The 249,027-nt window shown below is 39.1% G+C and overlaps 12 protein-coding genes and 1 long non-coding RNA gene across 21 annotated transcripts; 3 read left to right on the top strand and 10 right to left on the bottom strand.

The window, feature by feature from the left end:
• Window positions 1-69,014: 69,014 nt before the first annotated feature.
• On the bottom strand, window positions 69,015-76,401 carry LOC110066052 (acid phosphatase type 7-like). 2 transcript variants are annotated; one of them, XM_020773252.2, is made up of 12 exons: window positions 76,056-76,401; window positions 75,454-75,564; window positions 74,532-74,628; window positions 73,453-73,498; window positions 72,944-73,010; window positions 72,756-72,844; window positions 72,262-72,334; window positions 71,895-71,942; window positions 71,629-71,679; window positions 70,853-70,964; window positions 69,652-69,808; window positions 69,015-69,353 (listed from the first exon to the last, which is right to left on the bottom strand). In XM_020773252.2, exons 1-12 carry the CDS (start codon window positions 76,326-76,328, stop codon window positions 69,176-69,178), a joined length of 1,302 nt encoding a protein of 433 aa, XP_020628911.2. In that variant the 5' UTR covers window positions 76,329-76,401; the 3' UTR covers window positions 69,015-69,175. The 2 variants fall into 2 exon arrangements, with proteins under 2 accessions (XP_020628911.2, XP_020628910.2); XM_020773251.2 differs by lacking the exon at window positions 69,652-69,808 and adding an exon at window positions 70,141-70,300 and having other exon boundaries at window positions 76,056-76,400.
• A 2,100-nt stretch (window positions 76,402-78,501) lies between these two features.
• Window positions 78,502-85,224, bottom strand: LOC110066024 (adenosine receptor A2b-like). The gene has a single exon (XM_020773227.2). The coding sequence runs from the start codon at window positions 81,211-81,213 to the stop codon at window positions 80,281-80,283; it is 933 nt and encodes a 310-aa protein (XP_020628886.2). The 5' UTR covers window positions 81,214-85,224; the 3' UTR covers window positions 78,502-80,280.
• Window positions 85,225-85,361: 137 nt separating this feature from the next.
• Window positions 85,362-130,060, bottom strand: LOC110066022 (alpha-1-macroglobulin-like). Of its 3 annotated transcripts, none has more exons than XM_020773222.2 (37): window positions 129,788-130,060; window positions 127,179-127,365; window positions 126,359-126,536; window positions 125,723-125,775; window positions 125,524-125,544; window positions 124,347-124,398; window positions 122,179-122,252; window positions 121,260-121,299; window positions 120,695-120,779; window positions 120,048-120,153; window positions 119,388-119,609; window positions 118,559-118,765; window positions 117,566-117,667; window positions 116,883-116,957; window positions 116,212-116,457; window positions 115,404-115,553; window positions 114,341-114,502; window positions 113,738-113,816; window positions 107,949-108,114; window positions 98,768-98,999; window positions 97,919-98,155; window positions 97,016-97,067; window positions 96,341-96,430; window positions 95,792-95,965; window positions 95,605-95,686; window positions 93,883-94,039; window positions 93,552-93,626; window positions 92,907-93,066; window positions 91,284-91,516; window positions 90,644-90,799; window positions 90,454-90,525; window positions 89,337-89,491; window positions 88,527-88,614; window positions 87,691-87,765; window positions 86,915-87,011; window positions 86,777-86,836; window positions 85,362-85,705 (listed from the first exon to the last, which is right to left on the bottom strand). In XM_020773222.2, the coding sequence occupies exons 1-37, from the start codon at window positions 129,847-129,849 to the stop codon at window positions 85,692-85,694; spliced, it is 4,476 nt and encodes a 1,491-aa protein (XP_020628881.2). In that variant the 5' UTR covers window positions 129,850-130,060; the 3' UTR covers window positions 85,362-85,691. The 3 variants fall into 3 exon arrangements, with proteins under 3 accessions (XP_020628881.2, XP_020628880.2, XP_020628879.2); XM_020773221.2 differs by lacking the exon at window positions 107,949-108,114 and adding an exon at window positions 111,449-111,623 and having other exon boundaries at window positions 129,788-130,059; XM_020773220.2 differs by lacking the exon at window positions 107,949-108,114 and adding an exon at window positions 104,097-104,289 and having other exon boundaries at window positions 129,788-130,059.
• Window positions 101,850-102,979, bottom strand: LOC149108522 (uncharacterized; the record flags this gene model as incomplete). The annotated part of the gene is made up of 1 exon (XM_089295805.1): window positions 101,850-102,979. A coding segment is annotated over one exon (693 nt), but the record flags the coding sequence as incomplete, so codon positions are not given.
• Window positions 130,061-132,871: 2,811 nt separating the features above from the next.
• LOC110066030 (band 4.1-like protein 4) lies at window positions 132,872-157,378 on the bottom strand. The gene is made up of 27 exons (XM_020773233.2): window positions 157,034-157,378; window positions 154,908-155,012; window positions 154,556-154,598; window positions 152,551-152,629; window positions 151,940-151,984; window positions 151,691-151,743; window positions 150,777-150,850; window positions 149,722-149,768; window positions 149,498-149,585; window positions 147,881-147,969; window positions 146,838-146,901; window positions 146,331-146,422; window positions 145,951-146,022; window positions 145,292-145,360; window positions 145,157-145,206; window positions 144,589-144,712; window positions 143,750-143,854; window positions 143,530-143,616; window positions 143,175-143,234; window positions 142,349-142,402; window positions 141,964-142,056; window positions 141,035-141,133; window positions 140,095-140,205; window positions 137,669-137,898; window positions 136,964-137,177; window positions 136,446-136,542; window positions 132,872-135,321 (listed from the first exon to the last, which is right to left on the bottom strand). The coding sequence occupies exons 1-27, from the start codon at window positions 157,112-157,114 to the stop codon at window positions 135,232-135,234; spliced, it is 2,415 nt and encodes an 804-aa protein (XP_020628892.1). The 5' UTR covers window positions 157,115-157,378; the 3' UTR covers window positions 132,872-135,231.
• LOC110066031 (uncharacterized) lies at window positions 138,804-139,643 on the top strand. Its single transcript, XM_020773234.2, has one exon. It carries the CDS (start codon window positions 138,804-138,806, stop codon window positions 139,641-139,643), a length of 840 nt encoding a protein of 279 aa, XP_020628893.1.
• A 3,416-nt stretch (window positions 157,379-160,794) lies between the features above and the next one.
• Window positions 160,795-175,009, bottom strand: LOC110066047 (mucosa-associated lymphoid tissue lymphoma translocation protein 1-like). 2 transcript variants are annotated; one of them, XM_089296085.1, is made up of 13 exons: window positions 174,717-175,009; window positions 173,515-173,849; window positions 171,618-171,911; window positions 170,518-170,793; window positions 169,817-169,879; window positions 169,295-169,419; window positions 168,226-168,488; window positions 167,109-167,195; window positions 166,350-166,480; window positions 165,825-165,986; window positions 164,190-164,341; window positions 162,940-163,038; window positions 160,795-162,101 (listed from the first exon to the last, which is right to left on the bottom strand). In XM_089296085.1, exons 2-13 carry the CDS (start codon window positions 173,831-173,833, stop codon window positions 161,982-161,984), a joined length of 2,091 nt encoding a protein of 696 aa, XP_089152211.1. In that variant the 5' UTR covers window positions 173,834-173,849; window positions 174,717-175,009; the 3' UTR covers window positions 160,795-161,981. The 2 variants fall into 2 exon arrangements, with proteins under 2 accessions (XP_089152211.1, XP_089152212.1); XM_089296086.1 differs by having other exon boundaries at window positions 171,618-171,908.
• Window positions 175,010-175,183: 174 nt separating this feature from the next.
• LOC110066046 (mucosa-associated lymphoid tissue lymphoma translocation protein 1 homolog) lies at window positions 175,184-187,573 on the top strand. Its single transcript, XM_020773246.2, has 16 exons — window positions 175,184-175,566; window positions 176,924-177,083; window positions 177,387-177,543; window positions 178,253-178,516; window positions 179,105-179,140; window positions 179,259-179,513; window positions 179,986-180,027; window positions 180,197-180,229; window positions 180,876-181,275; window positions 181,775-181,852; window positions 182,372-182,493; window positions 183,015-183,164; window positions 183,704-183,870; window positions 184,250-184,309; window positions 184,832-184,933; window positions 185,177-187,573. Exons 2-16 carry the CDS (start codon window positions 176,943-176,945, stop codon window positions 185,309-185,311), a joined length of 2,142 nt encoding a protein of 713 aa, XP_020628905.2. The 5' UTR covers window positions 175,184-175,566; window positions 176,924-176,942; the 3' UTR covers window positions 185,312-187,573.
• Window positions 187,574-188,487: 914 nt separating this feature from the next.
• On the bottom strand, window positions 188,488-200,512 carry LOC110066045 (gluconokinase-like). 4 transcript variants are annotated; one of them, XM_089296089.1, is made up of 8 exons: window positions 200,437-200,512; window positions 200,135-200,207; window positions 195,562-195,605; window positions 194,732-194,822; window positions 193,928-193,958; window positions 192,403-192,489; window positions 192,145-192,188; window positions 188,488-191,388 (listed from the first exon to the last, which is right to left on the bottom strand). In XM_089296089.1, exons 4-8 carry the CDS (start codon window positions 194,770-194,772, stop codon window positions 190,977-190,979), a joined length of 615 nt encoding a protein of 204 aa, XP_089152215.1. In that variant the 5' UTR covers window positions 194,773-194,822; window positions 195,562-195,605; window positions 200,135-200,207; window positions 200,437-200,512; the 3' UTR covers window positions 188,488-190,976. The 4 variants fall into 4 exon arrangements, with proteins under 4 accessions (XP_089152215.1, XP_089152213.1, XP_089152216.1 ...); XM_089296087.1 differs by lacking the exon at window positions 195,562-195,605; XM_089296090.1 differs by lacking the exons at window positions 195,562-195,605; window positions 200,135-200,207 and having other exon boundaries at window positions 200,437-200,486.
• LOC149108521 (uncharacterized) lies at window positions 192,485-199,638 on the top strand. Its single transcript, XR_016209190.1, has 2 exons — window positions 192,485-192,780; window positions 199,190-199,638. It is a non-coding gene; the product is annotated as an uncharacterized LOC149108521 (long non-coding RNA).
• A 1,275-nt stretch (window positions 200,513-201,787) lies between the features above and the next one.
• On the bottom strand, window positions 201,788-217,776 carry LOC110066019 (FERM domain-containing protein 3-like). The gene is made up of 15 exons (XM_020773217.2): window positions 217,588-217,776; window positions 216,026-216,130; window positions 215,284-215,326; window positions 213,489-213,570; window positions 212,941-212,985; window positions 212,414-212,466; window positions 211,484-211,604; window positions 210,950-211,037; window positions 210,097-210,185; window positions 209,656-209,719; window positions 209,226-209,314; window positions 207,650-207,733; window positions 206,463-206,531; window positions 204,672-204,945; window positions 201,788-203,581 (listed from the first exon to the last, which is right to left on the bottom strand). Exons 1-15 carry the CDS (start codon window positions 217,678-217,680, stop codon window positions 203,378-203,380), a joined length of 1,503 nt encoding a protein of 500 aa, XP_020628876.1. The 5' UTR covers window positions 217,681-217,776; the 3' UTR covers window positions 201,788-203,377.
• Window positions 217,777-219,611: 1,835 nt separating this feature from the next.
• On the bottom strand, window positions 219,612-226,217 carry LOC110066061 (uncharacterized). 2 transcript variants are annotated; one of them, XM_020773259.2, is made up of 6 exons: window positions 226,116-226,217; window positions 223,840-224,460; window positions 222,920-223,351; window positions 222,344-222,504; window positions 221,632-221,716; window positions 219,612-221,197 (listed from the first exon to the last, which is right to left on the bottom strand). In XM_020773259.2, exons 2-6 carry the CDS (start codon window positions 224,417-224,419, stop codon window positions 220,992-220,994), a joined length of 1,464 nt encoding a protein of 487 aa, XP_020628918.2. In that variant the 5' UTR covers window positions 224,420-224,460; window positions 226,116-226,217; the 3' UTR covers window positions 219,612-220,991. The 2 variants fall into 2 exon arrangements, with proteins under 2 accessions (XP_020628918.2, XP_020628920.2); XM_020773261.2 differs by having other exon boundaries at window positions 223,840-224,430.
• Window positions 226,218-230,553: 4,336 nt separating this feature from the next.
• LOC110066054 (translation elongation factor 2-like) lies at window positions 230,554-246,552 on the bottom strand. Its single transcript, XM_020773254.2, has 13 exons — window positions 246,428-246,552; window positions 246,160-246,180; window positions 244,791-244,984; window positions 244,494-244,675; window positions 242,515-242,723; window positions 241,773-242,006; window positions 239,451-239,726; window positions 237,967-238,139; window positions 235,687-235,825; window positions 234,985-235,212; window positions 233,306-233,842; window positions 232,046-232,178; window positions 230,554-230,983 (listed from the first exon to the last, which is right to left on the bottom strand). Exons 1-13 carry the CDS (start codon window positions 246,428-246,430, stop codon window positions 230,790-230,792), a joined length of 2,523 nt encoding a protein of 840 aa, XP_020628913.1. The 5' UTR covers window positions 246,431-246,552; the 3' UTR covers window positions 230,554-230,789.
• Between the last annotated feature and the right edge of the window lie 2,475 nt (window positions 246,553-249,027).

Genomic DNA, 249,027 nt, shown 5'->3' with positions numbered 1-249,027 from the left:
AAATGACAGAGCTTTGCTCAGTTATACAGTTCTTTTAAGGCCATTATTTAAGGTTTTCAAAACAAAACAAACTGATAACGTTTAAGAAAAAAAAAAAGTGGACAAAAAAAAAAATTTGGAGTCCCTCTGCGGCTGAACGCCATGCCCTTCCGAACCGAAGCGCGGAAATGTAACCACTGGGCTACAGGGGGACTCCTTGAGTTGGGTAGCAAATTTGACGCTACCTATATGCACATGAAATGCAGTTTTTATTGACAGGCTAACCTTCCATTGGCAAATGTGCCATGAAAAAATGACAGAGCTTTGCTCAGTTATACAGTTCTTTTAAGGCCATTATTTAAGGTTTTCAAAACAAAACAAACTGATAACGTTTAAGAAAAAAAAAAAGTGGACAAAAAAAAAAATTTGGAGTCCCTCTGCGGCTGAACGCCATGCCCTTCCGAACCGAAGCGCGGAAATGTAACCACTGGGCTACAGGGGGACTCCTTGAGTTGGGTAGCAAATTTGACGCTACCTATATGCACATGAAATGCAGTTTTTATTGACAGGCTAACCTTCCATTGGCAAATGTGCCATGAAAAAATGACAGAGCTTTGCTCAGTTATACAGTTCTTTTAAGGCCATTATTTAAGGTTTTCAAAACAAAACAAACTGATAACGTTTAAGAAAAAAAAAAAGTGGACAAAAAAAAAAATTTGGAGTCCCTCTGCGGCTGAACGCCATGCCCTTCCGAACCGAAGCGCGGAAATGTAACCACTGGGCTACAGGGGGACTCCTTGAGTTGGGTAGCAAATTTGACGCTACCTATATGCACATGAAATGCAGTTTTTATTGACAGGCTAACCTTCCATTGGCAAATGTGCCATGAAAAAATGACAGAGCTTTGCTCAGTTATACAGTTCTTTTAAGGCCATTATTTAAGGTTTTCAAAACAAAACAAACTGATAACGTTTAAGAAAAAAAAAAAGTGGACAAAAAAAAAAATTTGGAGTCCCTCTGCGGCTGAACGCCATGCCCTTCCGAACCGAAGCGCGGAAATGTAACCACTGGGCTACAGGGGGACTCCTTGAGTTGGGTAGCAAATTTGACGCTACCTATATGCACATGAAATGCAGTTTTTATTGACAGGCTAACCTTCCATTGGCAAATGTGCCATGAAAAAATGACAGAGCTTTGCTCAGTTATACAGTTCTTTTAAGGCCATTATTTAAGGTTTTCAAAACAAAACAAACTGATAACGTTTAAGAAAAAAAAAAAGTGGACAAAAAAAAAAATTTGGAGTCCCTCTGCGGCTGAACGCCATGCCCTTCCGAACCGAAGCGCGGAAATGTAACCACTGGGCTACAGGGGGACTCCTTGAGTTGGGTAGCAAATTTGACGCTACCTATATGCACATGAAATGCAGTTTTTATTGACAGGCTAACCTTCCATTGGCAAATGTGCCATGAAAAAATGACAGAGCTTTGCTCAGTTATACAGTTCTTTTAAGGCCATTATTTAAGGTTTTCAAAACAAAACAAACTGATAACGTTTAAGAAAAAAAAAAAGTGGACAAAAAAAAAAATTTGGAGTCCCTCTGCGGCTGAACGCCATGCCCTTCCGAACCGAAGCGCGGAAATGTAACCACTGGGCTACAGGGGGACTCCTTGAGTTGGGTAGCAAATTTGACGCTACCTATATGCACATGAAATGCAGTTTTTATTGACAGGCTAACCTTCCATTGGCAAATGTGCCATGAAAAAATGACAGAGCTTTGCTCAGTTATACAGTTCTTTTAAGGCCATTATTTAAGGTTTTCAAAACAAAACAAACTGATAACGTTTAAGAAAAAAAAAAAGTGGACAAAAAAAAAAATTTGGAGTCCCTCTGCGGCTGAACGCCATGCCCTTCCGAACCGAAGCGCGGAAATGTAACCACTGGGCTACAGGGGGACTCCTTGAGTTGGGTAGCAAATTTGACGCTACCTATATGCACATGAAATGCAGTTTTTATTGACAGGCTAACCTTCCATTGGCAAATGTGCCATGAAAAAATGACAGAGCTTTGCTCAGTTATACAGTTCTTTTAAGGCCATTATTTAAGGTTTTCAAAACAAAACAAACTGATAACGTTTAAGAAAAAAAAAAAGTGGACAAAAAAAAAAATTTGGAGTCCCTCTGCGGCTGAACGCCATGCCCTTCCGAACCGAAGCGCGGAAATGTAACCACTGGGCTACAGGGGGACTCCTTGAGTTGGGTAGCAAATTTGACGCTACCTATATGCACATGAAATGCAGTTTTTATTGACAGGCTAACCTTCCATTGGCAAATGTGCCATGAAAAAATGACAGAGCTTTGCTCAGTTATACAGTTCTTTTAAGGCCATTATTTAAGGTTTTCAAAACAAAACAAACTGATAACGTTTAAGAAAAAAAAAAAGTGGACAAAAAAAAAAATTTGGAGTCCCTCTGCGGCTGAACGCCATGCCCTTCCGAACCGAAGCGCGGAAATGTAACCACTGGGCTACAGGGGGACTCCTTGAGTTGGGTAGCAAATTTGACGCTACCTATATGCACATGAAATGCAGTTTTTATTGACAGGCTAACCTTCCATTGGCAAATGTGCCATGAAAAAATGACAGAGCTTTGCTCAGTTATACAGTTCTTTTAAGGCCATTATTTAAGGTTTTCAAAACAAAACAAACTGATAACGTTTAAGAAAAAAAAAAAGTGGACAAAAAAAAAAATTTGGAGTCCCTCTGCGGCTGAACGCCATGCCCTTCCGAACCGAAGCGCGGAAATGTAACCACTGGGCTACAGGGGGACTCCTTGAGTTGGGTAGCAAATTTGACGCTACCTATATGCACATGAAATGCAGTTTTTATTGACAGGCTAACCTTCCATTGGCAAATGTGCCATGAAAAAATGACAGAGCTTTGCTCAGTTATACAGTTCTTTTAAGGCCATTATTTAAGGTTTTCAAAACAAAACAAACTGATAACGTTTAAGAAAAAAAAAAAGTGGACAAAAAAAAAAATTTGGAGTCCCTCTGCGGCTGAACGCCATGCCCTTCCGAACCGAAGCGCGGAAATGTAACCACTGGGCTACAGGGGGACTCCTTGAGTTGGGTAGCAAATTTGACGCTACCTATATGCACATGAAATGCAGTTTTTATTGACAGGCTAACCTTCCATTGGCAAATGTGCCATGAAAAAATGACAGAGCTTTGCTCAGTTATACAGTTCTTTTAAGGCCATTATTTAAGGTTTTCAAAACAAAACAAACTGATAACGTTTAAGAAAAAAAAAAAGTGGACAAAAAAAAAAATTTGGAGTCCCTCTGCGGCTGAACGCCATGCCCTTCCGAACCGAAGCGCGGAAATGTAACCACTGGGCTACAGGGGGACTCCTTGAGTTGGGTAGCAAATTTGACGCTACCTATATGCACATGAAATGCAGTTTTTATTGACAGGCTAACCTTCCATTGGCAAATGTGCCATGAAAAAATGACAGAGCTTTGCTCAGTTATACAGTTCTTTTAAGGCCATTATTTAAGGTTTTCAAAACAAAACAAACTGATAACGTTTAAGAAAAAAAAAAAGTGGACAAAAAAAAAAATTTGGAGTCCCTCTGCGGCTGAACGCCATGCCCTTCCGAACCGAAGCGCGGAAATGTAACCACTGGGCTACAGGGGGACTCCTTGAGTTGGGTAGCAAATTTGACGCTACCTATATGCACATGAAATGCAGTTTTTATTGACAGGCTAACCTTCCATTGGCAAATGTGCCATGAAAAAATGACAGAGCTTTGCTCAGTTATACAGTTCTTTTAAGGCCATTATTTAAGGTTTTCAAAACAAAACAAACTGATAACGTTTAAGAAAAAAAAAAAGTGGACAAAAAAAAAAATTTGGAGTCCCTCTGCGGCTGAACGCCATGCCCTTCCGAACCGAAGCGCGGAAATGTAACCACTGGGCTACAGGGGGACTCCTTGAGTTGGGTAGCAAATTTGACGCTACCTATATGCACATGAAATGCAGTTTTTATTGACAGGCTAACCTTCCATTGGCAAATGTGCCATGAAAAAATGACAGAGCTTTGCTCAGTTATACAGTTCTTTTAAGGCCATTATTTAAGGTTTTCAAAACAAAACAAACTGATAACGTTTAAGAAAAAAAAAAAGTGGACAAAAAAAAAAATTTGGAGTCCCTCTGCGGCTGAACGCCATGCCCTTCCGAACCGAAGCGCGGAAATGTAACCACTGGGCTACAGGGGGACTCCTTGAGTTGGGTAGCAAATTTGACGCTACCTATATGCACATGAAATGCAGTTTTTATTGACAGGCTAACCTTCCATTGGCAAATGTGCCATGAAAAAATGACAGAGCTTTGCTCAGTTATACAGTTCTTTTAAGGCCATTATTTAAGGTTTTCAAAACAAAACAAACTGATAACGTTTAAGAAAAAAAAAAAGTGGACAAAAAAAAAAATTTGGAGTCCCTCTGCGGCTGAACGCCATGCCCTTCCGAACCGAAGCGCGGAAATGTAACCACTGGGCTACAGGGGGACTCCTTGAGTTGGGTAGCAAATTTGACGCTACCTATATGCACATGAAATGCAGTTTTTATTGACAGGCTAACCTTCCATTGGCAAATGTGCCATGAAAAAATGACAGAGCTTTGCTCAGTTATACAGTTCTTTTAAGGCCATTATTTAAGGTTTTCAAAACAAAACAAACTGATAACGTTTAAGAAAAAAAAAAAGTGGACAAAAAAAAAAATTTGGAGTCCCTCTGCGGCTGAACGCCATGCCCTTCCGAACCGAAGCGCGGAAATGTAACCACTGGGCTACAGGGGGACTCCTTGAGTTGGGTAGCAAATTTGACGCTACCTATATGCACATGAAATGCAGTTTTTATTGACAGGCTAACCTTCCATTGGCAAATGTGCCATGAAAAAATGACAGAGCTTTGCTCAGTTATACAGTTCTTTTAAGGCCATTATTTAAGGTTTTCAAAACAAAACAAACTGATAACGTTTAAGAAAAAAAAAAAGTGGACAAAAAAAAAACTTTGGAGTCCCTCTGCGGCTGAACGCCATGCCCTTCCGAACCGAAGCGCGGAAATGTAACCACTGGGCTACAGGGGGACTCCTTGAGTTGGGTAGCAAATTTGACGCTACCTATATGCACATGAAATGCAGTTTTTATTGACAGGCTAACCTTCCATTGGCAAATGTGCCATGAAAAAATGACAGAGCTTTGCTCAGTTATACAGTTCTTTTAAGGCCATTATTTAAGGTTTTCAAAACAAAACAAACTGATAACGTTTAAGAAAAAAAAAAAGTGGACAAAAAAAAAAATTTGGAGTCCCTCTGCGGCTGAACGCCATGCCCTTCCGAACCGAAGCGCGGAAATGTAACCACTGGGCTACAGGGGGACTCCTTGAGTTGGGTAGCAAATTTGACGCTACCTATATGCACATGAAATGCAGTTTTTATTGACAGGCTAACCTTCCATTGGCAAATGTGCCATGAAAAAATGACAGAGCTTTGCTCAGTTATACAGTTCTTTTAAGGCCATTATTTAAGGTTTTCAAAACAAAACAAACTGATAACGTTTAAGAAAAAAAAAAAGTGGACAAAAAAAAAAATTTGGAGTCCCTCTGCGGCTGAACGCCATGCCCTTCCGAACCGAAGCGCGGAAATGTAACCACTGGGCTACAGGGGGACTCCTTGAGTTGGGTAGCAAATTTGACGCTACCTATATGCACATGAAATGCAGTTTTTATTGACAGGCTAACCTTCCATTGGCAAATGTGCCATGAAAAAATGACAGAGCTTTGCTCAGTTATACAGTTCTTTTAAGGCCATTATTTAAGGTTTTCAAAACAAAACAAACTGATAACGTTTAAGAAAAAAAAAAAGTGGACAAAAAAAAAAATTTGGAGTCCCTCTGCGGCTGAACGCCATGCCCTTCCGAACCGAAGCGCGGAAATGTAACCACTGGGCTACAGGGGGACTCCTTGAGTTGGGTAGCAAATTTGACGCTACCTATATGCACATGAAATGCAGTTTTTATTGACAGGCTAACCTTCCATTGGCAAATGTGCCATGAAAAAATGACAGAGCTTTGCTCAGTTATACAGTTCTTTTAAGGCCATTATTTAAGGTTTTCAAAACAAAACAAACTGATAACGTTTAAGAAAAAAAAAAAGTGGACAAAAAAAAAAATTTGGAGTCCCTCTGCGGCTGAACGCCATGCCCTTCCGAACCGAAGCGCGGAAATGTAACCACTGGGCTACAGGGGGACTCCTTGAGTTGGGTAGCAAATTTGACGCTACCTATATGCACATGAAATGCAGTTTTTATTGACAGGCTAACCTTCCATTGGCAAATGTGCCATGAAAAAATGACAGAGCTTTGCTCAGTTATACAGTTCTTTTAAGGCCATTATTTAAGGTTTTCAAAACAAAACAAACTGATAACGTTTAAGAAAAAAAAAAAGTGGACAAAAAAAAAAATTTGGAGTCCCTCTGCGGCTGAACGCCATGCCCTTCCGAACCGAAGCGCGGAAATGTAACCACTGGGCTACAGGGGGACTCCTTGAGTTGGGTAGCAAATTTGACGCTACCTATATGCACATGAAATGCAGTTTTTATTGACAGGCTAACCTTCCATTGGCAAATGTGCCATGAAAAAATGACAGAGCTTTGCTCAGTTATACAGTTCTTTTAAGGCCATTATTTAAGGTTTTCAAAACAAAACAAACTGATAACGTTTAAGAAAAAAAAAAAGTGGACAAAAAAAAAAATTTGGAGTCCCTCTGCGGCTGAACGCCATGCCCTTCCGAACCGAAGCGCGGAAATGTAACCACTGGGCTACAGGGGGACTCCTTGAGTTGGGTAGCAAATTTGACGCTACCTATATGCACATGAAATGCAGTTTTTATTGACAGGCTAACCTTCCATTGGCAAATGTGCCATGAAAAAATGACAGAGCTTTGCTCAGTTATACAGTTCTTTTAAGGCCATTATTTAAGGTTTTCAAAACAAAACAAACTGATAACGTTTAAGAAAAAAAAAAAGTGGACAAAAAAAAAAATTTGGAGTCCCTCTGCGGCTGAACGCCATGCCCTTCCGAACCGAAGCGCGGAAATGTAACCACTGGGCTACAGGGGGACTCCTTGAGTTGGGTAGCAAATTTGACGCTACCTATATGCACATGAAATGCAGTTTTTATTGACAGGCTAACCTTCCATTGGCAAATGTGCCATGAAAAAATGACAGAGCTTTGCTCAGTTATACAGTTCTTTTAAGGCCATTATTTAAGGTTTTCAAAACAAAACAAACTGATAACGTTTAAGAAAAAAAAAAAGTGGACAAAAAAAAAAATTTGGAGTCCCTCTGCGGCTGAACGCCATGCCCTTCCGAACCGAAGCGCGGAAATGTAACCACTGGGCTACAGGGGGACTCCTTGAGTTGGGTAGCAAATTTGACGCTACCTATATGCACATGAAATGCAGTTTTTATTGACAGGCTAACCTTCCATTGGCAAATGTGCCATGAAAAAATGACAGAGCTTTGCTCAGTTATACAGTTCTTTTAAGGCCATTATTTAAGGTTTTCAAAACAAAACAAACTGATAACGTTTAAGAAAAAAAAAAAGTGGACAAAAAAAAAAATTTGGAGTCCCTCTGCGGCTGAACGCCATGCCCTTCCGAACCGAAGCGCGGAAATGTAACCACTGGGCTACAGGGGGACTCCTTGAGTTGGGTAGCAAATTTGACGCTACCTATATGCACATGAAATGCAGTTTTTATTGACAGGCTAACCTTCCATTGGCAAATGTGCCATGAAAAAATGACAGAGCTTTGCTCAGTTATACAGTTCTTTTAAGGCCATTATTTAAGGTTTTCAAAACAAAACAAACTGATAACGTTTAAGAAAAAAAAAAAGTGGACAAAAAAAAAAATTTGGAGTCCCTCTGCGGCTGAACGCCATGCCCTTCCGAACCGAAGCGCGGAAATGTAACCACTGGGCTACAGGGGGACTCCTTGAGTTGGGTAGCAAATTTGACGCTACCTATATGCACATGAAATGCAGTTTTTATTGACAGGCTAACCTTCCATTGGCAAATGTGCCATGAAAAAATGACAGAGCTTTGCTCAGTTATACAGTTCTTTTAAGGCCATTATTTAAGGTTTTCAAAACAAAACAAACTGATAACGTTTAAGAAAAAAAAAAAGTGGACAAAAAAAAAAATTTGGAGTCCCTCTGCGGCTGAACGCCATGCCCTTCCGAACCGAAGCGCGGAAATGTAACCACTGGGCTACAGGGGGACTCCTTGAGTTGGGTAGCAAATTTGACGCTACCTATATGCACATGAAATGCAGTTTTTATTGACAGGCTAACCTTCCATTGGCAAATGTGCCATGAAAAAATGACAGAGCTTTGCTCAGTTATACAGTTCTTTTAAGGCCATTATTTAAGGTTTTCAAAACAAAACAAACTGATAACGTTTAAGAAAAAAAAAAAGTGGACAAAAAAAAAAATTTGGAGTCCCTCTGCGGCTGAACGCCATGCCCTTCCGAACCGAAGCGCGGAAATGTAACCACTGGGCTACAGGGGGACTCCTTGAGTTGGGTAGCAAATTTGACGCTACCTATATGCACATGAAATGCAGTTTTTATTGACAGGCTAACCTTCCATTGGCAAATGTGCCATGAAAAAATGACAGAGCTTTGCTCAGTTATACAGTTCTTTTAAGGCCATTATTTAAGGTTTTCAAAACAAAACAAACTGATAACGTTTAAGAAAAAAAAAAAGTGGACAAAAAAAAAACTTTGGAGTCCCTCTGCGGCTGAACGCCATGCCCTTCCGAACCGAAGCGCGGAAATGTAACCACTGGGCTACAGGGGGACTCCTTGAGTTGGGTAGCAAATTTGACGCTACCTATATGCACATGAAATGCAGTTTTTATTGACAGGCTAACCTTCCATTGGCAAATGTGCCATGAAAAAATGACAGAGCTTTGCTCAGTTATACAGTTCTTTTAAGGCCATTATTTAAGGTTTTCAAAACAAAACAAACTGATAACGTTTAAGAAAAAAAAAAAGTGGACAAAAAAAAAAATTTGGAGTCCCTCTGCGGCTGAACGCCATGCCCTTCCGAACCGAAGCGCGGAAATGTAACCACTGGGCTACAGGGGGACTCCTTGAGTTGGGTAGCAAATTTGACGCTACCTATATGCACATGAAATGCAGTTTTTATTGACAGGCTAACCTTCCATTGGCAAATGTGCCATGAAAAAATGACAGAGCTTTGCTCAGTTATACAGTTCTTTTAAGGCCATTATTTAAGGTTTTCAAAACAAAACAAACTGATAACGTTTAAGAAAAAAAAAAAGTGGACAAAAAAAAAAATTTGGAGTCCCTCTGCGGCTGAACGCCATGCCCTTCCGAACCGAAGCGCGGAAATGTAACCACTGGGCTACAGGGGGACTCCTTGAGTTGGGTAGCAAATTTGACGCTACCTATATGCACATGAAATGCAGTTTTTATTGACAGGCTAACCTTCCATTGGCAAATGTGCCATGAAAAAATGACAGAGCTTTGCTCAGTTATACAGTTCTTTTAAGGCCATTATTTAAGGTTTTCAAAACAAAACAAACTGATAACGTTTAAGAAAAAAAAAAAGTGGACAAAAAAAAAAATTTGGAGTCCCTCTGCGGCTGAACGCCATGCCCTTCCGAACCGAAGCGCGGAAATGTAACCACTGGGCTACAGGGGGACTCCTTGAGTTGGGTAGCAAATTTGACGCTACCTATATGCACATGAAATGCAGTTTTTATTGACAGGCTAACCTTCCATTGGCAAATGTGCCATGAAAAAATGACAGAGCTTTGCTCAGTTATACAGTTCTTTTAAGGCCATTATTTAAGGTTTTCAAAACAAAACAAACTGATAACGTTTAAGAAAAAAAAAAAGTGGACAAAAAAAAAAATTTGGAGTCCCTCTGCGGCTGAACGCCATGCCCTTCCGAACCGAAGCGCGGAAATGTAACCACTGGGCTACAGGGGGACTCCTTGAGTTGGGTAGCAAATTTGACGCTACCTATATGCACATGAAATGCAGTTTTTATTGACAGGCTAACCTTCCATTGGCAAATGTGCCATGAAAAAATGACAGAGCTTTGCTCAGTTATACAGTTCTTTTAAGGCCATTATTTAAGGTTTTCAAAACAAAACAAACTGATAACGTTTAAGAAAAAAAAAAAGTGGACAAAAAAAAAAATTTGGAGTCCCTCTGCGGCTGAACGCCATGCCCTTCCGAACCGAAGCGCGGAAATGTAACCACTGGGCTACAGGGGGACTCCTTGAGTTGGGTAGCAAATTTGACGCTACCTATATGCACATGAAATGCAGTTTTTATTGACAGGCTAACCTTCCATTGGCAAATGTGCCATGAAAAAATGACAGAGCTTTGCTCAGTTATACAGTTCTTTTAAGGCCATTATTTAAGGTTTTCAAAACAAAACAAACTGATAACGTTTAAGAAAAAAAAAAAGTGGACAAAAAAAAAAATTTGGAGTCCCTCTGCGGCTGAACGCCATGCCCTTCCGAACCGAAGCGCGGAAATGTAACCACTGGGCTACAGGGGGACTCCTTGAGTTGGGTAGCAAATTTGACGCTACCTATATGCACATGAAATGCAGTTTTTATTGACAGGCTAACCTTCCATTGGCAAATGTGCCATGAAAAAATGACAGAGCTTTGCTCAGTTATACAGTTCTTTTAAGGCCATTATTTAAGGTTTTCAAAACAAAACAAACTGATAACGTTTAAGAAAAAAAAAAAGTGGACAAAAAAAAAAATTTGGAGTCCCTCTGCGGCTGAACGCCATGCCCTTCCGAACCGAAGCGCGGAAATGTAACCACTGGGCTACAGGGGGACTCCTTGAGTTGGGTAGCAAATTTGACGCTACCTATATGCACATGAAATGCAGTTTTTATTGACAGGCTAACCTTCCATTGGCAAATGTGCCATGAAAAAATGACAGAGCTTTGCTCAGTTATACAGTTCTTTTAAGGCCATTATTTAAGGTTTTCAAAACAAAACAAACTGATAACGTTTAAGAAAAAAAAAAAGTGGACAAAAAAAAAAATTTGGAGTCCCTCTGCGGCTGAACGCCATGCCCTTCCGAACCGAAGCGCGGAAATGTAACCACTGGGCTACAGGGGGACTCCTTGAGTTGGGTAGCAAATTTGACGCTACCTATATGCACATGAAATGCAGTTTTTATTGACAGGCTAACCTTCCATTGGCAAATGTGCCATGAAAAAATGACAGAGCTTTGCTCAGTTATACAGTTCTTTTAAGGCCATTATTTAAGGTTTTCAAAACAAAACAAACTGATAACGTTTAAGAAAAAAAAAAAGTGGACAAAAAAAAAAATTTGGAGTCCCTCTGCGGCTGAACGCCATGCCCTTCCGAACCGAAGCGCGGAAATGTAACCACTGGGCTACAGGGGGACTCCTTGAGTTGGGTAGCAAATTTGACGCTACCTATATGCACATGAAATGCAGTTTTTATTGACAGGCTAACCTTCCATTGGCAAATGTGCCATGAAAAAATGACAGAGCTTTGCTCAGTTATACAGTTCTTTTAAGGCCATTATTTAAGGTTTTCAAAACAAAACAAACTGATAACGTTTAAGAAAAAAAAAAAGTGGACAAAAAAAAAACTTTGGAGTCCCTCTGCGGCTGAACGCCATGCCCTTCCGAACCGAAGCGCGGAAATGTAACCACTGGGCTACAGGGGGACTCCTTGAGTTGGGTAGCAAATTTGACGCTACCTATATGCACATGAAATGCAGTTTTTATTGACAGGCTAACCTTCCATTGGCAAATGTGCCATGAAAAAATGACAGAGCTTTGCTCAGTTATACAGTTCTTTTAAGGCCATTATTTAAGGTTTTCAAAACAAAACAAACTGATAACGTTTAAGAAAAAAAAAAAGTGGACAAAAAAAAAACTTTGGAGTCCCTCTGCGGCTGAACGCCATGCCCTTCCGAACCGAAGCGCGGAAATGTAACCACTGGGCTACAGGGGGACTCCTTGAGTTGGGTAGCAAATTTGACGCTACCTATATGCACATGAAATGCAGTTTTTATTGACAGGCTAACCTTCCATTGGCAAATGTGCCATGAAAAAATGACAGAGCTTTGCTCAGTTATACAGTTCTTTTAAGGCCATTATTTAAGGTTTTCAAAACAAAACAAACTGATAACGTTTAAGAAAAAAAAAAAGTGGACAAAAAAAAAAATTTGGAGTCCCTCTGCGGCTGAACGCCATGCCCTTCCGAACCGAAGCGCGGAAATGTAACCACTGGGCTACAGGGGGACTCCTTGAGTTGGGTAGCAAATTTGACGCTACCTATATGCACATGAAATGCAGTTTTTATTGACAGGCTAACCTTCCATTGGCAAATGTGCCATGAAAAAATGACAGAGCTTTGCTCAGTTATACAGTTCTTTTAAGGCCATTATTTAAGGTTTTCAAAACAAAACAAACTGATAACGTTTAAGAAAAAAAAAAAGTGGACAAAAAAAAAAATTTGGAGTCCCTCTGCGGCTGAACGCCATGCCCTTCCGAACCGAAGCGCGGAAATGTAACCACTGGGCTACAGGGGGACTCCTTGAGTTGGGTAGCAAATTTGACGCTACCTATATGCACATGAAATGCAGTTTTTATTGACAGGCTAACCTTCCATTGGCAAATGTGCCATGAAAAAATGACAGAGCTTTGCTCAGTTATACAGTTCTTTTAAGGCCATTATTTAAGGTTTTCAAAACAAAACAAACTGATAACGTTTAAGAAAAAAAAAAAGTGGACAAAAAAAAAAATTTGGAGTCCCTCTGCGGCTGAACGCCATGCCCTTCCGAACCGAAGCGCGGAAATGTAACCACTGGGCTACAGGGGGACTCCTTGAGTTGGGTAGCAAATTTGACGCTACCTATATGCACATGAAATGCAGTTTTTATTGACAGGCTAACCTTCCATTGGCAAATGTGCCATGAAAAAATGACAGAGCTTTGCTCAGTTATACAGTTCTTTTAAGGCCATTATTTAAGGTTTTCAAAACAAAACAAACTGATAACGTTTAAGAAAAAAAAAAAGTGGACAAAAAAAAAAATTTGGAGTCCCTCTGCGGCTGAACGCCATGCCCTTCCGAACCGAAGCGCGGAAATGTAACCACTGGGCTACAGGGGGACTCCTTGAGTTGGGTAGCAAATTTGACGCTACCTATATGCACATGAAATGCAGTTTTTATTGACAGGCTAACCTTCCATTGGCAAATGTGCCATGAAAAAATGACAGAGCTTTGCTCAGTTATACAGTTCTTTTAAGGCCATTATTTAAGGTTTTCAAAACAAAACAAACTGATAACGTTTAAGAAAAAAAAAAAGTGGACAAAAAAAAAAATTTGGAGTCCCTCTGCGGCTGAACGCCATGCCCTTCCGAACCGAAGCGCGGAAATGTAACCACTGGGCTACAGGGGGACTCCTTGAGTTGGGTAGCAAATTTGACGCTACCTATATGCACATGAAATGCAGTTTTTATTGACAGGCTAACCTTCCATTGGCAAATGTGCCATGAAAAAATGACAGAGCTTTGCTCAGTTATACAGTTCTTTTAAGGCCATTATTTAAGGTTTTCAAAACAAAACAAACTGATAACGTTTAAGAAAAAAAAAAAGTGGACAAAAAAAAAAATTTGGAGTCCCTCTGCGGCTGAACGCCATGCCCTTCCGAACCGAAGCGCGGAAATGTAACCACTGGGCTACAGGGGGACTCCTTGAGTTGGGTAGCAAATTTGACGCTACCTATATGCACATGAAATGCAGTTTTTATTGACAGGCTAACCTTCCATTGGCAAATGTGCCATGAAAAAATGACAGAGCTTTGCTCAGTTATACAGTTCTTTTAAGGCCATTATTTAAGGTTTTCAAAACAAAACAAACTGATAACGTTTAAGAAAAAAAAAAAGTGGACAAAAAAAAAAATTTGGAGTCCCTCTGCGGCTGAACGCCATGCCCTTCCGAACCGAAGCGCGGAAATGTAACCACTGGGCTACAGGGGAGACTCCTTGAGTTGGGTAGCAAATTTGACGCTACCTATATGCACATGAAATGCAGTTTTTATTGACAGGCTAACCTTCCATTGGCAAATGTGCCATGAAAAAATGACAGAGCTTTGCTCAGTTATACAGTTCTTTTAAGGCCATTATTTAAGGTTTTCAAAACAAAACAAACTGATAACGTTTAAGAAAAAAAAAAAGTGGACAAAAAAAAAAATTTGGAGTCCCTCTGCGGCTGAACGCCATGCCCTTCCGAACCGAAGCGCGGAAATGTAACCACTGGGCTACAGGGGGACTCCTTGAGTTGGGTAGCAAATTTGACGCTACCTATATGCACATGAAATGCAGTTTTTATTGACAGGCTAACCTTCCATTGGCAAATGTGCCATGAAAAAATGACAGAGCTTTGCTCAGTTATACAGTTCTTTTAAGGCCATTATTTAAGGTTTTCAAAACAAAACAAACTGATAACGTTTAAGAAAAAAAAAAAGTGGACAAAAAAAAAAATTTGGAGTCCCTCTGCGGCTGAACGCCATGCCCTTCCGAACCGAAGCGCGGAAATGTAACCACTGGGCTACAGGGGGACTCCTTGAGTTGGGTAGCAAATTTGACGCTACCTATATGCACATGAAATGCAGTTTTTATTGACAGGCTAACCTTCCATTGGCAAATGTGCCATGAAAAAATGACAGAGCTTTGCTCAGTTATACAGTTCTTTTAAGGCCATTATTTAAGGTTTTCAAAACAAAACAAACTGATAACGTTTAAGAAAAAAAAAAAGTGGACAAAAAAAAAAATTTGGAGTCCCTCTGCGGCTGAACGCCATGCCCTTCCGAACCGAAGCGCGGAAATGTAACCACTGGGCTACAGGGGGACTCCTTGAGTTGGGTAGCAAATTTGACGCTACCTATATGCACATGAAATGCAGTTTTTATTGACAGGCTAACCTTCCATTGGCAAATGTGCCATGAAAAAATGACAGAGCTTTGCTCAGTTATACAGTTCTTTTAAGGCCATTATTTAAGGTTTTCAAAACAAAACAAACTGATAACGTTTAAGAAAAAAAAAAAGTGGACAAAAAAAAAAATTTGGAGTCCCTCTGCGGCTGAACGCCATGCCCTTCCGAACCGAAGCGCGGAAATGTAACCACTGGGCTACAGGGGGACTCCTTGAGTTGGGTAGCAAATTTGACGCTACCTATATGCACATGAAATGCAGTTTTTATTGACAGGCTAACCTTCCATTGGCAAATGTGCCATGAAAAAATGACAGAGCTTTGCTCAGTTATACAGTTCTTTTAAGGCCATTATTTAAGGTTTTCAAAACAAAACAAACTGATAACGTTTAAGAAAAAAAAAAAGTGGACAAAAAAAAAAATTTGGAGTCCCTCTGCGGCTGAACGCCATGCCCTTCCGAACCGAAGCGCGGAAATGTAACCACTGGGCTACAGGGGGACTCCTTGAGTTGGGTAGCAAATTTGACGCTACCTATATGCACATGAAATGCAGTTTTTATTGACAGGCTAACCTTCCATTGGCAAATGTGCCATGAAAAAATGACAGAGCTTTGCTCAGTTATACAGTTCTTTTAAGGCCATTATTTAAGGTTTTCAAAACAAAACAAACTGATAACGTTTAAGAAAAAAAAAAAGTGGACAAAAAAAAAAATTTGGAGTCCCTCTGCGGCTGAACGCCATGCCCTTCCGAACCGAAGCGCGGAAATGTAACCACTGGGCTACAGGGGGACTCCTTGAGTTGGGTAGCAAATTTGACGCTACCTATATGCACATGAAATGCAGTTTTTATTGACAGGCTAACCTTCCATTGGCAAATGTGCCATGAAAAAATGACAGAGCTTTGCTCAGTTATACAGTTCTTTTAAGGCCATTATTTAAGGTTTTCAAAACAAAACAAACTGATAACGTTTAAGAAAAAAAAAAAGTGGACAAAAAAAAAAATTTGGAGTCCCTCTGCGGCTGAACGCCATGCCCTTCCGAACCGAAGCGCGGAAATGTAACCACTGGGCTACAGGGGGACTCCTTGAGTTGGGTAGCAAATTTGACGCTACCTATATGCACATGAAATGCAGTTTTTATTGACAGGCTAACCTTCCATTGGCAAATGTGCCATGAAAAAATGACAGAGCTTTGCTCAGTTATACAGTTCTTTTAAGGCCATTATTTAAGGTTTTCAAAACAAAACAAACTGATAACGTTTAAGAAAAAAAAAAAGTGGACAAAAAAAAAAATTTGGAGTCCCTCTGCGGCTGAACGCCATGCCCTTCCGAACCGAAGCGCGGAAATGTAACCACTGGGCTACAGGGGGACTCCTTGAGTTGGGTAGCAAATTTGACGCTACCTATATGCACATGAAATGCAGTTTTTATTGACAGGCTAACCTTCCATTGGCAAATGTGCCATGAAAAAATGACAGAGCTTTGCTCAGTTATACAGTTCTTTTAAGGCCATTATTTAAGGTTTTCAAAACAAAACAAACTGATAACGTTTAAGAAAAAAAAAAAGTGGACAAAAAAAAAAATTTGGAGTCCCTCTGCGGCTGAACGCCATGCCCTTCCGAACCGAAGCGCGGAAATGTAACCACTGGGCTACAGGGGGACTCCTTGAGTTGGGTAGCAAATTTGACGCTACCTATATGCACATGAAATGCAGTTTTTATTGACAGGCTAACCTTCCATTGGCAAATGTGCCATGAAAAAATGACAGAGCTTTGCTCAGTTATACAGTTCTTTTAAGGCCATTATTTAAGGTTTTCAAAACAAAACAAACTGATAACGTTTAAGAAAAAAAAAAAGTGGACAAAAAAAAAAATTTGGAGTCCCTCTGCGGCTGAACGCCATGCCCTTCCGAACCGAAGCGCGGAAATGTAACCACTGGGCTACAGGGGGACTCCTTGAGTTGGGTAGCAAATTTGACGCTACCTATATGCACATGAAATGCAGTTTTTATTGACAGGCTAACCTTCCATTGGCAAATGTGCCATGAAAAAATGACAGAGCTTTGCTCAGTTATACAGTTCTTTTAAGGCCATTATTTAAGGTTTTCAAAACAAAACAAACTGATAACGTTTAAGAAAAAAAAAAAGTGGACAAAAAAAAAAATTTGGAGTCCCTCTGCGGCTGAACGCCATGCCCTTCCGAACCGAAGCGCGGAAATGTAACCACTGGGCTACAGGGGGACTCCTTGAGTTGGGTAGCAAATTTGACGCTACCTATATGCACATGAAATGCAGTTTTTATTGACAGGCTAACCTTCCATTGGCAAATGTGCCATGAAAAAATGACAGAGCTTTGCTCAGTTATACAGTTCTTTTAAGGCCATTATTTAAGGTTTTCAAAACAAAACAAACTGATAACGTTTAAGAAAAAAAAAAAGTGGACAAAAAAAAAAATTTGGAGTCCCTCTGCGGCTGAACGCCATGCCCTTCCGAACCGAAGCGCGGAAATGTAACCACTGGGCTACAGGGGGACTCCTTGAGTTGGGTAGCAAATTTGACGCTACCTATATGCACATGAAATGCAGTTTTTATTGACAGGCTAACCTTCCATTGGCAAATGTGCCATGAAAAAATGACAGAGCTTTGCTCAGTTATACAGTTCTTTTAAGGCCATTATTTAAGGTTTTCAAAACAAAACAAACTGATAACGTTTAAGAAAAAAAAAAAGTGGACAAAAAAAAAAATTTGGAGTCCCTCTGCGGCTGAACGCCATGCCCTTCCGAACCGAAGCGCGGAAATGTAACCACTGGGCTACAGGGGGACTCCTTGAGTTGGGTAGCAAATTTGACGCTACCTATATGCACATGAAATGCAGTTTTTATTGACAGGCTAACCTTCCATTGGCAAATGTGCCATGAAAAAATGACAGAGCTTTGCTCAGTTATACAGTTCTTTTAAGGCCATTATTTAAGGTTTTCAAAACAAAACAAACTGATAACGTTTAAGAAAAAAAAAAAGTGGACAAAAAAAAAAATTTGGAGTCCCTCTGCGGCTGAACGCCATGCCCTTCCGAACCGAAGCGCGGAAATGTAACCACTGGGCTACAGGGGGACTCCTTGAGTTGGGTAGCAAATTTGACGCTACCTATATGCACATGAAATGCAGTTTTTATTGACAGGCTAACCTTCCATTGGCAAATGTGCCATGAAAAAATGACAGAGCTTTGCTCAGTTATACAGTTCTTTTAAGGCCATTATTTAAGGTTTTCAAAACAAAACAAACTGATAACGTTTAAGAAAAAAAAAAAGTGGACAAAAAAAAAAATTTGGAGTCCCTCTGCGGCTGAACGCCATGCCCTTCCGAACCGAAGCGCGGAAATGTAACCACTGGGCTACAGGGGGACTCCTTGAGTTGGGTAGCAAATTTGACGCTACCTATATGCACATGAAATGCAGTTTTTATTGACAGGCTAACCTTCCATTGGCAAATGTGCCATGAAAAAATGACAGAGCTTTGCTCAGTTATACAGTTCTTTTAAGGCCATTATTTAAGGTTTTCAAAACAAAACAAACTGATAACGTTTAAGAAAAAAAAAAAGTGGACAAAAAAAAAAATTTGGAGTCCCTCTGCGGCTGAACGCCATGCCCTTCCGAACCGAAGCGCGGAAATGTAACCACTGGGCTACAGGGGGACTCCTTGAGTTGGGTAGCAAATTTGACGCTACCTATATGCACATGAAATGCAGTTTTTATTGACAGGCTAACCTTCCATTGGCAAATGTGCCATGAAAAAATGACAGAGCTTTGCTCAGTTATACAGTTCTTTTAAGGCCATTATTTAAGGTTTTCAAAACAAAACAAACTGATAACGTTTAAGAAAAAAAAAAAGTGGACAAAAAAAAAAATTTGGAGTCCCTCTGCGGCTGAACGCCATGCCCTTCCGAACCGAAGCGCGGAAATGTAACCACTGGGCTACAGGGGGACTCCTTGAGTTGGGTAGCAAATTTGACGCTACCTATATGCACATGAAATGCAGTTTTTATTGACAGGCTAACCTTCCATTGGCAAATGTGCCATGAAAAAATGACAGAGCTTTGCTCAGTTATACAGTTCTTTTAAGGCCATTATTTAAGGTTTTCAAAACAAAACAAACTGATAACGTTTAAGAAAAAAAAAAAGTGGACAAAAAAAAAAATTTGGAGTCCCTCTGCGGCTGAACGCCATGCCCTTCCGAACCGAAGCGCGGAAATGTAACCACTGGGCTACAGGGGGACTCCTTGAGTTGGGTAGCAAATTTGACGCTACCTATATGCACATGAAATGCAGTTTTTATTGACAGGCTAACCTTCCATTGGCAAATGTGCCATGAAAAAATGACAGAGCTTTGCTCAGTTATACAGTTCTTTTAAGGCCATTATTTAAGGTTTTCAAAACAAAACAAACTGATAACGTTTAAGAAAAAAAAAAAGTGGACAAAAAAAAAAATTTGGAGTCCCTCTGCGGCTGAACGCCATGCCCTTCCGAACCGAAGCGCGGAAATGTAACCACTGGGCTACAGGGGGACTCCTTGAGTTGGGTAGCAAATTTGACGCTACCTATATGCACATGAAATGCAGTTTTTATTGACAGGCTAACCTTCCATTGGCAAATGTGCCATGAAAAAATGACAGAGCTTTGCTCAGTTATACAGTTCTTTTAAGGCCATTATTTAAGGTTTTCAAAACAAAACAAACTGATAACGTTTAAGAAAAAAAAAAAGTGGACAAAAAAAAAAATTTGGAGTCCCTCTGCGGCTGAACGCCATGCCCTTCCGAACCGAAGCGCGGAAATGTAACCACTGGGCTACAGGGGGACTCCTTGAGTTGGGTAGCAAATTTGACGCTACCTATATGCACATGAAATGCAGTTTTTATTGACAGGCTAACCTTCCATTGGCAAATGTGCCATGAAAAAATGACAGAGCTTTGCTCAGTTATACAGTTCTTTTAAGGCCATTATTTAAGGTTTTCAAAACATAACAAACTGATAAAAGGTTTAAGAAAAAAAAAAAAGTGGACATATTAAAAAAAAAATTTGGAGTCCCTCTGCGGCTGAACGCGCATGCCTTCCGAACCGAGCAGCGGAAATGTGACCACATGGGCTACATGGGGGACTCCTTGAGTTGGGTTAGCTAATTTGCCGCTACCTATAGGCACATGAAATTGCAGTTTTTATTTGACAGGCTAACTTGCCATTGGCAAATGTGCGCATGATAAATGACAGAGCTTTGCTCAGTTTATATCTAGGTTCTTTTAAGGCCATTATTTAAGGTTTTCAAAACAAAACAAACTGATAACGTTTAAGAAAAAAAAAAAGTGGACAAAAAAAAAATTTGGAGTCCCTCTGCGCTGAACGCCATGCCCTTCCGAACCGAAGCGCGGAAATGTACCACTGGGCTACAGGGGGACTCCTTGAGTTGGGTAGCAATTTGACGCTACCTATATGCACATGAAATGCAGTTTTTATTGACAGGCTAACCTTCCATTGGCAATGTGCCATGAAAAAATGACAGAGCTTTGCTCAGTTATACAGTTCTTTTTAAGGCCATTATTAAGGTTTTCAAACAAAACAAACTGATAACGTTTAAGAAAAAAAAAAAGTGGACAAAAAAAAAAATTTGGAGTCCCTCTGCGGCTGAACGCCATGCCCTTCCGAACCGAAGCGCGGAAATGTAACCACTTGGCTACAGGGGGACTCCTTGAGTTGGGTAGCAAATTTGACGCTACCTATATTCACATGAAATGCAGTTTTTATTGACAGGCTAACCTTCATTGGCAAATGTGCCATGAAAAAATGACAGAGCTTTGCTCAGTTATACAGTTCTTTTAAGGCCATTATTTAAGGTTTTCAAAACAAAACAAACTGATAACGTTTAAGAAAAAAAAAAAGTGACAAAAAAAAAATTTGGAGTCCCTCTGCGGCTGAACGCCATGCCCTTCCGAACCGAAGCGCGGAAATGTAACCACTGGGCTACAGGGGGACTCCTTGAGTTGGGTAGCAAATTTGACGCTACCTATATGCACATGAAATGCAGTTTTTATTGACAGCTAACCTTCCATGGACAAATGTGCCATGAAAAAATGACAGAGCTTTGCTCAGTTATACAGTTCTTTAAGGCCATTATTTAAGGTTTTCAAAAACAAAACAAACTGATAACGTTTAAGAAAAAAAAAAAGTGGACAAAAAAAAAAAATTTGGAGTCCCTCTGCGGCTGAACGCCATGCCCTTCCGAACCGAAGCGCGGAAATGTAACCACTGGGCTACAGGGGGACTCCTTGAGTTGGGTAGCAATTTGGACGCTACCTATATGCACATGAAATGCAGTTTTATTGACAGGCTAACCTTCCATTGGCAAATGTGCCATGAAAAAATGACAGAGCTTTGCTCAGTTATACAGTTCTTTTAAGGCCATTATTTAAGGTTTTCAAAACAAAACAAACTGATAACGTTTAAGAAAAAAAAAAAGTGGACAAAAAAAAAAAATTTGGAGTCCTCTGCGGCTGAACGCCATGCCCTTCCGAACCGAAGCGCGGAAATGTAACCACTGGGCTACAGGGGGACTCCTTGAGTTGGGTAGCAAATTTGACGCTACCTATATGCACATGAAATGCAGTTTTTATTGACAGGCTAACCTTCCATTGGCAAATGTGCCATGAAAAAATGACAGAGCTTTGCTCAGTTTATACAGTTCTTTTAAGGCCATTATTTAAGGTTTTCAAACAAAACAAACTGATAACGTTTAAGAAAAAAAAAAAGTGGACAAAAAAAAAAATTTGGAGTCCCTCTGCGGCTGAACGCCATGCCCTTCCGAACCGAAGCGCGGAAATGTAACCACTGGGCTACAGGGGGACTCCTTGAGTTGGGTAGCAAATTTGACGCTACCTATATGCACATGAAATGCAGTTTTATTGACAGGCTAACCTTCCATTGGCAAATGTGCCATGAAAAAATGACAGAGCTTTGCTCAGTTATACAGTTCTTTAAGGCCATTATTTAAGGTTTTCAAAACAAACAAACTGATAACGTTTAAGAAAAAAAAAAAGTGGACAAAAAAAAAAATTTGGAGTCCCTCTGCGGCTGAACGCCATGCCCTTCCGAACCGAAGCGCGGAAATGTAACCACTGGGCTACAGGGGTCCTTGAGTTGGGTAGCAAATTTGACGCTACCTATATGCACATGAAATGCAGTTTTTATTGACAGGCTAACCTTCCATTGGCAAATGTGCCATGAAAAAATGACAGAGCTTTGCTCAGTTATACAGTTCTTTTAAGGCCATTATTTAAGGTTTTCAAAACAAAACAAACTGATAACGTTTAAGAAAAAAAAAAAGTGGACAAAAAAAAAAATTTGGAGTCCCTCTGCGGCTGAACGCCATGCCCTTCCGAACCGAAGCGCGGAAATGTAACCACTGGGCTACAGGGGGACTCCTTGAGTTGGGTAGCAAATTTGACGCTACCTATATGCACATGAAATGCAGTTTTTATTGACAGGCTAACCTTCCATTGGCAAATGTGCCATGAAAAAATGACAGAGCTTTGCTCAGTTATACAGTTCTTTTAAGGCCATTATTTAAGGTTTTCAAAACAAAACAAACTGATAACGTTTAAGAAAAAAAAAAAGTGGACAAAAAAAAAAATTTGGAGTCCCTCTGCGGCTGAACGCCATGCCCTTCCGAACCGAAGCGCGGAAATGTAACCACTGGGCTACAGGGGGACTCCTTGAGTTGGGTAGCAAATTTGACGCTACCTATATGCACATGAAATGCAGTTTTTATTGACAGGCTAACCTTCCATTGGCAAATGTGCCATGAAAAAATGACAGAGCTTTGCTCAGTTATACAGTTCTTTTAAGGCCATTATTTAAGGTTTTCAAAACAAAACAAACTGATAACGTTTAAGAAAAAAAAAAAGTGGACAAAAAAAAAAATTTGGAGTCCCTCTGCGGCTGAACGCCATGCCCTTCCGAACCGAAGCGCGGAAATGTAACCACTGGGCTACAGGGGGACTCCTTGAGTTGGGTAGCAAATTTGACGCTACCTATATGCACATGAAATGCAGTTTTTATTGACAGGCTAACCTTCCATTGGCAAATGTGCCATGAAAAAATGACAGAGCTTTGCTCAGTTATACAGTTCTTTTAAGGCCATTATTTAAGGTTTTCAAAACAAAACAAACTGATAACGTTTAAGAAAAAAAAAAAGTGGACAAAAAAAAAAATTTGGAGTCCCTCTGCGGCTGAACGCCATGCCCTTCCGAACCGAAGCGCGGAAATGTAACCACTGGGCTACAGGGGGACTCCTTGAGTTGGGTAGCAAATTTGACGCTACCTATATGCACATGAAATGCAGTTTTTATTGACAGGCTAACCTTCCATTGGCAAATGTGCCATGAAAAAATGACAGAGCTTTGCTCAGTTATACAGTTCTTTTAAGGCCATTATTTAAGGTTTTCAAAACAAAACAAACTGATAACGTTTAAGAAAAAAAAAAAGTGGACAAAAAAAAAAATTTGGAGTCCCTCTGCGGCTGAACGCCATGCCCTTCCGAACCGAAGCGCGGAAATGTAACCACTGGGCTACAGGGGGACTCCTTGAGTTGGGTAGCAAATTTGACGCTACCTATATGCACATGAAATGCAGTTTTTATTGACAGGCTAACCTTCCATTGGCAAATGTGCCATGAAAAAATGACAGAGCTTTGCTCAGTTATACAGTTCTTTTAAGGCCATTATTTAAGGTTTTCAAAACAAAACAAACTGATAACGTTTAAGAAAAAAAAAAAGTGGACAAAAAAAAAAATTTGGAGTCCCTCTGCGGCTGAACGCCATGCCCTTCCGAACCGAAGCGCGGAAATGTAACCACTGGGCTACAGGGGGACTCCTTGAGTTGGGTAGCAAATTTGACGCTACCTATATGCACATGAAATGCAGTTTTTATTGACAGGCTAACCTTCCATTGGCAAATGTGCCATGAAAAAATGACAGAGCTTTGCTCAGTTATACAGTTCTTTTAAGGCCATTATTTAAGGTTTTCAAAACAAAACAAACTGATAACGTTTAAGAAAAAAAAAAAGTGGACAAAAAAAAAAATTTGGAGTCCCTCTGCGGCTGAACGCCATGCCCTTCCGAACCGAAGCGCGGAAATGTAACCACTGGGCTACAGGGGGACTCCTTGAGTTGGGTAGCAAATTTGACGCTACCTATATGCACATGAAATGCAGTTTTTATTGACAGGCTAACCTTCCATTGGCAAATGTGCCATGAAAAAATGACAGAGCTTTGCTCAGTTATACAGTTCTTTTAAGGCCATTATTTAAGGTTTTCAAAACAAAACAAACTGATAACGTTTAAGAAAAAAAAAAAGTGGACAAAAAAAAAAATTTGGAGTCCCTCTGCGGCTGAACGCCATGCCCTTCCGAACCGAAGCGCGGAAATGTAACCACTGGGCTACAGGGGGACTCCTTGAGTTGGGTAGCAAATTTGACGCTACCTATATGCACATGAAATGCAGTTTTTATTGACAGGCTAACCTTCCATTGGCAAATGTGCCATGAAAAAATGACAGAGCTTTGCTCAGTTATACAGTTCTTTTAAGGCCATTATTTAAGGTTTTCAAAACAAAACAAACTGATAACGTTTAAGAAAAAAAAAAAGTGGACAAAAAAAAAAATTTGGAGTCCCTCTGCGGCTGAACGCCATGCCCTTCCGAACCGAAGCGCGGAAATGTAACCACTGGGCTACAGGGGGACTCCTTGAGTTGGGTAGCAAATTTGACGCTACCTATATGCACATGAAATGCAGTTTTTATTGACAGGCTAACCTTCCATTGGCAAATGTGCCATGAAAAAATGACAGAGCTTTGCTCAGTTATACAGTTCTTTTAAGGCCATTATTTAAGGTTTTCAAAACAAAACAAACTGATAACGTTTAAGAAAAAAAAAAAGTGGACAAAAAAAAAAATTTGGAGTCCCTCTGCGGCTGAACGCCATGCCCTTCCGAACCGAAGCGCGGAAATGTAACCACTGGGCTACAGGGGGACTCCTTGAGTTGGGTAGCAAATTTGACGCTACCTATATGCACATGAAATGCAGTTTTTATTGACAGGCTAACCTTCCATTGGCAAATGTGCCATGAAAAAATGACAGAGCTTTGCTCAGTTATACAGTTCTTTTAAGGCCATTATTTAAGGTTTTCAAAACAAAACAAACTGATAACGTTTAAGAAAAAAAAAAAGTGGACAAAAAAAAAAATTTGGAGTCCCTCTGCGGCTGAACGCCATGCCCTTCCGAACCGAAGCGCGGAAATGTAACCACTGGGCTACAGGGGGACTCCTTGAGTTGGGTAGCAAATTTGACGCTACCTATATGCACATGAAATGCAGTTTTTATTGACAGGCTAACCTTCCATTGGCAAATGTGCCATGAAAAAATGACAGAGCTTTGCTCAGTTATACAGTTCTTTTAAGGCCATTATTTAAGGTTTTCAAAACAAAACAAACTGATAACGTTTAAGAAAAAAAAAAAGTGGACAAAAAAAAAAATTTGGAGTCCCTCTGCGGCTGAACGCCATGCCCTTCCGAACCGAAGCGCGGAAATGTAACCACTGGGCTACAGGGGGACTCCTTGAGTTGGGTAGCAAATTTGACGCTACCTATATGCACATGAAATGCAGTTTTTATTGACAGGCTAACCTTCCATTGGCAAATGTGCCATGAAAAAATGACAGAGCTTTGCTCAGTTATACAGTTCTTTTAAGGCCATTATTTAAGGTTTTCAAAACAAAACAAACTGATAACGTTTAAGAAAAAAAAAAAGTGGACAAAAAAAAAAATTTGGAGTCCCTCTGCGGCTGAACGCCATGCCCTTCCGAACCGAAGCGCGGAAATGTAACCACTGGGCTACAGGGGGACTCCTTGAGTTGGGTAGCAAATTTGACGCTACCTATATGCACATGAAATGCAGTTTTTATTGACAGGCTAACCTTCCATTGGCAAATGTGCCATGAAAAAATGACAGAGCTTTGCTCAGTTATACAGTTCTTTTAAGGCCATTATTTAAGGTTTTCAAAACAAAACAAACTGATAACGTTTAAGAAAAAAAAAAAGTGGACAAAAAAAAAAATTTGGAGTCCCTCTGCGGCTGAACGCCATGCCCTTCCGAACCGAAGCGCGGAAATGTAACCACTGGGCTACAGGGGGACTCCTTGAGTTGGGTAGCAAATTTGACGCTACCTATATGCACATGAAATGCAGTTTTTATTGACAGGCTAACCTTCCATTGGCAAATGTGCCATGAAAAAATGACAGAGCTTTGCTCAGTTATACAGTTCTTTTAAGGCCATTATTTAAGGTTTTCAAAACAAAACAAACTGATAACGTTTAAGAAAAAAAAAAAGTGGACAAAAAAAAAAATTTGGAGTCCCTCTGCGGCTGAACGCCATGCCCTTCCGAACCGAAGCGCGGAAATGTAACCACTGGGCTACAGGGGGACTCCTTGAGTTGGGTAGCAAATTTGACGCTACCTATATGCACATGAAATGCAGTTTTTATTGACAGGCTAACCTTCCATTGGCAAATGTGCCATGAAAAAATGACAGAGCTTTGCTCAGTTATACAGTTCTTTTAAGGCCATTATTTAAGGTTTTCAAAACAAAACAAACTGATAACGTTTAAGAAAAAAAAAAAGTGGACAAAAAAAAAAATTTGGAGTCCCTCTGCGGCTGAACGCCATGCCCTTCCGAACCGAAGCGCGGAAATGTAACCACTGGGCTACAGGGGGACTCCTTGAGTTGGGTAGCAAATTTGACGCTACCTATATGCACATGAAATGCAGTTTTTATTGACAGGCTAACCTTCCATTGGCAAATGTGCCATGAAAAAATGACAGAGCTTTGCTCAGTTATACAGTTCTTTTAAGGCCATTATTTAAGGTTTTCAAAACAAAACAAACTGATAACGTTTAAGAAAAAAAAAAAGTGGACAAAAAAAAAAATTTGGAGTCCCTCTGCGGCTGAACGCCATGCCCTTCCGAACCGAAGCGCGGAAATGTAACCACTGGGCTACAGGGGGACTCCTTGAGTTGGGTAGCAAATTTGACGCTACCTATATGCACATGAAATGCAGTTTTTATTGACAGGCTAACCTTCCATTGGCAAATGTGCCATGAAAAAATGACAGAGCTTTGCTCAGTTATACAGTTCTTTTAAGGCCATTATTTAAGGTTTTCAAAACAAAACAAACTGATAACGTTTAAGAAAAAAAAAAAGTGGACAAAAAAAAAAATTTGGAGTCCCTCTGCGGCTGAACGCCATGCCCTTCCGAACCGAAGCGCGGAAATGTAACCACTGGGCTACAGGGGGACTCCTTGAGTTGGGTAGCAAATTTGACGCTACCTATATGCACATGAAATGCAGTTTTTATTGACAGGCTAACCTTCCATTGGCAAATGTGCCATGAAAAAATGACAGAGCTTTGCTCAGTTATACAGTTCTTTTAAGGCCATTATTTAAGGTTTTCAAAACAAAACAAACTGATAACGTTTAAGAAAAAAAAAAAGTGGACAAAAAAAAAAATTTGGAGTCCCTCTGCGGCTGAACGCCATGCCCTTCCGAACCGAAGCGCGGAAATGTAACCACTGGGCTACAGGGGGACTCCTTGAGTTGGGTAGCAAATTTGACGCTACCTATATGCACATGAAATGCAGTTTTTATTGACAGGCTAACCTTCCATTGGCAAATGTGCCATGAAAAAATGACAGAGCTTTGCTCAGTTATACAGTTCTTTTAAGGCCATTATTTAAGGTTTTCAAAACAAAACAAACTGATAACGTTTAAGAAAAAAAAAAAGTGGACAAAAAAAAAAATTTGGAGTCCCTCTGCGGCTGAACGCCATGCCCTTCCGAACCGAAGCGCGGAAATGTAACCACTGGGCTACAGGGGGACTCCTTGAGTTGGGTAGCAAATTTGACGCTACCTATATGCACATGAAATGCAGTTTTTATTGACAGGCTAACCTTCCATTGGCAAATGTGCCATGAAAAAATGACAGAGCTTTGCTCAGTTATACAGTTCTTTTAAGGCCATTATTTAAGGTTTTCAAAACAAAACAAACTGATAACGTTTAAGAAAAAAAAAAAGTGGACAAAAAAAAAAATTTGGAGTCCCTCTGCGGCTGAACGCCATGCCCTTCCGAACCGAAGCGCGGAAATGTAACCACTGGGCTACAGGGGGACTCCTTGAGTTGGGTAGCAAATTTGACGCTACCTATATGCACATGAAATGCAGTTTTTATTGACAGGCTAACCTTCCATTGGCAAATGTGCCATGAAAAAATGACAGAGCTTTGCTCAGTTATACAGTTCTTTTAAGGCCATTATTTAAGGTTTTCAAAACAAAACAAACTGATAACGTTTAAGAAAAAAAAAAAGTGGACAAAAAAAAAAATTTGGAGTCCCTCTGCGGCTGAACGCCATGCCCTTCCGAACCGAAGCGCGGAAATGTAACCACTGGGCTACAGGGGGACTCCTTGAGTTGGGTAGCAAATTTGACGCTACCTATATGCACATGAAATGCAGTTTTTATTGACAGGCTAACCTTCCATTGGCAAATGTGCCATGAAAAAATGACAGAGCTTTGCTCAGTTATACAGTTCTTTTAAGGCCATTATTTAAGGTTTTCAAAACAAAACAAACTGATAACGTTTAAGAAAAAAAAAAAGTGGACAAAAAAAAAAATTTGGAGTCCCTCTGCGGCTGAACGCCATGCCCTTCCGAACCGAAGCGCGGAAATGTAACCACTGGGCTACAGGGGGACTCCTTGAGTTGGGTAGCAAATTTGACGCTACCTATATGCACATGAAATGCAGTTTTTATTGACAGGCTAACCTTCCATTGGCAAATGTGCCATGAAAAAATGACAGAGCTTTGCTCAGTTATACAGTTCTTTTAAGGCCATTATTTAAGGTTTTCAAAACAAAACAAACTGATAACGTTTAAGAAAAAAAAAAAGTGGACAAAAAAAAAAATTTGGAGTCCCTCTGCGGCTGAACGCCATGCCCTTCCGAACCGAAGCGCGGAAATGTAACCACTGGGCTACAGGGGGACTCCTTGAGTTGGGTAGCAAATTTGACGCTACCTATATGCACATGAAATGCAGTTTTTATTGACAGGCTAACCTTCCATTGGCAAATGTGCCATGAAAAAATGACAGAGCTTTGCTCAGTTATACAGTTCTTTTAAGGCCATTATTTAAGGTTTTCAAAACAAAACAAACTGATAACGTTTAAGAAAAAAAAAAAGTGGACAAAAAAAAAAATTTGGAGTCCCTCTGCGGCTGAACGCCATGCCCTTCCGAACCGAAGCGCGGAAATGTAACCACTGGGCTACAGGGGGACTCCTTGAGTTGGGTAGCAAATTTGACGCTACCTATATGCACATGAAATGCAGTTTTTATTGACAGGCTAACCTTCCATTGGCAAATGTGCCATGAAAAAATGACAGAGCTTTGCTCAGTTATACAGTTCTTTTAAGGCCATTATTTAAGGTTTTCAAAACAAAACAAACTGATAACGTTTAAGAAAAAAAAAAAGTGGACAAAAAAAAAAATTTGGAGTCCCTCTGCGGCTGAACGCCATGCCCTTCCGAACCGAAGCGCGGAAATGTAACCACTGGGCTACAGGGGGACTCCTTGAGTTGGGTAGCAAATTTGACGCTACCTATATGCACATGAAATGCAGTTTTTATTGACAGGCTAACCTTCCATTGGCAAATGTGCCATGAAAAAATGACAGAGCTTTGCTCAGTTATACAGTTCTTTTAAGGCCATTATTTAAGGTTTTCAAAACAAAACAAACTGATAACGTTTAAGAAAAAAAAAAAGTGGACAAAAAAAAAAATTTGGAGTCCCTCTGCGGCTGAACGCCATGCCCTTCCGAACCGAAGCGCGGAAATGTAACCACTGGGCTACAGGGGGACTCCTTGAGTTGGGTAGCAAATTTGACGCTACCTATATGCACATGAAATGCAGTTTTTATTGACAGGCTAACCTTCCATTGGCAAATGTGCCATGAAAAAATGACAGAGCTTTGCTCAGTTATACAGTTCTTTTAAGGCCATTATTTAAGGTTTTCAAAACAAAACAAACTGATAACGTTTAAGAAAAAAAAAAAGTGGACAAAAAAAAAAATTTGGAGTCCCTCTGCGGCTGAACGCCATGCCCTTCCGAACCGAAGCGCGGAAATGTAACCACTGGGCTACAGGGGGACTCCTTGAGTTGGGTAGCAAATTTGACGCTACCTATATGCACATGAAATGCAGTTTTTATTGACAGGCTAACCTTCCATTGGCAAATGTGCCATGAAAAAATGACAGAGCTTTGCTCAGTTATACAGTTCTTTTAAGGCCATTATTTAAGGTTTTCAAAACAAAACAAACTGATAACGTTTAAGAAAAAAAAAAAGTGGACAAAAAAAAAAATTTGGAGTCCCTCTGCGGCTGAACGCCATGCCCTTCCGAACCGAAGCGCGGAAATGTAACCACTGGGCTACAGGGGGACTCCTTGAGTTGGGTAGCAAATTTGACGCTACCTATATGCACATGAAATGCAGTTTTTATTGACAGGCTAACCTTCCATTGGCAAATGTGCCATGAAAAAATGACAGAGCTTTGCTCAGTTATACAGTTCTTTTAAGGCCATTATTTAAGGTTTTCAAAACAAAACAAACTGATAACGTTTAAGAAAAAAAAAAAGTGGACAAAAAAAAAAATTTGGAGTCCCTCTGCGGCTGAACGCCATGCCCTTCCGAACCGAAGCGCGGAAATGTAACCACTGGGCTACAGGGGGACTCCTTGAGTTGGGTAGCAAATTTGACGCTACCTATATGCACATGAAATGCAGTTTTTATTGACAGGCTAACCTTCCATTGGCAAATGTGCCATGAAAAAATGACAGAGCTTTGCTCAGTTATACAGTTCTTTTAAGGCCATTATTTAAGGTTTTCAAAACAAAACAAACTGATAACGTTTAAGAAAAAAAAAAAGTGGACAAAAAAAAAAATTTGGAGTCCCTCTGCGGCTGAACGCCATGCCCTTCCGAACCGAAGCGCGGAAATGTAACCACTGGGCTACAGGGGGACTCCTTGAGTTGGGTAGCAAATTTGACGCTACCTATATGCACATGAAATGCAGTTTTTATTGACAGGCTAACCTTCCATTGGCAAATGTGCCATGAAAAAATGACAGAGCTTTGCTCAGTTATACAGTTCTTTTAAGGCCATTATTTAAGGTTTTCAAAACAAAACAAACTGATAACGTTTAAGAAAAAAAAAAAGTGGACAAAAAAAAAAATTTGGAGTCCCTCTGCGGCTGAACGCCATGCCCTTCCGAACCGAAGCGCGGAAATGTAACCACTGGGCTACAGGGGGACTCCTTGAGTTGGGTAGCAAATTTGACGCTACCTATATGCACATGAAATGCAGTTTTTATTGACAGGCTAACCTTCCATTGGCAAATGTGCCATGAAAAAATGACAGAGCTTTGCTCAGTTATACAGTTCTTTTAAGGCCATTATTTAAGGTTTTCAAAACAAAACAAACTGATAACGTTTAAGAAAAAAAAAAAGTGGACAAAAAAAAAAATTTGGAGTCCCTCTGCGGCTGAACGCCATGCCCTTCCGAACCGAAGCGCGGAAATGTAACCACTGGGCTACAGGGGGACTCCTTGAGTTGGGTAGCAAATTTGACGCTACCTATATGCACATGAAATGCAGTTTTTATTGACAGGCTAACCTTCCATTGGCAAATGTGCCATGAAAAAATGACAGAGCTTTGCTCAGTTATACAGTTCTTTTAAGGCCATTATTTAAGGTTTTCAAAACAAAACAAACTGATAACGTTTAAGAAAAAAAAAAAGTGGACAAAAAAAAAAATTTGGAGTCCCTCTGCGGCTGAACGCCATGCCCTTCCGAACCGAAGCGCGGAAATGTAACCACTGGGCTACAGGGGGACTCCTTGAGTTGGGTAGCAAATTTGACGCTACCTATATGCACATGAAATGCAGTTTTTATTGACAGGCTAACCTTCCATTGGCAAATGTGCCATGAAAAAATGACAGAGCTTTGCTCAGTTATACAGTTCTTTTAAGGCCATTATTTAAGGTTTTCAAAACAAAACAAACTGATAACGTTTAAGAAAAAAAAAAAGTGGACAAAAAAAAAAATTTGGAGTCCCTCTGCGGCTGAACGCCATGCCCTTCCGAACCGAAGCGCGGAAATGTAACCACTGGGCTACAGGGGGACTCCTTGAGTTGGGTAGCAAATTTGACGCTACCTATATGCACATGAAATGCAGTTTTTATTGACAGGCTAACCTTCCATTGGCAAATGTGCCATGAAAAAATGACAGAGCTTTGCTCAGTTATACAGTTCTTTTAAGGCCATTATTTAAGGTTTTCAAAACAAAACAAACTGATAACGTTTAAGAAAAAAAAAAAGTGGACAAAAAAAAAAATTTGGAGTCCCTCTGCGGCTGAACGCCATGCCCTTCCGAACCGAAGCGCGGAAATGTAACCACTGGGCTACAGGGGGACTCCTTGAGTTGGGTAGCAAATTTGACGCTACCTATATGCACATGAAATGCAGTTTTTATTGACAGGCTAACCTTCCATTGGCAAATGTGCCATGAAAAAATGACAGAGCTTTGCTCAGTTATACAGTTCTTTTAAGGCCATTATTTAAGGTTTTCAAAACAAAACAAACTGATAACGTTTAAGAAAAAAAAAAAGTGGACAAAAAAAAAAATTTGGAGTCCCTCTGCGGCTGAACGCCATGCCCTTCCGAACCGAAGCGCGGAAATGTAACCACTGGGCTACAGGGGGACTCCTTGAGTTGGGTAGCAAATTTGACGCTACCTATATGCACATGAAATGCAGTTTTTATTGACAGGCTAACCTTCCATTGGCAAATGTGCCATGAAAAAATGACAGAGCTTTGCTCAGTTATACAGTTCTTTTAAGGCCATTATTTAAGGTTTTCAAAACAAAACAAACTGATAACGTTTAAGAAAAAAAAAAAGTGGACAAAAAAAAAAATTTGGAGTCCCTCTGCGGCTGAACGCCATGCCCTTCCGAACCGAAGCGCGGAAATGTAACCACTGGGCTACAGGGGGACTCCTTGAGTTGGGTAGCAAATTTGACGCTACCTATATGCACATGAAATGCAGTTTTTATTGACAGGCTAACCTTCCATTGGCAAATGTGCCATGAAAAAATGACAGAGCTTTGCTCAGTTATACAGTTCTTTTAAGGCCATTATTTAAGGTTTTCAAAACAAAACAAACTGATAACGTTTAAGAAAAAAAAAAAGTGGACAAAAAAAAAACTTTGGAGTCCCTCTGCGGCTGAACGCCATGCCCTTCCGAACCGAAGCGCGGAAATGTAACCACTGGGCTACAGGGGGACTCCTTGAGTTGGGTAGCAAATTTGACGCTACCTATATGCACATGAAATGCAGTTTTTATTGACAGGCTAACCTTCCATTGGCAAATGTGCCATGAAAAAATGACAGAGCTTTGCTCAGTTATACAGTTCTTTTAAGGCCATTATTTAAGGTTTTCAAAACAAAACAAACTGATAACGTTTAAGAAAAAAAAAAAGTGGACAAAAAAAAAAATTTGGAGTCCCTCTGCGGCTGAACGCCATGCCCTTCCGAACCGAAGCGCGGAAATGTAACCACTGGGCTACAGGGGGACTCCTTGAGTTGGGTAGCAAATTTGACGCTACCTATATGCACATGAAATGCAGTTTTTATTGACAGGCTAACCTTCCATTGGCAAATGTGCCATGAAAAAATGACAGAGCTTTGCTCAGTTATACAGTTCTTTTAAGGCCATTATTTAAGGTTTTCAAAACAAAACAAACTGATAACGTTTAAGAAAAAAAAAAAGTGGACAAAAAAAAAAATTTGGAGTCCCTCTGCGGCTGAACGCCATGCCCTTCCGAACCGAAGCGCGGAAATGTAACCACTGGGCTACAGGGGGACTCCTTGAGTTGGGTAGCAAATTTGACGCTACCTATATGCACATGAAATGCAGTTTTTATTGACAGGCTAACCTTCCATTGGCAAATGTGCCATGAAAAAATGACAGAGCTTTGCTCAGTTATACAGTTCTTTTAAGGCCATTATTTAAGGTTTTCAAAACAAAACAAACTGATAACGTTTAAGAAAAAAAAAAAGTGGACAAAAAAAAAAATTTGGAGTCCCTCTGCGGCTGAACGCCATGCCCTTCCGAACCGAAGCGCGGAAATGTAACCACTGGGCTACAGGGGGACTCCTTGAGTTGGGTAGCAAATTTGACGCTACCTATATGCACATGAAATGCAGTTTTTATTGACAGGCTAACCTTCCATTGGCAAATGTGCCATGAAAAAATGACAGAGCTTTGCTCAGTTATACAGTTCTTTTAAGGCCATTATTTAAGGTTTTCAAAACAAAACAAACTGATAACGTTTAAGAAAAAAAAAAAGTGGACAAAAAAAAAAATTTGGAGTCCCTCTGCGGCTGAACGCCATGCCCTTCCGAACCGAAGCGCGGAAATGTAACCACTGGGCTACAGGGGGACTCCTTGAGTTGGGTAGCAAATTTGACGCTACCTATATGCACATGAAATGCAGTTTTTATTGACAGGCTAACCTTCCATTGGCAAATGTGCCATGAAAAAATGACAGAGCTTTGCTCAGTTATACAGTTCTTTTAAGGCCATTATTTAAGGTTTTCAAAACAAAACAAACTGATAACGTTTAAGAAAAAAAAAAAGTGGACAAAAAAAAAAATTTGGAGTCCCTCTGCGGCTGAACGCCATGCCCTTCCGAACCGAAGCGCGGAAATGTAACCACTGGGCTACAGGGGGACTCCTTGAGTTGGGTAGCAAATTTGACGCTACCTATATGCACATGAAATGCAGTTTTTATTGACAGGCTAACCTTCCATTGGCAAATGTGCCATGAAAAAATGACAGAGCTTTGCTCAGTTATACAGTTCTTTTAAGGCCATTATTTAAGGTTTTCAAAACAAAACAAACTGATAACGTTTAAGAAAAAAAAAAAGTGGACAAAAAAAAAAATTTGGAGTCCCTCTGCGGCTGAACGCCATGCCCTTCCGAACCGAAGCGCGGAAATGTAACCACTGGGCTACAGGGGGACTCCTTGAGTTGGGTAGCAAATTTGACGCTACCTATATGCACATGAAATGCAGTTTTTATTGACAGGCTAACCTTCCATTGGCAAATGTGCCATGAAAAAATGACAGAGCTTTGCTCAGTTATACAGTTCTTTTAAGGCCATTATTTAAGGTTTTCAAAACAAAACAAACTGATAACGTTTAAGAAAAAAAAAAAGTGGACAAAAAAAAAAATTTGGAGTCCCTCTGCGGCTGAACGCCATGCCCTTCCGAACCGAAGCGCGGAAATGTAACCACTGGGCTACAGGGGGACTCCTTGAGTTGGGTAGCAAATTTGACGCTACCTATATGCACATGAAATGCAGTTTTTATTGACAGGCTAACCTTCCATTGGCAAATGTGCCATGAAAAAATGACAGAGCTTTGCTCAGTTATACAGTTCTTTTAAGGCCATTATTTAAGGTTTTCAAAACAAAACAAACTGATAACGTTTAAGAAAAAAAAAAAGTGGACAAAAAAAAAAATTTGGAGTCCCTCTGCGGCTGAACGCCATGCCCTTCCGAACCGAAGCGCGGAAATGTAACCACTGGGCTACAGGGGGACTCCTTGAGTTGGGTAGCAAATTTGACGCTACCTATATGCACATGAAATGCAGTTTTTATTGACAGGCTAACCTTCCATTGGCAAATGTGCCATGAAAAAATGACAGAGCTTTGCTCAGTTATACAGTTCTTTTAAGGCCATTATTTAAGGTTTTCAAAACAAAACAAACTGATAACGTTTAAGAAAAAAAAAAAGTGGACAAAAAAAAAAATTTGGAGTCCCTCTGCGGCTGAACGCCATGCCCTTCCGAACCGAAGCGCGGAAATGTAACCACTGGGCTACAGGGGGACTCCTTGAGTTGGGTAGCAAATTTGACGCTACCTATATGCACATGAAATGCAGTTTTTATTGACAGGCTAACCTTCCATTGGCAAATGTGCCATGAAAAAATGACAGAGCTTTGCTCAGTTATACAGTTCTTTTAAGGCCATTATTTAAGGTTTTCAAAACAAAACAAACTGATAACGTTTAAGAAAAAAAAAAAGTGGACAAAAAAAAAAATTTGGAGTCCCTCTGCGGCTGAACGCCATGCCCTTCCGAACCGAAGCGCGGAAATGTAACCACTGGGCTACAGGGGGACTCCTTGAGTTGGGTAGCAAATTTGACGCTACCTATATGCACATGAAATGCAGTTTTTATTGACAGGCTAACCTTCCATTGGCAAATGTGCCATGAAAAAATGACAGAGCTTTGCTCAGTTATACAGTTCTTTTAAGGCCATTATTTAAGGTTTTCAAAACAAAACAAACTGATAACGTTTAAGAAAAAAAAAAAGTGGACAAAAAAAAAAATTTGGAGTCCCTCTGCGGCTGAACGCCATGCCCTTCCGAACCGAAGCGCGGAAATGTAACCACTGGGCTACAGGGGGACTCCTTGAGTTGGGTAGCAAATTTGACGCTACCTATATGCACATGAAATGCAGTTTTTATTGACAGGCTAACCTTCCATTGGCAAATGTGCCATGAAAAAATGACAGAGCTTTGCTCAGTTATACAGTTCTTTTAAGGCCATTATTTAAGGTTTTCAAAACAAAACAAACTGATAACGTTTAAGAAAAAAAAAAAGTGGACAAAAAAAAAAATTTGGAGTCCCTCTGCGGCTGAACGCCATGCCCTTCCGAACCGAAGCGCGGAAATGTAACCACTGGGCTACAGGGGGACTCCTTGAGTTGGGTAGCAAATTTGACGCTACCTATATGCACATGAAATGCAGTTTTTATTGACAGGCTAACCTTCCATTGGCAAATGTGCCATGAAAAAATGACAGAGCTTTGCTCAGTTATACAGTTCTTTTAAGGCCATTATTTAAGGTTTTCAAAACAAAACAAACTGATAACGTTTAAGAAAAAAAAAAAGTGGACAAAAAAAAAAATTTGGAGTCCCTCTGCGGCTGAACGCCATGCCCTTCCGAACCGAAGCGCGGAAATGTAACCACTGGGCTACAGGGGGACTCCTTGAGTTGGGTAGCAAATTTGACGCTACCTATATGCACATGAAATGCAGTTTTTATTGACAGGCTAACCTTCCATTGGCAAATGTGCCATGAAAAAATGACAGAGCTTTGCTCAGTTATACAGTTCTTTTAAGGCCATTATTTAAGGTTTTCAAAACAAAACAAACTGATAACGTTTAAGAAAAAAAAAAAGTGGACAAAAAAAAAAATTTGGAGTCCCTCTGCGGCTGAACGCCATGCCCTTCCGAACCGAAGCGCGGAAATGTAACCACTGGGCTACAGGGGGACTCCTTGAGTTGGGTAGCAAATTTGACGCTACCTATATGCACATGAAATGCAGTTTTTATTGACAGGCTAACCTTCCATTGGCAAATGTGCCATGAAAAAATGACAGAGCTTTGCTCAGTTATACAGTTCTTTTAAGGCCATTATTTAAGGTTTTCAAAACAAAACAAACTGATAACGTTTAAGAAAAAAAAAAAGTGGACAAAAAAAAAAATTTGGAGTCCCTCTGCGGCTGAACGCCATGCCCTTCCGAACCGAAGCGCGGAAATGTAACCACTGGGCTACAGGGGGACTCCTTGAGTTGGGTAGCAAATTTGACGCTACCTATATGCACATGAAATGCAGTTTTTATTGACAGGCTAACCTTCCATTGGCAAATGTGCCATGAAAAAATGACAGAGCTTTGCTCAGTTATACAGTTCTTTTAAGGCCATTATTTAAGGTTTTCAAAACAAAACAAACTGATAACGTTTAAGAAAAAAAAAAAGTGGACAAAAAAAAAAATTTGGAGTCCCTCTGCGGCTGAACGCCATGCCCTTCCGAACCGAAGCGCGGAAATGTAACCACTGGGCTACAGGGGGACTCCTTGAGTTGGGTAGCAAATTTGACGCTACCTATATGCACATGAAATGCAGTTTTTATTGACAGGCTAACCTTCCATTGGCAAATGTGCCATGAAAAAATGACAGAGCTTTGCTCAGTTATACAGTTCTTTTAAGGCCATTATTTAAGGTTTTCAAAACAAAACAAACTGATAACGTTTAAGAAAAAAAAAAAGTGGACAAAAAAAAAAATTTGGAGTCCCTCTGCGGCTGAACGCCATGCCCTTCCGAACCGAAGCGCGGAAATGTAACCACTGGGCTACAGGGGGACTCCTTGAGTTGGGTAGCAAATTTGACGCTACCTATATGCACATGAAATGCAGTTTTTATTGACAGGCTAACCTTCCATTGGCAAATGTGCCATGAAAAAATGACAGAGCTTTGCTCAGTTATACAGTTCTTTTAAGGCCATTATTTAAGGTTTTCAAAACAAAACAAACTGATAACGTTTAAGAAAAAAAAAAAGTGGACAAAAAAAAAAATTTGGAGTCCCTCTGCGGCTGAACGCCATGCCCTTCCGAACCGAAGCGCGGAAATGTAACCACTGGGCTACAGGGGGACTCCTTGAGTTGGGTAGCAAATTTGACGCTACCTATATGCACATGAAATGCAGTTTTTATTGACAGGCTAACCTTCCATTGGCAAATGTGCCATGAAAAAATGACAGAGCTTTGCTCAGTTATACAGTTCTTTTAAGGCCATTATTTAAGGTTTTCAAAACAAAACAAACTGATAACGTTTAAGAAAAAAAAAAAGTGGACAAAAAAAAAAATTTGGAGTCCCTCTGCGGCTGAACGCCATGCCCTTCCGAACCGAAGCGCGGAAATGTAACCACTGGGCTACAGGGGGACTCCTTGAGTTGGGTAGCAAATTTGACGCTACCTATATGCACATGAAATGCAGTTTTTATTGACAGGCTAACCTTCCATTGGCAAATGTGCCATGAAAAAATGACAGAGCTTTGCTCAGTTATACAGTTCTTTTAAGGCCATTATTTAAGGTTTTCAAAACAAAACAAACTGATAACGTTTAAGAAAAAAAAAAAGTGGACAAAAAAAAAAATTTGGAGTCCCTCTGCGGCTGAACGCCATGCCCTTCCGAACCGAAGCGCGGAAATGTAACCACTGGGCTACAGGGGGACTCCTTGAGTTGGGTAGCAAATTTGACGCTACCTATATGCACATGAAATGCAGTTTTTATTGACAGGCTAACCTTCCATTGGCAAATGTGCCATGAAAAAATGACAGAGCTTTGCTCAGTTATACAGTTCTTTTAAGGCCATTATTTAAGGTTTTCAAAACAAAACAAACTGATAACGTTTAAGAAAAAAAAAAAGTGGACAAAAAAAAAAATTTGGAGTCCCTCTGCGGCTGAACGCCATGCCCTTCCGAACCGAAGCGCGGAAATGTAACCACTGGGCTACAGGGGGACTCCTTGAGTTGGGTAGCAAATTTGACGCTACCTATATGCACATGAAATGCAGTTTTTATTGACAGGCTAACCTTCCATTGGCAAATGTGCCATGAAAAAATGACAGAGCTTTGCTCAGTTATACAGTTCTTTTAAGGCCATTATTTAAGGTTTTCAAAACAAAACAAACTGATAACGTTTAAGAAAAAAAAAAAGTGGACAAAAAAAAAAATTTGGAGTCCCTCTGCGGCTGAACGCCATGCCCTTCCGAACCGAAGCGCGGAAATGTAACCACTGGGCTACAGGGGGACTCCTTGAGTTGGGTAGCAAATTTGACGCTACCTATATGCACATGAAATGCAGTTTTTATTGACAGGCTAACCTTCCATTGGCAAATGTGCCATGAAAAAATGACAGAGCTTTGCTCAGTTATACAGTTCTTTTAAGGCCATTATTTAAGGTTTTCAAAACAAAACAAACTGATAACGTTTAAGAAAAAAAAAAAGTGGACAAAAAAAAAAATTTGGAGTCCCTCTGCGGCTGAACGCCATGCCCTTCCGAACCGAAGCGCGGAAATGTAACCACTGGGCTACAGGGGGACTCCTTGAGTTGGGTAGCAAATTTGACGCTACCTATATGCACATGAAATGCAGTTTTTATTGACAGGCTAACCTTCCATTGGCAAATGTGCCATGAAAAAATGACAGAGCTTTGCTCAGTTATACAGTTCTTTTAAGGCCATTATTTAAGGTTTTCAAAACAAAACAAACTGATAACGTTTAAGAAAAAAAAAAAGTGGACAAAAAAAAAAATTTGGAGTCCCTCTGCGGCTGAACGCCATGCCCTTCCGAACCGAAGCGCGGAAATGTAACCACTGGGCTACAGGGGGACTCCTTGAGTTGGGTAGCAAATTTGACGCTACCTATATGCACATGAAATGCAGTTTTTATTGACAGGCTAACCTTCCATTGGCAAATGTGCCATGAAAAAATGACAGAGCTTTGCTCAGTTATACAGTTCTTTTAAGGCCATTATTTAAGGTTTTCAAAACAAAACAAACTGATAACGTTTAAGAAAAAAAAAAAGTGGACAAAAAAAAAAATTTGGAGTCCCTCTGCGGCTGAACGCCATGCCCTTCCGAACCGAAGCGCGGAAATGTAACCACTGGGCTACAGGGGGACTCCTTGAGTTGGGTAGCAAATTTGACGCTACCTATATGCACATGAAATGCAGTTTTTATTGACAGGCTAACCTTCCATTGGCAAATGTGCCATGAAAAAATGACAGAGCTTTGCTCAGTTATACAGTTCTTTTAAGGCCATTATTTAAGGTTTTCAAAACAAAACAAACTGATAACGTTTAAGAAAAAAAAAAAGTGGACAAAAAAAAAAATTTGGAGTCCCTCTGCGGCTGAACGCCATGCCCTTCCGAACCGAAGCGCGGAAATGTAACCACTGGGCTACAGGGGGACTCCTTGAGTTGGGTAGCAAATTTGACGCTACCTATATGCACATGAAATGCAGTTTTTATTGACAGGCTAACCTTCCATTGGCAAATGTGCCATGAAAAAATGACAGAGCTTTGCTCAGTTATACAGTTCTTTTAAGGCCATTATTTAAGGTTTTCAAAACAAAACAAACTGATAACGTTTAAGAAAAAAAAAAAGTGGACAAAAAAAAAAATTTGGAGTCCCTCTGCGGCTGAACGCCATGCCCTTCCGAACCGAAGCGCGGAAATGTAACCACTGGGCTACAGGGGGACTCCTTGAGTTGGGTAGCAAATTTGACGCTACCTATATGCACATGAAATGCAGTTTTTATTGACAGGCTAACCTTCCATTGGCAAATGTGCCATGAAAAAATGACAGAGCTTTGCTCAGTTATACAGTTCTTTTAAGGCCATTATTTAAGGTTTTCAAAACAAAACAAACTGATAACGTTTAAGAAAAAAAAAAAGTGGACAAAAAAAAAAATTTGGAGTCCCTCTGCGGCTGAACGCCATGCCCTTCCGAACCGAAGCGCGGAAATGTAACCACTGGGCTACAGGGGGACTCCTTGAGTTGGGTAGCAAATTTGACGCTACCTATATGCACATGAAATGCAGTTTTTATTGACAGGCTAACCTTCCATTGGCAAATGTGCCATGAAAAAATGACAGAGCTTTGCTCAGTTATACAGTTCTTTTAAGGCCATTATTTAAGGTTTTCAAAACAAAACAAACTGATAACGTTTAAGAAAAAAAAAAAGTGGACAAAAAAAAAAATTTGGAGTCCCTCTGCGGCTGAACGCCATGCCCTTCCGAACCGAAGCGCGGAAATGTAACCACTGGGCTACAGGGGGACTCCTTGAGTTGGGTAGCAAATTTGACGCTACCTATATGCACATGAAATGCAGTTTTTATTGACAGGCTAACCTTCCATTGGCAAATGTGCCATGAAAAAATGACAGAGCTTTGCTCAGTTATACAGTTCTTTTAAGGCCATTATTTAAGGTTTTCAAAACAAAACAAACTGATAACGTTTAAGAAAAAAAAAAAGTGGACAAAAAAAAAAATTTGGAGTCCCTCTGCGGCTGAACGCCATGCCCTTCCGAACCGAAGCGCGGAAATGTAACCACTGGGCTACAGGGGGACTCCTTGAGTTGGGTAGCAAATTTGACGCTACCTATATGCACATGAAATGCAGTTTTTATTGACAGGCTAACCTTCCATTGGCAAATGTGCCATGAAAAAATGACAGAGCTTTGCTCAGTTATACAGTTCTTTTAAGGCCATTATTTAAGGTTTTCAAAACAAAACAAACTGATAACGTTTAAGAAAAAAAAAAAGTGGACAAAAAAAAAAATTTGGAGTCCCTCTGCGGCTGAACGCCATGCCCTTCCGAACCGAAGCGCGGAAATGTAACCACTGGGCTACAGGGGGACTCCTTGAGTTGGGTAGCAAATTTGACGCTACCTATATGCACATGAAATGCAGTTTTTATTGACAGGCTAACCTTCCATTGGCAAATGTGCCATGAAAAAATGACAGAGCTTTGCTCAGTTATACAGTTCTTTTAAGGCCATTATTTAAGGTTTTCAAAACAAAACAAACTGATAACGTTTAAGAAAAAAAAAAAGTGGACAAAAAAAAAAATTTGGAGTCCCTCTGCGGCTGAACGCCATGCCCTTCCGAACCGAAGCGCGGAAATGTAACCACTGGGCTACAGGGGGACTCCTTGAGTTGGGTAGCAAATTTGACGCTACCTATATGCACATGAAATGCAGTTTTTATTGACAGGCTAACCTTCCATTGGCAAATGTGCCATGAAAAAATGACAGAGCTTTGCTCAGTTATACAGTTCTTTTAAGGCCATTATTTAAGGTTTTCAAAACAAAACAAACTGATAACGTTTAAGAAAAAAAAAAAGTGGACAAAAAAAAAAATTTGGAGTCCCTCTGCGGCTGAACGCCATGCCCTTCCGAACCGAAGCGCGGAAATGTAACCACTGGGCTACAGGGGGACTCCTTGAGTTGGGTAGCAAATTTGACGCTACCTATATGCACATGAAATGCAGTTTTTATTGACAGGCTAACCTTCCATTGGCAAATGTGCCATGAAAAAATGACAGAGCTTTGCTCAGTTATACAGTTCTTTTAAGGCCATTATTTAAGGTTTTCAAAACAAAACAAACTGATAACGTTTAAGAAAAAAAAAAAGTGGACAAAAAAAAAAATTTGGAGTCCCTCTGCGGCTGAACGCCATGCCCTTCCGAACCGAAGCGCGGAAATGTAACCACTGGGCTACAGGGGGACTCCTTGAGTTGGGTAGCAAATTTGACGCTACCTATATGCACATGAAATGCAGTTTTTATTGACAGGCTAACCTTCCATTGGCAAATGTGCCATGAAAAAATGACAGAGCTTTGCTCAGTTATACAGTTCTTTTAAGGCCATTATTTAAGGTTTTCAAAACAAAACAAACTGATAACGTTTAAGAAAAAAAAAAAGTGGACAAAAAAAAAAATTTGGAGTCCCTCTGCGGCTGAACGCCATGCCCTTCCGAACCGAAGCGCGGAAATGTAACCACTGGGCTACAGGGGGACTCCTTGAGTTGGGTAGCAAATTTGACGCTACCTATATGCACATGAAATGCAGTTTTTATTGACAGGCTAACCTTCCATTGGCAAATGTGCCATGAAAAAATGACAGAGCTTTGCTCAGTTATACAGTTCTTTTAAGGCCATTATTTAAGGTTTTCAAAACAAAACAAACTGATAACGTTTAAGAAAAAAAAAAAGTGGACAAAAAAAAAAATTTGGAGTCCCTCTGCGGCTGAACGCCATGCCCTTCCGAACCGAAGCGCGGAAATGTAACCACTGGGCTACAGGGGGACTCCTTGAGTTGGGTAGCAAATTTGACGCTACCTATATGCACATGAAATGCAGTTTTTATTGACAGGCTAACCTTCCATTGGCAAATGTGCCATGAAAAAATGACAGAGCTTTGCTCAGTTATACAGTTCTTTTAAGGCCATTATTTAAGGTTTTCAAAACAAAACAAACTGATAACGTTTAAGAAAAAAAAAAAGTGGACAAAAAAAAAAATTTGGAGTCCCTCTGCGGCTGAACGCCATGCCCTTCCGAACCGAAGCGCGGAAATGTAACCACTGGGCTACAGGGGGACTCCTTGAGTTGGGTAGCAAATTTGACGCTACCTATATGCACATGAAATGCAGTTTTTATTGACAGGCTAACCTTCCATTGGCAAATGTGCCATGAAAAAATGACAGAGCTTTGCTCAGTTATACAGTTCTTTTAAGGCCATTATTTAAGGTTTTCAAAACAAAACAAACTGATAACGTTTAAGAAAAAAAAAAAGTGGACAAAAAAAAAAATTTGGAGTCCCTCTGCGGCTGAACGCCATGCCCTTCCGAACCGAAGCGCGGAAATGTAACCACTGGGCTACAGGGGGACTCCTTGAGTTGGGTAGCAAATTTGACGCTACCTATATGCACATGAAATGCAGTTTTTATTGACAGGCTAACCTTCCATTGGCAAATGTGCCATGAAAAAATGACAGAGCTTTGCTCAGTTATACAGTTCTTTTAAGGCCATTATTTAAGGTTTTCAAAACAAAACAAACTGATAACGTTTAAGAAAAAAAAAAAGTGGACAAAAAAAAAAATTTGGAGTCCCTCTGCGGCTGAACGCCATGCCCTTCCGAACCGAAGCGCGGAAATGTAACCACTGGGCTACAGGGGGACTCCTTGAGTTGGGTAGCAAATTTGACGCTACCTATATGCACATGAAATGCAGTTTTTATTGACAGGCTAACCTTCCATTGGCAAATGTGCCATGAAAAAATGACAGAGCTTTGCTCAGTTATACAGTTCTTTTAAGGCCATTATTTAAGGTTTTCAAAACAAAACAAACTGATAACGTTTAAGAAAAAAAAAAAGTGGACAAAAAAAAAAATTTGGAGTCCCTCTGCGGCTGAACGCCATGCCCTTCCGAACCGAAGCGCGGAAATGTAACCACTGGGCTACAGGGGGACTCCTTGAGTTGGGTAGCAAATTTGACGCTACCTATATGCACATGAAATGCAGTTTTTATTGACAGGCTAACCTTCCATTGGCAAATGTGCCATGAAAAAATGACAGAGCTTTGCTCAGTTATACAGTTCTTTTAAGGCCATTATTTAAGGTTTTCAAAACAAAACAAACTGATAACGTTTAAGAAAAAAAAAAAGTGGACAAAAAAAAAAATTTGGAGTCCCTCTGCGGCTGAACGCCATGCCCTTCCGAACCGAAGCGCGGAAATGTAACCACTGGGCTACAGGGGGACTCCTTGAGTTGGGTAGCAAATTTGACGCTACCTATATGCACATGAAATGCAGTTTTTATTGACAGGCTAACCTTCCATTGGCAAATGTGCCATGAAAAAATGACAGAGCTTTGCTCAGTTATACAGTTCTTTTAAGGCCATTATTTAAGGTTTTCAAAACAAAACAAACTGATAACGTTTAAGAAAAAAAAAAAGTGGACAAAAAAAAAAATTTGGAGTCCCTCTGCGGCTGAACGCCATGCCCTTCCGAACCGAAGCGCGGAAATGTAACCACTGGGCTACAGGGGGACTCCTTGAGTTGGGTAGCAAATTTGACGCTACCTATATGCACATGAAATGCAGTTTTTATTGACAGGCTAACCTTCCATTGGCAAATGTGCCATGAAAAAATGACAGAGCTTTGCTCAGTTATACAGTTCTTTTAAGGCCATTATTTAAGGTTTTCAAAACAAAACAAACTGATAACGTTTAAGAAAAAAAAAAAGTGGACAAAAAAAAAAATTTGGAGTCCCTCTGCGGCTGAACGCCATGCCCTTCCGAACCGAAGCGCGGAAATGTAACCACTGGGCTACAGGGGGACTCCTTGAGTTGGGTAGCAAATTTGACGCTACCTATATGCACATGAAATGCAGTTTTTATTGACAGGCTAACCTTCCATTGGCAAATGTGCCATGAAAAAATGACAGAGCTTTGCTCAGTTATACAGTTCTTTTAAGGCCATTATTTAAGGTTTTCAAAACAAAACAAACTGATAACGTTTAAGAAAAAAAAAAAGTGGACAAAAAAAAAAATTTGGAGTCCCTCTGCGGCTGAACGCCATGCCCTTCCGAACCGAAGCGCGGAAATGTAACCACTGGGCTACAGGGGGACTCCTTGAGTTGGGTAGCAAATTTGACGCTACCTATATGCACATGAAATGCAGTTTTTATTGACAGGCTAACCTTCCATTGGCAAATGTGCCATGAAAAAATGACAGAGCTTTGCTCAGTTATACAGTTCTTTTAAGGCCATTATTTAAGGTTTTCAAAACAAAACAAACTGATAACGTTTAAGAAAAAAAAAAAGTGGACAAAAAAAAAAATTTGGAGTCCCTCTGCGGCTGAACGCCATGCCCTTCCGAACCGAAGCGCGGAAATGTAACCACTGGGCTACAGGGGGACTCCTTGAGTTGGGTAGCAAATTTGACGCTACCTATATGCACATGAAATGCAGTTTTTATTGACAGGCTAACCTTCCATTGGCAAATGTGCCATGAAAAAATGACAGAGCTTTGCTCAGTTATACAGTTCTTTTAAGGCCATTATTTAAGGTTTTCAAAACAAAACAAACTGATAACGTTTAAGAAAAAAAAAAAGTGGACAAAAAAAAAAATTTGGAGTCCCTCTGCGGCTGAACGCCATGCCCTTCCGAACCGAAGCGCGGAAATGTAACCACTGGGCTACAGGGGGACTCCTTGAGTTGGGTAGCAAATTTGACGCTACCTATATGCACATGAAATGCAGTTTTTATTGACAGGCTAACCTTCCATTGGCAAATGTGCCATGAAAAAATGACAGAGCTTTGCTCAGTTATACAGTTCTTTTAAGGCCATTATTTAAGGTTTTCAAAACAAAACAAACTGATAACGTTTAAGAAAAAAAAAAAGTGGACAAAAAAAAAAATTTGGAGTCCCTCTGCGGCTGAACGCCATGCCCTTCCGAACCGAAGCGCGGAAATGTAACCACTGGGCTACAGGGGGACTCCTTGAGTTGGGTAGCAAATTTGACGCTACCTATATGCACATGAAATGCAGTTTTTATTGACAGGCTAACCTTCCATTGGCAAATGTGCCATGAAAAAATGACAGAGCTTTGCTCAGTTATACAGTTCTTTTAAGGCCATTATTTAAGGTTTTCAAAACAAAACAAACTGATAACGTTTAAGAAAAAAAAAAAGTGGACAAAAAAAAAAATTTGGAGTCCCTCTGCGGCTGAACGCCATGCCCTTCCGAACCGAAGCGCGGAAATGTAACCACTGGGCTACAGGGGGACTCCTTGAGTTGGGTAGCAAATTTGACGCTACCTATATGCACATGAAATGCAGTTTTTATTGACAGGCTAACCTTCCATTGGCAAATGTGCCATGAAAAAATGACAGAGCTTTGCTCAGTTATACAGTTCTTTTAAGGCCATTATTTAAGGTTTTCAAAACAAAACAAACTGATAACGTTTAAGAAAAAAAAAAAGTGGACAAAAAAAAAAATTTGGAGTCCCTCTGCGGCTGAACGCCATGCCCTTCCGAACCGAAGCGCGGAAATGTAACCACTGGGCTACAGGGGGACTCCTTGAGTTGGGTAGCAAATTTGACGCTACCTATATGCACATGAAATGCAGTTTTTATTGACAGGCTAACCTTCCATTGGCAAATGTGCCATGAAAAAATGACAGAGCTTTGCTCAGTTATACAGTTCTTTTAAGGCCATTATTTAAGGTTTTCAAAACAAAACAAACTGATAACGTTTAAGAAAAAAAAAAAGTGGACAAAAAAAAAAATTTGGAGTCCCTCTGCGGCTGAACGCCATGCCCTTCCGAACCGAAGCGCGGAAATGTAACCACTGGGCTACAGGGGGACTCCTTGAGTTGGGTAGCAAATTTGACGCTACCTATATGCACATGAAATGCAGTTTTTATTGACAGGCTAACCTTCCATTGGCAAATGTGCCATGAAAAAATGACAGAGCTTTGCTCAGTTATACAGTTCTTTTAAGGCCATTATTTAAGGTTTTCAAAACAAAACAAACTGATAACGTTTAAGAAAAAAAAAAAGTGGACAAAAAAAAAAATTTGGAGTCCCTCTGCGGCTGAACGCCATGCCCTTCCGAACCGAAGCGCGGAAATGTAACCACTGGGCTACAGGGGGACTCCTTGAGTTGGGTAGCAAATTTGACGCTACCTATATGCACATGAAATGCAGTTTTTATTGACAGGCTAACCTTCCATTGGCAAATGTGCCATGAAAAAATGACAGAGCTTTGCTCAGTTATACAGTTCTTTTAAGGCCATTATTTAAGGTTTTCAAAACAAAACAAACTGATAACGTTTAAGAAAAAAAAAAAGTGGACAAAAAAAAAAATTTGGAGTCCCTCTGCGGCTGAACGCCATGCCCTTCCGAACCGAAGCGCGGAAATGTAACCACTGGGCTACAGGGGGACTCCTTGAGTTGGGTAGCAAATTTGACGCTACCTATATGCACATGAAATGCAGTTTTTATTGACAGGCTAACCTTCCATTGGCAAATGTGCCATGAAAAAATGACAGAGCTTTGCTCAGTTATACAGTTCTTTTAAGGCCATTATTTAAGGTTTTCAAAACAAAACAAACTGATAACGTTTAAGAAAAAAAAAAAGTGGACAAAAAAAAAAATTTGGAGTCCCTCTGCGGCTGAACGCCATGCCCTTCCGAACCGAAGCGCGGAAATGTAACCACTGGGCTACAGGGGGACTCCTTGAGTTGGGTAGCAAATTTGACGCTACCTATATGCACATGAAATGCAGTTTTTATTGACAGGCTAACCTTCCATTGGCAAATGTGCCATGAAAAAATGACAGAGCTTTGCTCAGTTATACAGTTCTTTTAAGGCCATTATTTAAGGTTTTCAAAACAAAACAAACTGATAACGTTTAAGAAAAAAAAAAAGTGGACAAAAAAAAAAATTTGGAGTCCCTCTGCGGCTGAACGCCATGCCCATCCGAACCGAAGCGCGGAAATGTAACCACTGGGCTACAGGGGGACTCCTTGAGTTGGGTAGCAAATTTGACGCTACCTATATGCACATGAAATGCAGTTTTTATTGACAGGCTAACCTTCCATTGGCAAATGTGCCATGAAAAAATGACAGAGCTTTGCTCAGTTATACAGTTCTTTTAAGGCCATTATTTAAGGTTTTCAAAACAAAACAAACTGATAACGTTTAAGAAAAAAAAAAAGTGGACAAAAAAAAAATTTGGAGTCCCTCTGCGCTGAACGCCATGCCCTTCCGAACCGAAGCGCGGAAATGTAACCACTGGCTACAGGGGGACTCCTTGAGTTGGGTAGCAAATTTGACGCTACCTATATGCACATGAAATGCAGTTTTTATTGACAGGCTAACCTTCCATTGGCAAATGTGCCATGAAAAAATGACAGAGCTTTGCTCAGTTATACAGTTCTTTTAAGGCCATTATTTAAGGTTTTCAAAACAAAACAAACTGATAACGTTTAAGAAAAAAAAAAGTGGACAAAAAAAAAAATTTGGAGTCCCTCTGCGGCTGAACGCCATGCCCTTCCGAACCGAAGCGCGGAAATGTAACCACTGGGCTACAGGGGGACTCCTTGAGTTGGGTAGCAAATTTGACGCTACCTATATGCACATGAAATGCAGTTTTTATTGACAGGCTAACCTTCCATTGGCAAATGTGCCATGAAAAAATGACAGAGCTTTGCTCAGTTATACAGTTCTTTTAAGGCCATTATTTAAGGTTTTCAAAACAAAACAAACTGATAACGTTTAAGAAAAAAAAAAGTGGACAAAAAAAAAAATTTGGAGTCCCTCTGCGGCTGAACGCCATGCCCTTCCGAACCGAAGCGCGGAAATGTAACCACTGGGCTACAGGGGGACTCCTTGAGTTGGGTAGCAAATTTGACGCTACCTATATGCACATGAAATGCAGTTTTTATTGACAGGCTAACCTTCCATTGGCAAATGTGCCATGAAAAAATGACAGAGCTTTGCTCAGTTATACAGTTCTTTTAAGGCCATTATTTAAGGTTTTCAAAACAAAACAAACTGATAACGTTTAAGAAAAAAAAAAGTGGACAAAAAAAAAAATTTGGAGTCCCTCTGCGGCTGAACGCCATGCCCTTCCGAACCGAAGCGCGGAAATGTAACCACTGGGCTACAGGGGGACTCCTTGAGTTGGGTAGCAAATTTGACGCTACCTATATGCACATGAAATGCAGTTTTTATTGACAGGCTAACCTTCCATTGGCAAATGTGCCATGAAAAAATGACAGAGCTTTGCTCAGTTATACAGTTCTTTTAAGGCCATTATTTAAGGTTTTCAAACAAAACAAACTGATAACGTTTAAGAAAAAAAAAAAGTGGACAAAAAAAAAATTTGGAGTCCCCTCTGCGGCTGAACGCCATGCCTTCCGAACCGAAGCGCGGAAATGTAACCACTGGCTACAGGGGACTCCTTGAGTTGGGTAGCAAATTTGACGCTACCTATATGCACATGAAATGCAGTTTTTATTGACAGGCTAACCTTCCATTGGCAAATGTGCCATGAAAAAATGACAGAGCTTTGCTCAGTTATACAGTTCCTTTTAAGGCCATTATTTAAGGTTTTCAAACAAAACAAACTGATAACGTTTAAGAAAAAAAAAAAGTGGACAAAAAAAAAATTTGGAGTCCCTCTGCGGCTGAACGCCATGCCCTTCCGAACCGAAGCGCGGAAATGTAACCACTGGGCTACAGGGGGACTCCTTGAGTTGGGTAGCAAATTTGACGCTACCTATATGCACATGAAATGCAGTTTTTATTGACAGGCTAACCTTCCATTGGCAAATGTGCCATGAAAAAATGACAGAGCTTTGCTCAGTTATACAGTTCTTTTAAGGCCATTATTTAAGGTTTTCAAAACAAAACAAACTGATAACGTTTAAGAAAAAAAAAAAGTGGACAAAAAAAAAAATTTGGAGTCCCTCTGCGGCTGAACGCCATGCCCTTCCGAACCGAAGCGCGGAAATGTAACCACTGGGCTACAGGGGGACTCCTTGAGTTGGGTAGCAAATTTGACGCTACCTATATGCACATGAAATGCAGTTTTTATTGACAGGCTAACCTTCCATTGGCAAATGTGCCATGAAAAAATGACAGAGCTTTGCTCAGTTATACAGTTCTTTTAAGGCCATTATTTAAGGTTTTCAAAACAAAACAAACTGATAACGTTTAAGAAAAAAAAAAAGTGGACAAAAAAAAAATTTGGAGTCCCTCTGCGGCTGAACGCCATGCCCTTCCGAACCGAAGCGCGGAATGTAACCACTGGCTACAGGGGGACTCCTTGAGTTGGGTAGCAAATTTGACGCTACCTATATGCGACATGAAATGCAGTTTTTATTGACAGGCTAACCTTCCATTGGCAAATGTGCCATGAAAAAATGACAGAGCTTTGCTCAGTTATACAGTTTCTTTTAAGGCCATTATTTAAGGTTTTCAAACAAAACAAACTGATAACGTTTAAGAAAAAAAAAAAAGTGGACAAAAAAAAAATTTGGAGTCCCTCTGCGGCTGAACGCCATGCCCTTCCGAACCGAAGCGCGGAAATGTAACCACTGGGCTACAGGGGGACTCCTTGAGTTGGGTAGCAAATTTGACGCTACCTATATGCACATGAAATGCAGTTTTTATTGACAGGCTAACCTTCCATTGGCAAATGTGCCATGAAAAAATGACAGAGCTTTGCTCAGTTCTACAGTTCTTTTAAGGCCATTATTTAAGGTTTTCAAAACAAAACAAACTGATAACGTTTAAGAAAAAAAAAAAGTGGACAAAAAAAAAAATTTGGAGTCCCTCTGCGGCTGAACGCCATGCCCTTCCGAACCGAAGCGCGGAAATGTAACCACTGGGCTACAGGGGGACTCCTTGAGTTGGGTAGCAAATTTGACGCTACCTATATGCACATGAAATGCAGTTTTTATTGACAGGCTAACCTTCCATTGGCAAATGTGCCATGAAAAAATGACAGAGCTTTGCTCAGTTCTACAGTTCTTTTAAGGCCATTATTTAGGTTTTCAAAACAAAACAAACTGATAACGTTTAAGAAAAAAAAAAGTGGACAAAAAAAAAAATTTGGAGTCCCTCTGCGGCTGAACGCCATGCCCTTCCGAACCGAAGCGCGGAAATGTAACCACTGGGCTACAGGGGGACTCCTTGAGTTGGGTAGCAAATTTGACGCTACCTATATGCACATGAAATGCAGTTTTTATTGACAGGCTAACCTTCCATTGGCAAATGTGCCATGAAAAAATGACAGAGCTTTGCTCAGTTCTACAGTTCTTTTAAGGCCATTATTTAAGGTTTTCAAAACAAAACAAACTGATAACGTTTAAGAAAAAAAAAAAGTGGACAAAAAAAAAAATTTGGAGTCCCTCTGCGGCTGAACGCCATGCCCTTCCGAACCGAAGCGCGGAAATGTAACCACTGGGCTACAGGGGGACTCCTTGAGTTGGGTAGCAAATTTGACGCTACCTATATGCACATGAAATGCAGTTTTTATTGACAGGCTAACCTTCCATTGGCAAATGTGCCATGAAAAAATGACAGAGCTTTGCTCAGTTCTACAGTTCTTTTAAGGCCATTATTTAAGGTTTTCAAAACAAAACAAACTGATAACGTTTAAGAAAAAAAAAAAGTGGACAAAAAAAAAAATTTGGAGTCCCTCTGCGGCTGAACGCCATGCCCTTCCGAACCGAAGCGCGGAAATGTAACCACTGGGCTACAGGGGGACTCCTTGAGTTGGGTAGCAAATTTGACGCTACCTATATGCACATGAAATGCAGTTTTTATTGACAGGCTAACCTTCCATTGGCAAATGTGCCATGAAAAATGACAGAGCTTTGCTCAGTTCTACAGTTCTTTTAAGGCCATTATTTAAGGTTTTCAAAACAAAACAAACTGATAACGTTTAAGAAAAAAAAAAGTGGACAAAAAAAAAAATTTGGAGTCCCTCTGCGGCTGAACGCCATGCCCTTCCGAACCGAAGCGCGGAAATGTAACCACTGGGCTACAGGGGGACTCCTTGAGTTGGGTAGCAAATTTGACGCTACCTATATGCACATGAAATGCAGTTTTTATTGACAGGCTAACCTTCCATTGGCAAATGTGCCATGAAAAAATGACAGAGCTTTGCTCAGTTCTACAGTTCTTTTAAGGCCATTATTTAAGGTTTTCAAAACAAAACAAACTGATAACGTTTAAGAAAAAAAAAAAGTGGACAAAAAAAAAAATTTGGAGTCCCTCTGCGGCTGAACGCCATGCCCTTCCGAACCGAAGCGCGGAAATGTAACCACTGGGCTACAGGGGGACTCCTTGAGTTGGGTAGCAAATTTGACGCTACCTATATGCACATGAAATGCAGTTTTTATTGACAGGCTAACCTTCCATTGGCAATGTGCCATGAAAAAATGACAGAGCTTTGCTCAGTTCTACAGTTCTTTTAAGGCCATTATTTAAGGTTTTCAAAACAAAACAAACTGATAACGTTTAAGAAAAAAAAAAAGTGGACAAAAAAAAAAATTTGGAGTCCCTCTGCGGCTGAACGCCATGCCCTTCCGAACCGAAGCGCGGAAATGTAACCACTGGGCTACAGGGGGACTCCTTGAGTTGGGTAGCAAATTTGACGCTACCTATATGCACATGAAATGCAGTTTTTATTGACAGGCTAACCTTCCATTGGCAAATGTGCCATGAAAAAATGACAGAGCTTTGCTCAGTTCTACAGTTCTTTTAAGGCCATTATTTAAGGTTTTCAAAACAAAACAAACTGATAACGTTTAAGAAAAAAAAAAAGTGGACAAAAAAAAAAATTTGGAGTCCCTCTGCGGCTGAACGCCATGCCCTTCCGAACCGAAGCGCGGAAATGTAACCACTGGGCTACAGGGGGACTCCTTGAGTTGGGTAGCAAATTTGACGCTACCTATATGCACATGAAATGCAGTTTTTATTGACAGGCTAACCTTCCATTGGCAAATGTGCCATGAAAAAATGACAGAGCTTTGCTCAGTTCTACAGTTCTTTTAAGGCCATTATTTAAGGTTTTCAAAACAAAACAAACTGATAACGTTTAAGAAAAAAAAAAAGTGGACAAAAAAAAAAATTTGGAGTCCCTCTGCGGCTGAACGCCATGCCCTTCCGAACCGAAGCGCGGAAATGTAACCACTGGGCTACAGGGGGACTCCTTGAGTTGGGTAGCAAATTTGACGCTACCTATATGCACATGAAATGCAGTTTTTATTGACAGGCTAACCTTCCATTGGCAAATGTGCCATGAAAAAATGACAGAGCTTTGCTCAGTTCTACAGTTCTTTTAAGGCCATTATTTAAGGTTTTCAAAACAAAACAAACTGATAACGTTTAAGAAAAAAAAAAAGTGGACAAAAAAAAAATTTGGAGTCCCTCTGCGGCTGAACGCCATGCCCTTCCGAACCGAAGCGCGGAAATGTAACCACTGGGCTACAGGGGGACTCCTTGAGTTGGGTAGCAAATTTGACGCTACCTATATGCACATGAAATGCAGTTTTTATTGACAGGCTAACCTTCCATTGGCAAATGTGCCATGAAAAAATGACAGAGCTTTGCTCAGTTCTACAGTTCTTTTAAGGCCATTATTTAAGGTTTTCAAAACAAAACAAACTGATAACGTTTAAGAAAAAAAAAAAGTGGACAAAAAAAAAAATTTGGAGTCCCTCTGCGGCTGAACGCCATGCCCTTCCGAACCGAAGCGCGGAAATGTAACCACTGGGCTACAGGGGGACTCCTTGAGTTGGGTAGCAAATTTGACGCTACCTATATGCACATGAAATGCAGTTTTTATTGACAGGCTAACCTTCCATTGGCAAATGTGCCATGAAAAAATGACAGAGCTTTGCTCAGTTCTACAGTTCTTTTAAGGCCATTATTTAAGGTTTTCAAAACAAAACAAACTGATAACGTTTAAGAAAAAAAAAAAGTGGACAAAAAAAAAAATTTGGAGTCCCTCTGCGGCTGAACGCCATGCCCTTCCGAACCGAAGCGCGGAAATGTAACCACTGGGCTACAGGGGGACTCCTTGAGTTGGGTAGCAAATTTGACGCTACCTATATGCACATGAAATGCAGTTTTTATTGACAGGCTAACCTTCCATTGGCAAATGTGCCATGAAAAAATGACAGAGCTTTGCTCAGTTCTACAGTTCTTTTAAGGCCATTATTTAAGGTTTTCAAAACAAAACAAACTGATAACGTTTAAGAAAAAAAAAAAGTGGACAAAAAAAAAAATTTGGAGTCCCTCTGCGGCTGAACGCCATGCCCTTCCGAACCGAAGCGCGGAAATGTAACCACTGGGCTACAGGGGGACTCCTTGAGTTGGGTAGCAAATTTGACGCTACCTATATGCACATGAAATGCAGTTTTTATTGACAGGCTAACCTTCCATTGGCAAATGTGCCATGAAAAAATGACAGAGCTTTGCTCAGTTCTACAGTTCTTTTAAGGCCATTATTTAAGGTTTTCAAAACAAAACAAACTGATAACGTTTAAGAAAAAAAAAAAGTGGACAAAAAAAAAAATTTGGAGTCCCTCTGCGGCTGAACGCCATGCCCTTCCGAACCGAAGCGCGGAAATGTAACCACTGGGCTACAGGGGGACTCCTTGAGTTGGGTAGCAAATTTGACGCTACCTATATGCACATGAAATGCAGTTTTTATTGACAGGCTAACCTTCCATTGGCAAATGTGCCATGAAAAAATGACAGAGCTTTGCTCAGTTCTACAGTTCTTTTAAGGCCATTATTTAAGGTTTTCAAAACAAAACAAACTGATAACGTTTAAGAAAAAAAAAAAGTGGACAAAAAAAAAAATTTGGAGTCCCTCTGCGGCTGAACGCCATGCCCTTCCGAACCGAAGCGCGGAAATGTAACCACTGGGCTACAGGGGGACTCCTTGAGTTGGGTAGCAAATTTGACGCTACCTATATGCACATGAAATGCAGTTTTTATTGACAGGCTAACCTTCCATTGGCAAATGTGCCATGAAAAAATGACAGAGCTTTGCTCAGTTCTACAGTTCTTTTAAGGCCATTATTTAAGGTTTTCAAAACAAAACAAACTGATAACGTTTAAGAAAAAAAAAAAGTGGACAAAAAAAAAAATTTGGAGTCCCTCTGCGGCTGAACGCCATGCCCTTCCGAACCGAAGCGCGGAAATGTAACCACTGGGCTACAGGGGGACTCCTTGAGTTGGGTAGCAAATTTGACGCTACCTATATGCACATGAAATGCAGTTTTTATTGACAGGCTAACCTTCCATTGGCAAATGTGCCATGAAAAAATGACAGAGCTTTGCTCAGTTCTACAGTTCTTTTAAGGCCATTATTTAAGGTTTTCAAAACAAAACAAACTGATAACGTTTAAGAAAAAAAAAAAGTGGACAAAAAAAAAAATTTGGAGTCCCTCTGCGGCTGAACGCCATGCCCTTCCGAACCGAAGCGCGGAAATGTAACCACTGGGCTACAGGGGGACTCCTTGAGTTGGGTAGCAAATTTGACGCTACCTATATGCACATGAAATGCAGTTTTTATTGACAGGCTAACCTTCCATTGGCAAATGTGCCATGAAAAAATGACAGAGCTTTGCTCAGTTCTACAGTTCTTTTAAGGCCATTATTTAAGGTTTTCAAAACAAAACAAACTGATAACGTTTAAGAAAAAAAAAAAGTGGACAAAAAAAAAAATTTGGAGTCCCTCTGCGGCTGAACGCCATGCCCTTCCGAACCGAAGCGCGGAAATGTAACCACTGGGCTACAGGGGGACTCCTTGAGTTGGGTAGCAAATTTGACGCTACCTATATGCACATGAAATGCAGTTTTTATTGACAGGCTAACCTTCCATTGGCAAATGTGCCATGAAAAAATGACAGAGCTTTGCTCAGTTCTACAGTTCTTTTAAGGCCATTATTTAAGGTTTTCAAAACAAAACAAACTGATAACGTTTAAGAAAAAAAAAAAGTGGACAAAAAAAAAAATTTGGAGTCCCTCTGCGGCTGAACGCCATGCCCTTCCGAACCGAAGCGCGGAAATGTAACCACTGGGCTACAGGGGGACTCCTTGAGTTGGGTAGCAAATTTGACGCTACCTATATGCACATGAAATGCAGTTTTTATTGACAGGCTAACCTTCCATTGGCAAATGTGCCATGAAAAAATGACAGAGCTTTGCTCAGTTCTACAGTTCTTTTAAGGCCATTATTTAAGGTTTTCAAAACAAAACAAACTGATAACGTTTAAGAAAAAAAAAAAGTGGACAAAAAAAAAAATTTGGAGTCCCTCTGCGGCTGAACGCCATGCCCTTCCGAACCGAAGCGCGGAAATGTAACCACTGGGCTACAGGGGGACTCCTTGAGTTGGGTAGCAAATTTGACGCTACCTATATGCACATGAAATGCAGTTTTTATTGACAGGCTAACCTTCCATTGGCAAATGTGCCATGAAAAAATGACAGAGCTTTGCTCAGTTCTACAGTTCTTTTAAGGCCATTATTTAAGGTTTTCAAAACAAAACAAACTGATAACGTTTAAGAAAAAAAAAAAGTGGACAAAAAAAAAAATTTGGAGTCCCTCTGCGGCTGAACGCCATGCCCTTCCGAACCGAAGCGCGGAAATGTAACCACTGGGCTACAGGGGGACTCCTTGAGTTGGGTAGCAAATTTGACGCTACCTATATGCACATGAAATGCAGTTTTTATTGACAGGCTAACCTTCCATTGGCAAATGTGCCATGAAAAAATGACAGAGCTTTGCTCAGTTCTACAGTTCTTTTAAGGCCATTATTTAAGGTTTTCAAAACAAAACAAACTGATAACGTTTAAGAAAAAAAAAAAGTGGACAAAAAAAAAAATTTGGAGTCCCTCTGCGGCTGAACGCCATGCCCTTCCGAACCGAAGCGCGGAAATGTAACCACTGGGCTACAGGGGGACTCCTTGAGTTGGGTAGCAAATTTGACGCTACCTATATGCACATGAAATGCAGTTTTTATTGACAGGCTAACCTTCCATTGGCAAATGTGCCATGAAAAAATGACAGAGCTTTGCTCAGTTCTACAGTTCTTTTAAGGCCATTATTTAAGGTTTTCAAAACAAAACAAACTGATAACGTTTAAGAAAAAAAAAAAGTGGACAAAAAAAAAAATTTGGAGTCCCTCTGCGGCTGAACGCCATGCCCTTCCGAACCGAAGCGCGGAAATGTAACCACTGGGCTACAGGGGGACTCCTTGAGTTGGGTAGCAAATTTGACGCTACCTATATGCACATGAAATGCAGTTTTTATTGACAGGCTAACCTTCCATTGGCAAATGTGCCATGAAAAAATGACAGAGCTTTGCTCAGTTCTACAGTTCTTTTAAGGCCATTATTTAAGGTTTTCAAAACAAAACAAACTGATAACGTTTAAGAAAAAAAAAAAGTGGACAAAAAAAAAAATTTGGAGTCCCTCTGCGGCTGAACGCCATGCCCTTCCGAACCGAAGCGCGGAAATGTAACCACTGGGCTACAGGGGGACTCCTTGAGTTGGGTAGCAAATTTGACGCTACCTATATGCACATGAAATGCAGTTTTTATTGACAGGCTAACCTTCCATTGGCAAATGTGCCATGAAAAAATGACAGAGCTTTGCTCAGTTCTACAGTTCTTTTAAGGCCATTATTTAAGGTTTTCAAAACAAAACAAACTGATAACGTTTAAGAAAAAAAAAAAGTGGACAAAAAAAAAAATTTGGAGTCCCTCTGCGGCTGAACGCCATGCCCTTCCGAACCGAAGCGCGGAAATGTAACCACTGGGCTACAGGGGGACTCCTTGAGTTGGGTAGCAAATTTGACGCTACCTATATGCACATGAAATGCAGTTTTTATTGACAGGCTAACCTTCCATTGGCAAATGTGCCATGAAAAAATGACAGAGCTTTGCTCAGTTCTACAGTTCTTTTAAGGCCATTATTTAAGGTTTTCAAAACAAAACAAACTGATAACGTTTAAGAAAAAAAAAAAGTGGACAAAAAAAAAAATTTGGAGTCCCTCTGCGGCTGAACGCCATGCCCTTCCGAACCGAAGCGCGGAAATGTAACCACTGGGCTACAGGGGGACTCCTTGAGTTGGGTAGCAAATTTGACGCTACCTATATGCACATGAAATGCAGTTTTTATTGACAGGCTAACCTTCCATTGGCAAATGTGCCATGAAAAAATGACAGAGCTTTGCTCAGTTCTACAGTTCTTTTAAGGCCATTATTTAAGGTTTTCAAAACAAAACAAACTGATAACGTTTAAGAAAAAAAAAAAGTGGACAAAAAAAAAAATTTGGAGTCCCTCTGCGGCTGAACGCCATGCCCTTCCGAACCGAAGCGCGGAAATGTAACCACTGGGCTACAGGGGGACTCCTTGAGTTGGGTAGCAAATTTGACGCTACCTATATGCACATGAAATGCAGTTTTTATTGACAGGCTAACCTTCCATTGGCAAATGTGCCATGAAAAAATGACAGAGCTTTGCTCAGTTCTACAGTTCTTTTAAGGCCATTATTTAAGGTTTTCAAAACAAAACAAACTGATAACGTTTAAGAAAAAAAAAAAGTGGACAAAAAAAAAAATTTGGAGTCCCTCTGCGGCTGAACGCCATGCCCTTCCGAACCGAAGCGCGGAAATGTAACCACTGGGCTACAGGGGGACTCCTTGAGTTGGGTAGCAAATTTGACGCTACCTATATGCACATGAAATGCAGTTTTTATTGACAGGCTAACCTTCCATTGGCAAATGTGCCATGAAAAAATGACAGAGCTTTGCTCAGTTCTACAGTTCTTTTAAGGCCATTATTTAAGGTTTTCAAAACAAAACAAACTGATAACGTTTAAGAAAAAAAAAAAGTGGACAAAAAAAAAAATTTGGAGTCCCTCTGCGGCTGAACGCCATGCCCTTCCGAACCGAAGCGCGGAAATGTAACCACTGGGCTACAGGGGGACTCCTTGAGTTGGGTAGCAAATTTGACGCTACCTATATGCACATGAAATGCAGTTTTTATTGACAGGCTAACCTTCCATTGGCAAATGTGCCATGAAAAAATGACAGAGCTTTGCTCAGTTCTACAGTTCTTTTAAGGCCATTATTTAAGGTTTTCAAAACAAAACAAACTGATAACGTTTAAGAAAAAAAAAAAGTGGACAAAAAAAAAAATTTGGAGTCCCTCTGCGGCTGAACGCCATGCCCTTCCGAACCGAAGCGCGGAAATGTAACCACTGGGCTACAGGGGGACTCCTTGAGTTGGGTAGCAAATTTGACGCTACCTATATGCACATGAAATGCAGTTTTTATTGACAGGCTAACCTTCCATTGGCAAATGTGCCATGAAAAAATGACAGAGCTTTGCTCAGTTCTACAGTTCTTTTAAGGCCATTATTTAAGGTTTTCAAAACAAAACAAACTGATAACGTTTAAGAAAAAAAAAAAGTGGACAAAAAAAAAAATTTGGAGTCCCTCTGCGGCTGAACGCCATGCCCTTCCGAACCGAAGCGCGGAAATGTAACCACTGGGCTACAGGGGGACTCCTTGAGTTGGGTAGCAAATTTGACGCTACCTATATGCACATGAAATGCAGTTTTTATTGACAGGCTAACCTTCCATTGGCAAATGTGCCATGAAAAAATGACAGAGCTTTGCTCAGTTCTACAGTTCTTTTAAGGCCATTATTTAAGGTTTTCAAAACAAAACAAACTGATAACGTTTAAGAAAAAAAAAAAGTGGACAAAAAAAAAAATTTGGAGTCCCTCTGCGGCTGAACGCCATGCCCTTCCGAACCGAAGCGCGGAAATGTAACCACTGGGCTACAGGGGGACTCCTTGAGTTGGGTAGCAAATTTGACGCTACCTATATGCACATGAAATGCAGTTTTTATTGACAGGCTAACCTTCCATTGGCAAATGTGCCATGAAAAAATGACAGAGCTTTGCTCAGTTCTACAGTTCTTTTAAGGCCATTATTTAAGGTTTTCAAAACAAAACAAACTGATAACGTTTAAGAAAAAAAAAAAGTGGACAAAAAAAAAAATTTGGAGTCCCTCTGCGGCTGAACGCCATGCCCTTCCGAACCGAAGCGCGGAAATGTAACCACTGGGCTACAGGGGGACTCCTTGAGTTGGGTAGCAAATTTGACGCTACCTATATGCACATGAAATGCAGTTTTTATTGACAGGCTAACCTTCCATTGGCAAATGTGCCATGAAAAAATGACAGAGCTTTGCTCAGTTCTACAGTTCTTTTAAGGCCATTATTTAAGGTTTTCAAAACAAAACAAACTGATAACGTTTAAGAAAAAAAAAAAGTGGACAAAAAAAAAAATTTGGAGTCCCTCTGCGGCTGAACGCCATGCCCTTCCGAACCGAAGCGCGGAAATGTAACCACTGGGCTACAGGGGGACTCCTTGAGTTGGGTAGCAAATTTGACGCTACCTATATGCACATGAAATGCAGTTTTTATTGACAGGCTAACCTTCCATTGGCAAATGTGCCATGAAAAAATGACAGAGCTTTGCTCAGTTCTACAGTTCTTTTAAGGCCATTATTTAAGGTTTTCAAAACAAAACAAACTGATAACGTTTAAGAAAAAAAAAAAGTGGACAAAAAAAAAAATTTGGAGTCCCTCTGCGGCTGAACGCCATGCCCTTCCGAACCGAAGCGCGGAAATGTAACCACTGGGCTACAGGGGGACTCCTTGAGTTGGGTAGCAAATTTGACGCTACCTATATGCACATGAAATGCAGTTTTTATTGACAGGCTAACCTTCCATTGGCAAATGTGCCATGAAAAAATGACAGAGCTTTGCTCAGTTCTACAGTTCTTTTAAGGCCATTATTTAAGGTTTTCAAAACAAAACAAACTGATAACGTTTAAGAAAAAAAAAAAGTGGACAAAAAAAAAAATTTGGAGTCCCTCTGCGGCTGAACGCCATGCCCTTCCGAACCGAAGCGCGGAAATGTAACCACTGGGCTACAGGGGGACTCCTTGAGTTGGGTAGCAAATTTGACGCTACCTATATGCACATGAAATGCAGTTTTTATTGACAGGCTAACCTTCCATTGGCAAATGTGCCATGAAAAAATGACAGAGCTTTGCTCAGTTCTACAGTTCTTTTAAGGCCATTATTTAAGGTTTTCAAAACAAAACAAACTGATAACGTTTAAGAAAAAAAAAAAGTGGACAAAAAAAAAAATTTGGAGTCCCTCTGCGGCTGAACGCCATGCCCTTCCGAACCGAAGCGCGGAAATGTAACCACTGGGCTACAGGGGGACTCCTTGAGTTGGGTAGCAAATTTGACGCTACCTATATGCACATGAAATGCAGTTTTTATTGACAGGCTAACCTTCCATTGGCAAATGTGCCATGAAAAAATGACAGAGCTTTGCTCAGTTCTACAGTTCTTTTAAGGCCATTATTTAAGGTTTTCAAAACAAAACAAACTGATAACGTTTAAGAAAAAAAAAAAGTGGACAAAAAAAAAAATTTGGAGTCCCTCTGCGGCTGAACGCCATGCCCTTCCGAACCGAAGCGCGGAAATGTAACCACTGGGCTACAGGGGGACTCCTTGAGTTGGGTAGCAAATTTGACGCTACCTATATGCACATGAAATGCAGTTTTTATTGACAGGCTAACCTTCCATTGGCAAATGTGCCATGAAAAAATGACAGAGCTTTGCTCAGTTCTACAGTTCTTTTAAGGCCATTATTTAAGGTTTTCAAAACAAAACAAACTGATAACGTTTAAGAAAAAAAAAAAGTGGACAAAAAAAAAAATTTGGAGTCCCTCTGCGGCTGAACGCCATGCCCTTCCGAACCGAAGCGCGGAAATGTAACCACTGGGCTACAGGGGGACTCCTTGAGTTGGGTAGCAAATTTGACGCTACCTATATGCACATGAAATGCAGTTTTTATTGACAGGCTAACCTTCCATTGGCAAATGTGCCATGAAAAAATGACAGAGCTTTGCTCAGTTCTACAGTTCTTTTAAGGCCATTATTTAAGGTTTTCAAAACAAAACAAACTGATAACGTTTAAGAAAAAAAAAAAGTGGACAAAAAAAAAAATTTGGAGTCCCTCTGCGGCTGAACGCCATGCCCTTCCGAACCGAAGCGCGGAAATGTAACCACTGGGCTACAGGGGGACTCCTTGAGTTGGGTAGCAAATTTGACGCTACCTATATGCACATGAAATGCAGTTTTTATTGACAGGCTAACCTTCCATTGGCAAATGTGCCATGAAAAAATGACAGAGCTTTGCTCAGTTCTACAGTTCTTTTAAGGCCATTATTTAAGGTTTTCAAAACAAAACAAACTGATAACGTTTAAGAAAAAAAAAAAGTGGACAAAAAAAAAAATTTGGAGTCCCTCTGCGGCTGAACGCCATGCCCTTCCGAACCGAAGCGCGGAAATGTAACCACTGGGCTACAGGGGGACTCCTTGAGTTGGGTAGCAAATTTGACGCTACCTATATGCACATGAAATGCAGTTTTTATTGACAGGCTAACCTTCCATTGGCAAATGTGCCATGAAAAAATGACAGAGCTTTGCTCAGTTCTACAGTTCTTTTAAGGCCATTATTTAAGGTTTTCAAAACAAAACAAACTGATAACGTTTAAGAAAAAAAAAAAGTGGACAAAAAAAAAAATTTGGAGTCCCTCTGCGGCTGAACGCCATGCCCTTCCGAACCGAAGCGCGGAAATGTAACCACTGGGCTACAGGGGGACTCCTTGAGTTGGGTAGCAAATTTGACGCTACCTATATGCACATGAAATGCAGTTTTTATTGACAGGCTAACCTTCCATTGGCAAATGTGCCATGAAAAAATGACAGAGCTTTGCTCAGTTCTACAGTTCTTTTAAGGCCATTATTTAAGGTTTTCAAAACAAAACAAACTGATAACGTTTAAGAAAAAAAAAAAGTGGACAAAAAAAAAAATTTGGAGTCCCTCTGCGGCTGAACGCCATGCCCTTCCGAACCGAAGCGCGGAAATGTAACCACTGGGCTACAGGGGGACTCCTTGAGTTGGGTAGCAAATTTGACGCTACCTATATGCACATGAAATGCAGTTTTTATTGACAGGCTAACCTTCCATTGGCAAATGTGCCATGAAAAAATGACAGAGCTTTGCTCAGTTCTACAGTTCTTTTAAGGCCATTATTTAAGGTTTTCAAAACAAAACAAACTGATAACGTTTAAGAAAAAAAAAAAGTGGACAAAAAAAAAAATTTGGAGTCCCTCTGCGGCTGAACGCCATGCCCTTCCGAACCGAAGCGCGGAAATGTAACCACTGGGCTACAGGGGGACTCCTTGAGTTGGGTAGCAAATTTGACGCTACCTATATGCACATGAAATGCAGTTTTTATTGACAGGCTAACCTTCCATTGGCAAATGTGCCATGAAAAAATGACAGAGCTTTGCTCAGTTCTACAGTTCTTTTAAGGCCATTATTTAAGGTTTTCAAAACAAAACAAACTGATAACGTTTAAGAAAAAAAAAAAGTGGACAAAAAAAAAAATTTGGAGTCCCTCTGCGGCTGAACGCCATGCCCTTCCGAACCGAAGCGCGGAAATGTAACCACTGGGCTACAGGGGGACTCCTTGAGTTGGGTAGCAAATTTGACGCTACCTATATGCACATGAAATGCAGTTTTTATTGACAGGCTAACCTTCCATTGGCAAATGTGCCATGAAAAAATGACAGAGCTTTGCTCAGTTCTACAGTTCTTTTAAGGCCATTATTTAAGGTTTTCAAAACAAAACAAACTGATAACGTTGAATTCTGTAAGGGCTAGTTCAGATGCCGAACTTTTCATAAGCCGAACTTAATTCGAATGTGGATCGAGCCAAATCATCAAAACTGCACCTGTTGATTTAGACGGCGAACTTTATTTAGTTTTAACCAAATCACATCGAAATGTCAGGGATTTTTAGGCAAAGTGAAAACTGCTTTTAAAATACGTTATAATAATTTATGCATTAGGTTCGGCTCATGAAAATTTCGACGTCTGAATCAAAGCCGTTCCAAAGCCGAAATTCCCGGCTGGGTTAGGCCGGAAGAACGGCTGGGCCGTTCCAAATTGAATAACCGTTTCTAATTGATTCAAACACCGAACTTTTCATGTCATTAATTCAATGTATTTGGTTCGGCTCGAGGAAAGTTCGGCCTCTGAACTGGGCCTAAGATCCGTACTTTTAAAAGTCTTTGCCTATCGTGTACTAGCTGATAAAAGGGATCAGTCATCAAAAAGTAGCGTGGCTAGCTGGGTATTTTACGGTCAGGGGGGTTTGATGTGCTTTCTTAAACGGTCTTTTTACTCGTAATTTGGTTTGAACAGAAAAAAGAGATATTACGATATATATATCTGTCTGGATTCGCAAAAACATAGCCACAGAATTTGACTTGTCACTGATAATCTTGATACAATTCTGTCCTAGAGCTAGCTTTGGACAAGGCTCACGTAGCTCAAATAACAGCAAATAACTCTCCGGTATGCCTTTTGAGGCCAGGAAGACTAAATTCACTGTTTTTTCGTTGAATCATGAATTGCAGAATTTAATTAAGAGTGCTTTTAACATGAAATTGGAGTCTAAATCAACACGAACGCACGGATATCAAAACCGCGGCGGAGAGCTAATCTGTCGCTTTCTAAAGGCCTGCATCGTCCTAAATGGACTGAGCAAGAGCTTCCTACATCGAGAATCGATTGAACTTCAACCAAACTTGGCCATAGTTAGCAGTGAGCGAACACTCAACATGTTCTCGTTACGTCAATTATCGCCCGGAAGCCACGCAAATAAATTTCTTCCGCGCTAGCGAATCACAGACAGTTCTGATAGTTAGCTAAGCCGAAAACGCCAAAAATTGATAAAACAAGGAAATTCTACTCACGATCAGCGCTTGAACTCATGTTCTTCACTCTGCTCGTGGCCATGTTTTGCTCGCAAATAGCAATGTCCCGGATGTACTTGATTTTTGTCGAGCGCGGAACGGCATATCCAGATTTCAACAGATTTTTTTCTAAGTCTTTAGCTACATCAAAGTTCAGAGCAAATAGCACCAACAGCAGCTAGAAATGTCTCGTCCATTGCACGTTTAAGCCCTAAATTGATGTGGCTAAAGATTTTTGCTGTCTAAAGCAAGCACAACATTATCGCCACAGGGAAAACGGCCTACTGTTACGGGACTGAATGTGACCCGTACAGTTTGCACATCTCCTCAGGCCCGCCTCACGTACGATAATGGACGACGCTTGCTAGCAAATCGTTAGACTTGGGCCTTCATTGGACTTAATGATGTCCTCGGGCAGACTTCCTTTAGACAGCAAATACAGAACGCTGATCGGTTGACTCCTTCTCAGAGTCACCGCGCAAACTGAAATTGAGACGAGTGTAGTCTGGGCCAAACTTAATACCGATTGAAAAAGGGGCGGGGGGGGGGGGGCGGGGGGAGGGCGGGGAAGCGATGAATAATGAAAAAAATAGATAAATAAATGAAACATGCAGCAAGAAGTCCTCTACATTTTATGCTAGGTAAGATTTACAGGCGGCTGTCATAAGGAAAGCAAAAAAAATAAATAAATAAATAATAATAATAAAAAATAGATAAAAACCGCTTGATTTCATTAACACTGTTTTCATAAATCCAGATATATATTTGAACGGATTAAGCCTGGATGACCCAGAAAGGCCGAAAAATGAGCGTGTCTAATTTCTGTCGATCTTTCTAAAGCATCTAGAGTCAAACTAGGGAATTCCCTGACCAGTTTGGGACATTCTGTACCAATATATGTCTGGATTTATGAAAACCATGTTAAAGACTTTGCACCAAAATAGCACCAAACTAGCGGGCGTGTTTTTGGAAAATCTGTATATCTGTCCGATTTTCTAAAAAGATGCCAGCAGTTTTGAACGCCTGTATTCCGCTACCTTTTGATTTTTTTTTTGAGTAGGGAGGGGGGCTTTCCTAATGGCAGCAGCCTGTAGAGCTTACTTAGCATGAAATGTAGAGAACTTCTTTCTGCTATCTATTTTGTTTATTATTATAATTATTATTTAGCACTAACCCCCCCCCACCCCCTCCCCTCTCTGCCCTGCTTTTTTTAATTGGTTAACCCAGGGTGCACTCATCCGAATTTGCGAGGAGCGAGCACTTAAGAAAATACACCAAGTAATCTGCCTAACAGTTCCAAAACCAATCTTGTTCCCAGAGCCTTCGTTACCTTTGTCCAGCGCTGGACAGGGGCAACGAAGGCTCCCGGAACGAGATTGTTCCAAAACAGGAAAATAGGCGCAAAGGCGCTAAACGTCTTGTGACCAAACCATCAGTAATCGCTGGAGAGAAGAAACATCTGTCACCTGTACTTGTTTCCAACGGATATCCGTCCTCTTTTGTACAGAAGATCACAAAGCCAACTACAAGTCAAAGACATGATTTTGGATTCTTGTTTTTGAAAGTATTTTAATGCTTAATTTAAGATTCCCTCCTTCTTAGAATTACCACTTCCCACCCTTTCCTCTCCCGTTTCCCGCCGTTTCCCGCCGTTTCCCGCCCTTTCTCTCGCCCGCCCCGCCCCCTATTCTCCCGGGCCCCCGCCTCCCTGTTCCCCCCCCCCCCCGCCCACACACACACACTTACATTTGTTTGTGAAGGAGAATCACGGACTGACGTTACCGTGACTTTAAATCGTTACCCTTGACCGAATGAACTACCGGTAAGTTACCGCATGTAGACCGCAGCACAAAATGGAGAATAACAGGACGGCATGTAAAAGTAAGTCAGCCTTCTTAAGCTTTGAAGCAGACTTCAGCGCTATAATTTCATCAGTTCAAAACCTGCCTTTGCGGCTGAAAAGCGTCTTTGCGCTGAAGTGTCAAGTATCGGGAATATGCTAATTGGTTTAAATTTTAGTGAGATTACTCAATTTTCGAAGGCGTTTTATAAAGCGCTCGCGTAAAAACCCAGACTAATTTTTATATGGTGTGTAAGGAGAACACTTAGACACGTTGTAACCAGAAAAAACGAGCCCAATTGAACAATGGCCACATATCGAATAGTTGGTTTGTAATTATGAAGTGAAACTCGATTTGCTGAGACTATGGTGAAGCCTCAGTTATCAAAGAAAGTGTTTTGCCGTAGCAAGAAGCATCATCTAAAACCAAAAAGTAGGCATAAATAAAGTGTCAGATACTTCTCCTTTTAAATTACTTTCTTTCTTCCAGATGTTATAGGCTTTACTACTTGCGCAAAGACATTTACGACAATGTCAATTTATGTTAATTATCCTGCTATCCTTCGCCAGCGAGAGTGCGAAAATCGATTTTCTCAAATAATTCGAAAACCCGGCCGTATTTGGAGAACGAAAGCCCGAAACCATTGAAAACTTGTCAATACCTCATTACAAATTGAAAATTAAGACTGGTTTCATTTTTTGCCGTGCCCACGATTTTGGCATTTTGCTCAATTTTTCTGTGCACTTGCTCTTAAACACCTTCGAACGTGCGCACGGACGAAATGGTACTGTGTTATGGATCTCTAGCGTTCTGATAGGCTACATGGTAGCACATAGATGGCAAAGGCAAAATCAGTTATGCGCAGAATACATTCAAAGCACTTCAAAGCCCGTTTCCGCGTGGTTGGGACTCGCTAAATAATCTGGATAAGTGGGAGTTCGGATAATTGAAATAACGACTGAATAGAAAATACAATTCAGGACCACAGGGAAAATTTCACATAATCGAGATTCGGTTTATGAACGGACAGCATGGAAGTAATGCGCAGATTTATTTTAGTTTATTTTTTCTACTTCGAAAACAGGCAACAAGTAATTTCGTAGTACATAAACTGTAAAAAGGCTACTGAAATTGGTTGTTCACACAAGGGCTTTTCCGTAGTCTACTATATACTTTTACTGTATTCGTTCAAAAATCATATTTGAATGTCTTCCTCGTTCGGGAGTTCATACTTTTCTTGGTAGAGGCCCCTCATGCCATGGTGCTCTTGCACGATCCAAAGATAGTCCTGCATCACAGACCGTACATTTTCATGGGTGTTCTCCCAAGTCCAGTATAAATGGGTCCTGTTAATGGCCTGCAGGTGGCCATAGCTGGAGAAGGAATGAAAAAAAGCCAAATTGAAACAACTTAAAACAACTCTAAACTGACTTAATTCTTACGTTACTTAGACAGCCGACATTTAGGTTGTCGCGTTACGCTAAAAACTGACGGCTAAATAAATTCTCGGACACCCCAGCTAACCGTACTGTCAGTTATGTTTATCCAGAACTGAAGTTCACACTCCCCGTTATCGACTGTCAAGAAAGGAAAAAAGTCATAATACTCCCACCCCCTTGCTTTGCTTCTCCCACCCCACCCCAATGAACAACCTATGGTTATTGTACTGACCCGTAATCTTCGATGTATTTTGCCAGATCCTTTTTAGGCGCGGAACCGCTTGAAAGCTTTTCCTTTGAGCCCGCAGATCCAGCTACTATGGTCGTCAGGTAAGCTGGGTTAATATAAACGTGTTCTTTGGTTTGGTTATCCAGTTTACCGCCGTACGCTGAAATTAACACGGAGTGTCGGTTAAAGACAGCTGAATAGATATGTTTCCCAACTGCGTTCGCAACAAAAAGTGAAAAGTGATGTTCTGGCACCTGATATCTGGCAAAATACATCCACATGTCAAATTTCAGAACGAACTTCCGATTTAAATCTTGATTTCTGAGGGAAAAAAAGGGGGGTCGGAGATGCCGTCACGGACGATCGGAAATTCCCAAGATACGAGCTTACCTTTTGTCATCTGAGGCCCATCCCCATTGGCTTACCCATAGTAGCAGATATTCGTCCCCACCAACCCACCCATAGTCTTAATGTACTTCCCAACCAACCTACCCATAGTCGTAGATGTATTTTGCCGACAACCAATCAGGTGCCCGGGTCCAGTTTGAGAGTTTCTCGTGAGATCCCGCAGATCCAGCCACAATCACTGTCTTGAACTTGGGATTTACATAAACATGATTGTCCGTTGGTTTATCCACGCTTCCGTTGTAAGCTAGGTACAAAACGACAATGCGTTGTTGGGGTCGATTAAGACAATAGAACATGTGGCACTGAGAAGCTTACGACAAGAATTGATTAGTGGTGCAACCCGGCGCCTGGCGTACGATCACCGCGGTGGTGTACGACGCTGCAATGTCGCATGATTGTGAAACATGTTACCGCTTGACAAATCGCAGCTTCAGATATTGCAAATGATGAAAGTTGTTTTTGTAAGACACGGACAACGAGAGCTCAAAAAAAAAACGCACACGACAAAGTTTGTATATCGTCTAAAGTGGCCACTGAAACTTTTTACAGTGGTGCAAGAAACATACTTTATTGTTCTTGTAAAATAACTGAAAGTTTACCACAACTAAGGCCATGTTTTCATGGAATTGAAGTGGTTTCTTACAAAATGTCAATGTTTAAGTTGCGTTTGTCAGTTCTTTTATACTGGTTTAAATAAGCTACAGCTAGAACTTATACGGCAGTCAGTATGTACAAACCAGAACCAATAGTATTTGGGTTTCGCGACATTCGCTGCACTTATGCTTTTCTTACTTACTTGGGTAAAGCCGCTGGTAGTTGTGTGCGTGGCCACATAAGTGTAGGTCGACACCATACTTGTGCATAAGAGGTCCAAAATCTGAGAAGTCTGTCTTCTCCATAAACCACGCCTACAGTGATATGAAATAATTTAAGTCAACGGTTTATATCGTAGTTATTAGAAAGCGCACGTACCAGATAAAGAGGTCAAATAACCCGTTCTAGAATCTCTCCGAAGATTTAATCACGGATCGTTTCTTAAGTTCTACTGAGGCAATCTTAAAGCAGGAAGAGCTAGTCTAGAGGGAAACTGTTGGCAAATTCCGTAGAAAACTGAAGTAATGTAAGGTCCAGTGAAGCACAAGTCTAGCCGCCTCTCCGAGGTGTAGAGTGCCCAGCCCGGCTATTGTGCGGGAGGTCTGGGGTTTAACTCTCGTTAAATAAATTCCGATCAGCTTGGTCAGTGACTGGTGAACATCTCAGAAAACTGTTGCTTACACTCGTTTTCCCGTGTTTATTACTGGTTCTGATCGGATCAGTGCGTTATTTGGACTGCCGTGATCGGTCAAGCCTCGTAACATTTTGTTGAAACACCCAGCTTCCCAATCAACGTTGGGATATCTTAGTGCGGCCTAATTTTCTCGTAGATAACATCGACACGGGGGCACAGGGAAAATAAAGCTGACCTGTTTCAACAATTGTGACGAGGCTCGAAGATGTTGTGGCTTAAATTTTGGTTTCACAACAGTCATTAGAAAACACTTTCATCATTGAAGCATTGGCAACCAAATGTACCTTGTGGGCAAGAGAAACAATCCATGGCGTCTTGTCTCTGTTCTGGTTGGCCTTTATATAGGACAGAACAAAAACGACAAAACAATATACAAACAAACTAATGTGAAAACAGATGGAGGGGCCAAAAAAGTTTAGAGAGTAAACAGAGTTAGGGTGAGATGTATGACTGCTAACAGGGTAAAAAAACAAAACAAACCGTCAACGTCTGGGGTTATTGCTCATATTTAATACAAAAATTGACCTTTTGTTTTGTAATTAGACTTCACCTTAATCAAGTCAGCCTCAAGCCAGTTGAGTTGTCTCTGAATTTGACCCTGCAACAAAAAACACACATTAGCCACTGAACGTCTTTTTGAGGAAATCACAAAAACTGGTACCGTATTCATCACATAAGAAGTCTATGTTCCCTAATTATTTTAAAGCGGCAAGAGAAAATGACGAGACCTTAAAAGCGGTTAATGTATAGTGTTCCATCAGTTTAAAATTAGTTACGCCCTTAGCACTGTTTCTAACTAAACGAGTTTTTCTTAATAACTGACCGATGTCTGACAAGATCGGAATTAAAAGAAATTTCTTTGACCGTGCTTCAAGAGACAGCCAAAACATGCATAAAAGTTGAAAGGCTCCTAATACCTTATCAGAGTAATAGTAGTACACTTCAGTGTCAAAACCTACGAAATGAATGAGGCCTATATCCAGACTCCACCTACAATAAAGACAAAACAGTCAGACAATACTTCGGTGGTTGAAAGAAGCAGTGTGACGTGCTAATACTGTTTTTTGATCAGAATTGATCAATTTACTTTTTTCTTTCTTTCGGTTCTGGCTTAGCAGTGTAACTGTTCTAGTTTAGGTATTTTTTACGATAGTGCACATGATCATCAATCTTATTTCCAAAACGTCTGTCCACAAACGTCTCTTTGCATTCTGGCTCGTTCATATCCCACGCGCCGGGTTAATATTTTGCTAAGCTTACGATCTCGACGTACTCAAGACAACATAGAGGGTCTGAGGACAGACTAATTTCCAAATGCTGCGTTTCTTCTATAGCTACGTTAATTAATTAGCGTCAAGAATCAAAGTTACTTGATAGAGATTAAAGATTTTTATGGAAAAAGATGAATTACCAAAGACTCGTCTCACTTCCGCTCGTCTGTCCAACACCCAGCTCCATGTTAGAAAAACGATGAAGGTAGTGGGTGAAATTATACTTATACTAAAAGATAAAAAACACTGTTAGCCAAATTGAATAAAGCGTGCGTTGTTGTTACCGGTATGCTGAAAAAAATTATTTTGTGAAAAGAGGAAACAGTACCTCGTGATTTCCTGGGAGAACCATATAGGGTACTTTTGTGGCAATGGGCTGTATAGACCTCATAAAGCTGCAAGATTTAAAAAAGCAAAGTTAATCCTTCTCTAAGTCATCAAAACATAAATACAAATACCGAACAAAAGCATAGAACAACGCGAACTGAGTGAGAAGAAAAGAAACAAAACAACATAAATTTAATTACAAACATTGTAAAGCGCCACTGACCTCTGGAAATTAGCGCTATATAAATTCATGTATTGTATTGTATAAAAACTGAAAAGAAAGTGAAGGCGTAGACTGGCTTGTTAGAACAAAAAGACACACGGAAAAGGCGAATAACGAAGAGCTCCAGAAGTGATACCGATCAATGAACTCTGTTCCTGAAGATAAGATTCTACTGGGTTCGGTTTCCCACCACTCGTCTCTCTTGCAGAAGTCATGTCCGACTGGTGATCTATAAATACCGAGTATAGAAGAAATTTTCTCCCCGAGGCTACATCTCTCTTACTCACTTATCTCCAGTGTCTCCGTCTTTTTCGTACATGTCGTAGGCCATATCTGGAATAAAAAAAGACGTTATAAAGTTACAAAGACTCAATGACCTTTTCCATAGAGGTCAAAATAAAACTCAAATCGAAGGAAACTACAACTGACCAGAATTGTTTACATGGACAGTATCAACGCATCTTCACACAGATACATAGAGGCCGATATCATGATGTCCACGAAATTCCAAGAACTACAATAATATAAATATTATAAGAAATATTTGGAATCAGAAAGAAGAATTGCGATTGACACTGAAATGGTGAAAAGTGGGAGAAAGATTGACGCACAGGTTCACAGTATGACAGACTCGTCCAAGACATCCCAAATGTTTTTTTTATTTATTTTTCTATTTTATTAGCTTTGTAGAGGTTTGGCAGGGACATTGAAACAGCTAGGTAGCCAATTACTGCGGGCCCAGAAATAAAATATATGTAAAAAAGAAAGAAAGAAAAAGCACATTACATGCAGCACATTATTGGTACGTCTAGAAATCTTGTGGAGTTGCAATTCAAACAGATGGTTTTAAATGTTCGAGGATTGTCCGGATTGTAGTTCATTCTGACAGCACGAGAAGAAGTGATTTGAAACTAGCCAGAGCAGCATTAGCTAAGTCCATTCTGCCGGTCAGTAAGTTCCGGATTCTGATTGTTCTAATAAAAAAAAGATTTCTGATATGTTGTAGTTCTACATCTCTTAGGGACAAAGATAGGAAAGCTAGTAACAAATCGTTTGTCGACTGGTCATCGAGCCAGGCCAATCCATCGTAGGAAAAAAGATGGCGACTCGTTCATTTGCTCATTCGTAGCGTACGTAAAATTTAACGCTCATAAAAACGCGTAGAAAAGTTCTTAAATCTTCAAACATAGCATACAAAATGTCGTTAGTACAGGAACAAATACTGCCAAAATATGGTTGTGTTAGGTTAGCAAGGTATTGTGGTAAAATGTACAGCCGCCATCTTTTTTCCTACCCTTGCGTGACAAACGGGGACATGCCGGTTACGCAGAAAACCACGCATATGTCTTTTATATAGACAGTGTACCTCCGACATGAATTACGGTGTCATACCCTCCGCTGTTCACTTCCTGTATGAGTCGATTAAGACTGACAGAATTTGTGTAGCCCATGTCACCATATACCTATCAAAAAAATTAAGCACGAGGTCACAATGGAATCCTGAAACTGAACCATCTTTCCAAAACTGGTAACAAAGACCTAATAGCGCCAACAGAATTTTCTTACAGTTTGTCGAGTATGGTGACCCGTAGGTGTCACGCCAAAATTAAAAAAGCTCACGGCAAAACAAAATAACCTCATGGCAAAATAAAAAAGTTCGCACACAACAACGCTTTTCATCTTGCAATGCAATATTGAAAATTCTAAACCTTAACCTGTGGAGGCGCAGTGGGGCTCATGGTTAGTGCGCTGGACGGTCCGGGTTCCAGCCCTGGCTCGGTACACTGTGTTGTGTTCCTGGGCAAGACACTTTACTCTCACAGTGTTTCTCTCAACCCTGGTGACCCAGGTGTACAAATGAGTACCGGCGAATTTAATGCAGGGGCTAACCCTGCGATGGACTAGCATCCCATCCAGGGGGGAGTAGAAATACTCCTAGTCGCTTCATGTTACAGAAACCGGAATAAGCTCCGGCCTGATGGGCCACTTGGCTCGTATGCAGACTTAAACCTGGTACTAAGCCACCGTTAGATAAGCTGTTCAATAGAAGGCTTGATAATCTTGAAATTAATGAACGCCTGGATGAACGTCACTGAAGATTAGTGCCGATGCGCAAGTGTTCACATCTTGACAACTTGGTTTCTTGGTGTATTACAATTGAAAAACAAACCCTCACATTTTTTAAAAAAAACTCTGCACTAAAAGTCCCGAAATTTTCGGAAAACGTATGCGTGACCTGCGCACGCGAGCGTGACATGAAAACAGAGAAGAGTTATTACTGTACTCACCGCGAAGACTAGGTTTCCGTCTTTAGTTTGAAAAGACATGACTTCACTTGTTCCATCGTCCGGGACACCAACTTGGTAGTAATAGCGGGTGTTTGGTTCGAGACCTGTCAACTACACGACGTGACATAAATTAAGTAAAGAAATTGCGTGACATTGTAAATCCCAACCTGGGAATTATGCAAATCCGTTATGTAATAATTTAAATGGACACCCTTTCGTTCCTAATTGGGAAGCATTCAAGATGGAAATAATCGAATTTTTTCCGAACATTATAGGGCCAGCAATAGCATGGTTTGTGTATTACGGGCGATCACTTTAAAAGAATAGCTGACCTCGATTTTCGACGCTTCCTAGAGCCGGAAGTTGATGAAAATTCATGTGAATCGAAACCAGACGCTTAAGTCCTAATGGAGTGAAGGTTTTCATGTATATAACGAATAAACATTTTCAGTTTCAAAATCACTTAACGAACTTAACGATACTGAAATACATTAATGTCCCTGTTCAGCATTCTAACAAAGTGATACAAAAAATGCTTCTTATAAAGTTTAAAGTGGAGCCGGCCGGTGTCTGAGCAACATGAATTTTTCTAACGTTCATACCTTCACATTATGAATGGTAAAATTATGTCCTCCGGTACCAAACACGAACGAATCTCCAGTCACTTTCTTGTTTAACGTGTTAGGACTCGTGCCATATGCCACGATTGTCTCTGGCTTCAAGGTCGGCGAGGGAGTCACATAGTTAACGATTCGCTCGCTGGAAATTCCCGTAAAACCGACGTGTATTTGCTCGGGCTTGTTATCGTCTGCTTCTCCGTAACTGCAGTAGACCAGGAGATGAATGAGGAGTACAGCAAACATAGAACGAGTCATTGTCAAAAGCAATCGAAGACTTGTCCCTGCGGAACGAATGCTACGCTGAAAAGATCACGACCTCACGACGGGAGTGAGCTCATGTGACGTTCACGAGGCTGAAATGTGATTGATGTGGAGCTATTTCTGGCCAGCACAATGGGATGTGAACAATAACCATAAAAAGCGCCACTTTTTCTTCAACCCAGTTCTCCTCCCCGGTCTAATTTACTTGGCAGCTAACCGCGTCTGGGAGGAAACAGATTTTTATATTTTTGGATCTTTCGTTATTCAGATTCCAAGTGATGTTGTTTGACAAGGGTCTGAGCGCGGCTGGAAGGGCCAAGAGGGAACGGAGGGTAGGAGGGGGGGGGGGGGGTTAGGAGGGAGGGGTGGTTTCACAGGCTAGACTGGAACAAAATATTTCACTTTCCTATCTTTTGCAGTATATCTATTACGCAGTTAAGTATGTAGTGTGGCATTCATGACGAAGCAATATATCGAGTCTATATATATGTATATTATTTTTTTCAAGACAGTCTCGGACGCGGTCGGTTTAAACACATCACGTGAAGGAACCAAAACTGAGGGTTCCTCAAGATTAACTTCAGCTTAATATCATACCCTTTCGAGCACTTTTCTGCTGGTACACGTGATGGAACATAATACCAATCTTTAAACCATGCCATAGAAAATACAGCCAATCAGAATACAGGAAAGCCATTGTATATTCGGCGGCATTACACAAAACCTTCCCATCGTGCGCCGCATGTATATCGCATTGGCCACTGTATTTCCTAAATAGATATAACGACCGAAAACATACAAATAACGCATGGAATATTCCGTGGTATACCACTCGAAAGCGTTGCATAACTCGTATTTGTCAGTCGATACAATAATGGTATAAGTAATGGTCATTTTCTCGACATATGAAGGGATTACCATAGCAGTTGGCTTTAAAGGTTGAAAGGTGGCTGACAACAATAGGCCATTTTATAGTTGTGTGCTCAGTTACCTGACCTATGAAAGCAAGTGATGCTGGAGGTGACCTTATGCGCGTACAAACGGAAAAAATACAAAGAATTGCGGCGGCAAACACTATCAGTTATCCAACAACAATGCTCTGAAACAAATGCTTGATCATTGTTGAATTCGAACATGTTTTGATCATTTGCTAGAGCTAGAGTGATAAGTTATTCTCATTTGCACTACAATATAATCCAACACACATGTGAGTATTTTGTAGATTCTGTCCGAAATTGCCTCGCATCCACGTTATATTACATTGTAATGCAAATGAGAAAAACTGACCGTGTGAAGGGCCATTAAAGATGTACTGTTGTTATGGTAACCTGTTATGTCACTACGTTTCGTTTGTAGGTGTAGAAAGAAAATACAGCAAAAGTTGTAACACGTCCTACTTCAAAATAAGCTCTCTCAACGATGTATGCCACTGAAAGCAACTTATCCTATTGTTTGCTTTATTTTACTTCCGCTCTCCCTACATCTTTTGCAAATGAATATATGAAAGATCACATATTTGAACTGCAGAGAAAGATATGAAGACATGATTGATCATCGCTGTTATGCCCACAACTTAAGCAGTTGTGAAATTACGGCCTGAAAAAAATTCAGACCTGAACGGGATTCGAACCCGTGATCTCAGGTGCAGTGCTCTACCAACTGAGCTATCAAGCCAACTGGGAGCTGGTCATATCTTTCATATATTCATTCGCATTCTTCATCATCTACGGGTATATTACGAACTCACAATGTGACCAGGGGCCCGTTTCTCGAAAGCCCCGGAAACTTTTCGGGCCCTTAAAGCCATTTTTAGTTTATCTGTATCTAAAAGCGGAGAAGTGTATACGCCTGAAACTTCTTGTATAAAGGGAAGCTCTATTCATATTAAGAATACAACTCATGCAGATGATGTGAATAAAACAGCTCTGTAATCGTAAGGTTCGAGATTTTGCTATGGCTTGACGGGTCTGAAAACTTTCCGGGGCTTTTGAGAAACGGTTCCCAGCTCCCAGTTGGCTCGCTAGCTCAGTTGGTAGAGCACTGCACTGGTATCGAAGAGGTCATGGGTTCGAGTCCCGTTCAAGCCCGAATTTTTTCAGGCTTTAATTTCACAACTGCTTAAGTTGTGTGTAACTGCAATGATCAATCATATCGTCATCCCTACATCTTTTGTTAATCGTTAAGTCGTGTAATAAACTTCCTATAATAAACCAAGCCTTTTCGAGACCGTAATGGAAGAATATTTGTCCTTGGCCTTTTAACAATAGTCCTCGCTACGCTCGATCCGTACTGTACCGACGATACAAATGAGTAATAAGACGAATACTGTAGATCCCAAACTTTAAAAATCGCGAAAAAAATCGCGAAGTAGTCGCAGAAAAATCTCTTATCAATTCTCGGTTTTTCACCGGTCATATGATCAAAACTAAAAATCGTAACTATGATAGATGATTGATATGTAAACAACCTCGCAAAAATTAGGTCTCTGCTGTTTTTTATTCGCGAGTTATTCGGAGAAGTGTTTCACCCAAATAAATTTATAGAGCTTTGTATGGAGACGCCATGTTGCTGCCCCTCGGAGGGGAAAACCAAGAATATCGATCGAAAGAGTAACTGATTGACTGTGGACAGTTGGCTAGGAATAACAAATGGTCATGCATGAATACCGTCTTCCATTTCAAACACTGAAACTTTAATTTCCGGCAAACAGGAAAGAGTAAGGCGAGTGGAGTGGTCGGCCATAAATATGCTAAGTTCATGAAATCCTCGTTAAAAGCCTCATTGCAGTAATTGTTTCCAACGAATAGTCACTGATCAAGGCAGAATCATGGGTTAATTATAAGATAACGCCTTTTAAAGCGAATTGAGCTTTATTCCTGAAAAATTCGTACTAACAGAACCTTGGCTACTGTTAGTTAAATACTGAAATGCAGTGCGAGTATATAAGGCCGAGAATTTAACCAAGAAAAAAAAAAAAAATAAAACGAAAAAAAAATAAAATAAAATAAAACACCTGTTCAACGGGTTCTCAGTCAGTAAGTTTATCATAAAGCCCGCGCGGTAGATATGGTCTGTATCGCTTTGAGCAGCCGAAATAACAGAGTTTCGCCGTGACTGTGTAAATCTAAATTTTGATAGCATGTAGTAATTAAATGGAAGTTACTAGCGAGGTGGCACACTGGAGAAGAACATGAACGAGCTAGTACAATGCCAGCGCAATAAAAAATATATTTATCAGCTGCCTCGCCCCTTCAATGTTCATAGCTGTTATGTTGCTCGGGGCATGAAAGAAATACTTCCGAAAGTAACTGAAAAATATATTTATGTTTTATACCCACAACCAAATTGTCACGATTTGGAGTTGACACACAGAAATCTAATACAAAATAATCGGTCAATTCCCTGTGTAAACAATAAAACGTTTCATGGTAAACAAATTAAGAAATAATACATCCGAACAGAAAGTGAAGAAGCTCCATAACTCATCGTAATAGTCCTTAAAACGTTTATTTCAGCTGATTAGCGAAGGCTATCTCTTTTCATAAAGTAATCCTGCATTTGTGCTTTCAATGTAGCTTTGGACGAGAAGACTTTTAAAATCGTTTATCTTCAAACGCCCGCGCCAATCAAGCGAGCAGAGATAGTGGCGCTTGAGGCCAAAATACGCAAACTTTAAATTATTGCGAAAGGGAATAATTCGATTAGCACATGTAGTAAACAGGTGAATAAGGTACCATATTGGACTCCCGGGGCTATACCTTTTTTTCGTTTTAATATTATGACGAGCTTTTCGTTTTAAATAGACGTAAACAAAAGTTGTCGAAAAGGAGGCCGTTTTTATTAACTCAAACAGTGTTTGCCACACACATACTACCTTTTCGACGTTGTTAAAAGTGAACTGTTCAACTTTGTTGAACATGTTATTAGTCCTGTGGTTTGATGTTTATTAAACACGAGTGCTGGCGGTGTTCCTTGTAAAAGTAAAACGTGATCTAAAGCTCGAAGTCGTGGTCGATTTGAGACTCGCAGCTGCGGAACCGTTGCCGGCAAAACGCTTTCGGCGATGGAAGATATGTCGTATGGCTTTGCGAAAGTCTGGCTTCAGAAATGAATATACAACTGGATTAACAAGTGATCCCAGAGCGATTGTAAACAGAGAAACGATACTAAGATCGTTGGGAATCAGGTCGGGACGTCCGATTTCGTGCACGATGGTCATGTACTGCACTGGAAGCCAGCTAAGACCAAACATAACAGCTACTATTACAAAGACCTGCGCAAGCTTTGCTTCCGAAGAATTCTTGTTTTTTCGGTCTAGCGTTTTTCTCACAGAAGCGGTGATGGCTTTCTCGCGTTTAACGCTTCTTTTCACTTGCTGAAATATTTTGAAGTAGCCTGTAAAGATAAACGCGAACGGCAACAAAACGCACAGCGCGCTCACGCTAAGGACATAGATTTTGTGCACAAGCATATTGGTGTCTGTGTTCCATATCAGAGGGATTAAAGATATGAAGATTGCCAGCAACCAACTTGCAATAATCATTCTCGTAAAGTTCCTTCTCATGATGTTTTCGTACTCCAGGGCTTTTAACACGGACACATAACGATCGAAAGTCACAGCTGCCAGGTTAAAGACACCAGAGAGAAGCGTGATGGAAACTAAGTAGTCCATGGCGGGTGAAGCTAGAGAAACAAGCGCCGCGGGAATTAAGACACTTCCAATCAACAGATCGCTAAATGCAAGCGATACAACAAACCCGTTTGTGTACGTCCGCATGCTCTTACGCTGGTAAACTATAATACTAACTGTCAAGTTAGCAGCGATGATTAAACTTGACAAGAAGATGAACGTTACAACAAGAGCTAGGTTATCGCCCATGGCCGGTGCAAGGTTCGCCGCCAGGGTTGCTGCTACTGAAACTCGCGGGTGTCAAAGCTTAGAGTATCGTGAATTGGTGCGGAGAACTTTCACAGCACGGTGGCCAACCGTAATCAAAATCAGCGCAGATCAAGAGTAAAGAGAACCAAGACGCTTGAGAGTCTCAGTGGTGTTTTTCTTTTCCCGAAAGCCACACGTACATCGACAAACGAAGAAGGCTGTTATGGAAACTACGCCGCTCTGGCGGGGCGGAGTGATATTGTTCAACCAGTAAATAATCAAGGTGTTAAACGGTGGCACAATGTTATAGACGAGCTGATTAATCCTTTCAGTTTTTAACACCACCAACAACAATACTCACTGCCTTTGACGCATACAAAATTTATCTTCCGTTTCAAGTCTTTCAACAAATGAAACAAAACTGAAAGTTTCACACTTTTCAATCTCCTGAGAGAACAAGTTTTGCTACCTTGTTTCATCAAACCTGCAGGGGGCGCTCATACCAAAAGTAGAAATAAAAGGCCAGGATGGTTGAGAGCCGTTTCGACTGTTTTCCTGTGTAGCAAAACCCACAATCTTGTTAAAGTTTAACAGAGAAGCAGGTCTTGCGCTGAGAAGGCACTTGACGGGGAATCTATATAATGGAAAACACTAAATCTGCTGTTGACATCAACCATGAAGTACAGTTTCAAGACTACAGCTTCTTTGATACGAATCTTGAAGGAAAACGTACCATTGAAGATTTGCGCTATGGTCTGCAAGACTCCAAGATTCCGGATGTTTATTCTGTGGCTATCTAATTTATTCCAAAAAGAAGTCTTTCACACCTTAACTTCCCTTGGAGACCGCGAAAATGTATTCATGTACACAGCCGGCGGGGAGGACAATTATAATCAGAATTGATTCCTTTTTGGTGGGGGTTGTCCAATTTGGCTCCTACACAATAAGAGAATGGCGACAATTTTAATAAGCTGCTGCAATGTAGGACCTTTTGCAATACGCCTTTTGTGAATTAATGCAAATTTCAATGTTCTTTGATGCATGGTTTACCTTCAAAACATCGTTTTCCTTCTGTGTTGTGCATCGTTATACACACGTAAACGAAGACACGAAAGAAAATTGTATAATTATTCGAGCATCCATACTGATAAATAAACATAGAAAGAAAGTCAGTGAATCTATTCTCGAATTAACTGCAAGAAAGGACAATACCCAGTTCTGTTTTGCTTTCGTCTGTAAACATTTTACAAAGCAAATTTACCTTAGGAGTTGAAAATATCGAGAGAAAATAAAACATCTGCATTTAAAATCTTTTGTTTGTTTGAAGGCCTCTGATAATTACCATTTTCATATCCGTTGTCAGAAAGGAAAACACTCAACTCCTTCAAATGGAATTGTGATCCAAGACGTTAAAAACGTTTCCAAATAGCCTTTTGTGTTTTCATGGTTTGTTCAAACACAGAGAAAAAGTAAGGTTTTCAAAACATTCGCAGAAAATTGGCTGATCCATATAGAGAACATTTTTTAAAACCATTTGATTTTACAATCAGATGACCTTTTTACGCAAGTTGTTTCATATTTCACTGAGTTTCTTGGTCAGAACGTGACAAGAGAGTGTAAAACAGCTTTTCAAATATACGGAGGAGAATAAAACATAGTTGTATTCACGAGGTTTTCCCCTTCGAATGAATACTGTTTTAATTGGTCGTCTTTTTGTGTAATTTATCCTGTGTTCAAAAATTGGAAGTTGAATTAAAGGACTAAAGGAACAAACAAAATACGCTAAAAATTGTGATCCAAGGCATAGTGAAACAAACGGGAAGACAAAGCATTCAGTCCTCCAAAAGAGCTACAACAGAACGCATTATATTAGTTCGTTTCCTCATCAATTCTATTTTAATTATTTCGTTTACACATAAAAAGTTTTCAATTATGCCGTATTTTTTTGCCAGCTTGTCGCAACATTCGAGGAATAATCGTTGTCAATCCAATTTGAAAATCGCTGATTGGGTGCTGTGAGACAGAGCGAAGATAAAAGTGAGAAAATGCCAAGAAAAATAATTAAAATATCCAAATTGGCTCGTAATCAGAGCGATAAACTACACGCATGGCTACGAAACCGAAAAAATAAAACAATAGAGTTTGCCACGATTATAGAAAGTGGGTAAGCACGGCATAAACTTACATTGCTATGAAATTTTTACTTCAAATATTTCCTTTGATTTTAGCTTAACTAGGTACAGATTATGTTCACATCCACGACTAATTTCATGAATTTGAATCCACTATTTCAGTACTTATAATTGGCGATTATACAGACCGAGTTTTAACACCTGTAAACACGCAACGCAAACCAAGAAAATCCGAAGGATAGAAAATAATAACGAGGAGACCGTTGAACCTGTATAATGTCGATATTTGTGGGAAAATTTTTATTATAAACAGCAAGAAAGTGAAAAGAAAGTAAAATGATAATTAATTCTAGACAAAGGGCCTACAAAAAGAGCAGTTTTTAAAACGGTTTGTAAGAAAGTGTTTCGTGCGTGTCTCGTTTTAGGTTTTGTTGAAACCGCACGAAAGCCAAAAAGATACCAGTTTGCCTTATAAGTAAATAGTAAGAGACAGAATATAAGGACGAACACGTATTTCTACTTTGGAAGCAGTCCCAGTCTCTAAGACTCTCGGACTCCAAAACGTGACTGACGTGACACGTCGCGTGAGATGCGATGACTTTACGCAGGCGCACTAATAAGTTCGAGAATTCGTACTACCCACCATCACGTGACCCATCACGTGACCCATCATTTACCAAAGACATTCCAGAATGAAACGGCAGCCTTTGATCATGTTGGATTAAATACATAAGTAATTACAAAAAGAAGCGAGAGTAAACTACGACGTCTCCAAGTCACCTTAACTCCATAAACATGTAGAGAAGATAAAATAACGGTTGAGATGTTAATTTGTAGTGTGTGAACGGTGTAAGAAGAGAGTGTAACACGGTCTTATTAAGAGTTCTTACGTGTCAACAATTATAAAAACGTGGAATAAACTTAGATGAATATTTGTGCACGAGTTAAGTCCGTCTGTCTATTGAGTTTGGGTTTTCTTTCACAAATGAAACTGAAAAGCACTTCGTAAATTCAACAGTAATGCTTTCCTGGGCACTTTCTTTCAGCACGGCAAACATGTTAGACGGGTCAAGGGACTTGACACCATGGTCTTGCAGTGGAATAGGCTCTTTGGTCTTCGATGTGCTGGCAAAGGTGGGCTAGTAGTATAGCCGACATGTTCTGAATTGCATAGATCACATTTGAAATTATAAACAATGCATTGTTGGTTTACCTAAAAACCTTAATTAGATCGTGTTACACTTACACATATTCTTCCAACTTTCACCCTATAAATTAACATCTTGACCGTTATTTCATTTTCTCTACCTGTTTATGGAGTTAAGATGACTTCGAAACATCGTAGTTTACTTTCGCTTCTTTTTGTAATTAATGGTATTTCGGAATGTTTACTTATCGAAATATGCAAAGCCTCTGCCACATTTGAATGGAATGTCAAATGTTATAACGCCTCTAATTTTAATCTGACAAGCGAGCGAGCCAAATGATTTCTCCTGACAGCGCAATAACCTCGTGTCATGGTTTAGAGCAACACCTAAAAATAATTCATTATTGTTCATTTGTTCGCAACAAACTTAAAAGCAGGGCTGAACTTGAAAGCAAGTATTGATATCACTAATAAACCGAGATGATCTGCAAGGAACTTGCCTGCCTCTACGAGTTACAGGCTTACTTCCCGCAACCACTGCAAGGTTAGTTTCTTTATCACAATAGGTCATTTCCGAGTTGGCTTTTGCCTCTTTCTCAAAACGAGTCTTCGTGCGAAACTATTCATGTGAAACTGTGTTTCCCCTAAAGGTCCATTTTCACGCAAATCAAACTCATTTTCATTCGAAAGTTTTGCACGAGGACTCGTTTTGAAACAGAGGCTGGAGTAACTCGGAAATGGCCTATTCCACCAGCCTTACCAACTCATAAATTTCTATTTTTTTTTCACCTAAGCTAAGTTTTGTTATGAAAAGGTGGGGTGATAGTAATGTGATCACCCTTCATACTTGAACCACAAAACTAAGCAAATAAGCAATTTAAGCTTAAAATTTATTTTGCTTTTTGACTACACCAAATATAGATCTATAATGCTTAAGAATTTGTTTGTCAATCACAAGATCGCTTGTTCTTAATATAGCGAAAACATTAAGATATAATCACTGACTAAGAAAAATGTTTTCATAGCGTAAAATCTTCTCACATGTCTAGCTTTTAAAATCCTCTTTCTACAGTGCTACCTCAAACCAATACAAAAATAATAACAATTTGATTATGAAGTAAATCCGTTAACGGGTCGAAATCCAATTGCCAGCTTCGGGCATTGCAGTAACGAAGGAGGTCTGGCCGTCTCGTCTGAATTCAAGGTTGTTCATCTACAGAAAGCGTGGGTAAAATATTTTAATGACTGGTTCTTCGGGGCACAATAACTTTTATTTTGTTTTCGATGTTTCATGCTATAAAGTCCAGGGAAACATCAAGGAAATCAAAACTTGCTAACCAAACGAGCGAACATAATCCACATGATAAATTACAATCATCGAATTGTCTGTATCACCCGTACACGGCATACATTTGAATTCAGTAACCACGTGACCAAGAAACAACCAATGAGAGAGAACGCTAGATTCAGCTAATCTATAGCGTTATAAGACCTTATAACAATGCTGGTTGCTCAATATGAGCAGCCTAACTAAGCATTGTCATCGGTTCACACCGGTAATTTTCGCTGTTAAACAAGACGTTCCGGTATAAACGGCCCCGTTTAACCTGGCCATTCTCACGCCAGGTTGTCAGTCAACCATCAAAGCGTAAACAGCTAACAAGCAACCTGTGCTTTTACAATAAATGTCATTACCTTCGATCAGGCGGGTTTTTTTTGTTCTGTTTTGTTTGTTTTTGTTTTCAAAAAAGAGAGAATGCCTGATTGCAGGTTACAAATGCCACTGATAAAATGGTTTTTTTTTTCATTGTTGTTGAGAACGTTAAGTTAAAAATTAACAAGTTATGCCTTATTTTGTCAATATTATCTGCGGTTTAAGAAACTTTGAAGCGTGTTCAGTTCATCGCACGCTTGGCTCTCCAATATGCAAAACTACAAATTAGCATTTTGTGCCTAGGCGTGAAATACGAGAGGTGCCATCTGCGGAACGTCTTGTTTAAAGGAGCTTTGTCACGGATTGCGCATCTTGAAATGTTCAGCCTAAATTTTTCAAGTTCGTTGTTTGTAATACGTGTTAATCCTCTTCATCCTTAACCATTCTTGTTCCTTTATGGTCTATTATTATCTTTTTTTTTCATATCTCAGTAAACTACTATTTTTCTTCAATTTTTAGGTAATATTGTACATGGCCAAGATAACTCAAAGTAACGTGACTGAGCTCCTTTAATCTAATAGTACTGTGAACAAGACTCTGGGAGAAAAAGAAAGGTTTTTTACTACTTACCAATGCCATCCTCTCTACACATGTCCTCAGTAATTTTGTACATCACTGTGGCGGAAAGATCTGCAAAAACCGGACAAAAGGATGTCAGAATTAAAACAGAATTGGAACAAGAGAAAACAGACATGACAGATTACTTACGGGGTTCATAATAATCATAAACCGTGACGGATGCTGGTTTGGTTTTCTTCACCATGGTCGACTGGTAAATTTTGAACGAGAACCTAACTTTGTCAATCTGAAAAATAAAAACATAAGAAAACATTTTAACATTGTTGTTTTCAATGCGGAGAAACTATCCCAACTAAACCATTCCAAATCTAAAGAGCAGAAGAAGTGTCTTTACATAGCCCGAGGCATCAGTTTATATTCACCCGAGGTAATATCAGCTGGAAACCGCCAAAAAGCAGTAAAGAGCTGTTTCGTGTTTTTACGGTCTTCAACTGTTAAAGGGGCCGGCAATTCCCTGGTTTTCGTTTCTCTTATTTTTTTTTGGCGCTGTGAAATAGCAGGCGAAAACGCCGCCGGCTCTCACAGGCTTCTGGGTTCTTAAACTGTGTAAGAATATTACATGACGTATTCCAACCAATCAGAGCTAACATATTTTATTTTTTCATCAACCAGTCAGTAGAGAGACTACAGCCAGTCACGACTTGACTCCCGTGTCCTTTCCCAGCATGCCACAGACTGCATGCTTTTGCTTCGAGTTCTTATTGGTTCGTTCTTAATAGTATCATCTGCGTTTGGTAAGACTGGAATTGACTGGAATCACTTCGCTGTAAGTTCTTCGACAACTGTTGGGAAAATTGCTCTTAAAAATACCTTCGTAGCTACTATAAGCGAACAAGACAAGTGAAGAGACTAGGGATGTGTGTTCTTCTGGTATTTCACTGACAAAGAGAAACACTACAGCTTACCTCGTCAAAGTATAAGATCACATGTTGGCCCTCAATCTCATATCGCTTCAAGCCAAGTTTAGGACTGTTCGAAAGCTAAAATAAAATATTTGAGACATAGCATATCAGATACCAAACAAAACTATTTGCTCCCCTTGTAACTGTCATAACTGACAAATGTTGCTAAATCAAGGATGCAGCAGTTACTAAACGAATTACAATGTACGCTGTTTGTTACTGAGACATTCTTATCATCTTCATGGTAATTAGACCGGAAGCAGGGGTGATTAACAGCTGATAAGAGGGAGCTGGTCGTGATGGGTGCAGCAGTGAAGAGAGCTCTCGCTTTTCACCAGTGTGGCCCGGGTTCGAATCCCCGATCTGGCTTCGCAAGTGGGTCGGGTTTGTCGCTGGTTGTCGTCCTTGCTCCGCGGGTTTTTCCTCGAATTCTCCACTTTTCCTTCCTCCACAAAAACCAACACTTACCAAATTCCAATCCACTCATAACTCTCATTTATTTTACATGTATTTCCTGATATAGCCTATATGTGCAGTCATTTCATTTAGTTAACGATATAGGAGACGTCCATGATAGGCTATAATAGTACAACAAACAAGGTTTCATGGTAACTAACTTTTTTATGAAAGTAACATGATATTGGCCATGAACATGCGTCTCTTTAAAAAGGTTTCAAAGCGCTGTAACTTTACATTCCTCCGCTATAAAAATACGAATAGTTCGCGTGTTTCTTTCTACTTCCTGATTTGAGTGCGCGTTTTCCTGAAATGTTCTATTTTTGTCAATGAAAGTGCTGATAAATTGATTCGCAGCTATTTTTTTGACCATGGTAACTCACCCTATCTAAACTCTCCTCGTCAACCTGATATCCTGAGACAAGTTTCACATCAATAACCGCCATGTTGGACGAATCTTCCCTCAGCCACCTAAACCAAGAACGAACTATCAGCAAGCTCATAAACGTTTGAATGAAAGAGATAGAATTAACACTCAAAACCTCTAACAAAACAATAAATGAATAGAAAAATGCCACGTTCAAGGTGCTACAAGGTGTTTACAAAGTTTCATAGCGGTCCAAGCCAAGCGTTTCTCTCCGAAGCTACCAAGGTTCTTAGACAAAAAAGGTTTTAAGACTGCTCACAGTTTGTTTTTCTTTCGAAGATCAGGAAAAGAATACAGGACGAGAGCTTTCAGACAGGATGGGAGTAGGATGAGACAAGAGTGCAGTTTTGGTTTTGCAATTGAAAGAGTTTAAAATATGAAGTCTTTCATCAGCTGTTTATCAAACATAGAACCAGTAGAGACAGTAGTAGTTACGTGTCCTTGAAGATAATTGAACGATCTCTCTAACAAGACTGTTCTAATCCTAGGAACCAGAGAATCCAGAAGGCAGCTATGTGTATATCTCGTGGTTCCTTTGGGTTGGACACTATCCTCCAGCATTTTAAAGTTGCCCCAAATATTCGCCAATACCCACCCTAGGTGGAGAGAAGCATTGTGAAAAATAAATGTCTCGCCCTAAGGTCGTGGCTTAAACCTAGAGTTTTCCAACTGCAATTCACTGTACTAACAATTTAATGAACCCTTGACGTAACATGCTGTCAACTTAGTTCCACTTAGTTCCACTTCCACTCCACTGGCCACTTACTTGGCATTGATGGAGACTTCCAAAGGTAGACACAAAGGTTCGCCAGTTTCTGTTGCAAGAATGGGTCCAAAGACATCGTCGGATCGTTTCAAACTCACTTTCAGATCAAACGCTGGTTCCTCCTTAACATCCGGGATGTTGTATGACACGTCAGCCTAAAGTTATATCAGCAGTGAAATGATTTCTACTTCAGTCTCTTAGTTCAAAAAAAAAAATTGCACATGTTCAAATCCACCTTAAATTTTCGAAAATGTTAGCTGGCTGTGAACTTCATAAGCAGAACCGTGTCGTGTTTGAATTATAAGCATTTAAGGCTAACTAAGGGTGCCTTTAGCAGGACATACTGTTGCTATGGTAACTTATCGTGTCACGATATTGATAGCAACGTGTTTAACAATGACTGGCAGTTTTATGATTCCACGAACGTAACGTCAACTGACAAAGAGTGGCTGTAATAGCCTAATATATAGATTTAGGTAAACCAAGGCTGCATATCTCTGTCAACCTATTATTTGGAGTATGGCCGCCATGTTGCGCGACTCCGTCGTCGTCGCCGCCGTCGTGCGTACGCGCCCACGAGCAATACCGCTAGCCATGATAACCATGAGAAAATCAACTCATGGGTTTCTTTTTCTTTCCTATATGAGTATGGGGCTCCGCTTGGCGGCCCTTCGGGCCGCCGAAGCTCCGCTATCAAAGTTTAAGTCATGTAAAGTGCTGGATACTGTTTTGAGCCACCTTAATAGTAATTCTCACTACTGACTTTCACATATTACTGAGAATTTGATTCTTGGCCCATTAAACAACTGATGAACCCTCGTTCTATTGTTTCGTGAATAGGTAGTTGTCTTTTTTGGGGGGTGGGGGGAGGGGGGAGGGGGGATGGGGGGAAGGGATAGCTACCTCGATCAGTGTCAGCCCACTATGGAGCACCTTCTTGCAACATAATTATATTGATGGAGTTCCAATCAATGTCACAACATTTTGATTCATTGCATTTCGTCCTTTTGCTGCTGATCTGATCAACTCTTGACAACACAAAGTGTTTTACTCAAACCTCTCACGAAGAGACGTGTTCCGACTGATTGTGTTTCACAACAACTCTGGAAACACCAACCTGCATGAGAGCACAGCCCTGTCCGGCAACCTTCACGGGCATATCCTTCATTGGCAGAATATCTGAAGGGACCTGAAGGAAAGAATTACTGATCACTATAACCTAGCATCATAGGCGTGCAAGGCGTCCAAACTGCGATGTCACTTCATTTGTTTCCTTTGACAGTGATAAGAGGGACAAAAAAACTTACCTGGGCTGTCTGTTGCACCAGTCTGTTGTTCTGTGTGATGCTGAACGTGTGGCTGAACTGGCTATTTCCTTCTCCAAACTGAACTGTAAGGTCTGTGGTGTTGGAATACACTTCCTTTGCATACTTGCTCAGGGCTTGTAAGGCTACGCATGTGTCCTAAACAGTACGAAAGGCTTACTTCACTTCTTTCATACATTTTCCCACATTTTCAGTTGTTATGGAAGAATGACAGCATGCGAGGCTTTCCGCGATCTGAACAAAATTTTGGCCAATGCAAAACGAGCTGTGCACGGTGTCTATGAGCTTATTTTCAATTCACTTAACCTTTTGTACTGAAGTGTTTTCTACAACTAATTAGCCTGCAGTACAGGCGGATTAGCGGGGTCTAGTGCGATACACGAGCGCGCGCGAAGAGCGAGGCGAGAGAAATTTAGAAAACAAATAAAGAAAAAGGCGCTGTTGCGCCAGTGCTCTTGCAATGCGCAGATCACGTTGACATGTGAACTTACAAAGTGAGCGGCGCAACTGAAAGTCTTACCGCATTTTGAAGCGTTCTGTGAATTACCAGTGGACAGAAACAAGGCATCCAACTTAGCTAAATAATGATATAAAACAACATGAAAAATAACACGTTGCATACCTGTGTTGAGGAAAATCCCCCCAGAGCATTTCTCTGTTTAGTAAGCCACCTGACAATCGGCATCGCCTCGCCAATCAGCGACACATCGTCTTGTGCCAGTAGGACGTACGTCATCAGAGCGTATGCAGTCATTTCAATGTCAGCAGCTGGTGCACGGTAGTATGGATTCCACCAGGTATATTCGCTAGGTGTGGGTTTCGTCTCCTTCTCCTTCTCCCAATGCACTAATCCATCTGGTTCACGAAAATATAAAAAACAAGGAGAGTTTTTTCACTGGTTATAGTGCAACCCTGTTATGTTCTACCACTATCGTAGTAACTGGAATAGAGTACATGTAGGGTCAGTACAAATCAATCCAAATGGTTGTCACTGGTCGCGTTAATAATAATGGTAACAGGACTGAGAGGAGTCCAAACAAAATCGGACGACCGCGTAGCGAGAATCCAATTTGTTTCATGGCCAGAGCGATTAATAATGGTAATAAGACTGAGTGGAGTCCAATTCGGTCTGTAATCATACGAGTGATTGACAAAATCGGACGACCGCGAAGCGGGAGTCCGATTTGTTAATCAGGAGTATGATTACAGACTGAATTGGACGACACGATGTCTTGTTACCAATTAATCAAAACTATGACAAAATTCGAGAAACGAACAAACCATCGATTGAGCTCTGAACGATTAAACGTCGTTATGAATGCTGAAAAACACAGCAGTTTACTCAACAAAGTGCACCGCAACAGCTCCCGCAAAATGACGCCTACTGTCCAATTACAAGCATGACGCGTACACTGTCCAATTAATGCTCAAATCGGGCTGCTGATAGCCAATCGCGTTCGGGAATTTTGTTATAGTTTTGATTACAGGCAGAATTGGACGACATGAAGCCATGTTACTAATAGGCCATTTCCGAATTACCGTTAGCCTCTTTCTCAAAGCTAATCTTGATGCCCATTCTTTCATATGAAAGTAAGATTTCAGTCACATGCAAATTACATACATATACACATCTTAATAACAAGTGCGTAAAGTCTAATAATAGAATGCAAATTATTGGATCCCCGCGAGAGTCAGACAACGTAGGCGTGTTCTGCGAGAAATAAGTGGAAAATGAACGCCAAATTTTCGTTTTAAAAAATTGTTTTAGGAACACTTACTTACGCGCTTGAAAAAGCGTCAAATCTTCCTTAACTCCGTTTTGTTTGTCTCAGTTTGTCCGAGTTATGACGTCACTCGCGCGCTTCGCTATTGGCCTCTTCCCTAAAGGGGTTTTTCAGGGCCAATGGAAACAAATGATGAAACAAATAATGCAAATGAACATAACATGGTTAAAAATCCCAATTGGCAGGAGGCAGACCAGTTGGCTATTTACAAACGTGGCCGAGGAGTTAGGCTAGGGTCTACCGAGAAACAACTTAAGCTTAGTGGTCAGAACGGGACTTGTGAACCCGCATTTTCATAGGATTGGTTGTGCACCAGGCTTCACTTTGATAGAGACGCTCAAGGAAACTCGGAAATGGGCTTTTAATCAAAAGTGAAACAAAATTCAGGAAACTAGCAGCTCCCACAAATGGAAATAAACCTTTGAGTACCACCTAAGTTCCGGCTGAAGATATCTACAGACCTTCTTTGATGGCTTTGCCTTGAAGTGCTTTGAATAAATCCGAGGACTGTTGATCACCAGCTAACGTGAAAGTGTAACTAAACAGTGCTAAGCTGTATGAGTCAGTCAGCTTTGAAGATGCAGTCCTTAAGCAGTTCAACGCATTTTGGATCACCTTGTCCTGAAAAAGAAAATATCAAGAAAATCGTGACAACGCTTGAAGTTATATGGATAATGCGGATGTTCTATATTGATATGTATCAGTTCAATAGTATTTAATGTGTTAGGTTAATTCTTGTTACGAAGTTCAACATACTGTAAGCCCATATTTCGTTACGTTGTTGTTTGTCGTGCTCCTTATGACAATTCACCACATAAAACCAACAGATACCATAAATGAAAAGACGCGAGTTTGAATTGTTCACTGTGGTAAGATAATGAAGACTATTTATGGTTTGCCTCATGAGACGAAGTCTAACAGAGAAAAAAACTACATCAGGAGACGAACGATTATGCGCTTGATCAGTTCTAAAAATAGCTTGGAGTATATTATGATTAACATTGCTCCAAGTTCGACAGAAGAAGGATAATATTCACAAGTCTTACTTAAGGCTTGTAAATATATAATGTCCTCACAAATAACCAAACCAATTAATTCTATCACACCTGAGGTGACATTCCAGATTCCATGAGAGACACTGCAACAAATGCTGTAAGAGTGGCTTCGGTTGATACACCACCCTAATAAAGGAACAGTTTTTCAGTACCGGTCTACCTTTTCATTACTTAAGGAATACATTTTCTACACAAAAGGGTTTAAATGATCCAAAACAAACGATGCAACGGTCTGCATCACTGTTTATCTTTACTTAGCAAAGGTCCCTGCACAATACCTAACAACAGACGTGAGCTGTACATGCTCAATAATGTATGTCTATTGACCAGACATTTGTACGGAGGGAGCGGGGGGAAGGAAGAGGAGCCTTTGCTTACTAACCTTCATGCGCTTGTTAAAAAGTTTTCCATACTTGGGAATGCAGCCATTTGGAAGTTGTTTTTTGGTTATCCAATTTTGTATCGTCTTTAGTTCCCCTGGATCAACGAAGATAAAAGGACGTGCTTGAGCAAATGAGCGTAGCACGAACGCTGTTAACCTACAAGGAGAACAAGAACACAAATTATGACCGTAATATCAAGAAATCAAGCCTTTAATTTGTCAATTAGACATTGGTGTGTTTAAGAATAACGGCAAACGGCAGTAATTGTCTCTGATCTTTATATCAATCCAGTTTAATAACTGCTTGTAATCCTTACATTAATCCAACAAAGCAATAGGAAAAGAGTCAATCTATTAATAGCAAATATCAATTAATTGTGTACAAATATTTCTGCCATTTGCCGTAAATGTCGTTCTTAACCTCTCTGTTAGCTTTCCCGTTCCCCTCTACTTTTTTGCAGCCTGCACAAAAAAACACCTTAACCCTTTCACGACCAAATGTTCACCAAGAAAATGCCGTTTTTAACCGTTAAACCAGTTTTTTGGCTGCCACGACGCTAAATGAGCCTTAGGTTTGCTGAAAAAGCTACTTTTTTTTACCAAACAGATAGATTTCCCCAAGATTAGGTTCAAAACTGTAGAATATTTTAATTTGGTGCATGCGCATAAGCCAAAATTTGGACTTCTTTTTTTTTTTGCGATTGTTCCGAATTTTTTTCTTGCCCCTTTCCTTTCTTTTTTCTCGGTCCTGTTACTCCCGTTACCTTTTGCGGTTCATATTCTTTCAAGCTGCCGTAAAAAGTTGGGTGTTAATTATGAGCAAAGCCTGGAAATGGGACCTTGATCAATTATACGTATATTAAATGGGCCATTTTACCACCATTTTTGGCACCAAAACTGATAACGTTGTTTTGCAATTTGCTACGTCAGAATGCCGTCGATATCCAAAACCGACTGTTGAACGGATAGATCTAGTAGCCGTATACGGCTCCTTGGGCGTCAAAGGGTTAAGTAACAAAGAAAGGACTTGCGAGGGAACAGGACAATGACAAGGAAATGAAGGCAACTGCTTGGCAAGGAAGACGAACTCTGGCATACCAAGGGAAAGTGTTCCAAGAAAATGTCTTTCAGAGTGTATGCCACAGAAAATGTATCTTTACCATTATTTTATTTTATTTTATTTTTACACGTGGGATATTCCATGGTATACTAAGAGAAAGCGTTGCATATCTATTTTATACCACGTCAAGTACAGTGGCCAACACAATCAATGCGACATACGCGCGGCGCACGATGGGAAGGTTCGGTGTAATACCGTCGAATATACAACGGCTTTCCTGTATTCTGATTGGCTGTATTTTCTATGGCATGGTATAATAAACAATAAGATTATGAGTTCGAGATTTCTATCGCGTGATAGTTGTGCGCCCTCGTCAACTGTCGCGCGATAGAAATCGAGAGCGAATAATCTAATTGTTTTAGTATAAATCAAAACTTTATCTAAATCCTCTTCACAGACACTCCGCAAACGCCAAGAAACGGCCTTCATTTCGTTAACAAGCACACACTGCTACGCTGCTTACTATCTATCACAGAATAGATAGTGAGTAGCGTAGCCAATCAGAGAACGGGATTCGTGACAGGATGCTAGTAGATTTATACTAAAAGCAGGTATTGAATATTGCCGAGCACCAAAATAACATGTTAAAAGAAACCACTCACCACATGTTTCCTTCACTATCTCTGTTTCCAAAAGCGCTGTAGGATCCGTCAGTTCGTTTGTAGGTTAACTCTCTTTGGTATCCTAATACATACAAAACAAGCATGTTACATTGCTAAGTGTTCCACGTCAAACTTGGAAGATTACAAATACAGCCAGTTCTTACTCTCCACAATGGTTCTAGCTTACCTGTTGACATGATGTTTTCGGCTTTGTTTTTCACAGATGTGGTTAGTTGCCCAACAGTTGACAAGTACTGCGTGATGTAAATACCAGGAGCAAAGTTCACCATGTTTTGCTCACCACAGCCATAAGGAAGCCTCAACAGGCTTCCAACATTCAAGGTTGGTCCCATTAGATCCCCTGAACAACAACAACAAAATGATGAGTAAGAAGGCCATTTCCGAGTTGGCTTTTGCCTCTTTTTCAAAACGAGTCTTCGTGTGGAACCATTCCTATGAAACTGTGTTCCGCCTACACGTTCATTTTCAAGCAAATCAAACTCATTTTCATGTGGAAGGTTTTGCACGAGGTCTCGTTCTGAAACAGAGGCACAAGGTAACTCGGAAATGGTCTATTCTAGGAAAACAGACTACAAGATTTACATTGTACACTCATAAAAGACAAAAGGAGGAAAGGAGTGGAGCAAGTAAGAAGAGAGTTTCAAGGTTTTTAAGTTGAATTTAGACAAACAAAAAAAAAACCAACAACAACAAGCAAACACAATGCACAACTTACCAACAGTTGACACCACTGCATGAACAGAGCCAGCAACAACGTTCTTAGGCAAAGAGATGTCCATGGTGTCATTAAACTGTGATTCGTCATCTTTGAAAAGCAACAACAGCCGAGTGTAAAGAATAACTCATTACCTGTCTATGGTTGAAACGATTTCCCTTGAAGTCACATTATTTGCTCTTTACAGGCTACACATAAGGTTGACGGTTTTTTGAACATATGGCTCGCATGAAAGAAGTTTGCAATCTAAAAGGTATTTATCAATGTTACAATGTGGTCTGAAACGGTAAACGTCGAATCTCATATTACCTCATCCAGAGGCAAATAAAATTTCTTGTATTTTCTTAACACATTTCTTACTGACTTCCTCTCAACAAGTAAGCTTCCCTATGAGCTGAAATCAATCTCCATCACTTTGCAACTGGCTGTCACTTTGTGTTCAAATCCTGGCTCTCAAGTGTAATATTTATCTTCAGAATAGAGGAAAGTGGTGAAACAAAAAATACCAGAATAATAATCATAACTTGAAATGGACTGACACCAGGAATTCTAAAACTGCTTGCTTAGAAATGAAATTTTGCAAAGATTATACATAAGGTGAAATAAACTTTTCAAAGCTTTATGCTCTTCAGAGCTAGATCCTAAGTGCTGCAAAATGATAGTAATGTTTTGTACCTTTTAGGCATACAAAGGTGTTGTATGTATACTCCTGTCGAACTCCTTCAGGCTTTTAAAGACAGAAATATTGCAAAAGTTAGCATTTTCTATTTTACGACTCAGTTCTAATTTACATTTTACGCTAGCCTGTGTAGTAAGTGTTCCCAGCTACATTTTGGGGTGCACAAAAATAGAAGCGAGTGCAAACGGGAACACCCACAAATACTACGCTGGCTAACTTTGCTCTCCTGTGAGATGATTTTCCTCGCTACGGGTATCAGTGACGGTTAAAAAGTTTATTGCTAGATAGAAATGTTGCTTTAAGTACCACTGGTACACGGGGGGTACTCCCAGAAAAGTTGCGTGGGGGTGTGCGGCCCACTTCCTAAAAACCCTTACCCTATTTATGACCAAAATCTGCGATTTTTGCTGCCCTATTTATGACTTGGCCAAAACTTCCGATACCCTGTTTATGACCGTTGCGGCTGACATAGTTGCCCTAAACATAAGTTATGAAGGTCTTTTGTTGACGGTCTCATTGATAATGATGAAAAAGAAGCTTCTTCCAAGAAAAATACCCAATTCAAGACTAGAGCGCTAAAACCATACCCTATTTAAGGCCAAAATGGCCAAAATCGATACCCTGTTTATGACCACAACGGCTGTAAAACCCTACCCTTTGGGGCCGCACATACCTATACAGCCCATATAAGGGAGTACCTCCCTCCCCCGGCACTGGTAACAGGCCACTTTTCAGCTCCTTCTTTCGGCACAGGAAACAAATGACAACATATTGCTTACCTGTCGATGGTATTTGGATGCTGCATTGTTTCTTTCTTATGGTTCTACTACTTTACATCACCAACGTCTGGAAATATGAAGTACTAGCACTGTTCTCTCTAACATTAGCTCTGTACGTACCTCAACAAGTAACTTCCTCGTCACAGCATCAGTGACTCCAAGAACCATCTGTTCCACGCCTTCATCGCACACTGAAGAGTTAACATCTTTGGCAATAACTGTCAGAGGAATTTCACGCAACTTCTTGGGAACAATGTTAAAACGAACAGACATGGCTTCATTGCTGCACACGCAAACTGACTGAGAAGAGTTTGAAAGTATTCTGTAGTATAGTGATTCTTGCAGGTCCAAGCGAATCTGTAAGATTAACATTTGCCATTGCTTAGTTCAACTATCATTTTCTACTACATTCACATCCCACGTTTCTGTTTTAAACCAAAACGTGGTAACTAACCAAACATATATTCCATTTCATGATTTTGGAGCAAAATGACGTCACATGAACAAGATTACTCAAGTTCCGACTTGAAGCTAATTCAAACAGCCAAGAACATTTATCAATTCATATCCGCATCTTGTTTTAAATGACATTATGGAAAAAAGAATTGACAATAATCCCAGGCACAACATATTGAAATTGAAATTCTCCAAAGGGGAATTTGTCCAATACTCAAAACTGGTTTGTTCAAATCATGAAGGCTAAAATTGATGTGCTTGTATGACTTGAACCGCACGAGTTGCAAAAACAGGCTTATCATGTGTACGATTGGTGTGAAACGTTTCAGTGAAATGGACTGAAGACGTTGTATCTCATAGTAGACACTTGGCCTGATTTGGAAGCAGGCCGGTCAACTTGTACCACCTGCATGAGTTGTGCAACTGGTGAAGCTGCATCTTATTATGTTTTCTTAACTGGAAATCAGGTAAATAATTGATTGCCAAAAACGAATTCAGAAATCTAAGACTTACTGTAAGACACTTTTTCTCGTAGTTGAAGACAGTGGTTATAATGGACACTTCCTCGCCACGGATCACCGAGTAAGGGAGCGTAAGGGAGACAAAAAATGGTTGGAACACTTTGAGTGAAGTAGGTTTTGAGACACCAAGCCCAGATGCCTCAGACATAGCAAAAGCACTTGCAATCCAGCTGGTGATAGTGTCGGGAACCTTAGCCATAATCGTTGTCTTGCCTGTGTCTTCGCTGTTAACAAAATACAAAAATACAATAAATATTAACGTTAAAAGCCGACGTTTCGGCGTCATTGTGACACCATTCTCACGGCAAAGTGAATAAATAATGCGAAGATTTAATTTCTATACAGTCTCTACAAATAAGCATAATAACAAAGGATCACAAGTTCTTCAAGTGAATACCTTTGCGCAAATCAAGTCTGTTTGCAGGTTTAGGGATGGTTTGAGTTTTGTTATAATAATTAATTAGATATAACAATTGATTAGATAGTTGTCCAAGATCTGATTTTACTTAGTACTGTACAGGAAGCCACATAAAAACGGAACTCTTTCCTAAGAACTGAGAAAAGTGGCATACTTTTAGCTCAATTCTTGTTTTTAAAATAATTGCCAGAGAACTCCCATGTGTCCTAGAAGCATTCTGATAAAATAACGCCCTTGTTTATCATATTTTGAAGCATTCTTAGACCCACACCATCATCGATTGTCCAATTGTCTAAACAAGGTCAATTGCAATTGTTTAAGTAACTCATAATGGTTCAGGGTTTCATAGATTCAATTCAGTGGTACATGCCTAGTCATGAGACCTCACTCCCCTCATAGTAAAGTAACTGTAAAGTAGGACTTTATTTAGCCAGGGTGGTCTATTGAGCATCATGGCTGGTATACAGAGGGGCCCTGGTGACATGCAAGTCATCTCAGTACTTCTTTACGAAAAAAACCCTTATCTTATACCTTTATACTTGTAACTGGCCGTGTTTCAAAACTGAATTCTGCGGCTTTATTATGTAAAAGAAACTGAGGGACATTTCAATCACCAACTTTTAATGGCTGGTCTTCAAAAGCAAACCATCATGAGCCACCTTCAAACAACATTTTTAAAGATAATTCTAACCAATCAATTGACAGTACAGTTTTAAAGTATCATATCCCAAAGCATTTGTGTTGATGCAAAATATATAATGTAATCAGTGGTATAGTAAAGCAACCTAAAAAATAATACAGATGACCATCAATCAATGAGTATTAATGTACCAAAACTGTCCACAACCACGTCTCAAACAAATACCTAAAAACCTTATTCTTGAATTCTTATAATATTTAATTCCATTATTCTACCCACATTGGTTTTATATGTGCCTTTCAAGATGTGTAAAAATGCATCTATTAGCAGTATTTCACAATAGTATTAAAACTAGAAAATAAATTGTGTAAAGTTAGCTAATTAAAAAATATTGAAAGTGGTGCATTTATATTTTGTACGGATAAGCTAATGAAAAAAAAATCCTATTACAATAGGCCATTTTCGATATATTAAAATTCTAACATAGCTCTGAGGCTTGGGGGAATAATACAAAAGAAATGAATTATTCATCACTTAACCTCAATGTGATTTCTTTTGTTTTATTCCCTCAAGCCTCGGAGCTAAGCTGGAATTTTAAAATATCGAAAATGGTCTATTAGTGTTTAACTTGAGTATTGTTAAGTATTAATTGTAACTATGGGTAGCACTCACACATCTGCAAGTAATGTTAGCCTTGATAGTATCGTAATTACTGTACGTGTTGCGGGAAGTGGATAGGTAGAACAGCTACATACAGCAAAAACTTCAAAGGGTTTGCTTGATTGAAATTCCACACCTTTCTGATACAATATTCCTCGCTATAATCACGTGCTGACCATGTTGATACAATACCAAACTGATCATGACAAAACAACATAACATGTCCTACTGTGCACGATCAGTGACAGGTGTAGCATTTGCGTTGATGTTCCAAATTAAGAGAGTGTTAAGCTGAGATTCCAAACTGTGTTTGGAACATCAATACCTGTGACACGAAAGGTAACCTTTGTACTTCACCAGTTAAACAAATATGTTTTAAATGGATACACCTGTTCAAATGAAAACATTTAACAGGACAATAATGTTATTTCCTGGCCAATGCCTAATGGCTTACTTGACCCTTTCCTCTGTCCATAGCCATGCCTCAGGAAACTCCTTACGAACATACACAGACTTTTTCTTAGATTGCTGGCTTTTAGCCTTTTGATTAATGCTGTGTGACCAATGGGAAGAAGAGCTGCAGGGCCAGGGGCTCCCATTGCAGCTACACTACCAACTGACCCTAAAAATATGAAAGAATGTCACATGTAGGAAACTTTGTGTCAGTTTTCCCTGCATTCTGGCCATCTCAGTAATTTTTCCTAAGGGTTTTGCTGTAATTTTTCTTTAATATTGGTTGTGCTTGTGCCCCTATCGATTTTCTTGACTCTCTGAATATTATCTACTCTACAATGTATGGATAGTGTAAAGAAAATAATACTTTACATATACAGTTACTGACAGTTAGAAGAGAAGCTCAGAAATTAGACATTCCTAGACGTTCCAAGGCAATGACCAGCTGTGTCGGACTGCCAGACAAGATATCAGAAGCTTATCAGCTTGTTCAAGGTAATAAGCTTCTCAAGATATCCAAATTCTTTTTATAGGGACAGGCTGAGTTCTCGCATGCCCATTGGTCAAGAGCTATGGTCAAAGAGAGTATAAGCACAATGCAAGGGTATTTTCAGAAAACGTAGTAACAAATTTATCTTGCTTTTCAAATACTTGGAAATTGAAGAGGGGCGGGGGGGGGGGGGGGAGAATGCTGCTGGCAGAGTAAAACATAGCAAAGTCTAAATTGACTGATCATGAAGGTATGGCACGGTAGAACCTGCTACTCTAAAGGAGGTAAGAATGAACATGTATACACACCAAGGAAAACATGTTAAACTCAATCTTGAATCGAGAACACAGTGTTTATCGAATTTGTTCCAATGTTTAAATAACGTCTGTACCATCTCGAACACATCATGAAAATTGAACAAATGACACATTTATTAATTCACAATGAGATCTTTGAGGTTGATTGTTGATTTTTACAAGCCTCGAGTCTCCAGCATACAACAATGTGTATGTGGTTAGTTGGAGGAAACAAGCATTTCGTTAGCCTTTGAATCATTTCATGAGCACACTACCCTTGGACAAACCACCTCCATCTCTCTCAAGATAACGATCTTCTACCCTTTCAGGTTCAATCATTGATACCGGCCCTTCTTTGAGGTAACTTATTGTAGGAAAATCTTCCCAATAGATCTTGGGAGGGTTAATTGTGAAAACTAAACCATTTTATGATGCCTTAAAGAATCACGTGTCAGTAACCAGTCCCATGAACATCACATATTTAATTAAAGATAAAAAGCGGTTTGTGAGGAAGCTAAGTTCAAGCGAATTTGCATAAAAGAGTGCCAAGCTAATTACATGAATACTTTAGCACGAAGAGAGTCAGACTGCTCATTCAGTGCCGGTTTAAGATCTTGAATACACAGCATTTCATTAACAAGGCAGTCAAATTTGTTCGTGCATTTCTTGATTACATTGAAGAGTGCTAAGAAATTGGTCAGAACAGCAGTGTTATGTTCTTTGGAATAATACTTGTAAACAGATGACGCCTTTTGACAGTGTCCCTCAACGCGCGTGTGAAGGTGGCCCTTTGTGTACCCGACGTAACCTGCATCACACAGGTCACACTTGAATAAATAAACAACGCATTGCTGGGTCACGATGTTAGGCTTGGGCTCACGCAGGCTTAGATCTTGTTTAAGCTTGCGGCTAGTAAACACGGGTTGGATGGTCTTTTGCACCTTGCTGCTAAGATCTCTAAGTTGTCGTTTGACAGACACTGCAGCATCCTGATCTTTATAGGGGATAACTATCCGGATGGCGTCATCGGTATGCTGTTTGGGCTGGTCCACTGCGACTCTCGAGGTGATAAACCTGTTGATGAACGCTTGGGAGGAGTCTTCCGTAAGCTGAGGTATCCGAATCACCTTATTGATTCCGTCATCAACTAATTTGACTGCCTCGTTAATGAAATGCTGTGTATTCAATATCTTAAACCAGCACTGAATGTGCAGTCTGACTCTCTTCGTGCTAAAGTATTCATGTAATTAGCTTGGTACTCTTCTACACAAATTCGCTTGAACTTAGCCTCTTCACAAACCGCTTTTTATCTTTAATTATGTAACCTTGATAATTACGCAAGATGCACCGAAACGTCGGTTTTTTTCACTTATATTTCTTGTCTCATGTATTTCCAAATTGTTTCTTAAAAGACTTTTGAAAATTCGTTTCAACTTAGCCTCTTCACAAACCGCCTTTTATCTTTAATTATGTAACCTTGATAATTACGCAAGATACACCGAAACATCGGTTTCTATCACTTATATTTCTTGTCTCATGTATTTCCAAATCGTTTCTTATAAGACTTTTGAAAATTCGTTTCAACTTAGCCTCTTCACAAACCGCTTTTTATCTTTAATTATGTAACCTTGATAATTGCACAAGATGCACCGAAATGTCGGTTTCTATCACTTATATTTCCTGTCTCGTGATAAACTGTTTGTTTCTTTTTTCATTGTTGTACATGTATCTATGCTCACAAGCTCCACAATACTGAACTCCGTTCCTTTTGCAAAACAAAACAAACACCACTCCCCCAATTGGACAGGCACTGCTGGTTAATATACAGCTGTTTGAAGAGGCAATTACTGTATATAACTGATAGGCCACATAGAAAAGGCTTCCAGACAAGGCTGCTTGCTTAAGTGAAACTCAACAGTTACTTCTCAGAGCTATTACAATTCAGCATGTTGATCACTTTTTATTGAAGTCACAAGGTAAGAACCACCACTGTGCCCAGATAAATGCCTGAAGTCGTTAATGATGATGTTGCAAATTATAAGAAGCAAGTTGAATTTGCATTGTAATATAATCTATAACAATATGATGCCATGAAGATTCTAACATTACCATTGTAGTTTGTATAGTGCGATGATCAGGTGAGGGCAATTCTGAAAAGAAGTGTTATTGGTGACCAACAACGGTGCTTTTCAGAACTACCGTCACCCGGACGATCACACTAGGTTCAAACCTTCACCTATTTTACTATTCTAGTGAAGTACATCGACGTTTAAGCTCAATTAGTTAAACAAGTTGTCAGTGGAGACAGAATCATCACCATGACTACAGATGTATTACACCATGGCCCAAAGAATTAAGTCTTACTTGACCATTTCCTCTGTCCATAGCCACGTCTCAGGAAACTCCTTACGGACATACACAGACTTTTTCTTAGGTTGCTGACTTTTAGTCTTCCCCCTAAAGGCTCTTTTTGGAGTTTTAGGGGCAGACAGCCGGGTAGCAAGAGGCCCTGGACCAACAATGCCACTCGCAGAAGTCCGCCGCCATGCTAAAGTGACTGGCACAAGGAGAAATCACAGGATAATAACTGAAGTGAACTATAAAAGGTACTCAGTAATTAGAGGTTACTCAAAAGACAAGACTTAGCTTATTGTTAGTTTGTCGGAAGAATGTCCATACACACAGCTAGTCTGTCACTTCAATGAATATATGTATATAATGGTAATTAATATTAATGGAAGAAGAGTGCCTGGTTAATCGAGAAGGCCTCTATGTATAGCAGTAGGAAGTCCCTGGATTGAGTATGTCCTTATGTGGCAAGTTGCCACCACCAACCAGGTAGGAGCCTCAATGCCAAGGAACAACGAGCAAGTCACATCATGTTGAAGAGTAATGAGAAATGGGAAAATTGAAAGGAAGAAGGGAGAGCTGTAGGCAATACAAAAAGCTACCCAGCTTGGCTGAAGATTCCACATGATGGAAGATTACTTGCTGTTCTTGGGCAGTGGCTATATCATGTACACAAATCTATCAGCGTACGTGCGGGGGGTGTGGTGACCTAATGGTTAGCAGGCTGGACTCCAGATCGAGTGGTCCTGGATTCAGCCTTGGCCGGTTCACTGGGTTGTGCTCTTGGACAAGACATGTTACTCTCACAGTGCTTCTCTCCAATCTGGTATGTAAATGAGTACTGCTACATGTAACGCCAGGGGGAAATGCTGCGATGGACTGGCATCCAATCCAGGAGGGAGTAGAAATACTCCTAGTCAATCGTGCAACAGAAACCGGGATAAGCTCTGGCCTTGAGGTGCCACTGGCTTGATGCAGACTTAATTATGCATGTAAGTACATGTACACCATAAATTAACTGCATTCAACTGCAATACATCTCCAAACATCCACAAGTCTTCTATGTTATAGATCCCGAGACTATGATGCACATCATGATATCACCGACTTTTCGGGTACATACGCCTATTCAGTGGAGCTGATTCGTTCCAACCTGTAAACCAAATAATTGTACCACCTCAAGTAACATCTCAAATAGGCCAGGTAACCATGTACTAAGGTTTCAGGATGCAGCAGTATGAACTACTCCAGTTTAGCCTTTGTAATATTTCTTCACTGTAACAAATTAGACATGACCAAACCACTTCTATGTATGTTCCTTGAGATGATGATCATCTTCCCCCTCCTGCTTGATCTTACATTTTTCACATTATGTCTACACCAACAAGTTCCATGATAATTCTCTCTTCTTTCTGTAGAGTTTGTCTACAAAATTTCGTTTACATACAAGACAAGAATTCAGTTACCACGTCTGATAAAATACCTCCAAGGTAAAGTGATGCTCTCAATTTTTTTTTTTTTTCAGGTAAAAAAGCTCTAAGGATAATGGCAAGAAATAACTGCCAAAAAATAATGATTAAAAACCTTGTTGAAGGTGGCCCTTCTTTGAGGTCATCTATAGTAGGAGAATACTCAAAATACATCTTGGGTCTAGGTAAATTGTGAAAACTAAACCATTTTATGATGGCTTGAATATCATGATGTTTAGAATGCCAAGCCCACTTTATATGGAAGTACTGACGTGATGACATATCTAAAAGTGTTCAAGATGATTTAATTTATTACACCTTGATACTTTTTGGATTGTTCTACATGTATCTAGTCTAACAGGCTCCACAATAACCCTGTTCCTTTTGCAGAGTTTGTCAACAAAACTGCTGCATTGTTCAGGGACAAAGATTTAAGTAAAGTGGTTTAATTTCACATTTTTCTTGCCTTAATTTAGCCAGCAGTAAATATATCTAATATTGGGTGTCTCATAAATTGCCTTGTTTATGTAGTTTGGTTTGTCCACTATGAACTGATTCTTTTCTGAACATTAAAATGTAATATTTGGTTAGATTATCAAAAATAATAATACAAAAGTATTTTAAGATGAGAAAACACACTTAACATAAACTGATGCTATTGCTAGAGAAAGAATGCCGAAGAGTCAAAGTTGTTAAAGTCCTCATAACAACAACATGCAATTAATCAAAACAGTTAAAGAGACATGATCGAGGACACTGAGCAAGAACAAAGCTCCAATAATGACAAAAAGTTATTTACACCCTTCCATCAAAAGATATAGACAAAATGGATTGTCAGATTGATGAGACAAAACTAAGATTATCAATTCTAAATGTAAGATGTTGTGAATTATTAACTTGCAGTTTTATAACAAATTTGAAAAACCGTTGTTAAAGATCTGTTGTATAATTTGTCATCACAAGACTAAGGCACGTGAATAAAAATTTATATGAATTCAGTTTGTTGCAGGAACATGAAATAAATAACCAAACAAATAAAGGAATAAAAACAAATAAAAAATACCACAAAAAATAAACATCTTAATTGACCACTCCCTCAACTGGGTGAGTCCTGCTGTTAAATACACAGCTGTTTGAAGAGTAAATTACTGCATAATGGTTGTGTTTCCCCTGGGACAATTTTGGCTAGATAAAGTCGGAAAAGTCCAGAGATGCAGTGAAAACAGTGCATCTTGAGTTAAGGGAGTTAAAAATGCACTCTCTTTTCACTAGAAAAAACAAGCGATTATCTCGCCTATGTGACCGGAAATTCACGCCAAGTTATACTACCTCGCGAGATGGTATAACTTGCCCCGGTAAATGCTGTAGCCAATCACATTGTGCGTAGTGACAGACGCCTGCCAAAGAATCTGGCCATAGTATTTACCACACCCTCGTATCGCGGTTCAGTTTGCGAAACAGAACTTTAAGCAGCAGACCAGTTCAACTGTCCTTCTCATTTCAGTTTATCATTCCTACGGTCCCCCTAGATTCTCCAGTTCCTCGGCCAGAACCCTACCTATGACACGGCGTCGCCTGACGTGCAGAAAAAGTTCCTGCAGTACAACATTTCGTCGCATCTTCCTCATTTCTGGGGACATTAATGGCATCCTCTGGAAAAGAAATGCCTTCTCGATCTCTGATAATGGAGTCATGACTACTCCGAAACACCGGATTTTATCGTTCGTTTTTACCGTTTAATGTTTTGAGAAATCTCTTTTAATACGAATTTTCTCAATCTCCTCTGCATAAATATAGCTAGAATCAACACAACAGAAGACATTAAAAGCGTTTCCTCTCTCAACCATATTTGAAAGTTGCGCGCTTTTGTAATTTGAATCTTCTGAGTCAGCGTGTTAAATTCTGGGTTAAATTTCCAGTGAAAACAGATGTCACGTTTAACTAGCAAATGTTGGTCTGTAAGCAAACACCTAGAAATAGTGTTCAGCTAGTTTATCGGCCCAGTAAAAACGCAACCTATAACTGATAGGCCACATAGAAAAGACTTCGAAACAATGTTGCTTGAGAGGAACTCAACAGTTACTATACTTCTCAGAGCTATAGATGTGGCATGTTGATCACTTTTGATTGAGGAAACAAGATAAGAACAACCACAGCACCCAGATAAATGCCTGAAAGTCATTAATGATGATGTTGCAAATTATAAGAGGCCAGTTGAGTTTACATTGTAAAATTATCATGATATGAAACCATAAAGATTCCAGCACTACTAATCTAGTGAAGTACTTTTGAGCTCTCCAGCTACACAAGTTGTTGATGGAGACAGGTGCCTTAACAACTGACAAATCTAAAATAACAAAAATTATTACATCGTATGGCCCAATGAATTTAGTCTTACTTGACCATTTCCTCTGTCCATAGCCATGTCTCAGGAAACTCCTTACGAACATACACAGACTTTCTCTTAGGTTCCTGGCTTTTAAATGTATCATCAGCAATTTGAGCTTCCGCAACTGGCTCATCACCATCAGGACCAGTAGAACCGGCCCCACCACTGAACAATACTGAAATATGATGAAAAGAGAATGCCGTTTCTGGACCACTCTGGGGCAGCCATTGATGCATTCATGGCCATCACAGCTTCAAGTTTGAGATAGAAATAACCTGTTACAGTTGCAGTCCCATAAGCTATTCTAAATCTCACCCCAATTAGGGTAAAATTGATCTTAACCTATCTGCTTGATATTTTATGATTGACACAAGGAGAAATTAGATGAAAATAATCCTGAAGTGAAGGTATTCAGTGATTAGAGATTGATTGCAAGACAAGAGTAAGTTTCTTGTTAGTCTGTCAGAAGAATAATTTGTCCATACACTCAGCTATTTGGTCACTTCAGACAAATTGCATCAGTTAACCATGCTAACATATGCATTTAAAAGAAATGATTGGAAGTTGAGAGCAGGGTTTATCAGGAAGACCTCTACTTATAGTGGAAGGAAATCCCCAGATTGAGTGTGTCCTTATCTCACAAATCTCCCACAACCAGCTATGAGCCTCTGTCAATGCCAAGAAACAATAAGCCCGTCACATCATCTTGAAGAATAATAAGAAATAAGGAAACAGATAGGAAGAGGAGTGAGCTGTAGGCCAAAATAAACCAAAGCAAAGTAGCTTGGCTCAGGATTCCATGCAATAATTGCTATTCTGTATTGTGTATGTATATTGTGTATTGCTATTCTGTATTGTGTATGTGAGTACACCATACACAAACTGCATTCAAACATCCACAGGTCTTCTGCCTTATAGATCTGAGATAATGTATTTGTGTGAATATAACAGTTATTCAATGGAGCTGTTTTGTGCCAACACATCAAAAACAAAAAGGTAACATTGCAAGCAACATCTGAAATAAGCCCATACAAAGATGATTAACAAGCTTGAGCTTTCTACAGGTTGGATGATCAATGTGCTCACTTGAAGATCCTTCTAGCACAAGTCAAAAAACAACAGGTGATGGTCCTTATGTGAAACTTCAGGTCTTGGCAGATACAATACCTGAAGATCCTCTGAAACATGTCATGCATAGGCTCATCCTTAGTCTTACAAAATAATCAATTTTGCGAATTCTTGGTTCATCACCATCATTTGTGGTGTGTAGTGTTCATTGGTTTGGTATCGTAGAGTTCATGCAAATTACTGCACATGTCTAGGTGTCTCACCATACTGATAACCTGACTTGCTGGTCCTTTTCTTGCTCAGAATGATGTCCAAATAATATAATTACCTTGACTCCATGATCACTGATGATGCATTGTTAAAACGAACTCAAGTCAAATTCAGACCAAAGAAGGGAATCCAATTGCTAAATGGAGTACATCCACTTTATCTTAACATCATTTACAGCTACGCATAAAGAATTACAAAGAAAAATAACCATACATACATTGTATGCTTTCGTATAATAGTTGCAACTGTTCAGAGAGAAACAACATTGCTAAGAAAACAGGTTCTACGATGATTGCATTTTCAATTTTAAGTACACTTTTCAGTTTGGTGATTTGAATGTAAATATGTTACTAATTTTCAGTGTCCATTGATAAGCAGTCAACCAAAGGGAAACAATTCTTCCATTCAAATGAACAATCCATTTGACGCGAATGATCGACTTGTGTCACAATAATGTAAATGTACAGCTTCGATTGACCCTAGAAGGTTCAAAATTAGGTTTTTTACCAATAGAAATATACGATTCAGTAACATTTACTGCCTAGGATAATTTAAAATTTTCTCATGCATGTTCTATAGTTAATATGGCCTTTTGTATTTGGAAAACTGTTTGTCCTGCCTTTAATTTTTTGATACAAAAAAAAAATTCCATGATGGTGAAACTAACGTACAGAATAATTATACTCTATAAACCCTCCAGAAATGACAAAGAATTTCTTGAACATTGTTACAACTTTCACAGTTCCCACAAAATTAATAGAAAAGGATTTTCATCAAAGAAACTAATATTGTTATAACTATTGGCTCCCAAAACCAAATTATCGCAAGTGTACAGAAAAGTGAAACAGGCCCTTTAATTTTTGCCTGTCACCTTCTCTTAACATCCAGTGAAAGAAAAATAAACTTACTAGTCATACCCTCAAAGAGACATGGTTGTGGACATAAATACAAACATAACCTTCAGGATTTAGTTGATGGAAGCTTTATCAAATTGAATTTAATTCATAGGGGGCATTTTCTCATAATAGCCCTTTTACAAGTGAACAGTGATCTACAGTGGAACCCCAATTTCATGATCGTCGATTTACCGATGTTTTCGATTTAACAATCAACATTCTGTGCCCTGCCAAAAGTTACAGTAAATTGTATGGAGCAGAATCCTGATTTAACAATATTCCATTCAATGATATTCCCGCCATAATGATGGCAATCTAGCGACCCAAGAACAAAGTTTTTCTCGTTACAACGATATCATTCTTAGGCTAGCCATGAAGACAAGGAATCAGACACACTGACAATGATGAAATGTGCATAATGGAACTGAAGTCTCTTACACCTATGGAAGCTACTGAAGCCGTCAGGGAACTGAGAGACTTGGTGATGTCTTTTGAAGAGCCAGGGGCAAGAGAGCAAGAGTCTCTTCAATCCCCTTTCACGGTTAGAAGAAAAGAAAACCGGCAAGCCAAACTTCTTGAGTAGTTTAAATTTTGAAAATGACCTATGAACCGTGGTCAACCATGAACACTACTGTTTAGAAACATGGAACAGTATGTTGGTTGGCTGTAAATTTTAGTTCTGTACACTTTGAAGAATATGTACACAGCATTTTCAGAAGTTATATACACTGCACAAACTATGGATGGACATGATGTTAAGTTTCAGTTGTTGCATTTGTGATTGATGTGCCCATTGCAATTACTGTAACTAAAATACCTACAGTTGAGGTATTATGTTGCAGAAACTAACTGATCTCACTGATTCAACTTGAAAAAATTAATTAATGACCACATTCCAATGTAATGGTATTATTGGTTGCTTTGCCACCAAATTGTTAAAAGGGGAGTTAGTTCAAAACAATATCCCTATTAAACAATAAGATTTTGCAGTCCCCTTGCCATATCGTAAGATCGGGGTTCCACTGTAATTCACTTTTTTTAACCTGTGAAATTCAACTTAACAACCTCAACAGATACAACACTTAACTGATCTCTCACCAAACACAGAATACAAAATTCTCAGTAGACCTAGACCACCCTAAATTTCCCACATTACAGTAACAAAGAGCAATATAAACAAAGAGCATATATTATTGTGGCAAAGTACAATAATTTTATTTCACTTCCAACAGTGGGATCACTGTTAATCCATCTTAAATCATGATTCAAACAAACCTTGTTTCTTCTGTCCATAGCCATGTCTCTGGAAACTCTTTACGTACACGAGGTGCCTTCTTTGTGGAAGATCCTTTCTTTACATTAAATCCTGTCCGTTCGATAAGATCTGGTGCCAATTCCTCTCTATCGACTTGAAGGGGTGCAAGTTCTGGGCCCAAATATCGAGCTGTATCTACAGAGTTAAAGTGCAGCTTTGAGTGCTGCCTTCATTCTTCATAACACCTTCAGCTGTTAACTTAACTTAATAACTTAAGAGTAATAAATGGATGGACTAACAAGCCCATATAAATAGGGCTGGATTATTATTAGCAGCCTGACTGACAGACCATCTAACCAAGCAAGTTACACAATGGTATGAAATTCAATACAAAAGATGCATTTTGTTTTTGTTACTTCTCCTAGTAGCTATAATTATGCAATTGCACGTGGAACTTTGGCAAACAACTGTATGATGCCACATAATAATAGTTTACAATAATCGTGGGTGGTGGAAATACACCTGAGCATAATAAGGGAACAAAAATTCTACAATGCTGCTTGTAAGAATTTGCTTTTCTGTGCTTGTCACAAACCAAAACTCTTTGCATATACTTTGTTTCAGAAAGTTTACTCTGGACTCAGAGGTTAAAGGTTTAAACATTGTGCATGTTCTTTTGCACTGCCCTCCAGTGCCATTCTCTAGCCAAGAGATAAAACATGATGCATACCATGGAATTGCCATAGATGTTGCCATCTGACCACATAGCAAGGACAGCCCTGGCTGGACTAACATCCTATCCAGCAACAATTCTACTTGTTTTATGCCAGCAGTTTGGTTGCTTAAATTGGCCTGTGTGGTTGATCTTCACTCTGGACAATTAATGTTTCAGTGCTATTCATGTATACAGAGTGGGGACATTTCCATTGCCTCATAAAAGTTGCCATTGGGTGATCCAGTATTTCTAATGATTGTTTGATTGGTTTGGACATTTCAGAAACTAGAACCGAAAAGCTAAGAAATGAAGAGATAGGCAAGGAGGAGAAAGAACTGTCTCACAGATGAACTAATTAACAGAATTAATGAGTCAGTAGAAGTTAGTCAGGAAATAAATTATCATAAGCAGACCAATAGTATCACAGCAATAAATACTTGTGCACTATTTAAATAATGTATCAATACAAGCTTTAATTTCTTAAAACAAACAAAATTGCTATTAAGGTTACTGTAGACTTTTGAAGGCCAAATTTTGTGAAACTGATTGTTTACTTCGCTCAATTAATTTAATCAAAATTGCAAATGACCAAAAGATAAAGCAACAAAGCTGTTTTAGAGAACAGTTAAATAGGTAAAGGTGCTATGATTCTAATTAAACATGGGTGCCGTGAAGATTTTTCACGATAAACTTCCTGAGTGAATTTAGGCTCATAATTACTATTTCTCATTTTGTTTTGCATCACCTCTCGATTATAAAAGGTAGGTAAAGTCTGCATACAGTGTATGAGCCAAGTGGCCCATCAGGCCAGAGCTTATCTTAATATGTAAGATAAGTGATAAAAATATTTACAAAGTTAAAAAGGGGATCTAAAACACTGTTTGTTCAGTGTTGGTTCTAGTTCTTTGATTAAAGAAAAAAAAAAACACTTCGAACATAAGACAGTCAAATTTGTTCTGGCACTTCCTTAAAATTTTAAAACTTTGCTCAATGTCATCCAGCTTCTTATCATTTCTTATTTTTTTCATCAAGAACTAAAACCAACACTGAATTAGTATTGTTTTATTGTCTAATTGTTTTAGGTCTCCTTTTTAACTTCCTAAACATTTTTATCATTCATCTTATGTATTTCATTGCATCCTACCGTTCGCTGACATTTTAAAGCATTTTTACTGTTAGAAACATATTTATGCTAATTTTATGTATTTTTACCTGCACTTGAAAATGACCTTGGAGAGGTTGAAACGTCATAATTTTTTATTGTAAATTTTTATTGCAAAACCAATAAGAATATTGCAAAAGCCCTGCCTACTTTTGTATTCTATTACCTGCTGAATAACCGTCATTGTGAAGTTTAGTTGTACTTGCAAATACACGGTTAGTTTTATGTTTGAAGCTTTACAGCTGCTAACCATTAGTTGATGCACATACAAATGATTTTCTAGAGTCTACAGTAACCTTATAGAAGCAAGTACGTATAATTTTCTTTTAAAATGTTTTGTATTTCCTTCTCTAAGCTTGCTTGAGATGGCCATAATGCATTCAGATGGAAAGACAATATTTCTCTTGCAAAAATGAAGGAAACAAAACTCACAGTATGGTCGTCGAGGCTTAGGAATCTCACATTTGGCAGTTTTTATCTTCAGATCCGAAAAATAAATGACACCAGTATCCTGAAAAAAAGTTGATATGTAATAGAAATAATTTAAAATACAGCAATAACACAGAAAATGTCCAATAATTTTATAATTGAAAATGTTTTAAACCATCTGAAATAAGAATAACAACCACTGAGCACAAAACAGAAATACATGTAGTTACTGGCAGAAAGTTTAAATGAGGAATTCAAAAACTCAAAGTAAAGCCTTTTAAACCCAGCCAGTTCATAGGGGGTGTTCTCCAAAATATTTGGTGGGGGGGGGGGGGGGGGGGTGCCACTGGGCCATAAAAACCCTTACTTTGAACAAGACCAAGTAATTCTAATTTTGCAACCCTATTCCAGACTCACTGTTGAAAAAGACTAAATACAGTGGAACCTCTATTACACGGCCACCTACATGTACAGGGGTTTTATTAGAAGCTGGGATCTGGGTACTGGCACCCATGACTTAAGAAGAGCTAAACTGTGACCTTGTATGGAACTCATAGCATTAAGAAGATAAACAAAACATACGCTGATCATTTGATTCACACCAACCTCAAAGGCTTTGGAAGCATCCAAGTCTTTTGTGGACCCATAATATGGCATGAATGATCGCTTGCGTCTCAACCATGGACCCCACCAATTAGGTACATGGCATGAATCTGACCAAGATTTTACAGAAGGTCCGACATCCTGAGAGCTGAGCACATTGATTGCCTAAAGGAAGATTAAAACTAATTACAAAGCTTTTTGTCTTTTTAAAGAGCAAAGACAGAATAATTTTATTTCAGCTGTCCAACTTTGTTGGGTAAATCATGGGCACCACTGACATGGAAGCAGTTAAAGATACCTGGTAAAATACAAAATGTGTTCAAACTTTCAATGTGCAGCTCCAGAAATTATCCATACTCCCCCCAAAGAAGGGATTGGAATTTCCTGTGGGGTGGGGCTCCTCGCCAAAAAAATTAATAGAAATGCATGAAGCTTAATTGGAATTTCCAGAGGGGTGGGGGAGGGGTCTTAGAAAAATTCCCTTCTGTGGGAGAGGAATGGATACTTTCTGGAACAATACAATCACACTTTATTTCAATTTCCAGAGAAATTAATTCAATTGTAGACAGCTGATCTGTGCATAGCATTTCACTAGTCTAGTGGGATCAGTGATTTATCAGGATAATCACAAAAAAATACTATTAACAATAAAAAATAATGATAACAAACAACAGAAAGACTTAGAAAATATACCACTATGCTAGATAACTCTAGCTAAATACATGCATGAAAAGAAATATAACATTTAGGCATCAACATTTTTTATCAAGTGAGTATAGATATTACTAACAATATCATGTCTGCCAAGATTTAATTTGTGTTTGATAACTGTTCCTTTTATCAGCAAAATAAACTTTTCACAAAATTAGATTAAGGTTCTTTCATTATTATTACCTAGTTAGCTGTGGTAAATGTTATGGACAGAATGGACTTCTGCACATTTAATTTTTTTTTTTTAATCAATTATCACTTTAAAAATCCTTAATATGAAACACCTTACATGATTTACACATAGTGACCTTGAGATTTGAATTTATGGTACCTTTTGTCAACAGTAAAAACTTACATCATCTTGAGTCAGTTCATTTCCTTCTTTCAAGAGATGGACACTTTTGTCAACAGCAGTAACAGCCACTCGAGACCCTGGTGCTGCTGTTATGATAAGTTTTGTTGGTTCACCAGGCTTTCTGATGCTCTCAGCAAAACGTACATCAACCTGTTGGAAAACCAAGAGTCTGTGACTTCTAAGATTTTCCAATGTTCATAGTAGCCCGTTTTGCTGATAACAGGGACACATCCACAGAGCTCATTATTTTTTTGTTCCCAACATGTACCTAGAAATTACACAGCAAATCTCGGCAAACATTCCTCTTGGGGAGTATTCCCCAAAGCCCCCGGTTTTGATTTATTGTTTAGAAGCCACATCAGTTGGAACACTTCAGATAAATGTAAAAATATCAAGTAAATTTCTCCCATGTTCTCACATTACCAGATTTAATGCAGTTAAATGCAATTTAATGGAGTTAACAACAAAGAGCACCTGCTTTCCCATAGTACAGTGGTGTTTTTGATATGTGCAGGCACCAGGATTCCATGTGCTCTTGGACTGAGACGTGTTGGCAGCCTTCACAGTGATAGCATTCACCCTCCCTCTCTCCACTGTTAATTCAGTGTGATGGGTGTCTGTCTCCCCTTCCGCATGGGAGCTCATGGCTCAGTTTCCAGGATTTGCCAGCCATGGGAGTGGTCTCCATCTAGGAGCTGGCTGCCAATAGTGGAAGCTCTTGGATGTCTCCAGCACCCAACCTCCATTTAGGGATTCAGTTGTTAATGGCTTCTCTAATTAAACATACTAATTTTATTAATACCAGTACCTTATTTTCCAATATATCCTCCACATCTATCACCATATTATCAGCAACAGTCTCCTGGTCATCCCGCACATGGAACAGCAGGAGACGGCATGAAGGTACCATCTTCTGAGTGACAGCAAACTGAATGAATCCCTGGGCTGTGAACATTTCTTCATTCTTGGAATTCTTGAATGTTTTCATGGATGGCTGAAAATCAACTGCAAGAAGTTTCCTTCCCTGAGCCACAAGCATTCCACGGCTAAATACCTTGAAATCAGAAGGCAATCTAGGTTTAAATGCAAGTGACAAAACTTAAAACTCATATAATTCATCAAGTTTAGACAAAGGAAATTATGACCGTGAGGGTGTTTGGATATCTTAATTAGCATATATATTTTACGATATTATTTCTTCATTTTCCGCTCAGTTTTAGTTTCAATTGGGAAGATATATCAAACACTCAAGACAGCGTTTGAACACATTTCCATCACCTCAAATTTAACCAATAATACTCTACTATGCATCCTATTTTCAACTCTCTTCTCGGTGGTTGGAAATATGGCCAAACAGAGTTGTTTGTGTTTGATAATTACTCAAGATTACTAGAGTGACACTGTTGGATATCAGAATATTTAAATTCTGGACTTCAATTTAAATTCAAATTAAAAATTACAATTGCAAGCAAGACTCACTTGGTAGTGAAAATTGATGTTCTTTGTTGCTGTGCTGGTTGTGAAATCAAACTTTACTTTAGCACTTGATCCAACCTGTAAATAAATAAAGCACTACATTGTAAAAGTCACAGCCTTCAGAGAGTAAATTTACATGTGAATATTATTTGTATAACATGATTTTTGCATGTTGCTTGCATAAATTGCCTGAAAGAAACCCATTAAGAACTACAGTACTTTACCTCAGTGCTTCAAATTTGTAGACAGTGTACAGTGTAACAATATTATTGTTACTAATAAAAACAGTAACAATCAGCATGTAAGAACCTACAAATTTTGAAGTCTGGCAAAATATAATTTTTATTTTGGTGTACTTATTGGCAATTTGGGCTAAGTAGGTTTTTATAAGGTTCTTATTAATTTCTTTGAAGGAGTTATAGTTGTTAATTACCAGAAAAACATATAAACTTGGGTTTTGGTACTCAAATATATATACATTATTATTTTATTTACAAATGTATTATTTATTTTTTTGTAAACTATATAAATTTCAGAGTCACACTCCTTGGTTAAAATGTTTCTCATAATTTATCTGTAACCCACATATAAGAAACTGCTTGATCTTGTTTGGCTAAACAGGCTCTTATATTTTTGGGTAATAAAATGGCAAATTTCTGCCAGCCCTGTGATGCAATAATTCCAACCTCCAGTGGAGTGATGATTCTTTCCATGGAAATGTAACTGCTGCTTGGAGAGTTCCAGCGTTTAGCGGTATGGTATGCCAAAGATTTACCCTTGTATTTAGCCTAGAAAAAATTAAATGTTACTGAGAGTAAAGTCAAGTAAGGAATGAGTAATTACACTTATAAATTAAAGGTCTCCTGCACTCATTTATCAGGTGAAAGGTTTTTTTTTTTTTAAATCAGGATTGCATGAGGATACAGATCAAGGGGGAAATGATTGAAATAAGGTTTCCACCACATGCAACCAAGGCTAACTGCATGTCTGCTATAAACATACATCTGGATTATATCTTAACTAAATTTTAAAATTACACTATAACGTAATTTCTTTACATTTTTTACATATTAATTAACAATATTCCCCGAAAGAAGCCTCTGATCATTGTAACAGAATCACTTTAACCATGAGAATAATTATAACGGATTATTATATGGCTGTCTCACAAGGACTGGGAACTACCAAATTCATGAATTTGATTGGCTGAAATCAATATTGAAAGTGGTCTAGATTTTCCCATCTAGACCGGCACCTAGACCGGTTACATTTTGCGATGGATAAGTTGCAAACTAAAATGTAAAATATTGACTATTTTCTTCTAACAATATTTATTTATGGAAGTCCCAAAAAGCCTGATGAGAAAAAAAGTAAATAGGACGAGCAAACTTTGGCAAAATAATTATTAAGTTCAGCTCATCGCCGTTCACAAGCAAGATGTCAGCTAGTACAAACAAGTTACATTAAACAAATCAAATTGTTCTTGTTTGCCATCTAATAAACAAGTCATCTAATTAACCGAGCTTAGTCGGTCTGTATGGGAGAATCTTGACCTCGGTCGTGTGTACAGACCTAACTCATGACCTCAGTCAAGATTCTCTCATACAGACCTCCTACTTGGTTAATAAGTGCTAATTACATGGTATATCCAATGCAATACATAGACCAAAAGAACTCACTTCAAGTGAGAGCGATTTGGCTGTCTGTATAATGTTTGAACCAGGGACTACAAAATCCACAAGTCCATTTGCTGGGACTGTGATCCTCTCTTGAAAGACTGTCACTGCATTGTTATGATACCATGACCAGTCGGACTTCCGTGCCTTTATAATAACATGCACTGACTCTCCTTTCATTGGGCTTCCATCAGGCAGAGTAGCTTTCAACTACATAAACAAGAGAAAAAAACAGAATAGTGCAGATGATCCTTATTATTCAGTAAACTGTTGTTACATACCTGGAATAGCAATCTGGCCCAAGCCCTGCAGACCTACTCCATGAACACTCACTGCAGCACAAGAGAAACAACTTAAACCTGAACTTATAATGGCCACACAAAGAGTTACTAAAAAAAACTCCTTAAAAAAACTTGTTTAAAACATCTTCTAAGTGCCATTTGACACCACAACCATTTACTAAACTGTAGCTTCATATACTGTGAGCTACTGCTTATTAGCCCTCCACCAAATATAAGCCCCCCCCCCTCTCTTAGCTTTCTTTGTTTTGAATTTGTTTTGTTATGATGTTTTAAAGCTTAATTAAAAACAAGTAAATGAAAAACCTGTTTCGATCAACACAGCTATAGCTAGTCTTTTATTCCAGTTATAAGCACCCTCGAATATAAGCCCTCCACTTATAAGCCCATCTAAAAGCCCTTACGAAGTTTTATAAGTATTTAAGTGGCAATTTACGAGAATCTCCCGATAGAGTGCACTTACAGCCAAGGGAGGTATGGCATCTGTAATGTAGACATTTTATTTTTATCCCTAAGTGTTTTAGTGATTATACCTGTCCAACATATGCCATGCCTGGTTTAAAGGTTCTGGGTGTAGTGTGAAGAAACTCCAGTTTTGTGCTTGAACTGTCGACCTCTACCTCAGTCCCTGAAGCATTTTGGGAAACCCCAGTGGCTGATTCCTTCACAGTGGCATTAATAGCAATTTTTGCATAACTATAAAAGTAGTGTCGCTGTAAATTTATAGTAGCTGTGACATCTCTACAACCATTAATCTAAGACAAAAAAAAAAAATATTAATAATATTATTAGGGGTCATTAGCAATTCTTCTTTAGTGTGCAGTTTAAAATTTTCATAACATTTCCTAAGCTTTTGAAAGATGGAATTATACCATAGTTACTGCCCCCCAGGGGGGACTCCCATATCAAAAGAATGGGGGTGCCCATCGTACCTTTTAGAGGCTAAAAAAGCCGTTTTGGTACCTCTTAGGGTGTTCAGCTGCAAAAAGATCTGCAGTGGGTGGTTCCACAGTACCTTTTAGGGTATTGAGCCCAAAAAATATGACAGGATATAATGTGTTGTTTTAGAATTGGTACCTCTTAGGGATGAAAATTCTCCTCCCCCCCCCCCCCCCCCCCCCATGACGTTTATTGCTACAGTCATCAACAAGTGGAGCAATGGTTCTAAGTTGTAGAAGAAATAAACCATTTACCTCCCCTGTCCTGGTTGTTTGAGATTCATACTGTTTCCAATACTTGGGCATTTTTAAGTGAAAGAGTACTGACAAGGTTCCTTTAACTGGCTGTCCATAGGTATATCTGAGAAAACCAGAAAATGTAAAATGTTACTGGTAATTATAGCTGGGTTGATCATCCGTTCAGAATTGACTTTTGAATTAACCGGATATGATTTGCACAAATTTGAAGACTTTTAAATACCAAATGCCTTTCCAAACTAATATCACTAATTGAGTGAAATTACACCCAGGACGGCAAAATAATTAGCTACATGCAGCTAGAACAGATTTCACAAAATAAGAATCTGGTTTTTGCTCTGAGAAAACTATTCAAGACTTTGCTAGCTACTAGCTGGAGGTGTTGTCTCTAGAGAAGTTAAATTTCCCCATCTTTTGTAGATTTCCAGACTCTGTATAGCCATACATTAAATTTCTACCTTCCTAGACATCTTCTAATTAGACTGAACTACGTAACTCAGTGTAAGACATAATGTAAGTTATTTTGGCACTTACTTAGTAGGGCAATATCATTGCAAAGAGGTTCCATGTGTCTTTAAAAGCAACCACTTCAAGAACACACATATTGTACTGTAGGACCTTCAATGAATGCTACATTAACTTACCGGGCACAAATGGTTGCTGTTATCTCTTTGCTATGCAATGACACAAAAGCTGGAGGTTCAACGGTCACTTCAAACTTTGGCAGCACTGTTATTGTACAAAATAAACACAGTGAAAAGAAAACATACACAAAAAACAAACAAGCCAAAGTACCAGTTATGTGTGCTGGAGAGCAGAAAAATTACGTGACTTGCACAATTGCCAACCAACACTAAGTTAAAAACACCTTTTAACCTGCAAGTAAGATTCCTCTCTCTTGAGAGACAAGAGGGAACCTCTGCATACAACTGCTTGATCATTTGATCAGCAACAACTATAGGAATGACAAAATACTGGTTTTTGACATGTTTTTACCAGTGTAAAACTTGCACATGACCGACAGTCAATTAGAAACACTGTCCATTGGTACCATGCCTCAGAAAATACAGTAGCCAAGACAATCAAAGCAACATACATGCAGTGCATGTTGGAAACATTGGGCGTAATAACATTGAGGATACAACAGTTTTCCTGTATTCTGATTGGCAGTATTTTCTGAGGCATGGTATAAATGTATATGTTTGTTACCATATTTATCCACTTTAAACACACGTGTCTCTTTTTCACCCTAAAAGATGAGGAAAAATTTTTAAAAGATGTCAACACTTTTATTTGGAAATATCAAAATAGCATCATATAAGAGACATAATCATTCAATGCATTTTTTTATTCCCTTTCATTGACCAAGAGCACACCTGGTCACCTGAAAATAACTGCCTTCAAATACTGCTCATGCGTAATCGAAATCACACTCTTGTGTGAAAAATGGCAGAGTGATTTAAATATAAAAGCAAATTAAACTTGGTGATCAATCCTAAAACAATAATTATTGAACTTGATTACCACAAAGTGTTGCCCAGTGATTTATCAGTGTCTCTCAGATCAATTATTTGCCACTGACAATTCATAAAATTTTGTTCAACTGCATCCAATAATTGTTTAGTGTAACTAGTCATGATAGTCAAGGACCACAATGCAAAATGAATCAGACATCCTCCTATTCACACTGGTGGTCAAGAATTTCAATATAACAAAAATAATGCTAAATAAATTAATTTTGCAATTGCATGTTAACTAAAGGTACATGTCATCAAGATGGTTACAGACATGCAACTAGGGGAGACAAAAATAGTAAAACTAGGCTGAGACTCCAACATACAATTTACGCACTCACTCCAGGAATAAAACCTACAAGAAAATAATTGTCTGTGAAAATGGTAGCTGAAGGTCTGAAAAACATCGCAGACAATTTTTTTTGGAACCACAGGTGGAAATTTCTACCATAACAAGCAACTAGCAATGAACATCTGAACTAGCAGTATAAATCACCAGTAAACTTTCTGCATTAATATTACATTAGAGCTGATTCACAAACAAAAAAACTCTACAGTTTCAGGAGGAATATTACTTCTCTGTTTGGGCAAATGGAGTATAAATTGTGTGATACCTGATACACAACTTCAACCTTCCAGTCTCCTAGAACAGGCTGGCTTGACAAAGCAAAATTTAGACTCACAATTCCTAATATTTGGATACAAAAAAATTAATTATAAATTTCCTTTTTCATAAAATTACTAAATTTAAGAATTGTAACCAATATTTAGTAACTTGTATCTAGATGCCTGTAGTTGATATTACACATGTCAGCAGTACAACAGGCCTCTCCTCAGTGTGCAGTTTTAGCCTTGCATGGACATAGTTATTAGTTCAGTCTCATTGTTCTACTGAACTACTGTGGCACAATGGAATTTAGAGTAAATGTAGTAAACTCACCTTGAGTGCAGGATGTCACGGGACAAAGAAAAACTAAAATCTTACTTTTGATTCCAATGGAAGTGAGGTTACAGAGGAGAGCGCAATGTTTTTTTTTTTCCTAAAATGCACTGATTAATTATACACATTTTTATTTTGAGAAGTTGATGCCTGGCATGTCTAGTTCATGTCGAGAATGTCTGATAAGCATCTAAGAGTATGTTTAACTGACTTTGTTCTGGAATAAGAAATCTATTCTAGAATATTCCAGACAAACCATTCCTTCTGTAGGCCATTAAAATGGTTAGTCTGCTTAAGCTTCATGGAATAATCTAAGCTGTGGATTATTGCGCATTTATCATATGGCTTTTATTGCGGGTGATATAGTGCAAGCTCCGACTGGCTAAATCTATAGGGCATAATATTCTCCTGTAATTCCCAAGGGGCAATTATGGGCCGGAAAAACAAAACAAAAGGAAATCTAAAACCATTGCTTTTTTTCTAAAAATTGTAGTGGCTGAAAATGATGAGTGACAAGGAACTTTGAGAGTGAATTATATTATCCTGATGAACTACGATATCAGGAGAACAGCATATTCACAGCATTAATATTATTTACAAATGAGTTGGTGCCAGAAAGGATGAAGGAGACACCAAAACAGCTTTTCATATGCCATATAAGAAACTACTTATTAAACTTGAATGTTTGGTCTTTAGTGACAATCCCCAACCTCAACCTTGCCCTCCTGACCTCACTTTAGTATCACTCAGTCAATGTGACAAGGTCTTGATTTGAGATTTTTCTGTCAAGTCAGCTCACTCTTGGTTAATTATAATAAGTAGTTATTTACAGGTATGCTTGTAAACAACTCTTTTATTTCTTCACACAAGGAAAGGAGAAGAAACACCTAGCTTCTTGCATACATGTACTTTTTCCAAATTCAGGAGTGTGGTTATTTGCGTGAAGACCCCCCTTTTTCGCAACACATTGAAAAGTGACGTCATAATTCCAGATTATTCTGAGTATTCTGCCCCACTAGAGTACAATAAAAAAGTGAAGCCTTGGACCGATGGCTCCTAGCTGCCGGAGCTTATCCCCGTTTCTGTAGCATGAAGCGGCTAGGAGTATTTCTACTCCCCCTGGACAGGATGCTAGTTCATCGCAGGTCACTCCCCCGTAATTTGTTAGGTTTCCCCAACAATTCACCGGTACCCATTTATAGTCCTGGGTGGAGAGAGGCACTCTGAGAGTTGAGTGTCTTGCCCAAGAACACAACACCGTGTCCCCGGCTAGGGCTCAAACCTGGACCGCTCGCTTCAGGGACGAGCACACTAACCATGAGGCCACTGTGCCTCCCACTCTAGAGTACAATGCCTGGAAAAAATTATATTCTGCATATTCCAGAATTGGAATGGTGACTATATCAAAGGGATATTGGGGCTTTTCCAGAAAAAGAAAAATCAAAAGCATCCTAAGTATAAGGCTAGCTCTGCCAGTCAGCTTTGTAAACTACCCACTGTAGACTTGGAGGACAAGATGGATTAGCAATCAGGTTATCAATAATATTAGGAAAAAAGCCCTTTTAACGATTAACTTTTCTCAACTGTATTACGATGTAACCCAACATGTGTGGGAGGCAAGTTTAGACAATTATGTGGATTCTGCTTCACATTCACAATTTACATTAGAGTGCAAATGAGAAAAGTTAATCATGAAAAGGGCTACTGATGAACTCAGATACATCAATAGAATGAGTGATCAGCAAATCAAGGGATTAATCAATCATATTTTTGATATATAGACAGACAGAGAGAGACACATATGGACAAACTGTAATCTTTAAACAGGATTTCTTCACTTACCACCGACAAAAGTCTGGTCATTCCATTGCTTTGTTCGCACACCACCAGGGCTCTACAGAAGAAAAAAAGAAAACATGTTCAACGCTCAAAATAGCGGCCTGCCAATGGCCAAATGGCCAGCCAAATTTCATGTTTGGCAGGCAAAAATAACAATGAACTGCCAAATGGATAAAGAAAAGGCAGGCCAAATTTACCAGACTGGTTTTGTGACATTTGCTTCTCCTCTTACCATTCTCCTTTATCTACTATTCCTCTCCACAAATCAATCGTCTCCATGAAAAATATTAGGGGAAGATCCCTTGACTGTAGCTCTTGACCTTAAAAGTTTTCAAGTGCATAATGGCTTGTGGTTTTCTCAAGTAATTTTACCCAAAATGGTCCCACGCAACTCCTGAGCATGGTTCCATCAACAAAGCGATTTATTTGTTCAGGGATAAAATTATGGAAGGCTGCAACCCCAATGCTCAGAACATTAAAGTATATATAAACTTCCAATATCTACATGACCATTTTGATGAATATGGAATTAGTCTAAAAAAGGCCTGAGGCAGATATGTCTGATAGAAACCGAGAAGCACTAATGGCCCTCAAGATCAAAGTTGTTGAGAAAGGCATGGAGCATTATAATATGGATCCGCATCCTGTTAGCCCAATATGAGTTGACAGAGTTGTGGGTTAACACACAGTCAAAGTTTGGTTTTTTATTCACAACCTGGAGAAGCTTGGGAATGTTCTCTTCAACAAGAGCAAAGCACTAATCAAAGGGACAGACGGAGAATTGGCAGATGCAACATCGATGCAACAGATCCAATAATGCAAAAAAATAATGTAATTTCTACTGAAAATCAAAAAGTTATACAATTGCATTAACAGTAAAAATGTCAATAGTTGGCAAGCCAAACAAAAAAAAAAAACAATAAATGACAATAAAAATTTGTATGGCCTGCCAAAAATTAATAAATTGGCAGGCTAGATTTTTTTTCCTATTTTGAACCCTGATATTCATATAAATTACAATCTTTACAGTGTGATAACTTGCACTGGGACACTTGGAAGAAAATTACCAATAAAAAAAAACACAGAAAGAACCAACAAACTACTAAACTGTAATCAGCAGTAAGTTATCATTAGTCAAAGTGAATATTCATAGAAACGATATTTTAAAAATGCTACTCACAGTGATGGTAACTCTTTTGACCTGCAAAAAATCAAACCAGTGTTTATTAAAATGTTTATAATTACCAGTAAGTGACAAAATTATAAAACAGGTTTGACATTCCTTAATAACACTACATGTATCTGGCAGATTAATATAAATGATCATGACAGAGTTTTAGGAAAATGCATATTTCAACAGAGCAATTTAATATCTCTACCTGTCCTTTTAAAGGCCTTAGGTTTTCATCCACTCCAACAATGCGCATATTGACTACAAAGGAAAGTCAAATCACATCATTCCATTAACTTCCTGCAAACTTTATCTAGGCTGCAGCATGCAAAGAAAGTCATGTTTGATAGCCTGGGGCTAGTGGATTTTGTGGTCAGGCTAGCGGATTCTTTCCTTCACTTGCCTGCACCAATGGGCAATGAATTTTAATTTGGGATTAAACATTGTTTTAAGGAAATTCAAGTTCTGATACAGCCTCAATTTTTGGAGTTAGTGGGAATGATGTTTGGCTAGTACATTAGAGTTACAGCTTGCCCGAAGGGCAAGCCTGAAAAAAGATTTTCTTTGCACCCTGATAATGTTACTCTTGATTCCTCCCTATTTTTCTAAGCCTATAAAGAAATGATATTTTTCAAAGGAAGTCTCCAACTACAGATGAGTTCCATGAGGGTGTAAGCTCAGGGTGAGGGGTGAGAGGAAGGCACCTCTCATTATATATCTTGCTGGAGCATCAGATGTGAAGGCCCAATTTCATGATCTATGCTGCAAGTATAGACTGCCCTTGAAAAGTATGTGCTGACAAAACACAAATCATTATACCACTGGGGTTTTCAAAAGGCATTACCTGTCTGGCCTGGTTTGTAAATGGGTTTATCTGTCTGAATGAACACAGAATTCTTTGGAATGAGAACGCTGATTGTTTCACTCTTTTGAAAGACATGCTTTCCATCTACTGGTCCTCCAGAAACAGACAACTTTGCTTCAATGCTCTGTTTACCACTTGTCTCCAAGTCCCTTGGTATCTGCAGTCACAAAAAGATGTGATCACATACATCTCTGCACGCATACTGGCCTACTGACAAGTAACATGTCAAAACAATTTGTCATTCCCATTGTATGCCACTTTCTCATTTGTAATCACAAGTGACAAATGCGCCTAGTGTGATTTTCATTAGGTCATTTCAATAAGTAAAGAGGGTAGTAGGAATAAAAAAAACCCTACCATCCAAGTCTAAATTTTTACTGGGCAGTAACTAGTTGGCTATGGTTTGTCTGTCAAAGAAGTAATGTATTTTAATCAACTAACACTGCACTGTATCTTGCATGGTGCCAGAATGCAAAGGAGACAAACATAGCATTCACAGATAGAATTAGATTGAACTCTCTTTCAGAAATGTTTCGTGTACAAGTTTTAAGAACAATATTGTCCACGGTCCAAAAGCAATACTGAGAAATCAGTAATCTGCACATCACTCCTTCCTACTACATTAAACTTATAATTGGTGCTTATAAAAAAGGCAGTGTAAAAAGAATTTAAGTAAAACAGAAGGTCATGTCTATCATGGCAGCTGCCAGGATGAAAATTTTGTTATATGAATCAGATTTTGATTTAAGAATCAGAAATTGATTGACAGTGAATGCTGGACTTTAAATTTAATTTTTACCTTAAGTTTAAGGATGCCATCAGCATCACTATTAAATTGTGCTCCATTACTAGCAATAACATCTCCACTTGTTTTATATGTAAGTGTGGAATTGATAACCCACGGTTCAGTGATGTTAACGAGACTGACAGAGAGCTCCTGAGTGCTGCCGGCACGGAAAAGTCTTGGAGATGTTACAAGGTAGCCGCTGCAAAGATAGAAATGAATGTGTTAAAGCAATTGAAACATTTTAACCTCCAGTACACCCTCTTCAATGGAGGGGGACAAGAACTTCTGCAAGTGACAGCACAATACAAACGACTAAGGACTTCCCAATATATACCGTTGCTCTTGCACATATAATTACTCCGGGAGTGACAAGATGTGAAGATTCCAAGTAAATTTTTCAAGAGAGAGCAAATTGTAATTTATTTTTAGCAATTTTTCCATCTGCAAAACGTTATTACTTTCACATCAAAACCTTATGATTGTGTGACCCATTATAATACAGTGGAACCTTGATATAATGAAGGGCCCAGGATCTGGCAAAATGAGGTGTCCATATATGGGTTTTTCTTCCATATATTCTATATTATTATTACTATGGCAAAAAATATCACATTTTGGTTTGTTAAATCAAGGCTCCAGAGTACCCCTTTCATAACTTCTGTCACTTACATGTATAGTCACAGAAAACTAAACTAAACTAAACTAAACTACTATTTTTAGATTTCCGTCAATGAAAAAACAGCCTTTTAAGGTTTTGATTTTTTTGAATTCATGCTAACAATGCTCTCCTTTTTAGTTAAGATGCGAATGATTTACAATAAGGGCAACAGTCTATCTACCATTCCATCTCTAAGTTATCTCCAAACTTTTTTCAATTTGATTACTTTTTTAGCAAGAGTGAACTTATGTTTGAAATGGGCATGAAAAAATATAGTTTTGTTTACAGGGTTACTGTAACGATTCACTTTAAACCTCTCCTTCCAATAAGAACTCCGCCCCCCCCCCCCCGCCCCCCCTTTCTAAAAGAGCCCCACCCTCGAGTGTATTTCTTCAATACAAGCCTCAACTCCACCCAGTGCACCTTTATATTTCCAAAAGTTACATTCCAATATATATTAGACTGATTAGAAGAGCGAGTTATGTAGTCTCCTTTCTCATCTGAAAATAATCTTGAGTATACTGAACAAGAAAATGTTGTTGAAAAAAAAAGTGAACCCCAAAAGTTATGGTATCCCTGAGTAAGCGTTACCACATAAATGTTTATGTCCTTTCTGATGAATGTGACAGTGAATTACAGCTTCAGGTTTAAAGACATTCGATACAGAAACCCTAATTTTCCTTTTAAAAAAAAGGGGGGAAATAAAAATCTTATGCTTATCTCATAAACATGATGAGCTAAAGCTTAAATTAAGCTAAAGGTGAAGGACTTTTGACCTACATGTACTCGCACACAGCCCAGGACATAATCGACCGGATCTTCCCTTTGTGAAAGCTCCATTGAAATTACAGCAGTTAGGGAGATAAATTCTGTCATAAAATGCTCATCAGCCAGTCAAAATCCGAAGCACGCAGGTTGCTTTCGTTAACCAGGCCATTTTTTCGACGCACTTCAAACATGGTGGGACTTCGCTAAGATGAAAGTTCACCTCGACTTCGGAACGATGTTTAAACTTTGATCGGGAAATAGCCTTATGAGCCAAAATCCAAGATAAATATTTCAGAAGATAAAAGAGGAAGGAAAAAAAAGCCTCTTTCTAATTCAATGCTGCAGAGCGTTCTAGAAACTGAGAGCTGAAACGGCGTGACACCCGCTGCCCCGCTGACACGCATATGTACTGCGAGCTAAAGCAATTGATTTTAAGTAAAACAATGGCCCAGATTGGGGATAAGAAAATAACTGTAGTCGATCAAATTATTGACCCCATAAACATCTCTATGAACTGATTCTTTTAACAAATTATCGGAAAAATACCCTGCTTATCGGAGATCTATTCAGACGACAACAATGGCCTAAATTATTTTAATCGAAGGGATTAGAATTTCCTACTTTGGCACGTGTAAACATTGCTGCAACAGATTTCCTGAGAAGGTGAAGTGACTTCTTTTGGTAATAATTTTCATACAGTGCTCTACATTGAACTGTGCAGTTCAATCCGTTGAGAACAGCAATCAAGAGTAAATGCATCTTTGTAACACAGAGTATCACTTTCAGGCCCTCTTCAGACAAAGTTTTTGACTGTTGCTTTTCTCCACCTCAGGGTCCCTCTCAGGAGTGTTTTTATAAGCATGAAATGAACGCAAGCACGGATAGTCTTCTTTGAGCTAGAACAGGAGCTAGACGAAATTTTGACTTTTAGCATGTAATGATTTGATAGCATGAAAAGCTTGCCTTTTTGAATTCGTGTTTACCAAAGGGTTATCAAAGGGTTTTAGACGCATGTTTGCGCCAAATGGGAGAACCGTCGTAACAGAAAATTCGTCATGATAGTAGTTGTTATCATTGACATCAAGGAATATAACACGTACGCTTTTAGATGAAAAACGTGGGGAAAAACTATCTTTTTGCTGAAGCTAAAGGAGTTTGTATAAAAGCTCATAAAGAAACATAAGCACAAGCGTACCTTTCAACAAGACTCGAGGTGTGAGATATAACCAAGGCAATGAAGATGACTGTAGTCTTCATGTTTCTCTCGCTGTACGCGCCTGACGTGCTTGCAGACGTAACACGAAATGACAAGGAGGAGATTTTCGTCGTTGATATGGAGAGGACGTCTGTTGCGTAAAAATTGTAAGTTAAGCTTTCACACCCACGAGCTTCCGTCCAAAACGAGAGAAACGTATAAAGAGAATGTTCGACTTCTTCCCTGACGTTTAACTACGTAATTCAATAACCAACTTATCGCGCAAACAATTAAAATCTGTTTGTAATTTAACCCAACAATAGTGATAATCGTTAAAAAAATAAATACATTGCTGTCTCGTGCCGATGGTATTTTTAATTCGACGACAAAGAAAACGCAGGAAAACGTGAAGGGATTTGCCCGATTTTTGGAGCAAGTGAGATCAGTTTCTGATGAAAATGTTTGATACTACAACGTACGTGTTTTGTAACGACCAATAACGCGATCCGGATGATCACGTCCGGTGTCGCGCAATTACCGTTTTAGCGCTTTACAGCCATCTCTTATATGTGCTCCCTCTCCTTCAAAACACATGAACAGTGCTAAAAGTCCTAAAACAGGAGGTGGGGGAGGACTGCACTTCAATGGACTGTGCTTCAACGGACTTGTACGACGTGCAGTTTCTTAAAGCAGTGTATCTTTTGATTTGTTTCTTCTAGTTCTTTGATATCATTGGACTCTCACACGACTTTCGTAGTTAAATGTTCTGACAAACCGCAAATGAAAATTGATCTGTTTGTTTCAGCCTTGTACGACTTCCCTCTCACGTCAACCATTTGGTTAGTTAGGGAGGGACAGTTTTCTCATACAAGTAACAAAGTTTACAATATATCATAAACTATTTTCCAGAAAATATTTTCTGTCGCACGCTATCGCCACAATTGTGACCCTAAATTGTCTGCAACTGGAATTACTGCTGTCGACAAAATAAGAACTTCTGCGGGATTGCGCTTCGTTCCGGAAGAAACGTGTATTCCCGTGAACGAGATTAAGGCCGGAAGTGACGATTGGCCCGATCATCCTAGGTCGCGCACGGCCTACGAACCCGGCCGGGAGGGGAACTCTCATGTAAAAAGTGCGGGAGTGCTCGTCGTACCGATAGGGTTTAAAAAGGCTGATTTAGTACCTCTTTATGTAATATATCAAACACGAAAGATCGTGTTTGACCACATTTCCAAACACCGAGAAGAGAGTTGAAAATACGATGCGCAGCGAGCATTTTTGACGAACTTCGAGGTGTTTGGAAATGTGGTCAGATACTGGCCTTTGTGTTTGATATATCTTCTCAATCGAAACCAACACTAAGGAGAAAACGGAGAAATAAAATCGTAAACATCTATGCTAATTAGGATCAGACAAAAATTGAACAGTCTATCCGTTCTCCCAGACTTGGAAATTAATGGCACACAATTAAACAGAGTCAATTTTACCAAATCTCTTGGTGTATTAATTGATGAAAATTAAACATGGAGTAATCATATCAACGCTATATCTAAAAAAATCTCTTCTGGTATTGGATCTATTAAACGAATAAGTCAGTGTGTTCCTCCTGTAACTCTACATAATATCTATCACGGGTTAGTTCAATCGCACTTCAATTATTGTAGTGTTGTTTGGGGTAACTGTGCCAAAACATTATCTGGCAAATTACAGAGACTTCAAAATCGTGCTGTCCGCGTCCTTACTCATTCTAGTTATGATGCTGACGCCAACCAACTATTTAAAGAATTAGGCTGGGACAATTTAGAAACTCGACGTTAAAAACTTAAGGCTGAGATGGTCTGTAAGTCCTTAAATGGCCTCGCACCCAATTATTTGTCCTCGAAATTCATTCAGCGAAGTGATGTGATTACTTCTTACAATTTGCGCGATTCTGATAATAAGCTTGCTATTCCCTTCCCACGTACTAACCATTACAAAAATAGCTTTGGCTATAGTGGTGCAGTCCTCTGGAACAGTCTACCCTCAGCTGCTAGGCAAGCAACATCTCTGACTAATTTCCGACGATTGTTAATTAATTCCGACACGGCATTCATGTAAAACAGGCTTTAACTTAGTTTACTTTCCTTTAATAGTTAACAATATTTAAATTATAGAAGATTAATCTGTATACATAGTCTTTCGTAATAAGTTGTAGCTTTTATATTAAATTGTTAATGCCTGATGTATTTACCGTGTTTTTAAATAAAGATGATGATGATGATGATTTCATGGTCCTGATTTCCTTTGTTTAAACCTGATGAATTATTGATGAGTTTGAGGATGGGTGGGTTTAGGTCTTGGTACCTATTACGGGTTCTTTTCAAAGTTTCCGACGAACTCCCTCATCCTTTTTATATCGGAGTCCGTCCGCCAACCCTCCCGCCCCCCTCCCCGGGCCCACGAACTGTACTGGCCAAATGCTACTTCCGCTCTAGGAGCAATCCTGCGCTCTCCCCAACTTGACTTGACTTCATCCTGTTATCTCCATTTTTGTTATACTATACGTACGGGATTACGCCCGGATGTTACGTCACACCCCGATCACATGCCACCTACGTATGGGCGATACCCTTAAAGACGCGTTTTAACTTTTTTTTGCTGACGCCAGCTTCCTTGAACTTTTTGTCCATCTCATGTGGGTAAATTTGCCAACATGGAATAATTGCTTCACTATAGAAATATACATCATTAGGAAGGTGCGACACAACACAGCATGAGCTTCTGCAAAAGGCAGGAGGAGACTGCAGTCTTTCACGGCATATTTCTCATTTTTTCTCGCCAAGTGGCTAAACGTTCTAATAGCGGGAAGCGTGCCGCAAGCTTGCTATTGTTTTCTAAAGTTAATTATTGTATTGTAATAAGCGCATTTGTGTTATTTTCTTAAGTGTCTGTTTTGCTGATAAATTAAATTGTAAGTATTAGTATTGCAAGAAGCGTAATTAAACGTATTGTTTTGTAAGTAATCTAAGTAGTGTACGAAGTATTGTAACTAGTGTAAGTAACTACATTGTGTTTAAAAAAGTCCCAATAAGTAATGCGCAGTTAGTACAGGAATAATTTAATGTGGAAACGATTCTTCACAGACACACACTACAGGCAACAACAACAACAACAACAACAACAACAACAACAACAGTGATTTACAAACTTCAAATTATTTCCTTGCCTCATATGGGCAATTTAATTGAAACTGTGATATAAATAATATGAAAGGTCTTTACATCTTCCAACAGCTATTCAAAATTAGTTATTCCTGCTGATATGGTATTTAAAACTGTTACAATATGTTATCCAAGTTGTTAAACGACAACAACGTAAGAACGACGAGGATAGCAAGTTCGATTGAAAGCGAAAATTGCAAACCAAAGCAAAACGTAAAGATAGCACACTTTAAGACAAAGTGTTGTTCGTTGAGGCACTCGAACACGAACCCTTACTGATACTATTGTTCCCAGACGTCTGTTGAAGGCCACATGTTTCACTCGCGTGATTCAAAAAAGTGATCACGCGATGACCAACTTAATGATCATGTGACGAGTAAATCGGCAAGCGAGCATCAGTCACACCCTCTTTGCCTTACTAGTTGAAACAAGTCGTGTTTCCAAAACATGTACTCGCCTTGAGTTACTAACAAAAACGGACAAACACTACATCCATTCTGATTCAAGTGCATTATGCTAAAAATGTAAAAATATGAAGCAATTGAATTTTGTCAGGACATTAACACTTTGAAGAGACAATATTACAATTTGTACACACGTACGCATCTTAGACTCGGTATAGAAGCATATACATACAGACAATACCGTCTCGTTTAGCTAAAATACTAGTGGATAGCTTTTAAGTACATTTCCTTTTATATATATACCAGTAAAATACATCGTTTACCAGCATAAAATGCTAAATTGTCTTATTCTGCCATATTGGAGCGGTTTTCTAACGACTGATGTATGTTAAAATTGGGGTATTCAGCGTACCCAATCTGAAAGGCAGCACATTTAAAACAATAAATAAGACTACAATGTAACCAACGCCAAGCCCGTGAAAGGTCACGTGAGCCAAAACACGATGGTTTCAGCTGATCACCCGATTGGCTGAGACGACGAATGGTCGAGTCTTTCAACCAATCACAAAATTGCGAAAACGAGAAAACATGGTAGACTGGACAGCATTAGAAAATCACTACGTAGAACGCAGAAATTGTAATATGTAAATAAAACTTCTTAACGAGAGGACCGATAGTTAGCAGCGTAAAAAATATATCTTTTAAAACGTATGCAGAGGGCAAAATGCCAAAATTAAAATATAAAAATAAGACTATATTTAGCCAAATATCAAATGTCTTAGTCCACAAATGGAATGATAGAGACAATGCCGCTAAAACGGCACCAAAGTCTAATACAGTAAGCAGGTTACGAGACAGAGCTGCGCGCGATTAAAATTAAACACAAAGGTTCTATGATTGATAACCCAACGTAGAGAATCATAAATAACGACCATTTCAGAAGCTCGGCATCAATGTTTATCAACTACTAATACCATGAAATATTTGACACTACAAGGTTGCCTAAGTTAAATAGAGAATTTGAACGGGTAACGGGCAGTGCTGTTAAGGTCAGTAGCACTGCCAGAGCCGTATTCTATTTGACGCGCGCGAGAGAGAGGTAAAACGGTGGCAACTTATATAGTAAATACAATGCCGATTGAAATCCACTTGTCTAGAATTGCCAATAATGGAAAGGAGTGCCAACTGTCGGTTAAGAAATATCGATGGCCGATTCTTTCTATGAGGAGGGCCTGCAGGGAATCATGGTAGTTGTATTCATCATCTTGGACTGGATATTTGTTTTGATGAATCCAACTACCCATGATTCCCTGCAGGGAATTGGCCACTTCTGTCAGCTTGAGAGTTTTCAAATAATTTGGAACTTGGCTAATTTAGACCATCCGCACACCTCTGCGGATTTTAAGCTTCGTTGTGCTTTTTTACCATTTCAATTCAGGTCTCATTCGAGTTAGTTCTAGTAGGTATAGAATGCATGTATGTAGGACTCACGTGAAAGAGCACAGAGACTAGTGCTTAACGAGATCTAATAAAGGTAGTTAGATTTGACATCCTTGTCATTTAAATATCTACTGTGTGGGGGTGTTAAGATCACTAAGAGAATCTAAGTACCCCCTCCCACCCCCACCCACCACGCCCAACCCATACCACTTGCAAGCGTAATCTTTCCAGTGAGGCTTGGGACAAGCTTAAGATATGGCGTCACCTTAACTTATTTCTAGCCTCATCTCTGAAGAGATAAGGATGTTGGAGCTGAGTTAACTCAGTTATAACAAAGGAATTAGCACTTCTTGGCATGTTAATACTACATTGCACTTGTGGTCCTTGTTCGTGCAAGCTACAGGACGGTTGATTTGCTACCAGCGATTACTTGTGAGCTGGGGTAGTAATACGGTGGAGGTTCGCCTCTCTTGGAAGGACCAGACACCTAGAAAGGGAGCAACAGTGAACGGATGTAACAACAAGTTATTCATTTTGGTAACAAGATTTCTGCTAATTAAGCTCACACATAAAGCAATTCAAAGCAAAAAGGTGGCAACACTCGGTCACCCTGTTCGTCACCAGTCGGGGAGCAAGCGCCATTTTACAGTATCGTTCGAGAATTATTGCCACGAAAAACGCTGACATTTCAGCGGCACTGCTGTCATGACGACAAATCGTGTTCCTAAGGAACCTATCTTCAGAACAACGCTACTCAGTCAATTGTTGGAGAAATGCCTACGACCAAAAAATTCTCTCGCCGAAGGAGAAAAAAACACAAGATGAAGCACGCATCGTAGATTCCTGTTTAGAGTTTCTGTCTAGACTGCAAAACAGTCATAATTTGGGTAACATTCACTGAGTAGCCTGCACGAGTAATCGATCTTTTTATTCGCCGCATTGTTTCACACCGCTGAGAAGCGCCTGTCCACGCTGGCTCTTCATTGCGCGATTGAAACTGCAAACGACTCCCAAAGTGCTTAGGCCCAAGTCAAACGTCGAACTTCACATGAATTTGAGTCGATGCACACGGGTAAAGTTCGACCGTTGAGAAAAACGTCGAACTTAATTCGAAATTAGATCGACTAACACGTTCTATCCGTCTGAAGCAGGGGAATAGAATCTGTTGGTCGATCTAAATTCAGTCTAGCCTGCCTTGCAGCCGTTTCCTTTCCTTTTCCAGGTGGAGAGATCGAACAAGAGAGCAAGCAAGTGGGCGACCCAAGGAGCGGACCTAGGGTGAGTAAAAAATTGGGCAGAAGTGGGGAGGGGGTGATCGAGAAGGGGGAGGGGGTGGCCACCCCTCCAACTCTTTATTTTTCGCACTCGCTCGCAGTTTCGTTCCCTTAGCGTGCTTTTTTGGAAACGCCTGCTATGCAGGCTAAGGTGAATCAAAAGTCGAACTTATCATGAATTAATTCGTTCAGTCTAGTTCGTCCCACGTGAAGTTCGACGTTTGACCTGGGCCTTAGAAACAATTTTAACAGCTTAATCGCTGACTGACCGCAGCGACATTCAGTCAAAAAATGGTCTGTGTTGATTCTGACGCTTAACACGGTTAGCAGTACTCACCACCTCAATGTAGTCTGTCGTGGGGCTCTTTCCTGGTGAGTTATATTGGTTCCGACTTGTTCCATTCAACTGCAGCGCCGCTTGGTACATGACATGGCTATGGTAAGAGGATAAATACCATGCGTTCTTGCTTAATTTGCGCACAACAGATCACAGAAATCTTTAAAACATCTCGGTCTTCTATTGTTATAGACCAAAACCAACGAAATAACATCTGACCAATCACGAAAAACACAATAAACTCAAAGAACCAACCAGAAATCAGGGCAAAATCTTGCGGCCGCGGCCAAGCGCGGCAAAACTCGGTTAAGTTTAACCGCAATTGGTGTGAGTCCTTCTCATGACTGGTTAAAAAAAATTTAACATGTCGGACATGATGGGTCAGAAGAAATTGCAAGAATTTTGTTAACAAATAACAATGCTCCGGAATGGTAAAACCAATGCAAATACCTTTCTTTCGAAGGTTTATGAAAAACGGTACAAGTTAAAGAAATAATTAGGAGCATCCGCGGTCTTACTTTGGAATGCGTCCTTGATTCCTTGTGTCGTGGATGATGACTCCATTGGGGTACTCCACCTTTACGTACTGACTTGTTTTCTCAGGGCTAACCTCTCTCGGCAATGACACCATCCGACTGGAAAAGAGGCCCTGTTGTTCGTGGCCCAATGAAGGCCCCTTTGGTAGAGAATGATGGTTGTTTGTGTTCATCATGGGCCCTGTTTGTGTTGAACCTGGTAAACATAAAAGAGATGATTACTTGGTAACGAGTAGACAACAAACGCAACTTGTCACGTGAAAAAGGAATGCTCAGTTATGGAGCTACTTGGTTCTGCTTTCTGCATTCAACTAAATGTGATTAGCCAGTCAACAGGCTCCGGCTGCAAAGGTCTAATCGCCGCTGGAAGGACCGAAAAGGAACTGGGTGAGAGTGAACAGGCCGAAGGAGGAATGGCGTGGGGGGGATCTCTCTCCTATCCTCTTCGCCCTATCTTCGATTGGACTAAAGAGCCTGTTTACAGGCTAAAATGTGATGTGTTCTAAGGTAAGATGCTCCGAAAAACAGGTACTTCTAAATGTTTATATTTTGTAATGCCTTCGAAACCAGTGGATCGACGTGGAGTGAACCACGTTTAGAAAATGGTAAGTCCCTAGGTGGCATTCAAATGTTACAGTAAAAAACCGAAAATAGATATCACAGTAAAGATTGCAACATCTCACAAACCTGGTCCATGCTTTGCTGGGGATGCTGTCTCGGGGCCTAATTCTAACAACACCTGAGAGCCCTTAGGAGCTGGAGGAGCCGACACAGCTGAGTACCCTGATTCGCTGGACTGGTATCCCAGATAACTGTGTCGATGATGTCTGTGATGCCGATGTTTTCCGCCGCTGCCTTCCTTGACTCTGGCCACAGCCACTCGGGAACGTATCACATCCAGAGCTGGCACCATCTCCCTAAAAGTCAACAACAGACAAGTGGATGAGATGCAGAAAGGTATTGTTTCAACAGAATCGAAGGATCAACGTGGGTGTTAATACGCATTTTCGTCTGCACCCTCCCTCGCAATAGCCAGGCGCTCGGTTGATTGGGGAGCAGAGCGAAAACGGCGAGAGAGAAGGTAAAAAAAAGAGGGGTTCACTTATTTCTCTCTCGTATCTTTCGTACTGATGCTCCCCAACCGATCGCCTAGAACAGGCAAGTTTTTCAAATCCGTGTAACATAAGACGCGCGCACTAGCTTACGCGAGGCTGAGAGTAATTCCGTTGTCAAGTTAAATATTCGCAATCAGCAACGACTTGAACTGTAGCTAAGACACTTTGGTGGGCAAAATGTTACTGCGTAATGATGTACCTTGAGTCACTCACTCAAAAGTAACTGAAGAGCATTTTCTAAGGACTTTCTATACTGGCAGGTAAGTAAGAAAAACGTGTCCAATCATCCTTAATGTATTATTTTCGAAGAACATTTTTAGCTATCGAAAAGTAAAACCGAACGGTACAGCCGAACGAAAGGACAGCGCAAGTTTGATGCAAAACCAAAGTGCCATTACATGCTCTTTCGCTTCTATATCGATGGGTGGATTGAAAGACGATATAAAAAGATCTTTAAAGTCATCACTGATCACTAAGCGCGCGCATTAACCGTGCGCGCAATCTTCTATGAACTACATCACAATGGTTTCCATGACCCGAACAATCACAAACTTGAGTTGGCAGAGATTTGAGGTAACGCATGTGCGAGAAAACGTGGCCTTAAAACTATTGCTTCTAAATCGTTGGCCAGAGAAATCTTCAAATTGAATCACCAGCCATCATTAAGCAATAGCGGAGTATTTGACAGAACAGAAAATCAAAACAGAATGGGAAAGAAATCGCGCTTTGCGAGTTTTCAATCTCTGCTCTTCGCCACTCTAACCTCGGGAAAATATTGGCGTTGCATCAGATGGTGCGACAACGGAACAGCCGTCTTAATTACAAGTCCTCAATTGTTCGAAAGAGAAGTACTACGACGAGAACTGACAGCCTTGAATCTTAAGGACTTTGAGAGCTTTGTTAAAATGCTGAAAACTATCGGCTTCCAGAGGGTGTTGAGCGCAAGACCTTCGAAGACGCAAAAATTTCGGCATCCTGGTTTCCAGATAAATGGCAAGGAGATCAGTGATAACAAGAAGAGGAAAGAAAAAGAAGAAACAAGACGAAAGGGAAAACGACAAGTAAGGGGAAAGGAGCGATTTGAGATAAGGATAGAGCGACAAGTGACTGGCACTGCAAGTAAACGCTTCAAGAAGAATTTCGAGACACAGAAAAAGACCAAGCGGCGAGGCGAAGTGGTTACTGAGGATTTGCGCGGTAGCACTGCAGTGAAACGAAAAAGGGATGCAGCGGAACTAACGAATAAAGAGCATCACGTTCATGCCAAGAGACAGAAACAAGATACATGTAAAACAGTCTCATCTGCCGATCAGAAACTGCCTCAACAGCACATGCCCAGAAGTTATTGTCCTGAAGAAATCACCGCTGCCCAAGCCATGCTCGGACTATCGACACCTGTCGTTTTAACGCGGAACATTCCAGTGATCTTAGCACACAATTTGGTCGACACGTACAAGGCTTTCGTTTTACTTGTGGAACAAAGCGCCCGGGAAATAGAAGCAGCCCAAGCACTGACAAAACTCGCTACTGGTGATATTAACCGCTGATATCTACTTATTTTATGACCAGTGGTTCAATAATACCACGTAGAAACATTCGAATTATAGTTAGTGTTAATTGTTATGGTGTAATGTTCGTGTATTTGATGTGTTGTTAAATGAATGTTTATCTAACAAGAGGTATTTATTTCCTACGATAAATACAATTTAAAATAAACATAGTTTTCCTACAGGACAGGACTTCTCCTTCTGCCGCCATGTTCCTCAAACGCTAACTGAATAAAAACAGAAAGCAATTTTCTCAAAAAATACAGTACCCCAAAATTTCTCCAAAACGCACAGACGCGAGCTACATGTTTCCAGGTTTGTCTGTAATTCAATCCAGTTCTAGCCATCCTCATTAACTAAGGGCTTTTTGTCAATGTAGAATACAGCTGAGAATAAAATATATTGCATGAACAGTCTACAAATGACAATATAATCATCGTATTTCACTTACGAGTCAGCATCGTCACTGATGACTTTACTGTGATGATGCCTGGATGTGGATCCATCACTTCTAGCGTCACCATCAGATGTTCGATGTCTGTGTCTGTGATGATGATGAGACCTTAAACGAACAAACAACAATGTTTAAAAATCTATAACACTCTTACAATGGAGATTTACGTTGCCGCGTTATCAACTTCAACCTAAGTGCGTTTTTCATTTTATACCACAATTTTGCGCCACTATACATTCCCAGCGGAAAATGCACAGCAGAGCTAGAAAAAGAGTATTCGACTTTTTTACAAACAAACCATCGTTGAGTTTCCGCAGGAGGCCGCAGGCAAGGTCTCTTTTGAAACTCGATAGGGAAGAGAATGAGAAAGGCTTAATCTGACTTGACTAGATTAGACTAGACTAGGCTAGAAAGCCTTTATTTTAGCACGATAACTTTTAAAGCTAAAAGCTTGTGGGTTCGTGTATAAAATAAAAGAAAGACCTAATAACAATGTACCAATTAGTAAAAACTAAAAACTACTGACCTTATGAGAACCTGATCTATATTTACAATATTTACACGTCATAAAACGTTCAAAAATAAATAAAATTGTCATCACGATGCCGCACAGTTCACAGTTGAAAACGCACCAATCACCGGTCATTTTGGATTTGTGTTTGAGGAACCTCGGTCAGGGAAGTCACATGATTATCGTGACGTCATCGTTTTCGAAAAGCTTCGTTTTCAAAATGATTTCCGTCCACACGATATAAAGAAGAAATAAAGCATGTGGACGCATTGAGCACGAGGCGTGCACGCAGTGTTGACGAGGCCAAAGAGAGCATGCAGAATGCTGTCATGCCACGTGAACTCTACAAGTTGGTTGGTTGCTCAAAGGCAATTTTTTGTTTTTGATTGTGATAGAAATACTTCATTAATCAGACTGGTTCCACACCTGTCCTCGGATCCGCTGCCTCGGTCTCTCCTGTTGTCATTCCAATGATATGGAGCCGCGTCTGACATCTTGCTAATATCTGCTTGATCTTTGGACGATCTATAACAAGCAGCAACAGTACAATGAAATCCTTTTAGAGGTTGTCGGAATTCGGGATATTGAGATAAAAAATTAACGGGATGTACGGGATATATATATATATATATTGTTTTTTTTGGGGGGGGGGGGTTAACGGAATATGGGATATTTAAAACAGGATATCGTGGGATATCGAGTAGGAACATTGTTAATTTTTGAAATTGGAATCAACGGGATTCTGTCCTAACTGAGTCAGTGCGCAGACAGTAGAAGAGAAATTATTATAAACTACAATTATTCAGTGTTTTGTGGAGGAGTGCTACAAATGAATCTTAAAGTTGTACATTTGCGAGGTAAATTCACGAGGAAGCTTTGTTTCAAAATCTATGGACTTATCAGTTTGCAGCATGAAATGTCCGACAGGTTGCCTGCTAGCGTTCGTCAGATTGCTGTTAATTCAAGGTCACTGCAGCTCACGGACCATTTCAAGGTTACCTCCCTGGTAATTTGTTTCCTTGAAATTCAAAATCGTCCAAGGAAGAATAACACAAGACGATCTGCGAAAATATTCAAGGGGCGCAGCCACGATAAAACATGGTAAAAATTTAACACGATCTCTTCGGCTGGAGATCTGTTTTAACACAAGACGATCTGTTTTCCAACAAAACTTCAATTTCTTATCCGTGACAAACTGTCAGGTAATAGCCTTTTCATGATTAACAATGTAATTCAACGTGTGTACGAGGCAATTTCGGACAGAAACTACAAAATTGCCCACAACTGCCTCACATCCATGTTTGAGTATGCTGTAATTCAAATGAGAAAAGTTAACTGTGATGCAAGCCACTGACCTGTGTCGTCTTCTTTCTTCTCGACTGTAAGACGAATCACGATCGCTCCCAGACTCCGCAGAATGATGACCTCTGTGATGGTGATGGCGACATCTGGGGAGAATAAAACAACCAAATCAAAAAAAAAAAAAAAAAAATCTAATTTCTCCTTACAGCATAAATACAATTTAAAGAAGAGAGGTAACGAGAATAAAGAAAACAATCAACTTCGTAATTCTTTAGAACATACATGTAAGGAGTAGAGAATTTATTTTTTGAGGTTGGCATGAAGGCAAAAAGCAAGTAAGTAAACGTTAGAAGGACAAGGCAAATCTTGGTTTAACTTTTTAACGTATATTTTTTGTAAGTTAATAGAAGCTTCTGATTATACAGTGAATTCTCCCACCTTCTTCTTCTCCGTCTGCCCGTGTCATCATCAGAAGAATAGGCTCGCCGACTCCTGTGAAAAGACCTCAACAATATCATCACACCAAACCAACATGGAGACTTCAATTTGGAGAAAATACCATTACAGCTTGCTTAAAAAGAGAGATGTGTAATTTGCTGTAGATTTGTTTGTGCTCGACTAGCTACTTAGATATAATAAGGGTTTACCAGAGATAACAACTTCAGGTTTGATTAAAAGGTTGATCTCTACCTCCCTAACCTGACGTAACCTAGACTTGGATTGTATGCGAGTTATGCAATGCTTTCGAGTGATAAGCCATGGAATATCCTCCAATTCACTTGTATTTTCTTAGTATACACATAAGTCTTTTAGGTGAGTGTGTATACCAAGAAAATACAAGTGACAAGTGGGGTATTTCATGGTACACCACGAGAGAGCGTTGAATAACTATTTTATACCATGCCATAGAAAATACAGTGGCCAACGCAATCAATACGACATAATGGTGGCCCACGATGGGAAGGTTGATAGATAATATAGATTGAGTGTAACACCGTCGAATATACAACAGTTTCCCTGTATTCTGATTGGCTGCATTTTCTATGGCATGGTATAAAGACTAATGGAAGCCAGATTTCCCACGGCCAAGTGTCAAACAGAGTGAGATCTCGGTACGAGATCAACTCCTTGCAATATCCCTCGTTGTCAAACAGACGGCATAGAGAAGAAACAAACCCATCAACACGGAACACTACTTTTAAAAAACATGCACAGTTATCCACAAAGACGATTTCAAATGGATGCTGCTTGTGAGGATCATTACCTTCTCCTGGGTGTGTCTGTTTCACTGCCACTACTTTGTCCCGCTGAACGCCGGTGGGGCCTGGGAACGAAAGAAATGGAATAAAGTACAGTTAGAGTAACGATCACATTTCAGACGCGGTTATATGCAGGACTAGTAAAGTTTTCATCATCATTTTATTTCTTAATAAAACCTACATTTTACAGTTGGACTGTCCCCCGGATAGCTATGCTAGTCTAGGCGGACCAGTCTATCAATAATTACAAATGATTTATTACCATTATTTACTTTTATTACTAGTAAATTAGAATGAAAAAAATAGTTAGCACTAAACGATGAGTCATGTAATAACCCATCCAATGATAAAAACAAGTACCTTGGAAATTTTGGTGATCTTTTAGCCCTTCCAGATCCCGAACTCTTCAGTGACCGAGGGGAGTCTGGGGCTGGTGTGTACAAACCACTGTTGGTTATAACATAGTAAACGGTTAGTCTAGTTTTTTTGCAAATGCCTTCATTGAAAAACAACTCCAAATTTCATGTTGCAGGATTTAATTGAATCACCACACACGGCAGACTCGTCCAATGACCCTTACCCCTGCATTTGAGCAGATTGTTCCCAAGGTAGTGCAGGACCTTGATTCCCATCAACAGCAGTAGCATCACCATCCTTTGAGCTGGGATCACCCTCTGTCTTGATCCTAAGGAAATAAGAGTCTCTTTTTCATGAGTAATACAAAACTAGTAAAACCAAAGGGTTGCAACAAATTTATGCAAATAGCATGATGTGTTAAAACCTCTATTTTTAATCTGCATCTCTTTCGTTCATAGTAGAGCTACAGGCATTGTTTCTGTTCTTCGTCTATTGTTTCGTTTGGCCCATGTTATAAATGATACTGATCGTCACACAATTTGAAAAGAAAACATTTAGCTAGCCGAGAAACTGCCACGTTTTTATTGGATTTTATTTTAGTCCTGTGTGGTTTTAAAATAAAAGTTGTTGTTTAACCAGTTACAGAACTTAGCAAAGCTCACAGCCAGTACAACACCAATTTCTTTCAACAGCTAACTAAAAATTGCTCTATCTTTCACTTGTCAAAAGAGTACAAAAATACTGAAAATGAAAGAAAGAAAAAACATTTGCTCAGCCTAAAAATGAGATGCTTACAATTATTTAGTGAAGGTAAAATGAGGGCTTGTCAAGAAAATGAAGCTGCTTTGACCATTCCAGGAAACAACATTTTGATCTAACCAGACAGCAAGCCATGATGGTGTTTAGATATCTGATCTTAATTAGCATGTATTTTTACAATTTTATCTCTCTGTTTTCTCCTCAGTTTAAGTTTTGACTGAGAAGATATACCAAACGTAATTTATCTTGTCTGATATATTACTTCAAAAGAGAGCCTGCAGATTGGACTTGTTTTGTACTTACCCAGTTCCATTAGGACCAGTGACTGGAACAGTTATTACTTCTGCTGCATTGTCTGTTTGACTGAATCGTTTAATTTGAACTTGTGATGTGCTGGTTGCTGAGGCAACTGTGACATTACTTTGAGCTGAAACATAACAAACGTTAACAAAAGTTAATCTACTCCATTAGAAAAACGTCCGTGGAAGATCTGAAACCTAAAAGACCATCCTCAATTAATGCATGAATAGTCTTTACATGTCATCAAAACACCTTTTAAGAAGTACCAACAGACTGGATTTTCAGTACTCTAAAAGCAAAACATAAACAAATAACAAAAAGTAAATGCACATGTCTCTCAGTGATGATAAAGCTTTTAGTCAGTATCCCTGGATGGCCAGTTTTTTAGGCAAAGCAATGCACGCCTTCCGTTCTGTTTAGTTGTTTTTGAAAGGTTGAGTACAGCATTCTAAGCCACAAAGATTCTCTTGGCTTTAGTGGCTTTAGCTTTAGTGGCCTGAAATCCTGAAACAGTTGCATTGCTTTACCCAAACAAACTGTCATACCAACACCGGAAACAGCACAAACTCACCTCTCTCCCCAGACTGAGTGTTCCTTCTTTCATAGCGTTTACTGGGTTTTCTAAGGCACAACAAATGTACAAGTCAGTCTGACACAACTTGCCAAGAATCATGTCTACATGTAAAATACTGTAATTAATTCATACCGTTTTACTTCTGGATCAGGACGCTGAATTTTCTTTCCATCTTCTAAGGCTTCTCTCTGTGTTCTTCCACTAGAGATAATGAAAACAAAGTAACTGACGCAAGTTCATATAGTTATAGCTTAACAACTTGAAAGCTCTTTGTAAGATCAAAAGTGTAAAATTAATTTGAAACATCTTCTATGGATATCACTCTAGCTGTTGGTGCAGACTTAATTTGCAGGGTGCCTTATTGTTTGGGGCGTTTGACTCTGAATCAAAATGTCAAGGATAAAACCCTGGCCATTGAATAAGCATCTTTATCCCCTCCTTGTCTCTCTCACTTCAGAAGTAAAAAATGCATGCTGCCAAATTGAGAGGGCAACCTCAGGAGATGCTTACTGCAGATATATTTAGGTTAATAACATGCATCACCTGAAAAGATCATAACATTATATAAATATAAAAATACTACATGTACATTTGTGCTCTGATACAGGTGGTACACCTCCTGGTATATTACAATGTTATTGTATCCGACTTCATTCTTAAGTGCAAAACAAGCACTGGTAGAGTATTTTATGTTATTCTAGAGATAAAAACAAATAAAAACCAATAATGAACAAATAAAAAGGTAATGCTTCCAGCTATTGCCATATATATCCATAAGACAACTATTGTACCTGTATCTGTATGAGGATCCCATACGAAACAAGCCACTATTGCGACGAGAGGTAGCACTGGCCTTGTCTAATCTACAGGGAAAAAAAAACAAGATTGAATCAAATAAACTAAGTTACATTTAGGAAGATTGAGCTTTTCATGCAACATTTGTGGCAAATTTAATGCATATTTAGTTATGCTAATGTAAGGGAACTTATTATTGTTTATTGGATTTGTAAACCAACTGAATAAAGGTTTTGCCAGAACATAATTAAATGTGGAATGCACTCAGTGGGTATTACAATGGTTATCTGTCAACAAAATAATAATTTTTTTTTATCTCTGCTTCACTGAACTATCAGTCAGTTGTAGAAAGTTGAAATAATATAAAACTACCAACCTGAAAAATGCATGATGTTCCAAACAACACTTCCAGAGGTGTTTGCAGGCTGTCTTGTTTGCGAGATAAAACTTGAAAGTGTACTCTCTGTCCTGTAAAAAAGAAAACAGAGCATTTGTAAATAAGTTTCATGCTTGAGATACATGTTTCATTCTTGTGAAAATGTACTGTCTACATTTTGTAGATACACTGGTTAGAATGATGACAGGAGATTTTCCATGATGTTATGTAAACATGGTTATGTTGTGTTGAAGAAAGATCAAACAATAAAACTTACTGCTTGTTCACAAAACCTGCAATTTAGGATCTCGCTTTTGACCAATCAATTGCCATGAGACTGAAATACTTGCTACAACAAACATTACTTTTGTCGAGAAATTATGACATGATTAAATGGGAAACAACTTGATCACTATAGCTTTAGAAATATGCCGTTACTGTATTAAAATGTTCTAACGATGATTACTTTTATGCATCAAATACATGTATCTTAAGAAAGATTGTCACCTCTTTTCCTTTCACTGTCAGGTAGAATTTCTTTTCTTTAAAATCAACCTTTTCTATTTTTGACCTAAAGTAAAGAAAATATAGAGAGATGTAAACTTTAATTGAATTGACAATCTGTCATCTAGATGACATTCAGAAAACTTGTCAGAAATATTGACAATGGATTATTTGGTGAATATTACTCTCCACATAATTTGAATATTACTCTCCAAATAATTTGGAGTACACTCTCTAGAATAGCACAGAAGAAAATGATTTTAAAAAAGCAATGCTAGATTTAAAAAAAATGTTGTCTAGCCTTGCAATCCTCTTCCTGTGGTATTACATCATCAAATTCTGATAGCATATTAATTTTTCTTTAAAACCCAAATGATGCAATACAGATAATTTGCAACTTGATGATAAGGTAAAACATTTCAAAGAGGAAGCACTGATTGGGACTGATAGCCGGGACATCTCTCACTGCACACTTAATTCTTCCTCTACTATAAAACACTTGAGACTTGACCCAAAAGTTCCATGTACATTGTAGTCAACTCTATACTTGATTAATGATGTGCCTTTAGATACTATTATCCATGTAAATTTCTTGGAATACGTTATTTGCACAGTCATGTAGTAATTAAATGGCATTAAAAAGCTACTGAGAGAGAAGACATAAATATATCTTTGTAGTTACAGTCTCAGGTTGGATTTGTTTAGGTTCAATCTATCAAGTACAGAAAGAAAAATGGAATACAAAATCAGGCTAAAAGAGTGACTTCTATTTAGAGCCAATAGACTTACGTAATTCCACATAAATCAGTGGTGGATCCAGACCTTGAGCTAAGGGGGAGGGGGGGGGGGGCAGGGGCTGGGCCCCTCCCCCAGATCCACCACTGCACATGCCTGTTAATTCTTTTAGCTATCCAGTACATACCAATAAAATTAATGAGAGGTTTGTCCACAGAGATTAAACCCAAAATTATGCATGCAGATGCCCATATTACATTGTGTGTGCTGATCAAGTTGAATAAAGGATCAATTGATAATTCTGTATTTACCAAAGGTAGGACCCAACTCGAGTCTTGTTCTTATAAACTGCTACTCCAGAAGGCTTAAGAGCAATAAAATACTCTACAAAGTCCTCGCCCTAACAATAGAACATAACATTTAGTTAATTCTTCATTAACTCCTATTGCTCAGATTGTCCAAAATTTCCTCTCATGTCAAGTTCTGACTATATCAAATGGTGGTCTATATTGCCCCTCTTAAACATTAGCCACATACATTAGCAACCTGTGAAAGAGACCTGGGTTTTCAAGAAGTTTTGAAATAGCTGTCTATGCTAACTAAAGTAGGCGGCAAACTGATGAATTTTTTAAGAATTTGAGTGAAATACAGACAAAGTAGGCAGCTGTAAGAGGTAAATTCTGACAAAGTAGGTGGTGATTTTCACTGGTTGCCAGCTTCTAATGAAACTCTTGAGAGACCCTGAAGTAAAGGGGGCATTTAGGTTTTTGGTTTTACAGTTTTGTTCATTTTTCAGTTTTTACACTTGAAGTAACTGGTTTTTCAGTTTTGGTATCTATCGCATTTTTTTTTGTTTTAATTGGTTTTCCCTTCTTTAGCATCCAGTTTTTGGTTTTTGGGCCTTAGTAAAGCAGTGTGTCAGTTTTGGGTTATTTGCTTGGCTAGTTCCAAGGCCTTTTTATTTCACCTCAGTCAATCTGTGTAAGTCAGTTCATGTGGTGTGCAATATAGATGACAAGAATAGATTTTAACTGAATGAGAAACCATTTCTTGATAATATTGATGCTGCAAGCAAATCTTGCATTGCAACCAAATTTGGTCCAGATATGTTCTAACAAATCAGAAAATGTTTTTTATTTCTCTTCCCTACGTTTCTCTTCTTTTTATTTCTCTTCTCTACATTTCTCTTCTCTACAATGTATACCTCAAAGTGAAAGTGGTTTGCTGGGAAAGAGGTAGTTGTACAAATGTAACATTTGATTCATTTGCCGTTTTTTTTTTGGAGGGGGGGGGGGGAATTTGCCAGTCGAGGGGTTAATAGTAAGCTACATGTAAAAGGATACAGACAGCAATGATTTCAAATGAAAATGTCCTAATCTCTCAAAAAAGGAAAGGTACCTGTCTTTGGCTGCCATATCAAGCTTGACAGATGCAAGTTTGTGAATTTCCATGATTAACCCCCTGAGTGCCTGACCACCGTGTACACTGAAAATGGGTGTCTAAAAACCTTCACATGCTCTAAGCTTTTTCACTTAAACTACGGACATGTACACATTTTCTGAAACGTCGTAAGAGTGTCTCTTCAATGCTGTTAATTTCACTGAGATTGACGTAATTTGATGTCCATATGACATCACAGCAATGGGAAAGTCTGTTGAAAAACCTCCTATGAATCTCAGGTGCCAAAGACATTGTTTCTGGGGTGCCATGAGTTTGACTAAATCTCTTAAAATTTGGACATACTCAGTACGTCATATAGGCACCTGAGGAACAAAAATCATAATGTACTGAAGACGCCACATAGGCACTCAAGGGGTTAATCATTTTGTTCGGTGTTTTTTTGGTTTTGAGTGATTTTTACAGCAGCTTTTCAGTTTTCAAAGAAATTTTGAGTGGTTTTCTGTTCAACAGTAGGACTACAGTCAAACCTTCACTGGATGTAAGTCAACTCCATACATCTCCAACCACTTGACTTTATCAAGATACATGAACTCTGCAACAGATGGAACCATAGTCCTGAGAGAGAGAAAAAAAAAGATTGAAATTTTAAGTTTACTTAACATTTGCCATCTTAATTTACTCTTTCTTATTTTTCCTCAAGAATTTATTCACTTTGTGATGGTTATGAATTTTCAAAAAACTTCAAACTTACCCCAGCTTCCTGTGCCTATGATAAATCTTGGTCTCTAGTTCTTCACTCTAAAAGTGCAATAAATGGAAAACACTTTACAAATAGGTTATTGGTAACCCAGTACACTATTTTTGCTGTTTATTCATTGTTTCGTGGTACCCATAAAACAGCAGATTCAGACTGTGGTCCAATAATGATAAGTGCACTGGCCTGACAGACTGGGTTACCACCCTGGTTGGGTTCTTTTTGTTTTCTTAGGCAAGTCACTATATTTTCACGTAGTCTCTCACTGTCCAGGGTTGGGTTGTTAAATAAAAGTTGATTAACACTAATCCAGGACCTCAGAGACCATGTTAAAGTGATAAGGCTACAAAAATTCTGGCCAAGACAAACAAGCACTGGGAGTCACTTTTCTGCCATTTTGATACATTCAATTCACTGCAACTTATGGCTTTAATGTGTGGATGATTTATGCAGGGAACTGATTGTCATGATTATCGACTGCAAAACACAGAATGTTCTCTCTGATTTTTCCTTTCAGGAAATATGGCTGTAACACAGGCTAGAACACAGAAGAGCAAATTCAGGAGTTAGCCTGCAATGAAAGGACACCTCATCTACAGAGAGTAGCAAAATACTGCTATTCACTTTTGAAAAAAAGGCAACTATCAAAACAAAACTTCTAGGATTGACAAATGGACATTTTTAAATACTAAAAATATGCAACATGGTACCAATATTAATGCAGTCTAAACCCTACATCCCACCTCTCCCTCACGTAATGGTTTTTTCTTCACTCAATGTTATTACCAAAAACATTTTTGTAAAAAAAAAATATATATTAATAACTGCTTTGGTACTGTGCAAAGATGGCATCACAACAACCACATGACAGAATGAAACAAAAGACCAATCCACAAACCATAACACATCCTCCCAGAATTTCTTTATTTATTTATTTATTTATCTATTTATTTATTTTATTTTTTTTTTATTTTTTTATTTTTTTTTAGAAAACTCTAACAATACACAGTTGTTCTGTCATGAGAGTACTGAGTTGAATAATGAGTTGTTACCTGATTAGGAATAAATCTGAACTCAGATATGTAACCCATAGTATGTTCTTGAGGATCATATTCACCAAGTTCAGCTGGAAAATCAAAATAAGATTCCATCTGGTAAAAGACTGTTCACCTTGACTAAGTACAGAATAATACATTAATTTTATTTACTAAATAATGTACATCAGCTTGTTATTCCCTTGACAACGCAAAAATTGAAGAAAATATGTTAACTAGCTTGTTGAAATATAGTAGCAAACTAATGTATAGATTTAACCAAGCGTAAAAGCCAAGCTCCTAACAGCAAAAAATTAACATGGCTTGAGTATGCGATCCAATCGAAAAACCAGTACCTCGGGGCAACAGTCAACTTCAAAAGTACATGTGACCTCGATGAGCTCTAAACCTGAACCTCCGATATAGTCACATGATGCTGGTCAGTAGATACATTGTCTTGACAGGTGTCAGTTGACCATATTATGGATATCCAATATCAAAGATATATTATGCTGTAAACCAAAGTTGCATGCCTCAGTCAACCTATTCACTAGATTATGGCCACCACGTTGCGCAACGTCATCATGGTTGTTGTAGGTTGTACACGCCCATGATCCATGCTGTAAGCCATGTTGACCATGAAAAAAGAGTTGCATGGTTTTCTATTTCTATGCATGCATGTGGTTCTGTTCCTATGTTCATTGTGTTCTGCTATTAACTACTTCTCACATCGAGAGTTGAATGCACATGTAATTTGAGAGACAAAATGTACCCCAAGTGGCTAAATGATTTCTAATCAATTTTGCTATCTGTACTACAGGGAACTGCCTAGAAAAAATGCTATATTATACGTTATGTGATTCCGGTAAGGTAAAAACTGCAATAAATATTATTATGAGACAATTTGTGAAAATCAGTGATAATGTACTTACATTGAATACTATATGCCGAGACTTCAGCAAGGATGTTTGTTGAACAAGGCAACCTGTACAATAATCATGACAACAACACTGGCATCACAACTTAAACAAAAGTGGCCTTTCAATTATAGACATGTAAATGATGAATATCATTATTAACTAAAGAGTTATAATATGCTGAGTAAGCCAACATTGAAAAAGTCACATATTTCTCTCAGATTATATAAAAAAGAGAAAAACAATGAAGCAATATGAACGTACCTCCCTTGGTAAATGTCTTTCTTTACTTGCATGAAAAACAGATACCTGGTTGTTTATAAATTTAAGAAAACAAAATTCAAATTAAGACTGACAAATTAATGATTGGTAGAATTCAGACAGTACAGTTTTTAGATCTGGAAACAAAACTAAAAGATAGAGTGGTTTTCATTTGAGTGCTGAAAAGTAATTGGCTTTGCATCAGCTACATAATACAATTCGCTTAAAATACTCACACCACCTTTTCATCCAATGAGAAATAAAACGACCACCACACACTGGCTCAAACATATTTTCCCGGTGCCGCTTTGCATCATGTACATGCAATTGCTTCAAGTTTTCATTGATTCACTTGATTATCTCTGTCCTTTGTGATTGGTTACAGCAATTACGTTGCTTTACGTTTTACATCACTCAATTAATAAGCACTCTACCACAGAAGGAATTTGAAATTACGAGTTGAACTATTCCTACTTAAAAAAAATACTTATAAATCTGGTGATGAAAATTTTGGTATGTTGCATGCATTAGCTAAAAGTTCTGCTGCCTAATTGGTCCTTGACTGTATAATTTATTACTGGTGTAGGAAATACAACAGGTCTGTGCCAACCAACCTGGTTAGTTCTTCATGAAGTCTGCAGGGATCTGCTGCATAAAACTTGACACAAAAGTACAGCAAATAAGGTGGACCAGCTGGCAATAGAAACAAAAGTTGAAAGTTTAACCCATTGACAAACATGTCAATAGAGAAAAGAGCATTTTCATGGGCTGAATACCAAGGTATTGTATTTGCGCTTGCGATCTTCCGTGCAAAAAGTCAGGAATTAATCGACTACTTGTATATTTCTAAAAGACACTTTTAACAAACTTGCTAGTCCATGAAATTTCTCACAGATGATTTGTCTTTGCATAATTCTGTCATGCTACTGTATGTATCAGAGTTCTCCTGAACACCGAAACAAAGCATGTCAAAAGGTATCACTACCTCATTCAAGTAAAGTTAAGGCTGTATTTTAGCCTACAGGCCATCGCATTATATATTTTTCATATTGTTTTAACCTTTTTTATTTCCTACTTATTCATTTTGTTTTCTTTCTTTCTTTCTTTCTTTATTAATTAATTAATTTATTTATTTATTATTTTTGGGGGGATACCTGCTCCGCAGGTGTCAGTGGCGGTTAAGTCTTGCAGTGACTTCCCCAAGCTTCGTTTTCGCTAATTTAGTGGCGCTATTTAACGCTCTTTTATGCCTCTTCTTGTCCGATCCAGCACGTGCCGGCGGAGTCGGCTCGTAGTGCTGGGAAGATAAGTAAGGCTTGAGAACTGTCTACACTCTAGCACAATGCTGACCGGAGGTCAGCTCATAGTGCCGTTTAGAGTTACGCTACTAGGACGCGCAAGCTTTTGGCCTCACCGACTTGTCCAATCCAATGCAGAATTAACCGCTGGGGAGATAAGTTTGGCATTTGGTCACGCAATGGAAGTTTGTCTGTCACACCCGATTGCGGAGCGGTGTTCCCCCCTTTACGCCATAGAACGCGTGTTTATTGCTTGTGTTTGTCAGGATAATTAAAGCATTACTCCCTAGGAACTGCAACATTAACCTTTTTTATTTCCTACTTATTCATTTTGTTTTCTTTCTTTCTTTCTTTCTTTATTAATTAATTAATTAATTTATTTATTACTTTTTTAAGAAGAAGAAAAAGAAGAAGACTAGCACTATTTCTGTTTCCCCCTGCATGGGACGCCAGTTTATCACAGAGTTACCTCCGAGCATTAAATTCAACAGTACCAATTTTTACACCTGGGTGGCACTGTAAGAGTAAGCTGCTTGCCCAAAAACTAAAAACAATGATCCTGGTCAAGGCTTGAAGCTGAATTGTTCAGTCTGGAGTACATGTCTCCCCATATTTAACCCACAAAGACAGGTAACTGATCTTTAGTTTCTATGGCATTATGACTTTCTTCAGCTGGTTTACTATCATAGGGTATCCATAGGTCAAACATTAATTTCCAGGGTTCCCCTTACATATATAATCATGTATAGTGGAAAACCCATTAAATTCAATTTCCAATTTCAGATTAACTAGGGGGATTAGTGTGGCTTCGTATTAGCATGTTGGAGTGGACCCAAAAGGAGTGGTCCTGACTTGAGCACTACATGTGTTACTACTACTGTGTTGTGGTTTTGGACAAGAGACTCATCATGTCTCTCTCTTCTCTATTGATCTTCAGGACTTAAAATGTTCTCTCAAATACCATGAGTCTCAATAACTGATTAGGCGATACCATTATGTACTCCTGGGCCCAGTTATTCAAAGAGTGAGTGAATACCATCTACCAGATATGTCACTATCAAGAAGATAACTCTTAACAAGACACTATGCTATCCACTAGAGAGTGATTTATCTGGAACATAGTGTTATTCAATCCATACTTTCACCTACATGCACTGGGTCCTGAGTGCCAACAGAGGTTTGAGTTGACTTAGGATACCTATCATATGAGCCTTATAATGAATCAAACCATGTGCAGTGAAGTGCAGAATACAAAGTCATGTAAAATCTTTCAGAAAAATTAAAGATCAAGCAACACAAGCAACTGTAATGCCATGCTTACCTGTCAACTGTTTCACCACAGGTTTCAAGGGATCTAACCATCGCTAAAACAAGTTTAAAAAAATAGTTACTTCTCTTGCAATAAAACAACAGTTCTGATGGATCACCATTAATATTTTTAGCAATATCCTAAATGGAACAGGCATGATCATGAGAGGTGATGACTATGCTCTTTGATACTGAGATCAACAAAAATCAATTAATTGACTTGTACCTGCAATCTTAAAGTCTTGAGCATTAGAACAATGATGATGATGATGATCAATTTTAAGCACCCTAATATTATATAGCTTATAACTTGACCAAGGCTATTTAATTTGAAGAGAATTTCATTACAAATAACACTGACATACCGACTGGCTGTTACGGTCAATATATCGCAGTCCAAAGTAGTCTTTCTCCAGCACGTTGAGATGTTGAAAGACCTTTACTAGTACTTCTTCTCCTTTGGTCTTTTTCTATAACATATAAAGGAAAAAAATCAGATAATAAACACAGACTTAATTTCTCTTTGTGCAACAAGCCAAAGGACTCTGATGTCGTAGTATTACAGATATATTTGTTGAGACTATGATAAGACAACAAGATAACTAGGAAGGAGAGTTATACCACAAACAATAATAGAACAATACAATACAACACAATCCTTTATTTACCCACACAACATTTAGGAGTGATAAAAACTTGTCAAAACATGTGCGTGCTAACAAAATGGAAAGAAAAGAAAGAACTTTTTAAGATCTCAAGATTCTTCATTAGATGTGCTTTTAATTTCTTATAATTATCCGCAAAGTAAAAAATATCAAGTTCTGTTTTTCTTTTCTTCTTCTTTGTAGAAAACACTCAACTAAAGGAAGATATTTTAAATTGATGTTACTTTTAGGAAACTAGAAAATCTAGAGGAACTTTTATGAAACCCAAAAGAAGTCGAGTTCCACACCAAAGCACTGCAGTCAAATCCCCGGGGCGGGGTACTTTGGGAATTTCTGGGTGGGGATGTGCCGCTGGGACCCTGGAACCCTTAGCCTACAGGTGTATGTCAGAGCTAGTTCAGCTGAATTTTGCTACCCTATACTAGAGTAAACTCCCAAAATCCCCCCATCTATCGACATTATCGAGGCTGATTTGCGTAAATTTAAACTTGCCAATTTGATTTTTTTATATTTTTGAGTGGCAATTCCTGGTTTCCTTAGCCTAGGTAAAATCTTCAACCAACTAGTCAGTTTTGGGAAAAATGATACCCTATTCTAGACCCAAACGCCTTGATTTATATAGACTAACCTAGAGTAAACTGCTTGAAAACCATACCCTTCACAGTGGCACATACCTATGTAGCCCATATATGGCAGTGACCCCCCCCCCCCCCCCCGGGTCAAATCACAGAACAAACAATCATAAATTATTCGAACCATTTAGAGATCAACTGGTGATAATTGGCATGATACTTAATGCCTTATTTTCAGTTTACTTGATCTTACCGCCTACTTGTTTAATAATTCATGAATTTGGATAGTCAACGGAAAAAAAAGTTGTCACCGAGTTATTAGAATACTTGAGTGCTAATTAGGAGGCCTGAATGGTCGATCAAAAAGGAGTACAATTTGATAATAAATACTGCAGGCCTGTTATAGCAGAAAAAATTATTGAGCGCGACATCATCCAGTGTTTTCAATAGGCGAAGTCCCGATATATTTAATACAGCCCTTTAAGACGACAACTAAGCTTATTTACTTGCAAACGTAGGCAGTTTAAATTTGTACCAGACTGAGAATAACATTGTAAAGAGAAACTTAGAGAGAGTCCCTAGTCTTATAGCTTTTAGAAAGAACAGCTGGAGGACTACAGGTCACGGCGAAACGAACTGAACTACCAGTTTTGATGTAATTAGAACATTCCCTAAGGGACAGAAAATCTTTTTAACACATCTGATGTTATCGGGCGAGCAATGGAACAAAATCTAAGCTCATGTTCTAAACACGAGGACAGATAGAGCGAACGGAATTCGAACGGTTCGAGGATTAGCACGAAACAGTAGAAACTCTTGCTAATGACAAAGCTAAGTATTATGTATACTGAAACCTCTTACAATAAACTGATTCTGGTAAACATTTGTGAATGATTCCCACACGCTGGCAAATGTGCATGTGGCTTTCCCTGCACGCTCACGCTCAATTAAAAGAACTATCTTCCTTACCTTTGGAGCAAATTTCACGTCTTCGGTTTCTGAGCCTTAAGACGGAACGATTTGAGATATGCTACGCTTAAGCCGGTAAAAAAATTAGCCTTCTAACCCAGGCATTGAGCTATAAAAATCGACACTAACTAGAGTCATGCGACTTCGAGTCGTCAAATACCACGCAGTTTTTTTTCTGAACCGCACTTGTAGATAACGCATGTGTTCAAATTGAGTAAACAGCTACTGAATAAAACAATAGAGTGTTACCAGTAAGGGTTTAACTCAACAAGTTTACACACTTACTCGAATTTCGACAGGATGTTCACTTTCATCCAGAAGAAGGACATGACAAAACCACACGGTGTTGCTTCCAAAACACGACATCTTCAGGCCACTTAACCTTCAACTCATCGCCGGGTGGCAAACTTACACCGACGTCCTACCTTCGTTACATCTTCGTCCTGTACACAATTTACGAATTTCGAGTTGAAGGTAGGAAGTTCTTTGTGACTAAATAAAGCAGCTTTCGAGGTGAAGCTCTTGATCGCTCGAGACTCAAACTCTCAAAATAATACCGACACCTCCTTATATGGAAGATAGGATTAACGCAACTTCCGTTACCAATACAAAGGCTAGGAATTTTACAAAAGATAAAAAGTCAGTCTGTATACTTTAAAGTTCATTTGCTACTTTCTGGTGTCGAATGGTGACCTAAATTCTGAACTATAAAGTGCTTCTGTAACGGGTTAAGAATGGGGTCGTTACTCAGCTATCATCATGACATGATCGATAAGAGTGCAAAAACCGGAAGTGCATCTCGGATGTTCGGACGCCAAACATTTAAATATCCTGTACTTGAAATCGATCGCAAAACACGGCAATAGGATGTGTTTGTGTCAAGAAACAACATACTGTAAATTCAATAGGCTTTTAAGGACAACCTAATGTAAAGTTTTACCTGGAGTGTATATTTACGTAACTTCATTTGCGCTTTTGTTCTTGTTCGTCCGCGTGGGTGCACTGTTTACGTGCGGTGAACAAAGAACAGTGCATGGCTAAATTGTGTTACACCGCGGATATGACCCGTTTCCCAGTTCAATTGTGCGGCCAGCCCATGTCGCACACACACACGAATGATCAGTTAGTTACCACGATCTTAACAATGAAGAGTATTCAATTAATAGTAGAGACGATACTCGATAGTCTCAGAGCTTCTCAGCGTTTGGTCAGTTGGTCGCCAGACTTCTTCCAAGTCCCGGGTTCCAAGTGTAGTCCATCTCCCCTCCATCTCTCAATCATTCTCTCACGTATATGACTGTATTCTGAGAGGAAAAAGCCTCAAGTTATGCTCAGGCTCACACGTCGAAACACTGAACGTGAACGACTCCTGGCCAGTTTAGATTGTTTAGACCACAACTCAGTTTGTCAAGCACTCTCTAACTTGCTTTAACTATACACATCTTTTTTAGATACGAGAACGTATATTTTTAATACCGCCCAGGCTGGATATTCTTATTTTTCTGCCGATTTCAGTTAAATAAAACGGATGTGGTGTCTGTATCCTGTTACATTGCGCACGTGCTTATCAATCGTTTCGTGAGCTAATCATGTTAGATAAAGGAAGGAATTTACCATACTTATCAATAGTGAAAGAAAGTTCTTTAAAAAACAATTTGTTATTTTATTACATTTTATTTTCCATCAGCATGCAAAAAATGTTCTTAACAAAATCTCAGCGTTGGGTATATCCTTACACAAGATTAAGAGGCGATCTCTTGCCTTACATGAAACATATTCTTTCAGATTTCGCCAATTTCAGTCTTAGTATATCTATAAAAAAGATTCTTATAAAAAAAAAAATGAAGTAATCAGCCCTTAGATATTTTAGGTATGGCTACTCAGGAGCCGTGATTGCTTGTAACTGATGTGTCACAGAAAATCACTTCACAAAAGCTTTGCCTTTCGAGGAATCTTGGACTGGCTAACTGTCCCTCCTAACTTGCAAGTCAGATGATATAGTATTGAGGGGCACCGTTTAGTGAGAGTTGGCGCGTCTTTGAGTCAATCCAGGATATCACAAAAGCGCTGTAAAATGTCGGTTGACAGTGTAATGATCCACGTGTACGCGTCTTTTCTCAACCAAGACTGTCGCAAACATTGGTTTGATAAAAAAAAAAGATTAATTAGCTACTTTGCATCTTCAACAGACATATCTAGTCTGTGTGATAGAAAGGCTTGTACTGCTTTGAATCATGTAATCTCTATGTCAAAACTTTGCTTGTCGACACTCTTTTCAATACTGAAGACATCTTGGCTGACTGGCTGAGAAAGATTTAAAGAACATGCTAAGAGCAATCGCGGGAGAGCTGAAACTATGATTTTACTTCGTTAAGATCTTGAGCACAGTAGTTCATTTTCTCCTTTCGTTTCTTGTTTTCGTACCAGGGTCAAAATCCTGTACTTCTCCACTCATTTGCAACCATCAATATGTAATATTTGAAATCTCTTATATCTCAAATTCTACTCGGTTCAACATAGGTAAAAATTCTTGAAGGTACACTTGCCATAGTAACAATATGAATTTTAATCGCGGGCAAGCCATAGGTAGTTTGGCAAGCCATAGGTAGCCATAGGTATTAAGGGAAGCCATAGGTAGTTTGATCTGAAATAACCCCTCATGGTAAGGTAAGGTAAGGTAAGGTAAGGTAAGGTAAGGTAAGGTAAGGTAAGGTAAGGTAAGGTAAGGTAAGGTAAGGTAAGGTAAGGTAAGGTAAGGTAAGGTAAGGTAAGGTAAGGTAAGGTAAGGTAAGGTAATTTATTTTACGTCAAGAACACGGGGAGTGGTTGCCCAAGTCTCCCGAGCCAGGGGCTCATGATAAAAGTGTTTGACATACATGTTAAAAAAAAGATTTAAAAACTATATATTAAAAAATACAAAATTATCATACTATTAATATCTTAAAAAATATGCGTTAAAAATACAATGGTCTTTCAAAGGTCTTGCAATCACATATCATTGCATGTTTTCTCTCGCAGTCTCCTTTCATCTTGTAAATAGTTCTAAGCCACACTCAACAATCATGCACATGTAAATAATCTCATTAATTTCATACTCGTTTTATGCATCAGTCAGTTCCAGCAGTGACCATCCCCCACCCCGGGCAACCGCGGGGCATTTGCTCACGTTGTCAGTCCTGGGGGTGGGGCATCCGCAATTTTATCGCGGCCCGGGGGCTGGGCATTTGAGTACCCCGGGGCGAACCCCGGGCATTCGACACACGTGTTTTGGAAAGTGCCATGGATGAGTTCATCGGGAATGACGGGGCGTTTGTCGTACAATGGCTTGTCCGTCAGGGACTAGAGAAACTTGCAGATGTTTTTAAAGGTATGTTTTCTCAATTTTAGATATTTCTTCATTACTTGTAAGCATATAAATATAAGCGACAAGGTGAACTATATTTTGTTTATCACAAAACAATCACTGACGTGAACAGGACTATTTCGCATTTCGCATTCAAAACTAGCCTAGCATTTTTTAAATTCATGAAAGTGGAGTTAAAATAGTTAAGGTTGGCGAATTCAAATGATGCGATCGTCAAGACAGATCTTGCGAGCTTAAAATGCAATGCATCATCATTTAAAATGTCTTGATTCTTCTCAGAAAAAGTAGCCTGCGAATACAGGCGCCTATCGCTCGCGGCTGGGGGCACGTCCGCCACAATCCCAGCTATCCTCTAGCAAACTGTTAAAAACAAATATAAAGAAACAAATATAATCAGAATCAACTAACACGTACTGTTGTCCTTGAAGTCTTACCGTTGCGTTAAAATACTGAACAGTTGACCGTGTTATTCACTGATTAATTAAAAAACTGCGGAGGTGTGGGAAGGCGACGATCCCGGGGGCGGGGCATTTGCCCTCTTTCTTCGTTCCCACCCTGGGACAGTTAGACAGCTTATGTCCCCACCCCGGGGAATTTGCCCATTTTTTTGAAAAAAATGCTAACGCCCGGGGGTTAGCCCGGGGGGGGGGGGGGATGGGCACTGCCGGAATTGACTGATACATTATCAATTGTAAATAGTTTTATTAATGTTATTTATTTATAGTGTCCCCATTTAGTGGTTATTTACTCCTATTTTAGTTTGACACTTAAATAAAGGTATTCATTCATTCATCCATCTTGAAATTGGAAATTTCGCGTTCTTGTGAAAAAAGGGTGTAGTGTATATGACTGTCTAAAAAATAGGGTACAAGCAATCACTGGCGACCCACTAGTTTACATTGTGGCCGTTAAATCAGTAAACAAACAAACTTTGTAAATAAACAGAAACACTTCTAAAAGACATTCAAAGTTCATTTTAATTCGCAGAAGAAATGCAAAGTTGTGACGTCATACGTCTCTTAATTATATCTCTGTTACTACGGGCACCGTGATTGCTCAATTTAGCGGGCCGTATTCTACCTTACGACCCACTAAAATTTGAAGCTGCTTTGTCGACAAAATGTCTCCTGATTTATGGCCAAGTTCATGGCAAACAAACATGTAAAACGGTCCTTGTTTGTTAAAATTTTGAGGACATGTATCAACGTCATGTGCCAACGACTTATCGTCATTTCGAATTCGTCTTTTCCCCATCTTTTTCTCCCTTATGTTTTTCCTCTTTGATTTATGGCCCTCGTGCTTTGCGCTTGGCCTATAAATCAAACGCTGTGCGGTCCACAAATCTAAAGGGAAAAAACTTGGTCCTAACTTACGGTGCAGAGCTCAAACTCGGTCAGTAAGGCCTGGTTCACACTAGCGACATAAAGACATAAACATAACCACATAAGAAGGACGTTATGTTGTTACGTTTGCAGTGTGAACATCCTGACATGACATAATAGCAACATAGCAACATAAGAAAACAAAACTGATCTTTTCCTTACACTTTTGTCCATGTTCACACTGCGACATAACCTACTTCGTCGTTATGTCATTATACATCGTTATGTCACTAGTGTGAACCAAGCCTAACAGATATATATCACGCACCGTATTTTTTGGTTCCTTATTTATCCTATATATTTACAGTGTTGAGTGATTTTAAACCCCTCAATTCCCTTTACAATATAAGACAGTATAATACATTATCAAGCTGTATGGAGGCAATTAGAATAATTACTATTCGGCTGGAGTTCAATTTCCTTAATAAATAAAAGTACAAGAAGCAATTCCGTATTTATTTTGTTCAACGTCATTCCATGTGATCTTTCACCAGTGCGTTACCAGCTTGGCATAAAGAGGTTTTTCTTCCATTCTGTAACTAACCAACTTCTGTTGCCTATCAGAGTTCAGTGTGTACATGAATTTCAGCTGAAAGACTAACGGTTCCTAAAGAGAGAAAACGATAAAAATGAAAATAACAACACAGCAAGGAGGGGAAGTATTAAAGGTTTAGGGGAACATTGGTAAAGGTAAACTGTAGTTGACAATTAAGTGAAGAATTTGAGTGGGAGTCTAATTAAGACTATAAAATTTCCGGCAGCATCTTCGTAATCCCTCGGGTATTTACCAGAAATCTCCGGCCTTAATCAGTCAAAAGATCAAAGAGATGGACCATTACAATTTTGATAGAGAGTTAGGCATTCCCCAAAAGGAATATTCTTGCAGGAAGAGAAAGTGAAAAGAAAAATCATGTAAAGCGAACCAAGCAAAGCTTAAGGGATTCTTGCCTGAAAGATTGTCAAACTCCCGCACCCCTTAGGTCCATCTCTAAGTGTACTTTGAACTGTGTTCGGGTATATTCAGAAGTTTTCGAATATCTTCGGAGAAATCGATGTCCATATAACGTTTCGTCAGCAGGGCGATGTATGGTGGGGGGTGGCGGGGGGGGGGGGGGGCTGCACCGTTTACAAGGTTCTTGGACAAACGAGACAACAGATCAAGAACACAAACAATGCCTGTGGTCCAACGAAAAGAGATGCAGATTAACAAGAAGGAATCAAAACAGAGGATTAAAAGTGGTGCAGGTCAACCGAATGCGTGTCTCAAAAAGTTGATGCGTGTATCGTATTTCAGGGGACACGCGCGATATAATCGAAGGGAAGGAACCTCTCGCGCACACGTCCCCAAAAAGACAAGAGGGAAGACTGGGAGCGAGTCAGGGTAAAAAATATGCACGGATTAGATTTTCACCCGAATGAGCAAACTACGTTCCAAAATACTTTACCGTAAGTCGTTGAAGGTCTTTCACTTTCAATGTGGCTTCTGATGGTCCGCATTTTTTCCCGCTCATGTCACCTCGCTCAATCGAGCACCCACTGACAACCTGAGGATGACACAGAACACTTACTTATGACTGTATCTGCACACAGCGGCTTCACTCGAGGAATGTGCTGGCCTTAGGTCGTGTTCTATTGGTATCAGTCATTTCTGGTTGGTTCGTTTGTTGATTGATTGGCTGGGTTTTATCTTGTTCTATTGGGGAAAAACCGCTTTCGTTTGGTTTGGTTGAGCAGCTTTTTCGACCTCAAACCAGGTTGAAACGGTTGAAAAAGCACTGGCTGTGTTTTCTATTCGCAGGAGTTACCGCGTTTCAACCGAAAACGGTTGGAAAAATGTTCTATTGAGAAACGTCAACCGTATCAACCCAAACAAGTTGCGGTTGAAACGGTCGATCCCAAAAGAACACGATCTTAGTCAAAATCCGCTATTTTAGTCTCCCCAGTTAGTAGAGCATTTGTGCTCAGCTATTAAGACTGAGACTTAAATAAAGTTGTCATTCATTCATTCAGTCATTCATTCAATCAATCAATCAATCAATCAATCAATCAATCAATCAATCAATCAATCAATCATCCATCCATCCATCCATCCATCCATTCATTCATTCATTTATTCATTCATTCATTCATTCACCAAGGAAAGTAACTCGCAGTTTTCATGGAAATGTTGATATGTAAATGACGCACATGGTGATGTAAAGCCCACAAGGCAATCCACGTGACAACGCGAGCTATATTTGATTGGATATTAAAGTATGTCACGGATGACGTATGCTGAAAATGTTTAGATGAAAGCTTTCACCGTCCATCTAGCTTGTTCCAGCGTTCGGTTAGTTGCGCAAAAACAGCGAGGGGAAAATGAGGGGGAGGGGTACGTGGAAAAAAAGCGAAAGAACGCCTGTGACCATTTTTAACAACGCTTGCCTCGATGTTCCAACTACCCGAACACAATCTGTCTCAGTCTTCCACAATCTAAACCACCCCTGTTTCCTTCTTGTTAAAATTCGACGTTAGGCAGGTATCATTTACCAGTCTCAATATAGATTTAAAGGCAATTTAGTACCAGCGGAAAAAAAAATTAACTTGAATTATTTCGTCCGGGCTCCTTGAAAAATCTAGACAGTTGCGGGGTATTGGCCAAAATGACATGACGTGCCATATGTTCTTGTCAAACAGTCCAAAGCATTATACTCACATCCTCCATGTCAAACATGACTGTTAAGTCTAAGTGCTCCTCTCCCAGCGCTCGTGCATTCACTATAAGGACATTTGATGTTTCAGCGTTGAAATTCAACTCTATCCTCACTCTGCCGTCTTGAAAGACAGTCACCGGCACATTCGGAATTTCTTGCAGGAAAGGAAGAAAACAACAAAGAAAATATCTCGACTTTCAGTCATGAAACATTAAAAGAAATGTTACTTTGCTTTAGTGAAAGAAGCCATTATCCTCACTACATGCTTTCGAAAACCTAAAAGGCCTGACTTAAATGAGAGAATTGGAAAAGGACGGACGGTAGCTTGCCTAGTAGGCGTATCTTTCCTTCTCTAACTAATCAAAGAAAAGATGTTTTCTGTTTGAAAAAAATCAGGAGCAAAAACAAGACAACCGTAATTTGGTTTACCCGCGTTTTCCCGCGCTTAGCACGGGCCGCACGTTTTTCTTTTGGTTCTGAATTTGCTCTGGTTATGATTGGCCAGACGTGATAAAACGCCAGTTTCAACTGAGTGTCATGAAACCAAACCAAAGTAATCACTCTGGCCAATCACAAAGGACACAAACAATCCAATGAACCAATCAAAGCTCCAGGTAAGCAAATACATGAAGCAAAGCGCGGGAAAACGTGTGCGAGCGAGTCAGTATTGGTTTTAGTTTTACTTGTGACTGGATGACAAGGTGACGCGAGTTTTTTTAAGGTAATTCCTCTGAAATAAAAGTGACAATAGATTTTTGTTCAAACTTTGTCCACTGAATATTTATCATATGATAACTTCAATTTTGAAATAAAAAAGGGGGGTGCCCATGCTCATTAAGGAGCAGTGAGGCATTGAAGATGCCCCATTTTGGCATTATTTAATGCTTATTATAAGAACGCATTCCCAGCAATTGTAACATCTTTGTGAGCCCGGACTCATAAGAACACGCATTAAACTACAGTCAGTACATTGTGTCGGACACAAATAAACGTTTTAAGTTTGATTCAGACAGAAAGCTAAATCCTTGGTTAAAAATTTGAACTAAATTTCTTGACGTGGTTACCGACTGCCAAATAGAAAAGACCACCGTGTATCTGCTATTTTTCTTATTTATTCAATTTTCAGCAATAGAAATTAGATCAGTCTTTTCTCACGCAAAGCTTATGATTAGTTGATTACAATGGGTGGAAAAAAAATTGGGGTGCCCGTGCTCGTTGGTGAGCTAGAGCCATTTTTCAACTGACAGAGCTCAATATCAAGGCAATTCCGTCATGTTTTCAATGTGCGCGTGCACGAGCCCGCGCTAATCACGCCATAAATTATGCGCAGTAAGGATGCGCAATGCAAATGTGAGGAATGACCTTAAGCCAATTGCGTAGCGTAGTAATGCAAACCAACGCAAATGAAAGTTACATTCGACATTCAAGCGAAAACTGCTCTAAAAACTTTGCTTTTGGTTTCACGAGAGTCATTAGGGAGTGATTAGTTTCTAAAGAAACTGTTGCACTGCGTCAACGTGCGAGTAAAAGACTAATTAGTTGATCATCAACTGGAAGTTGAGGCTATGGCGGTCAGTATTAAAACCTTTGTAAACTTCAAGTTGATAAGCAACTAAGTGCTCTCATTTTCAGCTTACCATGAGCAGTTTGCCATCTTGCAGTTGCTTCTACGGCAGAAGGATTCATTGAACTGCTATTCACTGGGCTCCAAAGACTCATGGGTTTGACTAAAGTGGTTATTCTATTTACAACTTGCTTTTGATCTGTGTAAGGGTCTTTCAGATTTTCTTCGTGTATTCCTGAAAACGTCGATAATTGAAAAATAGTACAGGTTACAAAATTACCAGAAGCACATTTTCACACCAATTTCTTTCAGATTTTGCCACGAGTCAAAACGATTTGGATAAGCAACCTTTGGAAATTCCCCTTTCACATGGTTTTTTTGGAAATTTTCATGTCGACAGCCTCCGTTAGCCTAGGACTCACCTTCGGAAATCGACATCGATCATAAAACTTCGGAACAACCTTCCAAAAAGTACGGTGATAGACATCAATCTTTGATGTCATGGAAAAGTAACGAGTATATTTTTTTTTAATTGCACTGCTCTCGTCCAGTCAGCATCAAGTAAAATACAGTTTAGGGCAATTACTAAATAACTCACCGCGACTAACTTCTAGCAGAACTTCTTCGATGGATTTGTTTCTGTGTTCATCTGTGATATTCTTAAGAAGGTGTTTGGCAAAGAAACCATTCTTCTCCTGTTCACACTCAAAGACACTCGATTGAGGGCAACTGGAAAAAAAGAAAAAGGAAATGCGTTAAAAAAATCGTCAATTTAATGTTTGTTATGACATTTACTTTAGAAAAGTACACTAAAATCTAGGAATAGACTCTCACTAGACTCGCTACAAAAGCGAGGAGACTGGACCGGAGCAGCAAGTTTGTAGGACGGTAGATTAGAGTCTCTGTTTTATAAAACAGCACTTATTTTCTGGAGAACTTTGCTTTCCATTTCCGTTCCTTGTGATAAACTGGAACGTTGGAAACGAACAGAAAACACCATGTCACACACGCAAAATTAAGACAGGCCTTTTAAAAATTAACAGCAAGTTTTCCTCTGACTGACAAAAGTCATACAAGCAGTTCTAGCAAAGACAGGATGGCGTATTGTCTCGATGTTTAGCCACATAGGGGCATAAAGTGAATCACCGACGAAACTACAAAACCTCGATTAAACTGGAAAGCTGACGTTTAGAGAGTTGGCCGTTTGTCCGACAAAACACATGTAAAACTTCAGTTTTGGAAATTTGCTACTAAAGTCACTCAAAGTAATTTCAGCTCTAGAATGCTCGCTTGGTATTGGTGCACACTGTTTATTACAAATACTATGCATTTAAAAATTAAGGAACTACCAGTTTACCAGCCAAACGCCACCACGATATTAGGTTCTTTGATATCTTGTAAATCACCACCCAATAACGGACTGCCGTGCACTTCATGATCAGGTCTAAAAGAGGAAAAGAGGAAAAAAGAAACAACAAATTGAAAGTCAATTTAGGCAGGTTGGCCCTCCTTCTTCTTCCACCAACAGTTATTCAACCGGGGGGGTGGGAGACAGAGGAAAGATAACACTGGCGAAGAGTTACCTGACTACGATGAATTCTTCGGGTTATGAAATTGGCGATTTCGGTATTTTGGAAGGTCAGTAGATTTCGCCCTTATGTGCTTGACTTTCAGGTTAAAGATCAATGCCATTTATGATCTTTTTAAAAACATGGAGCATGTCATGAAAGTTCCAATTTAAGTGTTTGACAGTTTATCCTATTTTTAAGTCGCGTGATTCAGGGAATCTAGGAATAATAGAAATCGGAAGCACGTGCTTGACAGTCTCAATTAGTTCAGTCGATGATTACCAGTTAATTAGCACCAGATTGTAAACGCGTTCCATCTTATCAACAAAACATGTAAGCTTGCGTGTCAGGTAGCAAAGAAACTGTTTAGAAAAGGTTGTAAGCCAATCAAATTTGGTTTCGCTAAGTTTTAAGGAGTGCCGTGTGTTGAGTCTTTTTAGTACAAGTACACAGTCAGAGCGAGAGAGGAAACCGAACCTTGTGATCTTAAAATAAACTTGTGAAGTTTGCGAAGAACGGCCTGCTGAGTCTTGGCATTCGCAACAGAGCATTTTGGGCTGAGGAAAAAGTTCAGTTACTATGTGATATTTATTATCTGTCTTTTTCAGCGTAAGTACCCACCCCTCCCCCTCAGAAAGCTTAAAGGAGCTACGTCACGGTTTGCGCATATTGAAAAGTTTAGCCTCAATTTTTCAAATTCGTCGTTTGTAATCCGTGTTAATAATCTTCTTCATCCTTAGCCATCCTTGTTCCTTTATGGTTTATCATCATCTCTTTGGTGTTTTTTTTATCTTATTAAACTGTTATTTTCAGGTTTCCTACCATTTAAAGGTAATTTTGTATGTGGCCAAAATAACTCAAAATATCGTGACTGAGCTCCTTTAAGCCGCTCATTATTTCACCTACTCTGTTCTGCAGCAATCCAGTAAGACAACATTCAACTTTGCCTCAGTCGCCTGCATAGCACTAAGCACTTCAGCTGAAGCCAAGTTCTCGTTGCGAAGATACGAATCTGTTGCATCGATTGGCATCAGATAACTACGTCCACCTCGCTCAAAACCATGGCCAGCAAAATAGAACACAGCATAAGTGTCTTTGACCAGAAGTTTACAAAACTCCACCAGGGCTTCTCGCATTTCTGCCAAGGTCAGGTTGACCAGTGAAACTACCTGAAATGTTGAAATAATGGTGGATAAAGCATCATTATGGCCAAATATAACCAGATTCCGAAGCCCAATCCCAAAGCGTGCAGTCATATGACCAAAGAAAGGACATAATTTCTTAGAGTTAGGCGTCTCCACAAGTCCAATAGCACGAGTCCGAGACAACAAGTGCAGAGTTTATTTTTGCTCAAAAGGTTAGTGAGTGTACATGTATTTCCTGAAGGGGGGCTTGTTAATGGAAGGAATGATGCATTTACAAAAAAAACAAATCCTACAGAACATGTAGATTAGCGGGATACAGCGCAAACGCGATACATGAGTGCGGAGCACAACCGCGCTTCCCGCATGTGTTCGAGCTCTGCGCTCGTGTATCGCGTTTTGCGCTCTGCCCCGCAAATTCCCCTGTTCTGCAAAATAGGGTGAAGTTATGTTTGAAAGGGATTGCAAGCCTAAAAAATTTTACGATGCATAAGAATATCGTGCAGCAAAATTCCTGGGAAGCACATTGATGTAAAACACAAATCCTCTACACGCAATGACAATTAAAAATTGCCCTGTACTACATGTAAGTGTCAACTGGAAGAAGGTATGTTCAAGGGCTTACATTTCGGGAAGGGTCTTATTACTGCTTTTGAGATTTGGGGGCATCCTTCTCGTGGGGAGAAGGGGAATAGTATTGTGCAAGTCACCTCTGAAAGCCTCGCCAGCGAGAAGGCTTTTCAAATGGAAAGAAGAAAGGAAACAAGGTTTAACATGCTGTCTCAGAAATTTTAACAACAAACAAAGTTGTTTCATGCTGTTCAACAACTTACATTAAAACCCATGTTGACCAGCCTGCCAGTTAAGTCACAAGCATCATTGATTGGATGGAAGAGCCTTCCAAGCTGCTGGAAATGGTAATCTTTATTTCCAATCAACAGGGCCACTTTATTTGCAACTTAGAGGAAAGGCAACATCAACAGGTTTAAACAACACACAAACAAACCATGTGCAGTTCCAGAAAGCTATAACCCCCACCCCCCACCACAGGAGGGAATTTCCTGGGGGTGGGGTAGGGGGTTCTGTAGGATCAAAAAAAAATAAAGAAATGTATGAAGCTTGATTGGAATATCCAGAGGGGTGGGGGTAGGGGGTCTTAGAAAAAACACCTTCTGTGGGAGAGGTAAGGATATTTTCTGTAACGACACAATGGGCAGACACCAAAAGAGACAACAAAATAGAATGTTTGTAATTATTTTGGAGCAAAGTTACTGTCAGGTGTTGTATAACATAAAATTGTTATTTACACATTTCCCTTGCCATGTGAAGACACAACAAGTAAACATTTTAAATACCTCTCTCACTGTCACTGGGATCACTGTCAGTAGGGCCACTTCCCCCTCTTCTTACAGGTAAATCTAAAAATGGCACAAAAGATAAACAGGACAAAACTATAATAATTATTGCAACTTGCACATCAAATTACTGCCCGAAAGAAAAATGCCAAGGGACAGTTTTTTAAAATTTCTTTAACTTAAGATGGCTCAAAACAGTTTCCAACACTTAGATTTTGATGGGTTGTTATAACTACTCTTTATCACTTGATGCTACAATCATGGTATCAAAAAACTGCCCAATTATTGGTGAAGAGGTTGTTATCATTTTCGTGACACAATGGCTTACCATAGCAACAATATGACCTCCTAAAACACCCTAAATTACGGCTTTAGGGGCTTATAATTCAAGAACAGCACGGTGAAATTTTTTTTACATTATAACTTTGATAAACACGATAAGACGCAACTTTTGGCAAAGTTTAAACAAATTCTGTAGGTAGGGTTCTGAGCCACCTTAAATTTTCGAAGATTTAGTGACTAGTCTAGCAGAAGGATGCAAACTGCAACTGTACAGGGTCCAGTATATATAAGGCAAGGAATGCAGAGTCCAATTATTGCTGCATGATGCCAACACTAAAAGAAAGTTTTACAGAATACCCCTTTCCCCAGAGGGAGAATCTGAGACTCTTTTAAAGTGCAATAATACTGTTCTGCATTACCTCCTCCATGTCTGGCAACAATCACTTGAGTAGATTGGGACAAGGTTTCCCCAGCAGAGTTGTACACTTTACAAAAATATAAACCTTGATCTTCTGTGGAAGCTGCACTTCTTGTAAACACTCTATTTGTGGCCTCTTGGATGGGTGTGTTGTTATGATACCACTGAAAGCTTGGAGCTGGCCTTCCAACACCATCACAGTACAACCTTAACTGTGAACCTTGAAGTACATGTACAGGAACTCTGTGATCTGGTTGACTTGTGATGACTGGTAAATCTACAAAACAAAATACTTATTTGAGTTTTTAAACATACAGAAATGTTGAAAGGCTAACTAGTCAATGCCATCATTTTTATCAAGTCATTTTTTAAAGACATGCAATTAATTAAACATAATTTTATCAAAGCATACTCAGGCAATTCTAAAACAAAATTTCATGCAGTAAGGTGAAAACATCTCATCGAGAGTATAGTGCATCTTCAAGTAAAAAGCCAGTATAGCAGGCAACCGTGTGTTAATGGTTGAGATGCATGTTGTAGTGGTCAGTAGGAGTGAGAAGATGAGCATGGCGAAGAGGGATGTCAGAGCTTCTCTTTTTTCCTCACATGTCTCAGTCACCTGTACACGTCTGTTTGCTCTTGCCTGTCACTCCAACTTGCACCATAATTATTAGGACTGAAATGCCTGCATGCTATGCAGGCTGTCACATAACAAGGATTCATGGTTAAGATAAGGGATGAGCAGATTACTGCTTAGCAATGTTTATCAAGGTTATGTATCACCAATTAACTGCAGCTGCTTTCAGATGACCAACTAAGAATGAAGTAAAGCTCGGTCAATGACTTTAACCAGTGCACATGATCTGAAAGCACTAAAATTCATATGAAGCCTTTGGAAAAAACTGTATGCTTTCCATGAGCTATTCAGAGATGATGAAAAGGGAAAACAAGTTAGAACAGGACTTGATATAAGTTAAAAAAGTCTAGTGTTTATATGAAAAATTGGGGAAGTCCACTTCCTGAAGGCACTTTTGTCTGCAGTTCGTGAAACCACTGAAAATCAGTCTTATCAATCATGATCATACATATGTCTGTTCTTACCAAATTGTGAAGAACCATAGGCAGTGTAGTCTTCATTGATAATCACTTTGGCCCAACTGGTGAATGTGCAACCAGAAGAATCTGCTACTCGGCAAATGTAATATCCTTCATCACGTTCCCATACATTTTGAAGAGTTAATGTATTCCCTGTTTGTCCATGAAGTTTTACTCTTTTTTTAAACCATTGAAAGTGAAGTGGCTGTTGACCAGATGCTTCACAGTGTATACGGACATGCTGTCCATGTGTTCCATGTACTTCACTTTCAACATCTTGTGTGATTATTGGAGACCCTGCTATTGACACAAAATTTAAAAGAGCTTATAAGTACAGATGATCAGTTTGTCAGTCACAGATGGCTATGATGGTCAAATGTTTCCCAGATGGTTTTCTGTTTCTGAAAGAGAAACCTTTGGTTTCTAAGACTTGTCATCTCAATTTATGTGACTTAATTGTGATCTTAATTTATAGCTTATGATGTCCTTTCTCAAGTGCACCATCACTTCAGACCCTACACTCTGGGGGAAGGGGGGGAGACTCCCATATGAAAAGGTCAGGGACGTTCGTCAACTCACTTAGGGGTATAAATCAAGGATTCTGGGCTCACTTAGGGTGTTTACAACAAAATGCCACTATCTTTAGCTGTCAAGGTATCTTTTAGGGTGCACTCAAAGAAAAAATAATAAAAAACACTCTTATTTACGTTTTTAGGCTTGATTTCTGCCAGTCTTTCTAGTGCGGTCTACTAGCGCAGACTCCTTTCCTGAAAAATGGCTGGTAATCGAGGCTATTACGATTTTAAGTGGTGTCTCTTAGGGTCTCTTAGGGGTCAAATAAAGCTCGAGCCACACCCACATTGGTATCCTTTAAGGGCTTAATTTAAATTTTCTGACAAGCATCTCTGACCTTTTCATATAGGAGTCCTTTCCTGGGCCTACAATATAACTGCAGAATGTCATTACAACTAACAAACAGTCATTTGCTTTCTGTTTTACCATTAATAGAAAATTGCTCTGAGTAATAATAATTATTAGTCAGAGCAGTTTAATTCTATTAGGACAGGTCTGCTGCACACAATGAACAAACAAAATGCGTAATTACACAGTAAAAAGAAACCTCTTGAGGCTAATGTGCAGCAATCGTTAGCACAAGGATTCTGGGATTATTTGGTATATTAGCTCAATTAAGCCATAACTGCTACCAACACCCTGGGGAGGGGACAGGGGTGCTCATTGTACCTTTTAGGGTGGTCAGCCTCAAAAGGTCCCACAGCAGGAGCTTCTGCAGTACCTTTTAGGGTATAATTTGAGCCAAAAAAGTCAGTGTCATTTAATGTGTTGCTTCAAAATTGGTACCTCTTGGGTGTGAAAATAATTTCAAGCCACGCCGACAAAAAAGGGTCTTCGCACCTCTTAGGGGTTCTTTTGAAAATTTCCGATGAGCACCCCTGTCCCTTTTATACTGGTAACCAGTTCTAAGCAACACTTAATTTTTGCAGAAGTGCAGCGGCTCTCCTACGCTGCTATTGTTTTATTATTGTACATGCAAGCTGTTATTGTTTTAGGGCTCGGGCATTAATTCTGTTTCTTTTATTGTTCACTTAAAGGGCATCGAGCCATTAATGTGGGACCTTACAACAGCTGCTACATGACCCAATTTTTGTGGTGGTCACTCCATGTAAAGTTTCTGGAGAATACACCAAGATTTGTTACTTAACTATTTCTTTGTGTTTAAGTATCTAAGAGTGTTAGGTCTGACTATTGTAGGAATTATAGCCATGTGGGACTCTTTACATATCAAGTACGAAGACCTGCAAATAAATACGCAATATGTATGGATAAAAAAGAATTCAAATCTAGGTAGCAACCTTGAGCAAATGAGATAAGTCTACAAACATACTTAACAAATTTAATACTGCCTGCAGCTGCAGGTTAGGTCTCATTTGATTTAAAGAACTGATCCAGTTTATCAGAACTCCCACAGTTATTTTTCTTTCTCCCAAGTCATTCAGCAGTTTAAGGGTTGGACTTCCACCTGGTAACAGTGTTTCCATAGCAAAATATTTGGTGACAAAAGCCTCATCATACAAAGGCATGTATTGTCTTATGACATCTCTTATCAGCAATCTCCAGTTGGGTAGCTGATCTCCCTTGTCCAAAACTTCTGCTATTCTATTTTTGATGTCCTCAGACAAGTCATTGATAGATCTCCTATCCATTGAACGTCGATGGTTTCTATGCAAAAATCAATAATTTATTAATATTATTATTATCAATAAATTATCATTATTATTATTTAATGTCTAGATATATGCTGATGTATCTCACGCTGAGTAAAACAGACAAGAACTTTCTACCTAATGAATGCAGTCAAGGGGAGTGGCATAAAAATGAGCTGCTAGAATTCAATGCTGGAGAACATTATGCTATGTGCTTGTGATCATCATCGTCTCCTCTTGATTTTGCAATCCTATTCTAGACTAGGCACCAAAAACCCCTACCCTATCCCAGATTAGCTATTTCCAATGTAGAAACTTTATCATCATTGTAGTCCAACATATGCTAGCTAAAGCAATATCTTACAAAGTCACTTTCGATTTTCAATTTCTATTATAGAACCACTGGTAATATAGAACCCTGTTCTAGATTAAATTATTTGTACACTGGCCACTTTCCTGGTAACTTATACCTTATTCTAGACCAAAACTGTGTGATTTCTATACCCTGTCCCAGTCTAAACTGCCTGAAAACCATACCCTTCACAGTGGCACATACACATGTATATAGCTTATATATAGGAGAACCCCCTCCCCCAGAGGGTTTACACAACAGCGGGTTTGAAGTTAATATGAGGTAAAGTTTCACCAATAGTCTCTTTAACTTGAGCGAATTTCTTTTGGGACAATATATAACGGTCAGTTATTGAAAAATTTAAGCCCATATTGCGAACCTGGCAATTAACTTAACTTACCTTATTTTAAAAAAAGAGAAGCAAATATTAAACCCAGAAGCTCCTGTTTATTACTTGAAATTTTAGCTAGCTTAAGCTCTAAAAACTTATCTGTACAACAGAAGTTATAAAAAAAGAAGAACTGCACTCACCAGATTGTTACGGTGCAATTTTCCCGTCGACTCTTTAAATCAGTTCAGCACCACAAGGTCTAACTATTTTACATCGCTCTTTTTAATACTAGCTGGTTAATAAATAGCCCCGAAAAAAAACGTTTTGCTAGAGTAGAATATCTTACAGCGTTTGATAGGGCTTTCGATAAAGTAGAAGTTAATTTTAGAAGCATTACAGAAATGAGATGATCCGGACAATATTTCTCCCTATTTTCAAACGTGTTTCAGTTTCCCTTCCTTCTTCCCAATCTCCCGTCGTTATTGTGAGCCCACTGTACGTGGTTCATCAACTTCTCGAACTGAAAGTATGTTTTCAAAGAGCAGGATTTATCCAGGGAGCGTAGACAACGCTACTTAAACTGAAGGCGTTTCTCGTGTTTACATTTCACAAAATTTCACAAGATTTAGGACGTTGCAATAGTTTTTATGGCCTTATGTTACTTTGCGCGCCCCAAGCGCGCCACAGAGTAGCTCAAGGGGAACTGGGTACAACTTCCGGTATCTTTCCAGGAAGACTCGAAAAAGAAATCGATCAGCGAAGGGACTTTACCTTCACGTTCTATTTTCCTCAATGACTTTTGCATTTTCTTCTATATATATGAATCACGACAAAGTTCTCAATTTGTGAGGATTACTTTACTTTCATCATTTACCAGCAAAACATGTTCTAGAATCCTGCTGCCTGCTGAACATCAGAGCGTGGGAGTTGGATTTGATCGAGAACGGCTTACGTCTTCCTGTGCAAAAATTTCCCGCTTTAATTTGTAGTTTGGCATCGTTTCTACCTATCTTCTTACGGAACAACGTTTCAGCTTAGAGGTGCTTTAAGGTGAGTTCTTGTAGTCTCAGGTGTGGATATTTAGCAATCGAATTTTGTATAAAGAACAAAACTAAGCCTACAATTGGATATTTTAAAGACATTATTTTGTAGTATTCCATTGATCGTGTGTGTAATATAGCTATTGTGGCAGGTAACTTCCATTGAGAATCTCACGATCGAAGTCCGATTGTTGAGTTTTTGTTTCAATCTTTTTTATTGATAACAGAAACTTTCTTCTTGCTTCAAAAGCAGCTCTTATCATCGCTTACTTATGATAGTAAGCGCCTGGAATCTTGTCTCTCTGTGGTTGGGGGGAGGGAGGGGGCACTTGGCATCAAAGTGGCAAAGCGCAAAGTTTTAAGTTTTATCCAGCGCTTAATCTTATGCATCAACGGAACACCGCGTATTAAAACTTAGTGGAGATGTATTTGTTTGTTTGGATATTGATTACTTGGGCATCCAGTGTTGAAAATCTGAAAAAGGTGTTAGTGTTTGCAAAAAGACTGTCAATTGCAAAACGTGGTGGCACGTGCTATTAAACTTCAGTACGTGCAGTTGGTGCAGAACAGAACGGAATCTATTGTACTGTTTTGTTAACACCTTAATTTGGTTTGATGATGTCATTTACACCCAATGAAACTTTTCACTTCCTTGAGATCACTTCACACTTAATTATATGCAAGGTCAACCTATATTTTTGGTAAAGAATTGAATTTGGCGAAAATTGTTAGAAAAGAATTTGGTAAAGATTGGTGGGACATCTCACTTAGTTATGGAGTTACCATCATCTATGGGTTTTCAACCAAAACCTGGGGATGTGACTATACTACTCTGGATAAGGGTCTGGGGAAATCAAATTGGTCAGTGACAGTTCAATCACCTCCGTGCATACCAAGGGTGGTTTGTGTCCTGTTCCCAGATTGCTAGTACTCGTCAAATTATTCAAACTCCACAGTCCAATCTGACAATTATATCAGAGAAAGAAATAGATGGACTATATACAGTGTTGCACATACAGGGGCAGATGAATAAATTGTCCCTTATTTTAGTTTTTCAAGATTGTCACCTGGAATGACTCTGGCTAGCCTGTGAACAGGCTCCTGTGTGGGATACTAGGATACTAGGTCTGGGATAAACTCAGTCAGCTAGCTAAGTGCAGTATTTAAGAGCAAGCAGCAGTAAGCGAGTGTGGTTTGTGAAGAATTCAGACCGTGCTTGGTTCACTTTGCATATCAAATTCTTTTTGCTGTACTTTTGGGCCTTTTATACCCTATCCCTCAAGGAGCCTTCCTTCACAGGCTACTGAAGTCTGACCTTTAAATTTTTCAACACTAAAATAATCTTATGTAAAGTATGAATTTCACAGGTAAATAGAGTGCCTAATCATGGCATACCTGGACAAGCAAATAAGGGGACTGCCCTATGGTATTCTTAACAAATTAGCAGAACAGCTTGACATGGTGGGACCTCGAAACTGGAAAGCTCTTATAGTTGCTATGCCAAGTAATGCTTATAAACCTGAAGAGGTGAGATTGAATTGAATATATATCATTGTTCATTTTTTTATTTAACTTACAACTGTACCATGTTGTTTAAGGTGTCTGACTAAGTGAAAGGGTTATAGAATCCTTAACTTAAGGACACTTTTTTTAAAATTTTATAAACTCAAACCAATGGAAATAATAATGTTAATTTAAATAATGGTGCTTTACCCCCAACTGTTAGATTCCAAGGCAGAGGTCAGGCAACGTTTGCATGTGCAAGAGGTCTCTCTTTTTATTCATATGTCTATTATAAAAATTCCCTGTAACTCTGTTTTCACTTGTCAGGTGGCAATGTTTGAGAGGCAGCAAGCAAGAATGGATGGCAGTCCAGCAATGTCTTTGTTAAATGACTTAGGCCAAAGATGTAAAACTGTTAAACAGCTTGTTTCTTGGCTGAAAAAAATTGGGAATGATAAAGCCCTGGACATCTTGGAATACCATGGTAACTAAAAGACAATTGACTAGTTAAATGTGCTACAAGTATCTAATGTCAGTTTTTTAAATGGCTTAAGTGTAACACATTATTTCAAGCACTGACATTATCTAACTGATTAATGATTACTGCAAACAACATCACATATTAACTATGAAACCCAGAAAAATTGGGTTTTTCTTCTTTGTTTCAGTCTTCCACTTTTGTATGAAAAGTTAAACATTCAAAATGAGTCTTGATTAGTTAAACTTGAAGTTTGATAGAATTAATGATATGTGGCCTTGCCTTAAGGTACATAAGAATTTGAAAACTCCCCCTATGTTTTGTGCAATATTTAGGGGAAACACAGTCATTGACATTATAATTTCTTGTCTCTCTTCATCACTGACGTTCTTAACCTCCCTAGTATGCCGGACACCCAGCATTGTGCCAGTAATATTTCACTGACAACAAAACTTAATCACTTGGGATAACTTTCAGTAGCATGCGATCGCAGGCTCACCTTTGAGTCACATGCATGAGTGGTGTGAACGAGTTGGCCAGCAAAGCTATCCAGCAGAGTGGAGTCTGGTGAACAGCCACCACTTTCTTATCTTGGAGCTACGCTAATCCTGCTTGTGTAGCCTTGCTCGCAGACTAAATTTCCAGTGAAGCACTCATTAGTGCATGTTGATGCAATAATTTTACAATTAATTGTAAAATGTTCACATTGATGCAGAGGAGGTGCAGATTATTGAACAGCCAAAGTCCCAGCCAGTGCGTGCTGGTGCAAGGGTAACCCTGAGGTGCAAGGCCACAGGATATCCATGCCCAGCGTATCAATGGGTCAAGGATGGAATGGAGTTGCCTGATGGCAATGATGAGGAGCTTACTTTAGATCACGTAAAACTGGAGGATAGCGGCAAATACAACTGCATTGTGTCAAATCAACTGAATGCAGAGAAAAGCAACACTGTGGAGTTACAAGTTCTTCCATCTCCTGGTGAGCTGCAACAAATGACTTGCTTAAATCTCAAACACGAATAATTTAGTACTACTTAGAACCAAATTCTTTGATCTATAAAAAGCTAATTGTGGTGTTATTAGTGAACCTAATTAAAGCTAAGTTACTGTAATTAGAAATTGTTACTACTGATGGGTGCATTTGTCTACCTTGTTTTATATTGAAAGAAAGCCAGTTGAAATCAAATTAACAAATTGATGTCAGTTTTTCATGGGTCTGTGCTGTTATTGACCATGAATTTCGTCATAACATTGTCAATTTAGTTTTGGATCTGCAGACTACTTTGACAATGTTATGACGAAATTCATGGTCAGCAACAGGACAGACACATGAAAAACTGATGTTAATTTGTTTTTTACAATAATAAATTGTCAACTCGTCGGTTCTGGCATGTCTTGTCAATATTGCATAGATTATAAATTCATACCTTTGTCTGCTTGTTGACAAAGAAAATTGGCCAATGAGCATGCACAAATTTCTACACTCATTGTAAAATGTTTCTCTGCATGCCATATTAGGCAAAATTAAATATGCTAATTTGCTGTGCCATCTTTTTAACCTTCCCAGTGAATGGTTACACAAAGCAAGAAACAACTCCTCAAGGTACGAACTATTAATTAACTTGGAAGCCAAAGTACCTGTTAAATTGCTGTCTCCCTATAAGAACTCTGATTGAGTCCAAGATTTATCTTTTAAAGTGTTGTCAATGTTTGTTTTTTAGCTAAAAATCCACCTGTCATCACACAGCATCCACAATCATGCATTTTACCTGATGGTCACCCATTTAGCATTGGCATTGAAGTCTTGGAATCACCAGTGAAATGCCAGTGGTATAAAGATGGCTTTGTGCTTGTGGGAGAGACAAGACCAGAGTTGAATTTCCAGCCATTTCATTATAGAAATGAAGGCCACTATTGCTGTAGGGTTGAGAACAGTGCTGGTGATGCACTTAGTAATGTCGCAGTATTACAGGCTGGTATGTAACATTTATTCCTTTGACTTGCAAATGGCTAAAGTAAAGAAAGATAAAAACATTAAATTGGACATTTTACCAGTAAACTTCCTTAAAGAAAGACCCCATAATATTTTACTAGTAGGCTCTCTAAACTTTTCTCTGATTGGTCCAATCTATACAATTCTAACAGCCAATAGGAAATGGTACCAAAAGCTATTAATACAAGTTATTATTCAGCAAGTGAGTGGAGTACCAAAATAAGAATAAACATATATATATATGAAGGTGATATGCTTCTGATATACCTATATACCTATGACTAAAAGAAAATGTTGACAACCTGGCGTTTGAGGTAACAACCACAAAAAAATATCCCCAAGAGCTTCGAAATCTTAAAGAATGACCTGGTCACCAGTTCATAACTCAATTTAATGTTTTTTTTTTCACAATCCCAAACTGTTATTAATTACATTTTTTATGTGTTATATCCTAGCTGTGGTTCCTATTGGATATGATCCTTTGTTAGATCAGGCAGGTAAGACAGCCAACCTTTTAGTACGTGTAATTAATTGCATACTGTGTTTTATTGAGTTCTTATGTAGTGTGGTATTTTGATTCTGTATTCAATTCTATTTCTTTCTTTCAAATGGGAAAATTTTATTTAAAATGTTTTTTTTTTAAACATTTTTTGTTTTAATTAACAGTTATTTCAAGATCAGCTCAACTCACACAAAGAGGTAGGTTACCAAAATATTCATACAGTTGAACCTCCGGTTATGACCACCTCTCCTCAGTGACCAGTTTTCCAAAATACCAAACGTTTCATGTCATATCACTATATTTGGAACCTCTTGTAAGCGACCACCTCTTATAACTCATAAGCAACCACGACCACTTTTAGAGCTGAAGGTTTGAAATTTTCTTTAATTTTTGTTTTTAACCTGCTATAAGCGACCACTTGGCAGATAATAGAGCGTAAATTGGATAATAAGGTGTTGCAACATTATTGCATTCCTGGGTGGTACAGGAGACGGAAATTTCTTAATAGGAACTACCAGATGTTTTGTCAAAATTGACTTTGCTTGGTTTGCAAAATTTTAATTTTTCAACTTTGAACCTAATTTCTTCCAGACCATTAAACAATGCTACTGTACATGTTCACTTTTAAAACTCCGAACTAAAATTAATATGAAAGTGTCAACACCTTTCCATAGAACTGATTTAATTATTAAAAATGTTGATATTTGTTACTCTCATACTCAGCTACCCCTTCTTTTTGTGGTACTCCCTCTTGAAACAGTAGCATGGCCAAGTATCCCTGAGGCAATAAGTGATAAGAATAAAGAACAGCTGCTATATCTTAATTTGCATGGTTTCTTTCAGCTACTGACAAAATTGCCCTGGTCATTGGAAACCGTGACTATGTTCGCTTACCATGCAATGAAAGCCCCTTAGTTCACACTTGCAACGATGCAAAAATGCTTGCCTCAATGTTGCGCAAGCCTGAAATGGGCTTCAAAGTCATCTCTCTCATGAACCTCACAACAGATGAGATGTGTCAAGCACTTGGCATCTTTTACAGCCTCCTTGGTAAGGAAGTGTATGGTTTGGTGTATTTTGCGGGGCATGGTTTTGAGGAAGGTGGACAAAACTACCTTGTCCCTGTTGATGCAGAGGGAGAATGGGTGCCAGAGAAGGCAGTGTGTGCTCAAAAAGTTCTGGACGAAATGAACAGATGTCATACAGAATTGATTGTGTTCCTGTTGGATATCTGTCGCAAAAGGTAGGTTCAGTTGTTTTAGTGCACTAGCAAACATAACAGTAATTTTTATTTAGATCATGAGGTGACAAGTATTCTAACCTATTTGCTAATGAACTGCAGGGTAATCCCCTGTAGGCAAATAAACACCTTTGGAACTAAAAAAAGTGTCAGCTAAGAAGATAAGAAACATTTAATGATCTGTTAAAATAGAAGTGTTTGAGGGCTGTTTATACAGAGAAACATTGGTCCTCCTGCTTGGAGGGTAACTTACCCACCCTCTAAGCCATCGCTAACTGAAAGTTCATAGAAAAAATGTTGTCAGTAGTCTTTCTTTAATAAAACAGCAATGGATAATGATTGCACAGGGGTGTTAATTGAATCATTATCGACCTGCCCCCTGCTCCCAGCCTCAGTTGTTCACAAGTGCTCAACCACTGCCAACTGCCTTTCCATTCCACACTTACCTAAGCTTCCTTCTTCAATCTTGTTGATTATCTTGGTATTTTTTTCTCATTTCAAGGTCAAATGTTGAGACAAGTTTTGCATTTAAGAGCTATGAATTTCCATATAATGCACAGGCAGTTCTAGGGTTTGCCACGTAAGTAAAGACCATCCGTACATTTTGTTTTTCAATCACATATTAAGTTCTGGATGTTTCTTATCAAGAAAATTAATTGAACAGTCTTTGCATCAATTATGGCAGTTGTTTAATTTGCATTATTTGCAGTTGCAGCTGTATAATTCTCTTATAGTAACTTACTAATAGTCTCGAAAAAAATCAATTTAATGGTACACTACTTGGTAATGTAACATGTTCAAGTGCCACATTTTACTGTAGTTGGAAAGTTTGTTGGGTGGCCAATAAGCTTCTCAGTTGTAAAAAAAATATAGACTGAAGTGGACTGGATACCAGAAATGGAAAAAGTGTGCCGTTTTTTTTTTTTGTTTTTTGTTTTGATGGATTTAGTAACTAACCATTGATGTTTTATGGTAAATTCTTATGGTGCACTGAAAGGTTTAAAAATTGAGACTATGTTTGGAATAAACTTTGCTGGATAATGATCACATGATAATTGGCGATGCAATGAACCTCTTGTTCATTTATTTTTTTGAACAGATGCCCTCAGTCTGAAGCTTATGAAAGAAGACAAGACCCCAATGGAATGTACATGAAACATCTGCTGAAGCATGTCATGAATGACACCAAAGTTGAGGATGTGTTGCATCAAGTCGCAGGAGGTATGGATTTGCCTGTTCTATAAATGAAATACAAGTCAGAGTAATAAAGAGTTCAAGAGATCAAAACCTGTTTTATGAGAATGTATTGTTTTTGGTTTTGACAAAAGAAAATGTCTGGGTTGATTAATTGGTACCTCTAGCTTGATTAAACATTCTACATGATGCAAGGGTACTAGATGTTGAATGGTCCTGCAAACACCCAGGTAATGACATCACCATAAGGATTTTAGAACTCTGCACCACTTGTCATCTTTCAGTCTGGGTTGTAGGCTGACTTTAAGGAGAGGCATTAAGGGTGTCAGGGTTAAGTTAATGACTTACTTCCTGGACCAAGAACACATTCCATTTTTGACAACTGATAATTGATACTCCTGCACGAAAAGATTTGACACTTAAACACCGTCCACTCCGAAGTATAACTGAATACTGCATACTAGCTAGATAATCCTGTCTGAGACTCATTATTGTTTCTCAACAACAACAAAAAATTCTAAGTTAACTATTCTTTACCTTTTTGTTAGATGTTGAAGCAGAGGTTAATGCAAATCAGTGGGTTGAGAGGCAACGTCCACAATACCACACTACCACAACCAAAAGTTACAGTTTACGTGATCCCATTGTCCCAGATGCATCGTCTGATGAGAGACGAAGGGCATGGCTTGATATTCATAGTAAGTAATTCAAGACCCTTAGAGACAATGAAACTTGAGACAGTACATAAGGGTTAAGTGCATGCCAAGATCATTGCATTGTGTTCTTGGTAAAGGCAAAGTCTACAGAGACGCCAAGTGGCCCATCAAGCCAGAGCTTATCCTGGTTTCTTTAGCATAAAGCGACTAAGAATATTTCTACTCCCCCCTGGGTGGGATGCTAGTCCATTGCAGGGTTATTCCTGGCATTAAATTTCCCAGTAATCATTTGTACACCTGGATGGCATGGAGAGAGGCACTGTGAGAGTTAAGAGTCTTGCCCAAGAACTCAACACAATGTCCCCCATCCAGGGCTCAAACCCAGACCACTTGATCCGGAGTAGAACGCACTAACCATGAGGCCACTGCACCTCTGCCTTCTTGGACAAGGGACATACCTTTTGCTGTGCATCTCAGCACCTTAAGGAAAAAGACCTGTTGAAAAAAGAAAAATGAAATTGAAAAAATTAGGCCACCCATACAAAGCTCTTCATGCTGCCTTTTTACAATTTGTTTTACAGAACTCCCTCAGAAGCGAGTGGTTAAGTGTGAATCTGACATCAAGATAGAGATCAGGTTTGAACACCAAAACTGGCTTTCGAATGCTATCAGGTTGTGTCTGAGGGTCATTGACCTGGGAGAAGCAACGTTCTGTGATGCCAGCTTAATGTTGGAAACTTTGCCTCAGGTATTGAAGTGTTATGGAAGCTGGATGCTCTTTAATAAATTGTTAGCCTATTACACCAAGCAGCTCGAAAGTGTGACCACTTCAAATTTATTCACATTCTCTTCTTGCACTCATACTATCCAATCAGAAGCTAAGAAAAACGATTTTCAGCTCCTAATTGGATCGTCTGCTTGCATGAAAGAATATGAATTTTTTTTAAAAAGTAAATTAAAGTGGTCACACTTTTAAGCTACTTGCAGTTGTTGTTTCATCACTTTTTAGGAACTGGATTAATGTTTAATCACTGCATAACAAGACAATAAGTATTTTATTACTGTGTGTCGGTTTAATCATGTCAAAAGAATTCTGACTTGTAATGTACCATATTATGTACTTTTAGGATGTTCAGAGCTTTTTCTTCCATCCAACCACCACTAATGTACTGAGACAGGTTGTACAGGTAATTAAAAGTTAGATCTTTTTTCCACAAGTAATTGCACAGTGTCCCTGTACAGCTTTTGCCATTGCCACTTGGATGCCACTTGGATGAAAGATATGTCTGATAACTAATGAAATTGAAAGAGCCCTCGTTGATTACTCTTGACCACCAGTTATGTTATGTTAATGAACCTGACGTTGACAACATTTTATGTTTTTCATCAAAGAGGATGCAAGCAGTCAACACTCAAGGATTAGTTGGGGGTGGGGTTCGCCGGGGTGTGCTTGACCCAGGATCATTATTTTGCACAAAGAAACATGCTGATATGAACTTGTTCAACTAATCATCTTGGCTTGCAACTGAGTGTGTTTGATAATTTGATAATTTTGATAATTTATTGTTAGAAATTGTTTATAACCTTCTTTTAAATATCTTCATCAGTCGATAATAATTTAATGATGTCTCACTGCCCACAGCTTACAAATGATCTACAAAATTGTTCATACGTGATACCTGTCTGACCTTGTCTTTTAAAATGAATAGCATACTGGGGTAGTGCCACGCAGCTTGCCACCACAGCATAATGGACCTACCCAAAGTCCTGTGGAGAAGATCAGTGAGATCTACAACATTCAAAGACTCAAGGTAAACTGATTTTGTTTTCACTCCTCCCTACAAGCAATGCTGTCGAGGAGCTAATAACTTGATTTTGGTGCCAAAATTACTTTCTAATTCTAATAAGTAATTTCTGATATAAATTTTACTTGGACCAACAGTTTTTCAAAATGATGATCTTGGCTTTAGGACTGAACTATACAGTAAAGTTCCTACAGTGTACTTACTCTGGTAACTGCACTTTGCTATAATGGCTCTAATTTTTGTTCTCAGAGTCCACTTGCATTGACTATAACTATCAAGTATGTTCTGAAAGGAGCCCACGAAGAACGAACCAAACACACTGTGGTGGTTTTTAAGCACAAAGAATTTGGAATTGCTACAGCGTTCCTTAATGAAAAGGAGTGAACTCTGGTGAATGTTACACAAATGACCATTGCTTGTATATACTTTTAAGATAGCAAATATGTAGACTAAATTGAAAGGATAATTATTATTATTATAATAATAAAATAATAATTATTATTATAGAGCGTTATTAATCTTGTTTAAGTGATGTAAGAAAATCAATTTTGGGCTTGCCTTCCAGAGAAGCTGTAACTTTTTATACTAGCCCAAAATTTATTCTCACTAGCCCCTCAAACAGTTTAATGTTGTCAAAAAATTTTCCCAAGGGAAAAAAATGGCTGTTTGCAGGTTAGCTCTTCAGGCAAATGACAGACAGTATCTACTAGCCCTGGACCTTCGAACAGAACTATATTACGTTGCATACTGAACCTAAGTAAGGAGAGCTTTGGAAGGAATGGTCAAGGTCAACGTTCAATTATTCTGTGAGATTGGTTCAAGAGGTCACAAGCTAGATTGTTTGTAGCCAATGGCGTTTGTGGTCTTATAAGTAGTTAGTTACATGTACTAGTATGTCAAAACCACTTGGGTGTTATATTATGGTCTTATGCAAACAGTGCCATTTATTTTATCTATCCATGAGTAGGTTTTTTTTATAAGTTTTGAGCATCAATAACAGTTTTTTTTTATTTAAATAATTTGGTGAGTCATTTTATTGCCTATTGCATGTAAGGAGTAAACAAAAGTCATTGTCAAATAGACCTCTTTAGCTTAGGCAGTTTGTTTTCCATTGCAGACCATGTGATATTCTCTGGAGAATTGCTTGTTTATCCATCTAAAAATTATTCCTTCATATACATGCGACTATATGAAAATAAGAATTCTCAAAGATATCTACCCATGATCTGAAATGGGGCAACAAACTGCCCAAGCCAAAAAGGTCTATTTAAAAGTCAAGTAAAAGTGTCGCCTACTGCATGACATTTGGTGTGTCAAGGAAGGTTTATAATCATCACTTCAGTTAAGCTTGTAGTAGTGCTTGTAGATGATGTAGTAGTGCTTTTGAATAAATGCCTCTTACCATGATGCACATCATACTAGCCAGTGCAGTTGCCACTCCATAACATCTGTGAGTGTTTTACAGCACCTTTTAGAGATATGCAAAGTGAAGTTGGCACAAAAACATGGCAATAATTCCTTCCAACATTCCATGAGTTCAGTATTCCATTCTTTAAAACAATGGTAACTCAAATCAATGCAAAACTCTAAGAGTGTTTTCCCAGAAAATATCCATGACCCCCTCCCACACCTAGATGTGTTTTTGGTTTGAGCCCCAACCTCATCCACCCTTCCAGAACTTTCCAGCTCTGCGACAAACCTACCTTTAAACTCATCAACAAACTATGAGCTTGGGGAATGGTGCCTGAAAGGATGGTGGAGCCCGAGAGCAAACTAAACCGAGCACTTAGGGTAGCCATAACAACCCTGTGAGTGGCAACCACCAGGCACCATCACACTGAAAAAATAGTGGAAACACAGGATACTTACCACATACTTACCCTCAAGCCAAAGGGAGACAGGTGGCCTGCGAGAAAAGCTTAACAAGCACTGACCAGCAGCAAAAAACACATGGAATGATTTGACATCAGTAGCCAAGCTGTAAAATCGATCCGCCCCTGCACAAATCCCCTGGCCACCCCAAACTCACTCTGAGGGAGACTGCTGGCCAGCAATCTTGTTTCACTTTTAACTTGGCCTAAATTACATTTAGCCACATTTACAAATTGTGGTTTTCACCTTCCATGGGGAGGGTATGGATGTGTTTTGTTGTCTCAGTCAACGTTTAATGCATTTATAGTCTCTGACCTACATACTCACACTAGCTGTTTGCCCTGCTCTTATTATCTGTGTTGTACATATATTTTACATACTGTAAGTTTGCCAACTATGGTTGTGCTAGGCAGTTCCCATTACAAAACCTGTGAAAAATTCGGTAAAAGTTAAGAACAGTTCCCAGAATTTATTGTTGAGTGTTTGTCAAAAGTTTGTTGGCCAACTGTCGGTTGACTGTCAGCTGTTTGTCGGCCCACTGTTGGTCAGCAAAGAGCCAACATTTGGGTGACAGTTTTCATTAAATGTTTCAGATAACACTGTAAAGTGCTGGTTGACTTCAGTGAAGTTTACTGTGTTTGACAAATGTCAGAGGGTGTAAATAAGGTATAAGGTCAGATTATATGTGTCTAAAGTAAAAATAGAATAAAAGTGTGTATATTAAATATAGAAGAGATTGTTTGTTTGTCAATAAAATTTTGTAGAAAATTGTCACTGCTCAGTTTGTTTTCGTCCTCTCTAATGACCAAACTGTTTGCAAAAAACCGTGATCTGCCAACCATAAGCTCAGGGATATTTTTACTAATTTCTCTTTGATGACTGCAAAGCTTATTTTGTAGGCCTTCATATTGTTATCAGCATGGGAATGTCCTGGTTCTGGTTGATAATGTTAACAGCAGGCATTTTATTGCCTGTTTAATCAAATCAATGTCCAACACAGATTTGGTGTAATAGACAGACACCACCCAGCTGTTGGCATGCCAGTCAACTGAAATGCATGACCTGTTAAATATAGCTTTACCTATCAGACACCGTGCTGCAAGACAGTAAATGATGTACCAACACAGAGAAAAGTAAAGTAAGAATATGCATGCAAACCTAGGACATGCATTGGTATATCTTGGTGAAAGCTACTGAAGTGCAACCTACAGTAGGCCATGCAGCCACACCCAGTACTCTGGGAGCAAAGAAAGCCAAGGGCCTGTGAAGGAACATGCAAAGTACTTACACACTGAACATCTTCCAAGCACTGCTAAATCAGAAGGGAGTATTGATTGTCCTCAGCTTGCTTAGAGTTCTATCATGCAGTATTCTTCGAGTACAACTAATATTGTCAATTGCAAAACACAGCATTCAATCAAAACTGGCCAAGCCTTCATCCCAAAGCAAAGTAATGCACATTTGATTTTTTTTTTTCTGTTCAGTATCCCACATTTAGAATGAACATTGAATGTTCTTTTGAAACAAATGAAACAAACAATGAAATCAAAATTTAGTTCTTCATCACTGACAGGAATACTGGACCAGTTTTGACTGTCATCACTTCCAACTGTTTTATCCTGCACCTCAATCCCCCAATGAACCCCCAAAAAACAAGCAGCTACAACACCCAAGAAAAAAATCAACAGTAAGCAAAAAGCTTATAATATTTATTACTTAATGGTACGCTAGAAGTGTAAGTATATGTATTACAAAGAATTAAATTATTACATGACTGAGAAGTTACTCCATTCTGATTGGCTGAGAGAAGGCAGATTTATCTTTAATCTTGGAATTGCATTACAAATTAATGAAGATGTAGTAATAAGTTCCTCAGTCATATAATAAATGAGTAGTCGTACAGAAGCTTGCACATTTGCAATACTCATAGAATTCTTTTAAATTTGCACTCGCCTAGCTTATGGCTCATGCAATTTTGAGAGAATTATCAAATTATATCACTTCTAATCCTTAATTTTACTATTTTATTCTATTTTATTTTTGAGAACACATTATTACATAATGTTCAGACTATAATATTAAGCATGGTATTATGGTGCCACTCATATAACCATATAAATATTAGAAGAAAACAACAGATGGGTTGACCTGAGCAAGTCTGAGTTCATTTGATGGGGCACAATTGCTCAAGATTTCTTCACATTTTTATCGACTAAGGTTGAGCCAGAAGCGAAAATAATACTGGTTCTGGTCCATGTCCTGAATATTGATTAAATTTAGCTCTTGTGGTATTTATTTACTTTTGGTTAAGTTCAAGGGAGGGCACTTCAGTGGCAGGGTGCTCATTTCGTTTTGGACATAAATATCAGAATGTGATATGGCGCTTCAGTGAAAAACAACAGATTACTTCAATTCAAAAACTGTCGAAGTAGGGGCTCTCACAGCCATGACAGAATTTGAATGTTTAATTTTTTCCCAATTTATGTTCCATATCACATTCTGTTAAGAATGTAGACTACATAACTCACTCCTCTAATCAGTCAAACTATTCTTTGTCAATTACCTTGAATTTCACCTTCACAATGAACACTCCTTGGAAGATTGGAAGGGAGCAGTCTGGGGTGGGGGGAACCCCATATAAAAAGGACAGGATTGCTTGTCGGAAATTTTGAAAAAAGTCCCTGAGAGGCACCAAGATCCTGTTTTGTGGGCATGGCTTGGAATTTTTTTTTACCCTTTAGAGGTACCAATTCTTAAACAACACATAAACTGGCACTGACTTTCTTTGGCTCGGCACCCTAAAAGGTACTGCAAAAGCTCTTGCTGTGGACCTTTAGAGGCTGAACAGCCTAAGAGCTACCAAATCTTCTTTTTTAACTCCTAAGAGGTATGACGAGTACCCCTGCCCTTCTTATATGGGAGTCTCCCCCGGGGAGGAAGGGGCAGTTCTCAAATAAATCATGGGTACTCAGTGGGGAGTGGGCACTTCTTAATCACTAAACAGCAATTCATCTCAAAAATCTGATTTTAACATTTTGTCCGTTTTCAAAAGTTAAGTTATTTTCACTATATTTTACCCCTACATGTGCCTAATCTCTTTCAAAAAAGGTTCTACAATTTACATGAGATAATAAAAATTTATTATTTAATAAGATTGGAGCTCTAAAAAAATAATATTGGATTGAAGCTGAATGTTTCAGAAACTACTTCTCATATAAAATTGCACTTTTGCAAGGTAATTGTAAGTGATTTATAATATTATTCCAATACAAAAAAATCTGCTTGACTACCATCATTCTGTTTCAATAATTATTTTGGTTCTACTTTAACATCTTTCCACTACAGTTTAAAAAATTGAAAGAGTTAAGAACAGATTAGTCAAAGTACTTATTGGTGTAATTATCCAAAAATTTTCCAACATATTATCAGAAGTTTGCCAAAGGCTTCAGACATTGTTGAAGATATTTGGAAGATCAAGGGTACGGCAGCCTGCCTACATACACAATGTATGGCAAAGACCTTAAATATTCTATCTTAAAGTGTATTATTAATAAATGTAAATTTTTCAGACTACCAAATTGCACTCAGCTTACGGGCTGACATGCAATTTTGTAAGCCTTTGAAAAAAATTCACTCTTACTTGTTTCTTTCTAATTGCTATTGAAATCATGTGATTACCTATAAATCCAGAGTTTTTTTTTTGTCAAGACACTCAATCCAGAAACATAGTGGGTTGAGCTACATTCAGTTACCTGAATTTGGATCAATGTCTTTATCAACAGCTCTTCTTGCAACGTCCCTCCTCCACAGAGGCTTAAATGGAACTAGGAAACAATTTGGCTTTGTGAGGCCAAGTCCAGGCACAAGAGACAAGAATAATGACCCCATACCTGGACTTCCAAACTTTTTCACAGTATATTCCATCTTCTCAAACAGCCCATGTGTCTTTGAAGGAGTAAAAAGGTCTTCCAATACTTATGAGAAGAGATCAAGCTGTTTTACTACAGCTGCCTTGGAATTACTAGAAGTGCAAAAATTTTGAATTGACTCCAGTGAAAAAATACATTCAAGCAATGTAACTACACTTGTCAAAGTTTTGTAACCTTGCTGACCTCCTGCTCTTTCCCTTGCGTGAGCAAAGCCAATCTTTCCTTATAAAAGTACAAATTTATTTTCCCTATACCGTGCTATGTATGGATACCCTTACACCACATTTGGCTTTCAAGGCCCGTAAAATTTCATTTGTAATTTCCTCAACAGTTTGGTCCACTGAGATATTAACTGCTGAGTACAAATCACAGTTCTTTGGTTCCTCTAGAGTTTCAAACTGTGAATCCAGCAAATTTGTAGGCATAAAATGTTCTTGACGCTTTTCCATTCTCTCCTTTATCAGGTCTTTAGAGCCTTGAAGTAGGACGACAAGGCAGTAAAAAGGTAAAGGCCGTGAGAGCTTCTGTCTCTTGTCTCCAATGGAGCAGTACTGTTGCTTTATTTCAGAGCTTGATTCTGCTCCAAGGATAATTGTTTGCCTATACTGTTCCTTGAGAGCTGAACAAGCAAGCACCCCAGATTCAGATCGCTTGCTCCACCTAGAGCAAATAAAGGTAGAATTCAGTTTGAACGTTACCACTGTTTCAATACATTTAGCAAGTTCTGTACTTGCCTTCTGTAATCTTCATTACCACTAACAGCTTTCCCCAGTTGTTAGCATATTACTACATATACATGTACATATTACTTCTCTGATAGGCAAGTGCAGAGCAATCTATCATTATAGTGTGCACGCGTTGATTTAACATTGTCAGCAACAGGAGAGGGAGAACAATGGATGCCGAAGTTGAAAATCAGAAATCCCATGTTTAAATCTCTAGCTGGGTTTGTTGTACTTTTGGATTTGCAGACTGGTGATTTAGATGCCAAACCTTACATTTATTTATTAATTATAATACAAATTTAAAAATTTAGTAAAACATTTACTAGAATAACTGGGCTGGGTAAGTGTCCATCAACACCTGTCAGTTACATTTTGCTAGTTATAGGATTACTCTAATTTGGTCATATTTAAAAGGATTCGTTCTCTTGTGATGTCCTTGTAGAACAGAGAAAGGTTACCACTCCATCAGCAAAAAAGTCTCAAACAGAGACTTTCAACACTCAAATTTTGTTCCAGATGTGACAAACTCAGACATTAGTACTTCAATATATACCACTACAATCTGGAGTAATTTCAGTTATCAGGCTGGGTGCTTGACCAATATATTGAAATAATTATTTCCTGCCCTGGATTTTTCCTCAGTCATAGTACATTAAACAAATTATAACTAACAGATATTATTCATGAATACCTTTCAATAACTTTGTGCAAAGCCAGGAGCCAAGGTTGTCTGTCCTAAAATCATAACAAAAGATATTTCTCTTAGAGACCCACCTATATTCAACCCTTTAGGTGGTCACTTACAATACAAGATATGACTTTAATATGTAATATTATTGTACGCACTATTACTATACATAGGTGAGTAAAAATACTTTGGACCACCAGGTTGACCTTGATGGCACCTGAAAGAATCTGGAGGGTTCAACTATAATGTCATGGCATATACCTCGTCAGTGAGTGGGGTTCCTTGCTTCATTTTTGTGATGTTACCTTGTGAATGGAAATTGTCTGCATCCATGTAAGGGCATGACAACTGTCAGAAGACAAAAGAAAATAACAAATCAGCTCTACAACCTTAGGGAGACATGGTGGACTCTGACAGTTAGTGCGCTGGACTCTGAATCTAGTGGTCTGGGATTTTGGATGAGAAAGTGACTCTAGGCTCTATGTCTCTAGGCTTTTCAGTTTTTTTGGCATTTCCTTTTTCTCCTTTCCTTATCTTTTTGCTGCAGTGGTTGACCTTCTACTGGACTTGCTTCCCATTCAAGAATTCCCAAGAAAGCATCATCAAGACAGGCAGTTCTTACCATGGAGTAGCGAAGTGGTAAGTAGTTGAGGGAAATTTTGCTCCAAGTTTTTCACTCAAATTTCTTCAGCATTTTCGTGCATATTTCAGGCTCAATTGACCCTGTCACTCTGATTTGGGTATCACTGAAAAGATCTTTTCCTGCAAACTTGAGTATAAGTGATGCCAATTTTGGTCAAAGGTGATGATGTCAGAGGTGGAACGAAGGCCAATGATCGTCACAGCAAGTTACAGCACGCACAGATGTCAGTGGGTTAAAAAGCACTCATTTCAAAAATTTTTATTTTCATGATACATACAGAAAATTTATCTTTTCCAGTTTTGCTGGCTTTAAGAGATTGATGACACACAAGTGAACTAGATTTGATTAAGTTTTGAAAGTTAACTCCAAGGATTGGCTTGCAGTAATTGTGGCATCGAGGATAATCTGCAAATGACAGAAACTCAACAGAACTTTTATGAACCTGGATGTGACAAGAGATTGCCTGCTGTGAAATCAGAGTGGGAAACTACAGTTTGTTATTCAGCCATGATACTTTCCATTTCTTTATTTACCTTAGCCTAACTAAAATTCTTAACTTATATACATCAAAAGTCATTAGGCAGGGAGACCACTACAGCATAGCCAATTACAGTACAGTGAATCCCAGTCATTGAACATTAAACATTGAGCATCGAAGTTGTTGATATTGAAATGGAGAACAAATACACAAACAAACAAGCTATGGATAACACTTCAGAGAACTAGAGGATTGTATGTGTGAAAAGCCATAAATTGAGCAATGTGAGTAATTAATACACATTGCAGTTGAGGAAGCAGCACTCTCGCGGCCTTTGGCAGTAAATAAATAACTAGGGATGACAGGAACTTGTCAATGCTCAGATGGTACTTACAAATTCAAAATTATTTTTCCCTGTATCTCTGAAACTAAAAAAGATTTTTGTTCTGAATTATTTGCAAACAAAAGAGCTCAAAATTTCTTAACCAGTGAATGATTGAAAAATTTGCATTTCTACGTGAAATTGAGGTAAACTGATGCAAATGTGATAATAAATAAAATGAACAATTCAGAAAATACTGCTACAAAAAATACACAATCTATTTGGTATGTTTGTTTACATCATGTATTAAAAAGGTCTCAAATTACAAATTTCCAAGACCCACCTTCTTTGCCAAAGCTCGCGCCACAGTTGTCCTATATAGAGATAATCAGAATGAGCAGTTAAAATTAATAAATCACAAACAGAGCAATCGTTGTTGTTTACAGTGCAAATCTTTTGTAAAAGCTTGGAATGAAAAGGTTTGTGGATGGTCATTCCCAATAAATAGGCATTACAAAGAAATTCGAGGCCTTATGTGTCCCATGGCACAATGAGGACCGATGATGATGATGACAATGAAATAATTTCTGATAATAAGTGGCTGGGCCTTTTCTTTGTTTAAAAGGCTTAAATTATATTTTGGTTGGCTTATTCACTATGATGGCTAGGGATGGAAACAAGCAACATTGAAGCTTTGATATTGAAATATTTAACTACTGGCAAATCAGATCATGTGCTTAAGGCATCTGCAGCCAATTGTTGATCGATATCTAGGATTGACCCTCGATCTGCACTCACTTGATATCGCAATCAACAGTTGATCGCCATCTCGATCGATACTCCGTCAACACTTGATCAACATCTCAGTTCAACAGTTGGTTGAGAGTCAACTACTTTTCACAGGCCCACCACTAAGTGTCGCTCGATAGATATGGGTCAGTCAACGTTCGGCCAACTATACCAACTGTCTAGTCTCACAAAAGTATTGATCAAGATGTCAATTGAATGTTAATTAAGTTGTCAATCGAATGTTGATTGCGTGTATTGATCCACACTCAATCACGGATACACATCATCTGGCAAATCTTCAAAATAGTACTTCATTCTTGAGATACTGTATTTTATTTCATGGAACAATCATACTTACTTTCCACTTCCACAGACTCCTGTTATCAGCACAACAACCATGTTAGAGAACAATGATGTTTTGTGCCCAGGTTACATACACTGTATCCAATCTATAACGGTAAATAATATGTGTAACATAAGATATGCCAAACAATCATTTACTGATAAAACTGCAATTTCAGTAGCTGTGAAGGCTGCAAACTGGGAAACTGGGGTATGTTTCAAAGCTGTTACTTTGACTTAACCTACCTACAGTAAACAAATTTCTGCTGAGGTTGAAAGTCTTACAGTTTCAGCTCTACTTAAAATTTACCTTCCACAAACCACAACTTCTACTGAATATAAGGGTGTATCAACTGATAACTGTATTTACTCAAGCAATAGCACCCTAGAGTAAGTATTCATACATGACCGCAAAAGTAATAATTGGCACCAACTTTGTATAAGCACTGCACACAGAACAAATGCACAGCATTTATGTGAAACACCATTTACCCCTATGCAGCTACTTGACTCAAATAGGGGAAAAAGAGTGAAAGTTACATTTTTAACTGAGGACCAGCCTTTTTATCTTATCATTTTCAAATACAAATAAGAGTTGGTTTTTCTTGACAAAAATACTGCATTTAAATGTCAAAATATTTATTAGGTGTATTGGTGCTTTTTCAGAAATACTAAATGGAAACACAAACTGAAGTGCCATGTGTACACCTTTTTTTTACTATGGTAGTCCACCATGAATATTTTGCGTTGTTTGCAACTAAAAGGTATCCAAGGGGGAAAAAAGGTAGTGTAAAGTGACTGTTTAAATAAAGAAACTATCACAAAAAATTAAAAGAACATTCCTACCCTCTTAAGTAAAAGCAACAGCTTGACTTGTAACCTTACTGGATCTTATAAGATGCAAACATTCAAACAGACATGTAAGCAAGTGAATCTGTCTGAATTTATTACATATAACTATGCAAAAACTCCTTTTATTTGAAAACAAACATGTCTGCAATGCAGTACACAAGGTAGACTTCCTTCCTATTACAAACAAAAGGTGTTTTAATTACGGTCCTTCTTTTCCCAGACCGTAGCAGCATTTGGAGTGAAAAAAAAAAACAGGATTAAGCTTTGTACTTTGACCCCCTGATAATAATATTTACTAGCTCAGCCTTGCTAGCCAAGAACAAACTATATAATTTTCAGCAATTTTAAAACGTTACTGCAATTTTTACTATTATCATTTCATGTGACTGACATAAATAGGGTCGAAACTAGTAACCCTAGCTTATAAATGATATTGTAACATGCAACTTTCCTAGTGCACTTGTATTTTTTTTTTCACCAACACCTGACAAATACTTCCTTTTACCATGGCCATCACCTGTCCAGCTACTTTCATTGTGTTTGAATGTAAAGCATTAAATGTTTTGCATTTAAATTTTGTAATAGTCACTTCACAATAGAGTTCAGAAGGTTATGTCTCAATGACCCCCAGAAAGTTGTGACCCCTTGAAAGCTGCAAGATAAAATTTGATGACTTTTTTAAAAGTAAAAAGAGCAGGAAAAAACACTCAGGTCTGATTTCCTGAGGCAAGTAGAATTTTCTCTTGGGTGAGTGAAAATACACAGTGGTGCAGCAGACAAGTAAAATCTGCCTCAGTAGTCGTTCAAGTCATGGTGAAAAATGTTAGCTTGATAAATTTATGATAATTTCAGAGCAACTACACAATACAGGGCCACTTTTGAAGGTGCATATATTTAGTGGCTCATTTGGCTCGGCAGTGGATGAAGGATGAGGAATAATCTATATGCGTTAAATACATATACATACATTTTATTGTGTTTTAAAATTAAAAATACAATTATAACATGCCTGCACATAGCTGAGCTAATCTAGGTGGGTCATGTCCTATCCTAGGTCTATATATTTAGTGGCTCATTTGGCTTGGCAGTGGATTAAAAAACGAGGAATAATCTGTTTATGTGTCAAGTCCTAGGCCTATATATTAAGTGGCTTGTTTGGCTCAGCAGTGGATGACAAAGGAGCAAACGAGCCATACAAGCTGGCTCATTTGGTGGATGATTAAAAGTCACCCTGTATTCTGTAGTTCCTGTCAGAAACTATTTCAATTATCAAGACTGCAAGATGATTTGAAAGTATGAATTAATTAAAATCCGAGCATACTTTGTTTGTGTTTCTCCTACGATTGCCATCATATTGGCTCTATGCTAGTAAGTAAAATTTCAATGGTGACAAGTGAAAACTGAAATTTACTGGCCTATTGGGCAAGATTTCAATTTTTTTTCCTACCCTGGTAAATCCCAAGAGCAGTGACCATTCAAAAGTAACAACCCTCTAAAACTTATGACACTGAGTCTATAGTTCATTGTTGCCTGTATAACAGAAATAATGGGAAGAGAAAGGAAGAGAGGGGAGACTGGGAAGGAGGCAATAAGGCACACCTGCTATAGGAGCTCTTTCTTTAAGTTAAAGCCTTATAGCATTCAGATAAGCGTTCTCTTCAAATGAAAGGACAGCCAATGGATGCATACAATCTAGACCTGCCTTGGCAAACAGCTGAAACCAAGGGAATAACAACATACCATCAACAGTGTACCTAGAGTGTCTAACCTAAACCATGCCATCAGAAGAAACAAACTCAATTCCACAGAATATGCAACAATAATATTACTATATTGCTCTCTAATAAAAGGACTTACAAATGGCAAAGGGCTAGGGATTGACTCCATCACAGCTGAGTCATTGAGAGCAAGTTTAGAATTTTCAGCGGAGAAAATGCATTAATTGATGATAAAGATATGGAACCATGAAAGGATCCCTGAGGCTTGGGCTTATTGTTAAACTGGTAAAGAAAGGTAATCTAAGGGAATGCAAGAACTCAAGAGGGATAACATTGCTGTCTGTTGTAGGGAAGATACTAGGTAGGATTATTATAGATCAAATAAGGGGAGGAGTTGACAGACGATTAACGGTCGGAAATGGTGAGAACAGCATTACATGAAGGACAGCATTAGATGGAGGTTAATATCCAAACTTGACGACTTAGATTTCACAGATGATATAGCCTAATTCCCTCTACCAAACAGCAGATTCAGAATAAAACAACAAAGATGGAAGAAGACAGACAAGTGGGGCTCAAGATCAATACAGAAAAGACAAAAATGACGAGGATCAATGCAAGAAACCAAGACAAGACTGTTTTAAAATAAATGGATATTGAGGACATTGATGAGTTCACATGCATACTTGGGAGCGAAAGTGTGTAAAGAAGGAGGTGCAATAAAAGACCTTACGAACAGACTATCCAAAGCAAGAGGTGCATTCATCAGATTGAAGAACATATGGAGTTCCGAGAGACCCAAGACAACCTTGAGATGAACAGTAGAAAAGGAAGGGGAAGAGGCAGGGTAGAGCTCATGGGAGGAAATGAGAATGATCGCAGCAGACCAAGAAAACTGGAGAACTTCTGCAAAAGGCCCTATGTGACACGAGGCACAAGAAGGACAGATGCTAGATGCTAGATGCTCTTACTTATTTTGCTCCCTCTTCTAACACTTTACAGAAGAAACACACCTTAGGTGGATGATAATTTGTGTTTGCCAGTAAACGATGATATATCTGTGTAAAGCCAACACTATTATGCAGAGATGTACACCCTCGTTTCTGACTGATGAATGTATTGACAGTTGACATGATCGGATTACTTGGAAATTGGCCACATAATGCAAATCCTGCTTCTTGTCACATTTTCACCTCCCTTTCCCTTCCCTGTTCATAATTGCTGCACAGGCTAATTTACTGAAATGACACTCTGTATACATGCAGCTTCTTAATTATGTAGTAAATAATGTAAACAAAGTAGGAATGCAGAATACAAAGAACTGTTTCACAGAATTTTGATTGCAAAAAGTGTTGTCCACCATCATTCTGTTATTTAAGTAGATTGGCCCATAAAAAAGACAGTTCATGTACAGTACTAGCTGCCCTAAAGTAGCAGTCACAAAAGGATGGGTAATAAAAAGTGGATAGATAAAAAGTACGTAACACACGTCAGCATTTTACAGAGAGGGCACATGAACCATCAACATTTGACGTTTTTTGTACCTTTTTTTAGTGACTATGGGACGAAGGTGCATCAAATTAAGAAGAGTATTTAGCGTTTTTACACCGGAAATTGCTAATCTGGTACATTTACATAAAGACCCTTCATTCTAAAGTCACCAAAAAACATGTACAAAAAAGGCAAGGGGTGCATGGTTTAAGTGTCCTTCCTGTAAATACCAGCTCCGATTTGTACATGCATGGTTGAGAAGTGGCTTAATTAGAATGTGCAGTAAGAATCTAAGAGTTGGAAGTTTAATAGATTTAAATCCATGCTCTTCATTCCAGGAAGCATGGCTAGGTTCCATAAGACTTGGAGGGGAGTTCTTATGATATCAACACGTGGTGCTCTATTTCTTTCAGATTTAGCTCACACTGCCAGTCACCATGTCATATGGTTACCATCAGAAGAGAGGGAAGCTAATATATCTGAATTTTATACAGGAGAATAGAAAACCATTTTTTGGCAGATTGTTCATGTACAGCAGGTACCTGTACTTTAGGAAGGTACATGGCCAAAACTATCTGGGAAGTGAGGGCAACATGTGCAATCTGAAGACTTTGTTATGTCTGAATTGAAGTAATAACGACAGTGGTCTTCATTAAATAACTTAATCAATAATTCAATATGACGGCACCGTACATACTACAGTTATATTTTGAATTTAACTCCCATGGGGCACTTTTTCATGGAAAAACTCTGGTTTTCTTTAAGAGAGCAAAATGCTTGCCAAATGTGAAAATTCCTTTAGAAAACTTGTATGAATACTGGCTCAAGGAAAGGAAATAATTTATGATATTGCAGACGAGAACGTCAAGTGAGCTTGTATTTGTGCCTCATTCCATGCATGATAATTCTCTTCAAATCACGACAAAATCGAAAGCCACAGTTTCATTATCATACGTGATTGTAAACCTCCACCGAAACCTGACATGTGAAACCGAAAATCTGTAGATACCAGAAGACGAGAAACATCAGGCGGAAAACGCCGTCACGTACTTTTAGAAGACGTCGCATAATATGGTGAACCACAACACTACTTTTCATTCAAAACGTTTTAATCCGCAGCAAATTCTACTTCGCTTTTGAAACTGCTGATAAAATAAAGTCATTGTTTGCTTATCAAGATCGCTGCATCTCTAAATTGAACTTAAAAAGTAATCACCGGGTTGTCCTTTTTCTGACATCCAATTTAGTTATTCGCTGCTGCATCAAAATCTCAACATAGGCTTATTCTTAGGTCAATTAAAGCTAGCTCGTTCAAAGATCTTAGCCATATCTAGCTTAACTCAAAGTGTTAAGATTACCTGAGAAGAAATCTGTAAATGGACGACCCAAAATCCAGTGCATTAGTTCATTTACACATCAATCGCGAAGTGTCTGCCGACAAATAAATATACACAACTTGAACGGATGGCCAGAATGACTCATTGCAATTGGATGATAAAAATAGGAAATTGGTTAATAAGCTAACTCTTCGATCCTTGCACTTTGCGATAGATATGAGACACTTTGCACTCCGTTGCATCCCATTTTTTATATTTTTCTCTACTGCAAAAAAAATTCGGAATAATACTTATATCAAGGAAAAAATTCTACTAAGCCTTACCCGAGGAAGAAACCCTCTCAGGACCCTTGTCAGCGTTCTCAACAGCTGTGCAGCTCCTTGGATCCCAGGACTCCCCGACCCTGTCATACCGCGCCTTTTCAGGGCTAAAACCGCTGAACAGCTTTGTCGGTCAATACAAGGAGGGGACTTGTCCACATCATTTGCCGGTTTGTTATGGTCCGACGAAAAAATGTCAAAAGAATGAACTTCTTGCTCAGAATTGATCACGGCCGAAGCCAGACTAAAATTCTTACCAAGTAACTACCACAAAAAGCTTCTTTTACTTTTATTTTTTTTTAATAAGCTTACATAGCCTCTTACGCGAAATTAAATAAATTTAAACGTTTTACCGAGGCAAGTGCCTTGGTTCGCTTGTTACTAGTTACGGTCTTGCTGATAATTTCAGTTAAAAGTCAAATTCTCCAAATGAACTGGCGCAGAAACATGCCGAGACAGCTCACCTTTTGATGATACATTGTTTATTTTCTTTTATCAAGTACACCTGATTTTCATAAATTTATTTTTCTTATTACAGTTACGTGATTCAGTAAAGTGATATCGCACGACATGTGGTACCAGACAGATGAATATCACTGATATTTGCCCGCAGGTTGCAGAAATTCAATCCCTCTCCCGTTGATGTGGAAGATTAGACGTCTGACAAACACTGACGTAAACAAAGCTTTGATGGCCGTTTTACAATGCAGCCCACGCAACTTCAGGAATTACAATCACTTTTCAGACTAAAAATCACTTTTTCCGCCTCTGATGATTACGGACAACTTCAAGAACTTACAAAGGCTACTTGCGTTTTCTCGAGTATAAAGCAATTTTTGGAACTGATGCCAAACGGTTGGGTTCAAACGCCGAGGAGGAGTCCCATATATAAAAAAAAGACGTGGGTGCTCGTCGGAAATTTTGAAAAGAACCCTAGCCTGCGTAGCGAGCGTTTCTGTGGGGTTCGGGAGCAAAGAATTACAGCGCGAAAAATGGAGCGAGTGAAAGAGGGGGGAGGGGGAGGGGAGGGTTTCCTTCCTTCCCCTCTCCCAACCCCCCCTTTCTTTTTTTGGGCTCTCGCCCCATTTTCCGCGCAGACAAAACACCGAAAATCCCGTTCCTCGGTCTTTCTTTGCTTCCAACCCCACGGAGACGCTTGCTACGCAGGCTAAAAGAACCCCTAAGAGGGATCAAGATCCTGTTTTTGGGCGTGGCTTGAAATTGTTTTACCCCTACAAGGTACCAAAACCGCCATTTTAACCCCTGAAAGCTACGACGTGCTCGCCCTTCCTTTTTATATGGGAGTCCACCCCTCCCGGCAGGGGTTCAAACGAGAAGAATTTTACACGAAGTGTGACCTGTACAAAGGAGTTTTATTGTCAACCTTGGCCATGCTTTTACAGTTTAAAAGTAGGTCGTATACAACTTGAAATCCTATCCTGATACAAAGACGGAATGCCCTTAGTGATGGAACCCATCTCACAAAAACACGCTTTTCAGCTGTTTAGGAGTGGTTCGCGAAAACAACTCCCCAGGAAGCATTATTTTAATTAACCCTATTAATACACCAGTGCTAATACGTTACACGTTGCTACGCAAACGATAAAGACACATCACACTTAAATGAGAAAAAGGCAAATCTCTCTTGAAGCGTTTGACCTCTCTGCAAGCTATAAACCATTAATGGCAAAGAACAAAGTTAAACACGAGTGTTACTTGAATGGATCTGTGAAATGCTATGAGGATTTGCCACGAACTCATTTCTTCTTCCGACTTCAGAAAAATGTAGCAAAAATTATCTTACTAAGAAAATGAACATCGCTAAGTGTAAATATTGAAACAAAAATTGGAAAACGTGTGACGCCTACGAAACAATTATATACCTACGGTCCACTTATTTTACAATTAACGTTTCACCCTCATCGCTTTACTACAAAATATTTGAAACTTCTTTACTGAGGTGCAATTATCTTAAACTAGCGACACTACCACATGAGAGTGAATTAAAAATTAATTTAGAACAATATTCAGCCGCACGTACAAGTACTGTTCTGTTTTATGTCAGGACAACTGTACGAGTCCGCGACTGTCGTCTCGCTATCAGCGACGTTGATAAGCAACATCGACTATCTGAGTTTGATTGTTCCCAGCTGTTTTCGCTTTTGTGCAGTGGAACTTGACAAAACGAAAAGGACAAGTCTTTCTTCATTTTCGCCGTTCAACAGTACTTACACGCCCGACGCGTTAGCAAATACGTGAAAAATAAATTTGCCGATGATTAGAGATGCTTCTTGTTGCAAAGAGAGAAACGTTGCGTGACGCCTGAGCCTGACTACCCTGAGAAGAGCTGCGAAAGATGATTTGTTCAGAACTCTGTAACGGAAATGTACGACTACTTCAGATCATGTGATCAGTCTGCTTCAAAATGGAATGAGAAGTTGTCATATTGTATTTCCAAAAGTGGTATTAAAAGACGAAGTCTAAAACTCCAAGCGTCTGCAATCATCAAGAATTAGAACCACCCATTCCTTCTAAGAAGAAGGTTCACGCCAAGAAAGTCTACCTCCTGGTCTTTCAAACAAATATCTCGAATTCTCTGATATACATTCAGTTTGTTTTTTATTTCGTAGCTCGCTCGATAACACCAAATTTCAAGTTGCTGAAATTACAGAATGTTTCCTTTTTAACTTCAAAATACCCACACGGCTCACTGCACGTTCTTCCATCGTTCGATTGCGCGTATGGAGTTAGCTATTTAATGAAGCTAAAAGAAAACTGGTTCATTGACAAATAAAACCAAAAAAAAAGTTCTAACAGAAAGGTCAAAAACGACAGCTTGTCGACTACGTAGTAAGAATTAATTTTCAAAGTCAACAATTGACGATGAATCGCTAGTACTGTACTTCTACAACTAATTAAAAATTCCCCAGCACTGAGTTACCCGTTAGATTTTGTAGCCAAAAGATCTAAACACCCATTTGGCAAGTCCCTTGTAGGCGTCTGTAGACTTGATGTAAGTCTTTCTTGTTTCCCACACGATGGCAATGGGAATCATTATCAAAGCTAGAATAAACATGATAAAAATAAACATTTTGAAACCATAGTTTTCCACTTCCACGTGACTTGGCGGAGGTCGCTTCGTGACAACCTGTAAAAAAAGTCTCACGGTAAACAGAATGTTTTGTCGCTTAAAACTCGTTTTAATAACGGAATAAAAGCTTTTAGATTCGAGAGATAGCAAGTGAACCACTGTTGGGCTATGAAACCAGCCCGGATTTCAGATCTTCAAGACTAGGTGTGGAATGGTGGGGCTGGACTGTTTTTCAGCAACAACGACGATCGATGAGGAAAACCACTTTGTGTAAGAAGGCGACCAGAGACCTCCTGATCTGATTGGCCAGAAATATATATTTCTGGTCAATCAGCGAGAAGTAATTCAAACGCTTCTGGAACTGGTTTAGTCTGCTGCCAGCCGGTTTTTTCTCTCAGGGTCACTAGGACGAGTGTTTAGTTATCGCGAACGGAAAAGGGCAGTATGGCGGTGGCCGAGTGGGGAAGAAGGCGGGACAAGGGCGGTGTGGCCGAGTAGGGAAGAAGGCGAGACGAGAAGTTTTTCTTCTCGTGCGTGCCGCGCCCATGTCTCGTCCCATTCCCCTTTGGCCAAAACGTCTCGCCCCCTTACCCCTACTGAATTTCCAGAGAAAAACAGACTGCCAGCAGTCTAGAACTGGTTCGGTAAGCAAGTGCCCAGGGGCTCTCCTGCTCTTGATATAAACGTCAGCCCCAAAATTTCGCGTCGGTCGAAAATATCGCATCGTCCCGACTGGCTGCCCCTGCGGGGTCTCCGAGGACTGATATAAGCTGATATACTTAAAACACGTTGTATGTTAAGCCAACAACTCTTCGACAGAGGTCCTGAACCACAACACTTAGAAAGGAACTGTGAAAATGTGCGACGTAAACAGCAAAAATTTACAGTTCCATTCATGTGAAAATTTTGGTCACTGCCATAATCTCATCGATCGCCAATGGTAATCATGGTCTGACTGGCTTACGAAGGTCTAATTTGTCTTGATGCTACACTAATATTCTGATTAGTCCTTGATAAAGCCTGTATGTTATCGACCTAACAGACAAATCTCATCAAGCCAAAAAAAAAAAGACACCATTTCAACAGCTCTTTTCGCCAACAAACTGACCGTAGAGCGGTACAAGAAGCTACCAGTCACTAGCCTTACCTCATTAGGAGGACTGACGTCATGGTGTCCCACGTGATTGACTGTCGACGGCGAACCAGTGTCAGTCATATCGAATGACGTAACACTCTCGTCCGGAGGAGGGCTGGGGAAAACTGAAGTCTCAAACCTCTTTAATTCGGAGGCTGCCGAATTCGGCGTGATTTCTCCGCTTGCTTGACCGTTTGGCGTGTTAGGAAGATTCAATACCCCTGTGCTCTCCGAGATGCTATCTGAGGGAACTTTTATCCGCCGGGAGATCCTCACGCTGGGAGCCCTTGGAAAAAATCAAGAACGCTTACATTTGAGTCAGATCCTTAAAACCCTGATTGTACACAGTATTCTTTGAACGGCTACACAAAACTAAGGTGTTGGTTTGCGGTCTCGTTTAAATACTTCTCATGTAATATAAGAAAACACGGGGTTTCATTGGGCAGACCGCACAACAACGCACCAGGAAACTAGACAACGCTGCAAATGCTCCGATTGGTCGGAGGGTACACAGCACCGACAAACCACACGGAAAATTCCCAATGAGTTACGATCCATTTTAATTAGTTTTGTTCCTACCAGCGAATAACAGCCCTTTAATGATTCGAATTTCTGTTTTATGCACGAAGAAAAATGAGAAACTCTCAGCGATCTCAATTCTCAACTCTCAGCGATCTCAGTTTTTAAACAGCACCGACAAACCACACGGAAATTTCTCACCGAGTTACGATCCATTTTAATTAGTTTTGTTCCTACCAGCGAATAATACCCATTTAATAATTCGAATTTCTGTCTTATGCACGCAGAAAAATGAGAAACTCTCAGCGATCTTTAAAATAGTCCATTTAGCAATGTCCTCGTAAAAAAATGCTCGGTATTCTGAGGCAGATGCGAAGTGAGGAAAATTGTGCTTTCCAATCTACTTATGAGCCTTTCACATGCCGCCTTGAATTGCTGTTCGAAGCAGGGTGGTCTTGAAGTTTTGGAATATAATTAACGCACCAATCACTTGTAAACAGTTGATGTCAGTTATCAGTTTATACATATCTCTCGGAAAATCTCACTGTACTAGAAAGAAGAAGTGCTAAACTTAACTGCTTAAAAGATAAATGCAGCCTGTTTGCTAGTGTGAGAGAGCAGAAGGATTTCTTTTTTGCGTCGTTTGTTACGCGCGGAAAAAAGGCAGAAACCGGCTGTTGTGGCAAACCATCTGTTTCGCTTCATTTAGCTGTTTTTAAACTTTTGTTGCACCAGAGACAGAATTTCCGACGACAAAGAAGAACAGTTTTCAGGTCGATCTCAAAAAAACAATATTTAAAACACAAAGCTGACAAACACCGAACGATCATAGTAAAATGAAACAGAATTTCATATAGGACTCAAATTATTGCTGTCAGCAAACCCACAACCAGTGTTGAACTAGAAATGAATCACGCCGGATCCTTATTTCAACTAAAAAGTAAACGCAGTACGAATCACCCGGACCGTTAGAAAGATATTTGTGTCGTGCAAAGGTACCGTTGGAGCTGTTCAGGAAAAAAAAAAAACAGTAACGGAAATTTGGAATATAACGCAGGAAATTGGGACAGTCGTTGAGAAATTGTCAACCAATGCATGAAAACAGAAGCAGCTTTATAGCAGTTGGAAAAATAATAATCCAATGCTCTGTCGTCTTTTTTAATGTCTTCACGATAAATTTACAGACTTTACACTACACATGGAAAATTATTGAAGTGGAAGTTAAGATATAGACTGCATATGCGAATTTAAAAAATAAATTTTAAAAAAAGAAAATTAGCTCACCTCTTAATCTGTGGCTCAGGGCGACTGATCTTCTCACTTTCTGCTATCAGCTGGTCGTGAGTTGGCCCGCTAAAAAAGATATATGGAGCAAAGCTTACTAACGCTGCATAGCCCAAAACCTTTGCACACAAGTTGGAAAGGAAGCAACAGATGGAAATAATTCTAAGCTTTTACCCAGAGCAACAATTAAAGCAATGGTTCGTTTTCGCGTCTGATAGAGGAGAGCACCCATCCAATCAGATTATGCCATTTACATGCAGATTAGCTTCTGGTTGGAAAATTATTATTCTATAATTATTGAAAACAGATTTTAATCCACTGTTTGACACTTCCGTGGTGAACATTATCTTAAAACCGGTATAACTTGGTTAAAAGAGGTGCATTTGGAAAGACAACCAGACATTCTTGTAAAAATGGACATTTCACTCTGGAAATTAGAGAGAAACGAGTAGTGTTCAAAATATAATGCAGCCTGAACTATTGACTTAATATTCAACCCTTTCATACACTCAAAATAGCTCTGCTCTGATTATCTGTTCACAAATCGTGTGAGGGTTAAAAACAAATGTGAAATGTGCAAAAAAAACACACAAAAAAAAAATAGAAAGAATTCACAAACTTGCTAGACCAGGCAGAATTTAAATGAATTTGTTTTTCTTTTTTGTAACTTTAAACTACAATAGTTTATCACCATTACTTTATTGGTTTGGAGGTTATACGTGACTTGAGTTTCAAAATGGTCAACCACTATTGAACTCTACTAGACTTTATTGGTACTGTGTGGCTGTTGTCTCTGGAACAGCTAAAAGTGTTTAACAATCATGAATGCAACCGCAAAGGAGGCAGCATGGCCAAGTGGTCAGTGTGTCGGACTCACAATCCAGCGGTCCCAGGTTCAAGTCCCACTCTGACCACTACCTGGATTTGTTTCTTGGTAGCCCCGAGTTGAAATCCTCAGTCATGCTTGTAAATAGCCAACTGGTTGCCTCCGGCCAGTTCGGATTCTTAACAATGTTATGTTCAATTTGAATTATTTGTTTCAGTTGTTTGCTCGGCCCCACTAGCACTTGTGCTATAAACATTGCCGAGTAAAGAAAGGTTAATTTCTTTTTATAGCCAAGTGTCCCAGCTTAAACGCCTGTTACATGACCCCTTCACGCATTATCAAGCCACCTTGACAAACTAACCTGTACTTATGCTTTGACCTCCTAAAAAGCCTCTGGGGTGAGATAGCTTTTCTCTTTGGCTTTGCTACTGTGCTCTCTTTGTGACTAGAGACGAAAAAAGAAACAAAAAGGAATTAACTTACCAAGCACCTAAAGTGAGACAGCAAGCAATTCACTGACCTAACTGAGACCTACACAAGAAGTGTAATCTTATGTGGTGAATTACTGATTCATTACTCATAATTTTATCAGTATTTACTGCTGATACTGCACTGGTCTCATGTTATTAGCTCCAACACTGTTACTTTTGAACTTCAATAAAATCTATTTGCTTCTCTGAATGTGATCTACGTATTATTTGCTCTTGCAATGTTGTTTTATTATCAACTGGACAGAAAATGTTAATAAAATTACATCTTTAAAAAAACAAAAAACAGTTAAACTTTGCTATCTCACACTCAGTTCTCTTGAATTCCCTGCCATCTCAAATCAGGGTTTTGCTTCCATTACTAAGAACGGGAGGGGTAGTGGGGTTCAATAATTGTACAATAATTATCTCCTCAGAGCTTTATTATCTAGCTCTCTGCACGCACTGCAGGCCTATGATGTTCCCTCATCATAGGCCTGCAGTGCGTGCAGAGAGCTAGATAATAAAGCTCTGAGGAGATAATTATTATTACTGTACCTTGAATTGTACCTTGGGTTTAAACAAACTGCCATCGTTACTTGCATCTAAGCGTGAACATGTTATGCTGAAACATGCTCTAATTGGGTGTCCAACATGGCATGCTTGGTCATCAAACATTTGAAGTTTAGCGGACCGTAACGCGAACTTTCACGTTCATGCAAATGGTTGGGTAAGTGCGCGGGTGAGAGATTCACTCATAGGAACCTTGTTTATACACAGTTATACCTTAATTACTTACTTGTCAGATAAAGATCCTTCTTCTGTAAAGTTTTTTGATGAGACAGGATTTCAATAATACTGCCAGATAGTGGACATGAAAACCGCAGTTTACTCTCCTGTACAGGAACATTGTGTTGACATGCGCCATTATTTATCAACTGCTAAAAACACTCTCAATTTTTTGGCTGGTACTGATGGAGTTAAGTATGCAAATATTGTTCAAGGTGCTTCAAACTCTATTGAATTTCTAATTTGACACAGGTTAAGGTCAATTTCTCTGAGAAAGTCTTCAATGTCCAACCTTTCTGCCATTTTGTGTGCTGAACTTTTAGCACAAAAGTTATCATTACCGTCTGCTAAACTTTAAATGTTTGCTGACCAATCATGCCATGTTTGACACCCAGTCAGAGCATGTTTTGGGGTCACATGTTCACGCTTAGATGCAAGCGACAGTAATTTACAGTATTCTTTTTCATATCTAGACAAGACTAATTTTGCATGGAGGTATCTGTCATTTTGCATCACTGTGACATTTACACATGCAGCATTCAACAAATGCAACAATGGTGTGCAGTGTTCCCAATTATTAGCAGGGGCCAATGGCTGGCTAGAGAACAAGACACTGTAATTAAGTTCTTGATTGATTGATTGATGGCAGTCAAAATGCTTAAGACTTTAATTATCCTTCACCTGTAAAATGCCAGATGCTCCACGGCGCATTTCCATAAATGCTTGCACGCCAGAGGGTCAGGGAGCCGGAAGCCATAGTTGGCTTTACGCTGAAAATACAAAATCAGTCTGTTACTGACCAACACTTGTTTTCAATATCTATCTACAGATATTTAACACACCTTGCAGAACTTATTTGCTGTGTTTCAAAGTTTAAGATGTTAGTATTGACTTTTTAGATGACATCTTGTTATACAAAATTTAATTCTTCTTGATTGCAAGGTTTCTGAATAACTATCTTTAATTTCAAGAAATAAACATTTTTGCTTTGGACCATAACATCTTCCTATTTAAATAATCAGACACTTGTTTTTTTAAAAAAAAAATAGTTTAAGACTATATCAGGTTAAACTATCATTATTAATCAACTTGTGTCAGTTTTAACACTTACATCCTCTCGATGGACCTGCACATAGAATACTTTCCCCTCATAGCTGCACTTCAACACTTCACTCCTTCAAAGAGACCAAAAACAAAGAATATGTTCAGAGGTATATCACTGGATGAGCTCTCTATAAAATTGAGCCATAGCCTGTGAACAGGCTCCAGATGGAAGGGCCAAAAAAGAACTGGCTGAGAGTGAAGTGGCTGGGGGGAGTTCTTCTCCCTTTCTCTTCACTCCATCCTAGACTAGAGAACCTGTTCACAGGCTAATTGAGCCACTGATTGCAAGTCAAGGATACAGGTTTACACGACTGCATAAATAACACCAACAATACCACCACTCCTACAAACAACAACAGTCCACACAAAAAGAACTTGCCATTTAAAGCTTCATTGTGGTCAAGTTATAGAAATTATAAGATTTTTAAAGTTGTGCATCTAAGCTTACCAGACAAATCCAGACACTTTCTTTCCCTCTCTGATAATGGCTATTCCAATTGGTGTCAGCCCCAGGTATAGCTGAACATTGTCTTGATCCTGAAAGCAAGACAAACACCTCAAATTAACTGGTCACAGATCAAACCTTAAGACTAATGCCTTTAAGTCTTTTGGAAAACATGGCAAGGTCCAATGCAAAATGTTAACTCTCACATGGAGATGATCTTTATTGGCATACAGGAATGTTGGATCATACAGGTACAGTACATGTAACTAACTATGAAAAGTGACAGAAGTGTTTCTAAGACACTTCAACCACGGTTCGTACCCTTTTTCAGAAGCAAATTTCCAGGACTTTTCCAGGACTCATATTGATTTTTCCAGGACTCTAAAATCTACATTAACCCTTTCACTCCCAAGATCTACATGTTAATTCTCCTTACAGTCTGCCATACATTTCATATTTTTTTACTTGAGTTTAACAGATTTCCAGAACTTTCCAGGACCAGTAGCCCTTTTCCACGACTTTCCAGGTTTTCCAGGACCCGTACAAACCCTGTTCAATCTAAAACTCTATTTTTGAGCCTCATGGAACAATTTTTTTGACAGACTGTCTACAGAAACTGCACAACAATGAATGAGGGTACGGGGTTTAAGAAAACTCTAGCTAGATGCATTTGAAATAGACTAAGGGTTAACCACTGCAAAGTGTTATTTTCTGAAAGTGCCTCCATTACTTTTCTCTTTCATTCTAGGAGCAGCTACATGTAGGTTTTTAACTATAACAATGAGGACAATGAAGACAACAAGCACAGAAATGTTTCTAAAATCAAGATTATTTCTTGAAATCTAAAAACACGCACCTTGCAAGGATGTGGATCAACTCCATACATATCAAGTTCTCTGACTTTGGCAAGGAAGTTCTTTTCAGCAACAGAGGGTACCTGGCCACTGTTGGGAAAGAATTTTAATCACAGAAATCACTTTTTTTTGCTTGTCAACTGAATTTTTGACAGACTTAAAAATTCTTCTACAGGAGTGTAGAGACATCTGATCTGTATTCTTGGAATGAAAAATGTCTACCCTGCATAGCCTAGCTCCAAGTGACTAAAGTTGTTAAAGTATTCAAATCACCACTCAAAGAGAGAGAGAGAGAGAGAGAGAGAGAGAGAGAGAGAGAGAGAAGTCAGTGCTGTACAACTGTTCAGTCTAGCCTCTTATAAGCTAAGAGTCACTTTGGATACCCATAACCTTTCCCAGTTTGCCAGGCCTAATGCATTTTCCACTCAGCTTCACACAGTAGTAGATTTTATGTTTACTTAACACTATTTCCAAGGAAAGTCGCATATTTTCATGTTAGCAAATGTCTAATGTAAGGGGCAGGAAGACCAACTTACGAAAGTGTCTTGTGAATCTCTACAATTTTCTTCTCTAGCTTCTCAGCTTGCTTTGGGACAATACGGAACTCTGACACATAGTTCTCTCCATGATCATCGGCATCATAGTCTCCAATTTCAGCTGTCCAAGAAAAGCAAATTAAACACTATAATCATTCTACTTGTATATACTCCTTTTATATGCACATGTATCAGTGTAATCTCAGAGCATAATCCATGTGGGATGAGCAAGTCAGGTTCAACACTACCAATCGGTGAACACTGGATGAAGAACATATAAGTTACAATACATAGTAATCATGTCAGAGTTTTACTTATCTAAAATAAGCAGTTGTCTTCCTGATCTACACTTCACAAAAAAATAAGATTGATTCTGCATCCACAATATACAACAGATATAAAAGGCCACTTTTCTGTTTAGCTGTACCTAATAGCTTTATACATTGTAGCTTAGAAACTGAACTCATGCATAGTTAATCTTATTTAGAAAACAGCCCTAAGAAAATATGCATGCTGATTGGTTAAAAATTGTGTTTCTATAACTTGATAGTAGAAACACGATAGCAACACAGAACTAGCACGAGCTGTTGACGTAATGATGGCGCATGCAAAGAGAATTTACATTTTGATGATCAAAGTAAACAAGTTGTTTTCCTTTTTTTCGTCCTAGTGTTTTCCAAAAGAAATAGAAAACATGCTCTCTGTGTTTCTATCGAGTTATAGAAACACTCATGAGAGTTTGGGAGAACTCGAAAAAGCTGTGGAAACACTCGCCTGCGGCTCGTGTTCTACATCATTTCTTGTTCTCCCAAACTTCCACTCGTGTTTCTATAACTCGTTAGAAACACGGTACATGTTTTCTATTTCTTAAACATTGTAGCTTAGAAACCGAACTCATGCATATATTAATCTTATGCGTTTTTAACATACCTTGCACAATGTAAGCTCCCAGTTCCGTCAAGTCGTTAAAGGTGCACAGGAGTCTGTTGACAGGCAAAGAAAGTACACCTTAACAATCGATCATCAGTAAAACTATGATAAGTATAGAACAAAGAGTTTTTTTTTTTCATAACATCAAGTCTGTAAAATATCAAACTCGAATCATCGACTCTATTCCAGGGAATTAAAAACAAAAGTTTTCATCGTGCCAACCCCTTCAAGGGGAATATTACTATTTTGTAAAATTTAGTTGTCTTCTTAGTAGTCACATTACTAAATGATGAGACACAAAATTTGTGATAATTGGAAGAAACAGAAATTGATGTTTTGCCAACACAGAGCAGAGATCTGTGCATGAGCAAAGCATGTGAATGATCACTAACTATTTTGTGATGTTAAAGTGATGGTTGAGAAACTTGTGACTTTCTACGATCAGCCTCCCCATATCTGTTGTGCCATTACAGCAAAATACTTCAAATCTAAATTAAAAAATAAAATCCAGTTTTCTTATTCCTTACCTGCCATGCAGAATATCTCTCTTAACTTGAAGGAAAAACTGATATCTGGACAACAAAGGATCATAAAGAATCAGTCATCTTACACATTCAAGAATACTTGTGCAATCAATACATGTTACGGTGAAGATTCACTTGTTTTCACCCTATGAAAATCACATGTGTTTTGGATATATGAGAGATGTTTGTTTTCAAATGTTTGAATGTCATGATTATACAACTGCTGAGATTTTTGCCCAGAAAAAAAAAAATGCTAAATCATAATAAATGATATCATGCTTGGGACAGAGAGGAGGGAGTGTGATGAAGTTTCCCATCTTCTGCCTTGCGCTCTCAGAACCCTTATCTAAGAAAATAAGTCAACGCTAAAATTGTATTTCTCACCGACCATATAAAAGTAGTTTACTAAGTAATACACCACAGAAAGAAAGTTGTGGGTCCTCAGATCACTTGTCTAAACAAAAATCATTTTTTGAACAACACATCATTTAACAATACAATATACTTGACAAATTCACGTACAAACTGAAAGGCAGATATCTGCCGCTCACCTAGTTATTTCCTCATGAAGAACACTTGGATCCACAGCATAGAACTTCACTCTGAAAAACAACTTGTATGGAGGCTTCAGAGCTGCACACAAAGAACAGCAAACAGTTATGGTGAGGAGTCAACAGGGATGGTGATAAACATAATATCAAAGACACGTCTAGATATAACTCCACTATGTACTTGTAAGTGTGGGGTTTATCGACATTAAAGGATGGCTCTGTTCATCCACCAACACATAACCGTTATGTTTATTGAATGTAATACTTCCTCCAACATACACCTTGTAAGCCAGGTTGGAATGCATGAAAAGCTGTACAATTAAAAAAGTCTTCCTTTATTTTAGTGAGCGTGTATGACACCTCAACATACAAATGACAAGTTAAAATGTACCAACAGTGATACTACATGTCCCACTCTAATCTCTTGTAAGAGGTTTCTTAGTAAACATATTTCCTTCTCGAAAAACAGATTTCAACTGTCCTTTGTTTCTCATGTGCTGAGGTGGCAGGGTCCCAGTATTTTTTTTTGTCAGGGCTAAGGATATATAACAGGCAGATACAAAAGACTAGAAAACACTTTATTACAGCATAAGCCTGGTACTTTCACGCAAAAACCGGCTGCTACATCAATTAATTAATCTGTCATGACGTAAGGTTGAAATCTGCCTGTAACCATCTTCTAAAGAGAACTCCAACTAACATGTCCAACAGGTTGCCCAAGTAACATTCATAACTGAGTCAGAGGGCTGTACTGGTGAACATCAGCCCCCATACAGACCTCGCCATGCTCAGTCCGTACAAAATTGATCAAGGGCCAATATTCCCCAGTTTGCCTTGGGCAAGCTAGGTTAGTTAGTAGCGGAGCTCCATACTCATATACATGTAGGAAAGAAAAGGAAACCCATAAATTGATTTTCTCATGGTTATCATGGCTAGTGGTATTGCTTGTGGGCGCATACACACAACGATGATGGAATCGCACAAGATGGCGGCCATATTCCAGCTAATAGGTTGACAGACACATGCAGCCTTGGTTTATAGCATACTTCTTTGATATTGGACATCCATGTTATGGTCAATTGACACCTGTCAAATCAAGGTATATGCTGACCAGTATCACAAGACCACATTGCGGGCTCAAGTTTAGGGCTCGTTGAGATCAAGGTTTTTTTTAAAGTTGACCGCTGACCAAGTGCTGGTATTCGATTGGATTGTGGGCTTGTGTCAGGTTTACTTGCTGTAATGTTTGGAAGCCAGTTAACGCCAACCCAGGATTAAAAGCTAACCAAAGCATAAATTTTTCTTGTATTAAAATACTTTTCACTGCGTAAGTTTTGTGTAGTTTGAGATTATTCAAACTCCAAACAGAAGGCCAAACAATATAAACAGAAAACCTTGACGTGCAGTAACAAAACTCAAATAAAAAATTATTCTCATTTATGCTGGTTACCTTAATCAGGCTTCCAGGGGCTCTGCTTTTAGGCTTGGCTTAATCTATATATTACATGTAGGTTATTATGTGACCCTCTTAGCCATGCAGTTTTATCTGCAAATTTTGAATTTGCTGTCTTTTGAAAAAAAAAAAATATGGCTTATGACAATTTCCATGAAGATGATCTGTATGGCAAAGTCTTAACCAAAAAAGCACCAATCAGAATGTTCCGATTTACCTCAAGACTACCTTGCCATATAATATGGAATAATTTGAACTTGTTGCTCTTAGATTGGAGTTGTGGTTCCTCCAAGAGCAAAAACTTTGATTAATTAAACACTCAGATCTAGAAAAAATACTTACTTTTCATCTGCTTAATAACACTCTTATTGAGATCAAGCCAGTGCTGAAAACAAAGCAAAACATGTTATGTACTGACAGCAGAGACAGGCATCCATGCTCAAGGCCTTTGTATCTGAAGCATTTAATCCTCTACAAGAAAAACACTTCAGCTTGTTTACAGTTTTTGCTCAACAATATTGCATACTGTAATTTATATAAAACATAAGAAGTAGATGTGGATTTGCACCTGAGGTGAAGTAAGTGATGACAATGTTCAAAGAATGTTTATTAAGTGTTTAAGTTGGTGATCAAATAAATGAAAACAAATATGCTAAATATTCATAGATAGATGCACACAAGAAAGTGTGGCCATCAATTTGCCATGCTTATATCTTGGACAGATAAGAATCTAATTGTCTGTAAACATATATTTACTTTTGGCCATTTTATTTGAAATGTGACCAAAGAATTTCATAGACACATCTTAGCCTGCTGTTCCATTCTGCACAACTAATTAAAAATCGATTTTGTCCTCATACGACTAAACTGTAAGTTAGCTTTATAAATAGTAAGCTAAATGGAAGTAACAAGTTTTACAATGATTAGGGCCACATGATTTTGAGAGATTAGTAACAATATTCATGAAAAGGTCAGACTAAACAAGGACCGTAAAAAGGAGCCACGCTTTAAACAATTACCGATTCACAAAAATTTACAACATGAATATCACACAACCAATTTGCAGAAAACCGTAAGAGCTTACCCTTTGTTTTGCATCGTCAACATAACGAAGACCGAAATAATCTTTCTCCAGCAAATCCAGGGTCTTGCACACCTCATCGAAAACGCTCTGTCCTTTAACGTCCCTCTGTGTTTTCGAGGAGCAAATTCAGACAAACAAAAGGGAGGTGTTAATGAAATCGTTTATTTGTTAAACCATGAAAAGTAGCCCAGCCCCAAACATGTGACTACAGGTATTTTAACATATTGCACAATTTATTAACACTGAAGTTATTACTAGCTAGCTCTCTTGACAAGTAATCTTCCTTTTATTAGTGCAAACTACTTGGAAGTATTACATTATACTCTATAAACAAAGTTTACAAGGTTAGCATTCTATGAAGCATGAAAGATACACGGCAACATACATGCACGTTAATTTCTACGACCTGTCGACAATCGGACAGAATATAACTATTTTCACAACAAGGTTTTTACACTGAGATCCTTGATATTCGATATTAGATCAACAGTGTTGAAAGGAAGGGGAATTTGTCCAAACTGAGCTCCCCATAACTGCAAGAAGACCTGACCCACGCAAATTGACATTCCATGTTCACGTGCACATGGAGTTGAAGAATACAAAGATCAATCTAGCAAAAACCATAGTCTCAAATTGCTGTCATCTTGTTCTTTCGTACACCTTTTTAGCTATCTAGACTAGAAGTATTGGACAGAAACCCGAACCGTAAATAAAAATCGAGATTCAAAAGAGGAGACTTAAGGGAACCACTTTGTGACTAGCTTAGTCACGCTTGAGCGATTGCAAGATTCGCGTGTAGTATTTCAACTTTGCTTATCACTCGTTCCAGGGGAAAATGCGGAAGAAACCTTCATTACTAGGGTTGCAAACTCTTAAATATGTCACCTTAACCTTCCCGTTACGACAACGGCAAAAAACAAATCTACATTGTACATTGCTGATTACTTTAAAGCTCACACCGAAAAACCACACCGCGCCGACAAGTTCAGAACCAAAGTGGCCGCGAGGGCAATACATCATGACACAACTTTCCTGAATTTCTACAAATAGACAAACAAGAACGGGGAAAACCTCTAATGATTAATTCTTCGTTAGTCATAGGAAAAGAAACGAAATAAAAGCACGAAAACAATTTTTCGAGTTTGCTCCAAACTCTTCGAATTCTAGAATGAATTAAAATATTGGCGGGTTTTGCGCGAGCGGAACAAACTAAAGATGTAACCGTCGAACTCCAATTTTACTCCTGATTCAGTCGAAGCGACCAATTTATTCCCGTGAAATCGTGCTGCTTAATTTTGTTATGTTATCATTCCACTCTTCAACGACACACAGTGTGCCTCGGTTTTTAGGTTAATGACTTTTCAGATACAAAGCAACACGCAGCTTTTCCTTTCATTGCATAATCTTTTGGTTCTAAAGAACGTGCAGGACAAAGCTTTCGAGCAGACTGCGCGAACCTGCCGGCCATATTGCTGGAAGAAAGCAGCAAAGATCAGGAAAGTTCACTTAGTGTAAGGTTCATCTTTACAGAACTTCGCGCGCTTTTAGGACACGATCCTTACCTTGAAATCGCATGACAGCTCCGTATCGTCTAGAAGGCTGATCTTACACTGAAACTCTCCCTCTAGGTTACTTTTGCTGCCAATTTTTAACATGGTGAAGGTTATAACTGCCTAGTAGCTGCTCATGGAGTTGTATAGCCTGTGATCGGACGCCAACTAAGCCGAGCCTCACTACCACGTTCTCGTGGCTTGCGCCTTCAACATTGCGCATGATCATGAATTTTTAACACTCGAGATCCCGGATGTTACAGCCACAGGTGCAAAAAGATTATTCTCTTGAAAAAACAACCTAAACTAGGCCAGCTATCTCGAAGTTGTGCGTGCATTTGCCTTTCTCGCCTTTCTCGTTTCCATAGCAGAATTCAATGCTGGCTTGGTTCAATGATAAAGCCAATTAGAACAGTAATCTTAAAAACAAAATTAAAGTTCTTCTAAACGTATAGACGGTTTCAAAGTTAGAAGTCTTGGAACTGAAGGAACAAATAAGGTCAAATAACATAAATAACACCAGGAAATAACGTGAGTAAGAGTAACAACAAACAGTAAACCTCACTGAAAGGTTGCAAAGCTGAAGTTAGAATTTGCTTTAATCCTGAATTAACTGAGAACAACTGCCCCAGGATCTCAGGCCTAAGGTTATAAAGTCGTACTGAAATCTAGGAACAAAAGCAAATTTCTCACCACATCAGAGGCTCTTTCAGCGATATAACGGACTTGGAAATGTGGAAAATTTAGTATCTTATACTTAACGATCACCTCTCTATGAGGGTTAGATGGGGTTGAACTGATCAGTTTGAAGGGGTGGAGGAGGCAAAACACACACCCCCTTCTTTCCATCCCCGCTCTTACTCCCCCTCGCCCCCATTTTATGCCTTCTATGCAGTCTAAGAAATGAAGCATTTTTTAAACTAATAGATCTGAGATCTGTAAAATTTACCGACAACTGATATTGGGCAGAAATTTTAACTGATGATCCGATAAATTAGCCGAAATTTAACTGAGAGTGCAATGCCACACTCAGACCCTACTCTACTGTTGGATATGGACTCATTAACTGAAGAATAGCTTTTACGGACGTCAAAGTTTGAATAGTACCAATATCTCATTTTAACGTAACAGTAGCCTGTAAGGCCGGACCATTTTTTTGTCGTGATATAATCTTCATGATCTTGGCGCGTAATCCTAATGACCGTCTGATCCCCAAGTCTGAGCACATTACCATGGACAATCGGCATTCCCTGATGTCACTCACTCATTACCAGCTGCCTGCTAAGTGAAATTACAATTTTACAGTCATTGCTACTAATTTACTCTGCAATTGTGAATGCTATTACTTTTGTAACCAAGTGTTGTACGTGAAATTGCCCGAGCTATACAAAAATCTAAATGTGTGATGGACATATGTTGTAGGTCAAAGTTTCCAGCGGACAATACTGTCATTGTGCACTTGTTTTCACTTTAACCTGAAACGGGTTCAGTATTGAAAGATCAGGGAATATTTCCGGCACTTGAATAGAAATCCCATAACTCAAGGCCTGACTGATTCTGAAATTGATATACCAAAAATTCTTTCAAGAACGTCGCCTACAGACCCTAAAGGAGATGTAGCGGAGTCTTCGGAGTCAGTTATAGTGGCTAACAGCCTACTTCTTCGATCAATAGCACTTAATCGTAATGCCGTGCTCAGTAAACATAATACATATAACGTCGAGAACTCGTTCACCTCCGTCTCAGGGCCGGATAAAGTTTCCTAGTCAGGATCATTCGTTGAAGAAGTGCCAAATTGGACCTCTGCCACTTTACGCCTACGCTTTGACTTCCATGTATAATCGATTTACATAAGATACTGAATTATTGTCAGTCACCTCTTAATAACGTTAAGTTTACTGCTGCACTACCGTAAGCTCACAAGGTAATCGTGCTTTACCCTCAGGAGGTTTGTGTCTCTATCGCAAAAGGTATTTTCTTGAACTGAAATATTGATCTTTTGAATAAGACTGAACGATGTTTTCGAAAGAACAGTGTTTTCGAAAAGAACGATGTTTTATTTCATAAAGTTGTAGTACATCTTCGTACACTAACCTGCTATGTGGAGGGTTATCACTTTACTGTGAGGGGTACTGATATAGAGCGGGGGGAGGGGGAGGGGGAGGAGAGAAGTAAAGACGAGTCGTAAACGATCATTAAACGTGATAAGAACAGTACAACGAAAATTATGACTGAAATATAAACTCGGCTTGATCGGGGACTCCGTCCCCGATTATGGCTCCTGGAGAGATTTGTTAGTTCTAAACAGCTAGCGAAAACAACAGCGTCTACCCACTTAACACTAACCAGGCCGTGTACTAAACTGAACGCAATAATCTGCGAGATAAATAAAGTAATAATTTAAATGAAGAGGGTAACAACTCTAATAAGCTCTGTTTCCAGCCGAAAAACAAATTTTTGGCTGGGTTATTTTCTAAGTGCCCTGAATTAAAGGACCTGAGAAACTAACACTGAACACAAAATTAGAATACAATCATTAAAGTATAGAGAACATCCCATATAATCTTAGGAAAAAACTCGGAGAAAGCAGACAATTTTTGATACCACCCTCACCTAGTTAGTGCTGGTATTAAAAACACGGGCAGAGTTCATATAAAGAGCGTTCTCCTGTGTCCACCTTGGCTATTTTCTATAAGTGTTTGTTTTTACACGATAAATATTACAGCTCAATTACAGGACGTAGAGAATGCCTCCTTGATTGCGTGCTTCTGTCTGTGCTTCTGTGGCCCTCTCAAGTCACGTGGGCTCAAAGAAGCCATATTCTCGCGCCAAAAAAAGCGTCCGCTGCAACACGCGCGCACTGGCATTTTCCTCATTTTCACCTTGGATGAAAGGAAGAAAAGCAGCATAGGTAACATGATAGGAAGTCTAACCTAAACTAGTTTAGATTCAGACAAAGGTTGTTTCAAACCGTAAATTCATAAACACTTAAACAGTCAAGACCAGATCGACATTAACGAGCAATATGTGACATTTTTCGCTATAGCATGAAAAAAGAAATTCAGCGCATGTTGCCGCATGTTACCCTGAGGTTGGTCATGCAGAATTTTTCATTTCCTCAGTAATATTGGAGATGGCCTTCTTTGCAGCTGACCTTGTAAACCGAACCACTACTAAATGTCGCTCACTACAACTTATTTAACTGATAGACTCTCTCGCAAAAGTCCATTTTGCGCTGACATGAAGCTACATTCGTAGGAACAAGTGTCGAAAAGTACGCTTTAGTGTCCCCGATTAGCAGGGCTTGATGGCTGGCTTGAGGAAAAGACACTGTAATAACGCTTTTGATTGATATATTGACAATAGGAAATCCTCTTAAAGCGTTGATCCATCGCTTAATCCGTCCTCACTCTTTTTCAGGGCTTGCAACGAATATTTGTGGCACTTTCATAGCGTTTCCAAACTCCGTCATCATTGTAATATACTTGGGTACACTCAGAGTTCACGGACTTTGCGGCCAGAATCTCAGCACCACGTACTTGCGGAGTGCCATCCAACAAAGAACGTACAGCTATTACACCACCATATGCACAGCGGTCAATGTTAAGGTAATACCTGATCCCTTAAAAATAATTGAAACAAAAATGCATCAGTCAATGTGTTTTATTGTGGGGGCATGCTGATCCATGCTAACTTGATGAGCTTTTTCTTCGGTTTGATAGCGGCAACCAAAATTCAAAAGATTGAGTGTGGGGTCATGTTGCCATATCAACAACGCCTACCACATTTTTCATAGTTTGACTGGTCAATGAGAAAAAACCATTAGCCAGGTGAAAGAATGCTGTGAAAATTGGAAAAAAATTTAAACAACTTTTCTCGTCTGGCGACAGTGTGGTGCACATCACTGTAAAATAAAAGTTATTTATGCATATTTTTATGTTTCTATGGCGTTTTGGTGTCATCAGGTTTGTAAAACCAAGCCAGCCGTTTCGCTTTTTTTTTGTACGTGTTACAGGTCTTACACTGATGGTAACATTATAAAAAAAGGTGAAATACCTGGACTATTGAAAGGCTGAATTTTAAGACCCAATTTGTTTTTTAGGGTTTCCCAACTGAACTCAATTCCATTCACTGTTGGTTTCTAAAATTAGAGAGAATAAAGCAAAAAAGGAAAACATTTTCAATTAACATTGATCAAAAGTCAGACAAGCATCATTTATATTAAATTATTGGCCAACCAGATTTCAGAAAGTCTATGGTATATCAGTAAGAAACAATTCTGAGGGAAAATGGGGAGCTCACAGAGCTCTTTCTAATCTATTAGCATGTTAACTAGCTACAATAAGGATGCTTGACAGAGTATGATGTTATTCTGGTAACCATTTACTTCATGATGGTGATAAATATGGTTCAACAAAAGTCACTTGGCATTCTAATTCACAAGATACCACCATTTATGCCATCATGTTGTTACTACTATTGTGTTACAGATGTACATGTAAGCTTAATTGTGATCACAGACTCCAAATTAAGAACATGGAGCCAGTATCGCTACCATGAAAAAAACACCTGGCACCACTGACCAGATATTACTCTTTCAATAGCAATGACTGTCTTGAGACATATTCCCAACTTAGTGCCTTTTAGGCCAAAATATGCCTACACCTGGCGATGAAGTTATTGAAATTTGTGATGTTTCTTTGATTCAGTAATATGAGTGCTGGTTAAATAAAACTATCCTATCACAGGTCACCTACAGACACTGTACCTGCACATCATGTGTATTGAAAACAAATGACAATGTGTGGCCTTGTATGCTACCTCTCCGACAATACCAATAACGAAGCATAGATCCTCTGGAATAGTGTTCATAAGGGAAGATCACAAGAAAGCCAAACAGAACTACTGTAGGAATTTTCCAAAGGAGTCCTGAAACAACATATAAATAAACCAATAAATAACTAAATGAAAAAAGACAAAAAAGACTTCCAAACATTAACTGACACTTTCATCATTTTTAATGGCGATAAAGACAAATGAGACAAAATTAAAAATTTAGTTGATTGACAAATATCTCCTGACATATTTTTCTGGCTCAGTATCCTAGAAGGTACCCTGAAAGCTCCTCCTTTCAATTTTTTTTAACCCCTAAAAGGTACAACAAGCCCCCCCCCCCCTGTCCCTTTTATATGGGAGTACCCCCCAGGGGCAATGGTAGCTTAAGTTGTTACAATGTGGCAGATTACTTTCTGGACCCCTTTTGAAAAAGAATATCCTGGGAAGTCCCAGAGCATCACCTTGCAATTTGATTATTGTTTCATTAATAGATATAATAATATTGTACCACTTCTGAAAAAGTTTTCTTTTGAATTCATCTTTTCCACTCCTCTTGATAAACCAACAAATTTTCCTTCAAGAATCTCTTGTTGACTTTGAAGACCTTTGCGTTCCTCTTCGAAGTTATCTCTGACCTGTTGTATCAGAGAAGCATTTGATGAAGCTATAAGTTCATTTTCAACCACTGACTCTTTAATTTTCAACTGGTTGTCTTTAAGGTCATTTAGACCACTCTCCAAGGCCACATGCTTAGCTTCAAGTCTTTTGATGTCAAGGGCAAAAAGCTGTGTCAAATTCTGAAGGTTTGTCTTCAATCCTTCATGGTCTTGCATCCAGGTTTCTTTGTTTTCCTCCACAGAGGTAACTAATGTTGCTACTTCTTCCTGGACAAGCTTTAAAACATCATTGTTTATTGGCTGTCCAAAGCACATGTCAATCCCTGTGAAAATGCATAGAAAACCTCAGCTATGAACATAAATAGGTATTAACAAGCACTGGGTAATTTTAATTTTTTCAGGAGAATCAAATTTATTAGAATAATGGCCACATATATGGATACATATTACTGAGGGGTGGTGGACAAAAGTCCTTCACAAATTGACGGCCTTCCAGAAATTTAGCCAAGTTTCCCAGTGCTTGCAATCTTGAATTTGTGCAATGTCTTCTCAGAGTCTTGTCGTCTTTTGCAAGGCTAAAGAATTTAGGAATCATAGAAAGATATTAGACTTTATCATTCACCACCTCAATTTAACTGAGTGTGACCCCTGTTACTATCTTCTTCTGCTATACATTTCTATCAGTTTTGCAGTTCACATAATTTGGTGTTGTACTAAACAATAAATATGACAAGCATATTATCCCCATGAGTTAATCAATTTGCACACTAAAAAGTAACATTACAATGCAAGTTGGCACATGGCACATTACCTCTGTTTTTCCACTCTTTGAAATCTTCCAAGACCTTTGCCTCAAAAGTTGCAGGGAGTTTTAGTCTTTTGATCAGATTTTCCATAAGTTGGAAACAGTGCAAGTAGTAGGCCTCACTCCATGTTGCAAACTTACAATGACCCCATTCATTGCGAACATCATTGCGGACATCCATGGCAATGATATCAATACCAAGAAAAACAAAGTTTGGCGCTCCGCACAAAATGGAAAGGGCAGCAGATGAATCTAATGATTCATCAAAAGCTGTGAAGCCTGCCATGAATGGTTTCACAAAGAGTTTAGCCAGGGAAACTTCATCTTTAACACTGTAATCATAGCTGCGGTGTGATGCTTGAGTGACGTTGTTGTTGATGTTTACATAATTCAGACGCAGTGCAGAGGGAGGAAGGCATTTATGATGAGAGGAAGATGTTTGTGAATGGATGTTGGTAGGTGGCTGAATCAAGTTCTGATAAAGTTGATGTAGTTCTTGTTCAATAACCTTCCTTATTGCTGGTGTAAGAACTTTTGAAAGGCAAATTCCAACTACCAGCCATCTTTTTTCCTCAGCTGTTAGCATATCCCTGCATCCTTAATAACCAGTGAGAAATTGGACAATTTCTGACAAACAAAATAAGCAAGATGACTAGTATTAGTACTAGTTTACAACAGTAAGTAACTGAAGAAACAAAACTAGGGCACAATCAAGGGAAATGGGTTTGAGTTTGAAATAATGGGAAGTTTAAAATAACTGATGTCAAATAAATATTATTGTTACTTACTGGATTTTAGTAGATGCAAAATGGCATCATTGGTCAGAGGTCGACATTAGAAGGTAGCAGTGCATTTAAATACCAACTGATATCACAAATTTTGCAAATAAGAATACTATCAAGAGAACATCATTAGCCAGTTCCCTTTATGAGATGCACCAGTAGGGAATCATGGTAATAATTATTGTATTCACCATGTTGGACTGGATATTTATTTTGATGAAATTTATACAGTTACCAAGATTCCCTGCTGGTGCATCTTAGAGCAGAAACTGCCCATTGCCATGAAGTTGTTTTATGTGTTGACTGGCTCCTTTTCGCGCTGGTAACTCATAAGCTTATTAACCGGGACAACCTAGGGCCGAGCCTGGTTCATGTTCTGCTCATGGTTTTTTTTTCATTTAGTATGTGATTCAACTGAGACCTCCCCATGTGGCCCAAGTTTACCATGAGTGAAAATCAGGGCTAATTGCTAGAAAGATTTCGGGAGGCTGGAAACATTCATCCAGCAAATTTCTATTCCACAGAATGTAAAGAGATGTATGCCCAGAGGAAAAAAAAATACAGTAAAAGGGGCATTGCCCTGTAAATCACAAAACAAAATACATCTGGACAGTAAGAAAGGGCTAATACAACAAAAAAGTGGAAAACCTGTATTTGATTATTTCTCTGAGGTTGTCTGAACAATAGAAATTTATTTTGCATGTTTGCACATGATCTTCTTAAGCCTGAATAACTGACACATATCATGTTAGAAGTGTAATGCATGGAACGTAGGAAATATAATATTTTTTAATATTGGGAGTCTATTTTTGGTTCAAAAATCAATTTAACTTGTATTAAGAACAAAATTAATAACTATAAACGTCCCGGTTTTAAGCCTGCTAGAGCTTCTTGTATTAGAATTTACACTGACAGGGCCTCATTTATGCAAAATTGAATCAGTTTTGATTCTCAACCCATACTAATTTTCGTATACATTATTATTAGCATCTCATTGAATAAGAATAGCAACTATTGCTAGATACCTCGTTCTTCAAAGCACACCGGCACATGTAAATAAAGTGGCCGGGTATTCTGAAGTTGCTCCGTTCATTCCAGAGGGTTTCAGATAATGCAAGAATTCTAATAATGAATAGAAGACTCTACCCGTTCACTTCCATTAAAAGCTCAAACCGGAAGTGTAACTGAAGTGTAACTGTATTGAAAGCTTCGGGACTAAAATTGACAAGATCGTAAACACTCTTTTTCCTTGGCCATCGTAGCTTTAGAGGAAACAAAACACAAACCGCGGTGATAAACATGGAACCAAAACGCATGTTAAACAAAGTTTATTTCCTTGACGTTTCGTATGTACAACATACACATACGAAACGTCAAGGAAATTAACTTTGTTTAACATGCGTTTTGGTTTCATGTTTATCACCGCGGTTTGTGTTTCGTTTCTTGACAAGATCGCTTTGATTGGAAGTCAGCTGCTTACACTAAGTAACTAGTTCTTACCTTCTTGTTTCAATCCTCGTAAAGAGCCGTTTTCTATTCGAGCTTTGCCGGAACAGTCTACGGAACGTTTTTGCGACTCACACTGAACATGAGGACCGGAGCTTGGAGAGGCGCTGGGTACGAATTAGGCCAGTCGCTGACCAACTGGAGTGAAGCCGTGGGGCGTGGCGCAGAAGCGCTCTCTCACGAAAACCACGCTCACGGTGATTAGAGAGAGGGCCAGCACTAGACTAATTCAGGACAGGTATGAATGAATGAATCAATTAATCGATCGATCAATAAATCAATATATATATTTAAATAAATAGAAATAGGTCTAGCGCTAAAAATATTGTCAGCCGAACTCAAAACATGTACCCCCTCACCCTCCCCTACCCCCCCCCCCAAAAAAAAAGATCGGGGATATTTTTATGAGGGGAGGGGCGGCAGTACACAGGCTATTACATGGCGAAACTGTTCCCATCAGGGACGGACAGCCTTTCTTACCGAACACCAGGCGGGCGCTCTATCCACTGAGCTACGAGAACTCCTGGCATGGAGAGCAAGGTCATTTGAGGTGGAGGTTAATTAACCTAAAAACACACCATTTTTTTCAAACTTTTCTTGTGGTAAGATAGCAAAGTATACATTTTTGGAAAGCTAAAAGACCAAAGATTATGAAAAAAATATCTTCGGACCCTAGAACTGTATTGTAAACTGACACCGGCTGATTAAATCTGCCATCTACTGGGGAATGCCAGTTTTATTTTGAGAATTTCTGTACTGTAAGTTCAAAGCTCGTTTTCTCAAAACGAGTTATAGCTTACTCTCCCCTTAAAACAGGTATTATGGCGGATGGTAGTTCTCTGTTCTAGCTTGATCCAAGTTCACGATACCTAAGTGTAATGAAAGGCAAATGTACATCGGGATTTACGGTGATATGTGAACGGTCAGCTTTGTTCAAAAGCTATGATCGAGCAACAGTGAACTATAGCTACTCATAATACACTTAATTCGATACTGTCGCGTAAGTTTTTACGCTTCGGTAATACCATTGGACAACCTTTCTGGAAACAGATGGAACAGAAACGACCAGCATGGTGTTGGTATTCTATATCTTTAGTCTCTCCAATACATCGGAGGCAAAAGCCTGAGCGATATGCTTAACCTTCAGACACACAAGAAAACGATGCACGATTCGTTTTATTGTTCATATTTAATTATAATACAAAATTTCATTACATATTTACATCAAATTCTTCTGCAGTAAAATATTGATAAATCTAGCTTTCTCCTGAAATCTTTTAAAATCTGCACAGGGAACTGATATCATTTGTTTGACAACCAAGTTCACAAGACTTGCCGTTCACAAGTCTCTGCAGTAAAGATTAGGAAGAGAGCAGACAGTCCATTCTTCCACTGGATTTGCTTGTAGAAAATGACCAAACTGACAAGCTTCCTGTTTTAGTTTTAACGTTGCCAGGTCTGTTTCACAGACTGAACTTTGCCTATGAAGGCTTGTCTCGTTGTTGTGAAGAAGTCTGTAAAGACCAAAGACATAAAAACAAGGATTAGGTTAACATATTTATAGGTAGCTTGCAGTCTGGTCACGTGGAGCTCGTGACTGAACAGGTTTCTTGTTGGGGAATAGGGTTAACGACCTGGCTGCGTGGTCGCCATTCTTCTAGCACCCTTTCGTCTCTTCACCGCCTCAGTCGTTTAATGCATTAATAGATCAAAGAGTAGGGATAGAGAATATAGCGTGACCAGAATATAAACCATCACTTTCTTGGAACCACTAACACTAAGAGAAATACAGTCTTTTACCTGAAGTTCCTGTCTAGAAAATCGCACCGCTCGTTTGTAACATTAACCGTGACTGCAATTTCCTCAAGGAAAAGCTTTCGCTCCAATGCTTGAACCTCCTGCTCCATTTCAGCCACTATGCAATCTGCATTGGCTATAGCAGTATCAGGCATTGAGTCAGAGGGTTGGCAGCTTTGGAACTGATCGAGTAACCTACAGAAACGAGAAAAGAGAGAGAACCTCCATTAAGTTACCTTGAATACAACTGATATTCACACGTCTAAGAGAAGGAATTATTACTTCCATTTCAGACGTCTATATTTCAGACAAAGGATATCACGTTCTCAGATGTCAGCAAAATTATTGATCTGAGTTAAGGTGACCACTGTCTAAATCCATTAAAAGCTAAAATACAGTTAAGAGCTTTCCCTTTATTCCTCTTTTCATTGTGTTGCAGCGCGTCCAAGCATCGGCGGAGTCCAATCATTGGAGGGGACTAGGCGCTAGTACTTATGCTTTCTTAGCTAAGAAACTATTTATTCTCGTAATGGAAACATAAAAGGAAAAGGTAAAAACAAATTAAAAACGCCCTCTATTAAGGTTAAAATTGTGGTGTTGTAGCCGAGCCCATATGGTAGACACACTTGGAAAACTCACCCATTTTCAAGCTGCAGCTGTTCCTGGAGACGAGTAACACACTCCTCTGCTTCTTTTAACTGGTTTCTTAACTTTCTGTTGGACAAAAAGAGTTAGTCTATTAAGGGTAGAGATCTTTAAAAAAATGTCTTAGTGATATTATAGTTGTATGCGTCTGCAAAAAAGGAAACAACAAAACGCAGAATGAAACCTGTTTTCGCGTAAAAAGTTGAAGTGATAATCACGCATGAAATCTAGTTATTAACGATTCGCTTACTTAATTTTCAAACTCTGGATGTTTCTTTTTTACAGATGTTAAATGCGCTGTCAGCAGTTAAACGGCACCTATGTTCACTTACCTTTTATAATCTTTTTTCTCTTTTCTCTTCAACTTATACGAGCTCCAAGTTAGACCCATTTTAACTGTTCAAGTCGTTGTTTTATTTAATAAAAATTTAAGTGTTTAAAAAGACACGGCCAACCAGGTGCTTGTCTCTTTCTGAACGAACTGTTTTACTTTGTGACGTAACAAGGGAGAGTAAACGCGCGCGCTGTTTTAAACCAATCAGATTCAGTTTTATAAATTGCTGGCATGTTAGCGCGAGGAAACAGATGATCAACAATTTTACTTCCCTGAAGGGTTAAGGTGAAAAAAAACACTGATAAAACAGGGTAAGAGGATCATCTCTTTGTTTATTTACTGAGTTTAGGAATTATATACAAGGAAAAAAGGATTTACAATCGGATTGATTCACTTGTAAGTTACAATGATGTCACGAGCATCACAGAGCGCGCCAAGCTTGATGATTCGTTCCCAGTGTGTGAGCGGCTGTGTGAGCGAGGTTAGATTCGCTGGAACCTGGCAAAATGGAGGATACTGGGCTAAACTGGAATGAAATGGAAATATTTCCGAGTAGCTGCGAGACGCGTTAACAAAGAAATAAAGATTATTTTACCCTATTCCCCATCGTTTAAGATAATATGAGGTATAAAACTATTACCATATAAAGACTGGAGAAAAATCTTGAATTAAACTTGACCTTCTGTAAGACCAATTAAAATCCACCCGAGTTTCATCTTTTTCGTTGTTTGTAGGCGACTCTCTTCAGACAGGTGTGAAGTCTAACGGAGCCTTAAATCGCGTTAGGAAAGGTAGCCTGCGTAGCTTGCGGTTTAGCCAGCGGTTTAGCTGCTGTAGAGCGCGAGAGCATGCGACGAGTCACACTCTGTACGTTCCTATACTCCAAACCCACTAAACCACCAGCTACGCAGGCTATATAAAAGGAAGGGCTGCATTAGTAACTTGGGTAGCATATCACGTTTTTGAAACAAAAGAAACCAACACAACAAACGAAAAACAAAGAAACAAAACCAAACAAAACAAACAATTCTCGAACTGCCGTCGCTCGTAGCTCGCGCATGCTTACTGCTCCCGTGCAACTTCCCGCGAGTTCGCATGTAGGTGTAGGAAAGGGAACGAAAGGAGAGTCCAACATGGCAGTGGAAGCGGATTTGAGTAGAGTCGATGCAAAATTTGTGGGGCAAAAAGAATGAATTATGGGTAATTGGAAAATAGAGAATTCTCCACTACTTTACTCTATTTCATCTCCTTGTTGGCGATTGGTCCCTGGTGGGGAGGTGTCTAGATACCTTCCTCAACCACAAATCCAAAATGACTGGTGATTGTCGCGTTTTCATATTTCTCCGGCGTAGTGTGAACGGAAAACATTTGATGGGTTTTCAGTGTGACAACTCCGTTTTCCAATTTCTACGGCCTAGTGTGGACGGGGCCCTTAATGAGCGTGAACCAGACTAGGGGGTTCTTAACGATTTCGGAGAAATTTTTAGCAGATCCAGTGAGGGCAAACCCGAGATAACGAAAAGTTACCGAAAGTTCTTGAGAGACCAGGGGAAGACGAGTCGGTTTACACCAACCCAAGGTGGTCCAAGAGCACAAAAAAGGATTATCCCAATCAGAGTTTACGTAATATACTCAGAGAAGAAACTAAAACCAGAGTCCCACAGCAAAGCTACATAGCATTTTATTGATTTCTGTGGCTGTAGCAAACAGCCTTTAAAATTCCAGAAACATCTGTCACGATGCCCGTCACTGCAAAGTAGATGACATACATAAACTACGATAACTGAACTTCTTTATTATTCGCTTAGTTTCTTAGTTGGTTAAGATAATGTTGGCAACGTCCTCAGTCGCTAATTCAACTGGTGTTTACTTCGAGGAGTATAAAACCCACTTCATAGTTTATCCAGGAACCTATCCAAAGGTGGTATATCTTCTGACAGACCTTTCCTCTTCCTTGTTTCAGCCACTATTTTTCCAGACCTTGTCGTGGGCTCTGTAGCATCATCTCGCATTAGCTCCCAGTGGTCAAACACACATTGCGGGAAGGCCTGGCCACCAGTGTTGGAGCGAAGATCAGCAGTGAAACCTAATTAAAAAAACACACATGGAAGTAATGAACCATTAACTCCTGGAGCTTTTTGGCAAACTGAAAACGCATTATTTTACATTTTGGACATTTTTAGCCTGGATATAAGCTTAATTAGCTCTAATCTACTAAAAAAGTCATTGGCAACAAAAAAGCATGCCTTTCCTTCCACTAGCATCACTTTTTGAGATTTTTGCTCGGTCACTAGCACAAATCAAAATTTGGGACGAGAAAGTTACCTGCGTCTTAAGCTTTTCGGGTTTTGTCATTTTTTTCCCCTTTCCTTTTCTTATCTTTTTGCTGCAGTTGTTGATCTACTGGGCTCGCTTCTAATTCACGAATTCCTGAGAAAGCGAATTCTTACCAGGGAGTAGCCACGTGTAGTTGAGGGAAATTTTGCTCCGAGTTTTTCACTCGTTTTTAAACATTTCGTGCATTTTTCAGGCTCAGTTGACCCAATCACTCTGATCTGGGTTTCATTGGAAAGATCTATTCCTCCTGCAGATCTTGAGTTTTAAGTGATGCCAAGCTCGGTCAAAGTTGATGACGTCAAAAGTGGGACAAGGGACAACGCTCGTCAGGGCCGGCACAGACGTCTCTGGGTTAAATCAAAGCAGTGCACAGTTTACCACATGTAAGGGTCATTGCATTATATTCTTGGGTAAGACATTTCACTTTTGGGCATCCGCCTTCAAGTGCACATAAATTGCAATAAAGTGCTGGCCCAGGTTGTTGGAAAGGTGGACAACACTATTCACCGTTTATATCACTATCCCGTTGATAGCGTGGTTTGTTTTGTGAACACTTATCTACTGGATAGTGATTTATCCTGTGGATAGCGTTATCCAGCCTTCGAACGACTTGGGCCTGGAGGTGATCTGTGACGATCTTTTGGTTCTGGTTTTTGATTTTTCCCACGGCATCAGTGTTCGGTCACTGCTGGCCGACAACGCTTGGTATCTGGAGGATGAGATTGCTACAACGGACAATACTCTTCATCACCTTGTGTAACTTTGACGTTGTATTTTTTTGTTCGACTGAGGTGCAAGATAAACCACTCACCAAAAGACTCATTAACAGGCAAATAGGCCTTAACAATGAACATGGGAGTTCCAGCAATTGGGCCTTCCTCAAAAACATGCCCTCGTCTCCTGTTCAACACTCCATAAATGCCTCCAACAGCAGTCTCAGGACACTGCAAAAGAACATGGAAATTAACATTAAGGTCCCCAAGTCGAATACTATGTCTGGAGTTACCCCTGGATTTATACATCTGTGGGCATCAATTGGCCGCTGTTTGCATTTTGTTCCAACCAAATGTTTGAAAGTCATTTACACTTAAAAGAAATTACACTGCCTAGAATTCTAACTAAAATTCTTTACATTTGTGGTAACCTTACATGTATGTTTCTCCCGATTTTTTAAATCAATGTTGGGATTGTTCTGACTTTGTGAAAAATGTTTAAAATTAAGATTGTAAATTGTGTGGCGTCATCTTGGCGAAATGTGACCAGATGATCGACACATGATTATCACTGGTGTAAACAAGTTTGGATGCTTTACACAACATATAAATTTGATTAATACTGAGTGAAAATGTTTGGAGATCATAGGTGGAGAGCCCCCACAAACAAACAAACAAACAAACAAACAAACAACAACAACAACAAAAACAGACCCAGGGCGAAATATGGTTAATTGGCACCCCTATACAGAAGTGCTCCCAATACGCAAGTGCCTGTACTTCAAAAAGTGCTTCTCTTCGGTGGAACCTCCACTAACAGGAACGTCCCGGATGTGGACACCTGAAAGTTGTTGACCACCTACCCCGACAGCACTGTGCTCCCAGGAGTATTTACTTACAGTGGGTTGCAAATTATATTTTGATGTGGCCATTTCAGAAGATAAACCATCATTATCGCACTTCAATAAGATACAGTCTTCTTCGAAGTATCACAGTTATTTTCACATCCCTTCAAACAAAATGTCTCCTTTTCAGACAACACAGTGAGATGTTTACTTCTGAAACTCATTAATAATCCATAGCATTTAAATAAAGGAAATCCTCACCATGACGGTGTTTAGATATCTGATCTTAATAATTAGCACAAATTTTTACGATTTTACTTCTCAATTTCTTGTTAGTTTTAGTTTCAATTGAGAAGATTTATAAAACAATCAGGACAGTGCTTGACCATATTTCCAAACACCTCAAAGTTCTTCAAAAATACTCTGCTGCACATCTTATTTTCAACTCTCTTCTCAGAGTTAGGAAAAGTGGCCAAACACGCTCCTTCGTGTTTGATATGTACTTCTTTATACCTGAATTTCACACAAATAAACTGGTTCCAGGAGTGCTGGCTTGGCAGTCAGCATGCAGGCTAAGAAACAGCGACGAGCAGTTGGAATAATCTGCCCACCACCCCGGTGAATAGCATCAGCATGAAGAGTGACATCGTGGATGTTGAACCTCACACCACGTGCATGTTCTTCACAGAGAGGAGCTTCTTTCATCGCCCACTGGAATCCTGCTACAACACTATCCTTGATTTCATTCAGATATTGCACTCCTTTTGTGCAGTCAACCACCATATTTGGACCAGTTGCCTCAGGCCCAAAGCACCAAATCTTACGGGCCTCTGTTCCATCCCACCCATACTTGGAAGTTAAAACTCTGGCACGTTCTTTAAAATCCTGTTTGTGGCTTACATCTCCACTGTCTATATCTTCAGCCAGACCTTCCTGAAAAGGAGCTGCTTTCATAAACAGTCGGTTATGCTTGTTTGGTGACTTTGAAAGGCACGTTTGGTTGGATTCCTCTGTAACTGTCTCACGGTAGGATACCACTGGATCTGATTTCTGGGTTTAACACAAAACACAAGTAGCTCAGTATTCCTCATGTAGATTAAAAAAAAACGAAGGTTTTCTGGTTGAGATCAAAATCATTCAAAAGGTAAAACCAGTTTAACACAATAACTAATTTGTTTTGTTATACTTAATTTACTTATGCTATTACTTGATTTAGTGTGTACTATCACTATACTGAAACAAGTGGTACAGACTTTGGCAAGCCCATGCAAGTTAAAATACAAGTGACAGTTATAATGTACAGAGACAAAAAACACTTGAGTGCCTGATGAGAAACTTACTATGCAAGGTTTGTTTTATAAAGAAGAAGCTAGACAACATCAACAAATTGTCAACATCTACAACACAAATTGTCAGATATTGCCATACATTTTACATTTTATTTGTGCTGTAATTGGATGAGCTGCATATTGATCCATTTAAAACCCTTTTCATGCTTAGGTTTCCTCATTAGCATTACAACGTAATCCAATGTGGATGCAATTTCAGACCGAAACTACAAAATGGCCTGAAATTGCCTCACACACATGCTAGGCTATATTGTAAGGCAAATGAGAGAAGTTAATTGTGAAAAGGGCCACAAGAACATTTATAGTCTGACTGCATTTGCCAAAACATGCCCCCAAAGAGTTCAAAAACAAATGCCTTGACCACTCCTCTTGCTTGGAGATTGGCCAGTAATGCACGCACGTTGCATGGGCCCCTTCTAGCAAGGTTCCATGCCAACACAGAACCCTCAAACAATGTTCAACAACTGAGCAAAGTACCCAGCCACACAGTCAATATCAAGGTTATTTGGCACTGAAAACTCAAGTCTAGCCAAGTGAAGGTGTCAGTAATAGACAACCTCCCCTAGCCCCTACTCTTGACGGCCGGCCGCAAGCAAACCATCAACAGATCGGCCAGTGCCTGGGCCATGTCCCCAGCCTGGCCTTGAAGGAGAGCGACTAGCTTGGCTCGCATTCAGGCTCTGCCTGAACCTAGCCAGGCATGTTTTTGCGAAATCACTCAGATAGTAGACCTAAGAAAACAACTACATTCAGTAAAACAATACTATTCCTTCCAAGATAGATCTCTATTAGAATACATTCTTTTTTTTATTTTGATTCAGTTAAGACTGGGGTTCACTTTACCTTGAGAGGAATGCAGGCATGGTCTTCCTCTAAATCCTTCAGACAGATTTCCAAATGTAGTTCTCCAGCTCCTGCCACAATGTGTTCCCCACTCTCTTCAGTTGAACACTGCACCATTGGATCAGACTTTGCAAGTCGCTTAAGACCTTCCACCAACTTAGGCAAATCAGATGGGTTCTTTGCCTCGACAGCTACACGAACAACAGGTGATACTGAGAACTTCATCATCTTCAAAATCAACAACAAAAAAATGGAGTCAAACAAAGTGCTCTACGAGTAAACCTGTGATTTTACCAGTGAATGATGATTGGCATTAGCTAACCTTTGCGTGATGTGGAATTACTCTTTTCATAAAAAAAAAAATGCTTATGTTTGTTTGAGGACAAATTATAAAAAGGCAATAAACAAAGCTTTTTTGACTGAAAATAATGATTCTGTTACTGAACTTTCACAAAAAATATTTTCTTGGTGAGGGTTTTCTATCGTCCTTACCCCTATTAAATGTTTGCAGGCTACTACTAAAAGGTCACCCAAAATTTAATACATGCAATTTGGCTTTGAATCTGAATAAGTTAACATTTCTATAAGCCTCATTGCTAATTCCCAACTAACCCCTATTGAACAGCCACCTCCTATTTCCCCAAGGGTGGCTGATTAAATGGGTTTAGACTGTCGCTTAGTCGACACTACGTTTGTACTGACCTTTAAATTGTGGGCATTATCATAGGTTGTAATGGTACCAGTCTTGACCAAAAAGTTATCCACTCCCACAAGCCCCACGATGTTGCCACAAGGAACATTCTCAATGGCTTCAATGTAACGGCCCATCATCAAAATAGTCCTAGAAAAACAAAATAAACATTAAGAAAATAATACATATATACATATAATACAAAACAGAATTGGTTGGTATGGTACATCACACAAATGATTCTATGTGGACTGGTAGAATTAAATGGTAGATTTAAACGTTCTTACCATATCTCTCAGTTAGTATGCGCACTGCGATTGGTCAATTTCGCGGGCTGTATTCTACTGTATGGCCCGCTAAAATTTAAAGCCGTTATTGTTGCCAAAATGCTTTGTGATTTATTGCCAAGTTTTCTTCACTTTTTTTGGCAAGTAAAAGTTTAAAACTTTCTTTTACTTCTGAAATTGTATATTAAGACCTGCTAACGACGTAAGAGTCGCTTACTACCATTTTCGAGCTACAGTGTACCGTGAACGACCAACTTTTTTCCGCGTTGTTCCATGTTTAAAACATTCAAGTTTGTCTAGACAAACTGTCGCGTTTTTTAAGTGAACCAATTAACGTTTAGAGCGTGAACATGCCAAGTTTTGAAAACTCTGCCTGAATGTTTCTGCACACGAAACACAGGTTTTGAAATCGTTATGTCGAGTTTTTTGTACATGTAACATTCTCAAGTACGTTTGCTAGCTGTAACGCAAACCATGTCGGTTGTGCAAGTCAAACTTATGTATTCATATTACTGGACAGAAAGGGTCACTCCGATTTTTTTACAGTCTTTCCCATAAAACCGTGAACACCAGAGGAAATTTCTGGAAGCTTTGTTGTTTTGCGACCAATCAGATGCGAGATAAAACCACAAAAGGTAACCGCCAAACCATCGCAGCAGCTTGACATGAAGCAACGAGCTGCAGTTTCCTTCTTCTTGTTTACAAATACTGAAATTGATCTTTTAATTTTCTATTTCAGCTTACGTATTAGCAAATAATAGATATGAACAGCATTTTATGGAGAAGCGATGTCGAATCGAGCAGACAGGATCGGACACAGCTAGACAGCGCATCTGAGAGCAGAAATTGTACTCTCCTCTCAACTTTTATTTTGGTGTTTTCAATGTTGTGAATTATATGGGTAATTGTTTCTGGGATTTAACTTTGTTTCTGTTTGAACAAAAAATAAAAAAAAAGCCTTGCATAGTTTTCACCTTACCTCACTTGGGTGCCGGAACACATGACATAACACCTGCCATTACATAAGAATTCTCCAGCTCAAGATGTCACGCAAACTGTTAGTCTATAAAAATTGGTCCTGTACAACCGTGACGATTCTCAAATTCCACGAGCTGATTTCGTCGGTTCGCAGATTTAATATCCTTTGGAAATTTCGAAATTTTTATTCTTATTTATTTCAGGAAGCTGCACTTTAGTTACAAAAAAACTCAACGCAACGTTTTCAAAACCTGTGTTTCACGTGCAGAAACATTCAGGTGGAGCTGTCAAAACTTGACATGTTCATGCTCTATACATTAATTGATTCAATTAAAAAAAGTGACAATTTGTCTACACAAACTTGAATGTTTTAAGCGCAGAACGCAGAAAAAAGTTCGCTGTTCACAGTAGCTCAAAAATGGTAGTAACAATGATTTTAAATTGAATTGTTTTGCTTTCGAGGTGCATCAGAAATTTGAAGCCATTCTGTGCAAGTAGAAACTCACAGAACAGCCCGCAAACTCGGTTAGCAAGATGTACTGTGAATACTGATTGTATAATCTTTGTTTTACTTGTGTCTAACAGTAATTTAGACTAAGTTCCACTCAAGCCAATGCTGATCACTGTTATTATGGGACAGTCATGATCAGTTTAAAATTTATTTTGATCTTTCAGTACCAGGCAAATATAAGCTGACTCTTGATTTTTGATTCTCACAAGTATCCCAATTCAAACATCCAGTCTTGATTTACTTGAAACATGACTCAACTCTTGATACTCGCTGCTCATTAGAATTACAATGATATCAGTGAAGTCATCTATATCTTCACTAGTGAGAATATGAAAAACACTTCACCTAAGTTCCAGATGTGGTTTCATATGAATTTTTAATGTTGGTGTATTCTCAAGTAAAACACTCATGTTTATACAACAATGTACTATGTTTCATGATTCATGTAACTGCAACAGTGGTTGGAACCAATAAATGCTGTTGTTTGGAAACTCTGTTAGCATTCCATTACTAACCTTTGGATGCTCTTTTGATACAAATCTTCTTTCTTTCCAGGTACATAATTTGGGCCCATGATGCGTACTTTCTGTCCTGTTGAAACTATTCCTGAAAAGACACGCCCAAAGGCATAGAAGCGACCTTTGTCCACAGTTGGAACCATCTTGGAGACATAAAGACAAAGTGGACCCTATAAAAGACAAAATAAGATTTGATGTGTCACAACAAAGCCATGAAGCATAATCTACCTTTCTGAACAAAAAGAAACCAGTACATTTAAACATAGTTCACTGGGATTTCAAATTTCATAGGTTAACACGTTTTCCATTTGGTGTCCTGCGAACGTGGGAAATGACCTGTAACGGAAAGTTTTTGCACTGAAATTTCTGATTTGGACACAAATAAAAGAAAATGAAAATAGCATTAAAAATAAACACTGAAATCTCAAAATATGCTATATGCACATTTTCTCTTGCAATGAATACAAAATTACCTCTTCCTCAATGTTTAAATATTTTAATTACGCAGACTGAATATTTATGCTTTTTCTTTGCTATGGATGCCATGTAAAATCATACAAACTGATTGCCTGGGATTAAAACAAGGAGGTTCACTTGCCTGCCATACTCTGTGATGCACTCAGGCATGGAACAAGACGGGGGTCAATGAAACATTTTAGCTTTGTTTATAACAGCACCGAGTCATAATAAAAAATGCTCATCAATTTGTTGAAAATTAGAGAGCAAAAACACTCGCAACGATTGAAAGTGAATGTGTCAAGTGCAAACGGTTTTTTATTTCCATTATTTCTTGAACACAGCAACAACATAACACTGGAAATGATTGTTACAGTGACATCCTAGGGTGTGATGGTTTGCACGCTCTAATTTTGAAACAGAAAACATTTTCCAAACTAGAAACATAGGCACACAACACATGCAAGAGTTTTTTTGGTAAATTAATTCATTGACATAAGTGAATAGAGATGGAGAATTTTAAGCTCGGTAATGAAATGTGAAACAGGCACTGATCAACATGACACATGCATGGGACAAAGAAAAAGTCAGAGTCCCTGACAGGAGTCCAACCCATGACCTCCTGACCTCCCGCCCAGTGTTCAGGAGGTTGTGGGTTCAATTCCTGTCGGGGACCCAGACTTTTTCTTTGTCCCACACTTGTGTCATGTTGATCAGTTCACTTTTCACATTTCATTGACATACCATGGAGATTCATTACTACTCTCCAATATCTACTACTTTACTCTTCAGTTCAAAACTGGTGCCAATATCCCTGTTTGATGTCACTAGCCCCAGTCTCTGTTGCTCTCGGTCGTGTCCTGAATAATTTAAAGTTAATAAATTCATAAAAAAATCGTAGTTTTAACCAAAAAAACAAAACTTTTTGTGGCATTTTGCTCCATGCAATACAAAGATTTAATCCCCCTTTAAAAACGTTTGGGGGCCATAGGCACTTTAATCAATATCTGAATGTTATCCCTCACCTGGGGGTCACAGTTTTTTATTCCAAGGGCAACAGGGTCATCATGAGGTCCCTCGTAAAGCATCTCCATGCGGTACTTCTGAGCCCTCACTGGAGAAGGCAGATGGATGGTGATCATCTGAAGCAGGGCGTCTCCAGCTGGGAGCCACTTCTTCATGGTTACCTTTAACAGCGGTTTACCCTCAAGTTCTTTCTCCTCTGCAGATAGTTTAATATTCAACTTTCCATGCAGTTTAGCAGTTTCCTCTTTCTTGAAATTCATGATTGCATCAAACATCTAAACCAAGCACAGAAAATAAAGTTAAAAGAAAGTTCATGATCCTACGAATTCTTTCTCAATGACAGTGCTTGGTGCATGTTTGATTTGTTATTATCCAAGAAAACCATTGTTCAAAGAAGAAAGATTTTTAACAATCAGTGACACAAGACATTTATGACACAATATACCAGAATAGCTATTAAGAAAGCTGTGTTGAAGCATGTTCACTTCTTTTCTGTCTTGTTGCAATATATTTTTCTCTCTTGTCACAACTTATCTTGCAACTGAAGATGAAGACAACAGACTGTAGAAATATGATTTTTTTTCCAAAACTCCAAAGGATAGGCCCTTTGCAGCTCGGGTCATGTGACCAATTTTTTCCTAGAAATTTCTGTATTATGGGTTATAACTTGAAGAATGCCAGAAATGGAAAGAGTGCATCAAAAATACCAAAATGGCCAAGTTTGAGGCCCCTGGCATTAAAGACTAAGTTTATACGACCATTTGATTTTTCGGAAAATTTAGAAGATTTGTATGGAAAATGTTGCTGGAAAGCAAGACCTTGCTCTCCAACAACTTTTTCCATACAAATCTTCTTATTCTTTTAAAAATTCAGACTGTCATAAAATCTCATTCTTTAATGATGGGGGCCTCAAACTTGGCCATTTTGATATTTTCGACATGCTTTTTCCATTTCTGGCATTTGTTAAGTTATAGCCCATAATTTTATGAAAAATAGGTCGTGTGATGGCTTAGCTGCGAAAGGCCTATTGCAACATCTTTAGCACTTTTCACTTGGCTTCCACTAAGAAGACCCCTTGGATAAATTGTGGTTCACTTTAAAAAAGACTTTCAGCACACATGCTCAGGGGATTATTTCAGAAGTATAGCAGAGCAGAGTGCTGCAAGGAATGCTGAATGCAGTAGTCATTTCAGTCAAAGCAGATGTTCTTTTTGATGCAATTTTGCAAAGTTGCTGCAAAATAATCCAATACTGATTGCCATATACCTCAAGCATTTTTGCAAATTAAATTCAAATTTGCCTAGCATGCTGCCCAGGTTCATACAGATTTAAATCATGCAACATTACACAGACAAGAAGTCGACGAGCTGTTCCAAGTGTTCTCTGTTTGAAGATTGTTGATTGAAATTTAAATATGCCCTTGACGAAATGCAAAAGTTTGTGTCCATTTGCAAGTGCGAAGAAAGCACCACACAGGAAAAGTCGTGGGAAAAAAGGTTTCAATCAAAGTGCTCTATAAGCAAACCCACCGATTTCCCAGTGGATGATGATTGACATGTGTGGCTTACGGGTTATTCTAGTTATACAAGTAACCATATTGACTTCTGGCAAAACTGGTTATAAAGAAAGACTTTTCATGCATACTTCATGGAGTACAAGAAGTGGCAAACCTCCACTACATGAGCTGCGTTGCTCTGATGGATTTACTCATTCTCGAATGAGCCATGCACTCTACATTGTAAACTCCTCATTGCCTTGCTTAATAAATTTTTCTTCTTGCCTGAAGACAAAAGCGTAGTCTGCTTTATGCACCTCAGCCCTGTTAGATCATGTGTGAATAGGTTGCGAATAAAATCAAAGCAACTCCGCTCGCCGAGTAGCTGCGAAAGATCTTCGGAAAAATCAAGGTTTTTTTTAAATTACAAATTATGAACGCACCACATGTAAACCATTAGATGCAATTTTAGGTTGATTACGCAAAACAGCAAGGTCATGTAACATCAAAACTGTGTTCTTGTTGGTTCCAACCTTGAAATAAGTACATGAAGCTACATGTGGATGTTCTTCACCGAAACATGGGTGGAACAAGAAAAGAAAAAAGACCATTGACTTAAAAAATGGACAGAAAAAAGAAACGTCAATGAATCCTGGGATCTAACTCAGGCCCACTAGATTGGAAGCGGGTGCTAACCAAAGTGACACGTAAGAAACCTTGCTTCAAGGTGATCTGACAGGGCCATGGAACCATACGATACTAAAGAAACCACATTTTGTAATATGACTTCATGATAAGACAAATTCACAAGCAAAATTCACCTCACCTTGTATATTGGGTCCAAGACAAACTGGTTAAACCCACGAACAAAGCCATCTCCTTCAGACTTGTTCCACTTCTTTGTTGACGGATTATAGAACTGGTCCCCCCATAGTCGTTTCATAAGCTTTGCTGGTTCAATCTTAAACTTTTGGCTATAAATTTCTGCAAACTGCTTTAGAGTAAATGCCCAGCCATGAAGTCCTGAACCAAATCCCACAGTACCTTTCTCAGGATACACCTAGATAAAAAAAAAAAAAATGCATACGTACTGCAAGGTTAAGTCTGTATACCAGCCAAGTGGCCCATCAGGCCAGAGCTTATCCTGGTTTCCACAGCATGAAGCGACTAGGAGTATTTCTACTCTCCCCTGGATGGGATGCTAGTCCATTGCAAGATTACCCCCACCATTAATTTCAACAGTACCCTTTTATACACCTGTGAAGAGAGAGGCACTGTGAGAGTAAAGTGTCTTGCCCAAGAACACAACACAATGTCTCCGGCCAGGGCTCAAACACTGACCACTCGATCCAGAGACGACTGCACTAACCATGAGGCCACCACGCCTCCCCACAGGTAAATATATTAATATCTATTAAGTTCCAAAGAATACAAAAAGAAGTGTGAACACTAGCATTGTTTGGTACTGTATGTGATTGGAGCTAACCCTAAGGCAAATACAGATTTTTATGTTGTACAAAAAAAATTACAGTTAAATGTATCACTACTGAAAACTGACAAGCTCTGACCTGAATATTTCCCATTGGACCGTCTTCATCAGCATAAGTTGCCACAATCACGTTGATGCTCTCCACAATTCGTTGAAGGGTCTGGTAAAGATCTTCTTTCTCCAACTGAAGTTCTAGTAATGCACGATCCATTTTGTTCATGAAAAGAACAGGCTTAATACGTTCGCTGATAGCTTGTCGCAGCACTGTCTCAGTCTGGACACAGACACCTGACAAGTTAAGAAAGCAATGTTTTTGTAACATGCATAGCAAGGAACATGAAGAGAACAACTTGTAAGATAGCAATACCACTTTGTCAACCACCCTCTCAGAATTCAGCTCTGGATTATCTCCACATTTGCACAAAACAGATTAATTTGCCCACAAAATGATCAATTTATTTTTGATCCAGTGACCCAGAGCCACTTGTCAAGTGTACACAGTCAAACAAATGTTTTCAGTGTTTTGGTGTGAATATATAGCAAAGTGAGACTGTTCATATGGAACAGAATAGTAAGGACAGGGCATGAGATGTTCAGTGTTTGGCCCGAGTATCAAGGGCTCCAAGAATCACACAACTAGCACAGGTGCCAATTGAACATTTTTCTATCCAATGGTAAACCAATTTCTTGTGGAAAGCCCCAGGGATCAATTCTAGGGCCTTTATTATTTCTTAACTACATTACTGACTTGTTCTCTATATTGCTCTAAAGCGTGGATGTTTGCTGATGATACAAATGTAACCATTACAGCAACTTGCTTTAGAGAGTTAGAAAATTTGGTTAATAATGAATTAGAAAATATTGGGCTGTGGCTTATTGCCAACAAGTTAAGTTTAAACCAAGTTAAGACGGAATATGTTTTTGTTTGCTCTAATCACAAAGCCGCCCAACTAACGTTTCTCTTCCGAATAAGACTGGGTGATGATCTGATAAAGAGAGTTAAAGCAGCCAAATCTTTAGGCATTCATATTGACGATTATCTATCATGGTTGAATCACAATGACCACATTGCTAAGAAGACATCTTAAGTCATTGCTGGATTAAAACTGGTTAGACCTTTTGTCCTGAACGAACTCTTGACTAAAATTTTTAAATCATTAGTTCTTCCCTACTTTTGATACCTGTGATGTTGTCTAGTCAGGTCTAAACAATGGCCTATCAGACAGACTTGAGAAACTCTACAATAGCTGTTATTGCAGTTGAGCCTGCAGCAAATATTCCTTTGAAAAAGGCATACAAACAAGGCGAACTGGTCAATACAAAGCAGAATTGACCCTTTCACCTTGTTTATATGTCAAACTGCTGATAACTTCAATAACAGCTATTGGGCAGCTCCGATCATCACTCAACTGACTGGGAAAATAGATGTGCAGACATTTTGAGAATGCTTCAGTGGAATACTCTTGGAGTTTGAGGTCAACATCATAATGTGATCATAATGCATAAAATTATGCATAACAAAGCTCCTGGGTACCTTACGGAGGTCTTTAACCTGATTCAAGACAGCACTGCTTACTATCTCAGAGAACTGTAGCAACAATTTAGCAATGCAGAAACCCAAAACTGAAAGCTTGAAAATGAGTTTTTTATATTGTGGTGCTAACCTATGGAGTTTTCTTCCAAATGCAATGAAAGCAGAACAGTCTCTTAAGTTATTTCATAAATCTCTTTGCACACTCAGTCTCCACAATAGTAATTAACACTAGTAATTTTCTTCTATCATGAAATTTTGTAATTGTATTGTGTTTAGTAATTTCTTAGCGCAGCTTTCTTGGAAGCCAATTCTTTGTAATTGAAGAGATACTGTGTTGAATGAAATTGTCTGTCTGTCCATCTGTGATTAGGTACTGTTTCTAGTAGATTGCTTCACACTGAATTGATTTAACTCTGTGAAGTTTTGTTGACAACAGTACTAAAAATAGTGAAAGACCAACAGATGAATAAAACTCTCCTGTAGTTTTTCTGGTTCAAAATTAATAATCAATTTTTAACACCTACCACTAACGCAGTCTACAACAACAAGGGCACCATCAGTTACACGTAAAGCAGCTGTGACTTCTGATGAGAAATCTACATGTCCTGGTGAATCAATCAGGTTAATCAAGAAGCCCTTGCCCTCTCGTTCACCCTCTATAAATGCCAAATCTTCATCCCTCAGTTCATAGTACATAGAGATGGCCCTGAAATGAAGTAGAATTCTAATTATGTGGTGTCGGGAGTCAAGAATTTGCTAACAGAGAAATTTCTATAGAAAACACATGACTGCAGTACATAAAATAAAAAGAAAAAACCTACGTTGATTTGATGGTGATGCAACGTTCTTGTTCATCCTTCCTGGTGTCGGTAAACCTTGCTTCACCAGCTTTTGCTGATGCAATAATTCCTGCTTTGCTGACCAAAGAATCTGTTAGTGTAGACTTTCCATGATCGACATGAGCAATAACAGACATGTTGCGTATGTTATGCTTTTTGTCCATGATGGAACGGATCTATGGCAGGATCAGAAAAGGTTGTTATCAGCAATTTAGTTCTTAAACTGGTCAACTGACTGTCCTTTCTCAAGTTAAGTCAAAGATAGGTTGTCCCAAAAGAGCATATACAACAGTGTAGGTTACAACGAAGATCTTTGGTGTGGCCTTAGAAATTTTGCAGCATACCAGTGTGCAATTGAAAATTTTGGTGTATGATGGCATGCCCATATTTATTTGCTGGTGCTGATAAGGCGACTTGGCATGATAACTATGGCTTCCTAACTTCTCTTTTCCCTATATTGAATACTGTGTCCTGGCCAATAATGGGCCTCTTATACGATCTATTCAAGAAAATTGGAATTATTTGAGCATACCAATGAGAGAGAGACTGGGAGTATGGCTGTTCGTTAGCCCTGATAGGGTGGTGTTTAATAGCATTCTTTGGCAATAGACATTGGTTGCTTGCCAGGCGCATGGCGTGGAATTTAAAAAGCCTTGAAGTCTGGTCTAATTAACACAAGGAAAAGAAAAATTGAAGGATTCTGGTCCTTGCAGTCCAACAACGCCATCGTGCAAATCGCCTATTCTACCCCAAAAATTGTCATTTGCCATTTGTCAATGTTAAGTAGTGTGTACATGACAGATGTTTATTTTAAAAAAAATTCTACAACAAAGAGCCGTTACAGATTCTTGGACCGTAGACTAATTTCACATTCCCTTGGGATTTAATTTGTTGTAAAAGAAATTCCATTCTACTGCTGATCTTTTTGTTAGCAATTAGAAACGTGTTTATCCAGCGACAAGGCAGACAAATACATCAAATTATATTTAAATCAAGCTCGTTAAACGTAATGATCGCGAAAAATAGTCTGATAAGCACAGTTTGGAAACACGTTATTTGGCATAAGACGACTTTGATTCAATCCACAAAAAAATACCGTAAGCTAATCTAATAATATATGAAATCTGTGTTCGAAGATGTTGCCATGATTCTTCGGAAAACCTAACGATCTGGCGAAGTCCATAGTGTTATAAACCAAAGCACTCTTCTTGTCTTCAAATCCTAACTATTAAAGTTGACAATTATAAGATGTATCCTACTTCATCTTTTTTCTCTAAACTTCGGGTCCACGTTTCTCGCTCCGTAGACAGGCTTAAATCAAGAACACAATTTATACTTCGTCTTCACTTACCTGGTCTATCGTAAAGTTCGGCTGAAAAAAATCAATAAAGAATATCTTAGTGTAAGATATAACCAACAGCCCAGAATGAAGAATACAAATACTCATATGTACATCGCTTTTATCAAGCAGGAACCGGTCTAAAATGGCGTAGTAACTTTCTTCCGATACTGAATATTGTTTCTTATTTTTCGAAAATTACAGAAATCACCATTCAGTTCAAGTCACTGAATGCCAAGTTTTGTAGATTGAATACGATGGAGCCATGATGGTTACTCACCATGTTGGTAGCTCTGTTGTTTCTCTGGCACACAACACTGATGTACTGTTGCCCTAATGGTGTCCAGAGAGAAAAGGACAGAGACGGGGAGATTATTGCACAATCACGAGAAACCAACCTCGCTTTCGTGTAAATCTAGTGTAAATTTATTGTCTATCTCGGGGACTTGGCACGAGGAAAGGGACTCCGTTCTTTTGGTCACGTGGTCGGTGAAACTTCAGTTGACTAGTACAGTACCATAATCCTTTACTTTTTCTTTTTCCCACCTCGATGTGGTTTAACTAAAGATTTAAATAATAAAGGAGAAACAAAATGTAGTTGTAGACAAATGACGACATCCTGCAACTGTGCCATTCAACCCTATTTTGATTCTAGAAAATATCCCCTACTTGATCTCTATGGTTGGCCATTCGTTTCAAAATTACGACAGGGTATACGCGGGTTTTTCTGCCGCGTATACTTGTTTACATACGTTACGTATGGACTTTAAGCTCATATATACGACCATTTAGATCGCGTATATACGCATTTTTAAAGGGCCACATATTTGCGTGAATTCAAGCGCGGAGATATGCGAAATAAATGCCCAAATAGACGCGTCCTACAAGGACCCATATATACGCGTGCTAAAATGCGCGTATATGCGGGTCTCGGAAATTACGTTGTATATTTTAGCACGAAATGTGCCTTTGTAAGAGAACGGACATTCGTGTATGATAGCAATGAAAATTACTTTAACTAAAAGTCGTCAATATGGCGGCAGTGGTGAAATGCCTTGTCATAGTCTATGTGCTGTCTAATGTTTGTTACTGCAGCTCCCCCGGTGACTGAACTTCTAGAAACAGTTCAGCGTCTTTTGAATGACTGTTCAAGATTTTATCCTCACGCTAATCGTAACATGGCAGAGAACTTGATCGTTCGTCGTGAAATTACTGTAGATGCTGTTCACCGTTTAGAACAGAGGTGTCCAAGCGAATGCTGAAAGAATTCTGTCTCTTGAATTGCTGGTGAGACAAAATTCAATACTTACTACATAGCTGGGAAATGTTTGCAGTTCAGTTTGAACTTGAGTAATCGCAAAATACATATATCGTAAGCAGTGGAAGACATTTTTATAGAGAAAAATTAATATTTGTGTTAACTTTTAATCCTGAGTTAGCGTTAACCGGCTTTCGAACAACCCGAGAAATAAGACTGACGTGGGTTTTCCAATTCTGGTATCAGTGTCATGCTGGGTCATTTGTGAAGTAGAAATATCTATGTTCAGCATCAGCGTGTAAGGGAAAGGACGGTTTTTTCGAACTGACCCAGCAGGGTCTGATTTGAGGTGGTTCAATACCATCACAAGACGTGTTGACAGCGTCAGGGGACCTAATTCCCTCTGGCACATTGATGGACTACACTGTCTTATCAGTTGGAGGTTCGTAATACATGGTAATTTTGACAGGGCTTTAGACTTTAAGTTGTGCAACAAACAATTCTGCTGCGACTGGGCTCGCTCTATTCTTAGCTGCTGTGCAAAGTTATGGATTGCCCCCTAGAGTGTGTTCAGACGAAGGGGATGAAAATTTAGAGGTAGGAAGAGCTATGCTATGGCACAGGGGATTTAACAGGGGAAGCAAAATTGCTGGGTTGTCTGTACACGACCAGTGAATTGAGCTTCTCTGGAGAGAAGTCTTTATTGAAGTCGGTCAGTTCTACTACACTCTGTTCTACCAGATGGAAGAAAATGGCATCCTGGAATCGACCAGCATAATCGATCTGTTCTGTTTGTATTACAGATTTCTTTCCAGAATTAACAACCAGTTAAACCTCCCAGTTGAGGCATGGAATAACCATGCTGTACGCACAACCAATATGGGTGAACGCAGAGATTTTACAAGATATATGTAATACTGGAAATACTAGCTGTCAGGGACACATTTGATGATAACACCCAACCAGATGAATTATCTGGTGAAGACCCAAAAGGACTTACACTAAAATCACAGTCTGTTTCCTAAAACTCCCCTTGAGGTATTGATATATCATAGGCTGTAGGACCCACTCTTCCATTAGAAGCTGATACAGTTGGCAAAGCCCTAATGGGAGTACACTGAGGTGCATGAAACTGCTCTTAATGTAAACATTTCCCATCGAAGTAGTAAATATTGCATTTGTCTCACCAGCGATTCTAGAGCCCGTATCTTCTCAACATTTGCCTTGGTACCTCTGTCCAATGAGTCAACTAAAGGATTAGCCTGCGTAGCTTGGCGGTTTAACAATTTTTTAAGCAATTTGAGCGCGAGCGCACAAAGTGACAAAACCGCGAAAACCAGCAAGAACCGCCCAGGCTCCTCGTGGCTACGCCGCATTTGGCGCTTGTTATCACGGCTTCGTCGTTTTCTTAGCGTTAGGATAAAATCCTGAACAGTCATTCAAAAGACGCATAACTGTTTCTTGAAGTTCATTCACGGGAGAGCTGCAGTAAGAAACATTAAATAGCAGATAGACCAAGACAAGGCATTTTGCCACTACCGTCATATTGACGATTTCTAGTTAAAGTAATTTTCATTGCTATCATACACGAACAGCCATTCTCTTAAAAGGCACATTTCGTG

The sequence above is a fragment of the Orbicella faveolata genome, unplaced genomic scaffold (assembly GCF_042242905.1).
Source record: "Orbicella faveolata isolate gen_17 unplaced genomic scaffold, um_ofav_v1 contig_26, whole genome shotgun sequence".
NCBI lineage: Eukaryota > Metazoa > Cnidaria > Anthozoa > Scleractinia > Merulinidae > Orbicella > Orbicella faveolata.
Note: the sequence above shows the minus strand (reverse complement) of the source record. Positions and strands in the feature narration are given on the sequence as shown.

What these genes read in the sequence shown, in the direction of transcription:
- LOC110066045 (XM_089296089.1), bottom strand. Translation starts at nt 194,772, where the DNA reads ATGGTTGTTGTGCTGATAACAGGAGTCTGTGGAAGTGGAAA. An exon ending in CGCGAGCTTTGGCAAAGAAG is followed by an intron (nt 192,490 to 193,927) that starts GTGGGTCTTGGA and finishes GTCTTCTGACAG; the next exon opens with TTGTCATGCCCTTACATGGA. An exon ending in TTGCACAAAGTTATTGAAAG is followed by an intron (nt 191,389 to 192,144) that starts GTATTCATGAAT and finishes TATTTGCTCTAG; the next exon opens with GTGGAGCAAGCGATCTGAAT.
- LOC110066046 (XM_020773246.2), top strand. Translation starts at nt 176,943, where the DNA reads ATGGCATACCTGGACAAGCAAATAAGGGGACTGCCCTATGGTATTCTT. An exon ending in AGCTCAACTCACACAAAGAG is followed by an intron (nt 180,230 to 180,875) that starts GTAGGTTACCAA and finishes GGTTTCTTTCAG; the next exon opens with CTACTGACAAAATTGCCCTG. An exon ending in GGCATGGCTTGATATTCATA is followed by an intron (nt 183,165 to 183,703) that starts GTAAGTAATTCA and finishes TTTGTTTTACAG; the next exon opens with AACTCCCTCAGAAGCGAGTG.
- LOC110066022 (XM_020773220.2), bottom strand. Translation starts at nt 129,849, where the DNA reads ATGAAGACTACAGTCATCTTCATTGCCTTGGTTATATCTCACACCTCG. An exon ending in TTTTTAACAAGCGCATGAAG is followed by an intron (nt 93,627 to 93,882) that starts GTTAGTAAGCAA and finishes TTCCTTTATTAG; the next exon opens with GGTGGTGTATCAACCGAAGC. An exon ending in GGGGATTTTCCTCAACACAG is followed by an intron (nt 90,800 to 91,283) that starts GTATGCAACGTG and finishes CGTACTGTTTAG; the next exon opens with GACACATGCGTAGCCTTACA.
- LOC110066019 (XM_020773217.2), bottom strand. Translation starts at nt 217,680, where the DNA reads ATGTTAAAAATTGGCAGCAAAAGTAACCTAGAGGGAGAGTTTCAGTGT. An exon ending in TTGACGATGCAAAACAAAGG is followed by an intron (nt 215,327 to 216,025) that starts GTAAGCTCTTAC and finishes CTTTGTTTTCAG; the next exon opens with CACTGGCTTGATCTCAATAA. An exon ending in CTTCATGAGGAAATAACTAG is followed by an intron (nt 212,986 to 213,488) that starts GTGAGCGGCAGA and finishes TTTGTTGTCCAG; the next exon opens with ATATCAGTTTTTCCTTCAAG.
- LOC110066031 (XM_020773234.2), top strand. Translation starts at nt 138,804, where the DNA reads ATGGGAAAGAAATCGCGCTTTGCGAGTTTTCAATCTCTGCTCTTCGCC.
- LOC110066047 (XM_089296085.1), bottom strand. Translation starts at nt 173,833, where the DNA reads ATGGATAGGAGATCTATCAATGACTTGTCTGAGGACATCAAAAATAGA. An exon ending in CTGGATTGCTGCAGAACAGA is followed by an intron (nt 167,196 to 168,225) that starts GTAGGTGAAATA and finishes TTCCTCTTTTAG; the next exon opens with ACCTGATCATGAAGTGCACG. An exon ending in ATCGTGGTGGCGTTTGGCTG is followed by an intron (nt 166,481 to 167,108) that starts GTAAACTGGTAG and finishes CTTTTTTTCCAG; the next exon opens with TTGCCCTCAATCGAGTGTCT.
- LOC110066024 (XM_020773227.2), bottom strand. Translation starts at nt 81,213, where the DNA reads ATGGGCGATAACCTAGCTCTTGTTGTAACGTTCATCTTCTTGTCAAGT.
- LOC110066030 (XM_020773233.2), bottom strand. Translation starts at nt 157,114, where the DNA reads ATGTCGTGTTTTGGAAGCAACACCGTGTGGTTTTGTCATGTCCTTCTT. An exon ending in CAATCTGCTCAAATGCAGGG is followed by an intron (nt 143,617 to 143,749) that starts GTAAGGGTCATT and finishes TATAACCAACAG; the next exon opens with TGGTTTGTACACACCAGCCC. An exon ending in ACAGACACACCCAGGAGAAG is followed by an intron (nt 142,403 to 143,174) that starts GTAATGATCCTC and finishes GTCTTTTCACAG; the next exon opens with GAGTCGGCGAGCCTATTCTT.
- LOC110066054 (XM_020773254.2), bottom strand. An exon ending in CGAACTTTACGATAGACCAG is followed by an intron (nt 244,985 to 246,159) that starts GTAAGTGAAGAC and finishes ATCCTGCCATAG; the next exon opens with ATCCGTTCCATCATGGACAA. An exon ending in TGCATCACCATCAAATCAAC is followed by an intron (nt 244,676 to 244,790) that starts GTAGGTTTTTTC and finishes ACTTCATTTCAG; the next exon opens with GGCCATCTCTATGTACTATG.
- LOC110066052 (XM_020773251.2), bottom strand. Translation starts at nt 76,328, where the DNA reads ATGACTCGTTCTATGTTTGCTGTACTCCTCATTCATCTCCTGGTCTAC. An exon ending in TTCTCCCAGGAAATCACGAG is followed by an intron (nt 72,845 to 72,943) that starts GTACTGTTTCCT and finishes TTTATCTTTTAG; the next exon opens with TATAAGTATAATTTCACCCA. An exon ending in GGAAGTGAGACGAGTCTTTG is followed by an intron (nt 72,335 to 72,755) that starts GTAATTCATCTT and finishes TCTTTATTGTAG; the next exon opens with GTGGAGTCTGGATATAGGCC.
- LOC110066061 (XM_020773259.2), bottom strand. Translation starts at nt 224,419, where the DNA reads ATGCTAACAGCTGAGGAAAAAAGATGGCTGGTAGTTGGAATTTGCCTT. An exon ending in AGAAAACTTTTTCAGAAGTG is followed by an intron (nt 222,505 to 222,919) that starts GTACAATATTAT and finishes ATGTTGTTTCAG; the next exon opens with GACTCCTTTGGAAAATTCCT. An exon ending in TCAATACACATGATGTGCAG is followed by an intron (nt 221,717 to 222,343) that starts GTACAGTGTCTG and finishes CTCTAATTTTAG; the next exon opens with AAACCAACAGTGAATGGAAT.